Below are 288,358 nucleotides of genomic sequence, written 5' to 3'. Positions count from 1 at the left end.
AGACCCAGGAACATGATAGAAACTCAACAAATGACTGCTGAATGGTATACTCTCTTCTACCTTAGGAATTTATCTGGACCAGAATACTCATGCCAGCCAATGAAGGCATCCCCTTTTCCCCAATCACTGCTGATTAAAGACTGCTAAATTAACCTTTGAAAACATACTGATGGTTACAGCCCCTTTGCCAATACATCTGTTCTTTTCACATGTGCCAGAACAATGAGTCCTGGTACGTGGTTCTTAGTTATGTGAGAGAACACGCAAGGCTTCATCTTGGTCACCTTATTTAGACTCTTGCCTCCCCATGTCTCCTTGGCTCCTCTCTTTCTATTCACTCCTAAGAAGGATCATTTCAGTAGATGGCTCCTTTTAATCATTTTGCTAATGAAAGATGGTAGTTTTGATCTCAAGGGTAGGACTATCTTTTCCTATGCTCTGCCCCCAAAGCTGGAGCCATCTCCCTGTGGCCCTGGAACCAAGAACAAGGCTTATAATTTTGAAACTACTACTTCATAGTTGCATGACCTTAGACAGGTTACCTAACTTTTCTGAGACTGAGTTTGATCATCTATAAAGTGAGGGCGTTGATGATAATTATCAATGATGTTAGTCATAATGATAATTCAATCACAGGGTTGCTGGGATGATTAAATGAGATAAAGTACATCATAAACTTAGTATGATGCACATACTAGGCATTCAATAAATGTTGTTCTAATTATTATTACTATTAACCCTCAGTACACTAATGATGCTACCACTCTGGTCCTCCTGCCTCTCACACATACATAAACACTTCTGGATTCTGTTAGAGGTTATGCCACAGTTGGAGGTGCCTAGAAAGAGGAAGAGTGCCTGCTATCTGCATTGGAGGGGGTAATGTTTTGTGAATCCTAACTTGGGAGCAGACAGTCAACTTCAGATGGTGGCTCAGGGGGAGATTTAGGAACCAGAAACCAGGAATGTCATCTGTAAGAATTATGTGGGATTCTAGAACTCAGGTAGTTTAAGGACACTGCATGATTCTGGAAACTTGGTCTATGAGAATTGTATAGGCTTATGGAACATTAGACTCTAGGAATGCTGTGTGTTTCTAGATCCAATGGTTTAAAAGAGCTTTGTGTGATTCTGGAACATTAGCCAGTGAAAATGTTATGTGATTTGCAATTTTGGCTAATAATGATGTTATGCCATTTCATAACTTTATGTGCTTCTGGAAACTTGACCTGTAATAAACTTGCATGATTCTAGAAACTTGATTTATTAAAACATTACATGATTCTGAAAACTTGGCTTGAAAGAAATATGCTTGATTCCAGGATCCTGCCTATCATAATATTGCTGTGTTAACACTGTGTTATTTCAGAAACTTGCTTGCAAAAATATTATCTGATTCTAGAAGCCTAGTCCATAAGAAACTTATGGTAATTCTGGAATCTTGATTTCCGTACCTTGGCCTATAGGAATCTTGCATGAGTCTGAAAGCTTGTTCTGTAGGAGTCTCATATAATTCTGGGTGCTCGATCAAAAGAATCTCATGCGATCTGGGAAGGTTGGTTTATTGGACTTTGTGATTCTGAATCTTGGCTTATGAGAATTTGATGTGAATCCGGAATTTTGGCCTGAAAGAATCTTGTCTAATTCTAGAACTTTGGCCAATGAGACTCTTATGTGATTCAGAATCCTGGCATATAATGGCACAACATTCAGAACTTTGGCCAGTAAGAATGTGGCGTGAGTATGTAACTGGCATGTAGCAACATGGTATGGTTTCAGAACCTTAGTCTTTATAAAGTGCCATCGTGAAACCTTGATATGTCAAAGATCACTGGTTGTCTTTTAATGTCTGTTCTTCCTTTCTTTCTTGGTTATAGACCCCCTGATTTTTAACTGGGCACATGGCCACCTGAAATTAAAACTAAATTCTCATCCTCTGTTGCATCCAGGTTTGTCTTTGTGACTAAGCTCTGGCCAATGACATGTAAGCAGAAGTGGCACACACACACACATTCTAGAAAATGTCCATATATGGAGGTGCTATGCCCTTCTTCTCTCCAGCCTCCTTTCTGTGGCTGGAATGTGGACCTGGCTCCAGCAGCCAGCCCACTTGAATGATAAAGTGATTTTTGTAGGGAGACCATGAATGATGGAGCATTGAGATTGAAGGAGCCTGGGCTCCTGACACGGGGGTGTGCCATCCCAGCCCTATCTACATGATATGAGAGAGAATTCATTTAACTGCCTCATTTAAACAAGCCAAATCCATTGTTTTAATCTAACGAATGATAGATGATTCTGAAGACTTGGTTTCTGTCATTCTGGCATCATGGTCTCTAAATCTTCTTGATTTATAGATTATCTGTTGGCAACTAATCATCACTGGATTATCTGTTGCCAACTAATCATCACTGCCATGCTCTTGAAGAGGGAAAGCCAAGAACTACATTTCCCAGAATTCCCTTCAATGTGGTTCTGGATTAGTTTGCCTGTGAGGGGCACTCATGTGAGATTTGAAAGGCAGAAGAAGAGAGGCCATTAGTCTCCAGAGACAGTAATAGGCAACAGCATGGGCAGACTCTGGCTGCTATGCCTTAGAGCAGAGGTTAGCAAACTAGAACCCATGGGCCAAACTGGCCTACTGCTTGTTTTTGTAAATAAAGTTTTATTGGAACACAACCATGTTTACATATTTACATATGGCTGCTTTTACAATACAACAGCAGAGTTGAGTAGTTGCTATAGGGAACATATGCAGCCTGCAAAATCTAAAATATTTACTATCTGGCCCTGTACAGAAAAACTTTGCCAACTCCTACTATAGAGCATATGGTTGTAGTTCAGTAACTTCAATTTAATAAGTATATGTTGAATATCAGATGTCTGATGTGGGGTTGGGGAGAGTCTTGTTCATAGAGTGGGTATAATTTAAGGGGAACAATAAAGTATGCCCAGGTAGCAAGGTCTCATGCATACTTATGTCACCTTCAGATAATCAGATAAATTGATAATTTTATTTTTCTTCTCCAATAATTGATCTGATCTCCTTCAAGTCACTATTCATTGAGGAACAGAGGCAAAAAACACTACAATTTCATCTACCCCAATAATTTTTAGTTCATAAAATAATTTAGTCTTTTTAAAAACAATGCTTGGTTTCATTAGGTAAAAATGAACAGGTGTGGCATTTGGGGGAGAGATAGGTCTTCAGATTCATGCTGTATCCTCTGGAATTGCTGATTTCAGCTGCAGAAAAGCTGGTCCTGAGTGCTCCCTTGACTGGTGACTGTGAGGAGGTCCTGGATGTGGCACCGGCATCGTTGCTGGGGTTTGTGGATGCTGTATCTCATGGACTGCACTCCCTTTTCCTTGGCATGGTCAGAGCCTGTATTGCCCCAGCTGATTTGGCCCCTCCTTGGTTCTTGCTGTCTGCTATTTTGATTAAAGCCTAGTCTTCAAGTTCATTCTAAGTGAATATATCTTTACCTAGAGAAAAGAAACTTACATGTTTGTGAATACATAAACAAACAAACAAAAAAGCTGTGTTGTCTTCCAGCTCCCCTAGATCCAGTGGGAAAGAAAAGGAGGATTCCTGGAGGGGACTAGGTATTGTCACAGATCTGGTTCGGCCGAGGGTCCTCATTTCTATGAGGTGAGCCAACTAAAGTCCTGAGGCATTAACGGTTTGAAAAACTATTAATCCTTTTAAAAAATTATATCACAGAATGGTAATCACACTCTTATGTTTCAGTTTTTGTGCCTAAGTTGAAACATTTGCAATATATTTGAATTGTATTATACTACTTAACATCCATAAGTTTCTACAACATAGGAAACAGTTCAGTGACCAAAGAGAAAGTTTAGTCACAATATAACAGAGCTGGGTACTGCAGAAGCCCAGGCTTCAGAAGCCTACCAAGAAAGCACACTGGAACCAGAAAGGAAAACCCCTTCCTCCTGCAGTGTCTCTCTAGCACCCTCTACTGACAAAGCTTAACATTGTGCCAGCTGGCAAAGAAAAAATTGTTTGAAGGGCCCAGCTCCATTTTTGCAGAGCTAGCTGTGAAGGGCGAATTTAGAGCTGAGAGTCAAGTTGATAACTGGCACATATGGGCTATGTCTATCCACAATTACCATACTGAAAAAAAGGAGAAATTTTTGAAATATTTACTAATTAATTCTTTAAAATAACAATAAACCTGTTATATATTAACATAATGCATTTTAATGAAAATAACTGTATTTTCCAAGACAAATAAAATTAGTGGGAAAAGTAACATTGATTTACATTTTTGGAAATATCTTTGATGTTTGATATGGTAGAAGACAGCTGGATTCTCCTATCTACTTCCGCAGTCAGTCTATGGTAATATGTTGTTTTGGTTGAAGTATATGAAGAAAGTCTGCATCTCACCACACATGCGTGTGCATGCACACACACACACACAATGGTAGCTGTGTGAGGTGATGGATATGTTAATTAGGCTGATAGTGCTGATCTTTTCACAATGTATATCAAAAAATCAAGTTGTACACCTTAAATAATATCTTTATATGTCAATGATATTTCAATAAAGCTGTTTTTAAAAGTTAAAAAAAAGAAAACTTCGCTTCACACGGATACGTAGTTGAAAAGGGGAGAGGAGTATTTTAATAGTTTTTGAAGGTGATTGTAAATATTCTTCTTTGACAGTGCACCAAAGATCAACAAGTGGTGGCTTCTTAAAGGTTAGTTGCAGTGAAGACTCTGAAACCATATCAGTGAACTCCCTATACTCTGTCACACTGAAATCCACTTGTCAACCTTGCACTTTAAATGGATATTTTGCCTGTGAATGATTTTGAAACATCTCGCATTGATCATTTGGAAAACATTAGTTCACTGAGTTATGTAGATCTTCCAAATGTTGATACATTTCATTATACAATATTAAAAAATAACATTCCTTAATACTGCAACCAAATGGGAAGCTGTCAACCTCACAGTGACAAATACACATTTTCCAAAATACTAATTTGCACTTGAAAGCTTGAATTTTATAATTGGCAGCAATTATTGTCAGTTATTTTTCTTGAAGTGGTAGGCTCACTTCATTCATTTTCAAGATTGTGTCTGCCAAATACCCAAGTCTGAATAGCTGTACCTTGTCTTTCAAATAAAAATGGTGTTCCATGAAAAAAGTACCTAGTTTAACTCACAACTCAACCAGTCACACAAGTCCTTGTCCTCTAGACAGCCCCCATACTTTTGCATACAGCAGAACTGCTTAATGCATCTTTCCCATTTTATCACACAGAGTCAGGATATTAAAAAGGCACGTAGTCAAGATTCAATGTTTAATAAAATGAATAATTTTTACTGCTTCATCAAGGCCATTAGTCAAACTGGCTTTTTTTTTTTTTTTCTGCACGTGCATGGTAGTGAAAAACACAATCAGAATCTACTAGTACACTCTGGGCCACTACCACAATTCATGCTAAAAGCACCATCAGTTTTACTCACCTTTGCTTTTGCACCATCAGTGTAAATTTCAACAGAGTGAAAAGGGAAAATAATGTCTAAGTATTATTTTGAAAATAGTTTTGACTTTGTAGAGCCTCTGAAAGGTCTCAGCAACCTCCAGTGTTCTGCAGCCCACACTTTGAAGAACAGGGATCTATTTAACATTTTATAAATAAGTATCATTATGTAATTTCAGGGCCCTAATTTTCATTTGAATTAAGAGTCCTATTGGCACCAAGTAGTACTGTTTTATTTTAAGGGGTAGTAAAACTAGAACAGAAGGAGGCACAGCACATAGATGATGAGCTCACACCAAGTGATGTCAAACCCGCTAAATGAACAAAGGTTTTATAGTAGTTTGGATAGAGGAAAAAGTGATGGGGGAGTTAGATCATCACACAGCACAAGATAATAATATGCTGAACCTAAAAGAATCTACATCATCGCAGTCAATACCATAATCATATTGCCATGGTGGTTTAGTTTCATCAAAATAACATCATGTAAAAAAAATGGTTTTTTGGCCATGCCACGTGACCTGTGGGATCTTAGTTCCCCAACCAGGGATCGAACCTGCACCCCCTGTAGTGCAAGTTCAGAGTCTTAACCACTGGACCACCAGGGAAGTCCCAAAATAACATCATTTAGAGCTAACTATCCCCCACCACTGAAGCAAGACCCTCTGAGTGCTTTGCCCAATGCTCTGTGATTTGTGAGGTTGTTCAGTCTGACTGGATAACAAGTACTATTCCTGGCCCTATGTGAGCTTCTGCACCTCTAATCCTTTCCGGTGCTTCTTCCTCTGGCTCAGGTAGTCTCCTCGCATACAGTGTGCTTCTCAGTACTCTGCTGAAGACTTGAGGGGGACTCTCTGCGGATCTTTGCAGTCCTTTCTCTGTGTGGCTCTCTCCTCTCCAGCACTTGTGCCCTGTAAGTTCTAGCTGCCTTGGTCTCCCTAGATTCAGTTCTGTCTCCTCACCTCAGGGAGTCTGCCAGGATCTGCCTGTGTTCCTTCACCCTGCACTGTGGCTGGGAAACTCTCTCAAGGTAGCATGATGAGGCAGCCATCTTATTTGTTTGTTGTGTTTGGGGATCCCTGTCCTTTGTTGACTGAGGTCCAGTGTCTTGAAAACCATTTTTTCATATTTTTAGTTGTTTCAGGTAAGCCAGTAAATCCAGTCCTTTACTTCCTCTTGGCTGGAAGTGGAAGACCCCAAATGTTCCAGATCCCATCCTACCATGTGCACCCATGTATTAGGCTGACCCATCCTTAACCACATAATATCTGAGCTTATCACTTTTTTGCAGTGCCTTGCCAAATGCAGCCAACATTAAGCAAATTACACTATTAGCTTTCTGTCTTCAAACTTCTTTCCCTAGACTACGTTCCAAGTAACCACAGGCAGTTGTTTTACCTAATGCTTCTCCACTGCATGGATCACCATCTTTCCAGCCTCCAACATCAGTTTTCTCACTGTCTGCCACGGAACTCTTAAGAGTATGCCACATCATTTTGTTTTTTGTTTATTTCAACAGCACCCCACTTTCAAATACAAATTTCTGTCAGTCAGAATAGGATAGGCTAAACCATGCTAACAACAACCCCCAAGATGAACAAGACTTTATTTCTGGCTCACACTTCATGTCCAGTAGGAAGGGGACCTCGCTCATGGTAGTCACCCAGCAACCAGGCCACCCTAGGCTCCATCTCAACACTTGCTTTCACAGTTGCTGAGCAGGAAGGGGACACGGCCAAAATTGTACACTGGCTCTTCAAGCATCCCAAGAGGGTCATACATTACTTCAGCTCACATTTTATAGGTCAGGGCAAGTCATATGGCTTCACTTAACTCCCAGAGAGAGCAGAGACGTTCAATCCTACCATGTGCCAAGAAGGAGGGAAATGGGGATATTTTCCGCCAACCCCAGTGCCCACTCACATATTGTGGGCACTTCTTTGATAATCAGCAGTCAGTATCGATATGGGATTTGTTGAGTAATGCTCCACTACCCGGAATATTTAACAAGACATGCCTTGTTCCAGACTTCTGCTGGGTTGTCAGAGTTTATTGCAGAACAGAGGAAACTCTGAATTACCAGGGCAGTGCAGATCTGAAAAGCATCAGGCTGGCCAGGTGGAGATAACTCAGGAAGGCTTGCAGTAGCGGAGGCGTTGTGAACCAGAAGCACCCACAATCACAGTAACCCTGGGCTTAGTTTCAACGGAGGCATTTTCCAGCCCTGGCTCTGCTGCTGCCATGTGACCTTGAACAAGTCATGTCCTTTCTGTAGCCCTCAGCTTTCTCTCCTCTAAAAGGGGAATAATGTGTGGAAATTTCCAGAAGAGTGGCTGGCTTGCTCCCTCCCCCCGGCAGGGAAACGTCTCTTGCTCCTGGACCCGAGCCTGGGGCTGATTCACAGTCACTATCAGCATCATTCTCAGGCTGGGCCAGGTCAACAAGTTGTTTATCTTGGTGTCTGAGCCCATTCCTGACGTTGCAGAGACACAGACGCTAAAAGCATTCGGGAGGCTGGTGGGTCCCCACCCCCACCTTACCACCTTCTCCCCTCCCTTGTCTCTCACCCCAGGGGCTTGAGGGAATGACTAAAAATGCTACTAGAAGGCCAGCAAGGCCAGTTTCCCAGGGACAGAGTCAAACGGTTCCCATAGAGACCCTCCCGTTTGCTTCCAAGGATCCATCTCTTGTAATGGCTCTTGAATTTATGCCTCCTTTCCAGGCCCTGTGCCTGTCTCTGAGCTCAGGGCTTCCATTCCTCCCCGCAAGACAATTCTAGAAATCTCCCCTCTGTCCTCCTGCCCTGTTCCCTCCCCTCTTCCCCTCGTCCACCACTGCTTGTGATTGCCAGTCCTGTCTCCCCAGCTTCCCCTTTGCAGCCCCCTGCCCAGCAGCCTTCACTGGCTGCCCAGGTAAGGGGATGAAGCCCCCCTGCAACTCCAGATCCCCACCTCTCCTCTCCCCAGCCCTCGATTCGGAACAGTCTGCTGGACACGTGGCGTGTGTTCCTCCTGGAATATACCCCCATCCCTTTCTCTGGTTGTCTAAGGGGTATCTCAGACCCCACCCTGGTGTCCACACCAGCCCAACCCAAGCTCTTATGCCCCCTGCTGTAGACAGCTAGCTGTGTACGGTGTTGGTTGAGAGCAGGGGCGCCGGAACCCCGACTGCGAATCCACACCCTGGCTCTCCTCCTCCTGAGAGAGTGGCTGTATCTCTGTGTGGCTCAGTTTGCCCATCTGTAAAAAAAGGAGATCATGATGGTACTGATCTTGGGTGGCCTTGGCCTGCAGCGGCTTGAAGCAAGATTTTGGTCTCTCAGCCAGAGATTGAAGTCAGGCCGTGGCAGTGAGAGCGTTGAACCTTGCCACTAGACCACCAGGGCCAGTGGCCAGTGACAAGGCCCTGGCCTGTTGGCCTGTTGGCATTCATTGAAATGAATTCCCACAAAGACGGAAAGTAGGGAAACAAGTGAAGTGTTTATTAGGAGGAAAGAGGGTACACATGGATAGACACACATGGGCGAGATCAGAGAGAGAGCCACATCCTCATGGTAGTTTGAATCACTTAAATGGGGCATTTTTTCCATGTTTCCTCTGGCCAGTCATATTGCATTGCCTGGCTCTAGTCCGTATTTGGTATATCTCGGGGTCCTCCCATGTGTGCGCACGCATCTCTTAGCCAAGATGGATTCTAGCGAAGAGGCCTATGGGTAAGTTGACATCACATACTATGGGGTGGCGCCCCCTCCCTTTTTGACCCCCAAGGAGTCTTTTTGCGCTTGTGTAGTCGGGAAGGTCTCCTTGACCTCGAGAATGAGAAATACGTGGTCTCTTCATCTCCCATCTGGGCAGGGCTCAGCTCTTCTCTGCCCCTGCCACTGCTATTATCTTAAAGAGTCCACTGGAGGCAGAGTCCAGCTATTTACCCTGTTCCTGTTGTTGTTTTTTTAAATTATTTTTGGCTGTGTTGGGTCTTCGTTTCTGTGCGAGGGCTTTCTCTAGTTGCGGCAAGCGGGGGCCACTCTTCATCGCGGTGCGCGGGCCTCTCACTGTCGCGGCCTCTCTTGTTGCGGAGCACAGGCTCCAGACGCACAGGCTCAGTAGTTGTGGCTCACGGGCCTAGCCGCTCCGCGGCATGTGGGATCCTCCCAGACCAGGGCTCGAACCCGCGTCCCCTGCATTAGCAGGCAGATTCTCAACCACTGCACCACCAGGGAAGCCCCCTGTTGTTATTTTTATCTGGAAGTGTAAACAGGAGGCTGGCTGTAAATGTCTAACCTGGAGCCCATCTATCTCCTGCCTCAGTACCTCCCTTAGAGGGTTACTGGGTGGAGCAATTGCAGGACAGCATGTAACAATATGCAGTGTGTGTGTGTGTGTGTGTGTGTGTGTGTGTGTGTCACCAGTGACCAATGGCACTAGGCATCATTTATTTCATCCATTGACCCACCTACCCAGCACCTGTGTGCTGAGCCCCTCATTTTTGCCAGGCTCTGAGCTAGTTGCTGGGGACGCAGAGAAGCCTAGGACTCAGTCCAGGCCCTGCAGTGGGAGCAGAGAACAAGGAATGACCCTCTGTCTGGGGGACAGCACCTGAGCGGGGCTCCCAAGGTGGCCCAGGGAAGGGCACCACATCCCAAGTTGACCCTAAGTTCTTAAGAGGATGGGGATGGCACAGTGACATCTCCGTGCTCCCTCTGGTGCCTGGCACCAGGTCCTGCTCACTGCAGGAGTCGAGCAATGGAGTCAAGTCATTGACTAGTAGTGACCTTTCTGTGCCTCATTTTCTGCATCTATGAAATGGTGGAAATAACAGTTCCTCCTTCGTGGGACTCTAAGGTTTGAAGGAGTTATTATGATAAATAAAATCATGATGCCCAGCACATGCAGAGTATTCAGTCAATGAGGAAGGTACAAATAAATGAAGACCCTGAGCCTTCATGGATTTTCCCCTAACTTTTCAATCTAGGGGCTTAGTTCATTTATTTTCACTTTTTCACTGCATTGATATATAAAGGCATTTGCTGCTACAAATGTTAGGTCTGGGGTTTATGTGACTCCAAAGTCTGTGGCCTCCCTATTGCACCCAGCCCAGTCCCTGGCATCCATGAGGTAGTAAATTCAACCCTGTGAATTGAATCATAAATTGAATTGCATTGCCTGTCTGGGTATGGTCACTCCCCACATTTTAAAGTTCGTGAGATACAGAATGGGGTTTCCCCACTGGCCTCTCCCACCAGCCCAGAAGCTCTCCGAGGCTGAGACCCAGTGCTCCCCAACCAGACTCTCTCCTTCCTCCCCTTGGAGCCCTGCCTGGAACAGGGTGGGAAGGGTGGTAATCCTGGGAAAGGGGACAGAGTAGCAGCCAGGGAAGCCCTTGAAGGAGCCAAAGAGGTTTCCCCTTCCTTTGGTCCTGGCAGAAACATTCCTTTTTCAGGAGAGAGAAATCCCATCGTCCAGGTCAGTAGGGTAAAGATCCAGGGTAAATGAGGCCTGTCTGGGAGGCTGTGGGCCCCCTAGGGGGGTGGGCGGCGGGAGCCGAGGGCGCCTCCTGGGCTCAGGCCCAGACATCCCCAGCCCCCAGCCCAAGGTCGCACTGGGGAAAGTGACGACAGCTGTGCCCGCGCCCAGAAAGCCTGTCAGGGCCAGCGGCCACTCAGAGACTTGGCGTTTCCTCCAGAAAGGTCCCATTTCCTCAGCACAGGGTCTCCTAAACACCCAGACCTCACCCCACTCTGATGTCCCTCTCTTGCCAGCTTGTGTTACTCATTTTCCAGGGCAAAATTCCAACAGGAACTGTGTTGGCCACCCTCGGTTCTCCAGGTGAAAAATGGGCTGGAGGCCCTTTTCTGAATATAGAACCACTGTCTTGTTGATTGTCCATTATATATTCCACTCCTCCCCCTTCACATTTCCTGCCTGGAGGTTGACCAGACAAGGAATTGTAGTGTTTGTCTTGCCAATGAAGAAACCCATCTAGAGGGCTTCCCTGTGGCGCAGTGGTTAAGAATCCGCCTGCCAATGCAGGGGACATGGGTTCGAGCCCTGGTCTGGGAAGATCCCACGTGCCGCGAAGCAACTAAGCCTGTGCGCCACAACTACTGAGCCTGCGCTCTAGAGCCCGCGAGCCACAACTACTGAGCCCGCGTGCCACAGCTACTCAAGCCCGCGTGCCTAGAGCCCGTGCTCTGCAACAAGAGAAGCCACCACAAGAAGCCCACACACCACAAGGAAGAGTAGCCCCCACTGGCCACAACTAGAGAAAGCCTGTGCGCAGCAACGAAAACCCAACACAGCCAAAAATAAATAAAATTAAATCTTTAAGAAAAAGAAACACATCTAGAGATGAGTGATTTGCTCCTAGACTTCCCCGAACTCAGTGTAAGATTCTGTCATCTAATTGCAATGTGTGTGTGTGTGTGTGTAGAGTGACTTTCTGTAAATTGAGTCCTGGCTCAGCTACCCCAAGGACCTCCAAGGTGTTCAGGGACCTGCATGGAGTCCTGTCAAAGTGGGAACAGTCAGCCGCCTCCAGCCCAGATCCTCTGCCACTCTGTGTTGGGTTTTGGTAATTCTAGAGCCTGGGGGTCTAAGTGGGCCACCAGCAGCTGCTGCTAGCCTCCTACCTGGCCTGTCTTCACTGCCCAACACAGTGCATTTTTTTTCTTCTCTAGCAGCCTGCCTGCCTCTGACCCAGTGCCTGGTGCTCAACAGTTACTTAGTGAATGAAAAAGAATGAATGAATGAATGAATGAACAAATGTTGCCTTGTTATGCTCCTGATCCTGCCTTGGTCCTGCCCCTTGCTGGTCTTATGCTGACCTTTTCCTCCACTGACTTTAGCCTTGACCTTAGCTAGTATTTGCCCTCTGTCCACTCCACCCCCGGTCCTTTAGGCCAGGACAAAAAAAAAAAAGCTACAAATACTAGCTAATGTTTTAGGTAAGCAATCAGGATAGTTTCTCTCTCTCTCTCTGGTTGGATCACATCTTATATATCCGATGGATTTGAAAAATAAGAGAAATCACAACAAAGGAGAAGTAATGGTAAGAAAGAGAAGATAAAATAAGGAATGAGGTAAACGCAAACTGGGAGATCCAGTATAGTTGCTAGAGATAGGCCAAATATCTGCTGCTGAGCTTCCTGGCAGCCAGTGCAAAGAGGACAACTTGATTAGTTACAGGATTGATAAAGACAATCAGCTAGAGGAGCCCAAGTACTCCTGGAATTATGCCTCCTCATAAAGCGAGTTCATGTAAATCAACTGCACCCAGTAACCACAAATAGAGCAAGAAAGTTCATAGCACTGCTCCCTTTATTTTAAAAATATAGAAAATAGAGACCATCACAAATATGTGCAACTCTGCCATCTATAATGATAGTCATTAATATTTTGTCAGAATTATTTTAGTAAATAAAAGAAATAAAACACCTCACATAAAGTCCCCTATCTCCTTCTTCTCACCTTCCTCTCCAACTACCACAATGAATCTGGTGTTTATTCTTCCAGTCAATTTAAATACAAACATACGTTACATAAATAGTATTAATTATCATTTTTAATTTACATAGCATCCTACTAAATATTTCATTCAGTCACCTTTTTTTTAACAGTGTGGTTTTTAGGTCAGTCCTTGTTGATATATAAATCTAATTCTTTTAATGTCTGTACACTATTTTATAGAATAAGTATACCACATTTTATTCACCTCTTCTATTAATGGACATGTGGATTAGCCAATGTCTTTCTATTAAAATCAAAGCTGCAAAGAGCATATTTGCAGTGGTGTACTGGTAAATGTTTAACCATCAGCTTTCTGTAAAAAAGAGCCCTGGTCTGTAGTGTTCGTTAATTTCCAGGGTATAAATAATCTCACCATGACTGATTTCAAGCTACTGACCTGACGTCACTGAATGCAGAGTTGGGAAGAGTTGACACAATCCATCTCGTGAGCTGGTACAAGTCAGCTCCAGCACCACCACTGCATGTATATCTCCCTGCACATATATGTGAGCATTTCTCTAGGGATACATGTCAAAATGAAGCTGCTGTGGGTACTCTCAAATTTATAACTTATTGCCAAATTGCTCTCCAAGTTGGCCTAACTTACACTCCTTCTAGCAGCACACAAGAGTGTTCATGTGTCTACCTCTCTACCAATACTCAATGCTTTTCAGACTTTGCCATTTTTGCCAGTATGATGAATGAGCAGTGGTACAACAAGTGAGGGTGAACACCTTTTCATGTGGTTATCAATGACTTGGATGTCCTCTTTTGCAAATTGCTTTTCATATTCTTAGCCCATTTTTATCATGATTTATTTATCTTTTTCTTATGCTTGATAGGGGTTCTTCCTACATCATATCCTAATCCCTTGTCTGTTATATGAATGGCAAATATCTTTAGTCTAACTTACTAATCTTTTCTTTATTCGTTTATGCTTTTTATAGTTTAAGGAATTCTTCCTCCTCTTCCCCAAATCATAGATACCCTCCTTCTTTCTTTCTTTTTTTACAGATAATTTTTTTTCTGTTACAAGAGCAATACAGATTATTTGCAGAAAAATTAGAAATACATATAAGCAAGGAGATGAAAAATCACTTGTAGCCCTACTACCCAGAAATAACACTGTCAGTGTTGGTATATTACCTTCTGTTGTGTATACATATGTCTACACTGTCCCTCGAGGTGGCCAGTGACATCAGTGACATCACACCACTGAGGGCATCTTGCTGTGTAGTGTGCAGCTCTCTGAGAGTTTGGTTTAGCAGTTTTTAATCTGTCAATCTTCCTTCCTGGCATTTTAGAGCTGGACTTTATATGCTTGGTTTTTTTTTCCTTTTTACTGGCGGGTTGTTTAATGTGTCTGCTCTTGTGGCACCAAAACCTCCTGCTGTCTTGAGCAAAGACTTCCAGCTCCTTCCCTCCTGCTCCTACTCTGGCCCTTGGCTAGCCTCTGGCAGAACCAGCTTGAGCCTTCTGTGGGGCAGGGGGGAAGGGCTACAGGGAGGACGGAATGGGAAAGGCCCTGAGCTGGCAATTGGGTCACTCCACTGCAGCCCCAGCTCCTCCACGAAACTGCTGGTGACCACGGGCAAGTCACTTAGCTTCTCTCAGTCCTGCTAAGCTCCTTGCTTCCTGTTTCCTGGAGGGTGCAAACTACACTTGGTAGGTTTTCCAGACCTGGAAGAAGGTAGAGCTGGCCAAGAGGTGGAGAGGAGAGATGCCAGGCCCTAGGTGTGCTTGAAGCTGAGCGTTCTCTATAAAGAAACCTCCTTGCCTGAGGCAGATTTGAAGCTACTTCATTTTGCCACATGAAAATGCAGCGTTGCTCAGACGAGCCCCAGAAGCAAGCTTGGTGTAATGCTCTCTCTAGTTGATTTAGATTTTCTCCCAGCTTTGTCATTGACTTGCTATGTGGCCTTGGCAAGTCACTCTGCCTGGGCTTCAGGACTCCTCTGAAACCTGCCCGTCATGGGGGCTACTTAGTGATGTGAGGGGCTATGGAGTCAGAATGGCAGCATTGAATTTCAGCCCCACCTCAGACCATCTTCGGCAAATTATTTCACCTCTCTAAAGTTCAGTTTCATAATCTATAAAATTGGAACACAATAGCACCTATCTAGTACAGTTTGCTGTAAACTTTTTTTTAAATTAATTAATTAATTAATTAATTTATGGCTGTGTTGGGTCTTCGTTTCTGTGCGAGGGCTTTCTCTAGTTGTGGCAAGCGGGGGCCACTCTTCATCGCGGTGCGCGGGCCTCTCACTATCGTGGCCTCTCTTGTTGCGGAGCACAGGCTCCAGATGCGCAGGCTCAGTAATTGTGGCTCACGGGCCCAGCTGCTCCGCAGCATGTGGGATCTTCCCAGACCCATGTCCCCTGCATTGGCAGGCAGATTCTCAACCACTGCGCCACCAGGGAAGCCCTGCTGTAAACTTTTAATGAAATGTTCCAGGTGCAAAGTAAGGCTCAACGGGTACATTTTGACACCACTGAGTTCTGGGATTCTAGGGTCACCTGCGAAAGGATGGGCATCATTCCCAGAATGGCCAGCAGGTGGTGCTGTCTCAGAACAAATCTCCCAGTCGCTCCAGGGGAAGGTTTTCTCCAGCAGGCAGGGGAGGACCCTCTGGAGCCAGAGGACATTTGAGATGGAAGGGGTTCTGGAGAGTCCAGCTTTTCCAGAGGGGGACCCTGAGACTAAAGAGGGCATGCTGCTTTCCTGCAGTCATGACAGAGCCAGGGATTGAACCCAGGCCACATGCATCCCAGAGGGAGACACTTTACTCTCCTTATACCTCCCATCTCTCTCCCACCTGCAGGCTGCCGCCTCCACCACAGGTGTGGGCTGTTCGGTGGGCAGAGCCTGCTCGAAGAGGTTGCGATGATCGGCTTCCCACAGCCGTGCTGGGTGTGTGTCTGGGTGGAGAGGAGGCTCCTGACTCTCCAGGGGAAGGGGCCCAGGGTGTCCGCCCCTTCAGTGACCCTGAATGGGGTTCCCCATTCATCATCTGCCAAGGTGGGTGGGGAAGATACAGCTGGGAGAAGCTAAGGCATAACCCCAAAGAGAGGCAGCTCAAAGGGCGCAGAGCCAGGATGCTCTAGGGCCTCATTCAGTGTGAGCGCCCAACCCCCAGCCCAGTCCACCCCAGTCCTCACTCGCAGTGTGCTGGGCATCGGTAGACCCAGTGAGTGACCCCTAGGCGTCCTCACTGCAGGCCCAAGGTGCACCCTGGCACTAGGGGTGGCTTGAATCTTGGAGCTCGTTAGGCCCCAGATCCCCACATGGACTGTGCGTAAGGTAGTATCGCTCCCAGCTTTGGGAGCAGGGGGAGCAGTGGGTGTCTGGGCAGCCCCTCCCCCAGCTCTGCCTTCTCAGCCTCTCCCCCAGCTCTGCCTTCTCAGCCTCAATTTCTCCTCAACACTCAGCTCCCCTACCGCCCCCCACAGACCTGGCCCTTGACCAGCCACATCACTCCCTCTGAAGGTCCCACATCATCTCCAGGCCGCCCAGACCCCCAGATCCCCCGGAAGGGACACTGAGCAGCCAGCCCCCTGGAACTGGCGAGCTAGGACCCTTGCAGGTAGACGGACACCTGGGCTGTTTTCATTTCTTTAGACCGAGGTATATTTGAAAAATGAAAAATGGCAGCTAGCGTTACAAAGACTGCAGCTTATTTTAAATGCTTATGATTACTGATGAATACTTCTCACTTATGAAACATGAGAGTGACTAGAACCTTCTTTGGTATGACATCTGAAGTCTGGATTTAGGGCCCTTCATCAATGTGATGCTCAGAGCCAAATGGCCCTCCTTCCCACTCTCCCCATAGACCAAGACCAGAGGCTGCAGGGTCGGTGGGGTAGGGTGGGGCAGACCCCTGGCTGGAACCTGAGGTCTGGTGTCTTGTCCATCTCTGCCCCTGAGGTTCTGGAATCACAGAATGTCAGGCCCAGAAGGGGCCTTGGCGATCAGCTTGCCCAAACCCTCCCGTCACGGATGCAGAAACTGAGAAGCAGGGAGGAAATGTCATTTGCTCAAAACATTCAGCAAGCGAGAGGCAGATCCAGGCCACGGCACCAGTTCTCCTGACTCCCAGGCTGGTGCTCTTCCTGCTTCACTTTAGTAAAATGGAAAAGGAAAAACACCCAGGAAAGAGAGAGGCTGAAACACCTCCTTGTTCCCCTCCTCAGCTAGGCCACCTCGGTCCTCCTTTCTCCTGACGCTGAATCCACGGCCCTGACCCCAACCACCGCAAAACAGCCCTTTCATCTGTTACTCTTGGCATTTGGACACAGAGGGAATCTGGCCCCATCTAAACACTGGAGCAATCTAGAAAGGGCTCAAAGCTCCCAAGGGGCAGAAATGGCCACAGGAGGGATGGGGGAGGCAGGGTCTTGTTGCTGGGCAACCAGCTTCATCTGTTGCCTCGGTGACAGCCCCATCAGAGGGAGGCTGTGTGCAGAGTGTGTGTGCTCATGAGTCTCCAGTCTTTTTAGCACCAGCTGGCTGGAACCACCTCCTCCCCATGGAAGACTGCCTCCTGCACACATCTGAGGCACCCCAAACATGATAAGGACCCTTTCCGGCCTCATTTCTAACCTCCTCCTCCATTCCTTATCGCAGAATCTCTGGCTTCAGACCAAATTGTCAGCCTCTCTGATTACAATATCCTTGATCTTACCTCCAGACTTTTGCTTAAGCAGTTCTCACAACTTGGTGGGCTGGCTGGGGTCTCTGCCCCTGAGTGGCAGAGAGCAGGGAAGAGGGACGCTTGCAGCCCAACTGTGATGCTGGGTGGTTACAGAGACTGCTCACGAGCTAGGCTTTCTGCCGCCAGCCTTTGGGTGACTGAAGAAGCAGAGAGGTTGCCATTCATTCACTTGACAAACATTCAGGGAGCACTGCTTACACACCAGGCACGGTGCCAGGCCCTGGAACATGGGGGCACATAGGACAACCCAGTCACTGCAGCTCAGCCTAGCAGGGCAGTCAGACAAGAAAAGGGAGAATTGCATAGAGAGAGATGTGCTCCAGTAAAGAGGAGATCTCAGAGAGCTGCGTAAGCACAGAAGAAATGCATCTCATCCATAACCGAGGGAGAGGGGGAGGTGTGGTAGGCTGAATAATGGCTCCCCCCAAAGATGTCTGTGTCCTAATCCCCAGAACCTGTGAACATTACCTTATGTTGCAAAAGAGACTTTACAGATGTGATTAAATTAAAGATCTTGAGATGGGAAGGTTATCCTGGATTATCTGGGTGGAACCAATGTAATCACAAGGGTCCTTATAAGAGGGAGGCAGGAGGGTCAGAGAGAAGAGACAGATGATGGAAACAAGAGAGGCTAGAATGATGGGAGGAAGTGGCCACGAAGCAAGGGATGCAGGAGGCCTCAGAAGCTGAAAAAGGCAAAGATCAGATTCTCCCCTGAACCTTCCAGAAGGAGCGCACCCCTACCAATACCTTGATTTGACCCCGTGAGACTCATTTTGGACTTCTGGTCCCCAGAACTGTAAGAGTAAATTTGAATCCTTTTAAGACACTCAGATTGTGATCATTTGTTACAGCAGCCACAAGAAACTAATAGGAGGGTGAAGGCTTCTTGGAGGAGGTGATATTTAGAAGAGTTTTGACATGTTAGTAGGAGTGAGTCCAGCAAAGGGGCAGAGGAAGCAGCCCGGGCAAAGGCCAAAAAGTGAGAGAGCTCCTGGCACTTTCATGCCCTATACGTGGTACAGTGAGGATTGCAGGTGAGGGGAGCTGTCAGAGATGAGGAGAGAGATCAGGGCAGGGGCCAGACCACTCAGGGTCTTACAAGCCATGGAAGGAGGTTTGGATATTTCCTAAGAGGAATGGGGAGCCATTGAGGGTTATAAGCAGGAGATGGCTAGATCACATTGGAATCCTAGAAAGGTCCCTCTGATTTCCTAAGGGAGAAAGGATTACAGGGGACAAGAAGGATGTGGGGAGACCAAGTTGGTGGCTGTGCAGTTGTCCAGTGGGAAGGTGAGCGTGGCAGTGACAGGCTGGAGAGGCAGTGATGGTCAGAAGAAGCTCAGCAGGTGGACTGGTCAGGTCCTGGTACTATTGGGATATGGGGAGAAGGAGGGAGAAGAGGCAAGTAACACAGAGATTTTAGCTTTGCCAGTAGGTGGTGCCGTTGGTCCCATTTGGGGAACTGGGGTGAGCAGCTGGAGGAGGTCAAGGGGACTGGACTCAGAGGCAACAGTTGGAAGGACCATCCAGGGATTCATGCGTCAGGACCGGGAGCAGGTGGGGGCAATCCTGAGCAGGAATCTCGGCTGGGTTCTGCCGAGGGCCCCAAGCAAAACCCTCGGGAGATGCCCACCTGGAAACCAGGGAGTTTCCCCCGGAGAATGTGGTTGCCAGGACTGAACAGATCTTTACCCTCCTCCCCGGCCGCTTCCTCTGCACAGTCCTAGCAGGAGAAGCGTTCCAGTTCTAAGACCCGTGACTGCCATTACTCAGGCTGGGACATTTGTCCAGGTTCCTGGAGAAACAACCCTGCCCTCTTATTCCAAACTCCCTGTTACAACACACACAGAGTCAGGCCTGGGCTTTGGGGGAGGCAGGGGCTGTAGAACTGTTGACTCTCACACCGGCAGATCCCCACAATGGAGGAAAGCTGGGGGTTAGAATGTCCCCTTCACACCCTGTGTGACCCTGGCCTTGGGTTAGAGGCTATGAAGTCTCCATTAGCAAATGACAGGAAGCACATGGAGAAAGATGCTAACCTTCATGAGAAATCAAAGAAATAACTATTAAGCTGCAAAGCATCCTCATATTCAGCGATGCCCCGTGTGGGGTGGGACACTGGGGCGTGAATTGGTAAATCCGTCTGGAGAGCAACTTGAGAATCTGTAGCTTAGAAATGCTTGTTTCCTTTCACTCAGCAATTTCTCTTCTAGGAACGTGTCCTAAGGAAATAGGCACAGATGTGAAAGGAAAGATTTACGTTAAAAAATGTACCTCACGACAGTTCTTATAATTGGGAAAATGGAAACTGTTCCACAGCAGGGCAATAGTTATGACTCTAGGGCCCCTCGGAGGAAGGACTATTATGAGGCCTTAAAAAAAAAGATGTTTGCAAAAAAAAAATTTAATGATGTGAGAAAATACTCATAAATATAAATACTCATAATATAAATAAATATATATCATACAAAATTATCTTAATGGTATAAACTCAAGTCTGCCAAGAAAATTGCAAAGAAAGAAATTTAAAAGCAATATGCCAAAGCAAAAACTTGACTGACCATATATTTGGTACTTTGGGTGTTTTGTTTTTGTTATTTTGTTTTTTCTTTTTCTTTCCTTTCCTTTCTTTCTTCCTTCCTTCCTTTCTTTCTTTCTTTCTTTCTTTCTTTCTTTCTTTCTTTCTTTCTTTCTTTCTTTCTTTGTTTCTTTCTCTTTCTGCTTTTCTATAATTTTCTGAATTTTTTCCCCACATTTTCTACCAATATTCAGAACAAAAAGAAAAAAATTTAAAACCAAAAAGTCTATTTGGAAATCAGGAGCTGGTGTGTTTCATAAGCTCAGGGCTTTCCTCAAACAGATGAGGGTCTAGCCCTTCCCTTCCCACTCCCCAAAGTAGGCCAGTGAGTGACAGTGAGCTTCCAGGAGAAGGTGGCTCACAGACAAATCGATCACCTGGGTGCTCCCGGCTCTGATACAGTCACCAGTGCCCCAAGGGAGTGAGTTGACATCTCCGAGTCTCATTCTCCTTGTCTGCCGGATATCAAGTGCAAAAGGTGTTGCTCTCACTTTGTGGATGAGGAAGCTGAGGCTCAGAGAGGTTGAGTAAGCTGACAGGTAAGTTACTCAAAGTACTAACAGCCAGGAAGGGGCCCCAGTGTTTGGAGCCAAGGTCAGACAAGGCCACCCTCCACAGCTAGTAAATGGCAGAGCTGGGATTCGAACCCAGGCCTGTCTGACTTTGAAAGTTGTGATACCACACCCAGGGGTATCAACACCGAAAGTTGTAGATTGAAGGACGTGCTGCTTTTCAGTCCAGGTGCACAGGAAAGCCACCTGGGAAGTTTTTCAAAACTACAGATGCTGAGGCCTTGTCCCCGCAAGCGAATTAAGCCAGACTTCCTGGGGTGGGGCCCTGACATCTGCATTTTAAAGTCTCCATGTGGTTTCAGTGTGCACCCAGGAATGAGAACCACTGAGCTAGATTCTCTCAACAGTCCCTTCCCACCTGAACATTCCCGGGTGCGGTCTTGCCCAAGGTCACACAGCTAATTAGAGGTGGAATAAGAAAGTGGGCCCAGACATCAGGCCTTCCCAGCAGGGCTCTGTCTGCTCCCTGCCCACCGTGGGGCTCAGGTTCGAGGAGACAGAGCCCCTGTGCTGTTTCCTGTTTGGGTGTCTTCCAGCTCTTCCCAGCCAGGCCTCTGCTAGCCCCAGTCCTGCAGGGCTGTTGTTTCCATTCTGCTCCTCCACGACCCCCTCCAGGGCCTGGCTCCCCCCGCACCTCACCCCCTACCCCTGCCCCACAGTAGGGGCTGAGGTGGGAGGCCCCCTCTCACACCGTCCAACCTTGGGCAGGCCCAGCCGTCGCATCACAGGCACCAGCCCTCTCCCTGTCCTCATAGTCACTGAAGACGTTGTCTCAGGAAGGGCCCCTGGCACTGCCTGTGGCTTCCCTGATGAGCTGGCAGGACAGATTGGCATTGTGATCCCTGAGGGCTGGAGTGGGAAGAACCAGAGCCTCCGAGGGACAGCCTCAGTGAGCCCTGCCAGACAAACCACGAGCTGGGGGCCCTCGCAGCCTGGGCGGGGGGATCCCTGCAGTGGGACCACGCCTGAGGGGTGTCTCTGCTCTCTGCAGCCCGTTAGGGAGCAGCAGTGCCCAGTAGGGAGGCAGTGACCTTATGCAGCCGAAGTCATTTGTGAAGTGAGCAAACTAAGATGATTTCCGGTCCCTGTGTCAACCGAGAGACCAAGCAAAAATGACTTAGTTACTTGCTCCAGGAATGTTAAGACTGTCTACAATGCTAAGACTGTCTGCTTGTGAACTGTCTACTCACAAGCAGATCATCAGGACTCACTTCAAGATCCTCACATCCCTGTGCTCTGCAATCGAAAACTCTGTAAATTTCCCCCAATCCCAACCACTTCCCTGCCGGCTTTAAGCAAGCGCAGGCCTTAATGTCCTATCTGTGCTCTTCCGTGACTGCCCCATTTTGGACACAGCCTGTGAGGGTGGATTCTCCTTTACTGCCAGAGGCCTAGGAAACAGCTCTACTTAACAGTTCTCTTGTGTCTTTTGGGCAGTCCACAGTCAACTTCTTGCTGACAACCTTGGCTGGTGTGCCAGTGTTGTAAAAATATACATATATGGTCTTTGTCCCCCATTTCTGGCACAGAGCTCCTAAAACCCTTGGAATTTCCTGAGTATTAGGAGTCTCTTGAGCACACCTGAGTGTAGGCTAATGAGATGACTTAGGGTGGGGCTCTAGACAGCCTCAGGATGGGGCTGGTCACCAGAAAAACCAAGTGATTAGAGGGTTGGAACCTTCAGACCCACCTACTGACCTCTGGGAAGTGGGGGAAGGGCTACCGATTAAGCTCTATAAAAACTCTTGAACAACCAGAGTAGATTGGCTTCTGGGTTGGTGAAGACATGGAGATTTGGGGAGAGTGGCGTGCTGAGAGGGTATGGAAGCTCCGTGCCCTTCCCACATGCCTTGCCCTGTGCATCTCTTCCATCTGGCTGTTCCTAAATGACATCCTTTTATAATAAACTGGTGGATGTAAGTAAATTGTTTCTCTGAGTTCTGTGAGCTGCTCTAGCAAATTGATCAAACCTGCAGAGGGGCTGTAGCTACCTCTGATCTATAGCCAGCCGGTCAGAAGCACAGGTGGTAACCTGGGACTTGTAATTGGCGTCTGAAGTCAGGGGGAGGCAGTCTTGTAGGACTGAGCCCTTAACCTGTGGGATTTGATACCATCTCCAGGTAGATAGTGTCAGAATTGAGTTAAATTTGCTGGGCATCCCGTCAGTGTCCGCTGAGAACTGGAGAATTACTTGGTGGTATGGAAAAACAATACACGATGGGGTACCTCGATAAAGGTCAACTAGGCTCAGGAAAATAAAGACCTCGTCCCCCTTCTTACGCTCTGAGAGCCTGGATTGAACCTCCCCTACTGAATAGTGGCCTGAATAGGTGGGCTAAATATGAGCCTCCAGAAGGAAGCAGCCCTGCGGACACCTCGATGCTAGCCCAGCGAGACTGACTTTGGACTTCTGGCCTCCAGAGCTGTGTGAGAATAAACTTGTGCTGTCGTTAAGCCTCCGGGTTTGTGGCACTTTCTTACAGCAGCACTAAGAAATGACTGCACCTGCCATGTCAGATAAAGGTCAGTGCGCAGGCTCAGGGAGAGGAGGGGAGGAGGATGTGAGCCAGCCTCTGAGACGGGCCATCAGGCGCAGGGGTCATAGTATATGTGGAAGAAACAGCATCACTGGCTGGGGACACGGGGCTTTTGCAATTTTCGGGTGCTCGGTGACAACTGGGTGAGGGTGCGGAGTGAGAGAGGTGGGACCCACTGCAGTGGACCTTGCAGGCGGGGTGCCACGGTGGGCTTTAGGCTGGAAAGGAATGGGGTTTGACTTGAGATCCAGGAAGGTCACCCTGGCTGCAGAGAGGTGGGTGGACCAAAAGCACCTATGGGGAGGCAGTCACAGGGGTCCTAGGAGTGGGGATGAAGGCCAGCGTGAGCAAGGATGCCCACCAAGGAAGGAAAAGAAGGCACAGCTGATGGTACCCACGCCAGCACCCACAAGAAGAGCTGAAGGGACAAGATGGGGGGCAGAGGAAACGACCTTGGTGGTGGCAGGATGTCCCCCATGGCCTTCTATGTGTTTGATCCTTTACTCCTCTGGGCCTCAGTTTCCCTGTTGGTACAGTGATCCCTGAAGTTCTCACAGCGAACAGTCTCTGAGCCCGAGGCCTCAGCGAGACCACGCCACGCTCCCCACCGGCTGCAGTATGGAAGTGTAGTTCCACAGCGTGTCCAGCAGGGGGCGGGGCGGCCCACATCCTTCTTAACTCTAGGGCTCAAGAGGAACTGTTTCCCCCGAAAGTGTGGCGTGCGCGCGAGGGCCCACGAGTGTGGCTCTTGACATCTGTGTCAGTTTGGGCCCTCTGGTAAGCGGACATTGAGACGGAGTTAGGAGTGCAAGAACTTGGCTGAGGCTTAAACTTGTGAAAGATGGGGAGGGAGGAAGCAGGATTGGCAGGAAGAGCCTCAGACAGAGATGCAGGTCTGACAACATCTCCACCAGCCCCTACCCACAGGGAGCTCTGGAGCCCAGACTGCCTGTCTGAGGAGTCCTGCTGTGGGCTGAAATGGGCAGGCCCTTGAAACTTGCGGTGCTTAGTCATTGGCTGAGGGCTGCTTGGGAAGATAAGGCTTAATATTCTGTGGACAGAAGGTGCTGGAGGCTGTCAGCTAACTGCACTCCCTGCAGCCAATCTGCCCGTTCTTTCTTCAAGAGGGATCAGGCATCAAGTGGAACACACATCCTCCTTTCTCTCCAAGCACAGTCCTCCACGACCAACCCATGTTCTTCCTCTCTGCTCCTTGCTAGTGGGGCTCCTCTCTAGCTGCCCTCTCTAAACCCCTCGCTTTCAGGTCAGCTTTCCGGACCTCGAGGGCAGGGAGCCTGGCGTAAGCTGGTCTTCTTATTAATGTGTCCGATATGAGGGAAGAGCCAGGACAACCCAAGGCACCCGGAGGAACCAGAGCCCAGACCTCCTCACCCTGTTTGGGGTTTGCACAAATTAGCACCCACTCTTTATGGAATTCCTGTAGCACAATCAGGGTAATCTTCCCTACCAGCCACCAAGGATAGGATCCAAAACAGAAATATAGGAGAGGCCACACTCCCCCCAAGGGAATGGCACACAAAGAGCACAAGAGCCCTGGTGGTTTTAAAGGGTCTGTGCCTCTCCCACACCCCCAGCACAATTTCACCTCTCAGCACTCGTGGGGACCCAGGAAAGGGAGCTTTGAAAGGGATTTTTCCAGAACCAGATCTGAGGGTGCTCAAGGAGATCAGCGGTGGGTTGCGCTGGGGGAGTGGGGGGTTCTGCATATGCCACACTGGGCTGCCCCTTCTTCCCAGTTCCTCTCAGGCACCATGATGCCCATCTGCCACTTTGGAGGACTTGGGCAGGGCCTGCAGCTCCACCCTCCCAGGTCCAGATGGTCATCGCATCCCTTCCTCCCCCTACTCCCCCCACTGGCCTCACCCCCAGCCCCACTCAGAGCAAGGACCTGGGCAAAAGCCAACACTGCCTCCCAGCACCTTCTCCTTCCAGAGAAGAGGGTCCTTGGTTGTCATGGAGACCAGGCCCACCCGCCCATCGTCCCTCAGCCTTCCTGCAGGGAGGGAGGCAGACAGCTGGGGTGGGAGAGTGGAAGATGGACAGTTATCCACATAGAGATAGCAGGAAAAAAATGTCCCCCTCCCCTCTCCACACACACACACACACACACACACACACACATCTAGAGCTTGAGAAAGAATGGGCAGAGTGCGAGGTTTGTTGTGACTGTGATCTATTATTGTGTACAGCATTGAGTGAGCGTCAACAGGGATGCACTCATGTGCAGGACCACATGTCGGTGTGACTGGAACATGTTTCAGTGGGTCTGCATGTACGAGACCATGTTTATCCTGCTAGTGTGTTTGGCGGGCCTGTGTGTATGGTAGTGTGTGAAAATGTGTATATAGTAAAGGGTGTGCCTGTGAGCATGAGTGTGCTGTGGTGTGTGCGCACACACGTGAAAGTGGGTGATTTGGGGGTTGTGAGTGCCCTGTTATCCCACAGACCTTGTCCCTAATGTGGGCTAGCTGGGACTTCCCAGTTCTACAATGAAGTGAGTGGGGGGGAAACTTGGGAGACCCAGGAAGGAGCAGGCACCCTGAGGCAAAGGCCTGGCCAACTCCCCTTACCTCATGGTAAGATTATGCAGCCTCTCCCCATCTCCATTCTCCTTCTTGAACTAGGAGCCTTGCCAAGGTAGTTCCTAATTTTTCCCCTTAAATCAGAAGTTCTCAGAGGGTAGGGCCTATATCTTTAAATTCTTATTGGAATAGGATTCCCAAATAAAATACAGGATGCCCTGTTAAATTTGAATTTCAGATAAAAAAATGAATAATATTTTTAGTATAAATGCACTCCAAATGTTGCACAGAATATACTTATACTAAAAAATTACTGTATCTTAAAATTGAAACTTAACTGGGAATCCTATATTTTTATTTGCTAAATCTGGCAACCCTATACTGGAAACCCCCCCAAAGACACAAATAGGCTGAAAATGAATGGATAGAAAAAGATATTCCATGCAAATAGTAACCAAAATAGAGCTGGGTGGCTATATATACTAACAGCAAACAAAATAGATTTTAGATAAAAAATTGTTACAATAGATTGGGATATTATATATTCATAAAAGGGTCAATGCATCAAGAAGATATAATATAAACAAAAATGCTCCTAACAACAGAGTCCCAAAATATATGATGAAAACACTGACAGAACTGAAGGGAGAGATACACAGTTCTACAATAGTAGTTGGAGATTTCAATACCCCATTTTCAATAATGCATAGAACAACTAGAAAGAAGATCAATAAGGGAATAAAGGAGTTGAACAGAGCTATAAACCAAATAGACCTGACAGGCACATACAGAACCCCCCACCCAAGAATAGCAGAATATACACTCTTCTCAATGCACATGGAACATTCTCCAGGATAGACCACATGTTAGGTCACAAAACAAGTCTCAATAAATTTTTAAAATTTAAATCATCCAAAGGATCTTCTCTGACCACAATGGAATGAAACTAGAAACCAACAACAGAAGGAAAGCTGGAAAATTCACAAATATTTGGAAGTTAAACAACACACTCTTAAACAACCAGTGGGTCAAAGAAGAAATCACAAGGGAGATGAGAAAGTTAGAAAACACTTTGACACAATGAGAACAAAAACACAACATACCAAAACTTCTAGGATTCAGCAATAACAGTGCTTAGAGGGAAATTTTAGCTGTAAATGCCTACATTATAATAGAAGAAATATCTCAAATTGATAACTTTATATCTTAAGAAACTAGAAAAAAAGAGCAAACTGAACCCAAAGCAAGCAGAAGGAAGAAAATAGTAAAGATTAGAGCAGAGATAAAGAAAATAGAGATTAGAAAAATAGAGAAAATCAATGAAACAAAAAGTTGGTTCTTTGAAAAGATCACAAAATTGGCACACCATTAGCTAAGAAAAAAGAAATAAGACTCAAATTACTAAAATCAGAAATGAAATTGGGGACATTAATACCAACTACACAGAAATGAAAAAAGATTATAAGAGAATATGAACAACTGTATGCCAAAAAACTGAATAACCTAGATGAAATAAACAAATTCCTAGAAAGACACAAACTACCAAAATTGACTCAAGAAGAAATAGAAAATCTGAACAGATCCATACATGGTAAAGAGATTGAATCAATAATAAACAATTTCCCATCAAAGAGAAGCCCAGAACCAGATGGCTTCACTGGTGAAGTCCACCAATCATTTAAAGAAGAATCAACACTAATCTTTCTCCAACTCTTCCAAAATAATAGAAGAGGAAGGAATACTTTTTAATTCATCCTATGAGGCCAGCATTACCCTCATACCAAATCCAGACAAAGATGTTACATGAAAAGAAAACTGCAAGCCAATAGCCCTGTAAACATTAGATGGTCTAAGTTCTAAATAATTGCTATATTTATTGTTGAATGTGTGTGGGGAAGGGGTGCATTGTATGTTGGCACTTTTTATTATTTACCCTTTAAAAAACATTGTTTTCAACATGTAAACTCCCAATTATACAGTGGGCCTTGACACACCTAAACCAAGCTTCTATATGGGATGGTTTGGAGATAAATTTAATTATAGTGAAATCCTTCAAACCATCTTCTGACATAGTTTGTATCTCAGTAGATTCAAAATTATAAATGATTACAGTCATTATAAAGATGAAGAAATAGAACTTGAGTTACTCAATTCTGTCATCCTTTTAAAGCCATGGGTCAAAAGTTCTCTGTCTTTCAGCCACTTTCCCTGATTTTTGGAGAAGGAAAACTTCAGAAGTTTTTCCCAAATAGAGTGAAAAAAATTTCTGGTGAAGATGTTTTACTGGAAATTTTTGACTACAAAAACATTTTAAAAACACTATTAAAAAGAAACAACACTATAATCAATACCAAAGAAACAAAGATATAAACAGTATTACAATTTCTGGGATTTGTTGTGACACGGAATTTTTAGAATTTCTACCAAATCTATCCTTCTACTTTTCCTAACTGTTTATTTATCTATGGCTTCATGTAAAAGTAATTTTTTAAGTTAAAAATAATGGGATGCGCTGGTCGTAGAGGTAGAGGCTCTCCGGAGAGTCAGGTCCTCGATGCCCTCTAGACTAACCAAGGAGTTCCATGAGAGATCTAGAGATTTTACACCTGTTAAATTCATCAAAGAATTTCCTAGGTTTTGGGATCATGGTGCAAGTCAGTAATACGGTTCCAAATTGCTTCTCTTTATATGGACCACTTAAGAGCTTCTAAATGAAGCTGATGTTGATGCAATAGGGATCTACTACATCTTGAATGAAGGCAGCAAGGCAACCAAGGACATCTTCTACTTCTCTGTTGAAGACAGTACCGTGTGGGTGACAGGGTCTTGGTGCTCCGGCCGGGTGTCAGGCCTGAGCCTCTGAGGTGGGAGACCCGAGTTCAGAACATTGGGCCACCAGAGACCTCCTGGCCCCCATGTAATATCAATCAGCGAGAGCTCTCCCAGAGATCTCTGTCTCAACGCTAAGACCCAGCTCCACTCAACGACCAGCAAGCTCCAGTGCTGGACACCCCATGCCAAACAACCAGCAAGACAGGAAAACAACCACACCCATTAGCAGAGAGGCTGCCTAGAATCATAATAAGTTCACAGACACCCCAAAACACACCACCAGATGCGTTCCTGCCACCAGAGAGACAAGATCCAGCCTCATCCACCAGAACACAGGCACCACTACCCTCCACCAGGAAGCCTACACAACCCACTGAACCAACCTTACCCAATGGGGGCAGACACCAAAAACAACAGGAACTATGAACCTGCAGCCTGCAAAAAGGAGAACCCAAACACAGTAAGTTAAGCAAAATGAGAAGACAGAGAAATACGCAGCACATGAAGGAGCAAAGTAAAAACCCACCAGACCAAACAAATGAAGAGGAAATAGGCAGTCTACCTGAAAAAGAATTCAGAGTAATAATAGTAAAGATGATCCAAAATCATGGAAATAGAATGGAGAAAATACAAGAAACGTTTAACAAGGACCTAGAAGAACTAAAGAGCAAACAAACAATGATGAACAACACAGTGAATGAAATTAAAAATTCTCTAGAAGGAATCAATAGCAGAATAACTGAGGCAGAAGAACGGATAAGTGACCTGGAAGATAAAATAGTGGAAATAACTACCTCAGAGCAGAATAAAGAAAAAAGAATGAAAAGAATTCAGGACAGGCTCAGAGACTTCTGGGACAACATTAAATCCACCAACATTCGAATTATAGGGGTCCCAGAAAAAGAAGAGAAAAAGAAAGGGACTGAGAAAATATTTGAAGAGATTATAGTTGAAAACTTCCCTAACATGGGGAAGGAAATAATCAATCAAGTTCAGGAAGTGCAGAGAGTCCCATACCGGATAAATCCAAGGAGAAACACACCAAGACACATATTAATCAAACTTTCAAATATTAAATACAAAGAAAAAATATTAAAAGCAGCAAGGGAAAAGCAACAAATAACATACAAGGGAATCCCCATAAGGTTAACAGCTGATCTTTCAGCAGAAACCCTGCAAGCCAGAAGGGCATGGCAGGACATATTTAAAGTGATGAAAGGGAAAAACCTACAACCAAGATTACTGTACCCAGCAAGGATCTCATTCAGATTCGACAGAGAAATGAAAACGTTTACAGACAAGCAAAAGCTAAGAGAATTCAGCACCACCAAACCAGCTTTACAACAAATGCTAAAGGAATTTCTCTAGGCAGGAAACACAAGAGAAGGAAAAGACCTAAAATAACAAACCCAAAGCAATTAAGAAAATGGTAATAGGAACATACATATTGATAATTACCTTAAATGTAAATGGACTAAATGCTCCAACTAAAAGACATAGACTGGCTGACTGGGTACAAAAACAAGACCTGTATACATGCTGTCTACAAGAGACTGACTTCAGACCTAGGGACACATACAGACTGAAAGTGAGGGGATGGAAAAAGATATTCCATGCAAAAGGAAATCAAAAGAAAGCTGGAGTAGCAATTCTCATATCAGACAAAATGACTTTAAAATCAAGACTATTACGAGACACAAAGAAGGACACTACATGATGATCAGGGGATCAATCCAAGAAGAAGATATAACAATTGTAAATATTTTTGCACCCAACAGAGGAATGCCTCAATACATAAGACAAACACTAACAGCCATAAAAGGGAAAATTGACAGTAACACAATCATAGTAGGGGACTTTAACACCCCACTTTCACCAATGGACAGATCATCCAAAATGAAAATAAATAAGGAAACACAGGCTTTAAATGACACAATAAACAAGATGGACTTAATTGATATTTATAGGACATTCCATCCAAGAACAACAAAATACACTTTCTTCTCACGTGCTCATGGAACATTCTGCAGGATAGATCATATCTTGGGTCACAAATCAAGCCTTGGTAAATTTAAGAAAATTGAAATCATACCAAGTACCTTTTCTGACCACAACACTATGAGACTAGATATCAATTACAGGGGAAAAAAACTGTAAAAAGTACAAACACATAGAGGCTAAACAATACGCTACTAAATAACCAAGAGATCACTAAAGATATCAAAGAGGAAATCAAAAAATACCTAGAAACAAATGACAATGTAAACACGATGACCCAAAACCTATGGGATGCAGCAAAAGCAGTTCTAAGAGGGAAGTTTATAGCAATACAATCCTACCTCAAGAACAAGAAACATCTCAAATAAACAACCTAACCTTACACCTAAAGCAATTAGAGAAAGAAGAACAAAAAACCCCCAAAGTTAGCAGAAGGAAAGAAATCATAAAGATCAGATCAGAAATAAATGAAAAAGAAATGAAGGAAACAATAGCAAAGATCAATAAAACTTAAAGCTTGTTCTTTGAGAAGATAAACAAAATTCATAAACCATTAGCCAGGCTCATCAAGAAAAAAAGGGAAAAGACTCAGATCAACAGAATTAGAAATGAAATAGGAGAAGTAACAACTGACACTACAGAAATACAAAAGATCATCAGAGATTACTACAAGCAACTCCATGCCAATAAAATGGACAACCTGGAAGAAATGGACAAATTCTTAGAAAAGCACAACCTTCCGACTCTGAACCAGGAAGAAGTAGAAAATATAAACAGACCAATCCCAAGAACTAAAATTGAAACTGTGATTAAAAATCTTCCAACAAACAAAATCCCAGGACCAGATGGCTTCCCAGGCAAATTCTATCAAACGTTTAGAGAAGAGCTAACACCTATCCTTCTCAAACTTTTCCAAAATATAGCAGAGGGAGGAACACTCCCAAACTCATTCTACGAGGCCACCATCAACCTGATACCAAAACCAGACAAAGATGACCCCAAAAAAGAAAAGTACAGGCCAATATCACTGATGAACATAGATTCAAAAATCCTCAACAAAATACTAGCAAACAGAATCCAACAGCACATTAAAAGGATCATACACCATGATCAAGTGGGGTTTATCACAGGAATGCAAGGATTCGTCAATATACGCAAATCAATCAATGTGATACACCATATTAACAAATTGAAGAATAAAAACCATATGATCATCTCAGTAGATGCAGAAAAAGCTTTTGACAAAATTCAACACCCATTTATGTTAAAAACTCTCCAGAAAGCAGGCATAAAGGGAACCTACCTCAACATAATAAAGGCCATATATGACAGACCCACAGCCAACATCGTTCTCAGTGGTGAAAAACTGAAACCATTTCCACTAAGATCAGGAACAAGACAAGTTGCCCACTCTCACAACTATTATTCAACATAGTTTTGGAAGTTTTAGCCACAGCAATCAGAGAAGAAAAAGAAATAAAAGGAATCCAAATCGGAAAAGAAGAAGTAAAGCTGTCACTGTTTGTAGATGACATGATACTATACATAGAAAATCCTAAAGATGCTACCAGAAAACTACTAGAGCTAATCAATGAATTTGGTAAAGTAGCAGGATACAAAATTAATGCACAGAAATCTCTTGCATTCCTATACACTAATGATGAAAATTCTGAAAGTAAAATTAAGGAAACACTCCCATTTACCATTGCAACAAAAAGAATAATATACCTAGGAATAAACCTACCTAAGGAGACAAAAGACCTGTATGCAGAAAACTATAAGACACTGATGAAAGAATTAAAGATGATACAAACAGATGGAGAGATATACCATGTTCCTGGATTGGAAGAATCAACATTGTGAAAATGACTATAATATCCAAAGCAATCTACAGATTCAATGCAATCCCTATCAAACTACCACTGGCATTTTTCACAGAACTAGAACAAAAAGTTTCACAATTTGTATGGAAACACAAAAGACCCCAAATAGCCAAAGCAATCTTGAGAAAGAAAAATGGAGCTGGAGGAATCAGGCTCCATGACTTCATACTATACTACAAAGCTACAGTAATCAAAAGACAGTATGGTACTAGCACAAAAACAGAAATATAGATGAATGGAACAGGATAGAAAGCCCAGAGATAAACCCACGCACATATGGTCACCTTATTTGTGATAAAGCAGGCAAGAGTATACAATGGAGAAAAGCCAGCCTCTTCAATAAGTGGTGCTGGGAAAACTGGACAGCTACATGTAAAAGAATGAAATTAGAATACTCCCTAATGCCATACACAAAAATAGACTCAAAATGAATTAAAGACCTAAATGTAAGGCCAGACACTGTAAAACTCTTAGAGGAAAACATAGGCAGAACACTCTATGACATAAATCACAGCAAGATCCCTTTTGACCCACCTCCTAGAGAAATGGAAATAAAAACAAAAATAAACAAATGGGACCTAATGAAGCTTAAAAGCTTTTGCACAGCAAGGGAAACCATAAACAAGACAAAAACACAACCCTCAGAATGGGAGAATATATTTGCCAATGAAGAAACTGACAAAGGATTAATCTCCAAAATATATAAGCAGCTCATGCAGCTCAATATCAAAAAAACAATCAACCCAATCCAAAAATGGGCAGAAGACCTAAACAGACATTTCTCCAAAGAAGATATACAGATTGCCAACAAACACATGAAGGGATGCTCAACATCACTAATCATTAGAGAAATGCAAATCAAAACTACAATGAGGTATCACTTCACACCAGTCAGAATGGCCATCATCAAAATATCTACAAGCAATAAATGCTGGAGAGGGTGTAGAGAAAAGGGAGCCCTCTTGCAGTGTTGGTGGGAATGTAAATTGATACAGCCACTATGGAGAACAGTATGGACGTTCCTTAAAAAACTAAAAATAGAACTACCATACGACCCAGCCATCCCACTACTGGGCATATACCCTGAGAAAACCGTAATTCAAAAAGAGTCATGTACCACAATGTTCATTGCAGCACTATTTACAATAGCCAGGACATGGAAGCAACCTAAGTGTCCATTGACAGATGAATAGGTAAAGAAGATGTGGCACATGTATACAATAGAATATTACTCAGCCATAAAAAGAAACAAAATGGAGTTATTTGTAGTGAGGTGGATGGACTTAGAGTCAGTCATACAGAGTGAAGTAAGTCAGAAAGAGAAAAACAAATACCGTATGCTAACACATACATATGAAATCCAAAAAAAAATGGTTCTGAAGAACCTAGAGGCAGGACAGGAATAAAGACGCAGATGTAGAGAATGGACTTGAGGGCACAGGGAGGGGGAAGGGTAAGCTCTGATGAAGTGAGAGAGTGGCATTGACATATATACACTACCAAATGTAAAATCGATAGCTAGTGGGAAGCAGCCGCATAGCACAGGGACATCAGCTCGGTGCTTTGTGACCACCTAGAGGGGTGGGATAGGGAGGGTGGGAGAGAGATGCAAGAGGGAGTGGATATGGGGATATATGTATACGTATAGTTGATTCACTTTGTTATACAGCAGAAACTAACACACCATTGTAAAGTAATTATACTCTAAAAAAGTTGTTAAATAAATAAATAAATAAATAAAATGAAACTTTATAACCTCAGGACTAAGTCTTAAGTTCCATGTACATATATATAGATAATAAATAGATAATTATAAATAAACAAATAGTTTGTGTCTACACAGATATATATGTGTTTTAGTTTATTATGTATATATGTATACATAGAACTCTATCAAAAGAGAAAAATATTTTGACTCATTTGGAATGGCTGGTTACAATGTTTCTATATTCTTCATGATGAGATAAAATACTTTAGTTTCAAATTCAAAAAAAAATTAAATTAAATTAATGAAGTTCTTTAATGAATTATGAGCAAAGATAGATGGGCAAATATGGCTTTACTGTCCACTGAACATGAATTTGAGAAGATCAATTTGGACATTGTCATTCACAGATTTACAGAAACTGTAATGTTTTTATTTGCCACTGTGACTAGTATAGAAATATAAGTTTTTCTCCATTTTCAAAAACACGTTAATGTAGTTAGAAAGTATTAATCAGTACTATTTTCCTTTTTTGTGTTTTTATTAAAAAAATTTTTTATTGGCATGGATATATATGAAGTTCAAAAAAACATTTTCACCGTCTGCATTTTTTTCCAGCCATTTTTATGATTTCTTTCGGTGCAAGATTATAACTCAGAGTGTTTGTTGTATGGAGGAAGGGATGATCCCCTCACTCTGGGTATCAGATGCACTAGGAGGGTGACTGACTGGGAGAGGCCTTTATCTAAAGCCCTGAAGAACAGGCCCGCCCCAGGCTCCATGCCCACCTCACTTCCTTCTGGATCATTCCTGCATTCTAGGAATAATACCTGCCGGGGCTCCGCTGGCGCCCCCCAGCCTTAACCGATGGTTCCACAATATCCCCCCTCCTCCGGCCTGGCTGCTTTCTCTGCCACGTGGTTCCAGGACCCCAACCAGCAGGGAGGCTAGACCAGGGTGAGAGAAGAAGGGAGCCTCACGGTGCTAATTGGTGTTAAAGAATTCCCGCAGCCCTATCTTTTCTCCACAGCCAACAAGAGGCAGCTGAGAACAATGCCAGCTTTGCACTTTGTAGCCTAAAGTCAAGCAGCCACCATCCCCATGTCCTAGGTGCCCTACTTGGATGGGGAGAAGGGGCAGGGAGAAGGAGGATGTTAATAATAAAAAGCCAGCCCTTTCTCTGTGCCAGGATCCTTCCTAAGCACTTTTTATGTGTGTTACTCATTTAACCTTGATGACAAGGCAGGTACTATTAGGAATCCCATTTTATACCTGAAAGAGGCTAATATGTTCTAAGCCCCTGACCCAGGCCAGGTACAGACCAGACTTTGCCCTGTGAGGTGGCTTCTGTCCTTATCCCCATTAGATAGAGGAGGATACTGGAGCCCAGAGAGGCTAAGTAATTCTACCAAGGTCACACAGCCAGGGAGTAGCAGAGACAGGATTTGGACCCAGATCTGGGTGCTGCTAAAGCCTTTTGCTCCTGATCACCACACAGAACGTCTTCTCTGAGGGGTCCAGTTTAAGGGGTCCACTTAAAATCCAGTCTTGGATCCAGTGGATACCAAGAGGAGGTGCCCATAGGGATGCTGGCCCCTCCCCTCCCCTCCAGCCTCGGGCCACACCTGCTGGGAGTCAGGACGCTGAATGGACTTGCTGGCCCTGGATGCTTTGCTTCCCTGGGCTAATGGCTGCCCTGTCCTCCCACTGTGGCCCATTCCTGTTCCACAGGCCTCCTCTGTGATTAAGAGGCAAGTTAGGCTCCAAGCTCCTCACTTTCCTTCCCCGGCCTGGAATATGGGGACAAAAAATTGTTCTGGGTTGGGGAAGGGGCCTGTACTGCCATGAGCTCCCGGGGTGAACGCGGCAGAGGGCAGGGCTCTGGAGGCCCAGGTGTGGCCTCTCTTGGCTATTGATTTGGTGGGTCCCAAATGGAAGTGTTGCAGCAACAACACAGCAAAGTGGGCATTATAGACACACACACACACACACACACACTCATTCACTCGCTCACACCTGACTCGACTGACCTTGCAGCAGCTGGAGGACCCAAGCTCACCTGGGGGAAGCAGAATGTCCAGTAAAGGACTCGGACCAATTGATCCCCGTATTCCCTCTTGAGTCTGACATTTTCTGTTCTTTGAGTTGTCGGCTTCAGTTTGCTCATCTGTAAAATGGGCATAATGATAGTACCTACCTCGTGGAGTTACTCTAAGAACTAGGAGGAACAGGGCATGTCACATATTTAAGAATAGTTGTGGCTTATAGTAAGTCCTACAGAAATGTTGGACATGGCCATCATTTGTTATGAAGCTGGTCCCCAGTCATCAGGCAATGGGGCCACCACCTGGGGTGCCCTCCAAGGTCAGCCTGGGCGGCGTGGGGGCAAAGCTGACAGTTGAGTACAAGCACTGACTCTTCCAGAAACTACTTTGCCGCTGACCAGCTGTGTGACCCAGGGCAAGTTGCCTGTCCTCCACCCCCCAACCCTCCCCTCTTCCCCCAACCCCATGCTTCAGTTTCTCATCAGTAAAATCAGGACAGTTCTAAGGATTAAATGAAATAATGTGTATAGAGGGCTTAACACAGTGCCTGGGCATAAATGGTGGCCACCACCACCACTCCCACCATCATCATCATTATCATCGTAACTTGCCACTTACAATCTGAGAGGTTGTCATGGGGATGGGAACGAAGAACAAGCATTATCGTCTTGGTTTGCAGCGAAGGCCGTTGGGACGCAAAAGTCAAAATGACTGACCTGAACTCCCACTGCAGAGCTCTGGCACAGCTGGGATTTAAACACATAACAGTATCAATCTCTTATATCAGCAAACCAATTTGCCGTCTGCAAACTGTTTCCACCGGCATTAGCTTCTTTATCCCAGCCTGAGACCTGGGTGGTTTTGCCCCACTTTTAAAAATAGATTTTTATTTTTTAGAGCAGTTTTAGGTTCACAGCGAAATTGAGCAGAAATTACAGAGCTTTCCCATATACCCTCTGCCCTCACACAGACCCAGCCCCCCACTATCAACATCGCCCCATTTGTTACAATCCACGAGCCTACCTTGACACATGATGATCGCGCAAAGTCCGTAGTTTGTATTATGGTTCACTCTTGGTGTTGTATGTTCTATGGGTTTTGACATATGTATAATGACATGTATCCACCATTACAGTATCATACAGGATACTTTCACTGCCCTAAAAATCCTCTGTGCTGGGGCTTCCCTGGTGGCGCAGTGGTTGAGAGTCTGCCTGCCAATGCAGGGGACACGGGTTCGAGCCCTGGTCTGGGAGGATCCCACATGCCGCGGAGCAACTGGGCCCGTGAGCCACAATTACTGAGCCTGCGCGTCTGGAGCCTGTGCTCCGCGATAATGAGGGGCCCGCGCACCGCGATGAAGAGTGGCCCCCGCTTGCCGCAACTAGAGAAAGCCCTCGCACAGAAACGAAGTCCCAACATAGCCATGAATAAATAAATAAATAAATTAAAAAAAAAAAAAAATCCTCTGTGCTCCACCTATTCATTCCTCCCTGCCCTTAATCCCAACTGCTGATTTTTTACTGTCTCTATGGTTTTGCCTTTTCCAGAATGTCATATAGTTGAAATCATACAGTATATAACCTTTTCAGATTGGCTCCTTTCACTGTGTAATACACATTTAAGATTCCTCCATGTCTTTTTATGACTTGATAGCTTATTTCCTTAACGCTGAATAATATTCCATTGTCTGGATGCACCACAGTTTATTTATCCATCACCTGCTAAGAGATATCTTGGTGGCTTCCAAGTTTTGGCAGTTATGAATAAAGCTGCCTACTCCTATAGACATCCATGTGTAGGGTTTTGTGTGGATGTGTTTTCAGCTCCTCTGCATAAATACCAAAGAGTGCAGTTGTTGGGTTGTATGGTGAGGATAGGTTTAGTTTGATAAGAAACTGCCAAACTATCTTCCAAAGTGACTGTACCATTTTGCATCTCACCAGCAATGAATGAGAGTCCCCATGGCCTCACATCCTCACCAGCATTCAGTGTTGTCAGTGTTTTGGAGTTTAGGCCCCATTTTGCAGATGAGGAGACTGAGGTACATAGAGGTTAAAGGCCTTGCCCAGGTAGTGACAGATTGCCTCCCACTCCACTGCATTCCTACACACATAGCTCTCACAGTGTGCAGGCTGATGTGTGTTCTTTGGCTAAGGAGTCATTTTCCAGAAGGCCTCTGCCCTTCACAGCAGGCTTGGGGAAGGGTCTCACCTGCAGGGAGAGGCTACTCTGGTGAATCACCTGAGCAAGGAGTCTTGCAGAGGTGACACTGAAACGAAGGGACAAACCTGCAGGGTCAGCTGTTTCTATTTCCCTCTGTGGCTGGTTGGGTGGTGTGATAGAAGGAGCTGGAGTTGGAAACAAGTCTGAATCTTGGCTCAGCCACTCGAAGCTGTATGACTGCATGTAAGTCACTTAGCCTCCGCACCTTAGTTTTCCCACCTGAAAAATGGGTGCAACTTCATGGGGTTGTTGGAAGGATCAAATGTCTGCATGTAACACAACAATTATTTAGAACTTAGACCATCTATATTCATAAGAGATATTGGTCTGTAACTTCCTTTCCTTGTGATGTCTTTGTCTGGATTTGGTATCAGGGTAATTCTGGACCCATAGAATGTGTTAGGGGCTATTGTAGGTCTTGATCATGAAACTGTAAGACTTTAGGGGAAACTTCTGGGTGGTGATTCATAAACTGTTGTCCTCACTTTGAGACAAGACCAGGGGCTAAAATGTTGGGAATAAGCAAAGTGCCCACAAACTGGGCTGGTCAGAGGGCCTGGGGAACCCCAAGTAGGAAAGTAGGGGTGCTTTCAAGCTCTCCTTTTGTTCTTCGCTGGGGTTCAGTGAAGTCTTGGAAGCTGAGGCTGCCCCAGCTTTGCTGAGGAGAACACAAGTACCTGGACATGTTGGGGCCAACAGTGCCATCTAGGCAAGGTGCCTGAGAGCCTGGACTGGACCCTGCCTGGGGTCCCCATTTCTCTCCCTTGGGTAGTCTCCGACCTTTCCCCCAGACATGGAGTTGGTGCAATAACCCTCCACCAGCACCCCCAGGATTCACACACACCGGGGAGCTGTCCTAGAGCCCTTGGGGCCAAGCTCCAGGTCTAAGAGGGTGGTCTGGTGAGCTGGTTGTTCCCACAGCCTGGCTGGTGCCATATTGCTCTTGCAGGATTGAGATCCTGCGAGATTGGGCCACTGGAATGGTGCTGATGTGCTGATTTTGAGTGATCCTCACATCAGACTCAGGACAAGTTCCGGCTTCTGGGCTACCATTAGTCCACTGCTGACCCTTGGGCTTGAGCCCCGTGTGTGGGTCTGCGCGGTGGCTCTTGCCCATCTATGCTTTGATCATGGTGTCACCTTCGGCCTATACAGCACCAAGAGTGGCAGGGGTGGCAGCAAGCATCCTTTACCCTGGTGCTAATTTCCAAGAGCGCCCAGGGCATCCCCCACCCCATTGCAGTCTTCTATGGCCTAAAGCGTTTGTTATTTACACCCGAACATTCTGAATGGTCAATTTATGACTAGAAAACAACTGATCCTTCTCATTCTCCGGCACATTGGGTAAGACTTCCATTTATGGTCATCACCAGTGAAGCTGACCCTTTGAGAGAGTCACTGGAAACCAGGATTCATGGCAATACAATGGATGATGCAGGGTCAGGAGTAAGGCTGCAACCAGCATTAAGTAAAGGGTAGCAGGAAACTGCAGAGGCAAAAACATCCACGTTGTTTCGATACAAACAGGTTCCTGTGAGCCATGGCATTGTGCATAATAACAGCATTCTCACTTCTTTTTTTTTCATGATGGAAGAAAGGAAATTAACCAGGAATGACATATTTGACAATAAAGAACATGAAGAGATGGTTCCTGGACCTGAACAGGAAAAGCCAGTTCTTGGATCCTACAAAGAATCTTCACGTGCACTGATTGGACAATAAACAAATATGTTAAGACCTTTTCTCTACCCATTTGTTGATAAATCACAATACCTCATAAGGGCCAAGAATTTTGTATTATATTTAAAAATCAAATTGTTGATCTAGACAGGGGTGTTAAAGAGAAAAACCGCATGCCCCAAATGGCGTCGCTTGTGCTAAAGCCCATGATACCAAACCTAGATTGAATACCTAAGCTAATTGCAGCTTCAGTCTTCACCAGAAATGTAATCATAATAAACCAGTCTGGAATTTTCTGGTCACCAACAATGAGGTAATCTGTCACGTAGGCCCTCTCCAGGCCCCAGAGGAAAAAGAGGCAATCTGCATGATAAAACCCTTGCCAGTCCCTTCCCTACAAAAAGAGGACGTCCTGACCTAAAAATAATCCCCTCTTTTCTTTTGTGAATTGCCTCGCCTGTCTTTCTATAAAAACCTTCCATTTTGTACAACCCCTCGGAGCACCCTTCTAGTTGCAAGATGGGATGCTGCCGATTCATGAATCACCTAATAAAGCCAATTAGATCTTCAAGTTTACTCAGTTGAATTTTGTTTTTTAACACGGGTCCCGCAGACACAAGGCCCTGCACATGCTAAGGGCAGATTTGACTGAGAGAGGTAAGAGTTGTTCTTTTGCACTAGAGTTCAGAACAGCTTGGAGCAGGCAGAGAAGGCCTTGGCAACCATCTGGTCCAAAGCCTGTTCTTTACAAAGAATGAGGGACTGAGATGCAGCAATGGCAGAGGCCTCGGGGTATTTAACACGGAAGAGATGCTAAGTGCTGGGAGCGCAGTGGAGGGAAGGGACAGAGTATCCCTGCGGCTTTCTGCTGAACCCTGAAGTGTAGCCAGATCTGGCCAGCCCGGAGGAGAATGGAGGAGAGCCGTCCTGGGGGCAGGCACAGAGGGTTAGGGGTGAGCAGGACCAGGGGGGCCCTGCTAGGGGCTGGTCTGGCTGAGGGGCATCTGGGGAGAGGCTGCTGGACTCTAAGTGGATCTCCAAGACCTTGCTTGCAGGCTCTGAGACCCCACCCTTGTTCTCCCACGAGCCTGTCAGGATACTTGCCATTTCCACTTCTGGGTGTAACTTCAGGTTCAACCTCAGAGAAGCAAGCGGGGCTAAACCAGGACAGTACCTGGAGCCACTAAGTTTGCACACAATTTCAAGCCAAAGCAGGAAATGTCAAAGCTACAGTCCCTTGCTGGAGCTGTTTCAGGCACCTGCTGTCACCTTTCTGCCCCCTGCCATACTTGTAATCTTGTCCTCAGAGGAAAGATTTTGAAAGCCGCTGGTTAAGATATTGAAGGCCAAGTTAAAATTCAACTATATTACCTGGGACATAGAATTTATCTGACGGGGTGCTCACCATACCTTATGATGTAAATCAGTGATTCTCAGAATCCCCTGGAGGGCCTATTTAAACATACTGCTGGACCCTGAGTCAGTAAACTTGGTGCAGGGCTCACAAATCTGCATTTATTTATTTATTATTATTATTTTTAATTAATTAATTTATTTATTTATTTTTGGCTGTGTTGGGTCTTCGTTTCTGTGCGAGGGCTTTTTTTCTCTAGTTGCGGCAAGCGGGGGCCACTCTTATCGCGGTGCGCGGGCCTCTCACTATCGCGGCCTCTCTTGTTGCGGAGCACAGGCTCCAGACGCGCAGGCTTAGTAGTTGTGGCTCACGGGCCCAATTGCTCCGCGGCATGTGGGATCTTCCCAGACCACAGCTGGAACCCGTGTCCCCTGCCTTGGCAGGCAGACTCTCAACCACTGCGCCACCAGGAAAGCCCCACAAATCTGCATTTATAACAAGCCCGCGTGTGAAGCTGATGCTGGTTTGAGACCCACACTTTGAGAACCACTGATGTGGGTGTTATCAAAGTTTAGATCCAAAGGATCTAAAGGCTGGAAATTCCCAGGGCCCAAGTGGCTCTATACAAGGGACTGCTTTCGCCTTCTGTTGGTTATTGGTGGCGTGGCAGGCTTTTTTTCCTTTTTTCTTTCCTTTTTTTTTTTCCCGCCAAACATTTTTCACGTTAAATATAATGTTTGCCAATTTATAGTTCTTAAGTAGATGGGTTTTTGTAATCCCATTCTATAAATGAGTGAACCATGGCTTGGCTGGGAGATGGGGCTTTGGTAAACCACATGCTGATATGCAGCAACATTTGAGCAAGAACTCAGATTCCTGACTCCCACCCTGGAGGGGCCCTAATACACAAGATACTCAGGCAGATACTTGGGGTTGTGGAAAGTGCAGCAAAGATGGAGTCAGGCCTGGGCCCTGGGCCCACTCTGCTACAGGTTAGCTGTGAGCCTGGGCAACCTGCGTCGTCTCTCCCAGCCTCAGTTTCCTTTCCTGAGAAATGGGGAAGATAATAGTTGTGTAGTCCAACACATACACATATGTTATATTTATATTAGTATTAATAGTTCTTGGCACATAATAAGCACTGTATAGATTAACAGAATGATGGTGATGGTGATGATGACAGTGATGCTGATAATGATTGGCAAGATGTTCTTCCCTATAATGCATATTCTCACATTAAAAATTAATTACAAATTTTAAAAAATAGTTGTTGAGTCCACCCTGACTTACAAATTATGAGGACTGAAGGATTGAACACCGTTCAAGGAACACTGTTGATTTCTCATAGTAATAACAGGATTTATGGACTGGATACACTGCCCCAAGTGCTTTCTCTCATTTACACCTCATAACAGCTCTGTGAGGCCAGAGTTATTCTTATCTTCATGATGAAGAAAAGGAGATGGAGTACAAGGAGGTCAAACAACTGTCCTGATGACATTGTGCGGGAGCTGGGGTTTGAACCCACATATTACGGCTCCGGAGCCAGGTACTTAGCCACTGCACTATGTGAGAGTGCACAGTGTTTCTGGAGCACATCTGTCTCTGAGCTGCACGCACGTGCAGGCTCTGCCAGGGAGCCCTACCAGGGTGAGCCATCTGTCCTCCCTGTGAGTGAATGTGTCTGCTTGCCATCATGGCCCCAGGGAGAGCTGGGAGAGCAGAGCTCTGGGGAGGCTGACCCCGAGCTTCCCTCACTGAGCCCACTTATGAGGCTCCTCCCTCCATCATCCATTTCCATACCCCCCACCTATGCGCAGTACACATATGGATCCATCCAGTCCCACACACATGCGCACAAGCTCCTAGAGTGGATTGAGAGCAAAGAGCCTGCTGCCCAGGTGAAGGCATCCCCAGTGAGGGATGCAGCTCTCAGAGGCCCCAGACCTGCCTGCTTCCAGGTGGCTCACCGGTCATCACCTGTCAGATATGGGGTGAGAGAGGACACCCCGAGAGCAGCCCAGCATTTCTCCCACACCAGAGTCAGCATGTGTGTGTTGTACAGAGGCCACAGAGAAAGGGGGTGAGGGACAAAGAAAGAGAGCGAGGGGGACAGAGAAGAGAGACAGAGCCACAGGGACAGGGAGAGGGAAACACACAGAGATGAGAAGGGCTGTAGGACAAAAACAAGCAGACGTGGTGGGAGGATAGAGCTGGAGGAGAGACAGGAGGAAGAGAGAAACCATGAAAGTCAAGGGGAGGTGGAGACGGGAGAACCCCACACCCAGACATGAAGAGCAGCAGAGGGGGTGCCAGGAGGGGAGGGGGCAGAGTGGGAAAGGTAGGCACTAGGGGTTTAGTGAAGAGGTGTGGTGAGGTCACAGACATACAGACTTGAAGCATGGAAAAGTAGATGCACCAGTGGAGACAGGTAAGGGGGAGAGAGCATGGCGAGACAATAAAAAAGAAAGAAAGAGAAGATGGCGGAAGAGTAAGACGCGGAGATCACCTTCCTCCCCACAGATACATGAGAAATACATCTACACGTGGAACTGCTCCTACAGAACACCCACTGAACGCTGGCAGAAGACGTCAGACCTCCCAAAAGGCAAGAAAATCCCCACGTACTTGGCCGTGTGGATGAAAGGCTCTTGGTGCTCCAGCCAGGCATCAGGGCTGTGCCTCTGAGGTGGGAGAGCCAACTTCAGGACACTGGTCCACAAGAGACCTCCCAGCTCCACGTAATACCAAACGGCGAAAATCTCTCACAGATCTCCATCTCAACATCAAGACCCAGCTTCACTCAACGACCAGCAAGCTACAGTGCTGGACACCCTAAGCCAAACAACTAGCAAGAGAGGAACACAGCCCCATCCATTAACAGAGAGGCTGCCTAAAATCATAATAAGGCCACAGACACCCCAAAACACACCACCAGACGTGGACGAATCCACCAGAAAGACAACATCCAGCCTCATCCACCAGAACACAGGCACTAGTTCCCTCCACCAGGAAACCTACACAACCCACTGAACCAACCTTAGCCACTGGGGACAGATACCAAAAACAACGGGAACTACGAACCTGCAGCCTGTGAAAAGGAGACCCCAAACACAGTAAGATAAGCAAAATGAGAAGACAGAAAAACACACAGCAGATGAAGAAGCAGGGTCAAAACACACCAGACCTAACAAATGAAGAGGAAATAGGTAGTCTACCTGAAAAAGAATTCAGAATAATGATAGTAAGGATGATCCAAAGTCTTGGAAATAGAATAGACAAAATGCAAGAAACATTTAACAAGGACGTAGAAGAACTAAAGAGGAATCAAGAAACGATGACAAGCACAATAAATGAAATTAAAAATACTCTAGATGGGATCAATAGCAGAATAACTGAGGCAGAAGAACGGATAAGTGACCTGGAAGATAAAATGGTGGAAATAACTACTGCAGAGCAGAATAAAGAAAAAAGAATGAAAAGAACTGAGGACAGTCTCAGAGACCTCTGGGACAACATTAAATGCACCAACATTCGAATTATAGGGGTCCCAGAAGAAGAAGAGAAAAAGAAAGGGACTGAGAAAATATTTGAAGAGATTATAGTTGAAAACTTCCCTAATATGGGAAAGGAAATAGTTAATCAAGTCCTGGAAGCACAGAGAGTCCCATACAGGATAAATCCAAGGAGAAACACACCAAGACACATATTAATCAAACTATCAAAAATTAAATATAAAGAAAACATATTAAAAGCAGCAAGGGAAAAACAACAGATAACACACAAGGGCATCCCCATAAGGTTAACAGCTGATCTTTCAGCAGAAATGCTGCAAGCCAGAAGGGAGTGGCAGGATATACTTAAAGTGATGAAGGAGAAAAACCTACAACCAAGATTACTCTACCCAGCAAGGATCTCATTCAGATTTGATGGAGAAATTAAAATCTTTACAGACAAGCAAAAGCTGAGAGAGTTCAGCACCACCAAACCAGCTTTACAACAAATGCTAAAGGAACTTCTCTAGGCAAGAAACACAAGAGAAGGAAAACATCTACAATAACAAACCCAAAACATTTAAGAAAATGGGAATAGGAACATACATATCGATAATTACCTTAAATGTAAATGGATTAAATGCTCCCACCAAAAGACACAGACTGGCTGAATGGATACAAAAACAAGACCCATATATATGCTGTCTACAAGAGACCCACTTCAGACCTAGAGACACATACAGACTGAAAGTGAGGGGATGGAAAAAGATATTCCATGCAAATGGAAATCAAAAGAAAGCTGGAGTAGCAATTCTCATATCAGACAAAATAGACTTTAAAATAAAGACAATTACAAGAGACAAAGACGGACACTATATAATGATCAAGGGATCGATCCAAGAGGAAGGTATAACAATTGTAAATATTTATGCACCCAACATAGGAGCACCTCAATACATAAGGCAAATACTAACAGCCATAAAAGGGGAAATCGACAGTAACACAATCATAGTAGGGGACTTTAACACCCCACTTTCACCAATGGACAGATCATCCAAAATGAAAATAAATAAGGAAACACAAGCTTTAAATGATACATTAAACAAGATGGACTTAATTGATATTTATAGGACATTCCACCCAAAAACAACAGAATACACATTTTTCTCAAGTGCTCATGGAACATTCTCCAGGATAGATCATATCTTGGGTCACAAATCAAGCCTTGGTAAATTTAAAAAAATTGAAATCGTATCAAGTATCTTTTCCGACCACAACGCTATGAGACTAGATATCAATTACAGGAAAAGATCTGTAAAAAATACAAACACATGGAGGCTACACAATACACTACTTAATAACGAAGTGATCACTGAAGAAATCAAAGGGGAAATCAAAAAATACCTAGAAACAAATGACAATGGAGACACGACGATCCAAAACCTATGGGATGCAGCAAAAGCAGTTCTAAGAGGGAAGTTTATAGCAATACAAGCCTACATCAAGAAACAGGAAACATCTCGAATAAACAACCTAACCTTGCACCTAAAGCAATTAGAGAAAGAAGAACAAAAAAACCCCAAAGCTAGCAGAAGGAAAGAAATCATAAAGATCAGATCAGAAATAAATGAAAAAGAAATGAAGGAAACAATAGCAAAAATCAATGAAACTAAAAGCTGGTTCTTTGAGAAGATAAACAAAATTGATAAACCATTAGCCAGACTCATCAAGAGAAAAAAGGAGAAGACTCAAATTAATAGAATTAGAAATGAAAAAGGAGAAGTAACCACTGACACTGCAGAAATACAAACGATCATAAGAGATTACTACAAGCAACTCTATGCTAATAAAATGGACAACCTGGAAGAAATGGACAGATTCTTAGAAATGCACAACCTGCCGAGACTGAACCAGGAAGAAATAGAAAATATGAACAGACCAATCACAAGCACTGAAATTGAAACTGTGATTAAAAATCTTCCAACACACAAAAGCCCAGGACCAGATGGCTTCACAGGCGAATTCTATCAAACATTTAGAGAAGAGCTAACACCTATCCTTCTCAAACTCTTCCAAAATATTGCAGAGGGAGGAACACTCCCCAAATCATTCTACGAGGCCACCATCACCCTGATACCAAAACCAGGCAAAGATGTCACAAAGAAAGAAAACTACAGGCCAATATCACTGATGAACATAGATGCAAAAATCCTCAACAAAATACTAGCAAACAGAATCCAACAGCACATTAAAAGGATCATACACCATGATCAAGTGGGGTTTATTCCAGGAATGCAAGGATTCTTCAATATACGCAAATCAATCAACGTGATACATCATATTAACAAATTGAAGGAGAAAAACCATATGATCATCTCAATAGATGCAGAGAAAGCTTTCGACAAAATTCAACACCCATTGATGATAAAAGTCCTGCAGAAAGTAGGCATAGAGGGAACTTTCCTCAACATAATAAAGGCCGTATATGACAAACCCACAGCCAACATTGTCCTCAATGGTGAAAAACTGAAACCATTTCCACTAAGATCAGGAACAAGACAAGGTTGCCCACTCTCAGCACTATTATTCAACATAGTTTTGGAAGTGTTAGCCACAGCAATCAGAGACGAAAAAGAAATAAAAGGAATCCAAATCGGAAAAGAAGAAGTAAAGCTGTCACTGTTTGCAGATGACATGATACTATACATAGAGAATCCAAAAGATGCTACCAGAAAACTACTAGAGCTAATCAATGAATTTGGTAAAGTAGCAGGATACAAAATTAATGCACAGAAATCTCTTGCATTCCTGTATACTAATGATGAAAAATCTGAAAGTGAAATTAAGAAAACACTCCCGTTTACCATTGCAACAAAAAGAATAAAATACCTAGGAATAAACCTACCTAAGGAGACAAAAGACCTGTATGCAGAAAATTATAGGACACTGATGAAAGAATTAAAGATGATACAAACAGATGGAGAGATATACCATGTTCCTGGATTGGAAGAATCAACATTGTGAAAATGACTCTGCTACCCAAAGCAATCTACAGATTCAATGCAATCCCTATCAAACTACCACTGGCATTTTTCACAGAACTAGAACAAAAAATTTCACAATTTGTATGGAAACACAAAAGACCCCGAATAGCCAAAGCAATCTTGAGAACGAAAAATGGAGCTGGAGGAATCAGGCTCCCTGACTTCAGACTATATTACAAAGCTACAGTAATCAAGACAGTTTGGTACTGGCACAAAAACAGAAATATAGATCAATGGAACAGGATAGAAAGCCCAGAGATAAGCCCACGCACATATGGTCACCTTATCTTTGATAAAGGAGGCAAGCATATACAGTGGAGAAAAGACAGCCTCTTCAATAAGTGGTGCTGGGAAAATTGGACAGGTACATGTAAAAGTATGAAATTAGAACACTCCCTAACACCATACACAAAAATAAACTCAAAATGGATTAAAGACCTAAGTGTAAGGCCAGACACTATCAAACTCTTAGAGGAAAACATAGGCAGAACACTGTATGACATAAGTCACAGCAAGATCCTTTTTGACCCAGGTCCTAGAGAAATGGAAATAAAAACACAAATAAACAAATGGGACCTAATGAAACTTAAAAGCTTTTGCACAGCAAAGGAAACCATAAACAAGACCAAAAGACAACCCTCAGAATGGGAGAAAATATTTGCAAATGAAGCAACGGACAAAGGATTAATCTCCAAGATTTACAAGCAGCTCATGCAGCTCAATAACAAAAAAACAAACAACCCAATCCAAAAATGGGCAGAAGACCTAAATAGACATTTCTCCAAAGAAGAGATACAGATTGCCAACAGACACATGAAAGAATGCTCAACATCATTAATCATTAGAGAAATGCAAATCAAAACTACAATGAGGTATCATCTCACACCGGTCAGAATGGCCATCATCAAAAAATCTAGAAACAATAAATGCTGGAGAGGGTGTGGAGAAAAGGGAACACTCTTGCACTGTTGGTGGGAATGTAAATTGATACAGCCACTATGGAGAACAGTATGGAGGTTCCTTAAAAAACTAAAAATAGAACTACCATATGACCCAGCAATCCCACTACTGGGCATATACCCTGAGAAAACCATAATTCAGAAAGAGTCATGTACCAAAATATTCATTGCAGCTCTGTTTACAATAGCCAGGACATGGAAGCAACCTAGGTGTCCATCATCAGATGAATGGATAAAGAAGATGTGGCACATATATACAATGGAATATTACTCAGCCATAAAAAGAAATGAAATGGAGGTGTTTGTAATGAGGTGGATGGAGTTAGAGTCTGTCATACAGAGTGAAGTAAGTCAGAAAGAGAAAAACAAATACAGTATGCTAACACATATATATGGAATCTAAGGGAAAAAAAAAAAAAAAAAAAAAAAGAGGTCATGAAGAACCTAGTGGCAAGATGGGAATAAAGACACAGACCTACTAGAGAATGGACTTGAGGATATGGGGAGGGGGAGGGGTGAGATGTGACAGGGTGAGAGAGTGTCATGGACATATATACACTACCAAATGTAAAATAGATAACTAGTGGGAAGCAGCCGCATAGCACAGGGAGATCAGCTCGGTGCTTTGTGACCACCTAGAGGGGTGGGATAGGGAGGGTGGGAGGGAGGGAGATGCAAGAGGGAAGAGATATGGCAACATATGTATATGTGTAACTGATTCACTTTGTTGTAAAGCAGAAGCTAGCACACCATTGTAAAGCAATTATACTTCAATAAAGATGTTTAAAAAAAAAAAAAAAAAAAAAAAAAAAGAAAGAAAGAAGGAAATGAAGACCAGAAGAATTATATGCAGGGAAAGGTATTGAATAAGGCACTTGCTGTGTGCTGGAATTACCAAGAGAAAGAGCCAATCCCTGTCCTCAAGCAGCTTGTTCTCCAGCAGGAAGTCAAACACACAACCAGGAAATGACAAAAAACAAACAAACAAACAAAAACAATGCAGAAGTGCAGAAAAGAAGGAGGCTCGGGGAGTTATGGAAAGTGGCACAGAGGCTGGGCATCTAAACCATCCCAGTCACAGTGCAGGAGGGCTTCCTGGAGGAGGCAACATCTGAGGAAAGAATGAGGAAGAGTCTGGAAGGTGCTCAGGTGGAGAGAAAGACAAGAGTGTGATGAGAGAGACAACATAGAGATGTAGGGGTTGGGAAAGGTCTTGGAGGACCCGGTTTGGACCTCATCCCAGAGGCAGCTGGGAATCCCTGATGGGTTTCAACAAGGCAGATGTGTGTGCGTTTGGTCAGGGGTGCATGAGCTGCTGGGTGGAGAATGCATTGTTCAGCACAAGGCAGGAGGCAGAAGAACCAGTCAGGGTGGCCCAAGCAAAACACACTGCTGTGCTAGGGCAGTAACAGTAGAGACGGAGAGGAAGGAAAGGAATTGAGGGACAGTAAGATCTGCAGGGCGTGACACTGAGTGCCTGAGGGCAGGTGCTATGTGAATGTGTGTCGGTGGGTGGCATGAACAAGGCAGCCAGTGAGGACTGGAGGAGAACCTCCCTCCTATGGGCACCACAGCTTTGGGAATCTCCCTCCCTCTGGCCCCGTGCTACAGTGCAGCTCCCACCCATGGTCTGGGATGTGTGCTCACAGCTGCGGGTCTTTCCTAGGAGACTACAAGCTTCTGGCAGGCAAGAACCAAGCCCTCCTCACTCTGCACAGTGGCACCCAATACGGGGCCTGGGAAAAGCTAGGCAAACAAACATACTGAATGGGTCAGAGCCTGATGTCGAGATGCCTCCCTATGGCATGCTGGGATTTGAGCCAAGGGGTTATTAAGGCTGAAGCTACAGGTGCCCATGGCAGCCCTGTTGGATTGGTTGAGCAGTTATCCAGCATCTCCTATGTGTCAACTGCTTTTTGTGATTAAAAAAAGAAAAGAGACAGAACACATGGTCACAGCCCCACCAAAAGAGACAGGACAAATATATTTAATTATGGTAATTATACTACAGTGTGAATCAGGCAACTGTGGAGGTAGTATCAGGACAGCTACCTAGGGGTAGTGCCTTCTGAGCTGGGATTTGAAAGATGAACAGGAGTTTGCCATGCAGAGAAAAAGGTGTAAAGGCATTCAAGGCTGAGGATAGAGCATGGTTTACAGCACTGAGGCATGAAAGAGTCTAAAGGAGACCAGAGCTTGTACTGCAAACGCTCATTTATTCCACAATTTTTAACACGTCCCCTTGGCCTCCCTCCGGTTTCACCTGCAGCTCAGTGGATGGTCCAAGAGACCTCAGACTTGAACCAACAGCATACCACCTCAAGTGAGAGCTGGTGGGGAGGGGGTGTCTTTCTACTTTCTGCCCCAGGGCATTCTCCAAGCTAAAGTAATGCCATAAGGGGCAGCCCTCAAACAGTGGGGAAGAGGAGCCCATGGATGAATGCCCACTGAATGACTCTTGGCAGGCAATCTGGACACGTCCCAGATGCCTCCAGGGAAGTGGGCCCCCTTGGCTCCAGCAGTGACCTTGAGAACACACAATATAAAGCCAATTTTTATGTTGGCTTTTCCTCCTTCCCAATCTCACTAATTACCCCATTCACTCTTCCACTCTTGCTTCCTGGGATTGCCTTCCAATTAAGCCACCTGCATCCAATTCCTTTCTCAGGCTCTGCTTTGGGGAGAATTCAAACTAAGATGGGCCAGGTCGCAGGGGACCAGGAGGCGGGAGGTATTGTGGTATAGACAGTCACACCACAGAAAATGCACACATTTCTGCGTATCTCCTAGGGGCCAAGCCCTTGACTTGCAGAGGGAATGCCAAGTTCTTTGAGAGGGCCCTAGCTCTTCCAGACCTCTGTTCTGATTGGGGAGGGTGACAGAAGGGGCGAGCCAGCAGCACGTAAGGAATCAGAAACATTTTCTTTCTGCTTTGGGAGTGTGTCATGTGGGTTGTGGGCAGCAGATTGATGTTCCTAATTACATTTGGCTTAAGCTGATATTAAGTATTTGTCTCGTTCCCAGAGCCCACAATGCTGGCGGATGGTGGGGAAGGTGCCAAGAGGCATGCTGGGTAGCCGAGGATGACAATCTGCGATTTTAAATATCCATGAGAGATAAAAATGGATGAGTCACAGTCATGGGGGCAGGGTGACTAGTGTTCCTGAGTTGCCCTTTAACGGTTTCCAGGGCCTGGAGGAGCCTTGGAAAGGTTTTGAGGTCCATTCTCCTGTCTTGAGGCTGACCTGCTCAAGACAGTCCAGACAGGGAATGTGACCACTTCTGATGCTGGAGAACTCGCTAAGGGCAAATGCTTTCATGTATCCTATTTACATTTCTTCTGCTGCAGGTCGAAGGTCTATTTTGCTTAATTTGCTCTTGGTGGCGTTAAATATTCACTGAGCACCTACTGGCATTAAATATTCACTGAGGGGTACACGGTAAGAGAAGGCATGCCTTGGTGCTCAGAACGCCTGTGGGCTCACAGTCTATATTGACCAGAAGCTCATGAAAACAAGACCAGACACTTGGACCCAAATGCAACACAGGCAACCAGGGGGTTGGAGTTGTCAGGGGTTTGGCAAGGAGGTGGGGCCATGAAAGGCAGGGAGGGTTTGGATCAGTGCAGAATAATGAGGAGGGCATTCCTGGCAGGCGAGCAATGTGGTCAAAAGCATGAGGTCCAACATGGGAACACAACTAGGAAGGGTCTGCACAAAGGAGATGCCTGAGGCTTGTGACAACATCTGCTACCCAAGAGATCGAGTAAGTCATTCAAGCTCCTCATGGGTGAAAACAGGACTACTAGCTGTCCATCCACCTCGCAAGACAAGTGTGAAGCTCAAATAAGGCAGCAGGTATGAGTGGCCCTGGAATTCACAGATCCAAAGCACAGTGCTGTGCTTGACTGAAAAAGACTCTGTTCAAGTCTTGGGCCTGTCACTGTGTCATCTGGGGGAGGTCCTCGCCCCTCTCTTTGTCTGTTCACTCATCAGCAAACTGAGAATGGTAATTCCTTCCTCATACTGTTGCACTAATTTAGGATTACAGGAGAAAATGTAAATAAAAGTAGCGTGATGATCCACAAAGAGCTCTACAGCTGCTGATTACTTTATTATTGTTGCTCTAAACAGGGGGCTCCTTGAAGGCAGCCATCCGATCTCCTCTCTGTTCTTCCGGCACCTTCCACAGAGCAGGTGTGCGCACCACAGCGACAACGTCGTCTAGTTAATTGAATTGCATGATCATCAGAAGCAGGAATCCAGCACTTCCGGGCGTGGAGGGAGATTGTGATGCGTAGCCGATCCCTCCGCCTCCATCTCCGCTAACCCCGCCCCTCCGCAGTCTCAGCGGTTCAGGATCTGCCGAAACCGGTTCTGCTGAGGTACTCGGGAGGAGGACTCGTTTCAGAAGACTTGCGGGGACACTTTCAGGTGATTGTCCCTCAAGTCCCTGAAGCATCTCCAGGATATGGTGTGACCCAGGGCAGGATTAGTTCGCCACAGAGGACGCACCTGTGTTCCCCCAAAGCCGCGCCGCACGCAGGGGTCGTACAGACACACCTGGGGCAGGGCCCGTCCTCTCTCTAGAACGCAGCTTTTATCACAGAGGGTTCGGTACAGAGATTGCGGCGACGAGGAAAGAGCGGGCTCCTGGAGAAACGCCCGCCCGGCTGCGTGCCGTTGTTTAAGTCACTTCCCACCCTGCCCCTCAGTTTCCTCCTCTGTAAAATTGGCTACGAGCCCCTCTGGGCCACCGCCTCGCTGCGGGAATGAGACTCAGACCAGTGCTGGCGCCGCCCCATCCCACGCCCCTCGGGTCGAGGTCTGCGCGAGGCAGGGGTGCGGGCCGAGCTCCGGGCGGGCGGCTGCCACGCCCCTCGCCGCCAGCAGCGCGGCACTCCTGGCCGACTTTGCGAACCTCCAGGGGGCGAGCCCGGCGGTCTTCTCAGCCCTAGCGGCGCCTCGGCCGTCTAGGGTGTGACTTCACCAGCGTCCCGGGGCCAACAGGGCACCGAGAGCCCGGGTCGCTGCCCACCCCCCACCCAGCAGGTGCCAGGACCCAGCCTTGCCCAGCCGCGTGGCGGCCGTGGGCCTGAAGGGGTTAAGGCCGCGGGCCTGGGCGCCGGCCCCCGGCTTCGCGAGCAGCGGTGCCCGGCGGCCGGCGACCGAGCCCGGAGGCGCGGGGCACGGCGGCGGGCGGGCGTGCGCTTCCTCCTCCTCCTCCTTCCGCCTCCTCCTTTGTAGCGAGTTCCCGGCCCCTCTTCCTCCCCCCGCCCCCCAGCCCGGGCCCTCTCCCTCGCTCCCTTTCTTCCTGCCTCGCCTTCCTGCGGCGAAGGAGGCTCATCTATTATAAATGCACATTCGGGGCTGACATCAGCGACGAGCGGCGGGCGAGCGCCGACGAGCGGTCCCTGCGCGCTGCCCGCCCGAAGTGCTGCCCCCAGGCTCGGCTGAGCCTCCCGCGGGGCGCGGGGAGCGCTCGAGCCGCGCCGGACCCCCTTCCCGCCGCCTCCCGGGGCCCGCCGCCGACCCCGGCCGCCGCCCCCGCACGCCGCGCCCGCGCCCCCGCACCGCCCCGGAGTTTCTGCATGACTGTCACAAAGGTAAGCGCCCGTCGCCCGCCGCGCCCGGGACCCGCAAGCGCTTGCAGCCCCCGGCCTGGGCTGCGGGGGGCGCGGGGGTGTGGGCGTGGGGAGGGGGCACTGGTGTCGGGAAGGTGCTGCGTGCGCTTCTCTTGCTCCCCTAGTCGCCCGAGTCGCTCCGGCCCCCGAGGACCGCGGAGGGAAGGGGGAGGATGCCGCTTTGGCAGCTGCTGTGCTTTGGACAGGATCCCTCGCACCGGCTCAACCCCAGGACTGCATTTTTAACCCTTGTTTAGGATGCTGCATTTTTAACCCCTGGAGAGCAGTGTGGGGCAGCTCCGTGGGGTCCCTGTTGGTGCGGGCCGCGGGGAGCGTCGCTGGCAGGGACTGGAGCTGGGCAGTGGGTGTGGGAATGGGCTTGCCGCCCTGAGGAGGCCAGCCGAGGTGAAAGCCCACCCCACCTGCCGGCTTCTGCCGCCCATCCCAGGAACTCTGGCCCCACTCCAAAGGCAGCCTGTGGAGAAGGTGCTCCCCAGTCCCAGGAGTTGCTACCCGGGATGGGAAAGGTTCTGCAGTGGCCGGCTTGAAGACATGGGGAGGGACCGTGGTGAGGAAGGGAGCAGCGCACAGTGGCAGCTCACACGTTGGAGGAGAGTTCTTGGACCTTGTTATAGGTGCCCAGGTTTACTGGAGAGACTTTGGGAGCTTCCCGGCTGTGGGGAAGAAAGAGTTAAGTGGGAAGCAGCCCTGGAGAGTGGAAAGTGTCCAGGGTTTAGGAGACCTGAGTTCACTCTCCAGCGCTATCCCAAATCCCCTGGGTGACCTTGGCTGGGCCCTTCTGCTTTGGCCCTCAGTTTCCTCCTGTGGAATGTGAGGATTAGGATGATAATATGGACCCTGGGGGTGATGACGGGCAGTTGAAGAACCAATAAAATCAAGGGTGTGAACCCACACTTTTCAGAGAGCTCTGTCAGGGTAAGGAGATCACAGCCTGGGCTTGGCCTTGGGTTTGTCGAGCCATGTACCCAAGGCCAGACTCCACCAGCTGCCCCGCTGGCTCTCGGAATTGGAGAGGTGGAGGCCAAAGTGGGAAGGGCAGCTTGTTTGCGGTCAGAGCAGTGGGCCAGATGGTGGGTCAGCCATGGAAGTGATGGGAGAGGTGATTCTGGCTCCATGTGATAAGCCAGGGGCTACCCATGCCCCCCTGAGATCTGCCGTAAGACAGCGTGTTCATTCAGGGTCTTTGGGCTCAATTCCGAAATCAGGACTTGGAAACATTGTGGGAAGATGACCTTGGGGGGCTGAAGGTCTACCTTAGCTCTGGCTACTACTGGCAGGGCTGCTGTGACCCACAGGGGGCAGGATGCTTAGTGGTTTGAAATGATACAAATGCTGTTTGGCTGGGAAGGATTATTGTCATTAAGGTTATTAATGTCAAAGACGTAAGCAGGTTGGAGTAGAAGAGTAATGGATGGGCCTGGATGAGAGATAAAGGATGTGAGATTTGTAATAATAGCACCGAGATTTGACTCGATGCCTCCCCTGTGTCTCTTTATGTATGTGAGCTCAGGCAGCCTTCCTTCCTAGGAGGCCTGCAAGGAAGGTGTGATCAGGCCCCTTTAACAGAGGAAGAAGCTGAGGCTCAGAGAGGTAAAGTAACTTGCCTGAGGTCACACAGTGAGTAAGTGGCAGAGCTGGGGTTTGCCCTCAGGCCTATCCCGATCTATGGCCTGTGATCTTTCCATTGCCCTGCACCTTGGAGACTGGGTGATTCCAGTGGTAGAGGGGCACTGCTTGGAGGCCTGGGCCCTGGGCTGGGGAGTCCATGAAGGTGAGTACCTATCTGTTAAACCCATTGGCAGGCCTGGCCTCTTGGTATCCAGTGGTTATTCACTAAGGCACCCCCTTCCGCCCCATCCCCCACCAAATCCCTCTGTCTCTCTCTTCCTGTTCTAACCAATGTGGCATCAGTTTAAGCCAGCTCAGAGGATTAAATAAAACCCCCACCTTAACCCTGTCTTCTCTTCCTTTGCCAGCCTTCACAGACTAGTGGGGAGGGCTGGAGGAGCAAGAGGGCTGCAGGGGAGGGGCCTGGGGGCAGGCCTAAAAGCCTGCTGGTAGAGGCTCCTCTCTGAGTTTGAGAAGAAACCATAGTGCTCTGGGAGTCTGAAGGCCTGGCCTCTAGTCCTAAATCAGCCACTAACAGGCTGTGTGACTTTGGACCAGTCACTTCCATCTCTAGGCCTCTGTTTTCCCATCTGTGAAATGCAGGAATTGGTTCCACCTTCTGCGGGGCTTTGGGAGAGCTTCAACTCTGGCAAGGAAGTCAGCTCTGATGGAGACCAGGAAGCTCTTTTTTCTCTGGAGTTGGTCTGGTTACAAGAAGAACCCTAATGGGAGTCTGGGAGGTGGGATCACTGCTTAGGGGGGTGGTAGGCTGGGGAGGGAATGGATTAGAGGGTGAGGCCCCGGCTCTTGCTGGCTCTTGCTGCCTCTAGGCAGAGTCACCCCTTTTGGGCAAGCCCCAGCTTCCTGCCCCTTGGCCCCTTGCTTTGAGCCTTTGTGTCAGACCCCCCGCAGGGCAGATCCTCAGGGCCAGGGTTAGGTGTGGATTGGATTGTAGGAGACAATCTTGTTAGCTCAGAGAGCCTGGAAAGTGGAGAAGAGGAAACCAGATGGTCAGTTGCTAGATCCTCAGTAGCACTTCCTTGGGGCGGAGGGGCTCTGTTTTCCATTTGCCACCCTCCCTCTCATACATACCCCTAGCCCCCTTCATTGTGGGGTACAGCTGGTGAGGCTGCATATAAAACCTGCGGGTTTTCTGGAGGGGCTCCTGCCCTAACACACTGGAGACTCGGAGCCATGCAGATTTTGAACTGTGACCTTCTAGCCTGATGGCATTTTTCCTGGTTATGTTTTAAACTGTATTTTATTGTGTGTATTTTAGTAAGCTGCCTTAGTTTCTTTATGTAATGAGGAGGAGAAGAAAGGAAGAAAAACGAGAGAGGAGAGGGAAGGACCACATGCAGCTTCCCAGCCTGCAGATATCCACAGGAGGTCAAGGCCCAGCCTCCTCCCAGTTTTGGTCCAGTGTCCTTCCGTAGGGCAAGTCAAGGGTGAGGGAGTGAAGGCGGCCCTCCCAGTAACAAGATGATTTTATTCCAGATGATTTTATTCTTCGAATCCTTGTGCCTGATTTTTATAATTTTTCTGTCTCTATTCCATTTCAGTCATATACCTGACTTAGCACTTAGCAGTGCTTCTGTGTGTCTAAATAGCTGTTTCTAAATTGCCCTCACCTGGAAAAACAGAACAAAATATATTAGAAATGTGTGTAGAGTACTAGTCAATAGGCTATAAGAAAAGCCTGTGAGCTGTAACGTAGGCCTTACCACCTCCTTTTCGCTGCTCAGGGGTCCTTTGGAGTGATTTCTTGGCTTTTGTCTGTAATGTGACCAGAGATGCGGCTTCTAGGTAAGGAAGGTGGTGGCTTCTAGTGACTGGGTAGCCTTGTTCCCAGGTGTGCCTTGTTAAGTTAGGTGCTACTGAGCTCAGTGCTTTCCAAGTTCCCCAGGCTAGCTCAGGGGGCCAGGGGTCCAAGAACAAAGTACCCTGGGCAGCAGGAATGCCTGCTGCACCTAGGAAGGACTTAGGAGAAGGAATGTGGGCAAAGAGAGGACACCGGATGCCAGCATCCCCCTCTAAGCAGTCGATTCCAGGTCCACAAGCAGTATTGTCAGCCGCGCCCTGGCCCTTCTTTCTGCAGGTCAGCCTTCCTCTCCTGCCCCTGTTCCAGCAGAGCTCAGCTCGCTGGTGGGAGCCCCTGGCTCCTGCCGAATGTGATAGGACGGTGTTGTCCTGCCCAGGTAGCTAATAACAGTTAATTGTTTGGCAAAGATCACATGCCTCTAGGGCCCCTGTGGAGCAGCTTATAGGAGAACAGAATGTTCAAGCAGTTAAATCATCCAATTCTCTCCGCTGACAAATGAGGGAACCTGAGGCTCAGGGAGCAGAACCGTGATTTGCCTAAAGCCACTCAGCAAGTTTGAGGCTGGAGGGGCTGGAACCTGGGTCCTCCTGACTTGTGGTCAGTGCTCTTCCTGCCCGGCTGCCCGGTGAGGGGGGACCTCAGGCAGCCCGAGCAGGGGCAGGTGTTTTTGCCCCCCTGCATCGCCCCAGCCTGGACTGCTAGTGTCTGGGTTTCCCTCTGCTGGGCAGCCTCTCCCTTATTTGGGTCCGGGTGTGAGGGAGCCCAGGGTCAGGATAGGGAAGAGGGGGTTACAAGCCCTTCTGCTTCAACTCATGAACCCAGATCCAGTCTACCTAGGATGCCTGGACCCCCAGATATCCCACTTCCCAGCACGTTTTTCCTGTCTGGCTCTTACTGCGAGAAGAGATGAGAGAGCCTCAGTTAAAAGGCCGAGAGGTACCAGCACAGACCCAGCTCCCAGACACGTAGGGGTAGTGTGGGGATTCTGCCTTCTGTACACTCCATGCACTCACTATGCCTCCTCCTTCCTCGCAGTGCTTTTTCCAGATCGCTAGCATCCTCGTGCAGAAGGTATCTAGCTAACATACACTCATTCGTTCAGCCAGCACCCTCTGAGCTCCTGCTCTGGGCCAGGCCCTGTGTTAGGCATTAGGGTCACAGAATGCATAGCCACAGCCCCTGCTGTCCAGGACCTTTGAGGAGATGGATGTGGAAGGAGGTATCTCAGCGTCCTGGGTTAGGAGTGTCAAGGTCCAGTGGACACAAGCTGGGAGAGGCCGGTCTTGGCTGCATGCTATAAGTGCTTAGTAAATACAGGCTCTTTCCTTCCTTGCTGTCTCTCCCTCACTCTCCAGAAAAGCTCTGGTGAGTTACTCCCTTCATCAGTGTGCCCGGAGGCCCTGTGTTCTCTTGGCTGGGGGTGTTGCCACCTTGGCATCTATGGCAGCGCCTAGAGGCATCTGGGAAGGGTTGTGAGGCTCCCCAGGGCCCCAGAATCACCCCACAGCCAGCCAAGCCTGTGGAGTCAGCACAGACATGGGCTCGGCTAGTTTGAGTGTACGGACGCTGGCTGGACCAATGGCCTGGCAGCATCAGACCCTGGCAGCTCAGCGATGGAGTGAGTTTTTCCACTTCTCTCCCGAGTTGGCCAGCCTGGAGCAGACATGGCCTCAGCTGCCGCCGGCTCCTGGCACCGGGGCAGCCCAGATTCTGATTTGGATACGCTGGCCACAGAATTTGTCTGGTGTCCAGGAGATGAGGGAATTTGCAAATTCCCTCTGTGCCCAGCCCCCTCTCCTTCCCTCTTCTGATCAGCTCGTTCTGTTCCCTTCCTTTCCCTGCCCGTGTACCCCGCAGGCTCAGGCCCCAGCCCCAAGCTGCCTGCAGCCTGGGAAGCTCGGAGCAGCTGGCTGGGAGCAGGCCCTGCCAGGGAAGGACAGATGCAAATCCGGTGGCTTCCACATGAAAAGAAGCTGTTTAGAATGAGCGTCTCCTATGTGGGCCTGGAGTGTGGGACCAGCTGCGAAGGAGGCACAAGTAGGGTGGGAGGTGAGGGGGGGATTGGGGGTGGAGCTGCCACTCACCCTTCCTCTCTCCCTCCCCCCTGCCCCCCGCAGAGGCCCCTGGAGGGACTTGGTAATTGGTTTCTGGCTGGTACCCTCCTTCCAATTAATTAACACAGCGATGGGAGGCGCCCAGGTTTGCTCACGACTGTCCTGTTTACAGAACACAAACATGGGTTACTGCAGTGAATCCCTTTGCCCATCCCATGGTGGGGAGGGTTCCCCCTATTTACAGATGAATAAACAGAGTCTCTGAGTAGAGAGATGACCACACCCTAGTCACAGAGCTAATGTGGGTCAGAGCCGGGATGCACACCCACATCTTCTGACTTTGAGCCAGAACCTTCTCAATCTGATCACATAATGGTCCACATCCTGTGAAGATGAGAATAACAGTTATTAAGCAGGCATTGGGCGGGCATGATTGCATTTACTCTGTTCACCATGAGATTGATTCTATTATTGGATGATCCCATTTTCCAGAGGAGGAAACTGAGGCTCAGTAAGAGTAGGTGAATTGCTCAAGGTTGCAGGTTTAGTGGGTGGGGGAGCAGGGATCTATACCTGGGCTGTCTGACTCCAGAGCACACATTACTCTGACTTCCAGGCCTCTCCTGATTGGGCTCTGTCATATTCTGCAGCCCCTACCCCCAAAGTGTAGGGCTTCTGTCTGTGTGTCTGTGGCCCTGCCATGGAGGTGTGCTCGCCTTGAGGGTGACACTTGTGGGTGTATCATGCTCAGACTTTCCTGTGGCCTTTGCTGGAGCTGGGAACAATGTGAATGACTGGGGGAATGGTGCTGGGTAAGGAAGACATCCTGCACATGGTATCTGGCATTAGATAAGGCTGCTTATAGGTAGGGTGGCCAGCATAGCAGCAGAACAAGGTGGGGCAGAGGCAGGGCTTTCTTCATTTCCGTGAAGCTAGCTTTGTGTAGGGAACGCAGGTCTGTGGTCCAGGCCTGCAGCCCTTACCAGAAGCAGCCTTCTCTTGAGATGGCCCTTGATTCCCAAGGGGTGCTTAAGAATGCCAGCTTTCGAGTCAGACAGATGGCACTGTATCATTTACTTGCAGTGTGTTCTTGGGCAGGTTGCCTAACCTCTCTGAACATCTGTTTCCCCATCCTTTAATTGGGATTGATAATAGTAGTACTTAAAAGGATTATTATAAAGATTAAATGAGCTGATCTGTGTGAAGCACTTACCACATGCCTGGCAGTTAGTGTTAGCTATTAACATCGGGAAGACAGAAAATTAAACAAATGCTGACAGTGAGTGTCCTGGGGGTTATGAAATGAGCAGTACAGGGAACTCTGGGAATAATAGCAGGGGGCCTGACCTAATCAGGGGGCTCAGAAGTGACTGTTAGCTGAATCATGAAGGATGAGTAGGAGGTAGCAGGTGAAATGGGGGGAGCTGAGGAGAGGATAACAGGCAGAGGGAACAGGGCAGCATGAGCAGACGTCTGGAGTCAAAAACAACTCTCCAGGATCACTTCCTGCATGCCAGGCATTGGTGAGGGCTCAGCCCAGGTATTGGCTCATTTAATCATCAGAGAGACTTCATGGCGCAGATTACTGTTGTTATTTCCACTTTACAGGTGAGGAATCAGGCACAGAGAGGCCAAGTAAGCTGCAAAAGCTCGCCCAGTGAGGCAGAACAGAGATGGGTCCAGACCTGGGCCTCCTGACTCTGGCACTCTTTCCTTCCTCCTCCCTGCAGCTTGAAAATGGCTTGTCACTGGGCCACTTCTTAAACTGACCTGAGGGGTGTGGAAGTGCCACATGTCATTGCCCAGCCTTCTCCTGCCCTCCCAGGGCCTCCCCGGGCTGTGTAAGTGAGGGCAGGGGCCCTCCTGGCTCGCAGGCAGCTCTGGGGAGGGGTCATTTTTTTTTTTTTTTTTCCAAAAGGAAACTTTGCTCTGGCAGGAAAATTTCCACCTTCCATTTTTACTGGGCCCAATTATGACCGATTTTGTTTTTTGAACCTTTCTGATTATCTGGATTGGGCCTTGGTCTTTACAGTAAAACCATAGGGACAGATGCAGAATTTTTAATGTTAGAAGTCTGTTGGGTATCTGCATTTAGGTTTCTGCCCTGCCTGAGCACAGAGAAGGTAACATTTTTCACAGGCTTAAACTTACTGGCCCCTGAGTGAGACAGATGGTGACACTGTGGGAGGCTCTGGCTGCCCGCAGATGGGAATGTGGGGAGGCTCATTCTGGGTGGTGATCACGCTAATCCCTGGGAAGAAGCCCCCATGCTCAGGGTTTAACTCTAGAGCCGTCTGAGGTCGTGTGGTCCAGCCCTCTGCCTTCGTGAACTCCACACTTTCTAGGAATATGAGACTGACTCCTAATCGTAATAAATACTAATTTCTTAGTAGGCTGTTTGGAGCCTTTCACCAGGTGTTAAGTCCCTGCTTTCAAGGAGGTGACAGTGAAATAAACAACAACAAATGTAGCTAACCCTTCGAGGGTGCTTAGTTTATGCCAGGCACATAAAAATTGTTTCATATGTAGTTACTCATTTAATCTTCCTGATTACCTCTGAGGTCTGTGCTATTATTGTTCCCATTTGCATAGTAGCAGAAACAGGCCCAGAGAGGGCAGTGAGGTAACTTACTAGGGTCACAAAGCTGGGGAGGACCTGAGCCTACCTCCCAGGCCTTCTGGCTTGCCATTCCATCAGGCTGGAATGACCCCAAAACATGGGACCAGACCAGGGGGCCTGGAGGCAGAAGATCCAAGCCTTGCTCTTGCCTCTTTTTCTTACCTTGTGACGTTGGGCTAGTCCCTCAACGTCTCTGAGCCTCTGTTTTCTCATCTTTGGAAATGGAATTAGGACTCAACCTTACTAGGGTGCTGTAATGTGTAGGTAAGCCGCTCGTAGATGTCATGGAAGGGGATGGTTATTGTCATGTCTAATTCGCGCTCCCTCCCGCCCCCTCCCATCACCAGCGTTTCATGGCCTTCAGAGTTTGGCAGTTCCATCCAATAGCTAACCCATTTCTCCTGCGCTGTAGTCCTGACTTCAGAATTGATTCATACTCTGTTGGTATGAAAAAGTGGAGTTCATCTCTTCCAAACAGCCTCTATCTGTTTTTACTCCATCAGGCTAGTTGGGTGCAGATAAAAAGTTGTTTTTCTCTCTTCCTATTCTATTTTGGATGTTTTAATACGCTTGGGATAAATAATCTGGCAGTAAAAATTGGGCATCCTGCTTTCATTTGAAAAGTGAGCCAAATAAAGCATCCGAACCTTGATGTATCATCCTGACTACCTGCAAGCCCCAGCTCCCTGTGGAAGGCTGGGGAGGATGGGTCCCAGAGCACAGTCCTGCCTGGGTCTCTGGGCAGAGAGATCCCATCCTGTCCCCAGTGGTAAGTGACCTTGACCTTTGCTCCAGACGCGTCCTTATGCCTTTGGGGCTCAGACTTGCTTTTCCTTTAGGTTTATGGAAAGGAATATGCTCTAGTAGCTTGAAGCATTTACAGCGAACCGTTTAAACACCTTAAGTGTGATTTCAGAACTAACAGCTTTATGATCTGGGATCTGGCGGAATTTCTAAGATATGGAACAGCTGATGAAAAGAAAGGTGTTGGTGGATGGGGACAAAATGATTTAATTCTTGAGGTTTTTTGTTGAACTTCATAAAGATAATGCTGTTTCTACCTGCCCTGCCAACCTCCAGGTGAAAGATCAGTTTGCAGGAATGCATGGGGAAATTTGGGATTCCGAGAAATTTGGAATTCTGGGAAAGGGGATTTCTGTGTACCTGAGGAGCCATCTGATAACTTTTTATTATCACACATCTGTCCTCGAAAGCCCAGGGATCTCCCTTCCTGCCTTAATCATTATTATATCTGAGGACAAACTCAAGTTATGCACTGAGGCTATTTCAGGGCCTGAGTTGTCCTGTTAAACTGGCCTTTTCAGGGTCTGCATCCGTGTTAATTTCTCTGTCCTAAGAGCTCCTGTAGCACCCAGTCTCCACTACACCAGATACAAATAAAAGCCCAAGGTGTTATGTTGTTTGCTGATTGCTTTATGAGCATGAACCTTGACTCCTTAATTATGAGCTTGCTGAGGCCAGGGATTACATGTGATTCTTTTTAGTACCTTTCACAGTGTTCATCAAAGGACTATGCACGGTAGAAAAGGTGTGATATAGACCATGGGGTACCTGGTGTAAAGGTGCGAGATTGGGCAGAATTTGAAACAAGCCTAGACTATTCCCTGGATATTGCTGCTTGGGCTAAGTCCTTACTCCTATAGATCCACGGACTGCTAGAGCTGGAAGGGACTCTAAAGAGATGTAATGGGCTCCCCCATTTTGCAGAGGAGAAAACTGAGGCCCCAGAAGGTTTACCCAAAGGGGCACTAGTGGCTGAGCAGGAACTGGGGCTCCCTCCTGCCTAGTGGCAGGTTTGGGTTGGATGAACTTCAGTTTAGTGGGTTTTTCTAGGCTTCTACTAGAAATCAGGCCAACAACTGATTCAGAAGTGGGGGTGGGAGAAACTTCCAGAAAGTAGACTTTCAGAACTCAGTCTAGTTGACAGTGGGCACCCAAATGAAGAGGACTGGCTCCCCAAGTGACCAGCCAGGAGCAGCCTGCCCCAGGGTCTGGTCAGGCCGTGGCAAAGGCAGAAGGAACGACTTCTGAGGCTCTTTCTGCTCGGCCGTGGGGCTGTGATTACCCAGATCTGGTGGCCCATGTGTGCTACATGCCAGGCCGCCACCTTGGCCTCCACAGCGGCCCGTGAACCTCACTCTCCCTCCTGGAAGCCGGCCCACCTGGCACGCAGAGCTGCAGGCAATCTTTCCCTCTTTTGTTTCTCTGAAACCATTAGAAGGGCCTCTGGGTTGGGAGTCTGGGTTGCTAAGAGCTTTCCTCTGGCCAGCCCTTATCACTGGCTTGAGAAGTCTCCAGACAAAGTTTTCCCTGGAACTCTGGCTTGGAGGGATGGAGGGAGGGAGGAAGGGAGAGTGGGCGGAGGGGAGGAGAGGGGGGCTCAGGAGCCACAAACAAAGCCGAGCCTCTGCAGGCCCCGGGGAGGACCAGAGTGCTGGGGCTGGCCGTGGGAGCTGCAAGCTCTGTGGGCCTTTGCTTTAGAAAAGCAGCAGGAATGACACTGCTCTGCTGAGCCTGCCCCCCAACACCGGCCAGTGCACATCCATTATCCCACGGTCCCCCGGTCCCCCGCACCCTGCTGTCATTCCCACCTTACAGGTGGGGGGACTGAGCCTCCGAGAGGGCAGCACTCACCCTGGCGCACACAGTGGGGAAGGATGAGCTGGGACCTGAGCTTGGTACGTCTGATTACATAGCCCCATGGACATGCAGAAACTTAGCGGTGCGCTGGCCTGGCAGTGGACGGCTGATCTTGCTGTGTGGTTGCTTTTTAAAGAATACCCTCCCAGTCACCAGGCCCAGAAGCCACTGTAGAATTCAGTTCCTTTGGGCCTTCTAGATGTTATTAAAATATAAATTCCCCTGGGAGGGATGATGCCTTAGCTTGCTGATAGCAAGACCCTAAGCAATGAGACTCAGGAGAGGCTCCTGAGGGGGAAGGTGAGACAGGAGGAGAGAGCTGTTTACCACCAGCCAGTTTTGCCCAGGGAACGGAAGTGGAGAGGACGACCAGCTTTATTCTGTGCATCTCTCCACCCTGGCCGCCCTGCTCCCTGACCACCGACCACCCTCCCCACCCCTCACCCTTATGAAAATAAAATGAGGCCTTAGATTCATTCAGAAAACATTTGCTGAGCACTTGTGTGCCAGGCCCAAAGCACTTGGCACTGAGCATGCAGGGATGAACCCAGGCTGTCCCCTCCTTGGGGGAGCGCAGTCTCGTGGAGGAGATGGTGGCTCAGAAGGACACACGGCCGCAGGGATGTGGAGAAGGTGGCCGGTGAGCGGGGGAGTGGAGATGTGAGCACAGAACTCTGAAGCCATGGGGACGGGGTGGGGGGCCAAGGACGCTTTCTGGAGGAAGAGATCTCATCTCAGCTGTCACGGATGAGTAGGCAGAGGTGGATGAAGGGAGGGGAAGGCATTCCAGGTAGAGGGCTGGCATAAACAAAGGCATGGAGGGGGACGCAGGTTTGGCTTATTCCAGGAGAGAGGCGAGTTGGATGCTGCTGGGTGGAAAGGGTAGGACGGCAAGTGACGAACAGGCTGGGAGGCAGGCAGGAGCTGGGGAGCCAGGGCTGCCCAACCAAGGAACGTGAACTTCACCCCTGGTGGTGCCGGGAGCCCCCAAGGGGTTTTAAGCAGCAGAGTGATGTGGTCCGACTTGCACTTTATTTTTTTATTTTTTTAATAAATTTATTTATTTATTTTTGGCTGCGTTGGGTCTTCGTTGCTGCACGTGGGCTTTCTCTAGTTGTGGCGAGCAGGGGTACTCTTTGTTGTGGTGTGCAGGCTTCTCATTGTGGTGGCTTCTCTTATTGAGGAGCATGGGCTCTAGACGCGTGAGCTTCAGTAGTTGTGGCACACGGGTCAGTAGTTGTGGTTCACGGACTCTAGAGCACAGGCTCAGTAGCTGTGGTGCACGGGCTTAGTTGCTCCGCGGCATGTGGGATCTTCCAGGACCAGGGCTCAAACCCATGTCCCCTGCGTTGGCAGGCGGATTCTTAACCACTGCGCCACCAGGGAAGCCCTGACTTGCACTTTAGATGGTCCACCCCAACCCATGTTGCCCTGGAGGCAGAGTGGCGAGTGGGCATTGACAAAGCCCACGTATCATGAGGTAGGAGTGCGGGTTCCGGGCCCCCAACCCAGATTTCCTGCTGGCATCTTCCCGTGCCTGGGTGAGCGCGGCACGTGCCCCTCTCTCCCCCAAGGAGATACCCCTGGCTGGGACCACTGCATGGTTCTGGCCTTTCTCATCTGCCTCGGGCTGCCAGAAAGTTTGAATCTGGGCTTGAGAAGACAGGGTGTGGGGAGGGGGCAGAGAGGCCCTAAGTCTCCTTCTAGGAAGACTTGCTTATGGCCTGGTGAGAAGACTCCTGGAATGGTATTTTGGAGCCCCCTGCTTAAACTCCAGCTCTGACACCGTGTGGCTGTGTGATCTTGGGTTGATCCCTTCTGGTTGGGACTCAGTTTTCCCAACTAGCTTAGGATAGTATCACCTGGTTCGAGGCTGGGTGCAGGAGTGAGCTTACGGATGTGCTTATGCCCTGTTGCTGCCCAGCTACCATCCGCCAGCTCTCCCAGACCCTACAGCCAGAGTCTCCTTCTGAGCTGTGTCCTCCAGCGCGCGCGCACACACACACACACACGCGCGCGCACACACACACACACACACACACGTTCACTCCAGACTGCTGAGGGTTTATGAAACTTGGGGGTTGAGGACCAGAGTTCGAGTCCCAGCTCTGCCCCTGGCTTGCCCTGTGCCTTTGAGCAAGTCACTCAGCCTATCTGAACCTTTGTGCCTACCCCCTCCCATTTGGTGTAAACATCAGCCCTCCACACACAAGAAGGGAATTTTATGAGTCAGCCTCTTCCACATCTCTTTAATACACCCTCCCCTGTGCTGATTCTGCCCCCTTCAGCCAGAGTCCTTCTTTGATGAAAATTCTTTCCAGTTTTCAGTGGTGACCTGGTTGGGGGTTGGGAGTGTAGTATTCACTGGGATAGGGCACAAGAGAACCTTCTGGAAAGTGGTTAGGTGAATGTGTACATGTGTAAAAATTTTACAAGCTGAACACTGAAGACTTGTGTGCTATCGGCATGTTGGATCTATTTTAATATAGGAATATTAAAACATTAATGTTTGGTTTTATATAAAGGAATAATTATTCTATTTATTAATAATAAATATTAATAATTTAATACATTTTTAATGGAAAAAAGATTCTTCTCAGCTTTCTGGTTCCAGCTCCATATCTCTCCATCCATTCATATATTCATTCATTCTACAAATATTTGCTTGTGCCCCAGGCAGCCCAGGCTTGCAGAGGTGAAGGAGACGCAGATGCGTGCACTGTCTTAGGAGCTCAGAGGTGCAGAATCTTCAGTGGCTCCTCGTTGCCATTAGCGGTGATTCTAATGCTGGCTGCAGACTACCTGGGGAGGTTTATATGCTTGTGCTCAGGGTCAGTGTCACAGGGGTGTGACCTGTGCGATGCTTGGTTTAGTATTCTGCTGGCACTGTCTTGAAATTCTTCATAATTTTTGATCAAGCGGTCCTGCAGATTATGTAGTTGGTCCTCCCTGCACCCCCCCGCCCCCCCCTACGGAACAACAGAATCAGAATCTCTGGGAGGTAGGGCCTGGGCATCAAAATTTCTTCAGAGCTGAGTTTCCTTCTGGAGCAGCCCTGTCCAGACGCAGCCCTCATCCTCAGACACTCGGCTGAAACAAGAGCTAGAGCCTGGCTCTCTAGACGCTTGTAACTGAGTTGGAATGATAAGCCCTCACACATGAGAGTGTCACAGGAGCAGTCCCCGGGGAGGCAGTGGTGACAGCGAACCACGAAGGAGCTCAGGGGAGAGGCAGGATCACTGTGGGGTGGGATGGTCAAGGAAGGCTTCATGGAGGAGGTGGCGCATGCACCATCCTGAGAAGGGCAAGAGAAAAGAAAGAGAGGAGAAAAGGCAAAGATAGAACAGCATTTAGGAGAGGGAGAGACTCGTGGGGGAAAGGGAGGAACCAGGCTGACTGGAGTGCGGAGTATGACTTGGGCAGGGAGAGATGTGGTTGGGAGGCTGGGGTGGGGCAAGGTTGGGAAGCACAGGAGGTGACAGTCTGAGAAGTCAGAGTCCTGTCTGCAGTGGGGAGCCGCTGAATGTTCTGGGTCCAAGAATAATGTGCTCCATGAGTGTTTGAATGGATAAATAAGAGGACTGTTTGAGGAGGCTTGGGGGAACTGGCCCGATAAGTTGCCGAGGTCTCCAGCCAGACTGTGGTCCACCTGTTCTGGGAGGCTCTGCGCCCCCTTCCCCATTAGGCGGTGCCTGTCTGTGCGGAACCCCCTGTCCCCTGCCGTGTGCTCTTGGGCAGCAGCGACTGAAGCGTCCCCAGGAACAAGAGACTCTTGGCAGACCATGTTCTCCATTTCTAGGAATGGCAAGTGGTGAGGGGAGGGGCACTTCTGGTAAAACTGGGCTCTGCTCTCCGGCTCCCACCAGGTTCCCCAACCCAGGTGAGGAGCCGCCCTAGGAAAGTGGCTCTGCCTGCCGTCTTGTATTTCCCACGGCCTGGTGGACACTGCAGTGCCTGGGGAGCGGGCGGGGGTCCTGCCTGGGATAGAGGAGCCCTCCTTTGTGAGTGGCCAGCAGATCAAACACAGATCTGTTTGTTTCTTAGTCTCCTGAAATATTTATGCAGGAAGATGAGAAAGGAGCTCTGTTTATTGAATGCATTTTCCAGGAAAGAAGCCACAGGGAATGGGCTGCTTCCTGAGTCTGAGAGCCAGTGAGCAGAGATTTCTTTGGGTTTGAAGCCAGACAGAGCCTGTGTACTTGCAGAATAAAGGGGAGTAGGATTTCTGGAGGCGACAAAGCCCTCTCAACCTCCTGCCTCCAGCCCCAGGAAAGCCTTTCAGCACATGCTTTCCTGGTGACTCCAAATGACAACTGAAATCTCAGCCTAGTTTCTATTCTGGGCTTTGTTTCTAACATGCTCTGTGACCTTGGGCAAGTTGCTTAACCTCTCTGGGGTATCAGTCCAGTTCTGTTTGCCCCTTGATAGTGTTTGGAGAGTCAGATGAGCTGTGGAGTGGGCTTGCTCTGAAGCAGTGAAGGGGTAGGAAGGGGTGTAGGGAGCATTGTACCATGCAGAAGTCCCAGCCATGCAGTGTTCAAGGCCAGAGAACTGACCAGGAGAAGGACTGAGTGGCCAGTGCCGCTGGCGGGCTCAGCTGTGGCGTGTGGGGTCAGGCCAGAGGGGGTGCTCTGGGACCCAGGCCCACCCTGTGGCCCCTTCCCTCCTTCCTCCTTCAGCTGAGCCCTGCTGTCCCATGTCCCTGAGAATGCTGGCCGGATTTCCTCCCAGGAAGGGGACGGGGGTGTTGGTTTCCATCCCCTGGGGGTTGCAGGCAGCGCTTCTCCTTGACAGTGGGATCAGCCTTGTGTTCAGATGTGGAAGTCTGTGGCTCCATGCCCAAGCCTCATGGCCGGCCTCAGATCATCTGCTGTCCACACTCAGGGAACCTGGATCCCTGCCCTCAGTTTGGCCCCTGGGGCTGGGCTTCTGTTCTCAGCTCCAGGGCTGGCTTGCTGTTCCGTCTCCTGTGGTGGACCTTGTAAGAGGTAACAGTTAATAACAGGTCTTAGCATTAGAACAATCTGAGTCTTAATACAAACTACCATCCACTAAGCACCTGCTCCATGCCAGGCACTGTGCGGCCTCGGGGGACACACAGAAGGGACCAGTCTCCCTGACCTTTAAGGAAGTTGAATTCTGCCTGGGAGGCAGACACAGACACTGATGGAGTGTTTGAAGTAGCACTGAACACAGGTCCTGAAGGCCGCAGAGCCCTGGGAGACTGGACAAGGCTTCCGAGGGGAGGTGGTGTTTGAGTCTGACTTTGAAGGGTGAGTAGGATTTGGGAAAGGGTGGAGGAGGGAAGGCACAGATGAGTAAAGACAAGGGCAGGGTCACTCCTGAAATGTTCTGGAGCTTCCAGGTTGTCCGGGGAGGTCTGAGCATAGAGGGTCAGGAGCTGGGAAGGTGGGGAGCGCACTTGGGGAGTAGCCAGAGGGGAGGTAAAGGTGGAGGCCAGGGTGAGTTATGCATGAGTTGTACGTGGGAAATGGACGTGATCCAGTCATTAGATTCCACGACAGTACACATCATTAAGCACGTACTGTGCCAGCCACCGTTCTAGATGGTGGGACACATCCACACAGGTGAACAAAACAGAAAAAGTCCCTGCCCTCAGGGGACTGGCCCTGGAGGGTGGGGAGACAGGACAGAACACAAATACATAAATATTAGATGTCAGATGGTGGTAAATGCTATGAAGAAAAATGCAGTGGGGTTAGAGGGCAGAGCGATGGGAGGGGCTGCTTTAGACAGAGCAGCTCTGAAAAGGGGATGTTGGGGCCCAGGGTGGAATGAGGGGAGGGAGGAGCCACGTGGAATCTGGGAAGATCTTTCTGGCTGAGAGAGCAGAGAGCTCGCAGGCTCCGAGGAGGGGGCTGCCTCCCACTCAGGGCACAGCTGTGAGGCTTTTGTCTGGGGGAGCACGAGGGGAGAGGTCAGAAAGGAGGGGGAAGCTGGGCCTGGGTCCCTCGGAGTCCTCCTGCCTCCCCCAGGCTGGCACGGGCTTCCTGCTCGCTCATGCTTGTCAACTGACTGAGCGAGAGTGACCCCTCAGGGGAGGACGGGCAGGAGAGGGAAAGGCTGGAGGCTGGGAGCTGGTGAGTGTCTGAACCAGGGCCGAGACAGTGGGCCGGGGAAGGGGAATCTCCAGGCCTTGGTGACTGAATAGGAGGAGAGGAAGATGACAGCCAGGGTGGTCCCGGAGCTCCCCGGAGAAGAGCTGGATCATGAATCCGTGGGCATCCCCGCAGTGGGCTTCCCACACCCCATTCTGTGGGTTACCTGAGCCAGCCTGGCCCTGATCTGGGGCCTGTGGAGCGCAGCCAGAGCCTCCCATCCCTCCTGCCCTCTGGAGGATGCTCAACACTGGGCCGCACCCTTCTGCAGGGCCGGCAGAAGTCCTCAGGGGCTGCCCTACCCTGCCAGCCTCCCTCGTCTCCGGCCTCATTAGTATTGTGAGCAGAAGCATATTTATTTTTTCCTGTGGGGAACTGGTGTCCTGCTCATTTCAAATTGAGTAAAGTCAAAGAGCAATTAAGAGGCCCAGCCTTCTTGGGTCAAGAAGAAACGACGGAGGGAAATGGTGTTGCCGCTTTGCTGGCTGCTGAGCACATCTGTTCTGGGCTGGCCTGGGTTTGAGCGGCAAGGAGGGCGGCGCTGTAGCACTGGAACTCACCAGTAACAAAACACTAATGATAAATGTTTACTTAGTGCTGACCATGTTCCAGGGACCGTGCTAACTGTTTTACATGCATCTTATATCATCCTTTCAGCAGCCTGTGAGCCACAGGGATGGGGGAGGGAAGGTGCTACTGTTATGTCCATTTTGTGGATGGGGATACTGAGGCTCAAAGGAGTTAAGTAACATGCCAACGGTCACACAACTGGTAAACTGAGATGGAGCCAAGATTCTGTCCCATCCTTGAGGCACCCCAGGGCCCATGCCCTTAACTGCCTGGCTCATTAGTGCCTCAAAAGCATTTCATTTAACCAATGGCTTCTCCCTAAATTGTTTCCCTCCCATAAAAAAAAAAAAAAAAATCAACCAAACAAAAAGCCCTTCCGTTGCTATGGAACACAGAGGCTTCGCCAGAGTTACTGAGGTGAACCGGGGCAGAGAGTGGGCACGGGCCAGCATTCCGTCTGGGGTCTTGCTCTGTCCCTGTTCCTCTCCTGGGGGACCGCACAGTTAGACCCATTGCGCTTGGTGGGCTCAAGGGCAGCAGACCCGTTGGGGGCCATTGTGATGGTCCAAGCACGAGGCCTGAGCTGGCCTGAAGAAACAGTGAGGGCTGGAGAGGAAACAGGACTCGGGGTGATGTTTTGGAGGTTGATGAACCTGTGGAGGTGCCTGAGAGGTAGAAGTCAGTGGGGGTCCAGGGGCTCCTGGGAAACCCAGGAGGAGTCTTCTCTGGTCAGCAGTTCTGTGTCCCAGATCCAGCCCCCCTCAAACCAGACCATCTCCCTTGTTCCACAGACTTGGCTCTGAGAGCATTTTTGGATTTAGAAAATCAGATCCCACAGAGGCTGAAGCTCAGTGCCTCAGGCTCTGTAGGCAACCCCAGGAGAAGAGGGGCAGCAGCCGGCTGGAATTGGGGTATCCTGGTTTCCGGGGAACTGAGCTGGGTTCCTGGCCAGAGAGAGATTGGGGGTGGGGATGGGAGGAGGAGAAAGTGAAAGAGAACAAACAGGAAGTTTTGCCATCTCTGCTTCTCTATCATGCAGGGTCAGTGATTTTTGCTAATAGCAAACTCCTGGGAGAAAAAATTGATCCAAAGATGGTAATGCAGTTTTCTCAAGAGAGTAGGCCTGCCGTCTAAAAAAGCATGGACCTTCAAGAAGCCAGGAGGAGCTTAGTGCCCTAGAGAGGCAAGTCCCTGCTAAGCATTCCTCCCCAGAGCCCGCCAGGCCCAAGTTGCCCCTCTTTGCTGCTGTCTTCTCTCCCCAACTCCTTCCTCCCTACTTTTAATCCTGCAGCAAACCTTAACTCTCCCCTCTCCCTGACCCTCTCTCTGCTGGGCACCAAGGGGCTGGTCTGTGTTTAGAACACTGGGGGCTTTGTGCAGGAGCCTGTCAGAGGAGAGTTTCGATTCTGACCGGAGCTCCTGGAGGCCTGGAAGGGTGACACTGATTGAGAGAAGCTGGTGAGGATGGGACTGGGGCTGCCGCACTGGGAGCCTGTCCTGGGTTCAGGCCCAAACTGGGCTTGGGACTGCCCTGGATTAGGGGAGCATGGGGTTGGGGTCTTATCAGCCTGGACTCCATTGCCCACCTGGGTGGCAGTATTCTTTGGCTTCCCCCTGCCCGGGCCACTTAGCTGAGCATTCAATGCCTTCCCTCTAGAGCCACCATTTACCTCCTTGGCCCCTGCCCATGCCCTGCCCTCCAGCCACACTGGTCTGCTGGCTGCCCCCAAACTCAACTTGTGCTTTTCTGCTCCCTCTCTGCTCAAAAGGTCTCTTGATCCCTGCTTTCAAGACCCAGCCAAAATGCCACCTCCTCCAGGGAGCCTTCTCTGATCTCTCCTCACTCCTAACTCCATCCTTCTCATGTCACCTCAACTTCTCATGTTGAGGTGGTTCTAGTTGAACATGCCCTGTCTCCCCTGCCAGAGGGCAAGCCCCATGCCCTGAGTGGGAAGGAGCGTACGATGCTGCAAACCGCATGGCGTGTTTCTTGTGTCTGGCCCTGTGTATGTTCAAGTAGAGATTTTTGAATGACATATTTGTGTTTTTGCATGGATAGGAGGATCTATTCTGTGCGTGAAGCATAGCTTCAGCCATGTGAGATGCATTTGTTGGCAAATTTATCAGAGGATGCAGAATAAAGCCTCCCAACCCTCTCCCTAGAAGAGCCTGGGACAGATATGGAGAGCTTATTTTTCCTTTCTCCCATCCCCCACCGCTGCTCAGACAGAGGCTGTGCTGCTGAAGAATTCTAAAGGAGGGGAAGTGCTCCCCAGTGCCTCCCAGACCTCCCGCCCAAGAGAGGTGGTGGCCTGGTGACCTTGTGGCAGCAGTGTGCTCTCCCGGGGCTCTGCCGTCCCCTGGGAGGCTGCCATATGCTTTCCGGACGTCCGGGTCTCATTATGCTCCAACTTGAAAATTCATCTTGTCTAATTGTGCTCGAGGCCTGAGTGAATTTAGAAACTATTAGCCAGGCTCTGTGGGTCGGGAATCTCCATGGCAACAGAGGATGTGTCCTAATGAACTGCGTCCTTGGAGACTGTCTCAGGGGTCCCCCACCCACCCCTCTGTATGGATTGCTACTACCCCTGTTGCTTGGCAGGGACGGTAGAGGACCTGGGCTGGGGAGAGGTGATGGAAACAGCCTCTGCAGCAGCCGCCCAGGCCCCTGTGGTGTAGTCCACTATTCCTCCCAGTGCTGCAGGGATAAAAGATACTCACAGATGATCCCACAGCCTCATTGCTGGCCAGGGGGTTTCCCTTCCTCCACAGAGAAAGAAACACACACCCCTTCATCTGAAATACACACACAGACACACACACACAATTCCAGTGGTTTGAGTGCTGTTTGTTTTCCAAATCTTTCTAAAATGTGGAAGTTGCGGTCCCCTCCAGGAGGCCTTCCTGGAATGTTTGCCTCTCTCCCAGCCCTGTTTTGCCACTCTGCTTGGTTTGTGCATCTGGGATGTTTTTCATCACAGTCTGCCCAGAAGTGGACTTAGGCAAGTACATACCAGGTTTGTTTCCCGCCAGGTGACAAGCTCCTCCAACACAGTCAACCCCCACCTTCCTCTTCGGAGGAAGCTCAGCCTGAAGGAGAAAGGGGTCTTTGCTAGCAGCCTCTCTCTACCCTCAGTCCCACCCCAGGGACCAGGCCCGGGAGCTTCTCTTTTGATGTGGCTCCCAGGACCTTCAGAGACCTTCCTGCCTCTGTGACTGCGGGTGATGGCCCTGTGCCAGGCGCTTTGCCTTCTCCACCTGAGGAAGGGGGTCCCCTAAAACTGGGCCTTTGGTGAAGGAGTGGAAAAGAAAAGGAGACTTGAGGAAATAAAAACAGTAAAGCCAGGGACAGCACTGGCCCCAGCCCCCAGCCTCCTGGTTGCGAGACCTCCAGGCCCCTGGCCCTACTGCCCCTGGGCCTGGTCACCTACAGGAAGACTGTGTAATGTGGGAGGAGGGTTGGAAGGCAGAGGTGCAAACCCAGCGATTTCTCCACATCCACAACTCCTTCTCAGCTGTCCTGCTGATTCTCAGTCTTCCGAAATGACCTGGAGAGAGAGGAATGAGTAGGGAGGAGGCCACCTGTCTGAGTTTTAATTAAAAGGGACAGGACACCTCCCAGTGGCACTCGTGACGCATGTGGGTCTCCATTGAGGAGGGTGGGGTGGTATGCAGGTGTGTGGGTGTGTGAACAGTTGACAGAGTAGAGATCTGAAGATCTATCCAGAAAGCTGAGTTTTCTCCCCTCTCCTCCATATCCACTCCCCTTAGTGCAGCAAACATTTCTTGAGCGTGTGCTGTGTGCCAATCCCTGTGCCGGGCCCTGGAGATGTAGGAATGGATAAGATACAGCCCCTGGCCTCCATGAATGGGCAGAGGGTGGGCACTGAGGTGTTGAGGGACCCACCTCTCACTGGACCCCTTCATTTAGCCAACATCCCCTGAGCTCTGCCTGTGTGCTGCCTTTTAGATGGTCCTGAGGATGAAGTGGTGAATGTGGCGGTGGGGAGCGCAGGGTCTGACCAGGCAACTGTTACAGGCTTATGCGGGTTGGGGGGTCAGGCACCCAGAGGAGGAGCAGCTAATGCAGCCTAGGGCACTAGGAAGGCACTAACGCAGAGACCAGAAGGAGGAGGAGGATTTGGCCAGGTGGACAGTTGGGAAGAGTGACCAAGGTAGAGGAAACAGTGGCATGTGCCAAGGCCCGGAAGAGAGAGACAAAGGATTTGAGGAACAGAAAGGAATTGAACACAGTGAGGGCATAAATGTGCCATGGTGAGGCCAAAGCCAAGAGAGCCGTCATAATCCAAGATGTAAGGACCGTGGGCTTGATTCGGAGGGCAGAGGAGGGAGCTGTGCGCTGTGCAGGGGAATGGCACCAGATTTAGATTTTTAAAAGGCCACTCTGGCAAGTATTTTTTTGTGATTAAAAAATTAAAGTATTCTTAGTTTTTCCTTTAAGGCCACTCGGTGCTGTGGAAGGGAACAAGGGAGGGGAAGGAGAGTGTTGGAGTGATTGGGATATTTGGCCCAAATGAGGGTCTGACCCCAGGCACACACACGTACATTGTACTTAGATCGTTTCCTTTTTAATTGGAGTACAGTTGATTTACAGTGTTTCAGGTGTACAGCAAAGTGATTCACTTATACGTATATATATGTATATATATCTATTTCAGATTCTTTTCCATTATAGGTTATTAACAGATACTGAATATAGTTCCCTATGCCCTACAGTAGGTCCTTGTTGTTTACCTATTTTATACATTGTACCTAGATGTTTTAATTCAGTTTGATATGGGAATTTCAGGCCACTAAGGGAAAGAAGAGCAAAAAGGGCTCCCACTGCCCTTTGTAATATGTGTCTTTAACCCCTGGCCATCCCTCTCACGTACCAAGTTAAATAGGATCCACCTGTCATCGCCATGGTTTTGCCTACTGAGGTTTCCCCTCATTTTGTTGCCCCTCCTGGGGTAAGGGTGGTCGCTGTGAGTTTCATGGTTCTCTACTTCAGTGAAGGCAGGTTCAGTGAGATAAGCAACGCCCACCTTCTCCCTATCTGAGAACACCAAGAGGCAATTCCTTTCTGTTTTCTAATAGAAATATTTCATGGAAACAAACCTGTTTCCTGGGCAAGAGGGACTGCTTGTACGAGTCTTGCAAGCACGCATTTATTTCCCTAGTTGGGACATGTATAATTTTATTTACAGGGAGGGGACACACAGCTTTGCAGTCCCTTGCTTAGAATTGGCTGCCCCTTTGGATTAATACCATCTGTTTCCTCTGAGCAGGAGGGTGTTAAAGAGCCCCCTGCCCAATCTGGGTTTGGGACAGGAGGTGAGAGCTGACAGGTGGCCTGGGGTTAGGGAGTACAGAGGAGAGAAGTGGGCAGGTTGGCTGCGTTAGGATGCAGAGTTATCGCTGTATCCTGTGCACCACTGAAGTCCCAGGGTTAACACAGGGCCTGGCTCCTAGTAGGTGATTGATTCCTAAACTAGTTTGTGGACAACAGAGTGAATGAATGAGTTGGATGAATGAATGGGGTGGTATGCACAGATGAGTGAAAATTGGCCTATAACCTCCAAATAATCATAATCTAGTAAGAAAAAGCTAATACTAGGCATGATGACAGCAGAGCCTTCATGGAGGATGAGCTATAGGGACAGTGCAGGGTCATCTGGCAGATGTCAGGAGTCTGTGTTTCTCGGGTCAGTAAGGTGTTATGAACTGATTGTGCCCCGCCATTCATATGTGAAAGCCATAACCCCTAGTGTGTCTGAATTTGGAGATAGTGCCTTGAAGGAGGTAATTAAGGTTAAACCAGGTAATAAGGATGGGATCCTAATCCTACAGGACTGATGTCCTTATAAGAAGAGGAGGAGACACCAGGAGTGTGTGGCACACAGAGGGAAGGTGGCCGTCTGCAAGCCAGGAAGAGAGCTCTCGCCAGAAACCAACCCTGCTGGCACCTTGATCTTGGACTTCCAGCCTCCAGAACTGGGAGGTTGTTTAAGCCATCCGGTCTGTGGCCTTCTGTTATGGCAGCCCTAACACACTAATACACATGGGGATGCTGTGTCTGAGTTGGGTGGTCAAGGAGAACAGAACGGGGGGAGGAGTGCTGCCTCACAGAATTCAGAAGGGCAGCTGGTCTCCTCTGGAGGCTTATCCTGGAACACGTGCACCAGGAGATTCACAGTAAGAGCCTGGGCTGCGGAGCCAGACTGCTGGGGTCCTGAACAAGTTCTAATTCCTCAGTGTCTTGTCTGTAAATGGGGATAATAATAGTAGTTACTGTTGTAACTCCTTGTTGTACAAGTAGCATTGTGAGCATTACATTTATTTTACGTGTATAAAGCGCTTAACCCTCGGCCCAGCACGTAGTAAATCCTCAACAGAGCTGTCCCTCTTCCTCTTTACTGTTTGCTTATCAGTGTTGTCACTCCGGGTGCTCCCTTCTCTTAACATGTGTTCCAGGGGCTCCAGCCATTGTTAAGAACGTTCTGGGACCACCTTGAGAGCAGCTTTCAGTACCAGCTCCTAAGGTCGGAAATCAGTTTGACACTTCATACCCGGCCTCCTCCCCCACCCCCACCCCCAAGCCATCTTCCCCACCTGGAAAGGACCAAGCTTGTGTCTGAATGACTCTGGATGTGACTAAGGAGATGAACCCTATCACTGAAGGGCAACGATATGCCCTGATGATATCCCTAGCCAGTCCTAAGTGGGATTTCACACCAGGAGTTTAAAAAGTGATTTTTGTTTGTTTGTTTAAAAAAGAGGTGATTTGACCTTACCAGTGTGGCAAGAATATGTACATGTCCCAGGGGACTACTCCAGAAAGGCCAGGGTCTCTCTGTGTAAAGCCGTGATTAAAACAACCACCTCGGGACTTCCCTGGCCGTCCAGTGGTCCCGTGCTCCCAATGCAGAGGGCCCGGGTTCAGTCCCTGGTCAGGGAACTAGATCCTGCATGCCGCTACTAAAGATCCCACATGCCGCAACTAAAGATCCCGCATGCCACAACTAAAGATCCTGCATGCTGCAACCAAAAGATCCCGTATGCGGCAACGAAGATCCCGTGTGCCGCAAGTAAGACCCGGTGCAGCCAAATAAATAAATTTAAAAAAAAAAACCACCTCCCTTCTGTGTAAATTCAGTCTGAGTTCCTCATTCTAGCATTCCGATAATGAGTCATGTCTTCTGAGAACCTATGGGAAGGTGGGTTATAGGTGCTTTTGTTTATTTGGTTGTACATTTACTGGGTTTGCCTTTCTGTATTGTGTATTTATCACTTTGATAATTAGGAGAGAATTAAGCAAATTTTTAAGACGTTTTTAAAATAAAAGAAGAAGAACTCCAGACTCTCAGCTGCCAGGACTGTCCTAGGTCTGTGGTGGCATATTCCAACCTGTATATGCCATCAAAAAGACACATAAAAGTAAAGTAGTTTCACCCTTTTGGAGAGCAATTTGGCAACGTGCTTCACAAGCCATAAAAATGTCCACAATCCTGTGACCTAGTAATCCCACTTCTGGGACTCTGTCCAAAGGAAATAATCCAAGGGCGGGGAAAGGCTCTGTGCATCAAGATGCTCATCACGGCATTATTTATAACTAAAAATTGGAAGCAAAGTAAAGGCTTTACAATATGAGACTGGCTAAGTAAATTAAGCAGCATTTATTTGATGGAGCATTCTGCAGCCATTAAAAAGTATAATACCAAATGCTGTGCATGTGGGAAACTTCCTGCTAAGTGAAAAGGGCTGGATACAAAGTTTTATGCATACCAGGATTATAACTGTGTAAAAGTTCTTTGGAAAATGCAGATGCTCTGAGATTGAAAAGTGAAGGGAGAATTGACAGGACCTCCACGTGGGCTGAGGGAGAGAAAAAGGGGGAATTCATAGATGGCTCTCAGGTTTGTGGAATGAAAGTCCCATTTACTGGGAGCCATGGTGGCCGAGGGGGAGCAGCCTGGGGTGGGGAGATCAGTAGTTGGTTCCTGATGTGTTAGGTTAGAGGTGTCTGCGAGAATCTAAAGGGATAGGTCTGAAGCTCAGGAAAGAGGTCCAGGTGTCAGGTGGAAATTTCAGAGCCATCAGCTTGTAGAGGGTGTTTAAATCTCTGAGTGTGGATGACCTCAGGCAGGGAAGAGTAGAGGCAGTGGGTCTCATCCATGGATGCCTTCAGAGTCCCTTGCAGGTCCCTCCAGGTCAGTGAATCAGAATCTCTGGGGTGGTGGCCCGTCAGCATTTATTCAGAGCTGCCCAGGTAATTCCCATGGAGGCTAGGGGCTGGGTTAAAGTGAAAGAGAAGTGGCAGGTTTGAGCCCCAAGCTCTCTGTGGTTGAGACTGAGGAGGGGAAAAGGCTTCAGAGGTGACTGAGAAGGTGCGGCCAAGGGAAAGTCAAGGAGGAGGGAGAGGTCACCTGCACCAGCTGCCGTCCGGAGGGCAAGCGTGAGGGGGCTTTGGGCTCTGCGTTGGTCAGTGTGGATGAGGCCCATTCAGCTCTGGGATTCCTGAGTCTAGAACTGCATAGATGGGCCCTGCAGTGCCCAGCACAGGACCTCGCAGGCTGTCAGCGTCTGTTCTGTTGAACTGAACAAAGCATTTTTTGGTCAGTTGCTTTCCTTAAAGTAAACGTTTTCCATACCCCAAATTCTGGCCCATGGTCTGCAAGATTTTTGAGCTGCTTCTGGGTGGAAGAGGTCATGTAGAAAATGCAGCTTTGGATATAGAAACGTTGAAATGACGCAAATGTTTTGATAGCTCATGGATACAGTGGGTCAGAATATTTGAAACTGGGACAGAGAAAAATCCAGAGCATAGCTGAACATTGACTTACACTTCCCCCGATATCTTTGGTCAGCCTCTGATGGCTCCAGGTAGAGGACAAGTTACTTGAGCCCAGGGGGTGGGCATGGAAGATGCTTTCAGCATCTCCTGGAGCTGCGGGCATGGGGCAGGCGCTTTGCAGGTACTCGGTACATCCTCCATTCACTTGATTGATTCGGAGCTGTGGAAAGGGCATCCTGCAATGGAGGGTGCTACAAAAAGGAGCCTTCCCCAAGTGTCCCGAGTCTCCCTGGCTCACTGGGGTAGAGACAGACATTGGGCTTTTGGAGTGGGTGGAGGGGTTAGCAAGGGGCTGCATGGGTTCTGTCGGTCAGACATCCAGACAGGGCACAGAGGGGACAGCAGCGCGTCCATGTTCCACAATGTCTGGAGGGTCTCAGCTAGGAAAACACAAATGACTAGGTGTGACTTGAACACCGGGGAGGGCTGGAATCATCTGAAAGTTTCTTCACTGTCATGTCTGGTGCCTGGACTGGGGTGACTTAAAGGCTGGGCCCAGCTGTAACTGTGGACGGGAGCATCTACACAGGACATCTACATGTGGCTTGGGCTTCCTTGTGGCATGGCAGCCTCAGAGGAGTCAGATTTCTTACATAATCACTCAGGGCTCCAAGAACAAGTGTTCAAGCAAACAAGGCAGAAGATCATGACCTCTTAGGACCTAGCCTCAGAAGTCACATAGTGTCACTTCCATACCAGATTCAAGGGGAGGGGACATGGAACCCACCTCAGAGTCCTTTTCAAAAAGTGATTTTTTGGCTAGTCCCTTCCAGCCCCTGTCTAAGGTGGGTCAGACTAGGTCTCCAGGAACACATGCCGTCCCATGTTCATGTCCCCGACTTTCCCGAGACCCCAGGGTGTGTATCATCTTTCAGTCAAAATCAGATGTCCTCAGGCATAGAACCCCATGAAGTAGGGTGTTTGGACTGAGGACTCCTGTGTGCCTGGCTGCCGGCCTCCGACTCAGCTGCAGCTACTAGACTAACTTCAAAAAGAGGTTTATAGACTGTGAGATGCCGCCCTTGGGAGGGGGCTTTACCACACCTTTTCCTGCAGCGTGCCTCTGGGCAAGTGTTTCCTTTCCCGTGGACCTAGGCAACTGAAACCAGACCCAGGGGCCTCAGCAGGACCATTGCAGTCTGAGGGCTGGAAGTCAGAGGCTGTGCAGTGCCCAGGGTTCGGTGATCAAGATCTGGCCTCCTATGGCTGGCTACCCATGGCCAGACCCACAGGTGGTGGTTACAGGGTCCAGGCCTTCTGGGAAAAGGGCCAGCAAGGCAGGTGCTCCCTCCCCCACGCTGTGGTTCCCTGGAAGACTGTGGCCTTGGGGACAACTCCCCTGCCAGGCCAATCTGTGCAGCCAGGAGCCCATCTCCCTCTACCTTTGTGTGTGTGTGTGTTGGGAAGCGTACATTTCTGTTTTTCAAGAATTTGGCTCTTTGTGCACCGCAGGGATTTGTTGGAGGCTGATGTGAGAACCAAGGGTCAGGGAACGCACTCTCCTCTTCTTCCCAGCTCCTCCTCTCCTAAGGAGGGACTGCCCCCAGAAACCAGGATTCTTGAATCCTGAGTGGTTGGAGCCTCAAGGCTTTGTTCTCTGCCCCTCCCCAGCCAGACTCCTAAACGCCTTTTCTCAGGCTTCCCACCAAGGGAGTGATGGGGCTCCAGGAGGGGACTTGGAATTCTTTATCATCGTCGTCATCATCATCATCGTCATCTGCCTCCTGCTGTGTCCACTATTCCAGCACTCCATCCATCCTTTCAACAGATATTGCAACAAGTATTTACTAAAATCCACCATGTATTTACTACAACTTGATGCCAGGCACAGAGAGAGAACTCAGACTCAGACCCTGTCCTCCAGGGGCAGCAGAGAGGAAGCTGACTTGTGATGGCAGCCAGTGCAGTGGGAAGTCCCGAGGGAGGGCCCTGGGTGAGAGCACAGTGGGCCGGGGAAGCAGGGCAGGGCTCGAGGAGAAGCAGCATTTGAACTGGGCCTTGGGGATGGCTGGGATTTGGCCTGGCGGATGGGACAAGGGAACTATTGGTAAGAAGAACAGCATGAGTGTGGGGCCTTGTCGGGACCAGGGGCGGAGCTGCCCTGCAGGGGCATATTTGCTACATCAAGAGAATCTGTGCTCATCCTCTGATGCGCCGTCTTCAACCCTTTCTGGCAGAAGGGAAAGAGGATCTGGTGGAGTGGGTCACACCCGCCCATTAGGAACGGTCTTCCTTCTTTCTCCCAGCAGGGTCCATATTTAAGAAGAGGACCCTGGCTATGTGGGTCAATTTGTGGTCCACACCAAGCATCTAGGCACGAGGTAACGAGAGACTGAACCAGAGGAGGGTCAACGGAGAGGAAAAGGAAGGGGGATCTCTGAACCCTGGGGCTGAGCCTCACCTCCCGCTAGTGGCTGGTGACACAGGAAGTGTTGTGTTGTCTTTGATGGAAGGTTTCCCTGAGCTGGGGAGTAGATGTGTATTTGGGAGGTCACTGGGGTCTCTGTCTTCTCTTTGCCACTGACCTCCCAGCTCCTTCCATTGCCAGGCCTGTTCTCCTGGTCCTTGGCCCCCTCACTGTTGTTCTTTTCCCAGAGCCTCCTGTGTGACTTAACCAAAGGCACACAAGCTACTGATGGCAGGCTGCTGCGCTGGCTGCCCAGGGGTGAGCTGGGGTCAGCTGGTGAGGACGTGGGATCTGAGAGCCGATTTTCACCGCACGCCTGTGGCTGGGCCTTTTGGGACTCGTCACTGGCAGTGATGGCAGACAGGCTGGAATGGGGCGGGGGAGTGCAAAGAGGTCCTGTTCAGTACACTAGCTGGACCTGGAATCCGCGTGAGTCATCCAGATTGGCCAGCTAGCACATCCCTAGGGGGCCTGTAATTGTGTAACCAACCTCTCCCCTCCACCCTCTTAGTTCTCTTGGTGGAAACCTGGCCAGAGACTCAGATACAGAGAGAAAAAGGATGTGGTGATAATTCTACTTGTTATTCAGAATTAACTAGGTGAGTATTTCTGGAGCACCTCTCACAGGGTAGGCATTGAAGATCTCTCAGAAATGGGCCCTGTCCTCAGGGAGTTTGCAGTCCCGCGGCCCGGTACCAGCGGCCCTCAGTAAATGTGGATGGATGCGGCCTAGAGGAAGAGCCCCGGCTCCGCAGGGTGAATGGGGTCTCTGGTGCTTCCACTGGTTTAGGAAGCAAGTGGTGAGCCACTCCCCTGAAGTTCTGCGTTTTCCTCCTGACCTTGTGGAGGAAGGGCTGGGGGCTGGCTTAGGTCTAGGGGTGCACCCCTTCACTACGGACCCTTAACTTGGCATCCAAGACCCCTGCTGCCTGGCCCCACCTGTCTTCCGAGGCTTGTCTCCAGACTCCTTTGTTCTAGCAGCAGCAGACTCCTTGCCCTTTCCCGATGGCCCATGAACTTCACCCTCTCTGCATTCACGCCTTGTGCCGTATCCTCTACCCAAAATGCCAGTGCCACTCCTCCCCTCCCTTACCCCTGGTTCCGCACTGCAAATCTGGAATCTGAGTCAAGCTTCAGGCAGACTCCATGCCAGCTTTTCCTCTACTCCTTCATCTCTCTGTTGGGTCAGTCAGGCATCGTTCTGCCTCCCACTCAGTACTGCTGTTCTGTTGGTTGGCTAACTCAGACACTCACCGGACTGTGAGTTCTTTGATGGCAAAAGTGGAGCTCTTTTTCTTAGCAGGAAGATGAGGCATAGTGGGTTAACTTGGGTTAGACTCTCAACTCAACCACTTACCATTCTGTGACCTTGGGCAGATAACCTAACAGGTCTGAGCCTCAGTTTTACTGTCTGTAGAATGGAAAAAATAATACCTGCCCCTTAGGATTGTCGCTAATATAGGGTAGCTTGGTGCCTGACAAGTATTAAATGTTCCATGAGTGTGGCCTCCCATTCTGCTTTGCATTTTCTCCTGTGGTCCTAACGGTGTGCCTTGCACAGATGATATATGTTTAGTAATTGTTTGATGAACAAAATGAGTGACTTGAGCTCAGAAATAAACCCGAGCATATACAGTCAACTAATTTTCTACAAGGGTGCCAAGAAAACACAATGGGGAAAGGATTAGTCTCTTCAATAAATGGTGTTGGGAAAACTGGCTATCCACACGCAAAGGAAAGAAATTGGATCCTTATCTTAACAGCATACACAAAAATCAACAAAATGGATTAAAGACTTAAATGTAAGGCATGAAACCATAAATCTCCTAGAAGAAAACATAGGGGAAAATCTCCTTGACATTAACCTTGGCAATGATTTTTTGGATATGACACCAAAAGCTCAGGCAACAAAAACAAAAATAAACAAGTGGGACTATATCAAACTAAAATGTTCTACACAGAGAAGGAAACCATCAACAAAAAGAAAAGGCAACCTATGGATTGAGAGAACATATTTTCAAACCATATATCCACTAAGGAACTAATATCCAAAATATAAAAGGAACTCATACAACTCAATAGCAAAAAACAAAAACCAAATCAACAACAACAACAAAAAACAACCCAGTTAGAACAGCGGGCAAAGGATCTGACCAGACATTTTTCCAAAGAAGGCATACAAATGGCCAACAGGTATATGAAAAGGTGCTCAGCATCACAAATCATTGGGGAAATGCAAATCAAAACCACAGTGAGATATTTCCTCATTCCTGTTGGGATGGCTATTATTAAAAAATAAATAAATGAAAGATAATAAGGGTTGGTGAGGATGTGGAGAAAAGGAAACCCTGGTACACCGTTGGTGGGAATGTAAATTGGTACAGCCGTTATGGAAAACAGTATGGAGGTTCCTCAAAAAATTAAAAATAGAACTACCATATGATCCAGCAATTCCTCTTCTGGGTATATATCCAGAGGAAATGAATTCAGTATCTCAGAGAGCTATCTGCACCCCCACATGTTCATTGTAGCATTATTCACAATAGCCAAGATATGGAAGTAACCTAAGTGTCCATCAACAGATGAACGGATAAAGAAGATGTGATGTAGATATACAGTGGAATATTATTCAACCTTAGAAAAGGATTTCCTGCCATTTGCAACAACATGGATGAAACTGGAGGACATTATGCTCAGTGAAATAAGTCAGGCACAGAAAGAAAAAAAAACTGCATGATCTCACTTAGATGTGGAATTTAAAAAGCCAAATAAATACGTATAAGCAGAGAGCAGAATGGTGGTTACCAGGGGCAGGAAGGTGGGGAAATGAGGAAGTCATGGTAAAAGGTTACAGAGTTGCAGTTAATAGGATGAACAAGTCTAGAGATCTAATGCACAGTATGATGACTATAGTTAATAATACTGTATTGAATACGGGATGTTTACTAAGAGAGTAGATTTCAGGTGCTCTCACCACACACATACAAAATGGCAACTATTCGAGGAAGGAGTGTATTAATTAGCTTGACCATAGTAATCGTTTCACTGTGTATAGATATATACCAAATCCTCATGTTGTACACCTTAAGTATATACTATTATTATTAAAAAATAAAATAAAAAAAATTTTAAATGAGTGAGTTCCCTGAGTTGCACCTGTTTTGGAACCATAGATGTCCAAATCAGAAAGGACCATAAAGATCACTTGATTTATGCCCTCCATTTTTACATTTCCTGACACTGAGTACTGGAGGGCACATGATGTACTGAAGGTCACTTGAAAGGGTCACAACTCAAACCTTAGTCTCCAGGTCCCAGTTCAATGTTCTGACCATTCTTGACGTGTTGGCTGGTCCCTTGGGGCTGCTGGGCATGGGCACAGCCAGGGGACATCCTGATGGGGATATGGATCCTGTGTGAGATTCCTGCATCTTCACACCCCTCTGCTTACCTCCACCCCCTCCCTTTTTTCCTACTGATCCAGATACCTCTTGGGAGTTTGGCATGGCATCCAAAGATGGTAGAGATCTGGCATTTCCCTGGCCCTGCAGGGAGGCGGGCATGGACTCTGGCTTGCTGCTTTCCTTGGAGAAGGTTGTCTCCCAGGCACCAGGTCTCCTTTTTCGTGCCCTTTCCTTTGGTGTCATGTCCCTTCTGCATTTTCCCTCACGTCCCCTCCTCTCATTCATCCCCCCCCCCTCACTCTCCCATCTCTCCCTCGTCCTCCCCAAGCCCCTTGTGCCTTTAAGTTCTGTCTGTGGAAACCTGGCCTCAGACTAGATCCTACATCCATCTTCAGTACCTGAGGGTACATCTCTCCCAGGGTCCCATCTCTCGAGGAACGGATGTTTTCATTTCACTTACTGAAATGACTTATCACCTTGCAGAGTATGATACTCTGCTCCCCAGTTGAAGAATTTCAACCTCTGTGAGGTGGGTTAGGGAGGTCAGCACGGCCTCAGGCCAGTCCAGAATGTTCACATATAGAGAAATAGGATCTGAGTGAAAATGGACCTCACACACCAGCCTGTCCCTTAACTCCAGCTCACAGCGCTGCCAGCTGACACCTTCCACGCCATACCCTGCAGGTGGCCAAGGACATAACTCAAGAGGGAAAATGAAAGGAGCACTTTAAAGCTTCTGTTAGCAAAACATTGGGAACCATCCCATGTACTGAGCAACAACTAACCTAAGCCATCTGCGGTTCTTCAGCATGAGGGAGTGCGACTGTGGGAACTGGCTCTCTGTGGACGTGCACGTGCTTGCCATGATTTTACCCATTCCAGTGGATTTATTTCTATGATTATTTTAAAAAATGATATCTTTTTCAGATTATAAAGATGATATGTGTTCATTCTGGACCATCCTTTGCGTTTTTCTACTTTTCCTTTCACTTTTTTTTTTTTCCTATGAGTGTATTGAAGTATATCCTACATTTTGCATTTATTATTATAACATTGTATCAGGAGCATTTTCTCATGGTATTATTTATACTATATTTCATTGATTACAATATTGCACATTTTGTGATTTCTGAAATTGGGATATATTTTCAATAGACAGCATGTCCTAGTTTATCACTACATGTTTTTCTTTCTCGGAAGAATGTAAAATAATGGTCAGTCCTACAATCAGTTGTGTTAGATTTGATGAAATATGGTATATGCTTCAAAAACACACTTTTCTTGCTTGTATTATAATAGTCTGTCATATGAACATAAATATACTTGAGTTTATCAGCCTGTTATTATTGAACAGTTAGGTGGGTCCAACTTTCTACTTTTCAGAAACATCCTGATATGTAAAATGCGTCCACATTGCTCATTTTTTTATTGGGGTGGACTCCAGAAACAGATAAAATTAATGAAGGTCTTAAAGGCTCTTGTAGACACATGTGCGTGTTGACAAGAACCAAAAGTGAATACAGAGGGACCAGTCTCTCCCTGAAGGGTTGAGAACAGATTTGGAATTGCAAGCCCTTCCTTGGAGTCTTAACAGCCAATGAAGCATAATTCCATAAATTTTTATTTTACACCGACTTAGAGAATGAAGTTACGGTTACCGGGGGTGGGGAGGATAGTTAGGGAGTTTGGGATTGACATGTACACACTGCTATATTTAAAATGGATAACCAACAAGGACCTACTGTATAGCACAGGGAACTCTGCTCAATATTATGTAACAACCTAAATGGGAAAATGATTTGAAAAAGAATAGATACATGTATATGTATAACTGAATCACTTTGCTGTACACCTGAAACTAACACAACATTGTAAATCAACTATACTCCAATATAAAATAAAAAGTTAAAAAAGAAAAACAAGGATTATCAAACCATATTTGGTATTTGGAAACCCAAATTAGTACATCCCTAGAGTTTATTGGGGCCTTAAAATTTACAAAGATGGCTGGTGCCTTGCAGTCTTTGACAAAGCTCCTACTGTGTACCAGAAATCCAGAAGTTCTCAGTAAGCATTCTTTGCCCTCGGTGTCATCTTGAGTTGGCTCCAATGTCCAGTTGCTGCTGTTTCTGCTTTTTAACTGAAAATTGCTGTGAGTTTAACTCTATCGTTATTGATTTAGTTTGTTGTGGATTGTTTAGTGAACCACCAGTGTGTAGTACTTATTTGCGTATTTGAAACCTATAATTTTTCATTAACCAATACATCTTAAAGCATCATCTGTGCCCACCTGCATTGGAATCTCTTAGGTGCTTATTAAAATGCAGATTCCTGGACTCTCATCCAGACCTTCTGAATCAGAATTTCTGGGAGCGGGCCTCAGAGTAAGCATCTCTGTGCTAGCGAGACCCTCTGAACACGTCTTCAGTGTGTTTGCATGGTGGTTCAAAAAGGAATCTTCCAGATCCTTATTGCTAAAGCAGCTGTACCTGTAATTCCCCAATTCTGCTTATGTAGAGATGACTGCACGTGGATTTATTCTACTTAAATACCCTGCAAGACAAAGGGTGCTGTTTTATGACATGAAATTGTGCATGGCCTCTTTTAGGAAGTACGTAGTAGGTTATGATTCATTATGTCTCTCTCTTATCCTCTGTTATCTCCATGTTGTTTTCCCACTGATGTGTGGGCGTGGGTAGGTGAGGGGCCTCTGGGGTAGCCAAGATCAGGGAGCCCAAGACCCCAAGGAGCAAAATAGACCCTGACGGTGGCAGTGCCTGCTAGAGAAACTCATTTAAGGCAGGAACATGGCGACCAAGACAAGGAGGGGTCCTGGATGACTCTCCACGGGCCACAGGGAGAAACAGCCAAGCCCAGGAGTCGAGGATGTGGCTGGAGGCTGCACTGGAAAGTGACTGGGAGGATTTCAGGACAACCCCGGGGCCCTCTGAGGACAGCCTTCTTCTCCACCCCTGCACCGTGCGCTGGGGGAGGGGCTGGTTCCAGGGCCCCAGTGAGCCCTTTATCCACTGCCCTCAGCTCTGACTGGAGCACATTGTGTCCTGGCTGCGCCCCTCACAGCCTCTTAGTGACGGGCCTGTTGTCCAAGATGGGCCCGCGGCTGGTCCAGGCCTGTGCCCATGTATTATGCATCAGCAGCTCAGACAAAGCTTCTGTGTGTGGGAGCCGGGTGGGATGGGGGCTTGCCCCCTGCAGAGTCCTGTTTACCAGGCACTGCATGCCCAGAGGATGGGATGGTGGGCGTGCTGCATGCAGGAGATGGGCTCTGCAGCGGGGCCTCTGAGCGGAGAGGGAGGTGAGGCATCGGGGACACCACGGCCGGCCTTCCTGGCTGAAGCAGGATCGATGGCTCACTGCAAGTTCAGGGCAGTCAGGGAAACGGTCCCCCCCTCCCTCCACCTCCCAGGGCTCCCAGACCTGCTCAGAACACACTGTTTGGTCATTAACAGAGGCTCTCTGGCTAACCCTGGCTCCAGTCAGCCAATAATTCCCTGGGGCACCTGTGGTGTGGCCTGAGCGCCTCAGGCACCCAAGAGACGGGACTAATGGGGACCTTCCTAATCAGGGTGGACAGAAAGTCAGTCATCCCCCCGGACGGGGAGCCTCTTGAGGGGTGCAGGCGGGTCCTGCTCCTCTGGAGCCCCTAACTTGGGGACCTGGTACGGGGCAACCATACAGTAGATGTTTGTGGAATGAGAAAGGGTCGCAAAGTAGATGTTTGTGGAATGACAAAGGGTTTTCGAGCCTTTGTAATGGGCCCATTCCTGAGCCAGAGGCTGTGGTCAGGCTCAGAGGAGCAGGAGAAGGAAGATGGATAGCCTCCCCTCCTAGATGCTTCCTGCCTGATGGAAGACAGACTTCCCCCAGAGGAGGAGGGCGGAGGAGGCTGCCATTTATAGAGCCCCTTCTGCAGGCCAGACCTGCCGGTGGTTGACACGCAGGCTCACTCCCTCCATCCAGCAGCCCTGGCCAGCAAACCCTTTTTTCCCTTCTGTGCTGGAAGAACCCTTTTTCCACTGCCCTGCACTCTGCCTGGAGCGCATTGTGTCCTGCCTTGGGTTGGTTGAGCATCGTGCCCTGGTGTAGATTGCCCAAGGACTGACTCTACAGCTTGTGCTTCGGTACCGAACAGTATAATCGTGGGCCTAACTGAGTTGCTGTTGGGGACGTGACTAATCAGAATTATCTCAGGGACCTTTTAAAATAATATTCATGCCTCTTCTCTACCATCCCAGATTCTGATATACATTTATTAGGAGGAGGTGAGTTAAGAATCTTGGGCAGGATGCACGTAGCTTGAAAAAGCTCTCGGTTGTCCTAGTTCCTTCTCAGACAGGCATGTAGCCTTATTTTCAGTGTTATTCATAGGTTTCAGAATTTTACTGTGACTCCTACAGAAGGGAAGTCTTTGCTCAAGGTCACCCAGCCCCCACCAGGGTCTCTTGCTGCCTGGCCTGCTGGCCTTTCTGCCATGCTACACTCCCTTGAAAGCCGGTGGCTGCCCTGGATCCAGATTCAAATGCCTGCTGGGTGCTGTGAGCAATTGTGCAAATCTTCCAGGCCATAGCCCGAGTGATTCTGACAGGCTGTGAGTGCAGCTGTTGGCACGTGGGCCCCAACACGCACAGGGAGTCCCGCACCGCAGTCTTCAGTGAGAGCCCTGGGTGCCTGGACCCAGTGTCACCCAGCGGCCCAAGATCGGGGTCTTACCTCCTGGGCGCTCGTGGTCTCGGGGGAAAGAGAGGCCGGCACGCAAGGAGTGATGACACGGCGTGCTGAAGTGCACTCAGTTCTGGAGCTAAACTCACACAGGCAGACTAATTCCAACCGCGTGGATCTGAGAAGGCTTTGGAATTGGGGTTTTGAAAGGAGGAGGTGGGGAAGGCAAGTCTGAGGGGAGAGTGCTCTGTGTGTGTGTGTGTGTGTGTGTGTGTGTGTGCGCGCGCGCGCGTGCGTGTGTATGCACACACACACGTGTATACATGAAAGTGTGTGCTTACGTGTGTGTGTGTGTGTTCATTCTCAGCAAACCCTGTGATCCCAGGTGACAGGGGATGGACAAAACGGATGGCTCTGTTGATGGACAAAAGGGTTAACGAGGTAAAGAAACAGAATCCAATCCGTGAAGGATTTTGAGTGTTTTGTGGGGCTTGGACTTTCTTCTCTTGGTGTAGGACATTGAAGGTGTTAGAGCAGGAGAAGATATGGTCAGAGGTGTTTTGTTTTTGTTTGGAAGAAATCTCTGAGGACAGAATAAAGGGTTTCGAGGAAGAGGGAAGAAGGGCAGGAACTAAAGTTTATACACACTTACCAGGTCCTTAACTTAACCTCGTCTCCTTTCATTCTCCCAAGAATCATGGAAGTGGAGCAGTAATTGTGGTTACCAGATGAGAATCCACAGCCCTGAGGGGTTAAGAAAATGGCCCAGGAATTGTTGGGATTGAGTAACAGCCAGGTCTATTTGCCTCCAAGTCCATGCTTTCCAAAGACATCGGCTCCCTCTGGCTCTACAGAGCAGGACAGGGTGCTGTCCTGGCACAGGTGGCCCTAGGGGACTGGCAGCTGGGGATGGGCCGGAACGCAGGGGCAGCGCGGGAGGAGAGGGGCATGCCGGCCACTGCAGCCTCTTGCCTCTGCAGATCGTGCAGTTGGGCCTGACATCGCCTCTCACTCTTGAAAGGGACCTTCTGTGTTTTTCCAAACGTCTTTCTGTTGAATACATCATTTGTCCTCTCTTCGTTCTTCGTCTGGGAACCAAGGGACTTGTCTAGTCCCAGCTCTGCCCCTAGTCTGCTGTGTGACTTTGAGAAAGTCGCTTGCCCTCACTGGGCCTCCATGCTCCCACCTATGAAATGTACGTGTATGTGCATGTCTGTAACTATGTGTGTGTGTGCGTGTGAGTGTGAGTATGTGCATGTATGTGTATGTATGTGGATAAGCATGTGCTTGTGTGTGTTCTTTCTCAGCAAACTTGATGTGAAGATCAGGACCAGATCAACCCTAGGCCTTTCCTCACTGCGTTCTCTCCCTGTGGGATGGGTGCTGCTGGCATCATCACTCGCATTTTATAGAAGATGAAAATGGAGTCTTGTGAGGGGGTCCTGGGTAAGCAGGGACTAAGCCACACTGTTCTTTTCCCAGCATCCTCGATTTTGAAATCCCCGCTGGGTAACTGCAGTCCTGCTGGATGGACCCTGTGCCTGAATGGGGCCCCCAGAAATTGTGGCTGAACGTGGGGGTTTACAGTTGAATCTCGGGCACCTGGAATGCCCCAGTAAACGCACTGTTCTGGATTACTAGATTTTCAGTTCACTTCAGTTGGTGTTTACTGAGTACCTACTATGTGCCAGGCTCTGTGCTAACTGCTGGGGACACAGAGGTGAACCTGACTTGGTCTCTGCCCTCCACGAACCCACAGATAGTGCTGCGGCTTCCAGACATTTTTTGGCTGTGACTTCTAGTAAGAAAATCATTTTGTGTTGTGACCAAGCACATACACACACATGTATGTTATATATACAAAACTAAATACAAAGTCATGCCATGCATGCTGATATTTTCTAGTCTTCTCTTCTCTTTTTTTTTTTGTGACAGTAGCAATCTACCACTTGGATTCTATAACCTACTAGTAGGAGGTAACCCTCCAGGGTGAGAAACGCAGCTGAGTGTTGCACATAATGCATGTATTGTATTGCATATAAATTATGTGCTGTGGGAAAAGAGAGCAAGGAATGGGTTCTTTTGATTGGGAAAATCAGGGGAAGCCCCTGGTTCAAGTGGCACTTGAGCTGCATCTGGATGAATGATAGGATTTCAGTCAACAAAGAAAGGGGAAAGGCAGCCAGAGTGAAACCACATCAAGAGCACAGGCCAGGAGACACGAGAGGGCCTTGCAGAAGAGCTAACGGCATGTGAGCAGTGCCTTTCCAGGGTCATCACATTCGGTTCTCAGAATTGCCCCATGAGACAGAGCTCTTTATGTCTTCATGTTAAGGACGAGGAAATTGAGGCTGAGGGAAGTTATGTATCTTGCCTGGGGTTACATGGCTTCTAAGTGGTAGAGCCAAGATTTGACTCAGGCAGTTTCACTGAGATCCAAATATGAGGTTCCCAGAGATTTGACCCTAAAGATACTTTGGGGCTAGTTCATGGGGATGCATGAATACAAGCCTGAAATTTTTAAATTTCATTCTGGAGGTAAGAGGAAAACATTATACATTTTTGAGAAAGGAAAGTGATCTGATCAAAGTTGTATTTGGGGGAAGAGCACAGTGGCATCAGCACAGGAGATGGGCTCAAAGAGAGGCAAGGACACCTGTCAGGAGAAGGGAGCAGCATCTTTCTGCCTAGGTCAGCAGCCTCAGAGACCAGCACATCATATTTATCTCAGGGATGCAGATGAGGACATTGCTTATATATACCATGCTGATGAGAATGAAAGAAGAATGAATCATGTTTCCATTTTTACTTTGGCTTCTAGGAAGCTCAGAGCTCCAATCTGTGGTACTCTTCCGGGGAGCATTCAAGAATTCCAGTAAGCCTTTTATGTATTCATTTTGCCTTGCCTTAGTTCTCCTACCCTGACTTTCCTATAATCTGAATTTTGTCACCTACTTAATTTTTCATCCCACTATAATATATACATTTAGGTGTAATGCCTTAGAGCAAACTTTAAATAAAATACAAGTAAAGCACACAGAAGCAACTGGAAAACAGTTTTTCACAAACAAGATTGGAATCTTCTGGAAAGTGGGGATTATCTTACCATCTCCTAGGGCTTCTGTTCCAGGGCTGGGTGCCAGGTGGGTGCATCACACAGATGTAAACCTTGGGCTGTTGGAGCTGGAAAGAGCCTGAAGGATCCTCTCTCTGTGTTTCTTAAAGAATGGACATGGACCACTAGTGGTGCATAAAATGGTTTCAGTGGGACCTGGATGAACGTGGTTTGGTTTAATTGTCACATATTTATGTAATGTGTATTAGAAACAAATGTAGTTAACACATCAAACCAGTTTTGTCATGTATAAAGTTGCTTAGAATGAGGCTCAAGCAGATGCTCAAATTTTAGAAAGAGTCAATTTAAACAAAATTTTAAAATAAATATGGTTCAGGTGATTTGTAGAGATGGTGAAAACATGTTGCCAGGGATACACAAATTATGAAGTTTGGAAAACACTGATTCAGCTGAACCCCCCATCTGACAAGTGATGAAGCCGAGGCCCAGAGAGGACCTTGCCTGTGGGTCTCGTAGGAGATTTGAAGCCACAGGAGTGAAGAGAGCCCTCCTCTTCCAACCTCATCTGGCCCTGCATCTTGGTTTTGAATCATTTTTATATTTCCAAAGTGCCTTCCGTCTTTTACTCACTCATCCCCTTTTACCCCAGCCCTATAGGGCAGATGTACCAGGGGTTGTTTCTCCTGTTTTGCAGATGAGCAAACTGAGGCCCAGAGATGGGGTGGGCCTGCCATCACCCAGCCAGCTGTGGCAGGACCAGGGTTAGAGGATTTCCAGGTCATCCTGCCGTGTGTGTCAGGCAAGGTCGGGTGGGGAGCCAGTTTCTGTGATGAAATCCCCCAACAAATGGTAGAAAGTCGGCTGGGTGAAAGCAAGGCAGTCTACTGGCCGGGTTCCACTTAGGAGCAGTGTGAACGGTACATCCCGATGCCACGCCGTCCACTTCTGGGAAGTTACTGCTTTCTGAACGAGCCGCAGATGTTCTCCTCGCCTGCTTACTAATGGGCTTGTTACTCAGCTCCATGTGGATGGATTATATCAGCAGTGAAAAGTCTCCACTATATGACCACTGCTAACCCTGCCGGTGCCCTGTGTGGGGACCTTCCTGGCTGTTAGTAATGAAACCACAGTGTTGACTGGGCATCTTTGCAGTGCCAGACCCTGCGCTCACAGATGGACTTGCACATTGAATCAGACACTGCCCCGGCCCCAAGGGACTCACAGTCTGGCAAGGGAGGCAGACACGTAAACAACGAGGCAGAGAACACTGCAGTAAGTACTGGAATGGAGGACTGGAGCAAGTGTTATAGAGGGAGCACGGAGGAGGGATGATCATAGAGGGATCAAAGAGGCTTTGCCGAGCAGGAGAATAGGGTTTGCCAGAAGAGAAGGCATTCCTGATAAGGCAGAGGCCCAGAGGTGACCAGGAAGGGTCCAGTTTGTGATGTATGGTTGAGGAAGGCAGTAATAGAGATGATTTACAAAGGTGGGTTGGGACCGTTCGCAGGCTGGAGTCCATGTGCTGCTCATGCCCCAGCAGGAGTCCACTGCTGGCTGGGGTTCCATACCTGCATGAACCTGGAGACCAACGCACGTGCACTTGAGGTGAAAATGTGCCTTTGGTCTCATGACCTACCTTCCCAATGGGCAGGTTGCTCGGTTGGCCCTGCCATCAAGGTTGGGATGTCAGCTGCGCTGGAATCAGCCTTGTGAGAACCAGTTGAGTTTGCTTTGGTTTGGTTGTTGGTTTGTGTTAGGAAGGCAGTGTGGCTCAAGAGGACAGGCTTTGGAGCAAGACAGAGCTGAGCTTTGCACCCAGCTCCCGCCAACCATGTGACCTTGGGCAAGTCATTTTACTTTCTGATTCTTGGTTTTTCATCTTTAAAATGGGGATAATGAGCCCTTCCTCTTAGGAGTGAGAATTGAATGAGACCAGGTCGGCGGCGGACTTGGCCAAAGCCTGTTTTTCAGTGAGTGCTCAGTACTTCAGCTGCTGCCGTTGTTAGTGATGATGGTGACAGTTGCTCGGTGAGTGGCTGTGTGTGCCAAATGGAGTGTTTGTGGACGTGAGTGTGGTTTGAGACCATGCATCTGGGTGGAGTCTGTGACCACAGCATGAGGATGCCAGGGCTGGTTTTACATTCACTTGAATGTGAATTGGCTAGAGAAGGCAGTTGGTGGCTGAAGGACTTGGGATGGAATGCATGAGCATAAGTTGGAAGGACCCTCGAGGTGTCATCCAGTTCAACCTGAACCTGATGTGTGAGTCCCATCTCTGACACCTGTGCCAAGTGACCTTCCAGTTTAATTGCCTCCAGTGATGGGGAACTCAGCACTTCCCAACATGACCCATTCTGTCATTGGACGTCACCGACTACTCATTAGAAACAAAAGCAGCTCGTTCCTATGGAGTACCTTCAGAGTCACAGGATACATCCCCACACTTCATTCATTCATTCATTCATATTTGCTAAGCACCTAATATTTCCAGGCACTATTCTAAATCCTGGGGATGCATCAGGGGAACAAAGCAGACTCAGGCTCTGTCCTCATGGAATTTTCAGTTTTACCTTACCTCATAATACCCCTGTGAGTTTGGCAGGGCAGGGTTTAGAATTATTCCCATTTCACAGACTGAGAAGCTGAGGATGGTGGTGGTAATGGTGACAGTTAAAATTTATAGAGGCCTAGAACGTGTCAGGTGCTTTTTATATTTTATGGAATCTAATCTTCACATCAACTCTATGAGGTAAACACTATTAATGACATCCCCATTTTATAGATGAGGAAACTGAGGCTCAGAGAAGTGATGTTACTTGCTTAGGGTCATGCAGCAAGGATATGGCTCAATTCTTTTCACCTTCACCCTGTGCCTCTGGAATTGAGGCCCCAAGACTTTCCAGAGTGGCAGAGCTGGGGTGAGAACTGAAGCAGCTAGACAGAGACTATGGGCCCTTTGCAGCACTTGTTGGAAGGTCACGTGGGAATGCTGGCAGTATCCAACATGTGCAAGCTGCCAGGAATGACCTCCAGCCTTTCCCACTCATTGCCCTGTTTATCCCGCCTCCTCAGTTCCACCCCGTCCCCTCCTAAAGAAACAGAAGTGGGTGAGGCCATCTTGGACAATGTCCAGGAGTCATCTTGGGCATCCTGGTGGGAGAGGCCAAGGGCAGCCTTCAGCTTCTTTTGCTCTGGAGATCCTGCAGGGCTTTTCCATGCCAGCACCCAGGCTCCTGATGCTCCCGGGAGCAGCAGATACAGGCAGCTAGGGCCGGGTGTGATCACTGCTTGCTGGATCACAGCTCCTGGGTAACTCCGGTTTGTGCCACTTGCTAGGAATGAGATTGGAGACGGGCACCTTGAGCAGTCCACCCCCTCAGCATGATTTCAGCAGCCACTCTGAGCCTGGGCACAGGGAACACAGACAGGTTTATTGACAGCTAGATTGAGAGGAAACCCTTTCTGATTCCTCCCTCTCTGCTCAGCCCTCCTCAGTTCATCCTCCAGTGGGAAGGAGGATTTCGAGCCAGAGGGACAGAGGGATGGAAAGAGAGGAGAGCTGGACTCAAAGCACCAGGGTTACAGGTCCTGCCCCTGCCCCATCTTGGCAAGCAACCTAACCTCTCTGTTTCCTCATCTAATAAATGGGGATAAATCAAGCCAGCCAGCTGCCTGGATTAGATGAGGTCATCCATGTCAGGGCGTTCTGTAAGCTTGAAGCATCCTGCCGAGGTTGGATATTAGAATCAACAGTGAACACAATTACTAACACAAATAATAATAATGATGCGCAGAGCATCAGTGTCTTTGAAAGGTACCATTCATTGTTTTCCCCAGCCTGGAACTCATATTGGGAACTACTGTCTGTAGGGCCTAAAACCAATATATGATGTATCTCAAATATTATATGCTGAACTCACCTGAGGGACTTTCTAAACATCAGAGTGGCAGGTTCCTGGGGTCTAACTTCAGAGATTCTAATTCAGTGGCTCTTAGTTTGGGCCAAGAGTCTCTTGTTTTTAGCTCCAGTGCCAGTGGCGGAAAGCTACACCTGTCCAAAGTGGGGACATTACAGGACAAGTGGGGACAAACGACAGCATTCCCAGGGACCCTTTCTCCATGCTACACTACAAGGGTCCTTGCAGTGGGTATGCAGAGAGCGTCACCGCAGGGGCAAAGGGACCCAGGTCTGCTCGGTCCACCAAACAGGGCTTAGGAATCTCTCACTGGAAACTTTCTTTTATGCAAGTTTCTGTATTGAGACAGAACAAAAATTCTAGGACAAAAATTCCTTTCGGTAATTTTTTTAAAGGCCAGGTTTGTTGAGGTATAATTTACAGCAGTAATAGTCATCCTTTTTAGTGTACAGTTCTGTGCGTTTCAACAGCTGCATACAGCGTGTAACCACCATCAAAATCATGATATAGCATGTTGCCGTCACCCCCCTACAAAATTCCCTTCCGCCCTTTTGTAGTCAACTCCTCCTAGGACCCAGCGCCTGGCCATGCCACCAATCTGTTTTCTGTCTTTATAGTTTTGTCTTTTCCAGAATATCATATACGTGCATACCTTGGAGATATTGCTGTTCTGGACCACTGCAATAAAGCAAATATCACTGTAAAGCGAGCCACACAAAGTTTTGGGTTTCTCAGTGCATACAAAAGTTATGTCTACACTATAGTGTAGTCTATACACACTTAATAGTGTGTAATATAGCATTATGTCTAAAAAACAATGTACATATCAATTGAAAAATACAAAACAAAAAAATTACAGTAGTAACATCAAAGATCACTGATTACAGGGACTTCCCTGGTGGTCCAGTGGTTAAGACTCTGCACTTCCAATGCAGGGAGCAAGGGTTCGATCCCTGGTCGGGGAACTAGGATCCCACCCACATGCTGCACAGCGCAGCCAAAAAATAAAAAATTTTTAAAAAGGGTCACTGATCACAGACCACCAAATACAATAATAATGAAAAAGTTTGAAATACTGCGAGAATTACCAAAATGGGACACAGAGACACAAAGTGAGCAAAGGCTGTTGGAAAACTGGTGCCGATAGACCTGCTTGATGCAGGGTTGCCACAGCCCTTCAATTTGTAAAAAATGCAACATCTGCGAAGCGCAGTAAAACGAGGTCTGCCTGCAAGTGGAATCACTCAGGCAGCCTTGTGTCTGGCTTGTTTCACACAACGTGATGTATTTGAGGTTCATCCATGGCTTTGGGGGTGTCAGTAGTTTGCTCCTTTTTATTGCTGAGTAGTAGTCCATCGTGTGGAGGTGCCACAGTGTATCCTCTTGGGGTAATTTAATTGTCCCCAGCTGTCGTCCAGAAATGCTGTCTAACAAGAAATGCAGTTTGTTTGATTCACATGTAGATCCTTCTGAACTGGCTGCTTCGCAAGTCAAAGTAGACTCATTCTTCAGCAGTTTTCTTTTAACTTTATTTATTTATTTATTTTTTGGCTGCACCCGGTAGCATGCGGGACCCCAGTTCTCCGACCAGGGATCGAACCCATGTCCCCCGCAGTGGAAGCATGGAGTCCTAACCTCTGGACCGCCAGGGAATTCCCAGCAATATTTTTTTAATTACCTACAGCATGCCTCTACCAGGCTCAGCGTTCAAGTGTCTACAAGACGCAGACAAGAACCATGATGAAGGAGGTGGCTTGGGCAGGACTGGGACAACCCACTTAGCCCCTGAAGGGGCTAATGTTGGCAACCAATTCAGAACATTTTGAATCACTGCGCTGGCCCTCGAGCCTCACATTTGTGGGCCAGCTTGAGTCTGTGGAGCTTGTGGCTTGTGCTGGCTGAGTGCTGGGGTTGCAGAGAGGAAGGATTCTTGCCCGAAGGTCATATACTAGTGGGAGAAACCAGACTTGTAGACCTACAAGTGTGGAAACTACACACTGGGCTAAGGGCTCCATGAGCCGTGTGAAAAGATGTTTTGAGAAGACAGTACTGTACCTAGTCTCTAGGACTATGAGGAAAGGCTCCCCAGATGAGATGACCTTGAATGAGTAAGAGTTTGCCCACCAGGAGGGACAGACCATTTGGAAGGCTGAGCATGGGCAGGGGGTGTGGCATGGAAGAGGCTGGACCCTGCAGAGAATGGCTGGTCAGCGGGTCTGGGCAGGCACTTTGGGCACAGGGGTTGATTCATGATCCATTCCTTTCAAGGACTTGACCCTGAGATGCTGTATTTTCAAACCAGGAAGTTGGCACTGCCCCTGGATTGTTTTGCTCTTGGAACATACTCTACCAAAGGCCTAACTGGCCATTGTCCTGGAAGTCTGGCTGCACCCTTTGGAGGACAAGCTGTGGCCTCATTTCTGGCAGCTCACCCCTTTCCCTGGGAGGCCCAGGGCTCTAGGGCCCTCCACCCTTCCCCACCAGCTATGCTCGGCAGATCAAAGGTACACAAGGGCCCTGCAAGTAATACCATCAAAGCCCGTTCCTAGGAAGGGTGAAGACCAAATTGTACAAACATGTAAATAATGGGAAAAATAGCACCAATCCGCAGGGGGTTGGAATTATGTCATTACGCCTTAAGGATGGAAACATTGAGGGGGGAAGGTTCAGTGCCCCAGAGAAAGTCGAAAAACCTCTCGAGACTACTCCAGACTCATTTATATCCCAGCGCCTTCTCTGGCTGCAGGTAGGGGGCCTGGTGCCATGACTGGGTTGAGTTTTGCTCTTTTGCTTCCCCTGGGCCCTTTGCAGGGGAGTGATGTGGACAAAAAGAAGACAGCAGCCTGGATGATACAGATGCAGGACTGCCGGCCTTTGAGTGAGAGGACGAGGTAGCGAGATCTAGCCAGGGCCCCCGTGAGAATCACCGCCTTTAGAGCAGCGGCTCTTAGTTCTCACTGAGGGGGCCTCTTAAAAATACAAATGCCCAGATCCCATCATCAACATTCCATCTCCTTGGCTGGGGTGGCCCAGGCATCAATACTTACGAAAACAAGACCTCCCCAGGTGAATTTAAGGTGCTGCAAGGGCTGAGAACCATTGCTTCAGAGAGTGGCCTGGAGGTCTGATCAGAGGCTGGGGCCGTAACCCTAGCTTCCCAGCTGCCAGTCTCGCTGTGGAAGTTACAGATTTGAAGAGCAGGTAAGAGGTGCGTATCATCGAGCCCCTCAGCAATTACTCATGAGAGTGGTGAGGGCTCTGAGCACCGGCCCTGGAGCCAGACTCCTGGGTCTAACCTCCAGTCCCACCACTGCTGACTGTGGGACCTTAGCAAGCTACTTGCCTTCTCTCTGCCTCCATTCCTGCATCTGCAAAATGGGTACAATAATGTCAGCCTAAGAAGGATAATACTAAGTTAATTCACGTAAATTTCTTCTAACAGTGCCTGGCACATAATAAGCACTGAATAAATGTTATTTGTTAAGTTACTTATTAATTTTTATTTTTGCTTGCTTATTTGTTTTGCTTTCATTTTGTGTATTCATTATTATTTTTGCCCTGTGTGGGTTTCATATGGGAGATCTGGAGTTGACTAAGGCACCATCCTAACCCTCAGGGAATTTAGAGGCAAGATCTGAACACAGGAAAAGCAGTGCACCAGGGTGGAGCACCTTACTCTAAGCGCCTGCAAGCGCTGTGAAGGGACCCGCAGTGTGGACGGACACTAAGAAGAAAGAGCATGTTGGTGGGGAGGGCACAGGAACTGTGTGGGAGAGATGGGTGGGACTCCAGGACACAGAGAGAAGAGGCCAGGAGTCCCCTTGGGCCGTTTTGGGGTTGGGAGGGGGAGGTAACCACGTGCCTGGGACGCGATGAGTCTGGCTGTAGCAGTTAGTGGGAGGGGAGACCCAGAGTGATGGTTTGGTGAGAGGCACCGGGGCAGGTCTGGTCATTGTCTTCAGGGTGGGATGGGATGACGTGAGCAGGAAGTGTGCAGGAGGTAGAGGGGCCTGGACAGACCCCCAGCCCGAGGGGATGACTGGGTGCTGGCCGAAGCCAGGGCGGGGAAGGAAAGGCGGCCCAGGGTGACACTGCCCTCCTCCTGGTGAAGCCGAGCCCTTGTTGTTGGGAACAGAGGCCGTCATCCCCCATGTCCCCCCCACATTCCCCCAGGCCCTCATGTTTTTCACCTCTCAGGCCAACTCGGGGTCTCACCAACCACACAGTCAGTTGCTCTGCAATGATGAGGCCACAGGAGAGGAAGGCCCCAAGTGGGCAGGAGCTGTGTCTGATTCATTCACTATTCAATTAACAAGCATTCATTAAGCCTCTACTGTACAAAAGGCCCTGCGGGGGATACAGATATTACAGACCCGGTCCCTGCTCCCCAGAAGCCTATAGTCAAAGAGACATTTGGCCTCTTTGTGCTGTGAATCTAAAACAGTAGGCAAAATATGGGTGGGGCTGGGCTAGAAATATAAAGTGTTATAGGAGCAGAGGGGAAAGGGGTTGATCCGACTGGGAGATCTAGAAAGGCTTCCTGGAGGAAGGGGCATTTGCACTGGGCCTCAGAGATGGTCTTAGGCGTCTTAGTTATCATTTGCTGAGTTGGATCTTGCAGGGGCAGCTTGGTCTCTCTCCATCTGCTTCCCTATCCCACAGGCCCCTGGGCGCCTCCTGCTTACCCACACCACCCAGCCTCCCCCTTTTGGAGCCGACTTGATTTGCTGTGTGTCTGAGGTACCACCAGTTCGATGAGGCTCGGTGCCGAGGGAGTTTATTCATCCTCTCCTTTGTACCCCAAATCTTCTCTCCCTGCCCCCAAACTGGAAACCCAGCAGGAAACCTTCTCCAAAGAGTGCCAAGAATCCCACCCACCACCAAAACACAGCAACATCAGTGCTGGAGGGAGAGAGAAGAAGAAAGGGCAGCTTGATTTCGGTGGGCACTTTGCATATATTAGTAATAATGATGATGAACATTCAACAATAATGCTACATTAGCATAATGACCGTATATTGAGTGCCTTCTGTGTGCCAAGCACTCTGCATGTGTTTTCTCATTTAGTTCCCACAATAGGCATCGATGCCCCACAGCCTACTTGTTAAGCACACACCCAGTGGAGCTGGAAGGCCTGGGTTTGAATCCCTGCTGTACCTCTTCCCGAGGTGACCTTGGGCAAGCTACTGAACCCCTGTACCTCAGTTTCCTCTCCTGCAATTAGGGGAAGATAATAGTACCTACCTCACTGGGGTGCTATGAGGATGAATTAATGTTGTGATATGCTTAGAACTACAGTACCTGGCACACAGCAAGTCCTACACATTGTCAAAAACATTAAAACCTGCGACATATCGCTTTACCCATGTTATAGACAAAGAAACAGGAACTGCTGAGTCAAAGGATTTTACAGTAGCTGCATGTATTGATCACATAGTATGTGTCAGGTGATGATGTAAGCATTTTACATGCATTTTCTCAGTTAATCCTCACATCAAACCCATGAGGAAGCACCACTATTATCTCCACTTGACCTGCAGACAAGGCCCTGAGAAGTAAAGCAACTTATCCGTGACAGTAGCTTGTTAGTGGTAGAGAAGGGCCTCTAACCATGGTGGGATGCTAACACAAGGACCCCTGTGTCTCCAGCGACAACTGTGTGATTCACCTCCAGGCAGGACAGGGAGGAATGAATTGGAACTGGGTGGCAGAGGTGCTATGACTTTAACTTGTGTTAGCAGAGGGGAGCCCTGCAGGGAGTGCTGAGTGAGCCATGGGATTGTGCTGGGGAGTCCTGCACAATCTTGGTCTTGGTGTTCTGTAAAGTTGTTGCCCCCGAAACTGGGACGCTCCGTAACGAAAAGTTCTAGAGTGGTCAGTGTCCGAGAATAGCACTTAGGTCAGAAACACAGGAGGATGATTGGAGAGGCTCCATGCATGGCCGCCACAGACAGTTGTGTGTGTTGTGCCCTGCACAAGGGCACCCGGCTAAGGAGCACCTGGGGCTGCAGTCCAGCCCGTGTTCCACTTATCAAGCTGTGGGCTCTAGCCTGGAGCTGTGTCTGCCCAGAAGAAGAGGCACCTTTGTCTAGTCTCACCAAAGCGCCATACAGATTGGGGTGGTCCTGACTCCATGGATTTTGTCAGTAGAGAAACTGTATCTGCAGAGGTGAGACTGCAGAGGCCAGATGCTGCCAGTGGGTTGGCACTCAGGGAACCGGAGTGACCTGGGAGGCCTGAAGCAAAGAACCCATCCTGGGCCAGGACTGGGATGCAATGATGTGTGTGAAAAGGTTGAGCACCCAGCAACTTCAAGGGCTTTGTGATGTGCTCATGAAGTGGACGGGGGACCAGCAGAAGGGTCAGTGATGGGAGCAGCCTCGGTGGGGATCGGATCAGGCACATTGGGATGGGGCTGAAGAAGATGCTAATTGAGAACCCTGACCCTGTGACTGTGGCCCCAACTCACAGTGGAATCGAGGAGCTTGGGCTCTTGAACCAGCTGTGTGTGTGTGTGTGTGTGTGTGTGTGTGTGTGTGTAACATGAGAGAAAGGAGAAGGTACTTCAGAAACCAAGAACCCCATAAGGACAATGGGAGGGTCCCCTGCCGAAGGCACCCCCGCCCTTTAGGAGCTGCTCGGCGTCTTTGTTTTGTCACCGCATTGCCATCATGTTGGAAGGGAAAGGCAGGGTGCTGGTGTTTGCTCATTACCCCCCAGGCACTGTGCCAGATGTTTAACATACATAACCTCATTTTCATCTTCACCCCTCTTCCTCATGGTTTCTGTAGTAATGACAGCATTCAGTGGAATAAAGAAAAAGAGGGGGGATGGGGGAAACCTCTTTTCAAGCCTTAACAGTGTTGCTGGGGAGGTGCCGTGTGGGGTGGTTGTGTAGCAACGGGCAGTATGAATCTGATTATCACTTTTCTCCCCCAACGGTCGTTATTATTAACCCCTGAGCTGTGCGACTTTTCCCACAAGTGCACAGAAGACAGAGAGGGCTGCATCAGCCCACCCGGAGGAACTCCACTGGGAGAGGAGAGAAAACCTGGAAAGGGAATGGAGGGACCTTGGTTTCCTTTGCCTTCTGGCAGGGGTGGGTGTGCCAGGCATGAGTGGGGCTGTGTGGTATCCAGGTCTCCTCATAATCTCTAGGTTCTTGGCTGTGGGAGCAGAGCCTCTGAGGCATGGAGACCTCATGGAGGCAGGTCATGGGCAATGGCCAAAGACTGAGACATCTGCTACCCCTGCCCTTTCTGCTTCATCTCTATCAGTTGGGATGCTTTTGGCTGTAAGTAACGAAAGTCAATCAAGAATGACTCAAGCTGTAGGCATATTTACGATTTATTGAACAAGAGGCCTGGAGGGAGGAGGTCTAGGGTTGGTTTTGTGGCTCAGCAGTGTCATTAAGAACTCAGGCTTTTTCTATTCTTCTGGTCTGCCTCTTCATCATGTTAGCTTTTGATCATGGGCTTGTCACCTCATGGGCCCAAGATGGCTGCCACAGCTCCAGGCTTTACATTCTCAAATGCAAACAAAGGCTGGAAGCAGTGTATCAGCCAGTTTTGTCAAGAAAGAGTTTTTCTTATGTCTCTTCTTTTATTAATGAGAAAAAAACTTTCCCAGAAGTCCCCCACAAAACTGGGTCATAGGGTCTCTCCTAAGTGTGAGGGATGCTGGGACAGTGAGTATCCCTTCTGTAGTGGAGGTGGGTGGAAAGGGGTGGGGATGGCTGGTATGTAGCCAGTCAGGAGCATCTGCCACACCTCCCTTTACCAAGCACTTGTCCCATTGCTCCCAGGGAACACCCAGATGGCAGAGTCACGGAACGGTTAAAGTTGTGCTTGGCTCCCTCCCTCCAACCCCTCAAAAGCCAGTCACTTACCCGACAATTGGCTATTGACTGTATGTGCAGGACACTCTGAAAGAGACCAAGAGGCTGGAAACTGCCCAGAGAAGTAAGTATTGTTTTTCTCCATTTTTACAGTTGAGAATGCAAGTTCTGAAAAGCTAATGAACTTGTCCAAAGTATGGTACGTCCCTAGTAAGCGGTGGTACTAGGATTTAAACCCAGGTCTGTCTGATTTTAGAGTTCCTCTTTCCAACCTTCAAAGCTGGCATGGGGGCCCAGCTTACAGCCTTCTTGAGCCTTCTTTTTGCATGTAAAGAGAACAGATCAGACCATGAAGTGTACACCGAGTGCCCACTGGGAGCTGCAGCTAGGAAATGCTGCAGGTGCTGAGGAAGGGCGAGTCCCCAGGGGACAGGGTGGTCAGAGACCCACTGGAGCCAATTCATTAGCCTCTTGACACCACCAACCACACCAGAGAAAGTCCTGATGCACCCTTGCAAGGGGAGTCCCTTCTCTTGAGCTGCCAGGGACGAGACGCTTCCACTTGCCAGTGTAGACACTTGTCAGTGTAGACTGGTGTCTGGAATGGCTGAGGGCAGCTGCCCTAGGAGGGCCCCATGTTGTCCCTCTGCATTGCTGGAGTGAGATCTCTGTTGGTTGCTAGAAACAGACTCTCTCTGTTGACCGTTACTAATGGAAGACAAGAGAGTGACCAGCAGGCAGGCTCCCCAGCTCCCAGGGCAGCCACAAGACCTGGCATCAGAAGCCTGGGGTGACGTTTCAGAGCTACAAGTGCACGGGATCCCCCTGGTTATCTTGTTGTCTGCTCAAGCCTGGCCTCTGTGGTTGTGATGGGAGCTCTCTCACTCTGCCTCCTGCTTCTGAGGCCACTTCTTCATTGTGAAGGGACTCGCAGGCAACCCCGCCTCCGCATTGCATAACTCCAGGGGGCGCCATTCACTTGGTCAAGCTGCGCAGTGCACAGCCTTCATGGCTTTACGTGGCGGCCCTGACAACTTGGGTGTGCAAGGAAGATACAGAGTCTTTTTTTTTTTAAATTGAGGCATGGTTGATTTACAATGTGTTAGTTTCAGGTGTACAGCAAAGTGATTCAGTTACACACACACACACACACACACACACACATATTCTTTTTCAGATTCTTTTCCATTATAGGTTATTGTAAGATACTGAATATAGTTCCCTGTGCTATATAGTAGGTCCTTGTTGTTTATTTTATATATAGTAGTGTGTAAGAAGATACAGCTTCTTTATTTTCTCTAAAGCTGATCTGATCTCATTTAGGAGCCCTACCTCGAAGGGTCACAGTGATAAAACACATTCATTCCTGTCCAGTGGAGTTGATCTGATTCAGTGATTTACACAGTCTTGTGATGTAAAGACTCAGCCTCTTTGGGCTAATTTGGCTTCTGCTTGAGTGACTCCAAAGGCTCATCTTTCAGAGCTCCTCCTCTTCTGGCTCTTTTGTAAAATGGCATCTGGGGATGTAGACAGCCGGGGGTGTCAGGGGGAGGGAGACCTCTGGCTCTGCGCCGGTCCTCAGACATGCCCTAGCTGATGTCCACTGAGGTGTGGCTGGTCTGTCCCATCCCAGGGCGTTCTTTGGGTATCTGCCACTGAAGTCTGCTGTGGACAAACTCATGGTCCATTTTCCCTTGACCCTGATGGCAGGGTCTATCCCCCGCTGGGCCTTTGTCTCACTATCCATCTTGCCCCAGGCCTGTCTTCCCCACAGCCTCTGCTGCAGTGCGCTTGCCTCTCACCGTGGCAAAAATCCTGGTGGCCTGCGGCTCTTAGATCTTCCATGTTCTCCTCTGGGATGTGTTGGGCCTGACTGCTGGGTTCTCTCCACCAGCCAAGAGCTGAAGAAGGCTCAAGAGTGCGTGCCCGGTCCTCTCTGTCTGACCATTCCCCTTGGCCATCTTAATTCTGAGAGGCCACCTCTTATTTGGCCCAGGGCCATCCTGAGTAGTGGTCTCTCTCCTTCTAGAATCCCAGTCAAGAAGTTGGAGAGAAACGCCTCTCCTCTCTGCCCTCGGCACCGCCCTCATCCTACTGAGCACCACCCCGCTGAGATTCTGGCCCAGAGTGTGGAAAGTCAGGGCACAGTCCGAACCTGCACTTCCCTCTCCGTCTCCTTCCCATTCTCAGTCTTTCCGTCTGCAAGGAGTGGGCTTTCCCCTCCCTCTGGTGTCTGACCAGGACTTCTCTGCTATCTGGTCAGCCAGGTGACATCCTTCATTTGCTATCAGGGGGAGATGGGAGTCAAGAAAAGCCTCTCAAGTCTGACTCTTAAGACTGTTGTGTAGCTGCAAATCCCATACTGGATGTCGGAACACCTGAATTGTTCAGATTCCTGCTTGAACAGGAACCCTTTTCTGGGTGAACAGGTGCCATTAAGAGGAAGAGAGGGAAGGTCCACGGTTAGAAAGTGCTAAAGAGTAAAAAGCACAGCGACACATCTAGAAAGTAAAAATGATCCTCTTCACACTTCTCTCTGCCCTCCTCTCCATGCCCTTCTCTCTGTTACCAACCACTGCCTCACATAGCTCACATTTAAACCCCAAGCCAGTCACCACTGAGTGTGGGTCCCTTCTACTGGGCAGAGCTCTGGAGCTGAGCTGGAGGTCCCCTGGGGACACAACACAGCCACCTAGAAGGAGGCTGTGTCCCTTGTGAGTTTGGGGAACAGAGGCTGTGCTTAGGGGAATTGGCCAAAGATCCAGGAAGAGACCCCTTTCCTTGCCGGGTCCTAAATTAACTAGTAGATTCTTTTCATAATGAGGTTGGTGAAAGGTAGAACATCATAAGACAGTCATCGGTCAGAGGGTTTTTCAAACAAAAGCCACACACACACACACACACACACACACACACATCCCTTGGGGACAGTGCAGAGTAATCAATGCAGAGTTGGTCCCTGAATAAGCTCTGTGCATGTGGCCTGGTGTCTGCTCACTGCCCCCTCTTGTACCCAAGATGACTGACAGTAATGTAAAGGTTTTCACCCTTTCCTTTCTCATTTGAGCCCTGAGAGATGGGCTGGCTGCCTCTGTTCTCTACAGAGATACTGCAGCCCTCCCCTGTTGCAATTTAGATAAGTTATCTCTTGGGAAGGAGAAGGCCCAAGCCACATTACACGTTCCCCCAGGGACTGTTTAGCAGCCCATCTTTCCTGCATTTCCAGGCAACAGGGAGCCAAGGTCCTGGTCCATGAGGTGGATGGTCTGAGGGTCCCCTGCGTACAGGGACCAACAAGTAGAAGGGCTCCTCTGCACTGCCCTGGGGAGGCCCGTGGGATTCCACCTGTGGGCAGCTCCGATCGCCCCCTTTCCTGGGGAGCACGCTTGGCACATCGTTTTAGGAGATTTCGTTGACAGGGAGCCGCAGCAGCCCATGCTAGGCCTGACCATAAGCGTACAAGCCCTGCAGCGTCCCAGCCTGGGGACGCCCAGGTGATCAGATCCCATCGTGGGAAGAACCCCTGAATGGACGGTGCACCCACCATGTGCCAGGGGCTGGGCCGGGCACTCTCAATATGGGATCCCAACTCATCCTGAGAGTCAGGCAGGGCGTTTCACGGGGGAGGAGCCTGAGGGGTGGCAGCTGGGGCTGGTGTGTCCCCAGCTCGCCCTTTAGCCTCAACTATCAAACAACCTCTTTTAAAAAAAAGTTGCTTAGCTTCGCCTACCAAGGGACCAGAGGGCCTTGAAGGAGGATGTGAGAAGTAGAGACTGCAGTGGAAAGAGAGTGGGCCTGGGAATCAGCCATCTTGGGCTGAATTCTGCCAGCCCTTATTGAGCAGTTACTCCATGCCTGGTCTTGTGCTGGACAGTCCAGGAACGCAGAATAAAGCCCTCGAGGAATGCATAGCTCTTTGACTGACTTGCTGTACAGCAGGGCGGCTGTCAAGGGCCAATGACAGGGCCTATACCACTTTGTAAGGTACAAATTGATTTATATAATAATTTTTATAATAACAATAGTAGTTCACAAAGCACTTTCACACACGTTATTATTTCATTGGCACCTCACAACTGCCCTAGGAAAAAGGTGTGAATTATATCCATTTTACAGATGGACAAACTGAAACTCGGAGAGGTAAAGGGACTTCTGAAAGGTGAGAGCACTAGGGCTTCAAAGAGTACAGTGCCCCTTGCAGTACAGCTCGGGGACTTAGTTAGCTTCACATCACCTGGCGACTTGTTAGAAATGCATGTTCCCAGGCCCGCGGACTTCCTGAATCAGAAACTCTGGAGGTGAGGCCTAGTGATCTGTGTTTTAACAAGCCCATGGGGTGATTCTGATGCACGCAGATTCTGCAGGTTCTCCTTCAGTCCTGGGTGGGGCCTGGGATCCTGCATTTCTAACCAGCTCCCAGATGATGCCAGTGCTACGGTCCACAGACAGTACACTGAATAACAGGAATCACCTGGGGAGCTTGGTTCAAACGCAGAGTCCCCAGCCCACTCCCAGAGAGTGTGATCCTGCAGGCCTGAAGTGGGGCCCAGGAACCTGAATTTCCACAAACACCCCAGATGATGCCTGGGGCTCACACTCTGAGGATCCCTGCTCTGGAGTTCAAGCTTGCAGGCATCCACCCCAGCCTCATTTTCAAAGGTTTTCCTCCTCCACTCCCCACCTCCACTGGCCCTGAACCACCCATCTGATCTCCTGCCAAACTGTGGGTTAAGGGGTGCGAGTGGGAGGCCATCCCTGAGCCAGTGGGGCCCTCAGTTCCTCAAAATAGGTCAGGAGTCTGGCACAGACCAGGCGCAGTGGCTGCAAATAGAAACCATCTGTTGGGCCTGTGCTTTGGGCTCCACCGCCCCCTCCCTCCCTGGGCAGAGGAATACAGAACTCAGAATCCCAGTAGAAGGCGGGTGCTTCCCTGGGTGGGGCCTGCCCACCCCAGACAGTCCCCCCAGGTCTACATGCAGAGGAGAGGTGGCAGCACCATGTCCTGTCCCCTCACCCCCCATCCCTTTATCCCCCACCCTCCCACAAAGAGGCTTGCAGGGTGGCTTGGTCATCAGGTGACCTTGCTGTGTGACCTTGGATAAGTCACTTCCTCTTTCTGGGCCTAAGTCTGTGAAATGAAAGGCTAGATTTTAGTGGACCCAAGGGTCCTCTTCTGCGCTGGCAGGCTATGGTTCTATGAAAGCCTTTTTGTGTTAGGACCACATGTAAGAAAAGTTGGGCCCATAGGGAGGCAGATATTTCCTTCTCCTTGCTTTATGCCCCGGTGGGAGCTTACAAGTTGGGATCTGGTCCTGCAGATCCCTATAAGGGGATGGGCAAGGTTTATGATGTGGGAGGACCAAGGGAGTTTTTAGAGGCTTTAAGGGGAAGTGACAGGGTCACTCTTCCTTCTTCCTGTCCTCTTATTCCTTTACTCATTCACATATTTAGTAAACATTCATCAATACTATATTAAGCCTAATGGTAAGGCCTGGAAAAATGGAGAAGAATGAGACATAGTTGCTGCCCTCACTAACATCCAGTGTGATTGGGGAGCAAACATGTAAAGTAAGAGACCCTGGTGTCAGGTCGGAGTTCAGATCCCAGTTACTCCACTTAAGTGACTTTGAACAAGCCCAGTTGCATCTGTAAATGGGGATAATAGTTGTATCTTTACTTTGGGGTTATTATAAGGATTACAGGATGTAGTGAATGTAAAATAGTTGGGTCACAGTAAGTGCTTAATAAATGTAGGCTATTGTTATTAGTGTGATGAGCCAGAAAAAGGGAACACAGGACAGAATCTGGGGACTTCAGAATCTGGCAACTGCCCAGCTCAGGAGCCATCCCAGGGGAGATGGGAAGCTCTCCTGAAGAGCTTGGAGCAGAGGAGGCTGGCAGCCTTCTCCTCACGTGTCCAGTCCTGCCCAGCAGCACAGGAAAGGCTGCAGGGATTCAGGGCAGAAGCCTGCTCCAGGAATAGACTCCATACCTGGCTGGACTTGCGTCGGGTGATGGGCAGAGTGCAGCATCCATGGGTGCCAGATCTGAATCCTCCATCTGCAGTCCGTTGAGAAGGTGCCATCCCAACCGTGTTCGTCCTCACTTGACTTTGATCTATGCCCTGATGGTGTAAGGGAGGCAAGATGGAACATGACAAAGGGGAGGAATCCCCATTTCATGGTTGAGAAGACTGAGGGGCTTGCCCAAGAGGCTCTGTGAGTTGGCATGGAACCTAAGAATTCCACATCTGCTAAGGATGGAGAGAAAGTCAGTGGGGTGACTCCAGATCCTGACCTTCTGTGGTCCCTGCGCATCCCAGCCAGGAGCTCCCAGGTGTGGACGTTCAGTTGGATTCTTTTCCCCTAGGATGTGACTTTGGGGGGCTAATTGATATTCTACCAGTGCCATGCAATAGAACTGTTCGCAGTGATGGAAATGATTTGTAATCTGTGCTGTTCAATATGGTAGTGGGTCAGTGGGTCAGCTTCCTCCGTCCTGCGTCCCTGCTGAGATCAGCTGTGCCACGGGGTACAGGGACTTCAGAGGCAGACCCTCGAGGGACTCCTGGATCCCTGGAGGCCCAAACCCAGCTGATTCTGCGGTCAGAGAGCATTTAAGCGAGAACGCTTGCTTAAGCTTATCCAGCTTCTTCATGCCGGATATTTCTTGAATGGCTACAAGATCTTCTCAGAAGTCCTGGTAGCCAGTGAGAAAGAACCCAGTAAGACCATTACATGGCAGAGCTAGAGGGTGGGCCATCTGGCCCAAATACCTCCTGTGAGAGAAGAAGGAGGGATCTGCCTGAGTGTCCCTAGTGAGTTAGTGGCTGAGCCAGCTGGAACGTGGGTTTCTGGCCCCTTTCCTCACACCAGAGGTTCTCAAATTGGGTTCCACGGTGCAGTCCCAGGACCATTGCTTGAAGGTACTCCCAGTTTCCTGCTAGATTTGAATGCAAACATCTCCAACTTTGCCCATTTTACATTTTGTAGTTCTGAGTAATATTTTATTTAGAGAAAGTGTTCTGCTAAAAAGATCCTAGCCTTTCATTTCACAGAGGAGGAAACTGAAGTGAAGAGTCCGTCAGTAATTACTGCCTGACCTGACGCGCTTCTCAAGACCCCGGGCTGATCCACTTCTGCTCCCTTCAGTTTGGGAACATGCGCTGTATCCCTCCCATGTGTCCAGCCCTGGGCTCTGGAAAGCAGGGCTGACTCAGAGTTGGGGGAGGACCAGTTGACCAGTGATCTCTCGTGAACCCAGAATGTTGTGGGAGAATTCAGTGGAGATATTGATGATAGTATCTGTCGTTCGGCACACCTTTTGCAAAGCCCCTGTCCCCAGTGTTCTCGTGTCCCATCCTGATAGGGATTCCAAGGCGTAGGTGTGGCTGATACCCACATTTCACCAAAAAGGACACCAAGCCTGGAGAAAGAAGATGCCTTATCCCAGGTTACACAGGTAGTGACCCAAACAAGACTAAAAATGTCAGCCTTTCTCTGATAGCCCGTGGACAGGGAGTGGCTCTCCCACAGATCCTGACGGGCTGCCCCATGACAAGTGTCCAGTATCCACCAGAGAAGATCCTGAGGCCTCCTGGGCTCCCCAACTGACAGCTCTCCCCAAGGATGTAGCCGTGAGCTCCCCCCGTCACCTGAGTCAGAGACGGGAACAAAAACTGCCCTCGTACATTTTTTTGTGTTCCGGTTACAAGACTGAGTTTTAGCCATCGTCATCTAGAAAGTGCACCCGCTGGCCACAATAAATCATTTTTAGGGTTGGAGGACAGGATACAATTTGTCTCCACCTGGAGTGTACACAGAGATTATCTCAGAGGAGAAAAAAGCCTGCTTCCATTTCTTAAGAGGCTATAAGGGCCGTTCAGCTGCAAAACGAACACTTCCTCCTTCCGGGCCCTCCCCCTCTCAGAGGGAGACCAGGATGGCCCTGGGCCCAGGGAGAGGCCGCCAGGGAGCAGGCCCAGCAGCCACGCACATCTGGAGGCCAGAGCCTTTCCCTCCCTCTTCCTGACCCTCGGCCCAGCTCAGCCCCCTCCTTCTCCTGCCAGAGCTTGGCCCTCCCCACGTAAACACTTAATTGAGGTCAGAGTCTCTCCCTTACAGGAGAAGAGGGGAGGGTAGAACTAGTATGTGATGAGCACGCCCTCCCCACCCCACCTCCGTGCCAGACACCTTGCCAGGCATTTAGCATTTGGTCACTTCATTGCATCCAGTGAGCTGGATAACGTTATTCGAATTTTACGGGTAAAGAAACTGATGCTCAGAGAAGTTGAGTAACTCGTCTAAAGTCACACAGCTAGCAAATAACAGCCAAGATCGAAACCTTTGGATTCTTTCTGACTCCTCCAAACCCTGCTTCCTATACAGTTTCTTTACACTTTTGTGTAGTGCCCTGTACTGTATGGAACAAGTAGGGAGGAGTAAGAGTTTGGGTGGCGAGGCTGAAAGAGGAGAGATGTGTACTATGTTGGAAAGAACAGTAAACTAAGAGTCAGAATTTCCTTTTTTTTTTTTCTTTAGCCTTCTATCCAAATATCTCATTTAATTCTTATTACAACTTATTGGGCAGGTAACATAATTGTTTCCATCTTATAGCTACAGAAGCAGAGATTTAGATCAGTTTAGAAACTTGGCCAGAGGGACTTTGCCATTAAGTGGTAGAACAAGGACCTGAGGCCACCCAAGTCTTTTTTTGTTTTGTTTTGTTTTTCAACATTATTTTATTTTATTTATTTATTTATTTTATCATTTACTTTTTACTTTTTTATTTTTTAATTTTCATTTATTTATTTATTTAATACAGCAGGTTCTTATTAGTTATCTATTTTATAAATATTAGTATATGTATGTCAATCCCAATCTCCCAATTCACCCCCCCCCACCCCCCGCCACTTTCCCCACTTGGTGTCCATACGTTTGTTCTCTACATCTGTGTCTCTATTTCTGCCTTGCAAACCAGTTCATCTGTACCATTTTTCTAGATTCCACATATATGAGTTAATATACGATATTTATTTTTCTCTTTCTGACTTACTTCACTCTGTGTGACAGTCTCTAGGTCCTTCCGTGTCTCTACAAATGACCCAATTTTGTTCCTTTTTATGGCTGAGTAATATTCCATTGTATATATGTACCGTATCTTCTTATCCATTCATCTGTCGATGGACATTTAGGTTGCTTCCATGACCTGGTTATTGTAAATAGTGCTACAGTGAACATTGGGCTGCATGTGTCTTTTTGAATTATGGTTTTCTCTGGATATATGCATAGTAGTGGGATTGCTGGGTCATATGGTAATTCTATTTTTAGTTTTTTAAGGAACCTCCATACTGTTCTCCATAGTGGCTGTGTCAGTTTACATTCCCACCAGCAGTGCAAGAGGGTTCCCTTTTCTCCACACCTTCTCCAGCATTTGTTGTTTGTAGCTTTTCTGATGATGCCCATTCTAACTGGTGTGAGGTGATACCTCATTGTAGTTTTGATTTGCATTTCTCTAATAATTAGTAATGTTGAGCAGGTGTTCATGTGCTTCTTGGCCATCTGTATGTCTTCTTTGGAGAAATGTCTGTTTAGGTCTTCTGCACATTTTTGGATTGGGTTGTTTGTTTTTTTGATATTGAGCTGCATGAGCTGTTTGTATATTTTGGAGATTAATCCTTTGTTAGTTGCTTCATTTGCAGATATTTTCTCCCATTCTGAGTGTTGTCTTTTCATCTTTATAGTTTCCTTTGCTGTGCAAAAGCTTTTAAGTTTCATTAGGTCCCATTTGTTTATTTTTGTTTTTATTTCCATTTCTCTAGGAGGTGGGTCAAAAAAGATCTTGCTGTGATTTATGTCAAAGAGTGTTCTTCCTATGTTTTCCTCTATGAGTTTTATAGTGTCTGGTCTTACATTTAGGTCTTTAATTTTGAGTTTGTTTTTGTGTATGGTGTTAAGGAGTGTTCTAATTTCATTCTTTTACGTGTAGCTGTCCAGTTTTCCCAGCACCACTTATTGAAGAGACTGTCTTTTCTCCATTCTGTATCCTTGCCTCCTTTGTCATAGATTAGTTGACCATATGTGCATGGGTTTATCTCTGGGCTTTCTATCCTGTTCCATTGATCTATATTTGTTTTTGTGCCGGTACCATATTGTCTTGATTACTGTAGCTTTGTAGTACAGTCTGAAGTCAGGGAGCCTGATTCCTCCAGCTCCATTTTTTTCCCTCAAGATTGCTTTGGCTATTCGGGGTCTTTTGTGTCTCCATACAAATTTTAAGATTTTTTTGTTCTAGTTCTGTAAAAAATGCCAGTGGTAATTTGATAGGGATTGCATTGAATCTGTAGATTGCTTTCACCCAAGTCTTTTTAAGAGTCAGACGTCTTGACTGAGCTCTTGTCTCTGCCACTTTCACAGCTTGTGACTTTGGGCCAGTCTCTCAACCTCTCTGAGCCTCAAATTAGTCACATATGTACCAAATATTTTCAATGGTATTGCAGTATCTGTCCAGCTCTGCCCACTGGACAGCTGCGGCTGGGGGAGAATGAGGTGATGTTGAGGTGGCAGCTGGGGAGCGTCATGGAATTGGTCGCCTTGCTGATACTGTGCTGTCAGCGGTAAGGGACTCATTAAGCCCCAGCCTGAAGGGTGTACTGGGTTCAAGAGGCCTTGGCATCCCGGTGACAAGGAGGCCAGAGGAGATGAGGCTGCGTGACCGGAAGGACAAACACTACAAGGAAGGGCTTGGGCCCAGAAGCCCTAACGGGGTGAGAGTAAGGACCAGGCCCTCATCCTGTGGCCAGGGGTGGGGTATCAGCTCAAAACTGAAAACTTCAGTAAACTGAAGTCACAGCCCTGGGGTGAGGTTCACCCTGTCGCCTCCAAGGAACTGGGCAGTTGTGCCTGAACTTGGCCCTTGCCCTCCCACCATACCAAGAGATTATTCAACCAGGGTCACTGGGAGGCTCCTATAGACAGGAATCCAGCACCAGGCCTGGGGTGGAGGGCGGCTGTGCAGGGGCCAGAAGGAGTTGGATGATCGCCTAACTTACAATCTAGTAACAGGAGAGAGAAAACATACGTACCTTGAAATAAATGACTGTGCAGTAATCAGCAATGTGGGAAGGCCTACGGGGAGATGGCAATTGCCATGAGAGCCATTGTCCTTCCTTGTCACAGCAACCCAGCTGGGGAGGCATTACGATCCCTGTTTTGCAGAGAAGAAATGTCGCTGGCCAGGGTGTCCTGTTTGTTGCTCTCTGACCCTAGCACTCCTCTCGTTGCAACACAATGTTTTTAATAAAGTAGAGGAACTCTATTATTTGGGGGCTGGAAGGCCATCTAGTCTCATCTGTTGTTCCACGCTGCCCTTAACCCAGAGATCATCCACCTCAATCTTGAACCCTTCCAGGGATGGGAAGCTCATTACCTATCATGATAACTTCCTTTTCCATCTCAGGCAGCTCTAACCATTAAGAAAGTCCTTCCTTTTAGGGAGCTCACACGTGTCTCAGTCTTGTGCTGATTGCTCCTGTAAGGTTCATAGAGAGTGTCCTACCCTCACGAGAACTAGCAGGGAGGAATCCACCAGGATCTGGGCTGAGCTTGAGGGCAAGGGGCAAAAGGCCAGATTTTCAGGTGACCTCTTGGCTGCCACACTGATTTCCCTGTGAGGTCTGGGTGGCTCTTTCAGTCCCAGCCTCAACGTGGCCTCCTCTCTCTGCAGAATAGGGAGGAGGCTTTTCTGTTCCCTGCCTGCACACCCGTGCATCTGACCTCAGAATGAAGTCAGCCCCTTGGTAAGCACAGGAGGAAAAGTCAGAACTCTGGGGCCTCCAGATGCTCCACTTTGGCCCACAGTGTGTGCCGGTTCCTGATCTGGCCTCCCAGGTTCTCCAGCTGTCTGTCCACCACCCTCCAGAGCAAACACTCGGCACTGGCCAGCTGTCCCCCTCACTGCCGCCAGCCAGGCCAGGTACTTGTTCACAAGTTCCCTCTGTCCTCTCGTCCCTATCCTCACCCTGCCCAAGCCAGGGATTAATAACAGGGGCATCTTTAATGTGAATTGGATCAAGGCTTTACATCTGACTCCTGAAGTTTATAGGGAATCCAGGAATGACTTTGAAGAGACCACAAAGCAACATGAGACAAATCGCTAGAACATTTTCTTTTTTTATTTTATTTTTGGCTGCGTTGGGTCTTCATTGCTGCACGTGGGCTTTCTCTAGTTGCAGCGAGCTGGGGCTACTCTTCATTGCGGTGTGCAGACTTCTCATTGCAGTGGCTTCTCTTGTTGCGGAGCACAGGCTCTAGGCGCAAGGGCTTCAGTAGCTGTGGCGCGCGGGCTCAGTAGTTGTGGCTCGCGGGCTCTAGAGCACAGGCTCAGTAGTTGCGGCGCACGGGCTTAGCTGCTCCGCGGCATGTGGGATCTTCCCAGACCAGGGCTTGAACCCGTGTGCCCTGCATTGGCAGGAGGATTCTTAACCACTGCACCACCAGGGAAGCCCCTAGAACATTTTCTAAGACAACTGATTTGATGTCTTTAAGAAGTCAGTGTCACTAAAAAAAAAAAAGTGATGGGAGTGCTCTAGTTTTAAAGGAGTCCAAGGAGAGATCCCAACCAAATGAAATACATGGGAGCAGCACAGCTCCCAGTCCTGGTTCAAAATATGGAACAGCTGTAAAAGGCATTTTGAAGAACTTTGAATATTGGCTGGGTATTAGACGGTATTGAAGAATTGTTGTTAATTTTCTTAGAGGGGGTGATAGTGATGTGCTCATGTAGGAAATCGTCCTCCTTTGTAGGAAATGTGTGCTGACATAATAAAGGGGCAGGAGTCATCATGTTGGCAGCTTCCTTTCAAACGATTCCACAAAACTAAAAAAACCGAAAGAGGTAGGTACATAAAGGAATGTGGCAACATGTTAATGATGATGAACCCAGGTGGTGGGTGATTATTGTACCATGCTCTCAACTATTTTTGCATTTTGAAGTATTTTATAATAAGAAGTTGGAGAAAACATAATATGGTCTGCAGAGTCAGAACAGGTTCCAGTGAATCCTGTGCTTACTCACTGTCTGAACTTGGGCTGGGTCTGTTTCCCACCCTGTGCAACAAGGACAGTCACAGTTCCCACCTCGCAGGGGATCGTGCACAGTGCCCGGTGCTCTCTCAGTGTCCCGTGCTGGCAGATGGCCCCTCCTCCGTGAAGCCCACCCTGACGCCCCCCTTCCCTGACCTCTCACTACCGTAAACTTGTCAAGCATCCATTTCATCTCCTCCGTTGGCTTGTAAGATATTTGAAAGTGGAGTCCGTGTCTGATGCTTTCCAGACACCTCTCAGTAGACTGGGCCCACAGGAGCAGCAGTGATATCTTATCTTGAATGAGACCTTGTACCTGCATATCTCATTTTGACTCTTAAAGTAACCAGATAAAGTCAGGAATTATGGGTCCATTTTAGAACATCTCAGGGAGGCAAAGTGTCTTTCCAAGGTTGGTAGGAGTTAGAATGGGGAGTGAAAACCCAGGACTGCAGACTCCCGGTCCAGCACTCTGCCAGGCGTGCTCACTGTGGCTTCACGAGGGGTGAAGGTGCAGGCCCAGTGATAAGGGCCCCCTGGCCTCCTTTCCCCAGCCCTTCCAAAGGTCCAGCGGAGAGGTCAGCCCCAGCCTACCAGCAAATGGGGAGAGGCCAGCGCCGGGCTTGCTGAGAGATGCTCTCTGTTTTTCCTAGGATGCAGGCTGGGGCTGATCCCCACAGAGTTGTCTCTGCTGGACCTTTGGGAGGGCAGTCAGATTCAAGTCAGGCCCTGAAGGCTAAGGTTGGGCTGGACAGAGAAGAGAGTGAAGGCATTCCAGGCCAGAACTGCACCAACAAGGAACAAGAGGTTGGAATGAGCAGGCTCACCACCTCCTTTCTCTTCAGGGGCAACTGTGGCATCTAGAATGTTCTACCTGAAAGGGACAGAGTGATTTCCAATACTCCCATATCAGACAGAATTTCTGCCGGTGCCATGTACCACCCAGACTATATTTTTCATGCTGTATTTTTCTTTGAATTAATTCATTATTTTTAAACTTAGCTTTCTTAGCACCGATACCTGTGAAATCATGGACTTGGCATGCGTTATATTTTTTCTAATGCAAATTAAAAATAAATATGTAACTACTAAAATTTAAAACTTCATCTCTGTACCATGTAAAGGAACCATGAGTGACCACCTGGGACCACACTCGGGGCATCACTCATGTAATCCTGATGAGGAATCGGTCAGAAGAGGATTGTCTGAGGTCACACAGCCAGAAATGACCAACCAGGCTCCCGTCCAGTGCACTTGCCTCTCCAGCGGGACTTTGTTCTGAACAGTCTTGGGCAGAACTCGCCAGAGAGGGGAGAAGGCAGGAGGGAAAGGAGTACAGTGTGGGCAGAGGATGGGAGGTGGGGAGGAGTGGAGAGTAGGGCGGCTGGCCCTGCGGCGTGGAGAGTGGCCTGGGGGAGTGGAGAAGGCGGGTGGAGGCCCAGAGAGCTGGCCGGAAGAGGGCTTGCCTGAAGAATCCCTGGGATTCTCCTCATTGGATCTGAACTTCTTCCTTCAATAAAGAGGCCTTTGTGGCTGAGCTCCTGGCTTTATTTAAATCAGATGCAAAGTTTTGTTTTCAGTCAAATTCCCAGGGTTGGTTTCCTGATTCTGTGGTGGTATTTCCTTTTGTTTTCCTCCCCTTGGAAATTTCATCTGAAGAAATTTCTGTCCTGAGATGGGGTGGGAGACTCAAGGCATATCAGGAGATTTGGCAGGAAGGGGAGAGGATGGATAATGGCAAAGTCGGGCCAGAAGGATGTTCATTTAATAAAGTGCTTATTGAGCTCCTACTGAATGCCAGGCCCTGGCTGGGAACTTGCCATTGCTCATTGAGCTTGGATGCATGTCTGCCAGGAGAGCACCTACTTGGGCTCCATCTGCCATGGCGCCCATTCGTAGGGCTTCCCCATAGGAGGCGCCATCCTACAACAAAGCTGAACTCCACGGTGGGCTGCCCATCCTGTCCTCCACACACCCACACATGCACATCTGTGTATCTGTGTTCTCCACTGTGCACAGCACGGGACACTCATGCAGTAGGGGCCAGTTGGTCAGTCGGTTGGACCCTGTGTCATGGTTCGTTGGTGGTGAGGGGTAGGGAGGGGTACCATTCCATTCTCTAGAACAGGGGCTCTCAAACTTTGGTGTATTTCTGTCTCACTGGGGCAAGGAAGCTGGATTAAAATGCCTCTTTCTGGGCCCCATACCCAAAATATTGGATTTAGTAGGTCTGGATTGGGACCCAGGAATCAACATTTCTAACAAATGATGTGGGAGGCTGAGAAACCTTCCCCATCCCGGATGATTTTGATACAGGTGATCTGTGGGTCACACACTGAGAAACCTTGCTCCAAAGGGTAATCTGGCATAAGAAAGAGTCTCAGATTTCCAATCAGGAGACTTGTGTTCATGACCCTACTCATTAGCTGTGTGGCCTTGGACAAGTCACTTTACCTCTCTGGGCCTGGTGGTGATGATGATGATGATGATGCTTATAATGATGATGGCAATGATGTATAGGACTAAGAGATTTCTGAGGGTGCACTTGTGGGTTAGAAGCCCTAGAGAGAATCAGAGGAGCGTATGATAATGGGTGGTCATTTGCCTTGCTGCACGTAATGGGGCTGTCTTCCTCCCCCGCCCCTCATCATTAGAAGTGTTCTCTCTCTTTGTGAACACCCAGCCTCCTCTGTCTGCACGTCCCATACTAAATTAAGCACAGTTTCTGACACGCAAGCGGCAGCCCAGACATGTTATTGGATGGATGGTCTGCTCTATCACGTGGCACGTCCCTTGAGAGTGAAAGGATCCTCCATCCTTTCTGCAAGGTGGTGTGGATGTGTATACTGAAAGCAGGAAGTGTGTGGATGCCCTCATGCCAGTCTTTGCTCTTGCGGGACTTTATTGAAAGAGTAAGTCCTCCAGCACAGGGCCGGGCACCCGATTCTTGGAGGTTCCTTCCCCTCTCCCTGCATCCTGAGGGCAGATACTGGGCCTTCCTCACCTCCTGCATCCCTGAGACCTCCCGCACGTGCCCAGCTCAGCCCTTCGGGAAGCAGTCCCCGGCCTGACCCTTGTCTCTTCTGGCCCCTCACAGATGTCCTGGCGTCCGCAATACCGCAGCTCCAAGTTCCGGAACGTCTACGGGAAGGTGGCCAACCGGGAGCACTGCTTCGACGGGATCCCCATCACCAAGAATGTGCATGATAACCATTTTTGCGCCGTCAATGCCCGCTTCCTGGCCATCGTCACTGAGAGCGCGGGAGGTGGCTCCTTCCTCGTCATCCCCCTGGAACAGGTAGGCACCCGTAACTCCGTAGGCCTGATTGCAGCCCCAGGGTGGAGAGAAGCCCTGCTTGGTCACTGTTGGGCCTGTTGCCCCTGTTTCTCTCTGGCCCCCACCTTTTAGTTTCTCATCGTGTGTCCAGTGGCTGTGCCTTCCCCAAGGCTTTCCCCAAGAGTCATCAGAGCAAGTGTAGGTGGGGGACCTGAGGAATATCCAAGGAGAGAACAAGTACATCCAGGAGACCTGAGATCTGTTCCCAGAACTTCCCCAACTTGGACAAGTCACTTGCTTTGGGGTACATGGGGTTCCCATTAACCCCAAGGGATTGGATCATCTGATCTCCAAGGCCAGACCCAGCTCTACAATTCTGCGTCCTGGGTGTCCCTTTGGTTTGGAGCTGGAGGGGATAAAGACCCAGCATAATCACATTGGGTGTCTGCAAAAATGACACACTCATTAAAAACAACATTTCAAACTCTTCATTGAGGGACTAGAAATAATTTACCTTCTCCCTCATCCCCCACCTCCTCTCTAAAAGCTTCTTCCCTTCTGTGGCTGCCTTCGAGAATATAGCAAATTACATGTGCAGAGCCTAGATCATGAAATTTTGAAGCTTTGCCATTCAGGCAGAGTCCCCGGAGGCCCGTGGGAGGTCACGTGCCTCAAGGAAAGTGCTCGCTGTCAGTCCCGCTTGTTTATGGCTGAGCTCTCCCTCCCCGGCCTGACTCATCACTCCCACCCTCCACCAAACACTCGGGGAGAGGAGGAGGTACATGCCCAAGGAAGCCTCGAAACCCTCCGTCAGCTGCTGGTGGAGGATGGATTTTCACCTGCCCACAGTGGGGGAGCACAGTTTTGGGAAAGCCTTAGGCCAGATCCTCCCTTCCACTAAAGGGGGCAGCTGCGGTGACAGGGACTCAGAGCCTGATGCACAGAGAGGTCGGAGGAGCTGTGGACTTGGGAGCAGGAAGTCTAGGTTCTATTTGGGCTCTGCCACTCACCGGGAGCGTGACCTCGGGCATGTCACTTAACCCCTCTGCACCTTATTTTCTGTAATGGTAAAGTGGGCATCTTAAATTCCCTTCCACCTACATAGTGATGTTGGCATCAAGGAGGGTAATGGACAGAAAGCTCTCCGAGAACCAAACTACATGGTAAAGATGTTTTGGTGCTTTCTTGGAGTGTCATCAGCTCTGCTTGTCAACTTTGCAGATGCCCACAACAGCTCTATCTCATTGGGAAGGATTCTGAAATGTAGCTTGCCTCCCCTCCTGAACCAGGTGGGCTCAGATATCTGTCCACTTGGGAACCAGCTTAGCTCCAGCTGCAGCAGGCAGGCCTACAGGTCCCCAGCAATGCATGGGCTGGTTCTTACTGGGGCTCAAGCCCATTGCTGGCACCCTGCCATACTCCACTACATGGATTACAAAGGTCAACAGTCAATGCCTCACACCATAACAAAAATTAATTCCAGATAGATTGAAGATCTAAATATTAAGAAATAAAAAGAAAAGCTGCAAGTGTATTAGAGGGAAATGGAGAGTATTTTTTAAATCATGCAACAAGGAAAGGCTTCCTAAGCCAGATGAGAATCCATAAAACCATAAAGGAAATGATTAATAGATTAGAATAAATTTAGAATAAAAGTTTTAAAGGCAGTTTTTGTACTCTAGTGAGACATGTAAGCAAAATTAAAAGGCAAGCCACATAATTGAGGCAAGCCAATATTTGCAATATATGACAGACAAAAGATGCTTGTCCAGAATATATAAAGATTTAAGAAAAATCAATAAGAAAAAGGACCCAATAGAAAATGGGCAAGAGATATGAATAAGCAATTCATAGAAGACAAAATATAACTTTTAGCCTACTAAGTAGAAAAAGATTTAAAAGAATCATAATCTTTGGTTTTGCCAAAGATGTCAGAGGGCAGGCACTCACATACACTCTCAGGACATTTGGTATATTTACATCTTACTCTTGGTGAGGTGTAAATGGAGGTAACTTGTCAATATCTATTAACATTTAAAGATGCGTGTCCATTGACCCAGCAATTCCACTTCTAGGAACCTATTCTACAGAAATACTCTCAAATATGTATTTTTTAAAGTCTGCAGCATTTTTGTACTCAACTTTTTTACAAACATCAATTTTTTATTGTTTCCTACCTACAGAAATAAAATTTCTCTCTCAAATTGCTTAAAGTTTCTAAACTCCTCTCAGTTTCTGTAATGGTACCAAAGAGTTTCATACCATCCGTAGCACTGCTCTAGAATGTGATCAGCTTTTGTAATCACTTCATAGCAGGAAAAAAAGGACTCTTTACAGAGCGTAAGTCTTGCTCTCTATGGAAACATATGTATCTGTACACATACATATGTATTCAACGTGCACATAGCCTTTCAACTTTATTTGTTCACATCCTGTGATACGTTTAATTTGATTAATAATGGACTAATAGTGATGGCTCACCCTTCCAGTTGGTTTCTGTTGTTTTCTCTCATTCCAGGAAGTTTTCACTTTACGTAGGTACTCGATGATTTGTGCGGCACTTTTATAGTAGTGAAAATTGGAAGCAACCCATTTCAATAAGGAAATGGATGAACAAATTAGGGGCCATCCACAGAAAGGGGTGCTATGCAGTCACCAAAGGTGATGGTGTAGAGAAGTTGTTCTCAAGTGTTCAGCCTCAGGATCACTTTATGCTCTTAAACGTTTTTGAGAACCCCAAAGAGCTTTTGCTTATATGGCTGTATCTATTAATATTTAGCATATTCAAAATAAAAATGAAGGAATTTCAGGGAATTCCCTGGCAGTCCAGTGGTTAGGATTCTGCACTTTGACTGCCGAGGGCCCGTATTCAATCCCTAGTTGGGAAAATAAGATCCCACAAGCCACAAAAAAAAAAAAAAAAAAAGGAATTTCAAAAATATGCATTTGTTAATTCACCTAATAATAAACCCATTTTACGTACTCCCGAAAAACATATTTTTATGAAAAATAATTATATTTTCCAAAAAAAATTAATGAGAAGAATGACATTTGCAAATCTCTTTTAATTAGTCTGGCTTAATAAAAGATGGCTGGATTTGCATATCTGCTTCTACATTCAGCCTGTTGCAATATCACACATCATACAGCCTCTGGAAAACTCCACTGTACAGTCCTGAGAGAATGAGTGAAAAGGCAAATAATGTCTTGTATTATTATGAAAATAGTTTTAACCCAACGGACTCCCTGAAAAAGTCTTGGGGATCTCCAAGGGTTCCCAGACAATACTTTCAGAACCACTGATGCAGGGGAATATTTAATGAGAGAAAAATTTATCACCCACTGTCAACTGAGGAAAAAAAAAGGTAAAATCTGATTAATCCCGTTGAAAAATATCTATCTAGCCATCCACCTATTTGGAAAAGACACCTAATGTTGTTTTTTTTTTTTTGGCTGCGTTGGGTCTTGGTTGCTGCGTGCAGGCTTTCTCTAGTTGTGGCGAGCGGGGGCTACACTTTGTTGCGGTGTGCGAGCTTCTCATTGCAGTTGCTTGTCTTGTTGCAGAGCATGGGCTCTAGTTGCGTGGGCTTCAGTAGTTGCAGCAGACGGGCTCAGTAGTTGTGGCACACGGGCCCAGTTGCTCCGCAGCATGTGGGATCTTCCCAGACCAGGTATCGAACCCGTGACCCCTGCATTGACAGGCGGATTCTTTTTTTTTTTTTTAATGCTTATTTCATTTATTTATTTATTTATTTATTAAAACATCTTTATTGGAGTATAATTGCTTTACAATGGTGTGTTAGTTTCTGCTTTATAACAAAGTGAATCAGTTATACATATACATATGTCCCCATATCTCTTCCCTCTTGCATCTCCCTCCCTATCCCACCGCTCTAGGTGGTCACAAAGCACTGAGCTGATCTCCCTGTGCTATGCGGCTGCTTCCCACTAGCTATCTTTTTACGTTTAATAGTGTATATATGTCCATGCCACTCTCTCACTTTGTCCCAGCTTACCCTTCCCCCTCCCCATATCCTCAAGTCCATTCTCTAGTAGGTCTGTGTCTTTATTCTCGTCTTGCCCCTAGGTTCTTCATAACCATTTTTTTTTTTTTTAGATTCCATATATATGTGTTAGCATACGGTATTTGTTTTTCTCTTTCTGACTTACTTCACTCTGTATGACAGACTCTAGATCCATCCACCGCACTACAAATAACTCAATTTCGTTTCTTTTTATGGCTGAGTAATATTCCATTGTATATATGTGCCACATCTTCCTTATCCATTCATCTGTCGATGGACACTTAGATTGCTTCCATGTCCTGGCTATTGTAAATAGAGCTGCAATGAACATTTTGGTACATGACTCTCTTTGAATTGTGGTTTTCTCAGGGTATGTGCCCAGTAGTGGGATTGCTGGGTCGTATGGTAGTTCTATTTTTAGTTTTTTAAGGAACGTCCATACTGTTCTCCATAGTGGCTGTATCAATTTACATTCCCACCAACAGTGCAAGAGGATTCCCTTTTCTCCACACCCTCTCCAGCATTTATTGTTTGTAGATTTTTTGATGATGGCCATTCTGACCGGTGTGAGATGATACCTCATTGTAGTTTTGATTTGCATTTCTCTAATGATTAATGATGTTGAGCATTCTTTCATGTGTTTGTTAGCAATCTGTATATCTTCTTTGGAGAAATGTCTATTTAGGTCTTCTGCCCGTTTTTGGATTGGGTTGTTTGTTTTTTTGATATTGAGCTGCATGAGCTGCTTGTAAATTTTGGAGATTAATCCTTTGTCAGTTGCTTCATTTGCGAATATTTTCTCCCATTCTGAGTGTTGTCTTTTCATCTTGTTTATGGTTTCCTTTGCTGTGCAAAAGCTTTGAAGTTTCATTAGGTCCCATTTGTTTTTGTTTTTATTTCCATTTCCCTAGGAGGTGGGTCAGAAAGGATCTCGCTGTGATTTATGTCATAGAGCGTTCTGCCTATGTTTTTCTCTAAGAGTTTGATGGTGTCTGGCCTTACATTTAGGTCTTTAATCCATTTTGAGTTTATTTTTGTGTATGGTGTTAGGGAGTGTCCTAATTTCATTCTTTTACATGTAGCTGTCCAATTTTCCTAACACCACTTATTGAAGAGGCTGTCTTTTCTCCATTGTATATTCTTGCCTCCTTTATCAAAGATAAGGTGACCATATGTGTGTGGGTTTGTCTCTGGGCTTTCTATCCTGTTCCATTGATCTATATTTCTGTTTTTGTGCCAGTACCATACTGTCTTGATTACTGTAGCTTTATAGTATAGTCTGAAGTCAGGGAGCCTGATTCCTCCAGCTCCGTTTTTCTTTCTCAAGATTGCTTTGGCTGTTTGGGGTCTTTTGTGTTTCCATACAAATTGTGAAATTTTTTGTTCTAGTTCTGTGAAAAATACCAGTGATAGTTTGATAGGGATTGCATTGAATCTGTAGATTGCTTTGGGTAGTAGAGTCATTTTCACAATGTTGATTCTTCCAATCCAAGAACATGGTATATCTCTCCATCTATTTATATCATCTTTAATTTCTTTCATCAGTGTCTTATAATTTTCTGCATACAGGTCTTTTGTCTCCTTAGGTAGGTTTATTCCTAGATATTTTATTCTTTTTGTTGCAGTGGTAAATGGGAGTGTTTTCTTAATTTCACTTTCAGATTTTTCATCATTAGTGTATAGGAATGCAAGAGATTTCTGTGCATTAATTTTGTATCCTGCTACTTTACCAAATTCATTGATTAGCTCTAGTAGTTTTTTGGTAGCATCTTTAGGATTCTCTATGTATAGTATAATGTCATCTGCAAACAGTGACAGCTTTACTTCTTTTTTTTTTTTTAATTTTTATTTATTTATTTATTTATTTATGGCTGTGTTGGGTCTTCATTTCTTTGTGAGGGCTTTCTCTAGTTGCGGCAAGTGGGGGCCACTCTTCATCGCGGTGCGCGGGCCTCTCACTGTCGCGGCCTCTCTTGTTGCAGAGCACTGGCTCCAGACACGCAGGCTCAGTAATTGTGGCTCACGGGCCCAGTTGCTCCGCGGCATGTGGGATCTTCCCAGACCAGGGCTTGAACCCATGTCCCCTGCATTGGCCGGCAGATTCTCAACCACTGCACCACCAGGGAAGCCCAGCTTTACTTCTTCTTTTCCGATTTGAATTACTTTTATTTCTTTTTCTTCTCTGATTGCTGTGGCTAAAACTTCCAAAACTATGTTGTATAATAGTGGTGAGAGTTGGCAACCTTGTCTTGTTCCTGATCTTAGTGGAAATGGTTTCAGTTTTTCACCATTGAGGATGATGTTGGCTGTGGGTTTGTCATATATGGCCTTTATTATGTTGAGGTAAGTTCCCTCTATGCCTACTTTCTGGAGGGTTTTTATCATAAATGGGTGTTGAATTTTGTCGAAAGCTTTTTCTGCATCTATTGAGATGATCATATGGTTTTTATCCTTCAATTTGTTAATATGGTATATCACATTGATTGATTTGCATATATTGAAGAATCCAGAATTGCATTCCTGGGATAAACCCCACTTGATCATGGTGTATGATCCTTTTAATGTGCTGCTGGATTCTGTTTGCTAGTATTTTGTTGAGGATTTTTGCATCTATGTTCATCAGTGATATTGGCCTGTAGTTTTCTTTGTTTGTGACATCTTTGTCTGGTTTTGGTATCAGGCTGATGGTGGCCTCGTAGAATGAGTTTGGGAGTGTTCCTCCCTCTGCTATATTTTGGAAGAGTTTGAGAAGGATAGGTGTTAGCTCTTCTCTAAATGTTTGATAGAATTCGGCAGGCGGATTCTTAACCACTGCGCCACCAGGGAAGTCCCACACTTAATGTTAAAAGTGGTTATCTCTGAGTATTGGGATCATGAGCGCTCTTTCATTTTCTTCTTTTTCCTTAACTATATTATCTAAATTTTTTTTTAGATGAACACTTAATGTTTTATACTTTAGAAAAAGAAAAGGAAATAAAAGCAATTTGTTGACGTGAAGAGGGAACCTGTGAGGTTTCAGAGAACAAATAACCCAGAGTAGGGGCTCAGCACTCATTTGATGTATGTGACAAATGTTTTCTTCCAGAGGAACACGTGCTTCTGAGCTGGCTGGAGAAAATGCTAGCAAGATACAAGTACCCAGAGTGAGGGTGAAGGGCTGGAGGGTAGGGGCAAGGCAGCTCCTGGATCTGAACAGTTCCTTTAGTCTGAGGCAGGACCCTGATGTCTGAGACTCTGCGGAACAGGGTACTGCCCCCAGAGAGGGGCTGCTTAGGAATCAGGCCGACTCCTGCCTTCCCCTGCTGCCTGGGCCAAGGCTGTCAGTCTCCTGCCCCCTGTGGTCAGGGCTGAGCACACTGCTGTGGGCCGGCCGGTCTTGGGGATAGAGGGGGGGCAGCAACAAACAGCAATAACAATAATGCCAAGTTCAGGACCCTCATTGTCTGTCAGCAGGAGACATGAGCTGTTCCACGTTGGTCGGTTTTCTAGGAAGAAGGTTATATTATTTTAGCTCCAGTTTTTTTCTCCCTCCGTTTAGATAGAAATCTCTCTAAAAAGTTTCCTGTATTATTCAACACAAACACAGGAAAGATTTTGGCCGTATCTTGGTGAGTCCTAATCATTGCTTAGAGCGTTACTTGTGAGCTGTGAACTCATGGTGGCACACTTTTGTCCCTGCACTGCTTGGGTCCAGACTCTTTTCCTGAGCCACCAGAAGGCCACAGAACACTGTCTGCTTTTGTAGTTCTTTTCTGAATTTTTGGCCGTCTACTGTCAAATGTCCTTCCCATTCCTTTCTTGCTTCTCTGAGAGGTTTGGGGCAGATGAGAATAGCAAGCCTGGCACCCCCAAATCCCTGCCCTGAGGCCGAGCCCGAGGCTGACTCTTCCAAGAGCTTTTCTTCCTTTGTTCAGTTTCCCTTAAAGCCAGCTTGCCTGAGACTTCAACATTTGTGATTAAAAACTTTTCCCCAGGGTAGGAAGCATGCCCACAACAACTACAAGCAATGCTGATGCCTTGCCTTTGTACATCACTCCAGTCCAAGAAACTCCGTCTTCATCAATCCTCTTGGCGGGTTTGGTAGAGCCATCCCCATGTTACAACTGGGGAAACAGGCTGCAGAGCCGGACCGGAAACCAGCTCACTTATTTCTAAACCCGCGACTCTTTCCACTGCCCGTGACGCTGGGGGATGGATAAGTTCGGGCCAGGCCGGCAGATCTCGAAGGAGTGGATTTGTCTTTCCTGGGGCTCTTGTTCAGGCTGCTGTCGTGAAGGCCAGAGCCGGTTTTTTCCCTGGTTAACGTTCAGCCGCCAGCTCTCTCCTCTCTGGAGTGGAATGTTAAGCTGCAGATGGGAGAGCAATCAGCACCCTGATTGCCTGGCACAGCTGGAGGGGCCTTATGAATATTCCAGAGACCAGGCACAGTGCCCAGAGGCCTGATTAACCACTTGGGCCTCCCCAGGTACACGGCCCCTTTCCTGCTGCACTCCGTCAGGGCCGCCTGCCTGCCGCGTCCACATCCAGGCCACAAGAAGGCCGAAGCTGGAAGCCGAGCCTGGCATGCCTGAGCTTTAGCCAGCTACCTACTACCTCCCTGGCACCTGGGAGAAAGGAAGGAAACCTGGCATGGACATCAGGGGTCTGGGTTTTCCCCGTAACCCAGCAGTCCTCAGCCCTGGTTGTCCACTAGAATCACCTGGGGAGCTTTTGAGGGTCTAACATAACAGCTCTTTTTGAATCTTACCTCAAGTCCCATGATGAAAGTACAGTTATTTTTCCCATTTTATAGATGACAAAACAGAGCCTTGAAGAAGTCAAGTGACTCCTTGGAGACTGTACAGCACACAAGTGGCAGAATTTAAGGCCAGGGCTCCCCCAGCCACATGCCAGCCCGCTTTACAGAGGGTTAGGGAGAGGCATGTCTCCAGATGTGCCTTGTATTATTATTACTGTCATTTGAATGTCTCCACATGTCCAAGGATTTCCTTGAACATTAATTCAGCCAGTACTTTATGAGCTCCTGTGATGTGCTGATGCCTCATGTGTCCATCTTTTCTGGAAGCCATGAGAGCAGATATTTCCTAGACGGTGGGGAAGCTTCCTCTCTGAAGGACGGAAGCAACAATTTTAGTCAGCAAGGAGAAGTGAGGGAAGGCGTCCTGGAACAGGGGACCACACAAGAGAGCGTTACTCCTTCAGTCATGGGGTGTGCACTGGGCACCCAGCCCCGTGCCAGACACTGGGGACTCAAGTAGCATCAGACCTTGTCTCTGAAATGTGCAAGGGGCATCCCATTGGTGGGCCAGGCAGGTGGGAGTTCCCTATAGGGTCCTGCCCATGTCTTGTTCAAGGAACCAACTCCATGGTGCGTGGAGGGAGCTATGGAACGGGTCCATCTTAACTACTTCCTGCCAGCAGTTCAAAATGATGGGCATTATTGCATTCTCCAGAAACTGGAGTCCCTGGTTAATTTACGTTCAGATTTAGCTTCATATAATGTAAATAACCCAATTCTGGGATTGGGATGCTGGACTTGGTCTCCAGATAGGGGTCACTCCTACTCCCTGTGTAAGCCTTATGGCCTCCACTTTCCCCCTTCATGTCTGCTTAGTCTCGACAACCTGGTGGTGGAACATTTACCCCTGGGTCTTGGGGCTGGGATGCTGTATTGTCCTCTCCCAACCCAATCAATGTGGCCTCCTCTTGCTTCTTCCCCTGTCTGTGGTATTCAAGGGTAGAGGCCTAACCAGGGCTGAACAGTTGCTCCTGGTCTCCCCAGCCCTGCAGGGGTGGCTGGTGGAGCTGGGTTGCAGCAGAAATGGTAGCAAAATTCCACAAGGCATCTCGGTGAGGAGAGCAGAGCCCTGGAGCAGGAGAGCAGCACAGGACGGGGCTAAGAGATCAGGCTCTAAAAGCAAACAGACCTTGCTGGAATCTCTGCCTTGCCACTTAGTTACTGTGTGACCTTAGGTGAGTCACTTAACCTTCCCGTGCCCTAGTTTTCCTATCTGCAGAATGATGGGGTTGGACCACATGATCTCTAGAGTTCAATTTAGCTCTCACGATTCTGTTCCCTTCTGACATCATCTTATGCAAATAGGTCCTCATTCGTGTGCTGGTAGGCACTGTGAAGAATATAAGAATGGCTCCTTCTCATCCCTCAAGGCCCAACTCAGATGAGGCCAGCTGCATGAAGCTTTCCCCATCCCAGTACCCATCGGAGGCATTTCGTGTCTATTGCTTAGAGTGCTGTCTACATTCTTACTTCTTTTCTAGGTGGTTAGTCCATCCATCTGTCCATCCACCCACCCACTCATCCATCCATCTATCCAGCTATCCATCCACTCACCTATCCATCCATCTACCCACCCACCCATCCATCCACCCACCAACCCACTCACTCACGCATCCATCTTATAAATGTTTATTGAGTACCTGCTCTTTCAATCGCAGTTCTAGAATTGGGGATGCTACAGTAAATAAGACCAATCTCCATCTGCATGGAGCTTGCAGTCCAGTTAGCTGCCTTGATTAGACTGAGAGCCCCTGAGAGTGGGGACATGTCTGATTTGTACAGGGCCTGCACACAGTAGGTGCTTAGCAACTGGGCACTGGGCTGACCTGAGGCCAGGTCCCAGAGGCACCGTGCCACATCTCCCCAGCCGGGGTTTTCTCTTTGCTGGTCCTGGGAGCCCCTCCCCTCCAGGCTCCAGGGACAATGTGGTGCCCTACAGGGGCTTCCCGGACTGAAGGGGGGCTGCATCCTCCCATTAAAGCCCTTAGAACAGTATTGCCCTACCTAGCTGCTCTGGAACGAACCCGGATGTTGGCAGACCTGTTAGCTCCATGACTCACAGTACGTTTGAGGCCTAATATTAAAAGGAGGAGGGGAAAAGTGCCTAGCTTAGTGCTGAAGACTGTAATCAAACCAGACTTCTTTGGTCACCCAGAGCCTTGGCTTCCATTCCAGATTTCTGTAACACTCCCTCCCCATCACTCCCCACAGTCAGCACTGGGCCTCTCAATCCTCTCTCCCATAAAAAAGTCCCAAATCGTCATCCCTGCTCCCCTCTGCAGAGAAGTCTGCCCTCTCCCAAGGAATTCAGAGAGCCTTTTCCAAATCCATTTTTCAGATCTTCCCTCAATCGTTCTTTGTTCTTCAAGCTGCCTTCTGCTTGGTGCAATTTGCATCTCAAAGCCTGTGACAGCATGCGTGTATATATATACAGTAAGTGACTTTGGGAAAGGGGGGGAAGGCACTGGAAAGAGAGAGAGGTCTCAACTGCATTGCATTTGTCTGAGGCCTGAGATTGACAGCCTTGCTTGATGTTTTTCCCTTTTTTGGAAGAACAATTTCTTATTTTTGAGAAAATGAAGGCAAGCTTTTCAGCAGAAGGGGAAGTGTCGCTCCCTTGTTTTATTCCTTGGTTATGGGATGAGGTGCTGTCTTTGGATTGGAGGTACATGGGCCAGGGATACAGCCTGGCTGGTGGGTATCCTGGAGAGTCAAAGAGTCCATCCCTCTGCCTCAGGGCCCGGGCCTCTGCTAGCTTCATTCTTCTCTTTCCTAGCAGAGCCAGTGAAGCTGGAAGTAATAGGGCCTGGTCCCCTAGGACTGTGAACTCCGGCCATGCGCCCTCACTCTGACCGCAGGTACCATCCTGGATTCCAAACCAGCTTGACAGTTAGGTTGCTCTGCTCCGTGTTTTCCTTCTAATGGAGACCCCGGTACCTTTAGAAATCATAGCTCCATCCCTTAGCTGGAAACCCCTGGGCATGTAACCTCTCTGTGCCTCACTTTCTCTGTTTGTGAAATAATAATGGTACTTGTTTCCCAGGTGCTGCGATGATTAAATAAGGTGCTGTATTAAGCACTTAGCGCATAACCTGTCATGGAGTGTGTGCTCGGTAACTAGAAACTATCGTGATGCCGAGGGCTTCGCCCATCCCCTCCCCTTCCTCAGTCCACTCAGGCCCAGAAATAGCCCTTGGGCACCTGCGCCCACAGTCAGCAAGCGGGGAGGCTTGTCTTTGGCCTTCCTACCAGACAACCCCCTGAGCATTCCTAGCAGTGAGCCCTCACCCTGCTCTAGGAAGGCGCCCAGAGCCCTCCAGAGGGGCACACGGATGTAATGTACCAGGCTGAGTGCCCGGAGGAAGGGAATTAGGGGAGGGGACTCGTCCGCTTTGGGGCCCAATCATGTACCTCTAAGTCAGCCTGCCTGCTTGTCTGGAGTCCTCCTCTCTGCCAGGGTTAAAAGAGATAAGGCATGCATATCGTGTCTGGTATACAGCCAGTGCTCAATAAACCTGCGCTGTACTGCTTCTATTATTACAACTACTATAATAAGCTCCAGGTTGGTGGTGGGGAAGGAAACTGGGAACAGGGGCTCTCTGGAATCCAGCTGGCTCGGATGCGAGGCACAGGCCTGTTGGGTGGGCATGGGTGTGAGATTCTGTGCCCTGAGCCTGAGGCCACACGATCCTCACAGCCCACGCCCACCTCTCCAATGCCCCAATTCCAGTCTTACATGGTCACTATTCCCAGCACCTTGTTGTACCCAGGAGAAATCCTGGCCCCAAGGAGAAGGGTCTTATCCAACTCTCTACAGCATGCATGAACGCCCTCAGTGCCCTTACCCAGGAATCCTTGCACTCAGCTGCTCCTGAGTCCAAAATCAGACCTACTAAGGTGTTGGTGATGACAGTGGCTTCCTTTACCAGGGGATTTTTCACTTGGTTAAGATTACGATGAGTTTTAAGGAGACCAAACGCTTGAGACCCGAAGGAATGTGTTGCTAACAGTGGAATTTCACAGACAGCAGGGGGAGCTGTCCACACAGGGCAGCCATCCCCGTGCCCTGTCCTTTCAGGCCTGAGGCCATAGTTTCAGAAGCTCCCTCCTCGTAGGTCCGTGGACTCCCACACTTCAGGGAGCAGAAGTGGTATAGGGTTCAGGAGGGGCACAGGAAGTGGAACTAAGGTGGACTGGCTTGAAGCAGAGCATCTCCCTGGGGGCCAGTGGGGCCCTGAGGCCTTGGCCAAGACCCCTACTATTTGGTCATCTTTTGGCAGCTTCCAGAACAATGAGTATGTGTTAGCCTCAGAAACTCCAGGTCTGATTTAGTCCTTAGGCAGTTTCCATTTCAGGATGGCCTTCCTAAAGTCCCTCCCCAAACTCCATCCCCATCCCAAGGCTCTTAAAGGGCCAGGCCACCTTGATTGGGAGGTAGGATGGGGTGGGATAGGTCACAGCACTCAGCCTCTTAAGACAAGAGACTGCTGTGTGGCATCAGCTAGCATGATGCTAGCCTGTCCTCCCCACTTTCCATTCTATTCAGCCAAGACCTTGATTTTAGTTACTAAGCAACCTATGCCTAAGTTTCCAAGTGGGTCATCCCTCAAGTGAACACCAGAGGGGGAAGGTATGGGTGGCAGTGCTTAGAACTCTGTATTTTATAGATGGAGACACTGAGGCCCAGAGAGGTCAATGGACTTGGTCAAGGTTGCACAGCTAGTTACAGCCCCATGTGTCAGATGATCAGTTCGGGCAGCAGACCTCAGGATCCCATTCCCCCACCACCACCGCCACCAAGAGAAGCACCCAGGCAGCAGCGGCAACACCTTAGGGACTTTTCGTGAGAGGCTCCCATCTACCCAGACAGGGAAGCCATATGCCCAATGAGGAGGCACGAAGGCTCTGGCCTTGGTCTATCTGGATTCAAGTCCCAGCTGTACCATTTACTAGCCATGTACTTTGGGCAAGTGACCTAACTCTTGTGTGCCTCTGTTTTCTCATCTGCAAAATGGGAGAAATACTAGTCTCAACCCCAAGGGCCTTCTGAGGATTCAGTGAGGTGTTACATAAATCCTGGAAGGATGCCTGGCACAGAGCGAGCCTCTCTCTGCGTGTGGGCTTCCCCACTTGGGACGCCAGCCAGCCCTGCCCCCACCCCCAGGCTTACTCCTTTATCTCAAGGGAGTTCAGCCTCAATTTTATCAGTCTTATGAGGTTATAGATCTAGTACAAAAGTTTTCAGACTTTAATTTTCAACCCTGGAACATTTTGTTCAAATAAAACAGGTTCTTAACTTCTGAGGGCAGTAGGCGTAGTTTAGAAAAGCCTATGGACCCATTCACATAACAAAGGTTTTAAGTACATAAAATAAAATATACAGGATTACAAAGGAAACCAATTACATTGAAATTTAGTTATCAAAATATATACCAGAATTGTGATATAGTAGTCAGTGTGCTTTTATATTAATGCATTAAATAACATGATCAAGTAGACAGCATAATCAGTACTGTAATTTCAAAGCAGTGATGAGCATAAACAATATTTGAGGTAGCAGTAACAGGGTAAGGAGATCTGAAAACATCTATGACGTCTATTGATGAAAAAGTTACAGGTTCAGCTAATGCTTCTGGGGTCTCTTACTTCATTTATAAACAAAGGACATACTAAATTTCGTTTAGAAGCTAGTGAAAATATAGATGTGATTTTCCTCCTAGCCAAGCTCATAGACCTCTTAAAGGGTCTATGGACCCAGGTTGAAGACTCCTGAAATAAAATTGCAGGCAGATTATAATTGTCTGAAATCAAGACAAGCAGAAGTGCTGTGGTGGAAGCTTGGGGAGGGGGCAATGCAACCGGCCTGAGCACCCCTGTGAGGCACCCCAAATCCTAACCTTTGCTGGCACTGGGGAAGCCTGCCTTCTCTGCCTGGTTCTTTGTAACCTTAGGCAAGTCCCATTGCCTTTCTGGGCCTCAGTTTCCCCATCTGTGAAATGAGATGTCGAACCCATTGTCGTTTGAGGTCTTTCTTGTCCAGCTCTCACGTTCTGGTAGTCTGTGCTTCTCCTCCCCTGGAGACAAAGGCCTCAGAAGCATGTGTCTGCGGGAGCCCTGGACCAGGGAGAGGGAACAGCTGGGGCCAGGCTGGCCAGCTCCCAATTGTTCAAGAGAGGAGGAGGAGGAGATGCATGGTTCTCTCCAAAGTGACAGCTGGGTGAGCCTGGCTGGGGGCTTCATCCTCGCCTACCATCTGTGCCTCCTTCCTGCAGTCGGTGGGGGTGGGGGGGTGGGGGGGATGGGGGGGCGGCAGTTGGGAGTTGTGGATGGGGCCCCAGGCCAAATAGCAACCTGGGTGGGAGGGGGAGGGGCTGCCTGAGAAGGAGCCAGGGAAGAGCCCGGTTGCTTGCTCTTGGGTGCTTAACTCTTTCCATCCTCCCTTTTCCCACCATCTCTTCCAGAGTTCTGGAGAGGGGAAGATACACAGCCGTGGTCCCAGTTAGGCTACTTCATGGCTGTGTGACCTTGGACAAGTTACTTAACCTTTCTGAGCTTTACTTTCCTCCTCTGTCCAATAGACATAATTCCTAAGACTCCTCACTGGGATGGGAACAAGGTTTAAATAACACAGGGTAGATCAAGTACCCCAACACAGTCCTGACAGTGGTAGGCACTTCCCTGTGAGCTCAGTGCTACCAGCCATCCCAGAGGGCTTGCACCTGAGACAGTGAAAACCCCTGCTGATTGGAATGCAACACTGAGGCTGTGGTGAGGCTGGACATAAAGGTCTATAAGTGCTGTTACCTCCCTAGGCATGGGGGACTTGACTTTCTCCCCTCCACACCTTTGCTCTAGCTCTTCCCCACTCTGGGCGGCCCTTTCTCACCAATATCCACATGTAGAAAATCTTACCTACTTAGAATAACGTCTATTTACAAGTATTTCTTTTCAGATAGGTAAAAATCTTCATATAGTTTAAACTTCAAAAGCAAAGGACATACAGTGAAAAGTGTGCCTCTCATACTTAGCTTCCACTTACTCACTTTGTCTACCAGGAGGCAACCAGTGCTCAGTTTCTCAAATGTCTTTCCTGAAATATGTATATATATTCACACACACACATATTCCTTTTTACACAATGACAGCACGGTACTTATGTTGTTCTCTGTGTATCTTGCTTTTTTGTGTGTAATTATATATATTGGAGATCTTTCCACATCAAATACAGAAAGTTTCCTCATCCATTTTTACAGCTACACAGTGTTCCCTTGTTTGGACGCACCATCATTTGTTAAGCCACATATTGCCTGCTGATGAGTATCTAGATTGTTTCCAAACTTCACTATCACAAACAGTGCTGCAGAGAAGAATTGTGGACATGCCTTGTTTCATATATCTGTAGAATAAATTCCTAGAAGTTGAACTCATAGTTCTAGAGGTATGTACTTTCTCCCAGGAAACACACACACACACACACACACACACACACACACACAGAGGAGAATTTCTTCCTGACATTGCAGTAGGCAAAGATTGTTCAATAGGACACAAAAAATAATTATAAAAACAACTGATAAATTGGACCTTATCAAAATTAAAAAACGTTTGCTCATCAAAAGATACATGAAGAAAGTGAAAAGGCAAACCACAGACATAGGGGCAACATTTGCAAGGCATATACCTGAGGAATTTAAAAATGGTAAAAAAAAAGGGGCGGGCGCAAGACTTAAATGGGCATTGCATGAAAGTGGACCTCCAAATGGCCAATAAGCCTATGAAAAGGTGCTACTTTCTCAGAGTAGTTTTAATTAGCATATTTTTATCAAGACTGAGGCTGAAACTCTCTTTATTTGTTTAACACCTATTTGCACTTCATTTTTGTATAAATTGTTTATCTCCATGCAGTGCCCATTGTTACTCACTAGGAAAATGCAAATCAAAACCATGAGTTATATTACTATACACCCACCAGAATGGCCAAAATTTGAAAGACTGACAATGTTAAGTGTTGATGAGGAGCAACTGGAACTCTCATACTTTGCTGGTGGGAGTGTAAAATGTTACAGCCACTTTGGAAAACTGTTCTGCATTGTCTAATAAAGTTAAGCAAATGTCCATCCTATGACCAAGCAATCCCATTCATAGGCTTATACCCAAGAAAAATGAGTACATATATCCACAAAAAAAAAAAAAGACTTGTAGAAGGATGTCCATAGCAGCTTTTTTCATAATAGCCCTAAACTAGAAACAACCCAAACCTCCCTCAGCCACATAAACAAATTGTGAAAGATTTATAAAATAGAACAACACACAACAGTAAAAAAGAATAACTCCTAATACCCACAGCAGCAATGATGGATCTTTAAAACATGTTGAGCAGAAGAAGCCAGACACAAAACAATACACACTGTATGATTTCATTTATGCGAAGTTCAGAAATAGGCAGAATTGATCTGTGGTGTTGGAAGTCAGGATGGTGGTTGCATTTTGAGTTGCCATGAGGAAACTTTTAGGGTGATAGAAATCTTGATTGCAGTAGTAGTTACGTGAGTATGTACTTCTGTACAAATTTAAGAAGTTATATAGCTGAGATCTCAGTATTTTATTGGATATAAATATACCATAGTTAAAATTTTCAAGGTAGGGGGGAAAAGGTATGTGCTTTTGAAATTTTGATGGACATTGACAAAATTGTCTTTCACTGAGGTTGTAACAATTTATATTCTCACCAGCAAAGTATACATTTCCCTACCCCCTTGAAAATGGAATATTACCATACTTTAAAAAATTTTGCCAAGATGGTGAGTGGGAAACTTTCTCAGAGTAGCTTCAATGAATATCTTATCAAAAACGAGGTTGATATATCTTTATACGTTTAAAATCTATTTGCATTTCCTCTTTGTGTGAATTGTCTATCCATATCCTTTACCCATTTTTTCTATAGGATGACTGATTCCTTTCTTATTGATTTTAAAAGTTCTTTATATATTAGGGAAATTAGCCTCCTTTTTTAGGATATGAGTTGCAAATATACCTTACACATGGTGCTTTTTGCACTGGAGATTTCCTCTTTGAAATTTCAAGAAGTCTCATTTACCAGTCTTTTGTCTTTTCTGGATCTTGGACCATGGTTAGAAAGTCCTTTCCTTCTCTGAGGTTATAAAGTAGTCTTCCTACCAGGCCTACCGATACTTTGATAATTTCATTTTTATATTTAAATCTTTGCTTCATTTGAAGTTTATCTTGGTGTAAAGTATGAGGTATAGATTCAACTTAATTTTTTTCCAGGTGGTTATCCAGTTGTCTTAATACCGCTTAATGAAAAATCGATCTTTCCTCTGCTGATTTGAAATGCAGTTTTTACTACACTCTACTTTTCTGCATGTATTTGGGTTTATTTATGGACTGTCCATTCTTTTCTACAGATCTGTCTCTCTATTCATGTACCAGTACCACAATGCTGTGTTACTAAGGCTTTATAATGTGTTTTAATATCAGTAAGGCTAGTCATCATTCATCATGATCTTTTCTCAAATGTTAGCTGACCCTTCTTGCCTGTTTATTTTAGTATTTAATTTTGGCATCTGCTTATATAGATACAAAAAACCCTCTTATTTTTACCAGGACTATGTTCAGTTCATAGAATAAATTAAAGAGAGTGGACAGCCTTATAATGTTGAGTTTATCTATGAACATAGTTTACTTGTTCTAGTCTCCTGTGGCCTTTTGTAGTGTGTTAAAATTTTTCCTAGATCTTATACATTAGGTCTTATACATAGCTCTTATACATTTCTTGTTACACATATTTAGTTTTTCTCCTTGCTATGGTAAATTTTTTATCCCACCATGTTCCTAAATTCGCTGATTGTTTACAGTAGTTTTTCAGTGGTTCTCTTGGGTTGTCTAGGGGTGCTATCTTATCATTTGTGAGTAGTGATAATTTTACCTATTTATTTATAATTTTTATACCTCTAGTATCTTTTTCTTTTCTAATTACTTTGGCTAGTACCTCCAGGAAAGTGTTAAATAATAGTGGTATCTTATTCCTAACTTTGATGGCAAAATGTCAAATGTTTATCCATTAAATACTTTGGGTTGGGAAAGATAGCTTTTTTCTGCCAACATTTTATTATGCAACTTTTCAAACATACATCAAAGTTTAAATAGTTCTGCAGTGAACACCACCTAGGTTCTACCATTAACAGCTTACTCTACTTGCCAAAACTGGGTGCCCCATTTGTTTGAGGTAGGGAAGGGGCTTCAGACAGAGAATTCCTTGGGGATATTCTGTGCCGCTGGCACAAGACCTGACATATGCCAAGTCATCAGACGATGCTCAGACGTACTGAAAGTGAAGTAGAAGGGAGCTGAGATTTTAGGACATGAGTTGGGTGGGGTGATGCTCATGTGAAAGGCAAAGGATGACAGCCTCCCCTATCCCCCAGTGTTCGAACTTACAGGACCCAGGGAGGGGGTGATAGCATTTCCAAGAGACGGTCTCTTTCCTGACAGCTGGTGGGAATTTCCTTTCTTCCTTTCTTTCTCCAACTCCTGCTCCTGCCCAGCTAACCCCTCCTGTCTGAGCCGCAGACAAAGAAAGGGAAATGGCCTGAGAAGGTGCCTCCCTTCTCCCTGAGTGAGCTCTTCCTGGACAGCTGGAGTGGTCAGCAAGGCCAGCGTGGGAGGGGGCTGAGGATTGGGGGATGGGTAAGGAAGGGGCCAAAGGAGCTTTGTGTCTCTCTTAGCTCCATGGTGGACAGGAGGCCTCTGCATTGTCATTTTTAATTTATGCTATTGCAGTCACCTCCTTGAGATAAATATATATATTTATAAAAGTAGTACACAGCTTTACGGTCAGAAGATTCAGCTCCAAATCTTGGCACTGCCAGAAACTAGCTGTGTGGCCTTGGGCGAGTTACAACTCTCAGCTTCTCCTCAGGGTCATGAGAGGCTCCACAGTCACAATGAAGTGCCAGTCTGCACGGCAAGCAGGCACCGCAGTCCCTCTCTCCAGCCTCGCCCCTCCTGGATCTCCCCTCACTCTCTCGGGGTCACCCCGACTCTGAAAGTTCCCAAGCCTTCCTCTCCCTTTCCGGATTAAGTTCACACCTACCTGGCTCCACCGAATGTCCCACCCCTCCTTGGGATTCACCCCATCCTCCATACCAACCCTGAGGCGTCCTGGTCTTTCCCACCTCCATGCCCTTCCCCCTCCTCTTCACGTGGACGACCCCTGCCTGTCCTTTCCGCACAGCTCCAGGGCACCGCCTTGGGGAAAGCTCTCAGAGCTGCCTTGCTTCTCCCTCTGATCTACCAGCTGGTTCTGCTCACACCCGTCCCTGCCACTCGGAGGGTCTCCGTTTGTTTTCACACCTGTTCCCTGCTACTACCTGCTGGGCTCCTTGAGGCCAGGGACAATTCCCACTCAACCTTCTATTCCCAACAGCCAGGGTGCCACCAGGATACTAGACCGAGATCTTTTTGGATGAGGAAACCTCTTGAGGCTCAGAGTGGTGACAAGTCTTAGCCAAAGCCCCAAGTCTGCCTGACTACAGATCTTTGAAATTAAACCCCTGGACAAGGGATGTGATGGGTCAGGCCCTGTGGACAAGACAGAAGCTTCTGGCAGATCCCAGCCCAGCTGCCCACAGCCATCCCCCCACGTGGAGAATCAGCCAGCTTGGGTGTCTGGAAGCAGTATCCGGTGAACCAGCTTTGCACTGGGCTTCTCTGCTCACCCATGTGCTCCTTCTCAGCCTCAGTTTGCCTCATCTGTGAGATGGGAGGGTACACTGAAGCCTGGGGTAATGTGGCATTGACTCCCGCTGCAAGAATGCAGAAAGAGCTAGTTCTATATTTGTGGGGAGGCAGTTGCTAAAAAGGGAGAGACTTCAGACCGGTTAGGTCTGTCTCTATAAAAAGAATTAGAATATGTGGCCATGAAGTCATAGGCTTTGGGGCTTAGAATCCTGACTCAGCTACTTCCCAGCTGAGGTATAGACCCTAAAGCCTTGGTCTTCTTATTTATAAACTGGAAGTAATAAATCCTACCTGAGGGAGGGTGGGAGGGAGACGCAAGAAGGAGGGGATATGGGGATGTACGTATATGTGTAGCTGATTCACTTTGTTATACAGCAGAAACTAACACAACAATGCAAAACAATTATACTCCAATAAAGATGTTAAAATAAATAAATAAATAAATCCTACATGGCAGGGTTGTTATGAGAACAATAATCACTCACACCTATTGAGCACGTGCAGTGGGCCAGGGACTGTTCCTTGTCTTACTGAATGCTCACAGCAACCCTGTGAAACAAAGACTGCCCCATTTTACAGATGAGGAAACTGAGGCACAGGAAAGTTACATAACATATCTAAAGTCACTCAGCTGGAAAATGATAGAACCAGAAGAAAACAAGATGATGTAGGCCAAGAGGTTAGCAGGTTAGCAGTACCTGGCACGTAGGAAGCCTCAGTCAGCGAGATGGCCTGGGTCGTCTGTCCCCCCAACCCCCGAATGCCCAGACTTGGCAATCTGCAGGCATGGCTGGGGGTGGGAGGAGAGAGCAACAAGGGGAGCTACAGGAGATCAGAGAACCTTCTGGATCATGCATACAGTGCAGACAGCGTGCACAGACAAGGTCCCTGTTCTCAGGAGCTGTGTGGGCCAGTCACAGACAATACAAGGACACAAACTATAAACAAGAAAACATTCCAGTCTGTAAGATTATTTCAGATAGGAGTAAGTGCTGTGAAAACAACAATAGCTCAGTAATGCAGTAGAGACTTAGGAGGAATATATAAGATAAGATGGTTAAGAAAGATCTCTCTGAAAACTTGGATGGGAAGGAGCCAGTCATGTAAAGACCACAGGGAAAAGTGTCTTAGCCAGAGGGAACAGCATGTGCTAAGGCCCAAGATAGAAAAGAAGGCTGATGTAGGGGGAGCGTCATGCATGAGCAGGAGAGCAGTGGGAGATGCAGCTGGAGAGATAGGCAGGGCTAGATTACCCAGAACTCTAGAGACCTTATGAAGGAGTTAGGATTTTCACCTAAGTGCGGAGGGAAGCCTTTGGAGGATTTCAAGCTCAAGGTTGCCTCTTACTTGAGCTGGCAAAGAAATACACATAATAATAGATTCCTTAGGAAGCCTGAGACAGGACTCTGACCTTGAGAAGCGAGACACCTTGTTTACACTTGGACAATAGCTTATTTGCATCTGAGTGTTTGAAATCTATGCAGGTACCTTTGCCAACCTACAGATGGGTGGACTCCCTAACGGGAATCTTGACAGGGCCTCTCTCTGGCCAGGGCAAAGTGGGTATAGGTGTGAGGAGTGTGGTAGATTATTCTGGCCTAGTGGGTGGAACATATTCTCTGAAAGCAATTGCAGTGCTTTGCATAAACACAGGAGTGGGCCGGGACCAGGAGAGCTAACAAGAGGAACCCATTCCCGTGACTGCCCCTGACTTCTGGTATATCACTGGGTGGCCCCATTTTGAGAGCTATGAGCAAAGCTATCTCTGAGCTAACTATGATTCTGTGCCCCTGGGCCAGGAATAAATCCGAACTTACTGGAAAGATCATCCCAAGGGTGGTTCTTTGGGTTCAACAAAGAAATCCCTAACAGTTTCCTGCTAATAAAAAGATTATTTATAGGTAACCAACTAGATTTGGAACTGGATAGGGACCAAGAGACAAAGTAAAAATATTTAGAATCATTCGTTCTTGTAGATGGATCAACAGTGAAAAGGGACACTAAATGTAAAGAAGGATTAATACAAACAGCTCTTATTAAGAAAAAGATAAACGTCCCATGAGAAAAAATTTGCATACCTCATATAATGAGGTCATTCACAAGCAAAGAAATGCAGATGTCCAATAAGCAAATGGAGACATAATCAACCCTACTAGACATCAAAGATTTGCAAATAAAAACAATGAGATCTTATTTTCTTCATCTAAAAATAAGCAAATTAAAGATATTACAGCATCCTGTGCTATCAGAGGTGCGAGGAATGGTCTTGAGTTGTTGATGGGAATATAAATTAGTACAGCTTTTTTGAAGGGCATTTAAAAATCCATAAGAAAAGCATTTTTTTTAGTGCAGTCTCGTTAACCCAGCATTTTCACATACAGGAATTTATCCTTATAAAAATATTACAAATGTGTGCAAAGATTCCACTGCGTTGACCATAACCTTTTTAAAGTGTTGGAAATTATGAACCTCTTGTTGATCCAAAAGTAGGGGATTGCTTTATGTACTGTGGTACAGCCATACTATGAAATAAAATACAGCCAATAAAAATGGTGATGTCAAAGAATATTTAATGGCACAGGAAAAAACAAAACTCTCCAGCTGGGTATAAAATGGAGCTGATATTCACCAGGTCATAGTAGTAGTTATCCCTCATCTGTATTCCCCAACTTTCCTTTTTCTGTTTTTTTTTTTAACTACTTTTTTTTTTTAAGTGAGGAGGGGGCCTCTGAAAAGTCAGGGATTGGAGTTCATACTGGGTACCCAAGAAAGGTCACACATCACATTCACTCCTCATTGGCTGTGGACCCACATGTAGGTGAACGTCTCACCCACATGGCTTAGCTCTTCTGTGCCTCAGTTTCTCATGTCAAAATCTGAGATGATAATGCCTGTTCTGCCTGTCTCATGACAAGTGGAAACTATGTCTGTATTAGTTTCTACTATTGCATAGCAAATTACCCCCAAACTTGGCTGGGAAGTTCTGGCTCAGGATCTCTCATGAGGTATGCAGTTAAGCTGTCGGCTGGGGCCACAGTCATCTCAAGGGTCAGTTGGGGGAACTTGTTTCCAAGCTCAATCATGTGGCTGATGGTAGGAGGCCTTACTGCCTCACCACCCAGGCCTCTCCACAGGCTAAGTGTCCTCACTCATGGCAGCTGTCCTCCTCTGACTGGTGATCCAAGAGAGGAAGCGAGCCCAAGGCAGAAACCACAAGCTTTTGTAGCTCTCACTGCATTCTTTAGCATCACACACAATGACGCTGGTGCAACGTGGGAGGGTACAGTGTGTACACCAGGAGGTGGAGATTGCAGGGGGCCATCCTGGAGGCTGCCTCTCACCACATCCCAGGGTTAAAGTGCTTCACAGGAAGACGCAGTGTTCCAAGGCTGTGGGTGGCTGTGCATCAACTCACAAAATTCTGATTATGCCCGACTTTTGGGGGAGCCCTGGAGAGCCTGAGGGGGCGCCCACAGGGATAGTGAACAGGAACGAAAGGCCCTGATTCCACTTGTTCACTGAGTGCAGCTTGGGGAAGACTCACACCAAAAATCATAGCGATTATCCCTGAGGATAGTAGAATAACTGGGTGATTTGGAGTTGGGGTATGCGTGTGTATGTGTATGTTTTTGGGGTGTTTTCAAGTTGTCTTCTTTGAGGATAACTTTTGAAATTAAAAGAAAAACGTCTTAAGGACAGTGAGTCCATCTGACTCTCAAAAGAAACCACAAATCATGCAGTGGCTGAGCTTTGGAAGTGAGAAGAAAAGGCACCATGAGGAAGAATCCTGGTCCAGGATGAGAGGCCTGGGGAGAGGTGGAAAGGGAACGAGAAAAATCGAGGCACTTCCGGATTATGAGGTGGGGACCTGCCACCCTTGAACCTGTCCTCTCCCCTCCCCACCAAATGTCCAGGCGTTATAGGTGGAATGGTGAGAGCCAGGGGTATGAGCTCAGTGACTCGCAAGCAGCCCCCTGCATGGCAGTTGGGTCAGTGCACTTAGTGGAAGGTGTCAGGTGTGGCCGGGGCTGAAGATGAGCTCAGGCGGAAGTGGGTGAGTTTGCAGCAGCCAAGACAATCCAAATCCTAAGGAAAAGTTCTAAGAATAGGTTGTAGCTTGGAGGGTGGTAAAGCAGTGCCGTGAGTACTGGAAACCCCCCAAGAGTGGGGTGCACACTTCTGCCTTTCAGCGGTCACTGTGAAAGGGATGTCGTTTGGAATGTCAGAATTGGAAGGAGTCTTAGATTGGTCAGAATCCACCCCATTAAGCAACCTAAGTGTCCATCGACAGATGAATGGATAAAGAAGATGTGGCACATATATACAATGGAATATTACTCAGCCATAAAAAGAAACAAAATTGAGTTCTTTGTAGTGAGGTGGATGGACCTAGAGTCTGTCATACAGAGTGAAGCAAGTCAGAAAGAGAAAAACAAATACCATATGCTAACACATATATATGGAATCTAAAAAAAAAAAAAAGGTTCTGAAGAACCTAGGGGCAGGACAGGAATAAAGACGCAGACGTAGAGAATGGACTTGAGGACACGGGGAGGGGGAAGGGTAAGCTGGGACGAAGTGAGAGTGTGGCATGGACATATATACACTACCAAATGTAAAATCGATAGCTAGTGGGAAGCAGCCGCATAGCACAGGGAGACCAGCTCCGTCCTTTGTGACCACCTAGAGGGGTGGGATAGGGAGGGTGGGAGGGAGACCCAAGAGGGAGGAGATATGGGGATGTATGTATATGTATAGCTGATTCACTTTGTTATAAGGCAGAAACTAACACCATTGTAAAGCAATTATACTCCAATAAAGATGTTAAAAAAAAAAAAGAAAGAATCCGCCCCATTGTCTCATAGGTAAGAAGTAAAAACCCAGAGAAGGAAAGTGTCTTGCCAGAAGTCACACAGCACTGCAGGTGGCCAACTAGAAACAGGACTCCAGCTCCCAAGAACTGGCAGATTAAAAAAGTGCTTGACTTTTTCTGTGTGGCCCGGAAGCAAAGCTAGGTGCTCATAGTGAGAGTTACAAGAAGGCAGATTTTCATCGCAATATAAAGAAGAATGTTCTAGTGAGTATATCACAGTAGTAAGCTACAGTTGTCTGGAAGCATTCAAGCCAAGGCAGGAGTGTGTCTCAGGAACCAGAGCCTTAGGAAGAGAGAGCTGGCGTGCTAAATTTCCTCTCACAGTCTAGAATTCTGGATGCAGCTGAGAGCAGCGCAGCCACCGCCCTCTGCTGGTGGAATGGCAGTAGCACAGCTTCCCCTGATTGTCCACTATGCCATTCCTCTGGTGCAGGGAGGCTTTCCAGATAGGAAGCAACCATTTGGGGTCTGAGAGCTCCCTGCTGAGGAGACTTCAGGAAGACAGTAGAGGTATAGCCCCTGCACATATGTACCAGAAAGGCGGGTAAGGTCAGCAGAATGCCCCACCAGTCTCTGTGACGTGGAGGGAAGCCAGTAAACCGCACTCAAGTAACTGATGTGTGCCCTGTGTCTTCTCAGGGTGACCTTACTGCCCCCTTCTGGAGCAGGGCCTCCAAAACTGACAGGGCCAGGACTGGGGACTGACCTGGGTGTCTGGAAACCTGGGTGTGGCCCTGGGCATAGCATCACCTACTGTTCCCTGGGTGACCTTGAGTAAGTGGCCTCGCCTCTCTGGGCCTCACACTGATGGTGGGTGGAGAGGCAGAGGCTCTGACTGCCAGAGAGAAGCTCATGGATAGGGGCGCCTCTGTGAGACACAGCATAAACAACACCAAACTCAGTGGTGCCCAATGACCTCATCAGACAAGGTCTGAGGTTAAGAGTTCATAATAATAATAATATGATAATTGAACCAGCCACCTTATTCTTTCTCTTTTTCTCCCCCTCTCCACCCTTTCCACTAGTGCCCTCATGCTCTTTCCCCTGAGTTCTGCCTCTAGGAAAGTTCCCAAAGCTCATTCAGAATGTGTTGGCAATGACCAACAACATCTCCCACCCCTGTGCCCTGCTCAGTTGTGTCTATATGTTAAGAGCAGCAAGGTGTAGACCCAAAGGAATGAATCCCTAATGGTGGAATTTCAGATCTGAGTCAACTGGAGAATCAGAGTTTTTTTTATAAGGCAGCAAGATCTTACAGTCAAGAAAAAAGAAGGAAATCTTTCCCCCTCCCTTTTGTGCTGGTCAGACCACAAGCTGGAAGAACAGTATTGTTTTCAGCTCCATGAGCCGTACTTTAATTGGGAAATAGAGCAGAAGGTAATCTGAAGAAGGCAGCCATCATGGCGAAAATACTTCTGATCCAGAATGAATTGGAGTGTTTGTATCCCCCTTCAGTCTGCTCTGGAGTTCCCTTTCCAGCGTCTGCTTTTTTGCATTGCTGTCAGTCCTTTGTGAGGATTTCACAGTAACTGAAGGGAAACAAGCTTGTGTTAATTCCGCTTCCTCAGTGAGTTCAACCTCTGCTTGGGCCTGCAGATCTGTCCCTTCCTCTAGCTTATCTTCCCAGGGAAAGCATAAGCTTCTGAGGGCAGGAACAGCATCTTCTAGACACAGGCAGGGGTGCCTTGGTGTCTGGAAAGAGCTGGGGACTTGGGGGAAGGGTGTGTAATCCTAGGTTGTAGTTTCAGCTCTGGCACTTTTTTGCTGACTCACCTTGAGCAAGTCAGTTAACCTTTCTGAGCCTCAGTTCTCTCGTCTCTAAAATTAGGGGAGTGGTGAGACTCAAGTAAGATGTTAATAAACATGTTTGTAAGCCATAAAACCAAGGTCATCGATAGAATAATACACACACACATATACCCAGCACCTGTGAGATAGCTCTCCCTGTGATCTGTAAAATGTCATCTGTAAAATGAAGGTTATAACAAGTTAATATATATTTAAAGTGCTTAGAAAACACGAATACATAGCAGGTGTTCAGTAAATGTTAGCATTATTACGTCACCTGGAAAGAATTCACTCACTCATCGAATTTTTACTGAGCCCCTACTATGTGCCAGGCACTGTTGGAAGCAGTGGGGACCCAGCAGAGAACAAAACAGACAAAATTCTGACCTTTGTGGAACGTACATTGTAGTGGAGGAGACAGATAATTAAGTACATCATAGAGTGTAATAGAAGGTAACTAATGCTAGGGAGAAAAATAAATTAGGGAAGCTGACAGAGGTATGGGAGGATGGAGGGTAGTTACAACTTTAAATAGGGTGGTCAGGGAATTTGATTGGCTCAACACTCGAATTAGATGTTCATCCTGGTCCAATCAGCTGAATGTATGTGTGTATTGGGAAGGTGGGCGCAGCGGGCAGATCAGGGAATCTGATTGGCTCAGCTTGAATTAGACGTTCATTCTGATCCAGTCAGCTGTGTGTGTGTGTGTGTGTGTTGGGGATGGTTAACATGACTTCGAGCCTCAGCATCTGTGAAGGCCGTAGTGAGGGAGTTGTTATGAGCTGTGTAGATACTCCAAGAGAGGACCCTGAATTCAAGTGGAACCTCTTCTTCCTCCTCCTGGCCCACCTTGGCCTTCAGCTAGCTGAAGATCATTGTCTTCACTTGTCAGGACTGAGGTGACAGAGGGTGACCACCTCTCCCCTCTCCTCCTGAGCCTTCCTCCTGCTTCCGTGGCTGGGTGGCTAGGTCTCCTCTACTGTCATGTCAAGAACAGATCCTGATCCTCTGGCTCAGCTGGCCACAGGGTCTCTGCAACTGTATAAAGACGTGAGGCTGGATGGCGCCAGGGCTTCCTCCTCTTCCCAAGCAGAGTTCAGGCTCTATGAAAAGCCCTTGTCTCCTGGGGCCCAGCGAGGCCCAGAGCCTTGGCCAAGGAGGCTGATCTTGGCCTTCTGTAATGGACAAGAGCCCTCCTTTGCACCCCAAGTGCCACTGTCCCTTCCTGACTAAGGCTTAACATGCACTCGACATCCCCAGGAGAGTCGCTCAGCACCCATGCCGCTGCCGCTAGCTCATTCTGCAACACAGGCGCGTTAGCCCCTTGCCACCCAATCTGGGGAGACCACCAAGCCAGGCATGGCCTAGGGCTCCACAGTGCGGAGTGTGGGCTCTGGAGGACCAGGAAGCCCCAATTTCTACGCCGATGGGAGCCCTCTCTGCCCCTTCCCCACACAGAGCCCCCAGGAGGTGGCCATGGGGCCACCGGGCAAGCTGAGTGTGCCAGGGATCGGCAGGTGGGGCAGCCAGGGCCAGGCTCAGAGGAGCAGCCCACACCGTCTCCCGTAGGGAGCCTCCAGACACACAGGCACTACGCATCCCACCCCCAACCTTCATGGCTGTGTCCCCTAGTGCCCACCGCAGGCCAAGCCTCATGTCTCATTTATGTTTTGAGAATTAGAGTAGCCCCAGGTCACTGGAAACATAATGGATCTGGCTAGAGGCCAGGTGGCAGGCGTACCAGGGGATGTGTTCCCCTTCCTGCCCCCCATGACAGCCCATCTCGGCTTGACAATAGGAGCTAATCCCTGCCCTGGCCCTCCAGGTGAGTGAGGGAGGGTGTGGGCCTTCCTGGAAATGTCACCTGCTTCTCACTCATGCATTCATTCATTAAATATTTATCAGTAGAGTCTACTATGTGCCTGGCACTGTGCTAGGTGTTGGGGATACAGCAGTTAAGAAAAACACATATTGTCATGGAGCTGGCATTCAGAGGAGGGATTTCTTCTCTAGGTGGCCAGTGCCAAACCCAGGAAGGGTCCTTGTCTGTGTTTGATGAGCATATGGGTGGAGGTTCAACTTATAGCCATAGACCATCAGAGCTGGAAGGGCCCTGATATTTCAGTTCTGTTCACCAGCCACTTCTGGGCATGTGTGCAGGGGCTGTGCTAGGTCTGGGGTGTGAAGATGGGTTACACACACGCCCACCCTTGGAGAGCTTACCGTCCGGTGGGGGGACAGAGCTGTGGGACACTGAGCACAGGGCAGGGGAGGGTGTGGTCCTGGGGGCGGTTGCTGTGCAGAACGCAGGGGTGGAGGGGGCACTCAGACCCTCATTTTGCAGATGATAACGATAGCTAATATTGATTGAATGCTTATTTGGTGCCAGGCGCTGTACCAAGTGAGCTTACATTTATTGTGTCATGAGGAAACTGAAGCCCAGGAGGAAGGAACTTGCTCAGTCACTCATCAGTGAGAGCAGAGCTGAAACTGGACCCTGGAGCTTCAGAGCCTGAAGTGCTGCAATAGGTTCCTTCTCCCACCAGCCCCAGCCCCAGCCCCTGAGGATCACCAGCCTCTGCAGATTCAGCAGGGAGAGGGCTTGGGAGAGGAAGGGGCATCTAAGGACTGGGCTGCTCACTTGCTATTTAAAGGGCATTTTCAAGGCCATTGAGCTCCCAGGGCCATTGCCTTGGAGGTGGTGCAGCTCTTTCTCTGGCCTCTTAGATGTCCCTGATGGAGCAAGGATGAGGGTCTGAGCCAGAGGGCCCCTGCTCTGCCCATGCATTTCACAGCTTCCATGGGGCAGTGGCAGCCCAGGGCTGAGTCTTCGTGGTGTCTAAGCAAGGAAGACGGTGGGTGTTGGGCCTCGGCAGAGTCAGCATGCTCTTGATGGATGGTGGGTTCGCTCAGTCGATAATCCCAAAGAGGTAAGGCAGAGGAGTGGCCCAGCTCGGGCGAATGTGGATGATACCCTGTGACCACTCCCACTGCTGACAAAAGTAGCATCTGTGCAGCTGGCAGCATGTGATTGAGGAATCATTTGATCTTGAATATAAACTTGACATTGTATTTGTGGTCAGAGGGCATAAGAAGCATGTCTTATACTTCTTAGGTTTCACTTGTATCCCACACTCTGCTGAGCACCCTCCGTGATTATCTCATTTAAGATGAAGGTACTGATAATCTCTTGGGAAAGACAAACAACAACCAGGAAACAAAGCAAACAACACAAGGCAGTGCTAAATGAAGAAACAGGGCAACATCGTGGCTAAGCCCAGAGCACCACAGAAAGCTGCACACTGTGTGAATGGGACCTCCTTGAATTGTGCAGTGTACAACCCATGCAACTGTACAGGGGACCTGATTAGGTCCACAGTTTATGGCATCATTAATTCATTCAAGAAAAATTTACTGAGAGCCTGCCATCAGTCAGGCATGATTCCAGATGCTTGGGTTACAGCAGAGAACTAGACCAAGCACCACACCTCATGTAGCTTACATTCTAATTCAAAAGTCACACAGACTGAAGCTTGAATCCTGGCCTTTCACTGTGTTAATTAATTTCACTGAGCTTCAGTTTCTTCATCTGTAAAATAGACACAATGATATGTACTTCATACAGTTATCATGGTAAATAATTGAAGTAACACTTGGTTTCAGGCCTGACATGTAGAAGACCCTCAGTGAATGATTGCCAGTATTATCACAAATGGTGGGTTATGGGGAGAAAGGCTTGTGAAAGCAAAGGAAAAGGGAAATCACAAGATGTGGAGAAGTCAGATGAGACATCTTAGCAGGAGCAGGAGTCAGCGTGCCTCTGGAAAGATGATTAAGGTTTGCAGAGGCCCAGGTCCTTCCAAGGTTGGGTGTCATGAGGAAGGTGGTGAGGCTCTCATGGGACAGTTTGGGGACCATGTTTTCCCAGTCCAAGGGTTAGGACACACATGATCTGGCAAAGAAGTTCTGTGTTTCTTCTAGATGTGAGAAGCAGTCTGAGAAAAAAACATGGTCATCAAAATATTGGGATTTAGGGAGATTTCAGTATTTTATAAGGACCTGAGACACAGCATTTAAAATTGAGAAGTATGACCCCAATAGAGTTGAGCAAACTGGCTGCTAAGGTTGGGGGAGGGTGGGGAACAGGGCGTGTGGGTCCCTCAAAGGCCAAGCAGACGAGCTGGATCTGATGAGGTAGGGATAAGGGCGCCGACCCAGGCAAGATCCCTGACTAGCCACAGAATTCGCCCCTGGACTTTCTGAGCAGAAGGGGATTTGGGGCCTTCACAGATTCAAGGAGCTGGGGGCGGTGGAGAATTGGACTTGGAACACAGGTGAGCACCAAGTCAGCTCCTGAGGGCCCAGAGGAAGTTAAATCAGTCCTTGGCCATCCCTGGTGGAAGGTCTGATTGGCCAAGCCAGGCTACGTGTCCCTCCTTGGCCAGCAGAGGACCCCGAGTAGGAGGAGCCCCATTTCAGCTCTCACGATGGGAGGTAAGGCACTGCATCCCATCAGTACAGCACACAGTGGGAGAGTTCCCTCAAATCAGGAAGGGGGCTTGGATACCCAACTGCCAAAATTCCTACAAATGGTTCCAACCATGGAAGGTTCTGGAGGAGTTGCATAATGCAAGTGATCATTATAGAGCGCTGAAGTCACACTGGGGTTTGGGAAGAGGCCAGCGTGAAGGGGAGCAGTTGGGAGAGTGCTGGAGTGCCCCCGGGGGGCGTGAGCATGGTGGGCCTGGAGAAGAAGGGACAAATGTGTAGGCATTTGTGAGGATTAATTTATCAGAGACCTCTGGGAATCTACTCTGAATGCAGAGAGGTACCGCGATCTCAGAGACTTAGCAAACAGCTGTCAGAGCTCTAGGGGGTCATGTGGCCCTAGGCAGACATTCAGACTTCATCTCATTTCCCACTCTGATCACCAAGGATGGCGGGGCTCAGGAGGGATGCAGTGGCAGCGAGCTATTAGCAATGCCTGCTGTAGAGCCTGAAGCCTAAGGGGTGGCAAGTGTACCCCATGTTTGTTCTCGCTAGCCCTGCAGAATGTCTCCACTTTTCAGAGGGAGAAACTGAGACACAGAGACTTGTCCCAGGCCACCCAGGCAGTGAACAGCAGAGCTGAGATGAGCCCAGGTCCCCTGACTCCCGGGCTGCTTACCTGTCCGCTGGGAGCAGAGCTTTAGTGATGCTCCCCGAACCCCAGGTGGGCTGGCCGAAAATAATGGACCCCAAATGAGTTTCCTTTCATTCTGCAGGAGAAGTAAGTATGTAAGGAGGTTGCAGGAAGGGCTTCAGGCGGGAGGGTCCACCTTTCTCTCCTTTTCCCTGGGCCAGATGGCAAGTGGAAAGAGGGATTTTTATCCTCTTGACTCTGTGGCAGGGGAGAAGGGCAGGGCTGGTGTTGACAGCCTGGAGATGGTGCGAGCACTTTTCGCTTTTGCTTCTCTGCCACAGCCAGAAATTTGCTTTTCCACCCATTGTAAAACAAAAAAAAAACTATGGCTTCCCTCACAATTTGCATAGATGCTGTTATGTATTTTTTGCCAATTCTTTCACATTTCCAACAGCTATGGATTTTGGCTCACTCCCCTCCTTCCCCACTGTGGGACACTGGGACATGATGGGATGACTTGGTTGTGAGGGACTCTCCTTCTCTCTGTGGTCACCAGCCCCACTATACTTAGGCCCATGGGGTAGAGTCCAGACTCCTTCATGAGACCAGCAAGTTCCTGGACCCTCTGATCTGGGCCTTTCTCTCTACTTATTTGGCTTTCCCAAATATTCCTCAGCCTTTGCAGGGGCTGGTCCTTCTGGGTCCTAAGCATCCCCCACGCCGTCCCTGGCTGTGTGCTATCCTTCGGGCCTTCCACACCTCCTCTGGGAAGGCTTTCTGGATTTCAGAGCCTCAAGTACTTGCCCCTCTCCTGTGCTCTGGCATTTCCCCCACCAAAGCGCAGCCCACCCTGCACTTTGTCCAGCTCTTTGTCTGTCTCCCCAAGAGACTGTGAGCAGCCAGGGCTAGAAATTCACACCCCCAGGACATCCCATCAAAAACCACCCCCCATGCAGATGCATCAGGCACACTGAGTTTGGAATTTTCTTATTTTCTTCATGTGTTTTAGCACAGAGTTTTATAAGAAGGGGCCAGTAATCAGGAAACCACAGGGGCCAGCATGAGCTCTGAGGTCCCAGGCAGGCCTCTCCCCAACACACACACACACACACACACACACTCACTCACTCACTCACTCACTCATGCATCCACTGTTACTCAACTTCTTCCTATCCCAGCCTCAAGGAGTCTCTTATCTCTTCTGCTGGGGTCTGCAACAGGACACTGCCCAGGATGAAGAACACAGGTGGCCCCATCACCTCTTCTTCCTGGAGCCTGGGAAAACCGAGTTCATCTCCAAGTGCTCAGATACCAGGAGAAACAGAATTCCTTCCATCTCTTCCCCAAACAAACTCCCCCGCCCCCGGGGACCCGCTCCCACACTCTCCCCCAGTACATACGCACGCACACACGCACATACACACTAGGGATTTCGACTGGAAAAACCAGCAAATCCTTTCCAGCTTGAAAAACACAAAGATAAAAGACTGGGGGGAAAAATCAAAACAGGAAGTCATGAAGTTGGGAGGCTTCCTGAAGTCTCGCCGTGAACTTCTGTCTGACTGGGTGACTGACTTTAGAGCATCACAACCTTTGTTGCACATGCTGCCATTTGACTGTGAACCTACCCTGCAGCTCAGCCCCAGATCTAGAATTTCTCAAGGTCAGAAGAGCAGGATCCAGAATTATCTCCCGGCATGAGGAAGGTGGAGAAATGTGTCTGTTCCCTGGATGATATTTTCTGGGTGACGAGAATGGACGTGCACAAGAAGGGAAGGGAGTGTGGTCTCAGGGAACAGCGTGAGTAAAGACCCAGAGGTAGGAAACAGGGTGACAGTCATTCACCCAGCTTGAGTTCTTGCTATGAGCTGGCACTGAAGGATGCTCTGAAGATGGCTGGGCCAAGGTCACTGTCTTCGTGGTGCTCACAGCCTGGTGGCAGGGATGAACCAGGAACCAAAGGTCATCTAGGTGGCGGGAGCATTGGAGGTTAGGGTGTGTGTATAGTCATGTGTGTGTCGTGCAGTGGGGTGGGCTGTTATGTCAAAGCGGGGTCAGGCTGGGACCACAGTAGCTCTGATGTCTCATAAGGAGTTTGGCTTTTAAAGTCAAGATAGTAGGGAGCCATTGAAAATTTCAGAGTGGAATAGTTATTGCAGCAGAGCTGTACTCTAGAAGAATTAGGCAACAGTACGTAAGATGGATTGGAGAGAACTGCAGAGGGCAGACACTAGAGGCAAGGGGACCAATCAGTGGACCCACTTCAGAAATCCTGCAAGGCAGTCCTGGGAGCTCAAGCATGAATAAAGCCCTCTACCCAAAATAGATCTCCAGGGGACTGCCCAGGAGTCTGAAAACCCAGGAGAGTCCACTTCTGCGCCAAATGGCTTTCTCTAAAGGCTCCTGTGAACATGCACATAGATGACCCACAAGGAGAAATGAACTGACCCATTACCCCCGCAGTGTCCTCCTTAGAAGCCTCCCGTTTATTATATACATTATTTCAGATTAACGGGCTGAAGACAGCAGGGCGCTAAAGTGTGGGACATGAGCCCAGTACGTTCTGATTGGGGTGGAGGGAGGGAAGGAGTTCAGTCAGAGGCCTGGGCAGAAGTGGCGTGGAGAGAAGCTTGTATGGAGGGGGGCGGTGTATAAATGTGTGAGCGTGCATGCCTGTGTGTGCAGCTGTGTTGGGGACCGTCGCTGGCAGATTGGGCACACCCTGGGGTGACAGCAGCCCACACTTTGGACGAAGGGCACCCAGTGTTTAGGAACATGAAACACCCCTCTCACCCCTGCTGAGAAGGCCACAGTGGCACTCAAGAGTTCTGAAGCTGCACAAACTCGTTCTAGTGTCACTGCGACGTGGGGTGACCGGAAACTCAAGTTTCCTCGAGTCACCCCTTCCCTGGGCAGTGATAATTAGATAATGCATGTGTAAGTGCTTTGTGAAGTGTCAAGGGCTGTGAGCTGGAGGGTGAGACCTCCTTCACACACCGGAGGCTTGGACACAGGGGGCCTGACTTTGCCCAGAGCTTTGGAGAGAAGGCCTACAGTGCCCATTTTATAATACCTCTCTCATTTAATGTCAGCTTCCATCCAGAGGAGAGAAGACGGCAGGCAGCCTACCTGGATGGTCTGGGATGCGTGGGGCAGCACGTGGAGGAGGGAGTGTGACGATGGAGGCAGATGGGTGGGGATCCCCAAACATCTGTCACGCGGAAGCTTGGGGTTCCACCGTTAGCTCACCTATCTCCTGTGTCAGGGTTATCCATTGCCCTGGGGCTTCCTTTAAATTGTACAGCACCTGACGTGACCGTTTATCTTCCTGTTCGCTTTATCTGGGCCTGCGTTAAACACGCAATACTGGTTTTTGATTTCTCACCCCACCCCCTGCACCTACATCGAGTAACACTGACAGTATCCGCCCCTGTCCTAGAATGAATGAGTGCAGGTGCTTCCCTGAGGCCCCCGCAGAATATGGAGCCTTTAGGGTAGTGGTTCCCACACTTCACTGCCCAATGGAATCACTTGGAAATCTTTAAAAAAAAATACTGATGCCCGGCTGCCCACTCCCAGACACTGTGATTAAATTGATATGGGGTACCCATCCGGGCACTGGGGTTTTTAAAACTTCCCAGGTGATTCTAAAACAAAAGCGAAGTTTGAGAACCACTAGGGGGAGGGGGGAGACGGAGTGGGGGAAGTAAGGGTCTTCAGGAGCAAGTATAAGGGTCTTCACAACTGAGTTGCCTGCCAGCCCCTTCTGAGGACCTTATGAGAAATTCTGAGGCCCTACTTCTGATGTATGACTTTTCCCCCTAATTTATCAAGTCTCTCACCTACATTCTGAAATAGGAGGGCAGCATAGCCAGACAAGAGCCAGTGCAAACTGCAACTCCTCCCGGCCCAGCTGCATCACCTTTGGCAAATCATGGCCCAGAGCTTGGTTTTCTCATCCATAAAATGGATTGTTACAGGAGGGTTGTAAGGATTTACTAAAACTTTTAAAAAATTTTTATTTTATATTGGAGCGTAGTTGATTAACACTGTTGTGTTAGTTTCAGGTGTACAGCAAAGTGATTCAGTTATACATATACACGTATCTATTCTTTTCCAAATTCTTTTCCCATTTAGGTTATTACAGAATATTGAGCAGAGTTCCCTGTGCTGTACAGTAGGTCCTTGTTGGATTTAATAAAACTTTGTTTCAGACTTAAATACAATGATGTATACAAATTGCTGGGCACAAGGCACTTTTGAAGCACTTGTCAAATGGTCCTTTATCACCCTCGTCTTTTTTGTTATCATTAGTATTTCCATCCCGTGACTTGATGTGCATCCCTAACTTCTGTCCTGGTATGCCAGAAGCAAGGCCCTCCAGTTGCAGGTGTGCCTGGCTTCATACAGTAAAAAGGGCAGCCACGAAGAAGCAGAGAGGGCATTAGCCCAGGGTCTAGGAATCTGGGAAGCCCAGAGAGGCCAAGGGCCGTGTTCATGGTCATTCAGCTGGTGAGGTGAATTGGGACTGGGCCTAGAAACCCTACCTCTTGCTTAGTCTGTTCTTTCTGCCTCACTAAGCTGATTCCCCAAGTAAGAAAACATTTTGCTTCTGTGTACAGAATTCATCTTTGCAGCCATGGGAAGTTCTAGGAAGCTGAAGCTGCAGTGCAGGTTGTTTTGAAAATATCTCGTCCTCAGTCAGTTCACTGGGTTCAGATAAAGCCTGGACTGAGGCCGAGGGCACACGCCGTTCCCCTGGCAGCCTGCTGGGTGAGCCATGCCTACCAACCCGCCAAGGCAGGGCCTGGCCTGCCCTGCCCACACACACGCACTCTGAAACCTATTTTCAATTAGTTATATAATTTTATTCAGTTGCAAGGATCTTATTTTCCCCTAAACTATCTGCATCGTAATAAGGGAGTAAAGAAGCCTATACAAGCAGATACATCTGTGTTCCACAGAAGCTTCTGGCACATAAATCTGGTCGACCCCAGTCTGCATCTCATTTCTTTAAGACCTGTTTGACCAAAACCGGAGAGGAATAGTTTTCAATCAAAACTGTGGTGATCACCTCCCACCTGGGGTACCAAAAACAAAAACAAAACAAAAAACTATGGTGAGTGTGTATGTGTGTGTTTTAAATAACATCTATATCTTTAATAGAAATTGTAAATGTTCATTGGGGAAGAATTAGAAACCACTTATATCCAACTAGCCAGAGATTGCCACTCTTAACTTTTTTTTTAATTAATTTTTTTTTTTTTTTTGGTTGCACCAGGTCTTAGTTGTGGCAGGCAGGCTCCCCAGTTGTGGCATGCGAACTCCCAGTTGCAACATGCATGTGGGACCCAGTTCCCCCACTAGGAATCAAATCTGGGCCCCCTGCATTGGGAGCACGGAGTCTCAACCACTGCGCCACCAGGGAAGTCCTGCCACTATTAACTTTTGATATATTTTTCTTTTAATAGCTAAGGATAATTTTGCATATATAACTTGATTCTGACTATTTCACTTACCATTAGAGCTTGAGCAATTCCCATGTCATTAAATATTTTTTGAAAATATGATTTAAATTACCTCATAATATTCCATTATGTTGGTGTCCTATAATTCGTTTTGGCAATGCCCCATTGTTGAGCATTTATTATTGTTCCCTATTATAAATAACATGGCACTGAGTGTCTTAGTATGCTTCCCTGTTGATTTCTCCGAGATAAATTCCCAAAGTGGAGTTATTGGTCAAAGGCTATGAACCTTTTAAAAGTCTTTGAGACCCTGGCATATGGATCTGCGGGAAAGTTGCCATGCTTCGCACTCCCCTGCACCCTGTTAAGAGGCCATGTCCCAGCACCCCCAACTCTGTCTTTGGCAGCTTAGCTGTGTTTGACATGCACCCTGATCCCCAGCACTGGGCTCCTCCTTGAGAAGACTCGGGGTACATAACAGCTGCCATCCAACATTTGACATTGAAAGTCTGTCCCAGCGAAGGGGGATTGGATTTGTCCTGTGAGGCCTCCAGGATAAGGCCCATCCTAACAGCATGAAGATCTCCCTAATGATTATAGATGCTGTGTAACAGGCATCCCAACCCCACCCCATGCAGCAAGGTCTCTGCCCCAGCTCTGTTGAGACTCAAGCTCTCTTTGAGGTTCAAGCACCAGATGGCAGGTTAGACCCCAGGACCCCTGAGAAGCCTCCCACTGGGACAATTCTGTGAGCTGACCATCTCAACAGTGATTCTAAAGTTATAAAACAGTGCAAAAGGGCTTCCCTGGTGGCGCAGTGGTTGAGAATCTGCCTGCCAATGCAGGGGACACAGGTTCGAGCCCTGGTCTGAGAAGATCCTACATGCCGCGGAGCAACTGGGCCCGTGAGCCACAACTACTGAGCCTACGCGTCTGGAGCCTGTGCTCCACAACAAGAGAGGCCGCGATAGTGAGAGGCCCGTGCACCGCGATGAAGAGTGGCCCCCGCTCGCCGCAACTAGAGAAAGCCCTCGCACAGAAACGAAGACCCAACACAGCCAAAAATAAATAAATAAATTTATTAAAAAAAAAAAAAAAACAGTGCAAAACCTTGACTTCGCTCCTGAGAAGCTCTTTACACATCTGTTTTCTCAGATGTAAGGTGGGGTTGTTATGAGGATTAAATTTGATGATATCTGTAAATCAATATAAATTTGATTGTATTAATATATTAATAATAGCTATTAGTGTTGGCGTGAGCCCAAGTATGAGAAGGCAGTATTGGGTAGCAGTTAAGAACCAGATTCAGATTTGGTCTCTAGTCACACCCCTATCCAGAAAGTAGAACAGAAAACAGAGGCATTTGGAGGGTCTGGGGAGAGGATTGTTCACATTTATTTAAATTCAGAAAAAAAAAATTTCTGAACAAGCTTCCTTTAGAACACCTATACATGCACTTTATTGGTTTGTTCTTTAATTTTTATGTCTATCAGAGTAATAATTGTGCAGAGTTCATGAAGTCTAATAGTACTGCAAGGCCTATAGCACTACAAGGGAGGTGCTGAGGTTGGCTTATACCAGCTCGTGAGAGCTTACTGTTAACTTTTTAGGAGTTTTGCAAGCCAGTTTTTAAACACGACCATTATTAAAAATTAAATTATGCAACTTTCAATTAAATGAATGATGTTAAAAACAGAGGTACTAATGTTAAAAACTTATTCCTTACTAACTATTTTACTACTATCTGGTGTGCTACTGTGAGTCTCTTTTAACTCTACTTTTGGTGATATCACCTTGGTAGCTTGAAGTCAGGCATAGTGGGCATTTGCCACTGAAATTGGCCAATGTTCCAAACCATGGTCCTTTTTTTCCTGGAAAACCGGTTGTTAAACATTTACCAGCACACCAGGGCCTGTACCCTCGATCCCTATCCTACTTTGCTACACCCCTCGTTTCCCACTCCCTAAAGGTAGCTGCTTCCAGTGTTTTGAGCTGTTTCTTTTTGTACTTCTCCTCGTATTTCTTAATTACATGCTTTCACGGCTATGTCTGGTTTTTTAAATCTTAGACATTGTCTGTTGACTTCCTATTATGGAAGATGGGGATCTGGCTCTCTACCAGCTCTGTCTCCCCTCTTTTTTTTTTTTTTTTTAAACTTTGGGTTTATTTATTTATTTATTTATTTATTTATTTATTTATTTATGGCTGTGTTGGGTCTTCGTTTCTGTGCAAGGGCTTTCTCTAGTTGCGGCAAGTGGGGGCCACTCCTCATCGTGGTGCGCGGGCCTCTCATCATCGCGGCCTCTCTTGTTGCGGAGCACAGGCTCCAGGCGCGCAGGCTCAGTAGTTGTGGCTCACGGGCCTCGTTGCTCCACGGCATGTGGGATCCTCCCAGACCAGGGCTCGAACCCGTGTCCCCTGCATTGGCAGGCAGACTCTCAACCACTGCGCCACCAGGGAAGCCCCTCTGTCTCCCCTCTTAACTGTACACGCACACATTTTTCCTACCTCTGCCTTCCCAGTATATTATAGCACAACTTGTGTTTAAATAAATATTCAGGATTTACATTATTACCATGATGTAAGCATTGTACACAAGTCATTATCACTATGATTGTATTAGCTTTCTGATACAGCTCTTTTCCTGGAGTTAATAATTGCATTTTAAAAGTTGCACGATTTCTCTATAAAACTGTGGCTTTCATACTTTTCTTCTTAGCAATGAAACTTGTCTTTCAAACAAAATTTTGGTAATTTCTTGGCAGTCCAGTTGTTAGGACTCAGCGCTTTCACTGCCATGGGCCCAGGTTCAATCCCTGGTCAGGAAACTAAGATCCCGCAAAGCTGCACGGCACGGCGAAAAGAAAATTTTTTTTTACGTGAACTCTACTATATAAAATGGGAAAATCAAAGCTGCCACGTTGAAAGGAGGTCCCTCCCCTTGAGGGCGCTGCATATAGCAGAGCAGGTTGTGCACTGCACAGCTCTGGAGGTCACCATTTACATGAGCAGCAGTATGATTCAGTCATGAAAATCATCATTACCCACCCCTTTGGGGAAGGCATTCACAGAGGGCCACCTGGAAGGATACATTACATCGGGATCATCCGCTACTAATTCCCTTCCTGATGCAGGGCCCTGACCTCTCCCCATTCTGAATACATTCCAGTGATGTGGCTTCACCTGTCCCTCCAGGACATCACCTGCAGGCTGCTGACCAGAAGCTGCTGCTAGCTGATGGCCACCTATTGACTGATTCAGATCTGCCTGGTTGCCAAAAGCTTAATGCAGACAGCTTTACTCAGGGACCACTCAGGGCAGCCTTTGGGACCAGATATAAGGAGAGGAGGCTCTGTCAGAGCGCAAGTGAGCTGTGGAAGCAGACAATGCAGGGCCTGTCTGCCTGTGGACGTCAGAGCTGGAGGGAGGGGAGCTGGCTAGCAATAAGCAGTGGGATTCAGCTCAGCTTTGAGGGTCATACCTGTGTGGGAATCCTAGCTTTGCTTTCAGCTGGGTAACCTTGGGCAAGTGGCTTAACCTTTCTGGGCCTGAATTTCCTCATGCCTAAGTCCCAGGGTTTTGTGAGAGTTAAAGAAGCTACTGTGTAACCCTAATAAATCCCAGGGCCACATGTGGCTCAGTCTCTGCTGAGAGTCTCAATTAAAGAAACATAGTCCAACAGCCTAAAAGTCATTGAAAAAGATATTCCAATTCGAATTGCATCCCTCATGGAATGTCAAAGGGGATCCCATTCTTAACTGAGAGCAATACACCCCCAATCCTTTTCCTCCATTCTCTGATTTCTGCCAGTGTACAGTGTCAGTGAAGATCTTCTGAGTACAATCTCCAAGGCCTTTTCCCTCTCTCTTTCTCTGCCTCATTCCTCACCCTCCATACCACTGCCATTTTCTCTAGGTTTTTTTTTTTTTTTCTCTACGCACCTTGCCATTGCGGTGTCACAAAAAATCAAATAATCTGGAGATGAGCTGATAGACATGCAGGCAAGAAGTGGCTGGGGAAGAGGTTATGGCAGAATGCACACTCTGAAAGAACTCTTGCCCATCACACTGGTGAAGAAGTGATATAAGGCACGTGTAGCAGGGGCTTGGCAAAAACTGGTTGTCTTCCTCCTTATTCAGTTGAGGAACCTAAAGGACGGTGAGGTTTGACCTGCCTAAGGTGCCTCTGGCCACCTAACCACTGTTAGCAGATGGGCAGTGACTGGAAAAACCCTCCCTATTTCTTCCACACCCCAAAAAGCTAATATTAAAAAGACCTGGGAATGGGGACACAGCCTCTGCCTGCAATTTCCCCTTTCTTCCCTGCTGCCTTTATAGACAACTAAGCATGGAACTACCCCTCACCCCCACACCCTTTGTTCCATCTTTTGTGGACTTCATCCCCCCTGCAGGATGTCTTTTAAGTCATGTACTGAGCACCCACTGTGTGCCAGGCTTGTAAGGAGCTGGAGATTCAGAGACAAGGAAGCCTGTCCTCAGTTGCTCATAGACAGAAACAGACTGCAATTCTGTGTGATGGTGCCTATAATACAGGGAAGCACAGAATGCCCTGAGCTCGCAGAGGAGTTCTTAATCCATTGAGGGATCAGGGGAGACTTCCTGGAGGAAGTGTCATCTAACCTGTATGATAATAACTAGTATCATATATTGAGCATTCACTATGATGACAACCTCCACACTAAGTACTTTGCTAAGCACATTAGCTCATTTAATCTTCACAATACTAATGAGGAACCTCTCTCATGACAGCTGCACTCTCAAGCTTTCCAGCTGATTTTATATCCATGTGTCTGAAAATAAAGTTGCTGAAGCCTTAAAAAAAAAAAAAAAGAAAGAAAAGGAAATGAGGAAACCAAGGCTTATTGACTTTCCAAAGGCCACCGAGCTAAAAAGTGGCAGAGCTGTGATTCAGACACAGGCCTGTGTGGCTCCAAAGACTATGCTTTCAGCCATAGGGCACTGGGTACAGGTGTTTTAAGATGCACACTGAACAAGCATGCCGCATCTGGGAGTGGCACCGCTCACATCCCAGGCAGGATAACATATGAGAGTGTATGGGTGGACCCCGAGATTCAGGCCTCTCTGCTCATTCCCGGAGCAGCAGGAAAGAGCCTCCTCTTGATCCAAACCTGGCTGTGTCACCCCTCTGAGAGGCAGCGGGGAGTACAGGCACATGGCCCAGTAACTGCCAGGGCTGCTGCCCACCAGGCTTTGGTCGTTCAGGTGGATAGTTACCCCTTAACTTTAAACATTTTTACTTGAGGAAGGGGCACCTTTCTCTAAGTTGCACACAGGTGTCGTGTGGGCACGCACAGCCCCACCCACCACCCTGCTATGGGACCCTCCCCACCACCATTCGATGTTGGGAGATTGCAGCCACAGAGCAATAGGGCTCAGCCGGATGCAGGGACCCAAAGACATTCGGGGGCCCTCAAGGACCTTCTGGTCCAGTATAGAAGCCCAGGATAAAGGCTCTTCTTTCAAGTCACCCCAGGGCCATCAAACTAACGCCCTTTTCTCCCTCTCTCTCTCTCTCTCTCTCCTCTGCAGACGGGCAGGATTGAACCCAACTACCCCAAGGTCTGTGGTCACCAGGGCAACGTGCTGGACATCAAGTGGAACCCCTTCATTGACAACATCATTGCCTCATGCTCGGAGGACACGTCGGTGAGCAGGAGGGGTGCTCCCTGGGGAGGGTGGGTGCACGGGGGCACCTCCCTGCTTCTTCCTGGAGGCCTTCCTCCCTAAATTCCCTCCTTCTCCCTTCTTTGCCCTTCTTCTGTTCTCTTGGTCATCCCTCCAGCTAGCCCCAGGATGGGGAGTTAGGAAGAGGACAGAGGGAGCGAATCCATGGACTATTTGTGCCTTTAGCATGATTTCATTTGGAGGTGTTGACTTTGTAGGTGAGAATCAGAAAAAAAAAGATTAAGGGTGTGATTTGGCACTCATCTGTAGTCTCAAAAGGAGAAGGATAGAAAGAGGACTATGGACAAGGAGGAAGGGGGAAAAGGGAAGAAAGGGATGAGCCATGAGGAAAAGAGGCCCTGTTCTTGCAGGCTGGGCAAGTGTACCATCTAGTTTTGTCCTCTGTGAGCCACGGTTTTAGGGAAGGACACTGGGCTGAGAATTGTCATGACTTATCCAAGGACCCAAAATGGTGGCCCAGGATTTGAACACCATGTGTTCCACCACTTAATGGGGAGAGAGAAGAAATAGGAGAAGGGAAATGAAGAGGAGGGAACAGAGAGGAGATGGAGGGAAAGGGAAGAGGGAACCGGTGGGAAGGATGAGATAGAGGGAAGAAAGGCGGCAGAGAGTTGGGAGAGGGGAGTTGAAGAATCCAGGGAGAGTAAAATGTGAAGCCGCTGTCTGGCCACCCTTTCCCCAGGCTCTGCTGACTTTCATACGTGGAGGTAGAGTCAGGTGTTGGCAGCAGGCTCCGTGTTTCTGGAGAGGGACCCCATGCCTTTCCTCAAGTGCCCTTAAGCAATGTCAACACCCCAGCCTGGAACCAAGAGGGGATTTCAGAGCCTCAGCTGAGCTGGTGAGGAGGGGCTGCTCCAGCCCCTGGTGTTCCTGGGTGAAGGAAGATCAGGCCACAAGCATCTCTCTAGTGCCTACTGGCATAGCCTGGGTGCGGGTCGTAGACTCCCAGGATATTGGAACTAGAAGGAACTTTGGAGCTCATGTCTCCTGTCTTTCCAGACCAGCCTGAGAGCTCCTGAGGGTAGAGGCCATGGCCTTTTTGGTTCTGAATCCCAAGCATCCAGCACAGAGCCTAGTACATGGTAAATACATAGTAGGTATTCGATGGAATGGATACCTGGATGGATGGATGGATGGACGGATGGACAGATGGCTAGATGAGTGACTAGATGAATGGATTTTTGGATGGATGACTACATTGATGGATAGAAGACTGAATGGATGGATAATGGCTAGATAGTTGAATGGAAGGAGGAAGGATGATTGGATGAATGGATGACTAGATGAAGGTGAATGGATAGATGGATAGAATGGAAAGATAAATGAATGCATGAGAGAATGAATATAGCCCAACTAATGAATGAGATTCACAGTGAATAGTCTCCATTGGTTAATAAATTAGGGGGTATGGAGGAGGTCAGCTGGCACAGTACCTAATAAAAGGGAGTGGTGGGGACAGGCTAAGAGAATGGGCTTGACCAACTCCTGAAGGTCAAAGCCCTGAGTCAACCCAAGAGGACTCCTGAGAGCAGCAGCATCAAGGGCAGGGCCCATGTGAGCAGGGAGGGCAAGAACTTGTGATGGGCACGATCCATCAGGTTTGGCTACTTTCTTCAACGAGACGGAGACAGTGACCAGGGGTCAGAGAACCGACAGGCCAGAGGATGAGCACAAGGTGATGAAGCCCAGGACAGGTGAGGAAACCCAGAGGGCAACGAGGACACTGGTTGCTTCCTGGGCTGAGAAGGAGGCAGCTGGAGTTGGTGGGAGCTGGAGAGCTCAGTGGTCAGTACAGGTTAAGACTGGGCTCAGTGTGAGAGAGGGCACTTGGAGGTGCTGTCCATTGTTCTCTTCTGGGTGCAGGGAGTCCAAGGAGTGTCAGCGACCACAGCCAGCTCCGTCCCTGCCTGTGCTGAAGTGTTGAGCCACTGTCACTAGTCATTGAAGAGCAAACACCCCTGAAACTCAGGGCTGCCTTACACTGACTTTTCCAGCCACTCTGGACTGGACACTCTATACGCCATTAGCCCTAATTGCCACCCTGTGCGACAGGCATTGCCACCCCAAGCCAAGGGCTGGGGTCAGGTCACAGAACTAGAGAGTAGAGGAGGACTGCTGGCCCCAGAGCCCACGCTCTTCCTGATCTATGAAGTCCTGTGATGACACGAATCCACAGAGTCCGTGTTGGAAGCCTCAGGCCCCTCCCGGTGTCTCGTATTTCACCAGGGAGCCAGCTGGGAAGGAGAAGGGCAGTGTCCATCTGGGTGTGGGGGGACAGGTTAGGCTGGGCTCTCAGAGTTGCTGGCTGTCCTGGCTCCACCTCAGGTCTGAACTTCCTGAATCAGGGCGAGGGTGGGAGGGGTCACTGGCCCTGATGGCCCTGCCGGGTTCTAGCTCAGCACCTTATTTCACCTGAGTCAGGCGCCACGTGCTCCAGGACCCCAGTTAATAAACCAGACGCCCATGCTGTGTGCTCAAGAAAAGCATAGGGCCCAGCCCTGACCGCACGAGCCAAGCGGCTCTCTTCAGCTTCACACACGCTGGACCACAGTGTGCCTGCCTAGGATGCTGGGCTTCAATGACAGCTTGACTGTGGACTCTGCTGGACCTGGGATTGAATCTCAGCTTCACCATTTACTAGCTGGGTGACCAAGGGCATGTTATGTACCCTCTCTGAGCCTCAGTGTTGCTCCTGTTTTTAATAGCAATAATACTGGTACGTCCCTTAGGCAGTTGCTATGACGATGCGAGGAGGCCTGTGCCTAGCACTATGCCTGCTGGTCTCAGGATGCAGAGTGAAGTCGTTGCATCCACGGAAGGTCAAACAGAGGGCTATGTGCACAGGGAGGACAGAGGGATTACTTTTGGCCGAGGTACAGGCAGGGTAGAGGGGGTTAGAGGGCTGAATAGACCCTGGAGAAGCAGGACTTTGACAGCAGAGAAAATGTTCTAGAAGGCCCAGGAAAAGGACATAGGCAAAGGCCTGCAGGGAGTATGTCTTAGTCCACTTGGGCTGCTATAACAAAGTACCACAGACTGAGTGGCTTTTAAACAACAGAAATGTATTGCTCGTGGTTCTGGAGGCTGGAAGTCTGAGATCAGTGTACACCATGGTCAGGTAAGGGCTCTCTTCTCATTGTGTCCTCATATAGTGGAAGGGGTGGAGCTCTGTGGGGTCTCTTTTATAAGGTCACTAATCCCATTCATGAGGGCCCCACCCTCATGACCTATCGCCCATCCCCAAAGGCCCCACCTCCTAATACCATCAGCTTTGGGGGTTTGGATTTCAACTTATGAATTTGGGGGCAAGACAAACATTCAGACCATAGCAGAGTTCATATGGTGTGCTTGGAAGACAGGGTCATCTGGTGTGGCTGGGGTCCTGGGGTGGTGACCAGGGAGGGGAGTGGGCAGGAGGGGCGGCTGCAAAGGGAGGTTGGGAGCAGAGAGAGAAGGCTTGGGACACCAGGGTGAGCAGCTGAACTTTGAAGTGAGACTTGTGCTTCTCAAGCCATCCGAACATGAGCCAGGACACCACGTATGCAGTGTGGAGACACTGCACGCTCTGGGGGTCAGGGAAGGGGCTGGGGAGTGGTCACAGGGGCTTTGTGGAGGAAGTGGAGCCCAGGCAAGCTGGGCAAATGCTGGAATATGGCTCAGCAGAGAGAAGGGGAGCGCCCAAGAGAAGGGTATGGCTTGGGTACATGTCAGGGTGTAAAGAGAAAGGACACCAGGCTTAGGGGCACAGGGAGAGAGAGGCTGGCCCAGAGCCACTGATCCAGAGAGAAGGGGATAAGGTCACAGATCAGTGAGGAGCTAAGCTCTTGCTCTGGCTGCCAGTCCAGCTGCCCAGAAGCAGCCGCTCACAGCCCTCGCTTTGCCCCTCAGGTCTCCGCCCCTCCCCAGCCTCAGGGCCAAGGATCTTGGCATTGGAGTCAGCACCCCCTGACACCCCGAGGCTGGAACCATGCCCCTCCTGGAGAAGGGCACACTGAGGGCCCAGGGGAAGCCCCTGCCCAGGGTCACACAGGGAGTCACATCCCAGACAGGGCTGGACCCCAGGTCTCCTAACTCCCAGCCAGCACCCTGAGCACCTACCCACAGCCCTAGTTTTAAGTGAGGAAACTGAGGCTCAGAGTCTGGAAGGGCTGACAGTTCAGATCCGTCCAGCACTCAGTGTTTCGATCTCAGCGTGCTCTCTGTGCAAAGCCCTTGTGGGGCACCAAGAGCACATGGAGCCGGGCATCCTCACCCAGGTCCTGGGAGGGGGGCTGTAAAGGCAGAGGACCAGCAGCCCCCAAGGTGGGGGGAGGAGGCCAGTCAGCGCTGCCAGGACCACTCTGCCTGACCTTCCCGCCTCTGCCAAAGCCCCCTCCAGGGGCAGGCCTCCCTCGAGCCTCTCCAGACCACATGGTCAACTTACTGTGCATCAGACATGACACCCAGAACCAAGGTTAAGAGGTCAGTCAGCACACCTACTATGTGCCAGGCACTGTGATACACACCAGGGCTAGGGAGGGAATCAGACCGAAGGGGCCCAGAGAGATGCCGTTCGCAGCACGCCAGGCCCACGTCTCCAGGCAGGCCCTGCACACCCACTGCCACCCCTCCCCCGCCCTCTACTTGTGTCACAACATTCAGAGGACACTGAAGGGATCTAGCCAGCCTCCACCCCCTCCCAGCTCCTTTCCCATATCCCCATTCCTTGAAAAGTCTCCAGTGATGTCCATTCCCCATGTCCCTCAGGATCAGCCTCCCCTCCCCCCAGCCTCCCCTCCCCGACAGCGTGAGGAGGTCCTCGGGAGTCTAACCCCATCCTTCCAGGGAGCCAACGGGACGTACCCAAGCCCTTTCCCAAGGGGCTCCCATCCCGAGGGAGAGATGGGGGCTGTAACTCTCCCTGGCATCTGGCAGAATCCAGTTCTTTCCGCCGCTGGGTGATGTCACCTATTGTTGAAGGGCTGTGCTTTTTATAGCTTCTGCCGCAGCTAGGGAGGGCGGCTGGCAGGCGGCAGGGAAGGGCGCTATGGGTTTCCAAGCCTCGTGCTCCCAGCCCTTCTCCAGCAGCCACAGAGAGAGGTTTCTGACATCTCAAGGAGAGGAGAGAGTGATCCCAGAGGGAGGAGGAGGAGGGAGGCAGGGCCCTCTCCCAGGTTCAGCATCTTTCCTTTCCCTTCTATTCCTCTGCTTCTCCATCCAGCAGCTGCCCTCACCCACCAGGAGAGACGATGCTCCTCCCCGAAGAACCTGGGGGTGGGCTGGGGCAGGATGTGAACCCTGCTGGAAGCAGCCGGAAGCCACCCACCACCCTGCTCCTATACATGCACACGCGCGCACACACACGCACACACGAGCTTGAGAACCAGTACCTCTCTGAGGTGAAAGGGAGCGACACACTCCTTTCGGAGATGGAAGGACAGCAGCCCCGAGAGGCCTTACCAATGCACTTGGCAGCTGCAGAGACACTACCAGTGTGCAGGTGTGGCTCAGTCGTTAGGCAGCCAGGCTCAGGAGGCCATAGGCCTAGGTTCAAATCCTGGCCCTGCCACTTCCCGTGTCTGTGATCTTGAAACAGTCCTGCTATAAAATGGGGACCCTATTGGGCTTATCATGAGAACAAAATGAATATAGTGTTTCTTGGCTACTAAGAACTCCATAACCATTAATGTGGGGACCAAAGAGTTCAGATAACCTGCCCCGGTGAGGGCTGGCCAGGGGGTTGGAAGAGGGAGACACAGTGCTCTTTCCACTATATCTCACTCTTTGCTTCTTGAGGCTCCAAATAGGCCTTCCATCACTGGTTTCCAAAAAAGACTAAGCTGAATGCTAAGCCTTAAAATCTAGGAAAGAGATCCCCACCAGGTCTGCCTTCCCATTCAGAACTAAAGGGGTGATTTGCCATCTATCTAGCTCGCCACCAGCCAGAGCAAGGGCTAGCCTGCTTCCTTACACGTGACTCATTGCTGAATCTGCTAATGCTCGGAAGGTTTCTGGGCTTCTCAGCTTCTTCCGTTGGTTCGTTCATTTAACAAGTATGTCTTAGGTGCCTATTATATTCCAGGCACTGTTCCTCACCCTAGAGATAGGGCAGTGAATTTAAAGACCCCACCCATGTATGGAGGAGTTGACCATCAGTGGGAGGCCTTGAAGGTTGTCTGTGCCCCAAATGGGGTAATTTTTAGATTCTTGAGGCCAGGGAGTGGCATCTCTTTTTTGGAATAGATGAGCAGAAAGACAGATCATGCCCTCTCCATGTTGTCAGAGTCTATCCAGGGAAGAAGGAAGGGATTGGGCAGGGGCAGGGGTTCAGAAGAGAGAAACAGGGCAGTTTGCCTGATTCAAATCCTGAGTTTGAATCCCAGCTCCCCACTTCCTGGCTGTGCAACCTAGGCAAGTTTCCTAACCTCTCTGTGCCTCATTTCCTTACCTGTGTAAGAATAGTCATTAATAATAATAATAGGGGGCTTCCCTGGTGGCGCAGTGGTTGAGAATCTGCCTGCTAACGCAGGGGACACGGGTTCGAACCCTGGTCTGGGAAGATCCCACATGCCACGGAGCATCTAGGCCCGTGAGCCACGACTACTGAGCCTGCGCATCTGGAGCCTGTGCTCCGCAACAAGAGAGGCCGCGATAGTGAGAGGCCCGCGCACCGCGATGAAGAGTGGCCCCCGCTTGCCACTAGAGGAAGCCCTTGCACAGAAACGAAGACCCAACACAGCCAAAAATTAATTAATTAATTAATTAAAAAAAAATAATAATAATAGGTAGCACATATCCTTTCATGTGTCCAGCCTCACATTTACCATTTCATTTAATCTGCTGGCAGCTACCTCACAAGACTCTCAGCAGTAGATGCTCAATCGTGCTTCCTTCTGGGCCCTCTCACCTCCCTCCCTTAGGAGTGATTTGTTTCCCATGTTGGGAAACAGTTAAGTGGTCAGAAGATATCAACAGTAAGGTAGACTTTGAGGTTCTACCTCTTGTTTAGGTGAGTGACGATAAACTCAGTTTCTAGTAGTAAACAGAATAGTTGGCAAGAAATGAGGAGGTGGGAGTTCCAAGACCCTCTGGGCAAGACCCTCACGGTTTCTTTCTTCTCGCTGCAGAAGAGACATGAGAGTTGCTCTGATCTCAGCCCCAGGCTTTGTATCTGTGGATTTGTTGGATGGAAATCCTCGGGCCAATGGCTGTGTAATGTAGTACAGCTAAATTGGATGCCATCAGAGGGCAGTAACCATATCTTATACTTGCGTGTTCCTCCCTGCACTACTCCAAACGGGGTTGTTTTTGAAGTAAATACTAAGGAGTTGGAATCCATATCTTCTCCCAGCTACTTAGGACCACTGTGAACGCCAGCTCCTTCTCTTAGCTCCTATACCCCAGATACAGACAATAAGTACTGTTTGTTTGCTGTAGCTGTGTAACAAGCAATTCCCCTAACCATAGCATTCTTTCCCTTAGAACAGTGTTGTCAAAGGGGCTGAGTAGGCCCTCACTAGGCCCTGGCCCTAAGTCACTAGCAGCCACAATCCTCAATGTATCAGAAAGCAGAGAGACCCAGCCAGACACCTTCCTAATCGCATAATAATTTTAAAGAGGAAATGTATTTGCATTCCATAAAATGGAGACAGACTTCATACCACATTCATTGACTACACAGAGGGCCACAAAGCACAGATGAAAAATAGAAATAACATCTAAAATCTGACCTATCTAAAACTTGTATATAATCCTTAACTAATATTAAGCAAACATTGTTAAGTATTACTAAGAGTGCTTAATAATCTGGTTCGTAGGGTATATATTTAGTCTTCATAACAACTATAATTAGGTGTAATTATTCTTACAGTTGGGAAGACTGACGTTCAGAGAGGCTAATAAGTTGGCTGAAGTCTCACAGCCGGTAAGGTCAGAGCCTGGATTCGAATGGAGCTTGTAAGACCACAAAGCTCTCACTTTCTTGGCCCAGCTGCTCCCTCACCCATGCACAGGGACACTTGGTTTTGCAGCATTATAAACTGTCCCTTTCAGCCGCCTTGGCTTAGCCTTGTCTGCACGTGTCTGCTGTCAACCCCACAAGACTGTGAGCTACTTGAGACCAAGGACTGGCCCCCGGTGGCCAACACTGTGACCCAGGGAGGGGGTAGGCATATTTCGTTGGATTGATTGGAACTGAATTTAACTAAACAGGGCTCTGACCCAGGGACCTTTGAAAGGGACAGTCCCAGGCACAGCTGGCTTGCTGGAGAAAGCGCTTTTGCCACTTCTCCCCTCCCCTTCCTTCCAGAAATCCCGTTTGGCAGACTCTATTTGGTTTCCTGTTGAATTGAAGTAACCTCTCTGAGAGCAACCTCTGAACAGATCTATAGCGCTCCTCCCACACCCATCCACTCTTTGTTCCCAGCAAATCCCTTGAATATTTAGGGACTGGAATTCCTTTTCCAGCTACTTAGGCCCACTGTGACCTCCAGCTCCTCCTCTGAGCTCCTGTCGTGCGTGCTGCCAACTGTTAGCTGTAGTGGTGGATCAAACAGAGCTAGTCTCTTCCCCCCGGTGATAACATTCAATGATGTCAAAAGCAGAGAAGTTTGGAAGATTAATACTGTCTCAGTGTGCAGAAGAGAAAACTGGGGCCCAGGGAGAGAAGTGGCTAGAATCAAATGGAGTTATGAGGCAAGACGCCTCCCTCCTTCTCTGTGGGACATTTTCCATTTGAGACCCAACTCTAGCAGTTGTTGGTGAAAACAGCTCTTGGCTTCCCCCCTGCAGCCCTTCATTCCTCTGGACTTGGCGCCAGTCCGGGGGCTGAGCCTGGTCACAGACAGTGCCTGCCCTCTCCATCCGCTTGGCTTAGCCCCTCGGTTCCTAGGCAGAGCTGTCACGCCAACAAATCAGCTCCTATGACTAGAAAGCCTCAGACTCACAAGGACCCTGAAGCTCAGTTTAGTTCAACCCACATACCTCTAAAAGGTACGTACCTCTCAGTTCATCATCTGGATGAGGAGCCTGAACCTCAGAGAGGTTAACTGGCTTGTCCAAGGTCATCCAGCTGGTCAGTGGGATTAGAGCCTGAGTGGACCCGCCCTTCACAGCTTCCCCCGTGTCTCTACCTTACCCTGCACGTGATGCCATCCAGGGATGCCTCTGTTAGCTGGCTCCTTGGGAATTAGGCTGTTCTGGAAAAAAGCTTCCTTCTGAGCCTCAGCCCGAGCAGGATTCCTTGGGACATCGATAACCAGGGATGACATACATGGCCTCTGGCCTCCTCTGCCACCCGCCAGCCTGCCCCACCCCAGCCGGGCTAACCCTCCTGCGGTTTCTCTGCCCACTGTGCCTGAACCCACACACGGGGTCATTTTTCTGTCTCATCCTTCCCCACATTCCCAGCCTGTCTTTTCAAATGTGGGTCACATCCCCTCTTCTAATAACCCTGTGCCTCCCGACCCTCCCACCCCGTCACCCCCAAGACTGGATTCAGGGCCTCCAGCTCTGTGCTCCTGTAGGTCCTCTGCCATGTGCGCTCAAGAGCAGGCATGGGGCAAGCTCAGCGCCCCTCCCATTGGCTCATTATCCCACGGCCTGGCTCATAAGAGGTGTGAGTGGAATGAATGAGACTCAACTTTTGGTTTCAAAGGTTTTTCTCAAAGGCCAGATTTTCTCCCCTTCCTAATCAACACTTATACACTGAATGACATGGGTTCGCGTGTGTATGTACTTGTCTGGCCATAGACAAGATCCTTTGCCCCCAAATGCCTCCACGCTGGCCTGCCTTTCTGCTCCTTAAAGTTTCGTCCCCTTGACTGTGAAAGCATCTCAAGCTTCCTGCTCAAGTGTAAACAAGGGTAGCCTATCAACAGGGAAAAAGATGCCTGGTATTTCTAAGAATCAAAGACATGCAAATCCAAACAACAGGGAGATGGCATTTTTGATCTGATGGGCAAAAACCTGTTTTCGAAGGTATAGTTTTAGAGATATGGGTAAAGAAACACTCTCAGACTCTGCTGGTAAAAACTGGGACAGCTTTTTTTTTTTTAAGTTTTTTTTTAAATTAAATTAAATTTTTTATTTTTGGCTGCGTTGGGTCTTTGTTGCTGCACGCAGGCTTTCTCTAGTTGCGGTGAGCAGGGGCTATTCTTCGTTGCAGTGCGCGGGCTTCTCATTGCGGTGGCTTCTCTTGTTGCAGAGCACAGGCTGTAGGCGCTCTAGCCGCATGGGCTCAGTAGTTGTGGTGCGCGGGCTTAGTTGCTCCGCGGCATGTGGGATCTTCCCAGACCAGGGCTCGAACCCGTGTCCCCTGCATTGGCAAGGGGATTCTTAACCACTGCACCACCAGGGAAGTCCCTGGGACAGCTTTTGAGGACAATTGTACAGTAACTAAAAAAGTGAAACACTTCTAGGCATGTGTCCTACAGGAATACTCACAGCCATGCACAAACTTGTATGACAGGCCTGATCATCATAGAATGAATTGTAACAGTGAAAAAAGCGGGCAGAGCCCAGGTGTCTGTTAACAGAAGTTGATTAAATCCATCACGGCATGGCCACATAACAGCTGTCCCTCTGGCCACTTAAAAAGATAAGGTAGAGCCATGTGTAGTGGTGTGGAAAAATGCCCACTAGCTCTTGTTACATGAGAAAAGCAAGTTGCAGAAGTACATGTATCATTCACATACCTTTGGGTAAAAAAGAAAGAAATGCGGAGGATGGGGGAGGTATTGTATGTATGATGTGTGTGTGTGTGTGTGTGTGTAACACAAGCATTAGTCTCTGCTCTTCAAGGGTCACCTTCCTCTGGAACATTTGGACAAGAAGAATGTGTGTCTTATTGGTGACTACTGAGTCATCTACCTTGGTCCCCACTCAACCCTCCCTGCCATTTCCAGACGAGACCTCATCTCAGAAGGCCCTTGCACAGGGCTGTCGGGGAAAGACCATAGGGCATGCTAGGCCCCCTTTCCATCACCTCCCTCCCCCAGGCTTCTGCCACCATGCAGGCTTATGTGAGTGTTGGGCTTTCCTGGAGAGCTGGAGCAACCACAGGAGATGATTCAATGAGGACAGGAAAACCTCAAACTGTCCCCTAATTATAAACTTTTTCTCAAGTATGTTTTTGAAACTGAAAATGGTGCTCCTAAGGGTGACCCCTAATCCTTGACTGGACCTGGAGCCTCCTGTGGTCTACATGTGCCGAGCTGGGTCTTCGGGGGAACATACATGTGGGACATACTCATTTCTACAGTCTGAGGGTAAAGCACCAAGAAGGGAAACCCACAAGGGAATTCCCTTAGAGGTACCCCCGGTTCCCAGCCTTGCTCCCCTGTCTTCGGGACTGCCTTTGGCTTTCTTTAACATGTTTTTCCTCTTTATTCATAGCCTTCAGAATTATCATCAAATGGCTAATATTCCATATTGCTATGACATATTAAATTGTTTCCCTAATGTTGGTCACTTGGAGTATTTCTGAATTTTCTGTATTGCAATGAACATCTTCATGCATGGAGATTTGAGCTTATTTTGAATTTTAAGAGTGAAATTACTAGATCAAGGAATATAATACAAATGTCTCTATTGTTCCTACTAAAGATTGCCGAATTGCTTCCAAAACAGAGTTACTCTGATTTGTAATACTACCAACACCAACTGAATCTATAAGTTCCAGTATAATCCTGTCAACACTGTTTTTTTTTCTTTCAGTTGGCTATTTTAGAAGATTATAAATGGTATCTCAAAGCTGTCTTCCCTGTTTTTCTCCTTACTAGCAAGGGTGGAGTTCAGATTTTCAAAACGTTTGTGTTAAAGGTGTCCTAAGCTATAGTCACATGTGCTTTTTCTTCTCCACCAAGTTAGATCATAATAAATAGCATTAATGATGATGATAACAATTGTAACAAGAACTATAATTCCATAGGTCTTTAGAGCACTTTATAGTTTACAAACTTTTACAACCAGTATCTTATTTTATTCTGCCAGTAGGCAAGGCAAGGCAAAGACTCCCCCCACCCCCTCCATTTATAGATGAAACAGTTGAAACTTGCAGGGTATGCTTGGCTTGAGAAACAGAAGCCTACCAGCGTTAACGTAAATAATCGGGGGTTATTCAAAGATCGCAGAGAAATTGCTCAGTTTCTCTCTCTCCGGGGCCACATGATTGCTTCTCTCTGCTTCTCTCCATGAGTTGCACCCTCTTCTCTCTTCTTTGCTTCTTTATCAGCATCCGTAAGACTGATAATAGCTGCATCCAGGCTCTGCATCCTTTCGGCTCAGGCTCCAGCATCTCATCGGTCTCTGCCCCTCGGTTCATCATCTTTCGGGAGAGACTCTGGGCCTCCCAGTCTCCCAGATGGGTTTCCCTCTGCTCAGGTGTCCATCCCGAGTGGGGAACAGAGTGAGGGACAGGCCATGTGGTACAAACAGAGGTGCTGGGGCTGAAGGCACTATTAGAAGGGTGTGGAAGGGAAGCAGAGATAGGCTTTGAATACAGCACTTGCTAAAAGCTGCTCCATGTGTGATCCTCTGGGCCTGGCTAGACAATAACAATAACGATATGCCAGTAAGAACAGTCGCCAAGGTCTGCAGAGACTTCTTGGAGAAAACCCTCCCAAAGGCACAGAGGAGATGGTCTCTTTTCTCTCTAGCCACACCCTGCAACCTCCCCCCAGGCCTCAGTCGGGCTCTGCCCACCACCCTGGCCAGGAGATACCTTACTAGGCAGATCTCTGAAAGCCTGGTGTCTGAGGAAGAGGGCAGCAGGGGCTTCTCCTGGCCCTGCCCAGCCAGCCGAGGCCCTCCTTCCCCTCTGCAGGTGCGGATCTGGGAGATCCCCGAAGGCGGGCTGAAGCGGAACATGACGGAGGCTCTTCTGGAGCTGCATGGGCACAGCCGGCGCGTGGGGCTGGTCGAGTGGCACCCTACCACCAACAACATCCTGTTCAGTGCTGGCTATGACTACAAGGTGGGCAGCCGGTGGGCACTGTGGCCGGAGCCGACTCAGCGGGGAAGTGGAGGGAGAGAGAAGGGCACTTTGGGGGGCCTGTAGGGAGCACTGTTACTTTCCCGAGCCTGTTAACCAGTACTGTCACATCCATTCATTCGTTCATTCAACAACACAAATGAGCATCTTCTGTGCGCCCGTCATTCCTGGGGTTCACAGAGGCTGGAGGCATCTTTACTGCCTTCTCTGGCACTGATACATTGGAGAAGAATGCCCACTCCGTGCCCACACTCTCTACCTGGCCACTTCTTAACTAAGAAGTGGCTGCTGCCCTCCTAGTAGGAAAAAGAAGCATCCAAAACTGCTGGTGGGGAGAATGGAGCCCCAGCCCCTACCCCCAGGCGTGCCCTCAAAAGAGGTGTGCCAGCCAGTGGAACCTGGCCAGGAACACTCACCCTTCTTGCTAGAAGCAGAAACTCAGCCCAGGCTGGGGCTGGGATCTGCCCAAGGATAGTTGTGGATTTGTGTGACAGGGACACATCAGCCTTTGATATAGAACCCACCGACACCATCCCGCATCCCAGCACATCCAACCCTGCATGGGGCGTCTCTCTCAGGGCCATCGGGTGCAGACTGGGGACAGCCACCCCGTGCCAGCAGCAGCAGGGCTGAGCCCGCCTCCTGTGTGTCCGCCCTCCCAGGTCCTCATCTGGAACCTGGATGTGGGCGAACCGGTGAAGATGATAGACTGCCACTCGGACGTGATCCTCTGCATGTCCTTCAACACTGACGGCAGCCTGCTTACCACCACGTGCAAGGACAAGAAACTGCGTGTGATTGAGCCCCGCTCCGGCCGCGTTCTGCAGGTGAAGCCCAGCATCTTTCTCGAGGGGAAGGAAAGGTATTGGGATCCGGGGCTCTGCCTTCAGCCAGCCCTGGAGGGAAAGGCTGTGCCAGCTCCCCTCTCCCGAGCACCCGGCCTGCACCTCTGGGGACCACCCCATCTGTTCTGGGCCCTTCTTCGCTCATAGGAGCCCTGCCTTGTTCTGGAAGCGGAGGGACCTCAGTAGCCTTCCCACAGACTCCACCCCTCTCCCCAGATGGGATTCTTCTGCCTGCTCTGGGGGCCAAACTGGTAACCCCCTTCAGCGCATGAATCCCTGGGTGTTGACCATCATAGGCACAGGAGGAGGGGACTTTGGACTCACTGCCCAGCCACCTGCATGGGATGAGCCTGGAGAAAGGGGCTCGGGGTGCCAGTCCCAGGGACAGCTCCAAGAGGGGAGGTGGATGGTGAACTTCACTCCAGTTTTGGTCTTTGACTCTGGGTCTTAACTCTGAGGAAGGGATTGGATGTCATTTGGGAGTAAGAAATTTACATTTCTTGAGCACCTACTGTATGCCAGTCATGCCGCTAGATGGGATGGAAAATTTGGATGAAATCTGAGGCTTACCTCCTAACACAAGAAAGAATGGTGTGTGACCTGGTTGCGTTTATCTTGGAAAAAGCCAATATTGCAGGACCAGAATGTCATCTACTACTACTACTACAAACGATAATCACCATAGTTATTAGTGTCATTAGTATTAGCCACCATTTACTCAGAGCTCATTGTGTGGCATGCACCGTGCCAGGGGCTCCACATCGTCCCTTCACTTAATCCTCTGAGGTGGGTACTGTTACTCTTCCCATTTCCCACATGGAAACGCTGCCCCTTGGAGAGGGGCTGACCTGAATCTCACAGTTACAGGAGGAGCTAGAATTCAAACCCGGACAGTTGGACCCCAGAGCCCATGCCAAGCAGAAAAGACATAAGAGAGCAGAGACCCCAACCTCCTTCTCACAGCTGTGGACACATGCCCAGAGAGGGTGAGGGACTCCTCCAGGGTTACACTTTTTCGGCAGAACTTGGAACTGAAATCCAGAGCAAGTGACGCCAGCCTGGGTCTCTGCACTGCTCCACCAGCCTCTGGTTCCTGCCTCACGCTGACTCATCCTGGCAAAGGGCCGCCATGTGTTAGGAGGAAAAGGAGGTGTCATGGGTGCAGAGGCAGGAGAGAAGGCAGAGGACGGCCCAGTTAGAAGTAGCCCCCAGTGAAGTGAGTCACCCCGCAGTGAACCAGCATGAGCCCCTGGCCTCCTGAGCCTCGAGCTCCCCATCCTCAGAGAGTCCTTGCAGTAGAACTGTCCTTGTGACAGTTTAGAGATGCCTTGGTGAGAGCACCTGGCACCCAGCCCAGCTCAGGCCCTGCCTGGGACTTGGTCCAGTTAGTTCCCTCCTTCCCCATCCCCCACCCGCTCTGGGACCTGGCAGCGAGGCCTGGTTTCTTGGTCGCCGGCCTCCATTGCTCCACAGCACCTGTAGTCGTTTCCTGTGGCTGCTGTGACAAACTACCACAAGCGGGGTGCCTTACAACAACAGAAATTGATTCTCTCACAGTTCTGGAGGCCGGAAGTCCGGCTCCCTCCAGCGGCTCTAGGGGAGAAGCCTTCCTGGTCTCTTCCGGCTTCTGGTGGCTTCCTTGGCTTGTGGCCTCACCTCTCCAATCTCTGCCTCCATGGTCACACTGCCTTCTCCTTTCTGTGTCTGTGGAATCTCCCTTTGCCTCTCTCTTCTAAATAAGGACACTTGTGATGGCATTTAGGGCCCCCGTGGATGACCCAGAGGTTCCGGGGATTAGGACATGGACGTATGTTTGGGGGCCACCAGGCAGCCCAGTCCAGTACCCTAGTGTCTGGGGCCTGGCTCACCAGCTCTCTGTCCCTGCCAGGAGGCGAACTGCAAAAACCACAGAGTGAACCGGGTGGTCTTCCTGGGAAACATGAAGCGGCTTCTCACGACGGGGGTCTCCAGGTGGAACACGAGACAGATCGCCCTCTGGGACCAGGTCAGCCGCAGGGAGGCCGGAGCGGGTGGGGCAACATCAAAGCGTTGTTACTCCGGGGGCTTTGCTGGGATTGGGGAAGGCGAGGTGCCATCCTGCCTGGATACGGGCTGATACCGGCCCCCGGCCCGCAGGAGGACCTGTCCATGCCCCTGATCGAGGAGGAAATCGATGGGCTCTCCGGCCTCCTGTTCCCCTTCTACGACGCTGACACACACATGCTCTACCTGGCTGGAAAGGTAGGAGAAGGTGGGGGAGGGACAGGGACAGCCTGTGGGAGACCTCCGCCCCCATTGGGCCCCCCGCTCCTGCCCTACCTCCCAAGAAGAGCCTAACCTCTCTGCCCTTCCCCTGACCCAACATGGGTCTTACCCTCCTCCATCAAAACCCACCCTCAAGTCGGACACTCATTCTGCTGAGGTGTCAGTGACTGAGAATTCCTTCAGGGGTGGATTGGAGTGGGGTTTTACTTGGGAATAAGGATCAGAGCCTGACGTGAATCATCCCTAATGATGGGATTGGAGGCACCTGCCAGGAGATCTTGTTAGAAAGTCTGTCTATAGGCCCGTGACCGTGCACGCACACACACAGCACCCGACCTCCACCCCACCACCCCCAGCAAGTCCCCTACGGCAGCCCCACTGGGGACCTAGGGGCCAGGCCTCCCTGGTCTTTTGACCACCTCGGAGGCATGGCAGAGGCTCTTTTCAGCAGCCCGCTGGACCAGGACCTGCTGAGCCCGCCCCTTCCTCTCTTCCTTCCTCACCGCCCTCCCCACACCCGGCCCCTAGGGAGATGGAAACATCAGGTACTACGAGATCAGCACCGAGAAGCCCTACCTGAGTTACCTCATGGAGTTCCGCTCCCCAGCCCCGCAGAAAGGCCTCGGTAAGGGGGTCCGGGGGCTCTCGCGGTTGTTAGGCTGTAGAAGGAGAGACTGGAATTTGGCTCTTGGGCCACCCTGCCCCCAAAATGAAAAGTCAGACTCAGAAGGCCACGGCCCATGGGCAGGTCAGAATAGAACCTCTGGGTGCTGCCCTGTGAAGGTCAGCCTGCCCTTCTTCAGCCAGCCTGAAGACTGGCTCCGTCAGCCCGTGGTGCTTGGTGTCTCCCGCCATCTCTGGCCATCAGCAGCCTGCAGGGGTGTGCGCGGTACCTCCATTCCCATTTGCAGATGGGGAGGCCGAAGCCCGTTGTTGTTCTGACATGGTGGGAGGAGGTTCAGTAACTAAAGGTCAGAACGGGGTCCAGGAGCAGGTCCCTTCCTGAAGCCTCTGGGAAGTCAGGACCCTCAGTCCCCCAGAGCAGCTCTGTCCCTGCCTGAGAAGACAGGAGGAATTCCAGGGAGTCCCCCTCACTGCATCCCCAGGTTCTCAGGCAAATCCCATAGAGGGCTCCAGGATTGACGAGTGTAGTGAGTCCGTCCTTCACGCCCCACACTCTCCCACCACTAAAGCCTTACAATGAAATCTTCATGCCCAGTGACTCACACTGGCCGTGCATCCGATTCAGCAGTCCCCCATTTGGGGTCCAAATCACCCAGGGGAAGAAATCTCTTCAGGGGCTCTGTTCCCTCCTCTCCTTAGAATTTGAGTCTGGCTTTGTCCCTCTGAGGATCTGGGATTATGGACACGACCTGAGGGCCAGCTTCAGAGACATCAGGGCTGGAGGGGCCCAAGGACCTCTCTCAGGGACCAACAGCAAAATGGAGACCCAGAGATATGCCTGAGGTCCGGATGACCATTCCACTGACTTCACCCTTCCCCAGGGCTCTGTCATCCCCACCTCCCTCACTGTCACCCCATCATCAAATAGTATAACAAGCAGCCTGGACTTTGGAGTCCAAGCTAGGTTTATATTCTGATTCAACTGTGTCCTTAACCCCTCTGAGTCTCAGTTTCCTCGTCTGTAAAATGGGGATAATTAAACCTACCTTGAAGGGCTGTTGTAAAGCTTAGAGAGCATGTATACAAAACACCTGGCAGAGTACCTGGCTCCTCCTGCTCCTACTATAGATTTGGGGCCTTTGAGAACTGGAAGGGGCTGCAGAACTATTTGAATCTAATCCATTCTTTTTACAGATGAGACTATTGAGGGTCAGAGGGGAAGGGGCTTTTGCCCGAGGTCACACAGTGTTGTCACTGTATAAGCCACAGAGACCATCACCATGGTCATTCATGGTGATGTAGTTGAATGTCATTTGTTGAATGACTACATGTATTCATGTAGTCATTCAACAAACATGTACTGGGTACCAGCTGTGTGCCAGACCCTGGACTAGTCCAGGGGTAAAGTGATAAATAAAACAGAACACAGCCTCACTCACATCCCACTGAGGGACAGACAGACAGTAAACAAATAAGTAAGGAAAATATTGGATGGTAGTAGGTTCAAAGCAGAGAATCAAATGGGGTAATAGAACAGAGAGTGACGGGGGCTGTTTTAGACCAGGTGGTCGGGGGAAGCCTTGCTGTGGAGGTGACATTTTAAACTGAGATCCGAAAGGCAGGAAAGGGGAAGAGTAGTGCCAACAGAAAGAACAGTTAGTGCAAAGGCCCTGAGGCCAGAAAGAGCCTGGCATGTTCTAGGAACAGAAGCGAGGTCAGTGTGGCTAAGCATAAACGTACGGAAGATGGGTAAGTGTTAGGGGATTAAGCTGGAGAGGTGTGCAGGGGCCAGATCCCATGGGATGCATTAGACAGGGTATATTAGAGTTCTCCAGAGAAACAACCAAGTATATTTATAAAAGGGGAATTGCAAGGATTTGGTTCACGTGATTATGGAGGCTAAGAAGTCTCACAATCTTCCCTCTGCAAGCTGGAGGCCCAGGAAAGCCAGTGGTGTAATCCAGCTCAAGTCTGAAGGCCTGAGACCCAAGGGAGCCGATGGTGTGAATCCCAGTCCAAGGGCAGGGGATGAGACGAGATGTCCCAGCTCAAGCAGCGAGGCAGGGAAAAAAGGGCAAATTCCTCCTTCCTCTGGCCTTTGTTCTATTCAGTTCTGCGATGGATTGGAAGATGCCCACCCACATTGGGGAGGGCCCTGTACTTTACTGAGCCCACTGACATTAACCATCACCCAGGGGAAGGAGTTGAGGTTTCACTGGGAACTCATAGAAGTTTCTTTTTCTTGGGTGGATGGGTGGGTGGGAGTGGGACAGTGTGATGTGATCTGAAAGCTTGGTTTAAGATTGCTCTGACTTCTGTAGGGAGAATGGATCTTGAAAGGGCAGGAGGGAGTCAGAGAGACCAGTTAGGAGGCCACTGTGGACTTCTAGGCAAGAGAGGATGGTAACTAGGGGGATGGCGTGGGGATGAGGAGATGAGGATGGATCCAGGAGATGTTTAGAAAGTTGGGTCAGCAGGACGTGGGGAGTAGAGGAGGGAGGGGGGACTGAGGATAGCTATTTCTCCTCGTCCTCCTCACCTGTGGCCACTGTTGAGCATTTGCCACGAGCCAGGCACTTTTCGTAGGTTCCAAGTGGCTTTGTCACTCACCCCGGGCAGGTCACATAGCTCCTAAGTGGCAGAGCCAGGATTCAAACCCAAGTCTGCTGGCTTCACTTGGTACCATGATGCCACTCCCCTCCAGCTCCTGGAATTCCCTTCTCTGGCAGCCTTCTGTTCCAGCCGAGGAGAGGTGGAACCTTAACTCACATTCGCATCATGGAGAAAGAAACTAACGTTATCTGTGCTCATCACTGCCGGGCAGTTAACAAGCATCTTCGCACTCAGTCCCCCGACTGTCTCATGAGGGGCCACTACTGGACTCCTCTAGGCAACCAGGGAAGCTGGAGCTCAGAGAGCAGTGATTTGCCCAAGGACTCCCGGCCAGAAGCAGGGGAGAGTCGGGATTCAGACCCAGGATTCTGTCCCACCCCAAAGCTTGTGTTCCTAACCCCACACTGCACTGCTGCCCCAGCCGGTGTTCAGCAGATGCAGCTGTTGGGGATGTGGTATCTGGTCCCCACGCAGACATACATGCACACACGCACCCCTGTCGATCCTATAAGACACATGACGGAACGGCAGTCTTGGGCTGCGTTTAAACCTCTGGGGTGCACGGGGAAAGCTTTCTCCCTCCTTCTTTCTCTCTGAAGACTGGGGGCACAGAGGCTTCGGGAAAACAGTTCATTTCAGAAGGTGATGGTCTCTGTGGCTTATACAGTGACAATACTGTGTGACCTCGGGCAGAAGCCCCTTCCCCTCTGACCCTCAAGAGTCTCATCTGTAAAAAGAATGGATTAGATTCAAATAGTTCTGCAGCCCCTTCCAGTTCTCAAAGGTCCCAAATCTATAGCGTTCCCCTTGGTGAGGCAGGTCTGGCCCACGGGGCTTATTTGAGAAGTTACCACCCAGAGACAGAGCCTGACTCAGGAAGCCCCCAGCCCCCTCCTGTCTACTGTATGGGTCATTGCCTCCAAACCTAGTGCCGTCCACCTGTGCCTTTCCCCTGGCCAAGGTCATCAGGAAGGAGGGGCGCTGAGGGGGGATTCCCGGGACCCCATGTAGCCGTATGTATGCCTGTCCACAGGGGTTATGCCCAAGCACGGGCTGGATGTGTCTGCCTGCGAGGTGTTCCGATTCTACAAGCTGGTGACTCTCAAGGGCCTGATTGAGCCTATCTCCATGATCGTGCCCCGGAGGGTGAGTGGGGCTGGGCTGGCTCCAAAGGGCCCCTGGCATTGAAGCCTAGCTTTCTCGCCACTGACTGTAAGCCTGGCGGAGCCCGGAAGAAGGAGCCCTTTTCCTGTGGATTGGGGTGGGGGATGAGGGCCGCTCCAAGGTGAGGACAGTTTGGCTGGCTACGGAAGACAAGGTGGGAATTCCAAATGGGAGACACTGTGAGTACAAAGGCCGGAGGCAGGGCAGCAGGTATGCGGTTGGGCGTCAGCAAAGAGGAGAATCTGACTGGAGAGCAGGGGCTTTCTCAGCAGCCCCCCATCTGTCCACTCTTCTGCTTCCCCCGCTGCAGTCGGATTCCTACCAGGAAGACATTTACCCCATGACGCCGGGCACAGAGCCAGCTCTGACCCCCGATGAGTGGCTGGGAGGCATCAACCGAGGTACCGCAAGGGGTGGGCTTCCCAGAAGAGGCTAGGAGACTGCAACCTCGGCATTCGGTCTAGCCCACCCCCTTCCCCTTGCATATCCTCCTCATTGAACTTGCCCTCACACCCAGCCGACTGTCGGGCGTGGTGTTAAGTGAGAGCCACCATCGCTTGACAGTCCATGGAATTGTCAGTGAGAACACGTCCCTTGCTTTTCTTAGATCCTGTGCTGATGTCTTTGAAAGAAGGCTATAAGAAGTCCCCCAAAATGGTATTCAAGGCTCCCATCAAAGAAAAGAAGAGCGTTGTGGTCAACGGAATAGATTTATTAGAAAATGTCCCACCCAGGACAGAGAATGAGGTAAGGAATATAAGTTATTGCTGCCACACATCCTGGCAGAGCGAGACCTTCGCATTTCAATTATGGGCTTCAGGCCTTTAAGCTAGCTCCGTTCTGAGGCATTTTTCTTTCTCTGACAAATACAATAAGTAGCCTGCTGTTGGCTTCCATTGCCTCTGACCCCAATAACTAGAGGCTGGGCTATGGTAGGGATATTGATGCCCCTCAAACCCGCGAACCCAGAGTTACGTGTCCCCTCGTGAATCCATTTCAGAATGTCACTGTCATCTGGAGTTATAAATTCCTGGCTCATGGGGAAAGCCAGCCTCATGCATTACAGCACTGCTTTCCTCCCTGGCATGGCAGCAGCAGCGGGGTCTGATGATTTCCTGTTTTTGTGGAAGAGGCTGTGTGTTGATGAAAGTACTCTTTGTACCATTTGGAAAGGGAGCAGCTCATCAGGGGTAACCAGAGATGGGCCTTGTCCACGCCCCCCAGAGGCCTCTCCTTCCAGCCACACCCTCGGTCCCTGGCACCAGCGTAGTTCAGCTCAGCCAGGATACACAGAATGCCCACCGTGTGCCAGGCACTGGGCTTGATGCAGCTGTGGTGGAGATGGCTGCAGGGACCCACCTGCATTTGGATCCTGGCTCTCTCATTTCCTGGCTGTGCCTGAACATGTTTCCTGACTTTCCTAAGTCCATTTCCTCATGGTAAAATGGGGATATGAAATGCTGTGAGCATTAAAGAGACCATTGCTAAGTATCTAGCACTCTTCCTGCTCACATTAAATGCATAAAGAGGCTAACTGTATTAGCTCTCGATTACCATGTAACAAATTACCCCAAGACTTAGGGACTTAAACGCCAAACATTTATTATCTCATAGTATCTGTGGGTGCCCGCGGCTCGAGGTCTTTCATGAGGGTGTGAACCTTCAGCCAGGGCTACAGTCACATCTGAAGACTCACCTGTGGAAGGATCTGCTTCCAGGTTCACTCACTTGGTTGCTGGCAAGACTTATTTCCTCACAGGTCATTGGACTAAGGGTCTCAGTCCCTCAAGGGCTGTCGGCCAGATGCCTCCCTCAGGTCCTTGCCATATGGACCTCTCCACAGGGCTGCTCACAGCATGGCAGTGAGGAAGAGAGGGTGTCCAAGATGGAAGCCACAGTCTTTTTGTCAACTCCCCTTGCAAATGACATACCATCATGTCTGCCATATTCTATTCATTTGAAGCAAGTTACTATGTCCCGTCTACCCATGAAAGGAGAGGATAACATGGGGCCATCTTACAGGCTCTCTTGTCACACCAACTTATAATTATCGCTGTTATTCATAACAGTAAGACCATTCCTAACCTCTGGGACCTCACAGTCTTAAAGGTGAAATTGGCAGGTAAATTGATAATTGCTATAAAATATGTTTATGTGCCATTACAGAGGGATGTTCAGATTTCTAAGGCTGGATGAGACCGTGTGATCAATGGGATTTGCTTCAAAATAATCACGAGGAGGGTGGTACAGGGGAAGTAGGTAAGAGTAAAGCCAAAGCAAGAGTGGTCACATGGGGACTTCCCTGGTGGTCCAGCGGTTAAGACTCCGTGCTTCCAGTGCAGGGGGTGCAGGTTCGATCCCTGGTCAGGGAACTAAGATCCCGCATGCGATGTGAAACGGCCAAAAAGTAAAAAAAAAAAAAAAAAAAAAAAAGAAGAAGAGTGGTCACGTTATTTGCTGAAGTTGGATGATGGGTACTTGTTTTTGTTTTCCACTTTAAAAAAAAATTTTTTTTTCCTTTAAGTACCTGAGAAGGTAGACATAGTTGAATTGCTGCGATAGCCCAGGGCCATAACGACAACCTGAAGTTGGTTCTAGTACTGGGTGTGGAGAAGGCAAAGTGAATAGCAGTTACAGTGAGTAACCTTTAGCTATGGACTTGTCTATATCAATCAGAATGGAGGACCTGGAGAAATATTTTAAAGGGTCTCTGAGCAGACAACACAGATGCCACAATCTCTCTACACTACAGCCTGGATACTTTGCTTGTTGGGAAAAAAAATTTGCTCAGAGCCTGTTACTCTGGTTTTGCCCACAATTTTAATCATCACAGAAGACTGGAAGCAACCAATGAGATAATGGGGCTGTGAACAGTAGACACATTGGTCTAAGTGTGAAGAGACAACAGATAGCTTGACACAGGGGAGAAGACATCGTTGTACGGCTCTGTAATTTTACTAAAACTCACTGAATTGACTTAAAATGAGTGAAATTTATGGTACATGAATTACACTTTAATAAATCTGTTTTTTAAACAAAAGCGGATCCAAAAAATTATACAGAGAAACTTTGAGAACTTGGAAGGCACAGGAGTGTGTAGAATCACTTAGTGCAGGGCAAACACCATAGCATCCCTCTGAACAGATGTAACCAGGACTGGTTTGTTGGTTAATAAAAAGAAAAAGTCAGTTAAAGGAAAGAATCACAAAAATGATATATATATATTCTTTAAACAATTTATTTTCATTTAAAATATAAAACATATACATTCATTCCACACGTTTTGATGTAGGACCAAGACCTTTTCTTTGAGGACGTCCCAGTTGGGATCTGCTATGTCTTTGTCAAATAAATCACACTTTAACTCCAGTTTCCAGTTTCAGTTTCTTTTAGGTGGAACTTAAAATCAATCTGAAAACAAAGCCCTTGTTTTTTCAAAGTTTCCTCCAGTTTTTTTTTTTTTTTAATATTTATTTATTTATTTGGCTGCTCCGGGTCTTGGTTATGGCATGTGGGATCTTCGTTGCGGCATGTGAACTCTTAGTTGTGGTGTGTGGGATCTAGTTCCCTGACCAGGGATTGAACCCAGGCCCCCTGCATTGGGAGAGTGGAGTCTTAGCCACTGGACCCCCAGGGAAGTCCCCCGGGTTTTTTTTTAAAGACAGGTTTATTGAGGTGTAATTGACCTACGGTAAAATTCATCCTTTGTAGTGTACAGTTCCATGAGTTTTGACATATGCCTACAGCTGTGTAACCACTACCATGCAATCAAGATATAGAATATTCCCCAATCTTTTATGTGTATATCATCCACACCTAATTCAGTAACAACTTTCTTAGCACCCCCTTCTTCAGGATTCTCGAATGCATTCAACTTAGTTTTTATAGAAACAGCAACTCTCTTTTTGTATTCCTATTTCATCAGTTTATGTCATATTTAATTAAACTATGCAATCATTATACAAAAACAGATGCAACTCACACTAGGCAGTTTGAGGACCAACACGACTGCTTGTTGGTAACTTTCAGCTCAAGTGTGTGGGGTCCTCCAGGAGCCTGTGGAGGCTGTGTTTTGCGGGCGTCAGTCAGTCTGTTTTATGGAAGAAATGGAGAGGCTGGTGAATCCAGGGAGCCATCTAAGCGAGGGTCTGTCAGATTCCCATGCTTTGCTCATGGCCACTCCAGCGATGGCTGGTGCAGACTTCGGTGTGCTGTGCTAGTCCCGTCAGCAGGAAAAACAGCTGGATTCCATTCTGTATCCCGAGCTTCATTAAGAAGAGAAGGATGCAAAACATTTTAGAAAGCTTTCTATTCCGAGTGGTAGGTAAATGAAGTATTCGGTTTGAAGCCCTAAAAGGGTGAGCTTGGGATATTTGGAAAACTGGCCTGTGTGGACGCATCCCTTCCTTAGTGACCCTGGATCAGTGCCCGAGGCGGGTCTGCATATGCCAGAGCTTTCCTTCTCTGCCTCACGGTGCGGACTGGGGGTGGACGTGGGTGGGAGCCATGAGCTGAATCTGGAGAAAGGAGGGCGGCAGTGACCTGAGTCACCTGGGACACCGGAACGGGGGAGGGGTGGGAGGCCTGGGCCAGGAGGACAGCGGCTGCAAGGGGCATGGGGGTGGAGTTGGGGGTCTGGATTCTCCCTCGAAATGTCACCTTCTCACCTGCTCTCTTCGGCTCACTGGCCCCCTCTCTCACCCACCCCAGCTCCTGCGGATGTTCTTCCGGCAGCAGGATGAGATTCGGAGGTTGAAAGAGGAGCTGGCCCAGAAGGACATCCGCATTCGGCAGCTACAGCTGGAACTGAAAAACTTGCGCAACAGCCCCAAGAACTGTTAGCTCCCCGGCTGAGCTGCTTTCTAAGCTGAACTCTCCGTTGTTTCTACTCGTCCCTTAACTTCCCCTTCTCCGGTGACCCCAGAGACAGAGCCAGGACTGGAGCTGGGGGAGCACCTGAGGACCCCACCTGCCACCTCAAGAACTGGAAGCTGACCTTTGACCTCTCGACCTCATGCTAACAAAAGCCCCCAGCCTCTCCCGGAGACCCAGGCTGGCAGCCCCTTCCCCTGCCACCCCAGGAGCCTCGGCTTCCCCTGGGCTCGCAAAGACCTCGGACTCCCCGAGGGGTGCCCTCAATGGACCAGGGAGCGGAGGGGGAAGCCAGGACCCCAGGAGACTTAGAGGTTGAACTTGTCCCCTGCAAAGGGGGCTGCCAGGACATCTCCGTGCTCCCTGCTGGGGCTCACAGTGGCCCTGATGGACGCACAGTAAGGGCTGGATTGCCGGCATCTGCTGTTCTCCCTCCCATCCACCACCTCCCTCTCCCCCGGCAGCCCTGGAAGCCCACTCACCTGACAAGGGTTGCGAGCAGCCCAGCTCCTTCCTGGCTCTTGCCCCCTCTCTCTTATCTTCAGGGAATTAAGAGGATCGCTCGCCAAGGCCATAATGCCCCCTTGCTTTCCCCTGATGCTCTTCAAAGCTCTGGCAACACCCTTTTCCCATTGACTTTGTGAAGCAGGCAGGGTAGGGAATCGTGTCTCCATTTTACAAGTGACAGAACTGAGGGTTGCAGTGGGGTAGTGACTTCACTAAGTCACCCAGCAGATGAACAGTGGACCCAGGACCAGGACCAGTGGTGTGCAGACCGCAGGCCCGGACCCTTCCCACTGCATCAAGATGCCAATCCCACGGGGGCATCACCAGGGCCCAAGTCTCCGTGGAGGAAGAGGACTGGGAGCCTCCCAACACCAGTAGTGCCAATGTGTCTCACTGCCCGGTCGAGGCTCCTCACATTCGGTTCCCCCACGTCCTCCTGGCCCCCACCCTCTGCTCCCACCCCCCAGGGGACTCCCTCTGAGATGAGGCCTCTTCCTCCTGGAGGCTGAGGCTGAGAAGGGTGGAGCTGGCCCTGGGGCGGCCGAGCAGGGGCCTGATGGCTCCGAGGGCTGCTCCGCGTGCATGTCTCGGCCCTGCTCTCTCAGTCACGGTCAGCCTTACAGTTGTAGGATGACCACAGCCCCTCACGTGGGTGTAGCACTTTAAAGTTTACACAGCCCTTCGACACTTAGGATCCCATCTGAGCCTCACCCTGACTCCCAGAGGAAGGGAGCATTCTCCCCAGTTTGCAGATAAAGAAACTGAAAAGCAGCCCAAGGTCACAGGACCCTGGGAGATGCCACATTTCACTTGGTCTTCTACAATTTTCTTTTTTTCCTCTTTTTCTCCCTTCATTTGTCACTACCTACGGAGTCCATGAACACTGTTCTTAGAAAAGTCACAGTTTAGGGGTGAGATCTGGCCCGGGCATCAAGAACTGGGTGTCCACTCTTCTCTCTCATTAGCTAGGACCTACTAGATGCATTGTGCTCCACCCTGCTTGTCCCACGGCCGCCCTGCAGAACATCCATCCACAGAGGCGGGGCTCCCTAAGCCCCCCCAGTGACCTGGGCAGGGAAAGCCCCCCTGACCCCTCGGGCTTTTCCACCCTCTCGGCCAGCTAAAGCAGGGTCTCCTCACCCCCCAGACCCCGCAGCTAGACTGTGTAAGCTCACATCTCCTCTTCCCCACACTTCAGAAGCTTTTTTTTTCTTCCCCACTGACCTTTGTGGTCTTCTGTGATTATTTATGCTGCCTCCTGAGGATAGAATTGAAATAAAATGTTTTCAACTTATCAGACCCGGGCACGGCCAGCTCATTTAACCTGGGAGGTTCCTGCTCTTGGTCACCATGGTATCTTGATGGTCAGCTCGCCGGCCACAGCTCCTTTTCTTTAGTGGAACAACAAATCACATCTGTGTCTGCAGATATAATTTCACACTTTCGTCCACCTACAGCAAGGCTTCTGAACGTCAGCACTGTTGACGTACGGCGCCAGATAACTCTTTGCTGTGAGGGCTGTCCTGTGCCCTGTAAGCCATTTAGCAGCATCCCTGCCTCCCAGTGAGATGCCACAGCACCCCGAACCCAGTTGTGACAAACAAAAATGTCTCCAGGTATCACCCAGTGGCCCCTGGGGTGTCAGAATCACCCCCAGTTGAGAACCACTGTTCCACAGTTATTCAGTAGGCATCTATTGTACGTCCAGCCCTGTGTAGGGGTCTGAAGGACACCAGTGTTTCACACTGGAATGGTGCTTCGCAGTTTACAAAGCACTATTCCACGTATTTGACTCCTTTGATCTTCCCAGCTCTAGGTGGTATGTTCTAACTGTTCCCGTTTTCCAGAAGAGCAGTCAGGTCCAGAGTGTGACATGCTCAAGGTCATTTGGTGGGTGTAACGGAGAAGACACAGGGATGTGGATCTTCTGAGCCCAGAGCCAGAGGAGGCACGTGCTCCCGGTCCTCAGCCAGGCTCAGCGCTGGGCAGGGTGTCTTCTGGGCGGAGGACTGGGGCCCATCGTGAGACAAGGGGCTGCCAGGCTGCTGGGACACCCTCGCTCTCTCACCCAGCCAGAGTTGTCATGGAGCGGAGTTGTCAGGCTGCAAAGTGGACAGACATGTGGCAGTGTGGACAGCACAGGAAACTCAGAAGAGCCAGAGGAAAGCAATGAAAGTCTTAGAAAAAAGGGCAGGAGAGGAAATGATAAAAGGCAGTGGAAGAGCAGTGGGCAGGACACCGGGACAGGGAGGGCGTGGTCCAGGCCCAGCTCTGCCTCTGACGGGCTGTGTGACAGGAAGAAATTCATTTCTCCTCTCTGGGCTTCACTTTCTCCATCTATAAAATGAGGGGATAGGGACTACCCTGGCGGTCCAGTGGTTAAGACTCTGTGCTTCCAATGCAGAGGGCACGGGTTCGATCCCTGGTCGGGGAACTAAGATCCCACGTGCCACGCAATGCAGCAAAAGAAAAAAAAAAGGGGGATAGGAAAATTGGAGGGTCCATTCCTGGTCTAACACTTGAGTTTCCACTACACTAGCACTTGGAAGAATGGGACAGATCCCCAAGACCACCCATTGTCTAGCACGAGTGATACAAACAAGAAGTATATCAGGAGAAGGGAAGCAGCAGGGTGGCTTCCTACAGGGCTTGGGTGCAGAAAAGTACTTTTGCTAAACATGAATTTGAAAAAGACAGTCCTGGAGTTTCTGCTGTAGATCAATTCACGGTCCTGGGCTTGAAAGAAATGCTAAGGTCATTGAGAATTTGGCCTTCGTAAGCTCCTTCTCCGGGGATGCCAAGGAAGGTGGGTGGAGCTGGGTCCTTGACTGAGGCTTCCTCCCACCTGGGCCCAGGGGAGCAGGTGAACACACAAGGTGATCTGTCTCATGTGTGCCTCTGTCCCACGGGACCCCCAATTCTGAGCCCAACTGGGCAGCTCTTTAATCATCACTTATTATGGCAGATTGTCCAAGGTCAGAGTCGAACGTGGTTTCTCTCCAGGCAGCCCATTTCCCAGCTGCATTTGTTGATGAACCCATCAATTGCTTGTCGGTCGTCCACGTGTCCTTTAGTTCTTCACATACCAGGACGTACTCCATGCCTCGTCTGTTACGCTGATCCTGCTGACATTTACGGCCTTGCCCACCGCGTTGCTTTGATTATTGTGACCATATAGGAGAACAAGGCCCTCTAGCTCTTTGTACCCCTTCCCACTGCCATGTTCCCCACCAGGTGCTTGCTCCCTTCTTTTCTCCAGGTGAGAACATCTTAGGCTAAACTCCAGACCCTTCTCTTGTATGGAGAGGTCCCTCTGGGGCATGCCTAGAATTCTTGTCTCACAACCCTCCACATACCAACACCTACCTGGGTTTTCAACTCAGCCTAACACACCCTGAGTGGCTGGATCTACTCAGTCCTGGGCACTGGAAACCCAGAGATGGGAAAGAACCAGGCCTGAGGGGCTGCAACCAGTGGTCCATCTATGGGTATCGTGTCACCAGCAGGATGCGGAGCCCCTGGAGGCTGGGGTGAGTTCCACCCTCTGCCAGGTTCCGTGTGGAACAGGCAGCTGTTAGGGGTTTGCTGACTCCCAGATTCCCTTCAGCCAGCCTCCCGAGAGCCCGAGATGGGCTTGGGCATTTTTAAACTCTCTCCTGGTGCTGGGCAGACATCCCAGACTGCCAGTGGACCGTGCAGAACGTGGCTGCTTCTTCACTGTGGAAAATGCCTTCATATTGCAAACACCTCCACCACAAGGACCCTGTCCCTTAGCCTTCCTGCTTGGAAGGGCTGCGCTGACAGGGCTGTTTGGAGCAGAAACAGACACTCACCTTCACCACAGGAAGCGTCACCAGGTCCCTGTCCTCCACCCCTGCCCTCCACCCCTGCCCCTCCAGGCCACCAGCCCAGGGAGGGGGGGATGCAGGCCCTTGGAGCAGGGAGGGGAAGAGGGCGATGCTGACAGAAGCTCCTCATTCTCTGTGCATGTGTGTTTCTATTTGGGAACAACCTGCAGACTGTCTTCCCTTAGAATTTTAATTCAGTAACAAACACGAATGGATCAGCCTTACTTTGAGAGAGAAGGTGAGCATCTACAGGGTCGGGTCTGCAGAGTTCTACGAAGCTCCTGTCCCAGAGCCCCTCACTTATAGCTGGCTGTCCCATTGCCTGGAATCCCCCCATGAGCACAGTCCTTTTGGGTTAAGCGTTGCCCTTATTGCCAGAGCCCTCTACCTACACATATCCCCCTGGGATTGGGATGCTGACGTGAACAGGGTTGAAGGATGCAGGAAAGGAAACAAGGGGGCAATGAAAAATGGCGGGCTCAAGTGGGAGGAGGGAGATGGCGACACTGAAGACAAAGATCTTGGATTTCAAGGTCACAGTGACTAAGGCAAGATTCAAAGACCAGGAAGTTTGCTAGGAGCTTGAATCCAGCCAGCAGGTGGCAGATTATGGCCTTCTTATCAAGCCCATTTTTTTGGAGCTGGGTCCCTTCTGTCACCTCCCACCTCACCCCAGAATGAATAACCCAACCATAGGCACGAGGGCCTCGTGGCAAAGCAGGCACACAGAAGAGCCAGGATCTGAAATGCCCCAAGTATCAAAGAAGGGAGGCTCAGAAGGGGGCAGCAGGACCCTTGCTGCCCCAGATCCGCTCTCTCCAAGGAACGGCCAGAGGAGGGCGCTCACCTCACCTTCCTCTGAGGCTGCCTGTTCTGAATAGCTGGAAAGAGGCTGGATCGGGGTTCCTGTCCCAGCCCAGCCCCTGACCTGCTCTGTAACCTTGACCGGCTCCCCCCTCCCTGCCCTGCCCAAGGGACAATGGCGGGGAGGGGCCTGGTGAGTCTGCAATTCGAAGAGGCTGGGAGCTGAGGAGGTGGCAGAAGGAAGAGCCGGGAACATGAAGGGAGGGAAGAAAAGGCAGGGAAGGAGGAGCAGGGGGCTGAGCCAGACCTCTGCAGCCCGGTGGTCGCAGCCTAGCCCAGGCCTGGTGCTCACCAGCTCTAGCCCCTCGCAGTCTCCAGGAAGCTGCCTTTGAGAGAAACGGGAGCTGCGTCCCAGGCAGGGATACAGCCCGGGGCAGAGGAAGAGGGGTCTCGGCCAGACCACGCAAGCCCTGAATCCTTGCCCCGGAGGGCTGGACGCCACTCAGCTGCAGCAAGAATGAACCCCTCCCTCTGGCTGATGCAAAGGGAAGGGATCAGGGGCGGCTCTGAAACAGGGAGCCAGGCGGGGGTGGCGGTTTAGTGGTGGGTTGGGGAGGAGATGGGGAAGGGGTGGCTAGGGCACTGGTCGGGGCAGACTTTAGGGTGTTCATCTTAGGGGAGGGTGGAGGAGGAGGGGAGGAGGGGAGGAGGGGAGGAAGGGGATGGGGAGAAGAGGGAGAGGAAAGGGGTCTCGCGCGGAGACCTCCCAGGAACGGATCCAGAGCTGGGATGGGAGATGAATCACCCCCTGCCAACAGACCTAGGCACCTTGCTTTATACCTCTCTTAAACCGGCACCATCCCCAGCGGGGGACCTAGGACAGAGCTGGCTGCACCCTGCTTAACAAGTGACTTTCAGACTAGCTCACAGAGGAATGGCCGTTCTTAACTCCGCTGGGTTCTTTTTATCACTAAAAGAACTGTCCACCCCTTGGGGCTGCTTGGCACTGTCCTGTGAAAGTCCCCCACACACCCTAGGGTCTCCCACCCTAACCTGTCCCCCACCTGCCTCTCAGGATGCCTGACAGTCACACATTTGTCCATCCTTTGGTGAAGTCATTTGTAATGATAATGAAAGTAACTTATTTGTCTCTCTTTGCCTACTGGGAGGCAAATAGACAATTTTCATTCAAAAAACTATTTTATGAAATATTTATCAAACACCTTTTCTACATCAAGTATTATCCGATGTGCTGGGACAAAAGAGATGAACAGGATATAGCTCTTGTTCTCAAAGAGATTCCACTCTAATTTATAATTAAAATTCACATGCAATGCAGAGAGGAATGCCTGGGAGGACCTAGAGGACTAACAGTGATTTTCTCAGGGTGATGGGATAACAGGTTAATTCTATCCTTTTTGAATATCTGCATTTTTCTACAATAAACAAATTTTTTCAATAAGAGAGGAAGGTTTTTTGGGGTGTTTTTTAAGATTTTAAACACATGTAATAGCATAGGATTGGCCACTAACTGTTTCCCTTGGGATGAAACCTCAGGCTTATTCTGCTCAGTTCACCAGGAATGGGAACTGGGGCTTTTCCTCCCATGTCGCCATGGCCCCTCTGGACCAGAAGAGATTGCCCACGTGGGTAGTTGGATGGGGTGAGCAACTCAGGTATGGCCACGTGTCACTTCTGTTGGACACTTGACGGGAGAGAGCCTGATAGGAGGCCTCTCCCCACCCACCCAGCTCCCTGCCACCAAGATGCACGGCTCACATGGATTCCTGCACAAGCAAAGGTGACAACACATTTTCACTGGGCTTTGGCTCAGCCTTCTCTGGATCCTCTTGATGGTGACTTGGCCTTCCCTGATCCCTCTAGGTCTGGTGCCACCCACTGACCTCCTCCTACCCCACCCCAGGTGTCCCCAGTCCCTAATCTTGCCTAAGGAGGAGCAGGGTGCACTGGCTCTTCACCCATCCTCTTCCCAATCTACTGTTTGTGGCATAAAATCCGTGACCTGCTTCCTCTGGCATTGAGCCCTTTCTCCTCTTCAAATCAAAACCCTAGGCTGTCAAAACTATTTATTGTCTCAGCCATGAATTTTTGAAAATATGTTTGGAAACTCAAAAGCTGGGTATTGATTGTTTTTTATATATTCCTGCTATCAGAATAGTTTTCCCTCAGGCAGTGAATATCTCTGGCTGGGATGGGGAGAAGGTACATCAGACACTACAAGATCAACAACTGTTGTTTACAAAATCCATCCATTCACCCACCTCCCACTCCAGCAACATGCATGTGTGCGTGCACGCACACACACGCGCGCACACACACACACACAAACAAAAACACACACAACTGGATCATTAAAATGGCCAGAGATTAAGATAATATAGAACTGGAGAAATTTAATTAATGACATGGAACTGGAGAACATAGTTCTTTTGCTAATTTTCAGTTAACATTTGCTAGACAGTGACATTACATTAGGTGCCAGTGATATAAAACCAATGGAGATACACAAATTGCTGGCCTTGGGTTTATTGAGAGATGTAGATATGTGAATGAGTAATTACAGTTCAGTGTAGTAAATGAAACAAGAGGGAAGGGGGCAGGGCACAACCTTTGAAAGAATGACATAGCCCAAGGACATGACGTAAACTGATTAGAACCAAATGGGTCCAAGATGGCGGACAAGTCAACTTTTTCCACTAGACCTTGAGCCTCAGTATATGCTCACATCAGCAAGCTAAATGACACAACCACAGGCACCATGACAGTTCCAAGACTGACCATAAAGATCAAAAAGTGGACGGTGGCCCAATTCCTGGAAATCCCCACCCCTTCCTAAAATAGCTGGAATACTCCTCCCACTCATTAGCCTATGAAATTACCCACTCCTATAAAAACTGACAACCCCATACCCTGGTGCCTTTTCTCTCCTTCTGAGATGGCCCACACTCTGTCTGTGGAGTGTGTTTCTCTCTAAATAAATCCACTTCTTACCTATCATTTTGTCTCTCACTGAATTCTTTCTGCGATGAGACATCAAGAGCCTGACCTTCATTAAGTCCTGAAACCAGGTGTGTGATCTCAGTTGGAAGACTGTGGGTTTTGGCCAGTTTCGAGTCCCAGCTGCATGGGTTCGAGTCCCAATCAGGATTTTGGCTGGGTTTGAGTCCTGGCTGCCTGGGTTCAAGTCTCAATCAGGGTTTTGGCCAGGTTTGAGTCCTGGCCGTGTGGGTTCAAGTCCCAGTCAGGGCTTAGGCTGGGTTCAAGTCCCAGCATGTGAGTTCAAGTCCCAATCTGAGGTGCACGGTTTCAGCTGGGAACCACAAAGGGACAGTGGTAAGGTAAGAAAATGTTGAGAGTTAGGTCTTGGTCCTAAAGAGGCCAGTAAGATGCCACGAGCCAGGCATACAGGGGAAGATGCTCTGCTGACGTCTGCTCATTTTTGACCAGTGGGTCAACCCTGTATACTTATGCACATCCAACAGCAGGTCCAAGACAGAATTGTTCATCTCTATACTCTTCTCCTTGACTCTGAGGTTTTTCTTCTATATTCTTGTATTCTTGTTCATTCCTGCTCTATTTCTTTCTTTCTTCTGTTAAACCCAGAAGACCTGTGTGACCACCAAGGTGTACTTTTTATTGCTTTTACTCCCCTCCCTCTGACCCTTACAAGTGCTGACCCTTTATTCCCAACTTATAGCTGGACCAACTCCCACTCATCGTCAACACAACTGGGGACGTCTTCTGTGCCATTTCTTTGTGACTTTTTGGGCACTAACACCTGGTTGGGAGACTACCTTGGAAGGGATAGCATCTAAAATTGTAAGTGCAAATCTTGACTAAATTGCACGGTGGATTTTGACTTAAGAGTGGAATTTTGGATAGCTCAGGAGTTAGAGACATCACCTCAGGCTTGTCTGAAATGGGTCAGGCTGCATCAATCCCAACCAATACCCCTCTGGGCCATATACTCCAGGATTAGGAAAGATATGGACAACAGGAATTAAAAGGAAAAAACTTAGTAGGTTATGTAATCAGGTTTGGCCACAATATGAGTTAGGACATTTAAAATGGAGTGAGGTACCCTATGTTCAAATTTTCATGGCCTTGTATCTAGGCAATGGAACCCAAAAGGAATTTAAGGTGTGTGTAGCTCGGGAGGGATAACTCTAGGAAGGACACAGAGGACTTTTTAACTGACTCACCCTACAGGTCTATGGATCCCGAACGAACATGGATCCCTCCTCCCCCGAGGTACAGACCCTTTTGCCTATGCATTTCATAGCCCAGTCTGCCCCAGACACCAGGCACAAAATTCAGAAAGCAACTGCTGGTCCTCAGACTCCAATGAATGATTTGTTCCAATTGGCTTATTTGGTTTTCAGTAATAGAGATATGGCCAAAAAGGCTGAATGCACCCAGAGAAATATGCAAAAGGCCCAAATGATTGCAGTGGCTTTGTCCACTCAGAGACCACTAAAGGTGAAGCTGGCTTTTCTGGGTCAATCTGGCCCTGGCAGACCACAAGGCCCATGGGTACCCATACAAGGCCAGTGTATGCTGTGTGGACAAAAGGGGCACTGGAGGGAAGATTATGATTGATGTGCCCTTTACAAACAGCCAGGGCATTGGAAGAGGGAATGCCCCAGATGCCAGAGAGCGACGGGGACCCCTCAGCCATTGATGGTTTTGAAATCAGAAAACTAAAGGAGCCCAAGGCCGAAAGTGGCTCTGCCTAGAGATACATCTACATAACTAATTCTTGGGTGGTCATTGATGTGGCGGGCCACTTCATAGAATTTCTTATAGACACTGGTGCAACCTTCTCGGTCTTAACCCAAAGGATTGGAAACCTTAGCAGTCATAAGGAATACGTAATGGGGTCGTCAGGGAAGAGACAGGGGCACACTTTCCTGGAACTCCTTTTGTGCAAGATCAATGGCCAGCTGTTTTTACATTCCTTTCTGTTTGTGCGTGACTGTCCCATCCCTTTAATGGGAAGAGATTTATTAACTGAATTAGGGGTCACTCTGTTTCTCGAGGGGCAAGGGAACCACCCTCATCACCAAATGGTTCTAACAAAAAGCAAAAAGGAACAGATAAAATCTGAAGCTAAAATAAAAGCCTTAGTAAACCCTGGAATATGGAATATCAAGGTTCCAGGCTTGGCCAAATATATCCAGCCAGTGATTATTAAGTAAAAAGGGTTATATAGTATCTAAATATAAGGTACAAATTTCTTAAATCTAGGGAATATCCTCAAAAATGTTTGTAAGTAGATTACCAAAATAGCAGGCCACTGGTCTGACTAAACTGACCATAGCTGATATTCAGAGCCTGATAAGAATTTTGGAAGAGGCCTTCTCCCCTAAACTAAATGAGGAAAAGTAAAACTTTCCAACATAGGTGAATGGGTATGTCAGTCCTTCAATATCATTGAGGTAACCACCCAATTCTTTGAAAAAGAAAACAAAACTGTCTTTGTTTCACAAATGTTGTCTTTAGGGGACCAGAGGTGTGGCCCCAAAAATAATCCAAAGCCCACCAATCCTTTTACCACTCCCCAAACCTTCCCTATTTATTTTAAGAGGCTTGTAAGTATTAAACAAGGGGAAAACAAAGTCATCCTAGGAGGAACTTGCCTGTACCTTTGAGATACAAATGTCCTATCTGGTCTTCTCAGGAACCCTTATCTTTGCTATCTTTTTAAACAAACAAATGTTTAAAAAGTAATTTAGAACTTGACTTGTCAAGGATAAATAGAAATCTTAAGTGTCTTTTCTGTAAACGCTAATAAAAGGGGTTTAGCCATCTAGGTAGGTGACCTTGATTTGTTCCATCTGCTAGAAGCCCAATTTGAATCCAACCCCTTGTAACTGATGGCTTTTATGTTGTACCTGACTCAGGGCTGAAATTTTGAAATGGGAACTATGAGGCCTCTGTGTTTGTGTGTTCATGTGTATCTATACGTGTGTTGTAGGTGTATGATATTGCCAAAAATGGATTCGTAAAAGAACTCTACTTAATTGGCTTAAAAAAAAATTAAGCGCTTATATAAATACTCAGAAATAGAAAATAATCTGGCCAGAATGAATTTCAGGTTCATGTCATCTAGAAAATATTCAGTACTAAACTGCTATCTGGTATTGAAGGTGGCTTAAGCTTATTGGTTTTATTAACATAGACATGTAAGAGTCATCAATGTTAAGCGTAATACTTCTAATAAAACTAAGTTTATTAGAGGTCAGATAAGACCTTATTCTATGTTACAAATTTGTCAACAAGAAAAGTAACTCAATGTGAAAAAAACGTTTTTTCAAATTTATTTATTTATATATTTTTGGCTGCATTGGGTCTTTGTTGCTGCGTGCAGGCTTTCTCTAGTTGCGGTGAGCGGGTGCTACTCTTCATTGTGGTGCACGGGCTTCTCATTACGGTGGCTTCTCTCGTTGCCGAGCACAGGCTCTAGGTGCGTGGGCTTCAGTAGTTGTAGCACGCTGGCTCAGTAGTTGTGGCTCACAGGTTCTAGCTCACAGGCTCAGTAGTTGTGGTGCACGGGCTTAGCTGCTCCGCGACCTGTGGGAGCTGCTCCACGGCTCGAACCCGTGTCCCCTGCATTGGCAGGAGGATTCTCAAACACTGAGCCACCAGGGAAGCCCGAAAAAAACTTTTAAGAAGAGTAAGATATGTATTTTTAGTAAAAGAAGGTGTGAAGAATGAAAAATACTGAAAAGAGTTATACATGACCAGGATTTTCTAAGATTGGATTAAATTTAGTTAGGTAAATGGATTTTGTTGGGAGTGGGCTGGGATAAGACTGGATTTGGTTTCTCCCTCCAAAGTTTTCTTGAAATGTTGCTTTTAATAACAGATAGTATGAGTTTTTTGCCTTTAAGTGATCTGTATTTGTTTTTGAGATCTTTTGTAACTTTAGTTAAGTATTGTCTCACAGTGACCTATGATCTTATTTGACCAAGTGTTTTAAAACTTTTTGACAAACTTCCCAAATGTCAAATTTTAATTAAGTTTGTTTTGATTTCCAGCTAACTTTGGAGTACTTTAGAGGGCCCCTAGGTATCTTAAAAGAGAAATATTTAACTAGGATTATTTGGTATATTAAATTAAATGTAATCATTCGTAATTCTGGTTATTGTAACCAAGTTTCTTTATCGATTACATTGTAATCAGATGTTTAACCATGGCTTTTAAGTCTTTTGTCATTTACAGATATTTTTGTACCCTGATGCTGTTACAAAAAGTGCTTCATCATCAGGGAGATTCATAGAAAGTCTATGGAAGCAGTTACAACAGTTCCACACCAAGATGATGGCTATGCGAGGATTCCAGCCCATACTGACTTAAAACAAGGAGCTGTCCTGCCCCAGGGGCCCCTAGATCTGGCATCCAGAGATGTTTACTCCCTGACAGGCAGGGTCGATGCCCCTACTCAGCCCTGAAGCAGCTACAGAAGACGGACCATCACCCTTCTGCTTCCCATAAGAATATGGGAGTAAAATCTCTGAGGGGGGAATGAAATAGGCGGGAAGGGGGCAGGGCACAACCTTTGAAAGAATGACATAGCCCAAGGACATGACATAAACTGATTAGAACCAAATGGGTCCAAGATGGCGGACAAGTCAACTTTTTCCACTAGACCTTGAGCCTCAGTATATGTTCACATCAGCAAGCTAAATGACACAACCACAGGCGCCATGACAGTTCCAAGACTGACCATAAGGATCAAAAAGTGGGCGGTGGCCCAATTCCTGGAAATCCCCACCCCTTCCTAAAATAGCTGGAATACTCCTCCCACTCATTAGCCTATGAAATTACCCACCCCTATAAAAACTGACAACCCCATACCCTGGTGCCTTTCTCACCTTCTGAGATGGCCCACACTCTGTCTGTGGAGTGTGTTTCTCTCTAAATAAATCCACTTATTACCTACCACTTTGTCTCTCACTGAATTCTTTCTGCCATGAGACGTCAAGAACCTGACCTTCATTAAGTCCTGAAACCAGGTGTGTGATCTCAGTTGGAAGACTGGGTTTTGGCCATGTTCGAGTCCCAACCATGTGGGCTCGAGTCCCAGCCGCATGAATTCGAGTCCCAATCTGGTTTTAGGCCAGGTTCGAGTCCCAATCTGAGGTGCACGGTTTCATAAGTACTATGTAGGAGCAATCAAAACACCACTTCATGGTGATAGGTAGTCTGAGTTTTATTTTTTATTTATTGAGATATAATTGACATGTAAGATTGTGTAAGTTTAAGGTGCACAAGGAGTTGATTTGATACATTTGTGTATTGCAGTATGATTACCACCATAGTGTTAGCTAACACTTCTATTACTTCACATAATTACCATTTCTTTTTCGTGGTGAAAACATTTAAGATCTACTCTTTTAGCAGTTTTAAAGTATACGATACTATATTTTTGACTATAATTACTAGGCAGTGCATTAGCTTCCCATCTTCTAGTTACAACTTTGTACCCTTTGACCAGCATCTCCCCAAACCCGTGGTCCCCCCCATTCTCTGGTAATCACCATTCTACTCTCTGTTTCTATGAGTTTGGCTTTTTTTGATTTCACATACAAGTGATATAGAATATTTGCCTTTGTCTGGCTTATCTCACCTAGCACAATGCGCTCAAGGTCCATCCACATTGTCACAAATGGCAGGATTTCCTTCTTTCTAGTAATCCAAGTTCTTAAAGTGAAAGTAGTTTTCCACCAGAGAAGAGAGAGAGGCCTTCCAGTCGGGGAACAGTGTGTGCGAATTCACAGAGGAAGGAAACAGCTGACTCTGACTTGGGTGAGTGACGGGGCGGGGAGCCCAAAGGGCCTCGACTTGCTGAAGATAAGGAGAAGGCTGGTGAGCAGACAGTCTGCAAAGGGCCTTTTCCTCAGGCAATTTTCTGGAATGCACTATGGAAAGCCTCAGGAGGTTTTTATGCATCAGAATGATCAGATGAAATTTGCATTTGAGATAAATCAATGGGGAGGATGCAAAAGAGAGAGAGACACTTAGGGCAAGAGGCTGGTGAGGATCTTCTGGGAGTACCCAGGTGAGATATGAAGGGAACTGACCTTGAGGATCAGGAGCAGTGCGTGGGGGGGTGGGTGCAGGCTGCAGTATGATAAAGTATCACACTGCGTTGCAGAGAGATCAGAGGAATGATTATTCTTAGTGGGTCATGAAATCAATTTAATGCGTTCCAACCAGCATTTTTTGGTAGAAGAGAAAAGAATTAAGTAGAATAGAAAAGATATATTAGTGTGTATCATGAAATAAGAGTAACTGTGCATGAAACTTTGTTCAGTGCTATACATGCGTGTATTGCTCTGTGTGTGTGTGAGAGGGGGAGCTGTGTACTGAGATGCAAGGTAAAATATGTGTTTTTCACTGTGGGTCGCAATCAAACAAGTTTGGAAGCCACTGATCTAGAACGCACTAATGGTGCAAAGCAGAGAGTAATTGCCATTGGGATTCCCAGAAGAGAAAGATTCAATCCACGTGTGGCTGTCAGGGATGGATTCCCAGAGAATTTTGGAGAGTGGGAAGTGGACCTTGAAGGAGGATAGTGTATGGATGGGAGAGAAGTGGGAAAGGCAACCATGGCAGGGAGAAGGGGGTAATCTGGCTGGATTCCTCCTTAGCCTTAGCCTTTCCTAACAGCCTCCAGATAGTTATCTTGAGGAGGCTAACATTTCAGTCTCAGCACAGAAAAGCATCTGCTGACAGCGTATCTTTTCCTCCAGCACTTATGTAAAATCTATCTGTCAAATAACCCATGTCTCTTTTGACCTTCCACACAGGGACACTAAGTTCATTCTCAAAACAGCTTACTTGACTAACAAACAAGGGATGTTTTCCATTTTCATGAAAACTCTCAAGGGAAAGAGAATTGAATGAGCTGAGATCTGGGTTCAAGGTCTAGCCTAGAAGCTCATTCATCCAGTCACTTGTCATTTCTAAACCCTGTTTTTGCCCATCATAAAATGGGCTAATCAGAACTACCCAGCCTTTCTCCCAAACTTGTGAGCATCAAATCAGATGACATAAGGGGTGCAAACCTAAATTACCAGGGATGCAGACAGGTTACTTTTCCCATTTGCCAAAAGACCCAGCTAATGTCAGATCCTCTGAAAAATAAACACGATCTGGCAACCTTGTCATTGTTGTAGCGGATACAAGACGCTATTGTTTTATCAGCTGGCACCAGAGTTCCTTTTTAGGGAAGGAAGTGTCTTTGTTTAGGAAAATACCTTGATAGGCCCCTTGGGGATAGAAGGTGAGGCCCTAAGGACATGGGTGGGGAGGAAACAACAAAGATAGCTAAATATTCAATAGCTCTGCCTAAGAATTGAACAAGAATTTGGTGGGAATTCCCTGGGGGACCAGTGGTTAGGATTCCACGCTTCCACTGCAGGGGGCTGGGGTTCAATCCCTGGTCGGGGAACTAATATCCCACATGCCACACTGTGCGGCCAAAAAAAAAAAAAGAAGAATTTGGGGATGAGGAAGAACAAAGGAGAGATGAAAAAGGAAAACTAAGCAATCTGGTCAGATACTAATGCCCTAGTCTGTGAAAAATTGGGGAAGATTTTTAAGAACAGAGAGATCTCTGGACTGCAATTCTGCAAACCAACCCTCTCTCCAGTGTAACCTATTCTCCACATCTCCAGTAAATGTCTATTACAAAGCTGCATTTGTGGGAGCAGGGCTAGTGGGCAGCAAAGAGTAGGGGCTGTGTTCAACTTTGGGGGCAATTCTGGGATAGAGATAAAGGTGTGTCCACAAGACAGCAAAGAAAGAAATTTAGAGTCAGGTGACACTGAAAAACATAGGTCCAGGGAATTCACAGAAATCTTGGAGAAGGCCTGGGTTTTCCCTACCTTGTGAGATGGGGTTCAAACCAATCACATGTACAGTTGAGGTGTTAGGATTACCCCAGTAGGTATATGAAACCATTGACCATCCAACTCAATTATCACAATAAACATTTTTCCAGGCTTCTGTCTGGCTGAAGTCAGTATTATGTGGCCATTATTGATTGAACTTCAGTCATAATTTAAGAATCAATCACACTAGAGAGACCACACCAGCTTTTTTCTTCTCTTTTTCTGACTGCATCCTGACCAATATACACTCTGGGCAGTACTAATCTAATGCAGATAGGTAATCCCTTTCTGAGAATCATCTATTACAGCTGCATGCTATTTAAAGCATTTCACCATCATCTCATTGAATACCAGGTCTTCAAAATAACTTTATGAAGCAGGAAAAGCCTGGGTTATCACGTTAACAATAAGGAAACTGAGGCCCAAAGAATAAAAAAAGAAAAAAAAAAGGAAAAAATTACATTTGTATTAGGTATGAGCGATAATCTCAGATTTTAAGGAATGTTGGAGTCATAGATATAAATGCATGAAAAGTCAAACAACGACATTAAAGAAGTACGAATGAATATAAAAATAAATGTTGTAAGGGAGAGCACAATTAATTTCTGGAAGAATGATAGAGATCACAAGGCATCCAACATCAAAGTCAGGCCAGCTCAACCTTCTCATGACCCCACCCACTTCTTTCCATCTTCTTGGCCTCCCAAAGCCATCATTGTCTCCACCAGGATTACCATAATATCTTCCTTACTAGTCTCTCTGACTCTAGGTTTTTCCCTATAATCAGTTCCCCAAAAGGCATCTTTATAACATGCAAATCTCACCCTATCACTCCCCTACTTAAACCCTTAGGGGCACCCCACTGCCCTAAAGTAGAAACTGTTTAACCTCATCTATACACAAATCTTTCTTGATCTGGTCCTCTTATCTCTCAGGCCTCAGCTCTTGCCATTTGCTGCCTGAAACTCTGCTCCTTATAGACTGCTATATAATTAAGTAAGTATTTGGTCTCTGTGCTTTTTCCTGGCACAGAGGAAATCCTTGGGATTTCCTGAGTGATAGGAGTGTCTTTTGTTATTCATAAGGAATCCCTTTCTATCCTAAGTTTATGCTAAAGAAGTGATTTAGGGCAGGGCCCCTAGATAGCCTCCAGATGGGGCTGGTTACCAGAAGGACCAAGTGATTAAAGCGTGAGAATTTCCCGCTGGGAGTTGGTGAGGAAACGCTGAAGGTTGAGGTCTATAAAAACCCTTGAACAGCAAGAGAGAGAGAGCACTTTGGAGTTGGTGAGCACGTCCACATGCTGGGAGGGTGGTGCACCCCAATTTCACAGACAGAAGTTCCTCTGCTTGGGACCCTTCCTGATCTCTCCATGTGTACTTCTTTACTATCAGCTGGTAAGTGTAAGTAAAGTGACTTCCTGAGTTTGGTGAGCTGATCTAGCAAATTATCAAACCCAAGGAGGGGGTCCAGGGAGCCCCTTATTTATAGCCAGTAGGTCAGAGGTTTGGGTGGCCTGAGACTTACAACTGGCATCTGAAGTGGAGGTCGTCTTGTGGGACTGAGCCTTAAGCTGTAGGGTCTGCGCTAACTCTGGGTAGTTAGTTTCAGAATGAATTGAATTGTTGAACGCCCAACTGGTGTTGGAGAGTAGGTTGTTGTCCAAAAATGTGTCAGGTGGACACTTTTTGTTTTGCTTTTGTTACTGAACTGAAGTTCACGTGCCCAAAACACAGTGAGGCCAAACAAACTGAAACGTTGGGGTTTGGAGCAGAGAAAGATTTATTGCAGGGCCAAAGAGACCGGGAGGCTTCTGCTCAAAAAGCCCAAATTCCCTGATGGTTTTTGCGGAGAAGTTTTTATAGGCAAAATTTGAGGGGAGGGCTGCAGGGTGTGTGACTTTCTTCTGATTGGTTGGTGGTGAGGTAACAGGGTGGTGTTCCAGGAATCTTGTGCCCAGCCTGAAGTTACTACCCTCCACCTGGGTGGGGGGCCTGCAAAAAGAACTCAAAGATATTGTTATGTATATTCCTTCTGGAGGAACCGGGACCCTGCCCCATTGCTGCACTATTGTTTTTTGGTTTTTTTTTTAAATTTTATTTATTTATGGCTGTGTTGGGTGTTTGTTTCTGTGCGAGGGCCCTCTCCAGCTGCGGCAAGTGGGGGCCACTCTTCATCGCGGTGCGCGGGCCACTCACCATCGTGGCCTCTCCTGCCGCGGAGCACAGGCTCCCGACGCGCAGGCTCAGCAATCGTGGCTCACGGGCCTAGTTGCTCCGCGGCATGTGGGATCCTCCCAGACCAGGGCCTGAACCTGTGTGCTCCTCACTGGCAGGCAGACTCTCAACCACTGCGCCACCAGGGAAGCCCCTGCACTATTGTTTCTTGGCTGATCCTCCCTTGTTTCTGCATTCTCTTACCTCCCTGATTAGTTAACTGTTTGAATCTGCTCTTTGGAACTTAGGGAAGGTCCAGGAGGCTGAATGTAAACCTATTTCCTACAAACAAGAAACAGGTGGCACGGAAAGGATTTGTACACAGGAGGGTCCCCACAGGGTGCTGCTTGGTTTCACTTTGTTTTCCTGATTTCATGAACTATTTTTCCAGGCACTCTTGCCTCCTGGCCTTTGTATGCCACGTCCCTTCTGCTTGCATCACTTCTTTTTTTTTTTTAATATTTACTTACTTACTTATTTACTTATTTATTTACTTAGGCTGTGCGGGATCTTTAGTCACGGCACATGGACTTCTTAGTCGCAGCATGAATGAGGGATCTAGTTCCCTGACCAGGGATCAAACCCGGGCCCCCTGCTTTGGGAGAGTGGAGCCTTACCCACTGGACCACCAGGGAAGTCCCTGCTTGCATCACTCTTGCTCACTCTCCTGGCCTAGCTAATTTCATCTTATCCTTCAGGACTTGACTTTGATATCCCCTCCAAGAGGTTCTTCTTATCACTAGAATAGGTTAGAACCTACACCCTGCTATTTCATAGCATCCTTGATATCCCCATCCTAATGCTCGTCACACTTCACCATTGTTACTTGTATAATTGTCTTCTCCAAGAGTGAAGGCAGCTCTGTAAGCTCGTTGATGGGTGGACCGGATGGTCTGTCTTGCTTGCCTTCATTTCCAGCACCCAGCATAGTGCCTAGTGTGTCATAAATACTTAAGTGTATTGAGTTCAGAATGAATGAATGGATGTCGTAGGAACTTGGAGGGGAAAAAAAAATTGAGGTGGTCAGGAAAGAGGTAGGCTCGGACTTGAATGACAAGTGGAGAAGCTTCCATAGTCACCCAGTACATCAGTGACAAACCATGGCTCCTTGCCTCCCCAGGGAGTGCCTGCAGAATGGAGGAAAGAAGCTGAACTATGAGAGAAGAGCAGGCTCTACTGCTGCCTCTGTGCCTCACTGAGGCACAGAGCGTGTCATTTACCCTCTCAGAGCCTGAGTTTCCTTATCTGTAAAATGGGGCCCCTACAGCCTACTGGTGGGTTTCTGTGAGGTTCGAGGAGGTCCAGAATGTGTAAGTCCCCAGCACAAAATGTACCTGACCAAACGCATGTGAATTTGTTTTCACACAACCTCCCCATCCAAGATTTCCCAAGCCACTGGCTGAAAGCCAGCCTGGGAAAAGCCAGCATCTCTCAGCCCAGATCCCTGGCCCTGAGCAAACCCACTCTGCCCAGTCTGATCAACAACAGGAGCTGGGCCATCTGCTCTGTCCACCCCAGAAACAGCAGACAGTACCCAGAGGCTTCCTCACACCAAGCTTTAGGAGTACCACCAGCCAGAGCCACTGACTTTAAGGGATTTACCTCCCACAAGGAGGCAGTATCTCTTCCCCTATTAATTTGAGTAAAGAACTTTTTAAAAACTAATTTCTCAGGAACTTTAACCCTCTCTTTAACCTTCTTTGTTAGACAAAAGGACCCCCCAAATCCTCCGAGAAACAGAACTTATTAGGTGCCTGCAATGTCAGGGTTGTGCAGTATCCCCACTCTGCAAGGAGATTCCAAACTAATTAGGGGTGTGGTAGACCAAGTCATGCTCCCCCAAAGATAACCATGCCATTATCCCCGAAACCTATGAATATGTTTTGTTACATGGTAAGCAACTTTGCAGACATAATCAAAGTTTTGGATCTTATGGTGATTATAGGGAGATATCCTGTATTACCTGGGTGGGGCCAATCCAGTCACGTGAGCCCTTAAAGGTAGAGCACTTTATCTTGCTGGAATCAGAGATGAGGAAGAAGAGGAAGCTGGAGATTCAAAGCATGAGAGGGCAACCGACTATTGCTGGAGGGGTGGAGGCAGCACATGGAAAGCATGAGAAGAAATAAGGCAGCATGTAGAAGCAAAGACCAGCCCCCGGCTGACAGCAAGGAAACAGGGACTCAGTCCTACAACCACAACGAAGAGAATTCTATCAACAACCTGAAGGAGCGTGGAAGTGGATTCTCCCCCAGAGCCTTCAGACAAGAGCCCAGTCCTGACACTTTAATTTCAGCCTTATGAAAACCATAAGCAGAGAACTCAACCAAGCCTGCCTGGACTTCTGACCTACAGAAATGTGAGATAATAAGTGTGCTGTTTTAAGCCACTACATTTGTGGTGATTTGTTACCATAGCAACAGAAAACTAATACAGGGAGACAGGGCTTATGTCTTCGGGTCCTTCAACCTAGAGCTTAGCCTTAAGCTGCCACAGCTGTGAATTCCTGTGCATCTGAGCATGTCTGGAAAGTTGGAGGTTGTGGGTAGGCCATAGACAGGAAGACTGAAGCAGGGAGAATCATTTTCCATAAAGGTCAGGTCAGAGAGCCTCTCTCAGGAGAGATACCCAACCCACAGATTTGGTACAGGGACCCAGTTCTGAGAGCAGGGAACAAAAAAAGAGCCCCACCACACATGGAGGGTATTTAGAGCAGATGAGAGGAGGATGAGAGATCCTCCCTGTGGAAATTCTGGTCAGTGGACCTTTGGCCTGCAGAAGGACAAATGGGAGAAAGGCAACCTACTGAGTTAAGGGCCTGGTGGACTAATTGGGAAGTGCATATGAGACCCACCTGGATATTCCCTAAGCTGGTTGAGAGAGATTTGAGAGCCTCTGGGATTCCTGCAATTCTGCGGGTAGAGACTGGGTCATAGAAACACTGTTTTATTCATGTTATTTATGATGCAGTTATACTTGCTGCCCTCCAAGCTGGTGTGGCCTGGAGAAACAGAGTGCCCCAAGATCTATTAACCTCCAAGGGCAAAATAAGAGGCTTTACAGTGTCAAAGAGGGAGCAGGGTGGAATGGGCAGGGGCATGGAGAGGGGATGGCTTGGTTGGACACAGCTGGGTGCAAACTCTTCCTCCAGTTACTTGTGTAGCTTACTTTACCTTTCTGAGGTTGAGTTTCCAAACCTAAAAAATAGAGATGATAAGATGACCTTCATCACAAGGATTATGAAGAAACAATAGACAGGTTACTGATCACTACAGCACATGATGAAAAATACATTCCATGCTATACTTCAATTCAAAGACCCTCATTTTTCCCATCTTAATTCTCCAATATTGGGGTGTGACTCATTATCATATTGGCCAGGCAGCAGTCCTGAGGTAGTTTTATTGCCTGCACTTGCAAAATTAGTGTCAGTGGTTAGAAAGAAAATTCCAAAGACTACTGACTAGTGAAGTGTCCTTTTAAGAAGGGTTACCTCTTCAACCCACAGAGCACAGAGGATAACCTCATACAGAAAAACACAGACAGTGATGATGCTGAACCATGGTGATTCAGCAGGGCTAGACTTTAAATGTGGACAAGTTTTAGGGATGCCAAAACCAATTTACTTTTCTTTTCTTCTTTTTTTTGATGTGTTAAAGAGAGATGAATGATAAAAACATAACTCTAAAAGAGCACTTTCAATAACTATAAAATTGAAAAAAATTCTAAGTGATAAAAAAAAAAAGCACTAATAAAATACGGGAATTATTTATTATGCCCAACTAACTTACACAGAAATCAAGGCTGAGAGAACACTTATAGCAAATAGCAAGACTAAGAAGTGAAGGAAATATTCTCAGGCCTATGGCAGATGCCTGTTTGGTATGACTAGCATCTATTAACTATCCCCCAAATCCTTCACAGGAGTCCAAGAGGTGCAGCCTTTGGCCCACCAAAGATATTACACTTCAGTTTTGCCCACTGAGCATGTGTGTGCACACAAAATTCAAAAAATAGGAGTTGGGATGGGCGGAGTCAAGACGGAGGACTAGGAGGACACAGAATTTGCGTCTCCGCACAACTAGGGCACCTACCAGGCACCGGTGGGGGACCACAGACACCTAAGGGGACAGGAGGAGCCCCCAGCGACCGGGTAGGACGTGGGGCGTGAGGGGAGTGAAGGGGGGGGGAGAAGTGGAGGTGAGACAGGACTGGCGCCCCTGAGGGGTGGCTGGGGGAGGGGAAGGGATCCCACGCCTGAAGGGGGAAATTGGGGAACCACATGGAGGGCAGAGGATCAAAAGGGAGTGTGGCCACGTTTCCCCTGCCCACTTGGGCCCCTGGAGCCTGCTGAGATCCCGGGCCTGATCCTCTGCCCACTGAGGCCCCCTCCAGCCGTGCGGGTCCTCAGGGAGTGGGAGGGAGGGAAGGGGGAACAAAAGTAAAGGCCGGACCTCCGGAACTGGCACCCCTGAGGGGCAGCTGGGGGAGGGAAGGAATTCCTACAGCCAGCAGGACCCACCCACGGTTAGGGTTCCAGCAGCGATGGGGGAGACTCTGGGGGAGACGGTGGTGGTGGGGGGTATGAAGGAACGGAAGGGAATGTGGCCAGAGCTTTCCCTGTCCCCTTAGGCACCAGGAAGCCTGTTGGGCTCCCGGGCCTAATGCTCTGCCCTCGGATCCTCCCTCCTGCTGCACAGAGCCCAAGCCCCGCCCCTACACACCCAACCAGGGCCCCACCTCTACACTTGGAGACCCCCTGCCTCCAACTGCGCTGGGCCTGAACCCCACCCACACACCCTCACTCAGGGCCCTACTGCCAAACTCCAGAACTCCACACTCCAGAGGCCCTCCTTTCCACGTGCTGCCTCTCCCCTTCTGTGCAGGTCCTAAGCAGAGGCCCTGCCCCACATTAAAACGTCACCCCGCCACCCGCCTAGGTCCCGCCTCACCCTAAACCCCGCCCCTGCCTAAGTTCCACCCCCCCCGCCTAAACTCTGCTCCCGTAGCCAAGTCTTTTTTTTTCCTTTTTTCCTCTTGTAGATTGGGGTTCTGTTTTACCTTGCTGATTCATTGTTGTTGTATATTTTTATTTTTCCTAATAAATCTTTTATTTTTCTAATTTTATTTTATTCTTTATACTTTGTTATTGTTCTCTCCTTTAAGCTTGTTCCCACCACCTCCCCTTTTTTTTTCTTTTTTCTGTTGTGGTTTTATTTTACCTTGTTGCAGTTGTTTCAATTATAGTTTTATTTTTCCTAATATATTTTTTATCTTTCTAATTTTATTTTTTTTAATTTTTTTTTAAAAATTATTTATTTTTGGCTGTGTTGGGTCTTCGTTTCTGTGTGAGGGCTTTCTCTAGTTGCGGCAAGCGGGGGCCACTCTTCATCGCGGTGCACGGGCCTCTCACTATCGCGGCCTCTCTTGTTGCGGAGAACAGGCTCCAGACGCGCAGGCTCAGTAATTGTGGCTCATGGGCCTAGTTGCTCTGCAGCATGTGGGATCTTCCCAGACCAGGGCTCGAACCCGTGTCCCCTGCATTGGCAGGCAGATTCTCAACCACTACGCCACCACGGAAGCCCCTTTATTTTGTTTTTTATTCTTTGATATTGTACTGCTCATTTTTTTCTTTCTTTTTTTTTTTTCTTTTTTACTGCGCCACAAAGCTTGAGAGATCTTGGTTCCCAGGCCAGAGGTCAGGCCTGAGCTCCTGTGGTGGGAGTTCCGAGTCCAAACCGCTGGACTAACAGAGAACCTCAGACCCCAGGGAATATTTATCAGAGTTAGGCCTCCCGGAAGTCCTCATCTCAGCACCAAGACCCAGCTCTATCCAACTGCCTGCAAACTCCAGTGCTGGACGTCTCAGGCCAAACAACCAGTAAGACAGGAATATAGCACCACCCACCAATTAAAAGAAAAAAATGAAACAACAAAAAAATATGTTACAGACGAAGGAGAAAGGTAAAAACCTACAAGGCCAGATAAATGTAGATGAAATAGGCAACCTGCCTGAAAAAGAATTCAGAGTAATGATACTAAAGATGACCCAAAATCTCGGAAACAGAATGGAGAAAATACAAGAAACATTTAACAAGGATCTAGAAGAACTAAAGAGCAAACAAACAGTGATGAACAACACAGTTACTGAAATTAAAAATACTATAGAAAGAATCAATAGCAGAATAACTGAGGCAGAAGAACGGATAAGTGAGCTGGAAGATAAAATGGTGGAAATAACTGCCAGGGAGCAGAATAAAGAAAAAAGAATGAAAAGAATTGAGGACAGTCTCAGAGACCTCTGGGACAACATTAAATGCACCAACATTCGAATTGTAGGGGTTCCAAAGAAGAAGAGAAAAAAAAGGGTCTGAGGAAATATTTGAAGAAATTATGGTCGAAAATGTACCTAACATGGGAAAGGAAATAGTCAATCAAGTCCAGGAAGCACAGAGAGTACCGTACAGGATAAACCCAAAGAGAAAAAGGCCGAGACACATATTAATCAAACTATCAAAACTTAAATACAAACAAAAGATATTAAAAGCAACAAGGGAAAAGCAACAAATAATATAAAAAGGAATCCCCATAAGGTTAACAGCTGATCTTTCAGCAGAAACTCTTCAAGCCAGAAGGGAGTGGCAGGACATATTTAAAGTGATGAAAGGGAAGAACCTACACCCAAGATGACTCTACCCAGCAAGGATCTCATTCAGATTTGATGGAGAAATTAAAACCTTTAGAGACAAGCAAAAGCTAAGAGAATTCAGCACCACCAAACCAGCTTAACAACAAATGTTAAAGGAACTTCTCTAGGCAGGAAACACAGGAGAAGGAAAAGACCTACAATAACAAACCCAAAACAATTAAGAAAATGGTAATAGGAACATACATATCAATAACTACCTTAAATGTAAATGTATTAAATGCTCCAACCAAAAGACATAGACTGGCTGAATGGATACAAAAACAAGACCCATATATATACTGTCTAGAAGAGACCCACTTCAGACCTAGGGACACATACAGACTGAAAGTGAGGGGATGGAAAAAGATATTCCATGCAAATGGAAATCAAAAGAAAGCTGGAGTAGCAATGCTCATATCAGACAAAAATAGACTTTAAAATAAAGACTATTACAAGAGACAAAGAAGGACATTACATAATGATCAAAGGATCATTCCAAGAAGAAGATATAACAATTGTAAATATTTATGTACCCAACATAGGAGCACCTCAACACATAAGGCAAATTCTAACAGCCATAAAGGGGAAATCGACAGTAACACAATAAGAGTAGGGGACTTTAACACCCCACTTTCACCAATGGCCAGATCATCCAAAATGAAAATAAATAAGGAAACACAGGCTTTAAATGACACAATAAACAAGATGGACTTAATTGATATTTTTAGGACATTCCTCCAAAAAACAACAGAATACACTTTCTTCTCAAGTCCTCATGGAACATTCTCCAGGATAGACCATATCTTGGGTCACAAATCAAGCCTTGCTAAATTTAAGAAAATTGAAATCGTATCAAGTATCTTTTCCAGGCACAACGCTATGAGACTAGATTTCAATTACGGGAAAAAAAACTGTAAAAAATACAAACACATGGAGGCTAAACAATATGCTACTAAATAACCAAGAGATCACTGAAGAAATCAAAGAGGAAATCAAAAAATACCTAGAAACAAATGACAATGAAAACACAATGACCCAAAACCTATGAGATTCAGCAAAAGCAGTTCTAAGAGGGAAGTTTATAGCAATACAATCCTACCTCAAGAAACAAGAAACATCTCAAATAAACAACCTAACCTTACACCTAAAGCAATTAGAGAAAGAAGAACAAAAACCCCCCAATGTTAGCAAGAGGAAAGAAATCATAAAGATCAGATCAGAAATAAATGAAAAAGAAAGGAAGAACACAATAGCAAAGATCAATAAAACTAAAAGCTGGTTTTTTGAGAAGATAAACAAAATTGATAAACCATTAGCCAGACTCATTAAGAAAAAGAGGGAGAGGACTCAAATCAATAAAATTAGAAATGAAAAAGGAGAAGTTACAATGGACACTGCAGAAATACAAAGCATCCTAAGAGACTACTACAAGCAACTCTATGTAATAAAATGGACAACCTGGAAGAAATGGACAAATTCCTAGAAAGGTATAACCTTCCAAGACTGAACCAGGAAGAAATAGAAAATATGAACAGACCAAACACAAGCATTGAAATTGAAACTGTGATTAAAAATCTTCCAACAAACAAAAGCCCAGGACCAGATGGCTTCACAGGTGAATTCTAGCAAACATTCAGAGAAGAGCTAACACCTATCCTTCTCAAACTCTTCCAAAATATAGCAGAGGAAGGAACACTCCCAAACTCATTCTACAAGGCCACCATCAACCTGACACCAAAAGCAGACAAAGATGTCACAAAAAAGAAAACTACAGGCCAATATCACTGATGAACATAGATGCAAAAATCCTCAAGAAAATACTAGCAAACAGAATCCAACAGCACATTAAAAGGATCATGCACTATGCTCAAGTGGGGTTTATCCCAGGAATGCAAGGATTCTTCAATATACGCAAATCATTCAATGTGATACACCATATTAACAAATTGAAGGATAAAAACCATATGATCATCTCAATAGATGCAGAAAAAGCTTTTGACAAAATTCAACACCCATTTATGATAAAAACTCTCCAGAAAGTGGGCACAGAGGGAACCTACCTCAACATAATAAAGGCCATATATGACAAACTCACAGCCAACATCATTCTCAATGGTGAAAAACTGAAACCATTTCCACTAAGATCAGGAACAAGACAAGTTTCCCACTCTCACCACTATTATTCAACATAGTTTTGGAAGTTTTAGCCACAGCAATCAGAGAAGAAAAAGAAAAGGAATACAAATCAGAAAATAAGAAGTAAAACTGTCACTGTTTGCAGATGACATGATACTATACATAGAGAATCCTAAAAATGCTACCAGAAAACTAGTAGAGCTCATGAATGAATTTGGTAGAGTAGCAGGATACAAAATTAATGCACAGAAATCTCTTGCATTCTTATACACTAATGATGAAAAATCTGAGAGAAATTAAGGAAACAATCCTATTTACCATTGCAACAAAAAGAATAAAATACCTAGGAATAAACCCACATAAGGAGACAAAAAGATCTGTATGCAGAAAACTATGACACTGATGAAAGAAATTAAAGATGATACAAACAGATGGAGAGATATACCATGTTCTTGTATTGGAAGAATCAACACTGTGAAAATGACTATACTACCCAAAGCAATCTACAGATTCAGTGCAATCCCTATCAAACTACCAATGGCATTTTTCAAAGAACTAGAACAAAAAATTTCACAGTTTGTATGGAAACAGAAAAGACCTCGAATAGCCAAAGCAATACTGAGAAAGAAAAACGGAGCTGGAGGAATCAGGCTCCCTGACTTCAGACTATACTACAAAGCTACAGTCATCAAGACAGTATGGTACTGGCACCAAAACAGAAATATAGATCAATGGAACAGGATAGAAAGCCCAGAGATAAACCCACACACATATGGTCACCTTATCTTTGATAAAGCAGGCAAGAGTATACAGTGGAGAAAAGCCAGCCTCTTCAATAAGTGGTGCAGGGAAAACTGGACAGCTACATGTAAAAGCATGAAACTAGAACACTTCCTAACACCATATGCAAAAATAAACTCAAAATGGATTAAAGACCTAAATGTAAGGCCAGACACTATAAGACTCTTAGAGGAAACCATAGGCAGAACACTCTATGACATAAATCACAGCAAGATCCTTTTTGATCCACCTCCTAGAAAAATGGAAATGAAAACCAAAATAAACAAATGGGACCTAATGAAACTTAAAAGCTTTTGCACAGCAAAGGAAACCATAAATAATACGAAAAGACAACACTCAGAATGGGAGAAAGTATTTGCAAATGAAGCAACTGACAAAGGATTAATCTCTAAAATATACAAGCAACTCATGCAGCTCATGCAGCTCAATATCAAAAAAACCAACAACCCAATCCAAAAATGGGCAGAAGACTTAAACAGACATTTCTCCAAAGAAGATACACAGATTGCCAACAAACACATGCAAAGATACTCAACATCACTATTCATTAGAGAAATGCAAATCAAAACTACAATGTGGTATCACCTCACACTGGTCAGTATGGCCATCATCAAAAAATCTATAAACAATAAATGCTGGAGAGGGTGTGGAGAAAAGGGAACTCTCTTGCACTGTTGGTGGGAATGTAAATTGATACAGCCACTATAGAGAAGAGTATGGAGGTTCTTTAAAAAACTAAAAATAGAACTACCATACGACCCAGCAATCCCACTACTGGGCATATACCCTGAGAAAACCATAATTCAAAAAGAGTCATGTACCACAATGTTCATTGCAGCACTATTTACAATAGCCAGGACATGGAAGCAATCTAAGTGTCCATTGACAGATGAATGGATAAAGATGTGGCAAATATATACAATGGAATATTACTCAGCCATAAAAAGAAACAAAACTGAGTTATTTATAGTGAGGTGGATGGACCTAGAGTCGGTCATACCAAGTGAAGTAAGTCAGAAAGAGAAAAACAGATACCATATGCTAACACATATATATGGAATCTAAAAAAAAAAATGGTTCTGATGAACCATTTCTTCCCATCTTCTGATGGGAAGCAGCCGCATAGCACATGGATATCAGCTCAATGCTTTGTGACCACCTAGAGGGCTGGGATAAGGAGTGTGGGAGGGAGACGTAAGAGGGAGGGGATATGGAGATATATGTATGCATATAGCTGATTCACTTTGTTAAACAGCAGAAACTAACACAACATTGTAAAGCAATTATACTCCAATAAAGATGTTAAAAAAAAAATAGGAGTTGGTTGAAAAATACAAAAAGACCCCTAGATGTTGCAGAGCATTATAAAAGATTGGAGTTATTTTAAAGCAGGTCTATTGTGGCCTAACTGATAAACCAAGAATGACACAGATTTAATGTGTGCAATTTTATGAGTTTGGACACATGCCCACACTTGTGAGATCTTTACCACAACCAAGGTAATAGACATACACATCACCTCCCAAAGTTTCCTTATGTCCCTTTGTTTGTTTGTGATAAGAACACTTAACACCCTCTTTTTTTTTTTAAATTAATTAATTTATTTATTTTTGGCTGAGTTGGGTCTTCGCTGTTGCACGCGGGCTTTCTCTAGTTGCCGTGAGCGGGGGCTACTCTTCGTTGCAGTGCGCGGGCTTCTCATTGTGGTGGCTTCTCTTGTTGCAGACCACGGGCTCTAGGCCTGCGGGCTTCAGTAGTTGTGGCACATGGGCTCAGTAGTTGTGGCTTGCGGGCTGTAGAGCGCAGGCTCAGTAGTTGTGGCGCACGGGCTTAGTTGCTCCGCGGCATGTGGGATCTTCCCGGACCAGGGCTCGAACCCGTGTCCCCTGCATTGGCAGGCGGATTCTTAACCACTGCGCCACCAGGAAAGTCCCACTTAATACCCTCTTAACAAATTTTGAACGAGGGGCTGAAGTCAGGCGTCGACTTCCAAGTACACTGTAGGTGACAAGGACAAATTTGAATAGGGAAGTTGTTAGTTCAGTGGGATGCTGGCCTCCAGGAAATGATGCAATCCAGGAAGTTATATATTTCACATAAAGACACAACCGGGAAGCGGTGCTTTAGTTCCAGTGGAAAGCACAGGAGGAATTGTGGCTGAGGCTGCACAGGGAGCTTCCTGAGCAAATGGCTTGGGGTTGGATGCTGAGCTTTGCAGGAGAATCGAGGGCAGGTGCATAAAGGAGAAGAAAGGCAGGGAGGGATGGACCACCCCTTGGGGAGGATGCAGGCCCTAAGGGGGGTGCCCCATCAGCAAGCGTATTCTTGAAATGACACAGGATCAGGAAGCAGGCTTCTTCCAGTATCCATAGTTGACCCCTTTCATCATGAAGGAAGAACAGCTGAAAAGAATAGATGTTTTGAATACTACCGTGAAGCAGAAGAAAACCAAGACAATGTTTTAGTTAAATAAGTAAAGAAAAGGAAAGGAAGTACAAACCTCAAAGCACCAGTAGCAAATATCCACCAGGAAGATGAGCAGTTATGGGAACGATCTCAAAGAAGACAGCAAATTCTGTCCCTTTCTGTTGTAAAGCATCAAATATGACTTCTAGCTTTAGGGCTCCAACCATGGCCGTAGAGTGTGGATCCCTCTGACCTCGGGACACAAAGGGAGTTTATGAATTCAGGAACCATATCAATTCCAGAAACCCCTTCTAGTCACCTCCAAGATACCAGGGCAGAATAATAATGGGACAGTAAAACAGGGTTCCCAGGATACAGTGAACATCACATCTTTAGATCAACGAGAAAGGAGGGAGAACATTTTTCTCCTAAAGTTGTCCAAATGCCCCATACTCCAAAAAAACTCTCAGCAGAAGTATGAAAGAGAAATAAAGCTAACAATGAAAGAAAAGCTAAGATGAAGTTGAAAGGAGAGCTGACCACTTTAAGAAGTATGAAAAGGGTGACAAAAAGAAGAGAGGCATGAAAAATTAGGATCCCTTGATGGGAACTTTATCCAGAGCCTGAAGTGAGTGGAACAGCTTGGACCTCAGAGGGTTGGGTGGACCGGAAGAGATGCTTCCTGCTGAGAACCTCAGCAGCCCAGTTCTTTACAGGAAGATGAAACTTTAGTCCTCTTCTTGGCTTTCCTGGTAGAGAGCTGATTCCTTAAAAATTGCCTTTAGGGACTTCTCTGGTGGCACAGTGGTTAAGAATCTGCCTGCCAATGCAGAGGACACAGGTTTGATCCCTAGTCCGGCAAGATCCCACATGTCGCGGAGCAACTAAGCCCGTGCGCTGCAACTACTGAGCCTGTGCTCTAGAGCCCATGACCCACAAATACTGAAGCCCGCGCGCCTAGAGCCCGTGCTCCGCAACAAGAGAAGCCACTGCAATGAGAAGCCCACGCACCGCAATGAAGAGTAGCCCCTGCTGTGGAAGCGCAGAGTCCTACCCACTGGACCACCAGGGAATTCCCTCTCCTGAAATCATCAATGACTTTGCTCTGTGTGCTCAGACCTACTCCACCACCTCAGCCTAGACTGGACCTTTCAAAAAAAAAGGATTCCCTTCAGGATCATTCATAGACAGCCCCCCCCCCGCCCCCCGCACATCCTGGTGTAAAAGATCTTAAATTTTACTTTAATTGGCATCTGGTGAAAGAGAAATTCAAGTCAGCTCGGGAAGATTCCAGGGGGTCAAAAGAACTTAGAAATGGAGGAAGCAATATGAAAAGTGCTAAAGGAAACTGAACTGTCTTGTAGTCATTTAAATACTGTTAGTATTTGATAAGTGACTTTAGTAGATGATTGTGCTGAATCATTTCCCAAGTAATACAGTAGTACAGGTCAGTGCTATATTTCTCTGAATCTGGGTTGGTTCTTCTTTTTTTTTTTTTAAACTCACAAGGTCCGTAGTGTCCTTTTATACCCAATCATTTCTTGGTGTTTCTGATGACATTGGTGCAGGGATGAAGTAAAATTTTGTCTGGAATTAAATGACCTCCTAACAACAACAACAGGCTCAGTAAAAAGATTCAAATAATTTAGAAGTATACAAAGTGAAGTCCCTATCGCTCGCTCACAATCAGGGGGATTTGGAGTAAATATCCTTAATTGTTTAATTATCCTTCTGGACCTTTTTTTTATCTACCTGTCAGATTGATACATGACTACTGACATCTATTGGAATGTCCTCAGCCTGTGCTAACTGCCCTGCAACCTCCTTTTAAATATTTTTAACAAGACAATACATTGTGGACATGTGTTAAGGTTGCCGTATGAAGATTTACTTCATTCTTTATCATGGTTACACTGTTTCCCACAGTGTAGATTTATAATAATACATATATATATTTTATTGAAGTATAGTTGATTTACAATGTCGTGTTAGTTTTAGGTGTACAGCAAAGTGCTTCAGATATGTATATATATATTCTTTTTCAGATTCTTTTCACTTGTAGGCTATTATAAAATACTGAGTATAGTTCCCTGTGCTATACAGTAGGTCCTTGTTGGTTATCTGTTTTATGTGTAGTAGTGTGTATATGTTAATCCCAAACTCCTAATTTATCTCCCCCTCCCCCGGATAATAATATTAACTAACTCACTTTGGAACATTCAGGCTTCTCAATTTTTTTTTTTTTTTTTTGCTATTTCAAAAGAGTATATTTGTATCATGCTAAGAGCACAGACTAGGAGCAGGCTGCTTGGGTGCAGTCCTCTTTCTGCAGCTTTCCCCTCTGTCTCCAGGCTCCGAAACTGTAAAACGGGGAGAATTAGCCCTGCCTCGTAGGACTGTGAGGCTTAGATGAGTTTATATCGTAGAGCACTTTGCACTATGTCTCCACGTCACCCATTCTTGCTATAATTATTCCATATGTCTTTGCAACTTGTGCTAGAATTTCTGTAAGATGGCTTTCTAGAGTGAGAATTTGCGAGACTAGACTGACCATTTAAACTGGAGCTTAGAATACCTGCCAAAATTTCAAATACGTGTACTCTTTGACCCAGCAATGCCAGTTCTGGAAATTTATCCTACAGATAGACTAGCAGGCTTGCAAAATGACACATCTGCAAGGTTATTCATTGCGGTATTGTTTGTAACAGCAATAGACTGGAAACTAATAGGAGACCAGTTAAATAATTTATGGCTCAACCACACAATGGATTACTACATAGCCACTTTAAAAAAAAAAATAAGAAAAAAAGGAGAGGCTCTCTTTGTACCAATACAGAATGATATCCAAGATGTATTTTTAAGTGAAAATAAGAGTGTAATAGCTAACACTTGTATCCCATATTTCATCAATTCTAAGATGTGCATTTTTTCACTTTGTGACGTACTTGAAATGAGGATATGTTATAGTCAAAGACATGTCATAATTTAATTGGATTTTTTTTTTCTTTCCTAGTCCATAAAATAATGATATGTCTTACGTACATGGCATTTTGGACCTGAGGAAATACATCCATGCTTACCCAGTGTGAGACACTGTCCATTTCAATCTCACAACAACCCTGTGAGGGTAAGTACTAATATTTTCTACATTTCACATGTAAGGAAGTAAGATTTGATCTTGGGCAGTCTCACTCCAGAGCCCACGCACTTAGACTTCTGATACCACACCTCCCTATGGTGACAGCACCACATGTCATGTATAGGTGTCTCACTGTGTGCTAGGCCCTGTCCTAAGTGCTTCATACATATATTTGCTCATCTAATCCTCAAATAACCATATGAGACAACCTTATTATACAGATGAGGAAACTGAGGCACTAAGAGGTTATGAAACTTGCTTAAAGTCACAGCTAATTTGTGGAAGAACTGGGGTTTAAACATGGGCAATCTGGCTTCAGAGATCATGCTCTTAATGCTACCTTTTGTGTAAAGAAGGGGGGAAGTTATGATACATTCTTTTTTGCAAAATATCTTAGAAGTAATTTAAAAAGTGATGCAAGTGTATCATCAGTAGGGTAGCACATAGGAACTGAGTAATTGGAGGATGCGAAAGTTTTTATTGCACACCTTTTTAAATTTTTTATTTTTTATTTTATTTATTTATTTATTTTTGGCTGTGTTGGGTCTTCATTTCTGTGCGAGGGCTTTCTCTAGTTGCGTCAAGCGGGGGCCACTCTTCATCGCGGTGCGTGGGCCTCTCACTATCGCGGCCTCTCTTGTTGCGGAGCACAGGCTCCAGACGCGCAGGCTCAGTAGTTGTGGCTCACGGGCCTAGTTGCTCCGCGGCATGTGGGATCTTCCCAGACCAGGGCTCAAACCCATGTCCCCTGCATTGGCAGGCAGATTCTCAACCACTGCGCCACCAGGGAAGCCCGCCCTTAAATTTTTAAATTTTATTTTATTTACTTATTTTATTGAGGTATAGTTGATTTATAATGTGTTTGTTTCAGGTGTAAAACAAAGTGATTCAGTTATATGTATATATATATATATATATATTGTGTTGGCCAAAATGTTCATATGGTTTTTTCTATAAGATGGCTCTAGTAGCACTTAGTCGTCTTTAACTTCATTCGAAATAATTTTGTTAGATTGTATGTGACAGCTGTCATATCAGTGTGCATTTAAAAAAAGACATCAAAATTGGTGAATTTTTGTGTAGCCATTTAAATATTGAAGATGGAAGAAAAAAGCAACATTTTCAGCATATTATGGTTTATTATTTCAAGAAAGGTAAAAACACAACTGAAATGCAAAAAAATTTGTGCAGTGTATGGAGAAGGTGCTGTGACTGACCGAACATGTCAAAAGCGGTTTGCAAAGTTCCATGCTGGAGATTTTGCGCTGGATGATTCTCCACGGTCGGGTAGACCAGTTGAAGTTGATAGTGATCAAATTGAGATGTTAATTGAGAACAATCAATATTGCACCACACAGGAGATAGCCGACGTACTCAAAATATCCAAATCAAGCACTGAAAATCATTTGCAACAGCTTGGTTATGTGAATCAATTTGATGTTTGGTTTCCACATAAGTTAAGTGAAAAAAACCTTCTTGACCATATTTCTACATGCAATTCTCTACTGAAATGTAATGAAAACGTTCTGTTTTTAAAACAAATTGTGATGTGCAATGAAAAGTGGATACTGTACAATATTGTGGAATGGAAGAGATCGTGGGGCAAGCGAGATGAACCACCACCAACCACACCAAAGGCCGGTCTTCATCCAAAGAAGGTGATGTTGTGTGTATGGTGGGATTGGAAGGGAGTCCTCTATTATGGGCTTCTTCCGGAAAACAAAATGATTAATTCCAACAAGTACTACTCCCAGTTAAACCAACTGAAAGCAACACTCGACGAAAATGTCCAGAATTAGTCAACAGAAAATGCAGAATCTTGCATCAGGATAACCCAAGACTGCATGTTTCTTTGATGACCAGGCAAAAACTGTTACAGCTTGGCTGGGAAGTTCTGATTCATCTGCTGTATTCACCAGACATTGCACCTTCGGATTTCCATTTATTTAGGTCTTTACAAAATTCTCTTAATGGAAAAAATTGCAATTCCCTGGAAGACTGTAAAGGGCATCTGGAACAGTTCTTTGCTCAAAAAGATTGAAAGTTTTGGGAAAATGGAATTATGAAGTTGCCTGAAAAATGGGAGAAGGTAGTGGAACAAAAAGGGTGAATATGTTGTTCAATAAAGTTCTCGGTGAAAATGAAAAATGTGTCTTTTATCTTTAGTTAAAAACTGAAGGTACTTTTTGGCCAGCCCAATACATATTTTTTTCAGATTCTTTTCCATTATAGGTTATTACAAGATATTGAATACAGTTCCCTGTACTATACAGCAAGTCCTTGTTGTTCATCTATTTTATATATAGTAGTTTGTGTCTGTTAATCTCAAACTTCCAATTTATTCCTTCTCCTCTTTCCCCTTTGGTAACCATAAATTTGTTTTCTATGTCTGTGAGTCTATTTCTGTATTGTAAATGAGTTCATATGTATCATCTTTTTAGAGTCCACATATAAATGATATTGTATGATATTTGTCTTTCTCTTCTGACTTACTTCACTTAGTATGGTAATCTCTAGGTTCATCCATGTTGCTGCAAATAGGATTATTTCATTCTGTTTTTATGGCTGAGTAATATTTCATTGTACATGTATGCCACATCTTCTTTATCCATGTAGCTGTTGATGGACATTTAGGTTGCTTCCATGTGTTGGCTATTGTAAATAGTGCTGCTATGAACATTGGGGTGTATGTGTCTTTTTCTTTTTTAAAATTTTTATTGGAGTATAGTTGATTTACAATGTCGTGTTAGTTTCAGGTGTACAGCAAACTGAATCAGTTATACATATATCCACTCTTTTTTAGATTCTTTTCCTGTAAAAGCCATTACAGAGTATTGAGTAGAGTTCTCTGTGCTATACAGTAGGTCCTTATTAGTTATCTATTATATATATGCATATGTCTTTTCAAATTAGAGTTTTTGTCTTTTCCAGATATATGCCCAGGAATGGGATTGCTGGATCACATGGTAACTCTATTTTTAGTTTTTTAAGGAACCTCTGTGCTGGTCTCCATAGTGGCTGCACCAATTTACATTCTCACTAACAATGTAGGAGGGTTTCCTTTTCTTCACACCCTCTCCAGCATTTATTATTTGTAGCCTTTTTGATGATGGCCATTCTGACTGGTGCGAGGTGATACCTCACTGTAGTTTTGATTTCCACTTCTCTAATAATTAGCGATATTGAGCATCTTTTCACATGCCTGTTGGCCATCTGTATATCCTCTTTGGAGAAATGTCTACTTAGGTTCTGCCCATTTTTTAATTTTTATTTTTATTGAGCTGTATGAGCTGTTTGGATACTTTGGAAATTAATCCCTCCCTTGTCAGTCTCATCATTTGCAAATATTTTCTCCCATTCTATAGGTTTTCTTTTCATTTTGTTGATCGTTCCCTTTGCTGTGCAAAAACTTTTAAGTCTAATTAGGCCCCATTTGTTTATTCTTGCTTTTACTCTAGGAGACAGATCCAAAAAACTATTGCTGCAATTTAGGTCAAAGAGTGTTCTGCCTATGTTTTCCCCTAGGAATTTTATAGTATCCTGTCTTACATTTAGGTCTTTAATCTGTTTTGAGTTTATTTTTGTATATAGTGTTAGAGAATGTTCTAATTTCATTCTTTTACATGTAGCTGTCCAGTTTACCCAGCACCACTTATCGAAGAGACTGTCTTTTCTCCATTGTATATTCTTGCCTCCTTTGTTGTAGATTAATTGACCATAGGTGTGTGGGTTTATTTCTGGGCTTTCTATCCTGTTCCATTGATCTATGTGTCTGTTTTTGTGCCGGTACTCTAGTCTTTAATGACTGTAGCTTTGTAGTATAGTCTGAAGTCCCAGAGCGTGATTCCTCCAGCTCTGTTCTTTTTTCTCAGGATTGTTTTGGCTATTCAGAGTCTTTTGTGTTTCCTCACAAATTTTAAAATTATTCTAGTTCTGTGAAAAATTCCATTGGTAATTTGATAGGGATTGCATTAAATCTGTAGATTGCTTTAGGTTATATGGTCATTTTAACAAGATTGATTCTTCCAATCCAAGAACATGGTATATCTTTCCATCTGTTTGTGTCATCTTCAGTTTCTTTCATCAGTGTCTTATTGTTTTCAGAGTACAGGTCTTTTGTCTCCTTAGGTAGGTTTGTTCCTAGGTATTTTATTCTTATTGCACAACTCTCTGTTTGATTTTTGACCCATGTGAGTGTATTACTTATTTAAACCATAACAAAACAATTTAAACTTTGCTTCAAATTAATATGTCAGTGGTTTGAGAGAAGTGATCCCAAGTAATCAGTTAATGAGATTTCTGTACCCATTTGCTCTTTTAATATTTATCTTTTAAGCCTCAGAAGGATTCTGTTTTATTGTTTTTAAAGTAGCAATGGATAACAGATGAAAACCTCCATTAATCCTGATTACAAATACCATGATTTCAAGGCTTGAATCCCATCATAACACCTATATATGGCTCTGCCAGACCATGCCAATATGAAGATGGTAACATATAACCCACACATAATTCCACCTTTCTCTTTGATCACAGTGCTGCCTCAGGCTGTCACCTCCAGTGAGTGAACAGTGGAATGGCATGAATGTCAGTTGTGTTGTGGACTGATTTTTTTTTTGTCTTTTAACTCATGATAGTGTTCAATTAAGTAAGGCCATTAACTCTCCTGACATTTTCCTCTATCCTCCATAATTTGGAGGATATTAATTTTTTAAATATCTAGATTCACCAAAAAAATCCCATCTTGAAGGACTGGAACTTGGTCCTTGGCCTGTATTTATATTACACAGTAATGGCATCAGCTTTCAAGTGGATTTTGAGAAAGCTTTTGGCTTTCCAGAAAAGGTGATAAAATGTCTACTTTGTATTTGTATTTAGTTTGGGAATCTGCCTGCTATTACAGACATAAAGGACAAGATGTGATACATTTTAGTTTTGTTAAATGGTTTATTTGAATTGGTAGATCAGCATCCCAGCCTGATGTTTCATGAGGGTGGGTAGAAAGCAACCCTTCTAGTGTTGATTCTTCCAGGGTGCTGTTCCAACACAAGGGGAAAATACGTGGGCTCTGTTTCTTTCTAGATAAAAAACTAAATAATCAGCTAATATGAATCCAGTCATCCTAGATCAGGGCATACTATACTCAAAGGACTCAGGACTCACCAGAGCCATCAAAAGAGAACTCTGTTAATGCCATTTTTTAGGATTCCTGGTAAGTTATAAAATGAAGAAATGTCTGAATGGGGCCACAAAAATTAAAGCATATTTTAAATATCTACATTTTTAAAATTGGCCATTTTAATACAAAAAAATCAGAAATAATAAAATTTACTATAATTGTGCTAATTAGAAGATAATTACAGAATTCATAAAAATATTAATTCACAACACACAATCAGCAATGTGGTCCAGTAATGGACCACAAGTTTAAACTTCCTGGATAAACCTCTTTCAGTTTTGTTTGCATGCCTCTGTGGTTATATGTATGGTTTCATTTGGAAAAAATATTAAAATTCTATATTTAAGATCTTTTGTGAATGTGAGGCCTGGGGGAATCCAGCAAAATTCTAGAGGTTGGGAGAATCATCCCCATAAAATACAAATTAGGAGAAGACCTCTGACTGTAGTTCTGTTCTTTGGCATAAATTCTACAAGGATTGGTATAAGTCAGCTTTGAATCAGGTATATCAAAGTTACTAGGATTCATTTCTTTTTTTAAATTAATTTGTTCACCCACAAGAGAGCACATAGGGAGTAAAATAAGTAAATTCAACAATGCTGCTTGGTCTTTGCAATTTTAGGTTCTTTTCATTATGGAAAACTAAAAGTTTACTCTATTTTTAAAAAGTATTTAACTAGAATTCTCATCATCTATTTTCCATTTTAAAGAAGCTCTTTAGAAAATATAACTCCTATGCAGATAGCAATCAAAAGAAAGTAGGAGTGGCTATATTAATATCAGATAAAGTAGACTTCAGAGCAAACAATTTTACCAGGGACAAAGAGGGACATTACACAGTGATAATGGGACCTATTTACCAAGAAAGTGTAGCAATCCTAAATGTATATATACCAACAACAAAGCTGCAAAATATATGAAGCAAAAACTGATAGAGCTGAGAGGAGAAATAGACAAATCCATACTTGGAGTTGAAGACTTCAATACTCCTTTCTCAACAAGTGATAGAGCTAGACAGAAAATCAGCGAGGATAAAGAGGAAAACAACAACTGACAGGATTTCATTGACATTTTTAGGACATTCCACCCAACAACAGCAAAATTACACATTCCTTTCAAGCCGTAACAGAATATACCAAGATATGCGAAGATAGACCATATCCTGGGCCATAAAACAAGCCTTAACAAATTTAAGAATTAAAATCATAAAGAGTTTCTTCTTTGAACACAATGGAATCAAACTAGATATCAATAACAAAAAGATAACAGTGAGATTTTTAAACAATTAGAAGCTAAACAGCACACTACTAAAAAAAAATTCATGGATCAAAGAAGATGTCACAAGAGAAATAAAAACTACATTGTACAGCACAGGTGTAGAAAACTAACTTATGGTTACCAAAGGGGAAAGAAAGGGGTGGTAGGGATAAATTAGGATTATGGGGTTAACAGATACAAACTACTATATATAAAACAGATAAGCAACAAGGATTTATTGTATAGCACAGGGAACTATATTCAAAATCTTGTAATAACCTAAAATGGAAAATAATCTGAAAATATATATATAACTGAATCACTTTGCTGTACACCTGAAACTAACATAATATTGTAAATTGACTTTACCTAGATAAAAATTTTAAAAAATACATTGAACTGAATTCAAATAAAAATAAAATATATAGAAATTAGTGGAATGCAGTTAGAGCAATGCTGAGAGGGAAATTTTAGCACTAAATGCATACATTAGAAAAGAGGGGAAAATCCCAAATCAACAATCTAAGCTCTCAAGAACCTCAAGAACCTAGAAAGAGAGTAAAATAAACTCAATGCAAGAAGAAAGGAAATAATATGGACAAGAAGAGAAATCAATGAAATTGAAAACAGAAAAATCTATAGAAAAAAAATCAATGAAACAAAGAGCTGGTTCTTTGAAAAGACTGATAAAATTGACAAAACAAGGAAGACAAAGCAAAAATGAGAGAAGGCATGAATTACCGATATCAGGAATGAAATTGAGGTTATCACTATAGACCCTGCAGAGATCAAAAGAAAAATAAGGAAATACTAAGAACAACTCTACACACATACACTTGACAACTTAGATGAAAAAGACCAATTCCTAAAAAAACACAAACTGTCACAACTTACTTAAGATGAAACAGATAACTTGAGTAGCTAGCCCTATAACTATTAAGGAAACTGATAAAAACTGCCCCCAAAAGAAAGCTTCAGGCCCAGGTGGTTTCACTGGAAAAGTCTACAAAATATTTAAAGAATTAACACCAATTCTACACAATCTCTTCCAGAAAATAAAATAAAAGAGAATACTTACCAATTCATTTTATGAAACTAGTATTCCCCTGATACCAAAACCAAATAAAAATAGTACAAAAAAGAAAATGACAAACCAATATTCATCATGAATATACATGCAAAATCCTTAACAAAATATTAGAAAATAGAATTCAGCACTATATAAAAAGAATTATACACTACAACAAAGTGGAGGTTATTCCCAGGTTGCAAGGTTGATTCAACATTTGAAAATCAATTACTGTAATCCACTTTAACAGTTTAAAGGAGAAAAATCACTCAGTCATATCAATCATTTCAGGAAAATCATTTGACAGAATTCAACATCCATTCTTGATAAAGACTCTTAGAAAAAAAGGAAGAGAAGGGAACTTCCTCAATTTGATAGAAAAAATCTACAGCTAACATTTTACTTACTGGAGAAAGACCAAATGCTTTCTCCCAAATTTCAGGAACAAGGCAAGTATTTCCACTTTCATCACTCTTAGTCAACATACTGCAGGAAGTTCTAGTCAGAGCATTAAGACAGGAAAAAGAAATTAAAGGAATAAAGATTTTAGGAAAGAAACAAAAATGGCACTATTTGCAAATGATATGATTGTCTGCCTAAAATTCCAAAGAATCTACCCCCAAAACCCTTCTAAAACTAATAAGTGAGTTCAGCAAGTTTGCAGGATACAAGATCCACATAACAAAATCAATTATATTTCTATATTCTAGTAATGACCATGTGAACACTGAAATTAAAATAAAATACCATTTTAAATTATTCAAAAAATGAAATACTTAAGCATAAATCTAACAAAACATGAGAGGGCTTGTGTGCTGAAAACTCAAAACACTAATGAAAGAAATCAAAGAAGATTTAAATAAATGGAGAGACAGATTGCGTGAATGGATTGAAAGGCTCAACACAGTAAGGATGCCACTCATCTCTAAACTGATACATAAGTTTAGTGCAGTTTCTATCAAAATCACACAAAGATTTTTTTGTAGACATGGGCAAGGTTTTTATAAAATTTATATGGAAAGGCAAAGAAGCTAGAATAACTAAAACAATTTTAAATAAGAAAAAATGGAAGGAATTCATCTACTTAATTTCAAGATTTATTAAGTAGCTACAGTAATCAAGACTGTGTGCTATTGGCAGAAGGATAAACACTAGATCAATAGAATAGAGTATCCAGAAATAGATAGATAGATAGATAGATAGATAGATAGATAGATAGATAGATAGATAGATAGTTAGGTAGATAGGTATAGATCTCCACATATATGCCTAATTGATTTTTTTACAAAGGTGCAAAAGCAATTCAATGGAGGAAAGACAGACTTCTCAAAATATGGTGCTGGAGTAATTGGACATTCATAGGTTAAAAACAAACAAACCCTCAACCTTAGCCTCACACCTTATATAAAAATGAACTCAAAATGGATTATGGATTTAAAAGTAAAATGTAAAACTATAAAACTTTTAGATAAAAACATAGGAGAAAATCTTCCAGATATAGTGCTAAACACAGAGTTTAGTCTTGACACTAAAGGCATCATCCATAAAAGGATTAACTGGACTTCATTAAAATTAAAAACTTGTGCTCTGCAAAAGAGCATGTTAAGAGGATGTTAAGAGGGGCAGAAAGTATTTGCAAACCACATATGTGACAAAAGACTAGTAACTAGTATGCATAAAGAACTCTCAAAATTCAACAGTTAAAAAAAAAAAGAAGAAAGAAAGAAAGGAAATAAGAAGAAAGAATCTAACGAGAAAACAGAAAAAATACATGAAGCGACATTTCACCAAAAAAAGGATGTAGTGATGGCAGATAGGCACACGGAAATTTTTTTTTTTTTTTAATTGTGGCTGTGCTGGGTCTCCATTGCGGCACGCGAGCTCTTCATTGCAGTGCGAGGACTCAGTAGTTGTGGCAGGCGGGCTTAGTTGCGGTATGTGGGATCTTAGTTCCCCAACCAGGGATCAAACCTGGGCCCCCTGCATTGGGAGCACAGAGTCTTTACCACTGGACCACCAGGGAAGTTCCTGGAAAGATGTTTAACATCATTAACCACTAGGGAAATGCAAATTAAATCCACCATAAGGTACCACTACACAACCAGCAGAATTTCTAAAATTAAAAAAAAAAAATTGTGGCAACACCAGTGCTGGCAAGGATGAGGAGAAACTGGATCATTTACATATTACTGGTGGGAATGTAAAATGGAATGGCCTCTCTAGAAAAGAGAGAGTTTCTTTGAAAACTAAACATGCAATTTCCCTACAGTCTAGTTATTGCACTCCTGGGTATTTATCCCAGAGAAATTAAGACTTATGTTTACATAGAAACCTATACAGGGATTCTTATACAGTTTTATCATAATAGCCAAAAACTAGAAACTACCCACATGTCCTAGAATGGGTGGAATGGTTAAGCTCTGTTACATCTGTATCATGAAATACTACTCAGCAATGAAAAGGAGGGAGCTATTGATACAACAACTGGGATGAGTCTACAGAGAATTATGCTGAGTGAAATTAGACAATCCCAAACATTTACATATTGTATGATTACACTTATACAAAATTCCTAAAAGATGAAATTTTAGAAATGGAGAACACAATCATGGTTGTCAGGGGTTAGGGAGGGTTTGGGGGCAGGAGGAAAGCATGACTATAAAAAAGGCAATGTGAAGGATCTTTGTGGTGACAGAAGTGTTCTGCATATTGACCGTATCAATGTTAATATCCTGGTTATGATATTTTACTATAATTTTGCAAGATCTTACCATTGGGGGAACTGGGTGAAGAGTGTGCAGAATTTCTCTGCATTATTTCTGACAACTACATGTGAATCTACAAGTATCTCAAACTAAAAATTTCAGTTAAAAAAAAGAAGCAATAAATTGGGGAAAATATCTGTAGCAAGCACATAAGTCATGGGATAGTAAACTCATTTTATAAAAAGCTTTAATATAAATATTTTTTGAAGTTTTAGTTAATAATTAAAATAGTAAAAATCTCCCAGAATGATAGGGAAATAGATGTGGATAGATAATTCACAAAAGAAATACAAATCACTATTAGAATTTGCAAAAAGAAATGTTTGGTAACAAAGGAATACAAATTAAAACTATAATAAGATACAATCTTCCATCTATGAAATTGACAAAAAAAACTGAATTAAAAAATATATATATCCAAAGGTGACTAAGTTGCATGAAAAAAACCACTCTCATACACTCCTTGGAGTATGTAAATTTGCTAGTGTTAAATGTAAAAAATGTGTCTAACTTTTGACCTAGTAACCCAACTTCAAGGAGTCCATCCAAAGAAAAATCAAAATGTGGTCAAAAATGTACGCACAGAAATGTTCACCCCAACTTTGTTTGCAGCAGAAAAACTTGGAAACAAACCAGTGCTTAACAATAGGGAATAATTTTTATAATTTATATATAGTATATACATACAATGGAATATACAATCTAAAAATCATGCTTTTAAGAACATTTAATGACAAGAAAATGTTCAAGATATATTAAGTAAAAAAATAAACTAATATGTCACTAAGTGATTCTCTATGGGTCATGGGTTTACAGATTTAAAAATTTTTGTTTCTACTTTTCTGCATATTCCAAAATTTCTAAAATAAGCTTTTTTTTTTTTTTACTTTGGTAATGCAAGAATGATGTTAAAGTATTTAAATTGAATATAAAACACAATTTAATGCTTTAGGTGATCTTTAAAAGTCCTCCATAATCTTAATTCGGCGATATCTTTGTTTTTGCATGTTATCTTCTACATCATTATTTCACCCTGAAATTTTTCATACATACAGACAACCTGAAAAAATTGTACATTAATCACTCACATATTTGCCATTTAGATTCTATAATTAACATTTTGCTTATTTACTTGATCACATATCCATCAATCCATCTTATCTTTTTAGGTGTTTAAAAATAAGTTTCAGAAATCAGTGCTTTTCACTCCTAAATACTTCAGCAGGCATATCCTTAGCTAAAGTTCAATATTTATTTACAATTCTAATTTTTTTTAGTTAAAATTTACACCCAGTGAAATGCACCAATCTTGTGTTTGATGCATTTTGACAAATGTGTACACATGTGTAACCCACACCCTAATCAAGATATAGAATGATTCCATCACCCTGATAGTTCCCTCATGCCCTTTCCAATCAATTCCCAGTCTCATGCTCCCAGAGGCAAATCAGTATTTGACTTCTTTAACTATAGATTAGTTTTGCTTATTATTAAATTTTATGTAAGTGGAGTCATACAGTATGTACTCTTTTGTGTCTGGCTTGGTTGCAGCATGTGGGCTCAGTAATTGTGGCTCACGGGCTCTGGAGCACAGGCTCAGTAGTTGTGGTGCACGGGCTTAGTTGCTCTGCGGCACGTGGGATCTTCCCAGACCAGGGCTCGAACTCATGTCCCCTGCATTGGCTGGCAGATTCTTAACCACTGCACCACCATGGAAGTCCAGTGCATGAGTTTATTTCTGGGCTTTCTATCCTGCTCCCTTGATCTATGTGTCTGTTTTTGTGTTTTGATTACTATAGCTTTGTAGTATAGACTTAAGTCAGGGAATGTGATTCCTCCAACTCCATTCTTCTTTCTCATGATTCTTTTGGCTATTTGGGGTCTTTTGCATTTCCACACAAATTAAAAAAATTTTTTGTTCTAGTTCTGTGAAAAATGCCATTGGTGATTTGATAGGGATTGCATTAAATCTGTAGATTGCCTTGCGTATGGTCATTTTAACAAGATTGTTTCTTCCAAAACAAGAACATGGTATATCTTTGCATCTGTTTGTGTCATCTTCAGTTTCTTTCATCAGCATCTTATAGTTTTCAGAGTACAGGTCTTTTGCCTCCTTAGGTAGGTTTATTCCTAGGTATTTTATTCTTTTTGATGTGATGGTAAATGGGATTGTTTCCTTAATTTCTCTTTTTGATATTTCATTGTTAGTGTACAGGAATGCAACAGATTTCTGTATATTTATTTTGTATCGTAATTTTACAGAATTCATTGATGAGCTCTAGTAGTTTTCTGGCAGCATCACTAGGATTTTCTATGTATAGGATCATGTCATCTGCCAACAGTGACAGTTTTACTTCTTCTTTTCCAATTTCGATTCCTTCTATTTCTTTTTCTTCTCTGATTGCTGTGGCTAGGACTTACAAAACTATGTTGAATAAAAGTGGTGAGACTGAGCATCCTTGTCTTGTTCCTGATCTTAGAGGGAATGCTTTCAGCTTTTCACTGCTAAGTATGATGTTAGCTGTGGGTTTGTCATATATGACCTTTATTATGTTGAGGTATGTTCTCTCTATGCCCACTTTTTTTTTTTTTTTTGGCTGCATTTAGTCTTCATTGCTGCGTGTGGGCTTTCTCTAGTTGCAGCGAGCAGGGGCTACTCTTCATTGCAGTGCATGGGCTTCTCACTGCAGTGGCTTCTCTTGTTGCAGAGCACAGGTTCTAGGCATGTGGGCTTCAGTAGTTGCAGCATGCAGGAACAGTAGTTGTGGCTCGCGGGCTCTAGGGTGCATGGGCTTCAGTAGTTGTGTCGCATGGGCTTCGTTGCTCCGTGGCATGTGGGATCTTACTGGACCAGGGATTGAACCCGTGTCCCCTGCATTGGCAGGCGGATTCTTAACCACTGTGCCACCAGGGAAGTCCCTCTATGCCCACTTTTTGAAGAATTTTTATCATAAATGGATGTTGAATTTTATCAAAAGCTTTTTCTACATTTATTGAGAGGATCATATGTTTTTTATTCTTCAATTTGTTAATGTGGAGTATACCATTGATCGATTTGTGGATATTGAAAACTCCTTGCATCCCTGGGATAAAAGCCACTTGATCATGGTGTATGATCCTTTAAATATATTGTTGGATTTGGTTTGCTAGTATTTGGTTGAGGATTTTTGCATCTATGTTCATCAGTGATATTGGTCTGTAATTTTCTTTTTTGTGTGTGATACTGTTGTCTGGTTTTGGTATCAGGGTAATGGTGGCCTGATAGAATGAGTTCAGAAATGTTCCTTCCTCTGTAATTTTTGGAATAGTTTCAGAAGGATATTAACTCTATTAAGACACTAACTCTTCTCTAAATGTTCATTAGAATTTACCTGTAAAGTCATCTGGTCCTGGACTTTTGTTTGTTTGGAATTTTTAAATTTCTGATTCAATTTCAGTATGGTAATTGGTCTGTTCATATTTTCTATTTCTTCCTGGTTCAGTCTCAGGAGATTGTACCTTTCTAAAAATTTGTCCATTTCTTCTAGGTTGTCCATTTTATTGGCATATAGTTGCTCATAGTAGTCTCGTATGATCTTTGTATTTCTGTGGTGTTGGTTGTAACTTCTCCTTTTTCATTTCTGATTTTATTGATTTGGGCCCTCTCTCTTTTTTTTCTTGGTGAGTTTGGCTAGGTTTATCGATTTTGTTTATCTTTTCAAAGAACCACCTTAATTTCATTTATCTTTTCTATTTTTTTTTTAGTGTCTATTTCATTTATTTCTGGTCTGATCTTTATGATTTCTTTCCTTCTACTAACTTTGGGTTTTGTTTGTTCTTTCTCTAGTTGCTTAGGGTGTAAGGTTAGGTTGTTTATTGAGATTTTTCTTTTTTTCCTGAGGTAAGCTTGTATTGCTATAAACTTTTCTCTTAGAACTGCTTTTGCTGTGTCCCATAGGTTTTAGATCATCATGTTTTCATTTTCATTTGTCTTTAGATATTTTCTTGATTTCCTTTCTGATTTCTTCAGTGATCCATTGGTTGTTTAGTAGCATATTGTTTAGCCTCCACGTGTTTGTGCTTTCTGCAGTTTTTTCTTGCAGTTGATTTCTAGCCTCATAGTGTTGTGGTTGGAAAAGATGCTTGATATGATTTCAGTTTTCTTAAATGTACCAAGGCTTGTTTTGTGACCCAGCATGTTCTCTATCCTGGAGAATGTTTCATGTGCACTTGAAAAGAATGTGTATTCTGCTGCTTTCAGATGGAATGCTATAAAAATCAATTAAGTCCATTTGGTCTAATGTGTCATTTAAGCCCTATGTTTCCTTATTGATTTTCTGTGTGGATGATCTGTCCATTGATCTGTCCCTTGATGTAAGTGGGGTTTTAAAGTCCCCTACTATTAGTGTGTTTCTCCTCTTATGTCTGTTAATATTTGCCTTATATATTGAGGTGCTCCTGTGTTGGGAGCATATATATTTATAATTGTTATATCTTCTTTTTGGATTGATCCTGTGATCATTATGTAGTGTTCTTTGTCTCTTGTAACAGTCTTTATTTTAAAGTCTATTTTGTCTGATACAAGTATTGCTACTCTGGCTTTCTTTTGATTTCCATTTTTGTAGAATACCTTTTTCCATCCCCTCACTTTCAGTCTGTATGTGTCTCTAGATCTGAAGTGAGTCTCTTGTAGGCAGCATATATATGGGTCTTTGTTTTGTATCCATTTAACCAGTCTGTGTCTTTTGGTTGGAGCATTTAGTCCATTTACATTTAAGGTAATTATCAATATATATGTTCTTATTGCCATTTTGTTAATTGTTTTTGATTTGTTTTTGTAGGCCTTTTTTTTTTTTTTCCTTTTTCTTTTGTTCTCCTCTCGTGTGATTTGATGAGTTTCTTTAGTGTGATGTTTGGGTTCCTTTTTCTTTTCTGTGTGTCTATCTATTATAGGTTTTTGGTTCGCAGTTACCATGAGGTTTCTGTGTAGTAGTCTCTATATATACGTGATTGTTTTAAGTTGCTGACCTCTTAATTTCAAATGCATTTTAAATACCCTGCTTTTGTACTACCTTCCCCTCATGATTACTGTTTTTGATATCATATTTTACAACTCACTGTTTTGTGTATCGCTTAACTGCTTATTGTGGATACAAATGATTTTACTACTTTTGTCTTTTAATCTCCCTGCTAGCTTTGTTTTGAATGATTTCCTATCTTTTTTTTTTAAATAGATTTGCCTATTCTGAACATTTCATATAAATGGCATCTTATAATAGGTGATCTTTTGTAACTGGCTTTTTGTCACTTAGCATGATTTATTTATTTATTTATTTATTTATTTATTTATTTATTTATTTATTTATTTATTTATTTATTTATTTATTTATTTATTTATGGCTGTGTTGGGTCTTCGTTTCTGTGCGAGGGCTTTCTCTAGTTGCGGCAAGTGGGGGCCACTCGTCATCGCGGTGTGCGGGCCCTTCACTATTGCGGCCTCTCTTGTTGCGGAGCACAGGCTCCAGACGTGCAGGCTCAGCAATTGTGGCTCACGGGCCTAGTCGCTCCACGGCATGTGGGATCTTCCCAGACCAGGGCTAGAACCCGTGTCCCCTGCATTGGCAGGCAGATTCTCAACCACTGTGCCACCAGTGAAGCCCTTGATTTCCTGTCTTTACTGCATGTTTGTCTTTACTGGTAAGCTTTTCTATTTTGTAATCTTCTTGTTTCTAATGTGGCCTTTTCTTTTTTGCCTGGAGAAGTTCCTTTAACATTTGTTGGAAACCTGGCTTGGTGGTGCTGAATTCTTTTAGCTTCTGCTTGTCTGTAAAGCTTATGATTTCTCCATCAAATCTGACTGAGAGCCTTGCTGGGTAGAGTATTCTTGGTTGTAGGCTTTTTTCTTTCATCATTTTAAATATATCATGGCATTCCCTTTTGGCCTGCAGAGTTTCTGCTGAAAAATCAGCTGATAGCCTTATGGGAGTTCCCTTGTATGTTATTTGTTGCTTTTCCCTTGCTGTTTTTAGTATTCTCTCTTTGTCTTTAATTTTTCTCATTTTGATTATGGTGTGTCTTGGTGTGTTCCTCTTTCAGTTAATCCTGTATGGGACTCTCTGTGCCCAGGCAGCTCTTTCTACACAGTCCTTAGGGCTTATAAATTACAGCTGGAGCCCCCACAGCCAGACGAACCTGACCAATAAGTGAGGTTCCCTACTGCCCATGACTAAGCAGCTCAGGCAGCTTATTTTTGCCTGGGGAGGGGAAGGTGGGGTGTGCAGAGAGCAGCAGAATCCACTGAATGGCTGAGGCCCCAGAGCTGCCGTTATATCTGAGTGACAAAGGAGCCTTTGCTGCAATTCTCCAACATGCCTGTTGTATAGTCCGTGAGGGGCTAGGACCCAGAGGGGCTAGGCAATGGTGGTGTTTCCTGCTTTCCTCCCTGCCATCTGAATCCCACTGATAAAGTTAGAACACTGGCCAAAGGTGTGCAAGTAAGAGGGGACATCTGGCTTAGACATTTGGCCAATGGATGCATATCTGGATGCTCAATCAGCCAGCGTCTTGCCAGGGTGGGTGGGGCTAAGTCGACAGGCAGAGACCACCACCTCTATCCAGCTAGAACAGAGATGTCAGGGGTATGGGTTCACAGGGAGTTGGCAGCCCCTAAGAGGAGAAACCAGAGAGCTCCAAAGAATCTGATACAACAAACGACACAAGACAGCCAGCTCCTCTGTGGATTCCCACAACCACCAGAATGGAAAAGACCCAGCCTTCTCTTCTGCCTTAGCCCTGCCCCACCACCAACCTGAAAGTACGTGGAAGTTGTATTAAGGGGAACAAGGGCTGTTTCCCACACTCTTCACCTCCTCAGTCTTTCTGGAAGCATGTATGGTCCATCAGTAAGCAGCTGATGGACCTCCTCTCTTATCCTAACTCAAACCTAATGACGCCACTTCCCCTGCAGTCTTCTCATGAGGAGGCCACAGGGGAGGCTGGCCCCCTCCTTCATGGAACTGGAGAATTGTTCTTGTTCCCCATCACTGCTTCCATTTCTCCTCCTGCCTCTTTTAGAGTCACGTCTACCTCTTTGTTGCTGTCATCTGCCTCCTCATTAGTGAGGGCTCTAGCAGTTGGTTCATTATCTTTTTTCCTATTATTGTTCCTGTTATCATTCTTGGCAACTTCAATAACCTCATGGATGAGCCATCCAGGGGACTTCCCTGGCGGTCCAGTGGTTAGGACTCCATGCTTCCACTGCAGGGGGCACAGGTTTGATCCCCGGTCAGGGAACTAAGATCCTGCATGCCTTGTGGTGTGGCAGAAAAAACAAAAAACAAAAAAAAGCTAACAGTTAAAAAAAAAAAAGAGCCATCCAATACCTTGGCCTCTCAGTTCTGCAAACTCCTCACTTCCATACCTCCAATGAAGATATGCTTCTCCATCCTACCTACATGGTTATTTCCTTGACCTTCTCACAAATAAGTGCACCACCTTGGACACCTCCACTCTCTGACCCACTACCTCTTCTTCTTGCCGCTCACCTACCTTGGTGCTCCCATCCCAACAATCCTTCAGCTCCAGCCATTCTCCAATCTACCGACTGTCTCCTGCTTTCTCACTCTCAGTCATGACTCACTTCCCTCTTTAGCCAATTTAGGACACACGGTCCCCTCTTACAACTTTCTAAACACCCCGTCTTCCTTGCCCCATGCTCTGTGCATTACAATCATCTGGCTAGTTAAACCCAACTGTCTGCCACCTTGATGCCTGCACTCTAGCAGCTAAGCCATGCTGACAGGTCCTCCTTTAAAGTCGTGGTCATCTGTTGCAGGTAAATAGGCGTTCACCGCCCCCAGGCTTCCCAGGGGTGGTGGTTTACCTAGCCTCCAGAACGTCTCATACCTTCTTGTCTCTCTTCAAACCACTACTCCCATTCTGCCCCTCTCTGACTCCATACCCCACTGGTGACCTTGGCTCATATGTCCTTCAAAAGCCGATGGAACTCTACCTTCTTCCCTCCACCAAAGCTACCCACCCACCTGTACCCATAACGTTTCTCTCCCTTCTTTCCTGTCACAAAGGAAGAAGTGTCCTTTCCTCTACCAAAGGCTAAGCTTCTATTACAGGATCCCAGGCCTCTGATTTTCTCCCAGATTCTGTCTCTTCTACATCATTGATGCCTCCTTCTCCACTGGACCAGTTCTATCATCTCTGTATCTCCTGACACTTCTGGGAGGTACACACTCCAGAGAGGTGGCTCTTCCCCAGTCACACAGGCCTCCCAGCTCTAGCCCAGGATGGTACCACCAGCCTTTCTGTCTCTTCTATTTTTCAAGCATTAGAAGGAGCTGCTGTTGATCCTTCAAAACATCTAGGGTCCCTCTCTCCAGAGGTAGTGATCCATCCTCCTTGTTCCTGAGGTTCAGATCATTTTTGTCGTAAGACATCTGTTCCCAGGGACCATGGAGAGGCTGATTTTGTCAGATGTAGAAGTCTGGAGAACTGCAGAGATGAGTGGGAGGAGTGTGCTAGGCCTGACAGCTAGATTCTCGAGAAAAGGTATGAAATTAGTCCACCAAGATCTGGAGGAGATGAATCTCCCTGCAGTTCATTGTAGGCTTCACAGGACCTGAGAATTGAGGAAACACTTCCGTATTTCGGGCCAGGAAGCCAAGGGTTCTGATACCAGCTCATGCCTTCCTGGGCTGTATGATGTTTAGCAGATGACGTAATGTCTCTGAACCTCAGCGTATTCATCTGGAAAGTGGGGAGAATAATAAATGCCTCAAAGGAGATTCTACAACAAGAATGAAATGAGAGCACCCGTGTCGCGCTCTGGGCACCCAGTGAGCACTCAGTTCAGATTAGTTTTCTCTCTGCTTCCTTATTGGCCCAGCTAGATGACCCAGGCAATTGTGGGTGTGTATAGACTGGGCTGTCTGTCTACTCATTGGGACCTCAGGAAGTCATCGGAGAGCTCCTGCCTCAGCAGAAAGGCTGTTTCTCCCACATTAACCCTTCTGTCACCTCGAAGTTTTTACCAGGGAATGCCTTTCCTAAACTTCACATTCAACAAAGCCCTAACTAGAGCCTCAGGGCAGGGAGGGAAAGAATGTAACAAACTATAGACTGAGGCTGTCAGAAGTCATGCAGTCTGCATCACTCTTCTCATAGGAGGTAAAGGTGACCTGTCTGCAATTACCCAGCTATTAGTCTCAGAGCGAAGATGAGAGTCTAGGTCTTCTGAGCCTTGGCCAAAACTTGTAACACTTTCAAAAGGCCATCAGCAAGACTTAGGATACCCCCCGGAGTGCAAATCCATTTCTGTTTACAACTAAGATCTTCTGCAAACTAAGATCTAGCATGACTGTGGTGGTTGATACAAAGAGTGAATCTCATTACATGTAAATTTTAAAGGGAGGAAAAAAAAACTTCCACGTAGATTATCTTAATTATCAAGTGGCTTTTAGGACTTCTGTTTTTCCCTGGTTAGAGAAAATATTTGAGTTGCTTGGGCTTCTTTTTCATAAACAGCCATTTCCCTCTTTCTCCGTAGTGGTTTTCACTTTCCACGTTGCGATGTTCTTTCCATCTTTTGCATCATCTCACAATCTGTGAGATACACAGGCAGTCATTATCATCCCTTTTCCCCAAGGAGTGTGAATGTCACGTAGACCCAGGTTCAAACCCCAGCTCTGTCACTCACCACCTGTGTCAGCTTGGGCAGGTTATATAACCTCTCTTGAGCCTCACTTACCTCAACTTTAAATAAAAATGGCTGTAATACCTTCCTCAGTAGGCTGTGGTGGGGACTGAGTTGACTGCTTTTCCCGAATGTCCTCGATGATGAGAATCCTCTGGGCACTTGTTAAAACACAGATTCCTGGGCCCCGCTCCAGAGCCAGTGAACCAGAATTCCCAGGGGTGAGACCTGGCAGTCTGACAAGCCCCAGGGATTCTTATCAGGGAAATTTGGGAAACACTAGGCTGATTTTTATAAAGTATTTATTGTGTGCTGGTCACTAAGCAGCTAATATTAATCAAGTACTTATATGTGCTCAATCTTCGACATGGGGATAATAATGACTACCAGATAGGACATTATGAGAAACGAGCAAAATAATGTACAATGCCCAGCAAACAATAAGTTCTAAATGTATGCTGGTGTCCTCACTTCACTGTGTTAGTCAGGACTCTCTCAGGCTGAAATGGAAACATCTAGAGGTTCTCTCCGAGGGATGTGCCTCCATCCTCCCAGCCCAGTACCCCCAGTAGGAGGTTTCTCCTTTTCCAAATCCCAGGGACCAAGCCTCATTTAACCAGTTTGGGTTCCAGGCTCTTCCTTGTACCAGTCACCATGGTCAAAGTTCGGAATATGCTGATTGGCCAGGACAGTGTGACCTGCTCACCCCAGGAACCAGAGCGGTGGGTAAGCCCCATCTGAGCTTCAGGAATGGGAGTGGTCCATATCCATGTGAGTCCTTCTAGTGGTCCCTTGTAGTGTTGTTGCCAGACCAAGAGCAACTGATGCTTGGCCAGCAACTGCACTGATGTCTCCTTCATCAGCTCCTAAAGTCAGAGACAGTTAGCAGTCTACGGATGCCCCATCAGGTTTGAATCTTTCTCCAGTCTCTCCCCTTGCTGGCATATTTGTGGCTATCTTGAGGGCCTCGGGCCGATTCAGCCTCAGACCTGCCCTCATCCGTCCCACCATCTCCAGCCCTCTCCTTGGACCCGCTCACCCCTGGGTCCAGCCGGCCACAGGGGCCTGTCCAAGGGCTGGTCCGGGGACTCAGGGCAGCCATTGTCCAAAGCCGCTTTATTAGGGACCCACTGGGAATCCTTCCAACCAAGAACAATGAGTTTCTGAATCAGGATAAAAACAGCCTTTCCAAGTCAGCAAATGAGACAAACTGAATTGCTCATCCCCTCTTCCCTCATCTGCCTGGCTCTTTCAACACAGTGGATGAGAACAAGGTCTCTTGCATCAGAAAGACATAGGTTTGAGGCTAGTTGTCTCACCTCTCTGAGCCTCGGTTACATCTATGGAATCTGTATGAGGACTGAGGGAGGCAATGGATATAGCACAGGACACAGAGTAGGAGCTCATGATCAAGAATCATCACATTACCAAGAAATGCACACCCTTTTCAGGGATGATCAATCTCAGACACTACCGGGAAGGCAAACCCACTGTGAATATTTAAAAACATAGGATGCACTCCAAAGCCACATGAAACAGAGAGATGTGCCATGCATTCACTACATCCTGTCCCCCCAAGGCTTGGCTGTGTTCTGGAAGACACTACACTGTGTACCTTCTGCATCTCATGACAGCTGGCTTCCCTGCAACCGCACGGTGCAGCTGCGAGAGATGTGGTGCTTCAGAAGCCCAGGAATGGGAGTCCTGGACTCCAGCTGGGCTCTGGCACTGCCTTGCAGGGTGACCTTGGGCACATCACTTACGCTCCCTGGGTTTTGGTTTCCTCTTTCATCAAATGAGAGGGCTGGTTGATGACTAGGTGGTTTCTAAGGGCCCTTCCATTTCAGGGGTCCGTCCTGTGGCATTCGCTAGACCCGGTGGGGAAACCTGTCACCAGGGCTGTGCTGGGCAGGGGGTGAGGAACTGCTTCAACACAGCTGGCCCACACAGGTGGTTGCAGCTGGGGGAGGAGTCGACGGGAGGCACTCTGGTGGAAGGCAGGAGGGCTGGTGCTGGAACCACACACACCTAGTTTATTCCTGATGCTGCTCTTTTCTGGCTGCAGGACCTTGGGCAAATCACATTCTGAGCCACCTGTATAACAAGGGCAATGGCACCCACCGAAGGTGGTTGTGAGGATTCATCTCAAATGAATGAGATGCTGCATGTAAAGCATGGTACCCAGCACACAACAAGAACTCAATAAAGGTCAGCTCTTACTGCCTCTCCCCCTCTGGATGAGCTTCCTCTTCCTCCTTGCCATTCATGACTAAGTAAGTTTGATGAAATGGAAATAGCCCAAACAGGTTTAACCCTGCCTCCCCCTCTTCTTACCTCCGTCACTGGACCTCAGTTTTCCTCATCAGTAAAATGGGCACAAGAGCATATCTCAGGTGCTGATGTAACTGCTTGATATGACTGACATAGATAGGGTTTTCCTCCCTCGGTCCCATAAGCATTAACCCATCCATCATCATCCATTTTACCTTACATTTTATAGCATTTATTTCCATATCTACGTGAAGTTAACCAATCCTTAAAGTCCCCATGGAGGGAGTCCGGGCCAGAAAACCTGAGTCCAGGCTTGAGTGCCTCTGGATTTCACTCCACTCCCATGTTCCTTCACCAGCTCTGGGAGGGACAGAGCACGCCTGGCCAGTTCATCCTCATAGTCCTGATGCCTAGCATAGGACCTGGCCTCAAGGCCACCTCCCAAGCCTACACCTGGAGCCAGAGGACGTCTGTCCGCTCCAAAGAAGAGGGCAGTAGGTGTCAGGGTACCACCCAGAGGATGGGGTGGGTCAGTCTCTCCTGAGAACACCTCATTCTGCTGGAATTACACAGGATCTAGGGCTTGGCTGGCGGGTTCAAGGCCATACGGCTGAGAATGAATATATGTGTATAAATTACCACAGTACATTGGTATAACCCTTCTGGAAAACATGGAACCTTGCACATGAGCCTTATAAATGTCACCTTTTGGTGTAATGACTCTGCAAAGTATAACAGAATGTCTAGTGGTAAGTTAGAAATAACCCAAACATCTTACCGTTTGGTTAGAATTAAGCAAATCAGAATAGTTAATGGACTACTACATAGCCATTTCAGATACATGCTTTTAAAGACTCTTTAGAGGTAGAGAAATTATAATTAACGTTAAGTGAAAAAGGAACAAATTTGTTTTGTCCATTCCTCAGGTTTTCCTGTATTCTTTTTACAGTCTGAACAACAAAACAATGAAAGATATTCAAAGTAAGGTCCCAAGGCTGGCCTTTCTGGTGAGTGTTTTTTAATAACTTTTTATACCTTTCTCTCTGTACATCACCACCCCCACTTCCCTGCCCAAATGAAGTTTTTAATGAAGATAGCACACCACCGAGTCTCAAGTTGAGACCCAAAGTATCCAAACGTAGTATATCAGGTTATATATCCTGTAAGAAAAACGATTTTATCAGGTAACCAATGTGAAGCTCCCCCCTGCACCTCCATCAGCTAGCAGGTTATCTGGAATTCATCCTAGATAAATGACCTGTTGCACTCAAAGAAGCCACCCCCAAAAAAATTGTATAAAAAGATTTATTGAAATTTATCAATGACAAACAGACATAAAACTCAAAGTTTGGCTCTTCTGAGGGGGAGGAAAACCGGTGCAGATGTTCTTTTATACAGATGAAACACGGGCTAAGGAATCACACGTCACTTCAAAAGCAATCCAGAAGAGGGACAGGAAAGCAAACCTGTACATTCGCTAGGAATTTGCAGTCATTTCAGATTTCCACTAGGTAAGAAAATACAATTTTGCGTTAGTTTTTCCGTGCTCGGGTGTATGAAAAAAAAACCCAGCCGACATGCAGCAGCGTCTCCTGTGCTTAGGTTTGTAAAAATGGTCTAAGCACAGAAGGACACGTAGAAGAATTCTCTTGTCATTTTGTAAAACAAAGCGTTCTAATATTTTACAGAACAAGATAGGACAGTTTTGTTTTTAATCTTTGAAAGAGGCTGAAGTTTGAGGGTTTGCTTCTTCTCTTTTAATTAGAATTACCAAATCCATTTTACTCCTAACAACTCAGAAGCCTGCTGTTCTCAGCTCTCTGGCTCATCACAAGAGTGACATCAGAGTCTTCTTCGGACAGCGAAGCCCACCAGCATCTGTGAAGAGGGAAAGGGGACGGGGGACGGGGAAGATCCCCCGACCAGTGCCAAAATACGCCTTTAGGTTGTTATTTACAAACCAGGGCGCTGGCTGCCTCTAGCAGGTCCAAGAAATGCGGAAATCAATCACGGGAACCAGAACAAGAGGTAAGATGCGGCTGGTGCTCAGCCCCTCCTGGGCTCTGAGAAACCAAACTGAGGCCAGCCATGGCCTTCCAACCAACTGAAGAGAGAGACTCGGGAAATACCAGGAAACGTCAGAGATCTCCAAACCGTCCTCTTTGAGGGTAAGGAACAAACGTTCACTTGTGTGTACTCAGCTATCGCAAATTTATCAGGGACAAAACAGACACAAAGAAAAAGTAGGGGAAAAAAAATAAAGAGTGGCAGTAAAAATAGTATTTTATTCCACCCCCTCCCCCCTCCCTCCCCCCACAACCCCCAGTACACTTTTCCCCTCTCGTTCCCACAGCAACGTTACAATCAGAAAAAAATAAGTTTCGGGGAGCGGGATTTGGGGGGGTACGGGTAAAAACAGTCAAATCACAATAGGAATTTTTCAAAATAGGTTATTCCACTTAGTCATCGTCTTCTCCCTCATCTTCAGGTTCTCGTTTTCGCTTCTGACCCCTTTCTTCTTCTGGAAGAGTAAGGAAAAGGCATTCAGATTAAACATGGATCTCGCCTCCTACTCAACCCCCCCGCTGGGAAAGCAGGGGACCGTACGTCTAGGACGCTTTGCCAACCCTGGCAAACCGAGGCCAGGTCCTCAGGACCCAGGCCATCTACTGTCAACTGAGGGGGCCAGCCTGCTACCCGCGGAGAGTAAAAACGCTGCCGTACCACCAAGCTCCTCTTCATCTTCCTCATCGTCTACTTCCCCGTCGTTATAACCTTCCTCATCCTCCTAGGAGAGAAGATGGACACCGGACATTAGTAACGCCCCGACCGTGGGACACGTGGAGGATGCCACTTGCCCTGACACTGAGCACAGAAAGGTGGGGGCCGCCCCCAGCCCCTCAGAGCTCCCACGGACCTGCTTCACTCCGGTGAACCTAAAGCAGAGGTTGTTTTTGTATCAAGGACCCCCTTTAAGAATCTGTAGAAAGTTTTGAACCCCTTCCCTAGAAAATACCCACATTACACACAATAGCTGCAAACAATGTCGGCAGAGGGGGGTGGATTCTACCCACCCCGTTAAGAATTCCTGACCTGAAGTCCCTATAACTCAGGCCGCTCCGCAGTGTGCCCTCCTAGGGGAACAAGTTTCCCAGCCGACTCTCCATCGTGTGAAGTAGGCCGAGCTTTCATCTGTCCTCACTCTAGTTTTGGCTTCAAGAGAAGACCCCAGTCCAGACCCCAGTCTGTGGGTGAGTGCAGCCCCTTCACCGTCTTGCAAACTTGGGTCACTTGGAGGGAGGAAAAATACAATTCTCACCCCCTGCCCAGGACATCACTCCCAGCTCCGTGAGATTCAGCAAGGGGTGTGAATTCACCCTCAACACAGGACCACGCTTCATGCTGCTCCTGTAGATCCAGGCTAGTTGAATCTCTGCATGAACACTGTTCCTAAAGCACCAGGCAGCCCATTGTTTAATAAGAACTCGGCAACAGACTTCTTTTTGTCAAGGGAAATATCCTTTTATAATGTCACCAAATAGTTCCTTAATCAGTCTGTTTGCTAAGACTGTGTGTGTGTGTGTGTGTGTGTGTGTGTGTGTGTGTGAGCTCTCCTTTACTGGAAGCTGGAAATTTGCAGATAGTCAATGAGATTACCAAAAACAACAACAACAAAACAACCCCAAACCAAAAACAACCTCTACATGTTGGCGGCTCCTGACAGGAAGAGCAAGATGAAAAATCCATTAGCCAACATGACTTATTGCCCTGTCCTAGGGGGGCCTATTTTGCTAGGTCTCTATTTTTAAAATACACAATATTCTTCAGAGGTGAGCCTAGCAGCCTACACCTGGGGAGAAGAGACACCCAGCAGCACAACTTGATGGGAACCAAGACTATCTCACCAGCTTTCTCACTAACCCCGACCTGCCTCTCCCCAGCTTGTGGGGGGCTGGCTGGGAGATCCTGCCTGAGCAGGTCTGTGTGGCAGACAGGTATCTGTGCCCTTGATGGAGACAGACAGGAAACTGGGGGAGAAGGCAGGCACCTTGTCCATGCTGTCATCATTTTAAACCTCTTGGTCTAAGTTTTGCAATTAGCAAGAGTTGATTTAGAAATCTGAAAAGCTAGGGAAAATGACTCTGCTATAGAAAGACTCAGAACATCCAAACACAAAACCCAGCACACAGAGCCAGGACCTTGGAGAAGGGTGTGAAAGCCTAAAATAGTAAGTGGTCAAACACTCCCTGTCCTTAAACATTTTACTTACAAATTATTTTATCCTCTTAAGCCAGTGAGTTGATCCCTATTTACAACCCAGCTGTAAAATGACACCTATTGTACAGATGAAGAAATAGGCTCAGAAGGTCAAGGAACTTGTCCAGGGACACACAGGTAGCAAGTGGTAGAAGCTGGGATCCACCCCGTCACAGACACATCCCAGACCTTGTTAAAAAATGATGCCAGCCAGTGTGTTTGGATAATGGCACTATCTGCTGTGTACAGGGGACCCTTGTCATCCTCTGATGTGGAATCCAGAAGTGTCTTATCCTATTACCCACCAGTTCAAGGCAGTCTTTGATTTTCCCTAGCACACTGTAAGTGCTCACTGAATATCTGAATTAACATACTAATGCAAAAAGGTAGAAAAAGGGGATGTGGATTCTACAAGAACTAATTTTCATGTGGAAACAAGTGCCAGGCTTGCCCCAGCAGATGAATCCCCTCCCTCTTTCTTTTCCAGGGCCAGCTGCAAGGCTTGCCTCTCCCAAACCAACCCAGTAACAGGCCCTGAAGTGGATTCAATTCCCAATCAGGGCTCCCGGCTGCTGAGGCGGATCACTGAGGCAGTTAGCGGGACTGACACAGAGGCAGCAGAGCAAGTAAGGGGGACTCCGAGAGACGGCTCCCTGCCCAGCCCAACCTCTTACCTCTTCCTCTCCACTCACATCCTCCTCTTCACCTTCCTCCTCCTCCTCCTCGTCCTCCTCATCTTCCACTACCTGAGCATCTTCATCGTACTCTTCCTCTGTGCAGTGGGAATGGGGACAAGAACAAACTGGTGGTGAGCTGGCCCTTCCCTCCCACAGCACAGGCCCAGGGCCTGGCACCAGAGGTGCGGTCCTGTGTGGGGCCCACGACTCTCCCATGCCCATCCAGGCCCATAGCCTGGATGCTCTAATAATGTGACTGAACGCATCCTAAAGTAACCCAAAAGATAAGCATCCTAAAATGATTCCTAAGGTAAGCCCTCTTCCCAAGCATTACGAAAACAAAAGATCTCTCGTGGAGGCTGAGATGGGAGAGAAAATGCCGGATCAGAGAACCAAGTTACAGGCCTGGGACAGCTGAGAAGTCAATTCATTCACAAAGAGCATCTAGCCAAACTCGCTGCTCTAAAGGTGAGGAAACTGAGTCCCAGAGGGGGAGAAGTGAGTTGTTCAAGGTCACACCTGGAGTTAGCTGCAGATCTGGGCCTAGAAGCCTGGTCTCAGGGCTCCAGTCCTGGGACCTTTCTGTCCCATCAGGAGGTGGAACAAACTAAGGCAAACAGGGTATCTGAATCCCTTGTAAAATACTCCCACCTAACAAGGGAAAAGCACTATTACGTCTGAATTATTCAGGCAAGGTCTCAACCCTCAACTTTACTCTGGCCACAAAGACCTGCAGGGAAGCCGCACTGAGCTGGCAGCATGGGAAGGAAATGCGAGGCTCTCCTTCCTTTTCCTTCTTTCCTTCCTGTGGTCCCTGACTGCTCACCGCACCACCAGGGAGCCCAACGTGCTGCCTGCAGCCTCCTCTGCTTCCTGGGCCCCTGGGGCTCCTGAGTCCTCACCCCCCAGGTCCTACCATGTGGTCCTGTGGGTGACAGTCACCTGGGGGCCCCACGACCTCTCCAGCTGTGACCTCATCTCCACTACCAGACCCTAAATGGAGCGGGGGGACCCTCAGGCCACACCCCACCTTCCTCCATCCGCTCATCCCCTCCCTGGAAGAGTATCTGAGTCCAGCACCACACTATAGAGAGACACTGTAGGATCTCATTTTCAGGGGGACTTTGGAAAAGGTTAAAAAATTGAAGGAAGACTCAGATGGTTTTTAAGGAGTTATTATGCAGTTGGAGAACCTCAGGATGTTTCTCTGGGGCTCAGGCCCTGTTATTTTAGGGGCATCAATCAATGAGACAGACCAGGGACAACAGTAAACAGAGCAGACAGCCCACTCCCCTCCACAGCTCTACAAAGAGGTCGATAGCCCTCGGGGGCCGGTGGGGGCCCCCTGACACCCAGCCCGCCCTCGCCTCTCCCTGGTGCCACCCACCATCCTCATCCTCCTCGTCATCCTCCAGGCCCTCCACGTAGCCCTCGGCGTCCGAGTCGGGGGCCTCCTTGTCGTCCCGATCGTAGCCATCGAGATACGTGAGCTGAGGAAGGAGCTTGAACACGTTTTCTCGGTAGTCGTTCAGGTTGGTCACCTCGCAATTGAAAAGGTCTAAGCTCTTGAGGTTTTCTAACTTTTTCTGCAAGCAAACAACAAAGTTGACAGTGAGTGGCGTGGGAGGCGGGGTGGGGAGACAGATGGGGGTGACGTGAGACGGTGCGCAGAGCTCTAGGCTCACAGGTGAGGAGCGCACTCTGGTTCGGCTCTGCTCGGCCGCGTCAGCCCTGGCTGGGGGGGCCTCGTGTTCATTCACGTGGAAGATGGGAAGTTGGACTTGAGGATCTTCGAAGCCTCATCCGATGCCAACACTTTTATTCTGCAATTACAGCTCTTGCCGTAACAGTGACGCACCTGAAATTAACCCAGGGCTCTCTTGGTGCGTGAGCCAAGAGCTTTGCTGCCTGCCCCTGTGACTAAGGAGCCAGAGAGGAACTGAAAAGGCCTCAGGAACTAACAAACTACCTCCTTCTATGAATAATAATAATAATGGCAATTAATATAGCACTTTATGGATTAAGTCAATTTATCCTCATGACCCCGATAAGGCGGAAATAATTATTAGTTCATTTCACAGACAAGGAAGTAGAGGGCAGAGAATTGGGATTTGATCAGGCAGCCCAACTTCAGACCTGTGCTCTTACTCTTTGCCTGTCAAAAAGGACAAGAGAAAAACCAATGAAGCATCCAGATTTTGTCCACAGTACTTAACAAAATTTGCTTTATCAAAGCTTTATATATCAATGGGTTCTAGGCCCATATTAGACCCACTTGGTGGCTGGAATCTGAGGCCCAGGAAGCAAAAGGGTCACACATCTAGCAAGAAACAGCTGCCTCCTGACTTCCTACTTCACACGTCTCCAAGGCGCAGGTACGCCGCGTCGGGCCAAGTCCCTGTTCCAGTGGGGCCAGGCCTAACTGGTGATTAAAGCTACCGTCCCTCAGGGTCAATGTCAGGAACGAGGCTGCTCTCTTGAGATTTCGTGACTGAGACCCGGTCATTCTCAGCAGAGGGTCAAGGGCAGGGAAGGAGTCCGAGCTGCGGACTGGGTGGGTGAGGTCAGCATCCCCCAACCAAAGGCAGTTTCCCCACCCTCAGAAGTGAGTAAAACACATTAATCACACTGATAATCAGGGAAGAAGCTACAAAACCATGTGTGGTCTGGGCAAGGGAATAGGGGTGTGGGTGTGTGTGTGTGTGTGTGTGTGTGTGTGTTCTATAATGGTACCCAAATCACAACCAAAACACACATATACAGAACTTCAAAGATTTTTCCCTTTTATAATGAAATTATGAAATCAAGGCTTCCAGGTAGATCAAAATAGTTTTGCTTTCCCCAAGGAAATTGGTGGAAGACCTGGAAGAAAGTTCTATGGGAAGCATAGTCTAGTAGTTGACCCCATGCCACAGATGAGCAGGTAAAGTCTGAGTTGGGAGGAGAAATGCCAGCTTCCCGTTCTGCCACGCTGGCCCATCAACCTGCCCTTCAAGCATCCACGAAGGGCAAGGAATGCTTTTTGGACAAGAACACAAACTGAGAGATGCCCCAACTGCCACTCTATATACCCAGAAAAGGGGAACAAGACAAACTTGGCCAAATATCCTCATGGCCTTTCCCTGATTCTAAGGTGCATGGCTTATGAAGTAATTCTTATGTATATATTTACAATAAGTGTTAATGCGGTAGTTATTTCTACATTTCAAAAAAGCTATCATTAATCAGTGATACATCTTACAGTTGACTTCCTTGAAGTCAAGGGAATACAGTCATTCAGATCTGGGTAATGTAGAAACATTATTATTATTATTATTATTATTCTAACCATGACCTGCCCCTTTCTGGCTAGTGAATCGTGAAGTTTGGGGTATGCTCAGCTCTATGTGGACCAGCAGAGGAGGAAATGCGGCCCAGATCTCCGAGTCCCTGGTCACCATCACACCCAAGACTGGTGACCAGGGTCCCTCTTCTCTATGCCCCCCAGAGGAAGGCCTGCATGGGGCTCCCATGCCACACAGCTCTCTGTCATCCCAGGGGGCCTGTGTCAGGACCGACCCACCTCCCACGGTTCAGAGGTGCTAGCCTCTGGCCAGTGACCCAAGGAGAAAGCAGGTGACCACCTCCAGGGTCAGCTTAATTCCTGGATGGCTCCTCTCTCCCCAGTGAAGGGCACAAGCCATGCTCTAAGCCTAAAGAAATGACAGCTCAGGTTTCCAAAGCTGAGCAGAAACTGTAAGAGGAAAAGCACTAGACCAGAAATTGAGACCTGGGTCCTACAGCATCCTTCACCCTGATGCCCATTCTAACTGTGCGACCCTGGTCAAGCTCTTTAACTTCTCTAGGCCTCAGTTTCTCTACGGACGAAGCAGAAGTAGGACCCCCGACTCTACCTCATGGCACACAATTAGAGTAAAAACAAAAAAGCATGTTATACAAATGCAAAAGTAGTATTCCCTGATATCAACCCCTCCCACCCCAGTGGAGACAGGAGGCCCCCAGTGACTCACCAGTGGCTCTATTGTGCTGAGGTCTTTAATTTTGTTGCCACTTAAATTTAGATGCGTGAGGTTCGGACACTTTTCTGCCAATACTTCCAGGCCCCCTGAGATTCTGTTATCGCTTAGTTCAAGCTAAAGAGGCAGGGAGAGAAAAAGCAGAAACGGCTTTTAAAATGAAGGCTCTGGGCTCAGGCGGCCGGCTCCCCTTCGACAGGCCAGGAAGGGAGTTGGCTCAGGAACTGGCGGGCGTGCTGGGGCTCGCACCTGGCCTCCCCTTCAGTTACGCTCCCTCAATGTGGAAAAATGACCCCTTCCTCCTCCCCAGCCCGGCCTCCCAAGCACACACGCTCCTCCGCTCTATTTACCTTCTTAAGTTTGTTTAACTTTGGTAAGTTTGCGACTGAGGTGAGGCCTACGTTGATTGTACTCAAGAACTCCAGTTCTTCAAATTCATCTGTGAGGCCTTCGATTTTGCCTTCATTTGACCGACAGTTGTCCAGGACAAGCTCTTTCACCTGGAAAGGGAAGGAGGGCGTGAACCAACTGGGCGAGGAATCGGGGCTGAGGCCGGCGTAGGGGGAGGACAGGAGGCAGACCAGGAAGCATCGCAGCACCAGCGCCCACCCTGACCTTTCTGCCTTTACCAATGCTGGGGGGATCGAGGGGAGCGCTGCGGTGAACGGAGCTGCAGAACCAGGGGGCCCCTCCGGACAGGAGCCTCGGCTGGACCGGAGAAGACAAACCCAATAAGCCCTGCTGCTGTCGGCAAGGCTGGGGGCGGTGTCTCGTTCCAACCCTACCGCCACACCTCAGCCCCCAGCTCTCCACTGTACCAGCCATAACACTGTTGGCAACCTCTGGGCCTTGCCATTCCATCAGAGCCCCTCTCCCAGCACCCACCACGGCTCCAGCCTGACCGTCTTACTGAGGCCAGCTACCTACGACTTCGCCTCCTCAGCCCCCACGGGCCTTTCACCTCCATGTGTCTGTGGACGGGTCCCAGGACGCACCCATCTGCTTGCACTCGTACCTGCCCCTGCCACCACGGTCAGAGCCTGCCCATCTGGCCTGGCATTCACCACTTGGCCCCACTGTAAAGGTCACAGACCAGGGACCCCTCCAACTCTCCATCCTCTAGACCAACGCTGTCCACCAGAACCAACAGAACTTCCTGTGACGATGGAAACCCATCTATGAGAAGAGCCACTAGCCACATGTGGCCGCTGAGGTGAGACTGAGGAACTAAATTTTAAATTTTATTTAGTTTTTTTTTTTTTGGCCACACCGCACAGCATGTGGGATCTTAGTTCCCCAACCAGGGGTCAATCCAGTGGAAGCGCAGAGTCTTAACCACTGGACCGCCAGGGAAGTCCCAAATTTTATTTAGTTTTAATCAACATAAGTGTAAAGAGACACATGTAAATTACCATATGGAATATCATGGCTCTAGACTTTGCTCTTCAGGGTCCTGAGAGTAGATGTGGAAGGAGAGAATGGATATCCACAAACCCAGGATGGACCCATATAGAAATGCTGAGGTTGGCAAAGTCCAACAGTTAGTCTTTGGAGGCACCTCTGTGGCCCTGCCTGCCCCCCCAACTCCCTGGAGGTGGTTTCGCCCTATTAGAGTTCTTTGATTCCCCTCTCTTCTCTTCTTACCGAAAATTTGGGCCCTATATCCTTATTTCAAATGAGATAGAAAGAACTGATAAAGAGATACTGTCTCATTGTGTTGTTAAAAGGCAGACCTGGCTGCAGGTTCCAGCGCAGATGGTAGGGACACAGGCTGAGGAAGAGTCCTCAGGTCTCAGGCCTGAAATGACCCAGGGGAGTCAGCAAGGGACACCAGGGTGCCTGGCCCTCCAGACAGATGCCCAGAGTTATCCACTCCTGTCCTGAGCTGATAGGGGGCTGCTCCCTGGCCTTCCAGGGCTGGCAGGCACCTTAAAGGTGATCCCTCCTGGCTGCACCTGGTGCTTGACACAGCATCTCCACGTGCCCCCTCCCTGCAGCCTCCAGGAAACATGTACTGACGTCACCTGGATATGATGCCTCCCTGGGACTTCCACCCACAGGTTCGGATTTCTCACCCATGGGTCACTCGGTACAGGCCCGTCCTTCTCCATAGCAGCCCTGCATTGTCATTCCCTGCTGAGAGGCAGGGAGCAGCCTTTTCTCCTCCTAGATAAGCAGACAGGCCTATTCTAAGCAGTCCCTGTCCAGGGCTGCTCCCTGCCTCTCAGCAGGCCCATTCGCCCAGCTTCTTCCTGCAGGGCCCAGGATGACTGTCTGTCTCAGTGGTCCTCCTACTCGGGCATCACCGGGCCAACATGGGGCAACAGAATCCACAGCAGGCTGCTGTGCCCCTCCTCAGTCCACCCTTGCCAGTGGTCAGACCAGGAGAGCTCGGGGCATGTCTGGGCCACAGCACCCTGTAGTTGCCCTGCCTTCTTCTTCCCTGGTGGAGAGAGAGAGCCTGCTCAGTCTAGGACAGCAGCAATTTGCCAGGAGGGGCAAAGCCAGGCGAGGCAGCTCTCACCCAGAGCTAGCAAGCTCTCGGCTCAAGCACCAGCGCCAGGGCCCACCTTTCCCTTGGATCTGGGATGGGGGAAGTTAAGTTCTTTCCCACTCTCTCAGTCCCCAGGGGAGGGGATGTCCAGGTCAAGCCACCTTTCTCAAGGTCACTGCAAGTGTGCCTGGGAATAAATCCCATGAGGCCTTCTGCCCTAGGGCAGGAAATCAGTGTAGAGCCAGGAAACCAGGCCTTAGGGGAGCAGTGGAGGGAGATCAACTTTCCTGGGGGAGGGAGAGTCACCTCCCCTTCGTTTGCGGTTACTGCTGGGGTCACACAGCCACTGGAGTGGCTCCTCCAGTCACTCCTTTCCTTGGAAGGCCCTGGGAATTCTTTAAGCTCCACCAAAGAAAGACAAATATGAGAAGGGTCTCCAGTCCACCCTCAAAGGTTTCAGACATGTGGTTTTTCTAGATGGGTCAAGGGCTTCTCCTCTTACAGCCATCAGCCAAGGAGGAGGCCTCAGTAACAGGGGGAGGCGGTGCTGTGGAGTCAAGGGAATTCGTCCTGGAAGTCGGCCTCTGTCCCCGAGAGGCACAATGCTGCCTGGGAATCCTACAGACAGACCCAAGGTTCCAGTCCCAGCTCCCAGCACCATGCCCAGACCGGTGGCCATTCCTCTCGGGGACAATACGCAAGCCACCACTACTAGTGCTTTTATTAACAACAATCATGGGCTCTTTCCAGAGCCCTTAGCAGGCACCCTCTTCACAGGCACTGTCTCATTTAATCCTCACAATCGCTCCACGGGGTGTTCCTGGGGGTATTCTCCCATTTTACAGCCACATCTGAACCACAGATCCTAAAGCCCCAGGAATGGGCACAGGAGGGTATCTAATGGACCCCGATGGTCAGTGTTGCCACAAGATAAGGAGGGTTTCCCTGCTATTCCCAAGTGCAGGGCACAGGCTCTTGCAGACCCCCAACTGATCCTACAAGCTACCCTGACGGCAACTAAACCCCCTTCGGCCCCTCTTCTAACTGTTCCACCAGCCGGGTGGGGGCCACTCCCAGCGGTCCCCACCCTGGTTACACTTCCTCGGTAACCAAAGCACAAAACTTAACCCAGCTCCCGTTCCAATGACACTGCAGTCAGTGGGGGAGGATCTGGAGAGGGGCCCGGGGGCCTGAGACCCCGCTCTTCCCCAAGGAGAAACAGGCTGCTTCCCATCACTCGGGAGGGAAAGCCTGTGGTGTCTGGAAGGCCAGGTGGCTGCTCCAGGTCTGTGGGGCCTCCGGGATCCCCATGGTTTCTGCATTTCCTTCCTGGCGGGGTTTCAGCACAGTTTGGGGAGAGATCAAAGAGGGGAGGGGTGGGCTGAGGCTTACACCAGAGAGGCCAAACCACATCGGGGGAAACCCACTGCCTCTCTGTGGGGTGATGAGTCACATCAGGGATGGCAAGTAAGCAGCCCGTGAAGTGTCTGTAATGCACCAAACAGGAAAAAACAAAAACTCCAGCCCAAGAGCTGACCTGTGGAAGGTATTCCGTCCACCCGATTCCACTTGCTTCCACACAGGGCCACGCTTTCTTACAGCTCCAGGGCAGGCTAACGTGTTTCAAAACGTCCAACCCACCCCAACCTTCCTTAAACTGACTTTGAAATCCTGCTGCAATTACAGCCCACTTCCTCCCATCTCTGCTCGCTGCTGCTGCCGCTGCAAACCCTTCCATGTGAAGAGAACATCCCTTTTACATCCAGGGTGTATTCTGCTTAAAAAAGAAAAAAAAAAAAAGTGAGGCCCATTCTCCCCGCCAAACCATGGGTGTGAGCTAAGTGCAAAGTTAAAATTAAACTGAAAATTTGTACTTTGGGTTTAGACTCTCTCCCAACTCCACTGGCCGTTTAAAAATATCCAAATGCGGTTACTCTCTCCAGAACCCAAAACTGGAATTACTCTGCTTGTATCGGGAACTTTTCAATCACCCCAAAAACCCTCCACAGGATCCTTTGCTTCATTCTTCCAGTGTTAACACCCAAGAAGTGTCTGCATATTCATACTCAGCGCCCACCCCCATGCCCCCCAGAGATATTAGTGGGGAGGCACTGAAGGTTCCCAAGAAATCAGACTGCGCGGTTCCGGCATTTCCTGAAAAACTTGTCCCCAAAGCAAGGACGCAGCAGTCATTTCTCACCAAGGGGAGCTGAACCGTCCGTGATAAACACAAACACATTATTACTCTAAGGAACAACCCGTTGCTTGTTTCAAAACTGTGAAATCTTGTCTTTACAGATCTCTCAAATTTGACCATTCCTGTCTACTGCCGGCAACTGTAGTCCTGGTCACGGTCATCTAAGTCACTCTAAGTCTGCTTCTGCTTCCAAATGGGGTCCATGTAACAGTGGGAATGCTGGACTACTGGGAATAGGCCCCCACCCAGAGGCCAAGGCCTGGCTGGCTGAATGACTCTGACTCGATCCCTGAGGTCTCAGGCTCTGCCTCGAAGAAAGGGGAGGATGATATCTGTTTAACCTATAAAGTGCAAACTCTGGCCTAGAAAACATTCCTGGCTTCCCGCCGCCTCTGGGAAAAAATTCAAGGTCCTAAACTGACCCAAGGAGGCCCTCCACTCTCGACCTCTCCCCACTTCCTCCAATCTCATCGCCCCCTGCCCACCTCTCACACTCGCCTACAGATCTAGTTAAGCCCGCCTCCCCAGGAAGCCTTCTGCACCCAGCTCTGAGCATCCCGGGGCACCGAGGGCAGCTGCCGCATGAATCATTTAATCGTGTATTAAGCATCCGATCCTCCTAGAGGTCAGGAACTGTCCTTCTCCGTAATCAGCCTAGCAGGGAGCGGACACCAGAGCAACTGCTTAACAAATGTTCCTGTTTATCGTGCCAGCCACAGCACTAGGTGCTGGGGCATACAGAGGGAGACAAAGCATCGTGACACAGTGCAAGCAGTCCGATACACAAGCCCTCCCTTATTATAAACAATAACAACGTGTTCTCGTGTGTTTTGTGTCCCCCCAGGTAAGCATAAGCCCCAAGAGGAGGTAGGTCAATGGTGCACCCTCCTCTTGACCCGACCCAGTGGTCTGCACTCAGGTCTCTTGCCCGTAAGAAACCCCTCTCTCCACCCAGCAAGCTCCTGTGACACTGTCCACCTGAGCAGCTGAGGGGACACGGAGGTGACGGAGAGCCACAGCTGGGGTCCCTGACAGCAAGAGGTGTGGTGGCGGGCTAGGAGGAGACAGACCCCTGGTAAACAACTATAGTCCACTGTGCCAGGTAGCAGGCCCGAGGCTGGGAACAGGGTGCGTGCTTCACATGCCTCCACCCCCAGAGGATGGGCACACTAAGGACAGGCAGGAGGGACCCAGAAAGACCAAGAAAGGGGATGCGCTATAGCAAAGCCAGGGTTGGCCAGATAATTTGCAGGGCCCAGTGCAAAATGAAAATGGGAGACCCCTTGCTCAAAAATTGTTAAGAATTCCCAGACAGTGACAGGAGCGCATTAAACCCAAGAGCAGGGAGGGACCTTCTAAGCATGGAGCCTGTGTGACCACACAGGTCACATGCCCATGAAGTTGGCCCTGATTTAAATGGACAGCTTGGGCCTAAAGCAGAGCCCTCTGAAGGCCAGAAGCAGAGAGAAGGAAGCTCGAGAGGGCACTGCTCTTTATTTTTCCAGCACTTCCTGAGGCAATGTGGAGAGGTGGACAGAAGGCAGGCTCTGGAGTTGGACGCACCTGGCTCAAGTTCAAATTCCCCACTGCAAGCTCATCATCTCACCTCTCCTGAGCTTGTTTCCTCCAATGACAACAGTGCCCACCACTTAGGGTTGGATTAGATGAAATAATGCACTTAGAGCATCCCCAGCTTGGAAAAAGCCACCTGCCTATTCCTCAATCCACGGCCTGTGGATTGAGTCAAGGCACAAGAATGGGAATCAAGGCAGGCCCGCAGCTCTGTGTCACCCCTGCTGCCCGCAGGGCTTCTTCATGGAACAGAAGCCTCTCCACGCTCTGGAGAGCTAAGATGGTGTGCCCAGAAGACAGCCCCTGCTGGATTTTATACCTACACCTTGTTTTGTTTAGTTTTTCCCACTGAACTCGAAGCCTGATCTTCTTTTCTTTCACCAAACAAGAATGTAATAAATATTTGTAGCTTTGGTTTCAACCTTGTCAGTCCCTGACCAATTTAAGTTTTCAGGTCCCAGCCTTCCAACAGAAGACTTAAATCAGATTGACCCCGTGTTTTTTTGGTGCTCATGGGTTTTAAATAGGTCAGCTTTTAAATGGGCCACCATCCCCTGTTGCAGATCCCATTTCTAGCTCGAAGACCAACTGTTTGAGACACCGAGGCTGAGGGGAAATGGGCTTCTTCTCAGAGGTGCTCGATAGCAGTGATAGACACTTGTGGTTCTGTCCCTAAAATCTCTAGTTCTGCTTAACAGTCAGTGTGGCAAAACCTGCAAAAATCAGTCGGGTTCCACGGGGGAAAAGTCAGGCTCTGGGGGAAAAGTTGGACACTTCGAAAGCTTAGAAAGGCCTTCAGGATCATCTAGGTCAGTGGCTTTCTGACCACAACCCACAGTAAAAAATACATTAACACCTTGGCTCAGCACACATATGTTTTTGTGTGTGTATAGGCATACACACTGAAACAAAACTTACCCTGTTACAATTACTCTTTTCTATTAGGTTAAAGAATAATTTTTTAAAAAAATGTGACCCCCAGTTTGCAAAATGCTGGTCTAGTTTAGCTCTCTTTTTCTAGAGCAAGAAGCAAGGTCCAGAGTTGGCCAAGAGCCCAGGAACCCCAAGCTGGGTGATTCTCCTGCCACACCACACACCACGCCACTGCTCTGATCGGAAATCACAGTCCCCAGTGGAAGACTGGGGAATCAACCACGTAGCTTTCGTGTTTCTGCTAATAGGAGGCTGTTCTGCAGCCTCAGTGGTAGCTAAGACTCAGGTCTCCATACCTCTTAAAGATCTTTTAAAATCTTAACTAACGGGCAGGGTCCCACCTTACTTTAAAACAAACAAACAAAAAATCTCTCTAAGAAAAAAGCATCTGGGTCTCTGGATTTTGTTTGTTTCCTACAATAGAGCTCTGAAGGCACGGGTGGGAGCACATGGCGCGGGAAGTCGGTGACGCCATCCTTATTATTTTAGGGAACCATGGAAGGCAGGCCGAGGCTCGCTGCGGCGGTAATTAAGCTGTCGGCAGGGCCTGGGTAATAGGCTAAGCGCCGGCTGGGGGAGGGCCCGCATTAACATAAACCCTGTGACTGGCTCCCTCGCGGCCTGGAACCGGCTTCCTACCTCCTGCCCCAAGCATGGGGAGGACTTGGTTTCTGCCTCGCCAAAGACAGAGGAGCTGGTGCCACTGCAGATGCTTCTCCGGCCAGAAGAACAGACTCAGGGCAGTAACCCCAGGACTGGCGCAATTGGTATAGGACCTGGGCTTTGGGCTTATCAGATGGACCTGTTTAGCTAGTGAAGCCTGGCAGAGCTGGAAAGCAAATGTTATGCCTTTGCTTTCCTCCCCTTGAACCTCACTCCTCCCTTCCAGCCAGTCTAGATTCTACTCCACTTCAAGGACTTGTCAGTTCCATCTCCTGCAGGAAGCCTTCCCTGATTGCTCAGCCCTGCCCTAGCCCTGCCTGACTTAACAGCAGGTGAACAATTCCCAGAGCCGGAGAAAATAGGCCCGGAAGGCTGTCTGCGGTCTGCGGGAAAGGAAATGGGGAGGAGTCAAGCTGGGTCTGACTTTACCGTGTGTGTGTGGTGGGGGTGACAGTGCAGTGGGGACAGGGAGAGATGAGGGTTTTGGAACTGGTGAATGACATGATCAAGCGAAAATCTAGCAGGCTGCATCTTCTAAGTGGCTGTCCCTTGCTACCTTCAGCGGGTACTGGAAGGTGTGAGAAGCAGGAGTTGGAAGCGGAGCCCAGTGAAGGCGCAGTCCCAGCAGGCAGTGTTTGAATGGTGACCAGAAGGAGGAGGGACAAGAAGCACGGAGGTTTGGTGCAAAGGATGCTCGTCAGGCAGTCTGATGACCTGGACTCTGGGCCCACTTTGCCACTAACTTGTGATGTGTCCCGGGGGGAGTCACATCCACACTCTCTGGGCTTCTACGGTCCCCGAATCCGCACACTGGACAGACAGACACGAAATCCCTTCTAGTTTCAAAATTCTGTGGGTCCACCCACTTTTAGTCCTGCCCCATATCCAAACTCAATCATTGTTCCCCAAAAGGAGGTGGGAGATTTTATGGGCCAGAGGAGCCCAGGATTCATCACGTTGAGGGATGCCAAAAAGGAAATCTGGGCCTCCGGGCAATTATCCCAGATAATTACTGAAATGCGAAAATCAATCATGTAGTCTCTTAAAACACACCGGGATCATAAAAACAGCCCCCAGGGCTCAAGGTTTGGGGTTCCAAATGTGGGAGTCTGGCATCGCCCCATCTGATGCCTGCCACCTTACAGGACAGCTTGGAGCAGGTATCTCAACACATGGGGTCCTACTGCCTGCTGTGCAATCCTGTGGTTCATAAAAAACCACACCATCCATGATGATCCAAGAGCCACAGCACTGGCCCCATGCAACAGAAGAGCCCTGAGGAGAGTGAAGAGGAAGGCCCAGAGAGCAGAAGGGGTACACCCTGGGCAACCTTCCCAAAATGCTGTTTTGATCATGTCACGTCATGGCCCATCACTCCTTGTCCAAAAGCCTGTAATGGCCACAGGAGTCAAGTGCCAAATCCAGGGGAGAATTCCCAGCCCCCCGACCATCAATGTCCCCTGACTAAAACCCTGTGCCTCTTTTCAAGTTTGTCCCTGCCTCACCCCTCTGCCAGCCTCCCTGATTGGCAGCAAACACAATGACACCACCTGGCATTTCTTCCCTACGTTACAGTTTACGAAGTGCTTCCCCAGGCATCACCTCATTGAATCCACAGACAACTGGACCCCACCCCCTGGAAACCGTCCCTGTTCACCTACCAGGGCCCTCAGAGAACCGTGGCTCGGTCACAGGATGCCTGGCAGTCTTTCGTCCTGTGGTCTCCCCTCCAAACACAGGCTTGCTATGGTCTGAGGTCTTGGTGTCCCCTGCTGGTGCCCTGCCCAGAGGGGCTGGCTAAGTGGTCAAACTGGACCAGGTCACTCAAGAGGAAAGGATGGAGCGGGGGAGGGCAATGGCTCTGACCCCTTACTCACTTTTGGAAGCAAAGCACTCCACTAACTCCACTCTTGGGCAAATCAACAAAACGATACAAAAATGGCTTCCTGGGCCCCCTGTCCCAGCTGCCCTGATATGGCTGATTTGGGTCCCTGAAATCAATTTCAGGGATTTGAGCCCAGCTGGGCTGGGACCATTTGTGGAAATCCCACCAGAGTCCTCGAGTCAGCAGGGTCTGAAAAGAGGACACAGCCCAGGGTCTCTGCCGTGGGTCTGGTGTGGATGGTGACAGCTACCCACTCGCCAGGGACCAAGTGGAAGAATGGTCTGCAAAACAGAAGTTAATTCACTTCCTCAGCTTCACCACACAGAGATCCACAGGCCAGCAGTTCATAGCCCCTACCCAGCCCAGGCGAACAGCACAGCCCATCTAAGAAGACACCATGCCTTCAGACTCGGGCTGAGACACTTCCCACAGCCCTCGTATGGGCCCCTGCCAAATTTCCAGTCGGCTTTAGAAAAGCGCTTCAGAGAACTAAAGAATCCCTCATCGCACCTCTAGGGAACCACTGGATCCAGTCCAGCTCCTCAGGCAACTAACAAAGCCAGGTGGAAACCAACACCATGACTCACCCAAGGTCACACAGTTAGACCTTTATGGAACCAAACTTTGGGCCATTTCTTAATCCTCTTAACTTAGGGCCCACACCCCAAAGTCACAGGCCTCTCCATGGTGAACTCCTTGAAAGCAAGAGGAGTAGGAGAAAGAAAACAGCTGTTAGGAAAAGAGCCCCAGGCCTGAACCCTGCCCTCCCCACCCCCACCCCTGCCTGCCTCTCCTCTCCATGCATGCTGGGAGGGCTGGCAGGGCAGAAGAGGCCAGGGAGGGCTAAGTGGCCTCAGAGAAGAAACCCTCGACCTTGGCCTCCTTCCCTGCCACCTCTACCAAAATGACAGCCACATTGGCAATGACAGAAGCCGAGCAAACACCGTGGCACTGAAGCCCTCGTGTCCAACCACCAATCGGAAACCACTGATTTGGGCAGAAAAGGGAACCAATCATGCAAAAGAACCTAAAGCTGGGGACTGAAAGTTTTTTCTATCCAAGACCGCAAAACAAATTAGCCAAGGGTCACACATAAGGAGGAATTTAATCTCTTTCTCCCTTAGAGAAATGTGACATGTGCAGCTTGCCTTAGTCTGGAAATTAAGTGCTTATGGTAAAAGTATTGGTGATGGAAGTGCAGGAAATCCTAAGGAGTAATGTTAGTTCCATATGCTACTAGCTAGAAGGGGGAAAACAGGAGGCAATGGAATGAGAGCAAGGAAGGAAGGGGAGGCGAGGGGCTGCTGGAAGGAGGGGAGAGGGGTGGAACATGGAGGGCGGGGGGGACAGATGGACACTGGGAAAAGGACACAGGCAGTCAAAAAGAGAGCAGAAAGGAGAAAGTTAAAGGCTCTGCGGGTTTTTCTTTACTTCCATAGTTCCACCCTCTTCACTTAGATCTTGGTGATAGAACTTTACCTATATTTACTGTTTTTTAAAATATAGTACAGGTTGAATTCATTGCTGTTCACAGATTTACAGCTGCTTTAATCTTAAAATGCTAAAAACGAAAACAAAACAAAAACCTTCATGATTCTTGAAGAGTCAGGGAGGGGCTAGACAAATAGAGACGATGTATAAAAAAAAGAGCCTAGAGATTTTAGTCTTCATCAGAAGCTCATAAAGGAGGTCCCCGCCAAGGTGGCCAACACAGACAAGGCCGTCCCAGAACACTGCTGTGACGGGACCAAACCAGAAACTCCAACACCTGAAGCAGAACAAACCTGAAGAAGGTGACAAGGGTGGGAAGGCTTCTGAAAACCGTGCCACTAGAAGAACAATGGAAGGAACTAGTAATGTTTAGGCCAGAGGCGGCGGAGACTCATGATAGCTCTCTCTCTCCAACTATTTGAAGGAGAGTCGTATGCAAATAGAATTACATTTATTCTGTGTTCTCCAGCAGCTCAAGAGCTAAGATCAGTGTGCAGGAATTACAAATAGGTAGTTTTCGGCCCAACGTAAAACATAAGAGGGTGTTTACATCTTTACAGCTGTCCCACAAAAGAATGGGCCGTTCTAAGAAAATCAGTGATCCCCCTGTCCCAGTAAGCATACACATTGGAGACTGCTCAGTGACTGTCTGCAAAGAACCGTACACATAAACAGCACTGAACAATTATTAAATGAATTAATAATATTGTATGATGAAGTCCTGCATAAGAGATGAGCCTCGGGTCTTTTCACCTCTTAAAACGCTATGATTGATTCTTTCCTCTTTAAAGAAGCATTATGTGTCTAGGCCACAGGCCCGATGTACTCATTCAACAATATCAACGGAGGATCTTTCAGATGCTGGGCACCTGTGCTAGGCAGTGACCAAACAGCAGAGACCAAAACTGGCTGCCTAGCCCACGGGTTTACAATCTAGTGGAAGAGTGAGATAAGCCAATAAGTGTATATGTCTATATACAACATATATAAATGCTACAAAGGGAAAAAGGGGAAAGAACAGAGATCATGACGAGAGAGGACCTTACAAAGCGTACCACGGAAGGCCGATCCAAGCTGAGCTTTCAGTGGGGACTTGAAGCCAAGTGAAGAGGGCAGAGGGAACAGCCAGGGCAAAGACCCTGAGCAGGGAGCATGCTTGGTCCTTCTGGGGAACAGCTAGGATGCCAGGTGGTGGTAACGGCATTTGTGGAAGGGAAGGAAAGGAAGTGGTGGAGTGAGAAAGGGGTGGGGAGAAGGCGCTGTCTGTCACACACACTCGTGCACACCCATGCGACATTCTGCACCTAACTGGTGGCAGGGTGATGGGTTTCACAAGCAGTGGAAGTCAGAATTGTTTGGACCACAGCAAAGGGGGTAAGACCCAAGACCTGACCATAAGCCTGAGATTTCTCTTGTCTTTCCTTAGAGGAAAAAAGGAGCTTTACTCAGGACTCTGCTCACCCAATGTTTCCCAGTAGAAACGGGCCTCGGCTACACCCCTGGGGAATATCCTATGGCAGAAGGTTTTGCTTATGAGTGTTTGGGTGCATGAGAAGTAGTCAGAAAATGTGGTTTGGTTCCAGGCTTTACCACTTAGGAACTGTGTGGCTTTGGGCAAGACTTCACTGAGACTTAATTTCCTCATCTGTAAAATGGAGAGAAGAATCCCTACCAATCCCACAAATCTCTGTGGGACCGGACGAGGTAAACCGTGCTGTCCTGGAGGATACAGGGAGGAATTTTACGAGCAAGTTTCGTACCCAAAACTTGGCACCCCAGAGAGCAGAGTGGAGGTGTTATGTAGCTGATTCCCCCATACTGCCTTGCACTTAGCTCACAATAAATGTTTGCTGAACTGAAAAGCATTAAAAATAACCTGGGAAAACATGCTGCCATTTTTCTTTCTTCCTATTAAACTGGAGCACTTTGCCAGAATGCTCCAGAACAGTCTCTCGTCTCTGTAATCCTTCATTTAGGGGAAGAACCAACTGAGTCACATCAGGGCAGGGTGTTCTGAGGATAAAGTCCCAGGAATGGGAACAGGAACTAGGCCCGACCCCTCTGCAGAAGGCTCCTGGCTCTCTGCATCACCCCAGTCTTTCTCCAACAGCCTGAGCTGATCCAAGTCCAGGCCACCAACGAAAGAAGGGACCGCAGACCACACTAGGACAGGGTCAGCAGCTCCTGGAAAAGCCCATGAAAGCCAGAGATACACAATATTCACAATATATACACCATGCCATCCACATGAAGCCTTGATCTAATCCAATCACCTCTCCCCTACAGATGGGGAGACTGAAGCCCAGATACATAGACTAGCTAGTCCAAAGCCACTTCCGTTATTTTCTTCTTTTTAATTTTTTGAATAAGTAACACAATCATTCTCAACATATACAGTTAATTCTCCTTCTCGTCCTGTCCAGTAACTATTCCACCCATTAAAAATCCTTCCAGAGTTTGTTTATACATACACAAGCAAATTCAGAATCTTATTTTTCGGGCTTCCCTGGGGCGCAGTGGTTAAGAATCCGCCTGCCAACGCAGGGGACACGGGTTCGAGCCCTGGTCCGGGAAGATCCCACATGCCACGGAGCAACTAAGCCCATATGCCACAACTACTGAGCCTGTCCTCTAAAGCCCACGAGCCACAACTACTGAGCCCACGAGCCACAACTACTGAGCCTGCGTGCCACAACTACTGAAGCCCACGCGCCTTAGAGCCCCTGCTGTGCAACAAGAGAAGCCACCACAATGAGAAGCCTGCGCACTGCAAGGAAGAGTAGCCCCTGCTCACCGCAACTAGAGAAAGCCCGCGCACGGCAACGAAGACCCAACACACAGCCAAAAAAAAGAAGCTTATTTTTCTCTCTTTTATACCACATTAACATATTATATATTGATCTTTGCCTTGCCTTTTTTCATGAAGTTTGTGTAATATACAGTACGCAAAAACCATCCTTGTTTCTTATTTGCATTGTGTTCTGTTGTGTGGCTGTGCCATCATTTTTCTTAACCAGTCCCTTATTTGATGAGTATTTGGGTTACTTCCAATCTTTTGCTATAATGTTGCAATATAGATAAGCTGGCACATATGTCATTTTGCATTCACCCAGCTTATTAACCAAAGAGCTGGAATCAGACCCCACTTCTGACCTGCAGGGCAGCAGTCATAGAGACTGGGAGTTCTAGAATCTAATGGGCTCACCACTGTACCTGTGTGAACAAGTTACCTCGCCTCCATCCGTTCAATACTACTACTTAGAACCTACCAAATGCTAGGCACTGCACCAGGCTCCAACGATAAAGGTATCCTTGCCTTCTGCCCCCAGAGTGTTCAGTCTGGGATAGACAAGCAGAAGGGACTGCTACAGCACACGGGCAAGTTCAGTGTGCCCTGAAGGCCACCTGACCTCTGTGGGCTTGTTTCCCTGCCTGGTAACAGGGTGGCCAGACCTGGACTGTAGGGGGCGTTCTAAAGGATCAAAACGTAATGCTTGCTAAGTACCTAACACGAAGCAAGGCTCGGAGCAGGTGCTCAACAAGGGATAAGCCTAACTCCTGTCCCAGAAGGGGTCCTACTGATGGTAAGGGCAGCAAGGTGTCCTAGGCAAAACACATGGCACTCACTGCCATGCCCGTTCACAACACTTTCCTTACAGAAGGTTGGAATGCACTATTAGTTTTTGAGGCAGCACCCAAGCCCCTAATTATGTCTTAGCCCACTTTTATTGGAGAATGATTTGGCCTTCTCCCACCTTCCAAACCCTCTTTCGTACTTTGAGGTATCCTGGGTATATTTCTCATTTGTGTGCACAAGCCCTCATGTTTGAAGTACATCAGAGCTGTCAGTGGAAACCCAGACACATATTTATTAAGACCCTGGCACAGAAAGGCAAGGATAGGCACATGGAAAGTTGATCTTGTTGGGATTTCCCTGACAGTGTAAAATAATCATTTAAAGGAAAAAAAAAAATCTAAAGGAGAAAAATCACTGAACCTCACATTTGTTTTGTTTACTTTTAAATGTGTTCTATTTCACAATAATACACTTTTAAAAATCTGAAATTCTGACATCATCTGTTTTGCTTTCCTGGGGGAACAAATGCAGCAGAGAAAAGAAAGAAATGGAAGTCAGGAGTGTAGAGTATTTCCATGTTAGCAGCAGCCCCAAAAGTGGCTGAGAGGAGGCAAGAGGTCAAACTTAAGAGGCAAGGTTCCATGCATTGCTCTGAAGCCAATGACCTGGCTTTGCACCAGCTCAGCTCCTCAGTACTATGTGACCTTGAGCTAGTTCACTAGCTTTCTGAGCCTCACTTCCCTCATCTGCTAAAGTGGGAATAATCCCATTCATTTTGTAGTGTTTCTGTATAGATTAAATAAGAACAAATGAGTATCTATGTGCCAGGCACCACAACAGTTAAAAACAAACAAAACACATACAAAAGATACTACTTTCTCTCAATACTTAGCCAAAAGATGAAAATCTAGTGCCTTTCCTTTAGCAGCTCAAAGCAGAACAGGAGGCATCAAATTATCCAGCCCCCATAATACTGGGAAGCCAGGCTCCTAGCAGGCTGATTAATGAGGTCTTACTTCACCAGAAGCTCCTTTCATATTCATGCAAGACGCCTGCTTCTAGATGAAAACTATCAGCCAATTAAGGCTCATCCCGGTCCTTGGGAGAGGGTGGGTCATGGCTGGATTTGTGATCTGACTTAACTGTGGGTTTCTCTCCCTAAAATAAGCTCCGGGGCCTCTGAGTTCTGTCTTACTATCCTTCATCAGAGGCTCTGGCAGGGTCTCCCTTGCCCACTCAAAGGCACTTGACCCCCCATACCAGGTGGGGAGGGCCTGAAAGATCGAGATGGAATCCAAAGAGTACCAGTAGGGGTCCTTCAAGAAACTCTGCTATTTCAGAAGGATGGATAGAAATCCCACCGTGAAAGGAAGCGAGAGCCCGTGGTTACCCAAACCGGGCCGCATCTCTGCCGAGACAGGAGCCTAAGCAGCTCCCGGTGGTGAGCCCGTGCCTGGGGGGCTGACTGGCAGTTACAGATGTGTTCCTGCTCCCCACCCCCCAACACACCAGCCACAAATGAGAAAATAAATCTACTATTGTTAACGAACGCAATTTGGAAGTACCAATCTTTCAAAGTGCGAGCCTCAAGAGGATGATAAAAGACATTATGGGATGAAAAGGCTGGCCTGGGGAAAGGAATAAGGTTGAGAGCAGAGAGTACTGGCCGGTTATAGTTTGCCACTCTTTTGTATCATGTCATTAGCTCATGAATTCTCATCTTAACCTCGCTGGGCCTCAGCTTGCTCCTCAGCAAGATGATTCGTAGGTACTTCCAAATCAGACATCCTAAGTTGCTGGATCAGGGGGGCCGGAAGTCCAGTGTAGGTTACTTGAGCCTCTGCTCTGCTCAGCCTGACCAGAGAAGCCTTCCTGGATCACCTATCCCCTTTAACACAGCTTTATCTGTCTTCATGGGACCTATCACACCAGCAGTCATGCCTTTGCTTGACTTATTGATGGTCTCCCTCGACGGAATGGAAGCCCCACATGGGCAGCCCAGATAATGTCCTTGGTCCTGTTCACTGCTGTATCCGGAATGTTCAGGAAAGAACCTGGCACAGGGCGGGCATTCAATCAATACTGGAAATGAATGACCCTCCACAGTATTTTCTATCTTCAGAAATCACCCTCACAACTCTGGCTAACATCAGGCACCAGCCGGCCAGCGCTGCTCATCATCAGGGACGTCTATGGCCGTTATAATAAGCCTCCTGGGGCTGGCAAGCCATGCGCCCAATACAAGTCTGGTTTCCAGCACAGTGGGCACCTCAAACTGGGATTCAGACCTCGCTGGAGTCTAAGGCCACAGGTCAAGTTCGGAGGTGCTTTTTCACTCTCACATCTGACCCTCTTGGGTGACCACTCCTGACAATGACCACACTGGCCACGGGATCTGAGGGAAGATTCCTGAGTGTCTACAGAGGCCAACTATCTGCCCTGAACCAAGTTCCCCTCGCTTTTAAGAAGCCAGCATTCCATTTCTCCTCCCAGATTGGGAGGAGCCTCACCCCACACAGCAGCCCCCGGAGGGCCCTACCCTAGATGTCTCCCCAGACTCCCAGACCACACCTCAACGTACAGACACACCAGCTCTCTTAACCGAGACTCACAAAGGCATGACTGCAACAGAGCCGCAAACTAGATGGGGGCTCAGAGGAGAACCACTCATTATGGCAGCAGGCCAACCTCTGCAGAGGCTTCTTCAGGCCTCCCAGACAGCTGGGGAGCTTTACTCAAGTCCTTGCCTGCCCACTCTCCCTGGGCTGCACCGGGGTACACCCGAATCTCCATGGGGAAAGGGAGACGTGCAGCATTGCAAGGAACGCCTCGAGTGACTGCAATGGCCTGTTCCTGGCCCTCCATATGGAACAGGCCCCTGTGCCAGAACAGACAGATCCTTCCCACTGGCAGCCAGGCGGGAGGCTGGAGGCCACATGACATCATCACAGCGCCTTCCTGATGCACCCAGCTACAGGGGAGCTGTGCTGGGCTCTGCAAACCGTCAGCGCTGCCCTCCGGCAGGGGGTAATAAAGGGACCCTGACTAATCCAAGGAGAGAGGGTCCACCATGCACACCCTAAGGAGGTGATCCCAGAATCAGTGGAGAGAACACTGCTGCATGACCTAGAAATCCTGGGGACTTCTACATCTCGACATCACCTGGGATGGACACAATTTGCTCCCCTTCCTCCAGTGAGTCAAGGAAGACTTTCTGGAGGAGACCTCTCAGGAGCTGTTTGGACGAAAGATAAAGGCCTGAGCAGGGCAGACCCAGAATTCTGTAGCCACCAGGGGAGCTGAGAGGCAGGAGGGGTTGCTGGCACAGAGCATGCCAGGTAGAGAGCCTCTAACCCCTACCCCACGATAGGAAGGGAGGCCCTGGGGCAGGGGATGTCTGCAGCTTGGCTGATGTAGCTCCAGCCCCACCTCAACAAGAAACTGGGGGCTCTGTCCCTTGCTTGGGACCCCTCCTGCCCTCGCCCACCTGCTTGAGCAGCTCTAAGTGAGGCCTCCTTCTGAGGCAGGCAAAGACAGCCCTCCCAAGAAGTATTCCCACCACACACAAGCTCAGACACCGAGCAAGGGCCTTCTTTAGCCGGGCTGGCTCCCCCTCATTCCAACAGCTCAATCAAGCCCAGGCTGGTTAGAATCTACTAATCTTCAGGGGCTGTCCACAACACACACCTGGCATGAACCTTATTTCTTTCAGTGCTGACAACAGCCCCTGGGAAGCAGGTGTTAGTATTAGTCACCATTTTACAGAAGAGGCAACTGAGGCTTAAAAACGTAACCTACTAGATATCCTCAAGCCACAGGGCTCAGCAGTCCCTGGCACAGCCCAGTACATCTGTCTGCTTGGCCCTTTGGTCCCCTCCTTTTCACAAAATGCCCACTTGCCTCAGTCCCCTGGAGATCAAGGATGGGCCAAGTCCAGCCTTGCTCAATAAATCCCACTTAGCACTCAGCAGCCTCATGAGATACAAGTAAATGAAAACTCACAAGTGTGATGAGCAGGAATCTGGGCACGTGTGAAATGTGTGTGGCCATGGCAGGTGGGGCTGGGGTGGGGGGATACAGTGAGCAGGCCAAGGACCGGGTCCCAGCACCTCAGCAGCTTAAATCCTGCATCCTTTCCAATCTCCTGTTTTCCTTGCTCCATTTTCCTCTCTCTTACATCCGCTTAGCTTACTTCTTCCTACCCGCTGTGAAGTTCTGCACCCCGCCTCAATGTGGCGGCTTCCAACCTTGCTTTAGAGAACCCCTTTAGAGCATTCTAAAAATACACAGACTGGGCACCACCCTCGGAGACTGACTCGGGAGTTGGGTAGAGCCTGGGAATTTCTCAAAATGCTCCCCTGGTGGTTCTGATACACAGCTGGGGTTGAAATCTGCCTTACCAACCACACACCTTTCCTCCTGCCTATGTGCTGTGTTTATATATATATATATATATATACACACACACACACACACACACACACACATATATACGCCTCCCCAGCTCCACCACAGAAACGGGCAGTACGTACCAGCTTTCTGTAACCCGCTCCCCCATGTTCATATCCCTTGCCCCCCAGCCCAGGACATAAGTAACTAGATTCAATGAGCTCTACCTGCTACATGGATACTTACGGAGCGTTCCTAAAGCCCTGTGCATCATCCTGGAGGCTGCGCACACAGCCCATGTCAGTGAATGTGGGCTCCCCTCCACAGCCACACCGTTTGGGCCCGTTGGTGAGGCCAACAGCTCAGGGGAACGCTGGTTACATTACGTGGGATGGGGCTCTCCTCAGGATGCATGCCCCTGAAGAAATCTACAATTAATCCCTTAAAATTTACTATAAGGGCTGTGCTCCCCCCCAGCCCCCACTCACTCAGGACTCACTCACTCACGCCTTCTGCAAGAGGCAGCAGAATCCACCGATCCAGACCTTCTGGGCACTTCTGACTGCAGAGTCCAGGCACAACCTTGCTGATGGTGCCCCACAAAAACACACAGGAACACCGGCAGGCTTCTCTCCTCCAGGTTTCCCTCTGGCCCGCACAGATCCTGCCTTTGACTTATTTCCAGCCTGACGGATAAGCAGGAGAAAGCCTCCTCTCCCCGCTGCCATGACCGGCTGAAGTCTATGGCTGATGGAATCCTCTCATCTCAGGCGCTTCTGGGCCATTCCAAGCATCTTCAGAAGCAGCCCAGGAGTTGGCTTTACTGGACCCCAAGGGATGACCTGAGGGTAATTGGGAGGGTCTGTGCACACAGCCTGACCAGGCAGCACCCAGCTGACATGGGGCAATGGACGCTTGATTTGCTGGGGAGCTCAGGCAGACCACTGGATCTTCCCTGCTTATCAAAGAAGGGCTAAGAATGCTATCCACTCCTACCCATCAACACCAGGGCGGGGAAAATCTTAATAAGGAAAGGGCACTTAATAAGGCACAGGCATTTCTTGTATGCCGTGAACTTTCGTAACCCTATTAAAAATAAAATAAGCAACTGACTGGCTCAATATTAAAAAAACAACCCAATCAAAAAATGGGCATAAGACCTAAAGAGACATTTCTCCAAAGAAGACATATAGATGGCCAAGAAGCACGTGAAAAGCTGCTCAACATCACTAATTATTAGAGAAATGCAAATCAAAACTACAATGAGGTATCACCTCACACCAGTTAGAATGGGCATCATCAGAAAAGCTACAAACAACAAATGCTGGAGAGGGTGTAGAGAAAAGGGAACCCTCTTGCACTGTTGGTGGGAATGTAAACTGACACAGCCACTATGGAGAACAGTATGGAGGTTCCTTAAAAAACTAAAAACAGAATTACCATATGACCCAGCAATCCCACTATTGGGCATATACCCAGAGAAAACCATAATTCAAAAAGACACATGCACCCCAATGTTCACTGCAGCACTATTTACAATAGCCAGGTCACGGAAGCAACCTAAATGCCCATCGACAGACAAATGGATAAAGAAGATGTGGTATATATATATATATATATATATATATATATATATATATATATATATATATATATCTGTATACACAATGGAATATTACTCAGCCATAAAAAGGAACGAAATTGGGTCATTTGTAGAGATATGGATGGATCTAGAGACTGTCATACAGAGCGAAGTCAGAAAGAGAAAAACAAATATCGTATATTAACGCATATATGTGGAACCTAGAAAAATGGTACAGACAAACCAGTTTGCAGGGCAGAAATAGAGACACAGATGTAGAGAACAAACGTATGGACACCAACGGGGGGAAGTGGTGGTGGGGGTGGTGGTGGTGGGAGACTGGGATTGACATGTATACACTAATATGTATAAAATAGATAACTAATAAGGACTTGCTGTATAAAAAATAAGAAAAATTAAATTAAAAAAAAAAAAAAAAAGCAAATGACTGGAGGAGTGGTCTCCTAAGTGGATCAACCCCAGACAATCCACGGGGCTGCCGGAAGAAAACCCTCGGACTTTTAATATTTTTTAACTTAACCTCTTAAATTTTAATTTTTTGGTGTAGTTTTACAATGTACATATTTATAGGCAGTGTATGTGAATAATTCCTAACTGGAGGGAGACATACCGGGGCCAGGGCTCAGGTTCAAATTTTTTACCGACACGGGATATGAAACCCAGAAAAACGTGAAGACCACTAGGCTGAGAAAGTGTGAATCAGCCACCCAGAGGCAGGAGCTCACACTGACCCTGGGAAAGCTGAGGACACCAAACCACAGTGGTGTTTCGGATGCTTTGTTTCAGTGGCTTCGTGCTTGGCTCACCAGACCGTGGGTGATGAAAATGACAAGAACGTGCAAGGACCATGGCTCCTCCACTCACCCAATACTTCTACGATGCCTGGCACGTGCCAAGTGCACTGCTGAGCCCAAACAGGCCCCACCAATCATGCAGCCTATCGGCTACATGGGGACAGAGATGCCATTTCAAACACACGCAGGAATGTCTAATTACAAACTGAAGCTCTTTGAAGGAAATTTCTATAAGAGTTTTAAAACAAAAGAAGACCTAGAGCTGAGGAAGGATGGAGGATGAAGGAGATCGTAAAGATGATTAGATGCTAGGGAAGTAATGGCGGCAGTTCCAGAGTGGAGTAGATTTGAGAGCGTAAACGGTAGTGAGTGAGGCCAGCGCAGTGGGAAAGGGGGGTGAGGAAAAAGAAGAGAGTAAGAGGCAGACCATGCAGGACCCTTGTTGGTCTTATTAAGGCTTTTGGGCTTTATCCTAAGGACAATGGTGTATTTTAAGTACAGGGTGACACGATTACACTTGCATTTTGGTAAGATCATTCTGACAAGTTTGAAGCATGGCTTCAAGGGGGCTTTGTGCAGGGGAAATCGGCTGGATGATATTTTGAACTGACAGGATTTGTGATGGAAAGATCACATGTGTGCATGTGGGGAGGATGGAGGAGGTTGCAGAGGCCATGGGTTCCCATTGGACATGCTGAATGTGGGGCGCTCTGGGGACACTCGGGGGGAGACACTAGGCGCGTCCTGAGCTCAGTCAAGAAGTCAGGCCGGAGATGTTAACAGTAAACGTCAGACCCCAGGCACCACAAAGTACCTGGAGTTGTCAGTGAGGAAGAACAAGATTTTGTGGGGAGGGAATACAGAACAAGAGAGAGCTCAGGGCCTGGGCTTGACTGAGTCCGATACTTCATGGCTGCAGAGAGGAGGGCCAAAGAACCGCAGAAACTGAGGAATGGCCACAGTCGTAGGAGAAATACCGGAGAAAGGGGGAGGTAATGGGGAACGTATCTCATGAAGGTCAAGGGTGGGAATACAGTACTGATGCTGAGGAGTCATGTAAAAGAAGACAGTGAGGGCTGCTGGGATTTGGGGAGCTGTTTAGGAAGCTGAGGAGGCTGAGGTGTGAGAGAAGTGAGGGAAGGGAGAAGGTGGTTAAAGACAACTCAGGAAGTTTGAATGTAAAAGGGGAGAGACGGCCAGTTGCTAGAGGGAGATAGGAGATCAAGGGACGTTTCCTGTCTGCTTTAAGGTGGGAGAAACATCCCAAGCTTGAGAAGGATCCAAAGGAGAGTAGCTAGGTGCCCAGGAGGAAAAAGGTAACTGAAAGGCAGGCGCAGGTAAGACCCAAAGGACAGCTGAGCAGGGCACAGGTTTGGTCTAGGAATTTCTTAGGAAACCAGGAAGTTTCCATTTTCTCTGTGAGGGGAAGGTCGTTGGCTGGGAGGGAGGGGGTGGAGGGTTGGTGGGCAGTTTGAGGAGTAGAGTCTGAATTACTCGCTTTAGGTGGTGACCAGGTGTTGCCCAGGAAAAGGGAGAGTCATGTTATTACCCTCAGCAGAAACTACCTACTTAGAATCCAGTGCTGGGGCTATTCCATGATGTTTAGATGCTAGAGCTACACTCAGATGGAGAAACAACACATTTACCCTTGAATTGCTTGTGGGGAAAAACAACTGGCAAGTTTGAATCTCTGGCTTCTAACCTCTTTCCCCACTGAAACAAATGTTACTTTTTGATATAATGTGTCTGTTGATAATGTAAACTTTTTTTTTAAGTGAATGCCAACTGTGGTGTTCTAACAGAACAGACCGTAATAACGATGACATCTAACGTTTATCGAGCCCTTACTTTGTGCCAGACTGTGTGGTAGGCACTATCACATTGTCATTTTACAAAGACAAAAAGGGGGGGGGCGGTGAGGGTAGAGAGAAGGGGGTGGAGGAACATGCTTGGCGGAGGGCTGCTGGCACAACCAGGAGACTTGGAAGGCACCCATCCGGGCAGGAATTTAGGATAATGATTCCATAATGCCGTGAGAAGGTCTGGGTTGGGAAAGGGCTAAGGAGAGCAGCTTGAGAACACAGGACCCAAGATGAGATGGCTTCAAAGCAGGAGGAATCACTACTGACCCTCGGTGGAGAGATTTCACAAAGCTGCAAATGGCATTCCCGCATTCCTCCAAATCAAACCACAAAACATTCGAGTGTGAAGGAACGAACCTTAATATTCATCCTTTAATGTCTTTTAAACATTAACAAGTAATGAAATCAATTTATGGGTCAAAGCCAGCATTTTTTTTTTTAACAAATATAAAAGTGTTTTATTCACAGTAAGGGAGTGTATTGTCAGTTTTTCAGATAACCTGTGTATGTATCAATATATACACACTGGGTAGTGGTGTAAAACATATTTCTTAGTATAGGAACAAAAAGTTTGAAAGTCACTGATCTCACTCAACGCTCCCATTTTAGAGTGGAGAAAACAGAGGCCCAAAGAGGCCAAACAACTGTCCAAGTTAGTTAATAGCAAGGCTGAGAAGAGCACCCAAGTCTCTAATAGTTCTCTGTTAATTTCCTCACCAAACCGGAATCTCCAAACGCAAATCCCTCTGGGTAAGACAGCCCAGACTTTAATCCACATTAGAGTAAGTGATAGTGGGGTAAGTAAACTCATCTTTTAGATCTGCCACCTGGAGCAAGTTTTGGTAAAAGAAGGCAACAGATGTGTGCACCAGGGCATCTGTGAAGCTGAAACAAAATAAATTTGAGTGAAAACACAGGGGTTTCAGGGTGTGGCCCAGGAGGCAATCAATGGGGCCCAGTGCCAGTGAACAAAGACATCTTATCTTGTTTTACAGGCTTCGTGTTAACAAATGTCATCAGGACAACTGGTTCTATGCAGGGAGGCTGCTTCCATGTCTGGGAAGGGGGCCCAGGCCAACGGGGGCTTTGTTCATCTAGCTTCAACCCATTTTATTAAATGAGAAGTTCGGAATAACAGATGCCTTCACAAGTCTCCATCCCTGCCAGACTCCATCTCTTTAATGAAAACATCATTGTTGGGTATTTATCATTTGTCATATAATTATATTTCAAAGTAATATAAGATTCAGGGGGAGGGTACTTCCTAGGAGACTAGAGCACTAGCTAGAATAGGGGGTGGATAGGTCAAAATGTGTGTGTTGCAGGGGAGGGCATGGTAGCGAACATCTGTAAGGGAGTACCCCCTCTGGACAACAGAGTAATGAGCCTCCTCTTCACCAAGTCATAATTCAGGCTCAACAACGGGGCCAAGCTCATTCGACCAGGGCTCATGACCACTCAGCAACAAACTCTCTGCTCCTTTCCTAAGTGATACACCAGAGTAGAGGGCAGGCACCGTGGTAACGAGACATCTGATGAGCATCCTACACAATCTCCATAAAAGATCCCCAACAGCCCTGAGGTTTATTTAAATGTGGTAAAATTAATATAAAATGAAGCTCTGGATGACCAGCCCCCAAAGCTCAATCAAGGTGCCTGTATTACCTTGAGAGGCTGGTGGTGCAGCAGCGGCCCAGAGAGGGAACTGGGTCTGCAGTTTGCTGTCCTTAAAGTACAGGCCACAGTTATGAGGACTGGGATTCACCCTCTTGGATTTATCGCCTCCTCCCATGGCCTGGCCAATTTTCTATCCATTCCTTCTGCTCATTAGCTCAGGCACAAGAGGCTAGAGAGGTAGAAAGAAGGGCTCTGGAACTCAAAGCCACTTTGCTGCTAGTACATTCCCCAGGCAACATGCCCGGTGGAAGAGCAGCAGGCCCAAACTAGAGATTCTAGGATTATCTGTGCTTTTCAGTGATCTGTGCTCTGAAGTTCTGATGTCAGCCACCAGGTACACAGCTGCTGCACCTTCCAGGCCTCAAAGCTCAAACCGTTGCAGTTCAAAGCTCCTTTTCTCTAGCTCTGAGAAGACATCTAAAACTTAAGGGTAACCATTTAACTACAAGGTATGCAAAAACCTTTTGAAATATCCTGAATATGCAAGATGAAGAATTTTGGTTGGTTACACAGAATAACTTCTGGATAGAAGGGATGCTCAATTTTACACCAGCAACAAGTACGATTTCTCTTCTTATGGATGTTCATGGATTGAGGCTGATTTCCACCAGACATCAACTAGATAAAAGGCACATGTAAAAGGACTTGGAAAGACCCCTAAGGTACCACCCAGAAGAAAGGCTTACACGCTTAATAAAAAATTTAATAATCAAAAAAATTAAAAAATTGAGATCCCAAGGTCCTTCCCCACAATCTATTAAACTAGGGATTACCAAACTTTTTCTGTAAGGGGCCAGATAGTAAACCTTACCTAAAGGCAAAACTGACAATACTACATAAGCACTTTTATAATGAAAGAAAACAAATTTCCACAATTCTTTTATTGATAAAATTCAAAACATATAATGAGCACAATTTTTTTCCTAATAAAGGTCCAAGGAGACAAGTATAATTCTTTGCAGGGGGGAAAGGGAGACAACATTTCACTTAACTGGGATTCAGTGTTCCACATCATCAAACTGATTGCAATGTTTACATGTACAAATTATTCTTAGCTCGTGATACAAACACAGGCAGTTCACCCAAAATTTGGCAATGCCTGTGCTAAATCAATGTCCAGGGGTGGAGCCAGGAATCTGCATTCTACATGCACCCGGATGATTCTGGTGATGGGCCACGTTTGGGACCCAACAGACTATACAATTTTCCAAGTCCTTACTGTCTAACTAAGGACCTCCGGTTTTACAGTGGGAGCAGAACCCAACTCTGCTGCTTACCAGCTGTTTGACCTACTCTCCCAGCCTGGATGATTCACCCTCACAACAGAGGATGTCACCCTGCTTGGCCTATCCTTAAGGAGTTGTTGGAGGATTAAGTGAGATGATCCATGAAGTGTTATTAGTAAATTAGATCCTGGAAACCAAGGACATGCCAATTCTGTTCAGCTTTTTGTCTGATAATAAAAGTGGGAAATGCATTACACGCACGATACCACACACACCACTGCCTGAGTGGCTCCTGCTTATCTTCTCATTCCTCAAAATGTGTCCCCCAACACCTAAAAGGCCAGATTCTAACCAGATGTGATGTGCTAACCCAAACTAGGGAAGTGTATGTATGGCCTCCTCCTTAAAACCGACAAGCCAGAGAGCCTCTGATCCTGACCACCCACCTCAGTATCTTCAACCAGGAGGCTGTCCAGTCTTCTAACTCTCTCATAGGTGGCAATATTTCAAAGCCAAGGAAGAAGCAGCTCTTCCCCACAGTCTCTTACAAGTAAGGGTACTTCAGGGGAGGCAGTATAGAAGTTGAGTATGCAGATTGGCTGTGATAACATCTTTATGCCTCGATTTCCTATGTTAATATAAGGATTATAATAGTACCTGCCTCCTAGTGCTGCTGTGGGGACTAAATTAACTGATATGTGTAATCCACTTAAAACTGTACCAGGCATAGCATGGGTGCTATACAAGCATCAGCTATTATTATTGTTGTTCTCTAAACCCTAGAGACGCCCAAAGTTGTGCTGCATCACACACCCCCTATCTCTCTGAGAATAACACTATCACATACTGAGCACCTGAGGGCCAGATCAAGCCAGTTTTGTCACTGACTCATTAAATAGGATTATTCCCATTTTACAGGTGAGGAAACGAAGGATCAAAGAGGTAGGTTAAGTTAACCGGCCTGAGATCACAGGGGCAGGTTAACTTATCTTACCTCTGTGACACGAGGAATTTACACTTAGGCCTGTGTGGTTCTACTACCCAGCTCCCCCGTGAAGCCCTCAGGCTCAAAACTACCATCAGCAGCAGCAATCCAGTACCAAAACATAACTGACCATGTCCATACAGAACTCATGCTCAATTTTCTGTTTCTGGATCCCTGGTAGGCTTGCATAAACTGGAGTTAATATCAGGCTACTTGAACCCAATTAGGCAGTAAGTCAGTCTGGAAAACATGATGTGACGTATTCCAAAGGTCAAAGTTAAACCTGGCTTCCTGGGCAGCCTTGGCCGGGCACTGCCATGAATGCTAGTCTCCATGCAGACGTCTACCAGAGTTTAACCAGTGAGGTGCTTAACCAGCATGGATATCAGCTTTTAAAAAGTCTCAGAGAGATGCCGGCGACGCGATGCCTTGCCTGGTTCACAGTCAACAGCCAGAGAAAGGCAGTTAGAAAAAAAAAAGACATCATTTACTTTTTTAAAAGCAACCCTTATTCCCTAATCTTTTCGGTTTAGGGTTACATTTACTACTGTAGCTGCCTTCCCCTGGGCAAAAATAAAAGGAGGAGGGGCAGAGGAAGAGCAAGGGGGCCTCCCCTAGCAGCCAGCAGGGCGCTGCAACACCCACCTGAAACACCGAGCGCGACCTACCTTCCCGGAGAGCCCAGCCCCGGAGGGCGTTTCCCCAACGCATCAACTCGTCCCTCCCGGCTAAGCGGCTGCTGTCCTCGGCTTCAGTCAGGGCCGCTAGAGTCGCGTGCGCCCCCCCCCAAAAGAAACCTCATGTTTAATTTCTCCCCCCACCCTCCTATCAGTTTCGCATAAAGAGCAAACACCAGGGCGATCCGTTCGTCTTTAGGGCCACATTGAACTACGTCTAAAACGCCTGCAGGAGAAAAGACGAAATACTGCCGAGAAGAGGGGCGGGGGAGGCAGGGAGCGCGCTGGGGGTGGGGGGAGCACTCGCCGGGAGGATCGTCGCCCTCCCGGAGCAACGGCCGCCGCAACGCTCCAGCAGAGCCTCAGGCCGTTGGCAAGGGGCGGGGACCCCCATCGGGGCGCAGAGCACAACTGGGGGTCCCCGGAGCCCGCTCCCCCTGCTGCCTCCACGTCCGGGGCCGTCGGGGCGATGGCGCAAGTCTGCGCCCCCCCCACCCAGGGACAACAGCCACGGTGACAAAATGGCAGCCCGGCGCCCGGCAGTCGTGCCACAGGCGAGCAGGGCCCCGGCGGCCGCCCCTGCCCCCCAGTAACGCCTCGGCGCCCTTCGGGCTCGGCCTCCGGCGGGCCTGGCCGTTACAAAAACAATAATAATAAATAAAACACCTCGAGCTCCAAAACAGCTCGGGAAGCCAAAAGGCCCGCCCGGAGGCCAGCCCGGCGCGCCCGCACCCCGACCCGCGCGCGCGAGGCCCGGCCGCCGGGTCGCCCGGCGGCCGGCCCGCGCCCCGCGCCGCATGGAGCCCGGCGCCCGCATTAGGAGCCCCGCGCTCGGCGCCGGCCGCGCCATGGGGGAGGGGAGGGGCGGGCCGCGCGAGACCCGGGAAACATGGCTGCTTGTCCTATTTCGGCGTCGCGGCGTGGCCACCAGCCCCCGGATCAGAGTTGGGAGAGGCTCCGAAGGTGGGTGTGTGGGGGCCCTGGGGGGAGCACGGCAGGGAGGGGTGCAGGGGGCGCTCTCCGGGAGCTATTTGTCTTAAGAACGTTTAAAAAACCGAGTTTCTCCTCCCTTACCCCTTTTGTCCCTCATTAGCTAGCTTTCTCCCCCTCCTCCGCAAACGGACAGAAAGTGCCCCCTCCACCCCCACCCGCGCCCCACCCCGCCTCAAGGTAGGGGGCAGGCGTGTGGGCCGGGAGACTCGAAGGCGAGGGGGCGTAAGCGTGAGAAATCGCTCCCAGTTCGGCGCGGTGCGCTCCCCTCCCCCAGCACACACTCGGGAAGTTTAAAGAGCCGGTTCGACCCGCTTTCGATCTCGCTCCCAGTTGGCCAGCAGCGGCGATAGGGTTGGCCGGGCGAACCGTGCCTCCACACCCTCCCACCGCGACCCCGGCCCCCTACTTGGCGCCCTTCCCCCTCCGCACGGGGGGCTTCCGGAAAGTACGCGGGAAGCCCGCGGCTCCGGCCCCCTCCCCCAACACCACACCCAGCCCCCCAATCCTCTGGCTCAGGGTCCAAGCTGGGATGAAACCGGCCAGAGAAAGGCAAACCGCCGGCAAATTGTTCGCGGAAACTCCAGCGTCCTCCGGCGGGCAACCCCTCCCCTCCCTCCGCCACCCCCTCCCCGCCCTGCGCGCCATAAGGCATTGCACGTCTACAGTCCACAGCTGCGTTATGATGGGGGGGGGGGCACAAAAAGAATCTTGTTTTCAAAAGTCTCACTCAGGTTTGGGGGAGGAAGTAGAGAAAAGAGGAAGCAAGGCCTGCCTGCGCCAGGGATTCGGGTTTTAACGGGCTGGAGGGGCGACAGGTTAGCGCACAGTGCTACCCCAAACTCCCAACTCTGTGGAACCCTGGCCACTGGGGCTGGGGTGAGGGGTCCTCCCGCCCGCGCTCCGCTGGTCCCCGGAGGGGCCACGAGAGGAGTCAACCAGCGTCTCCGCCCCAGACCTGGGGTCTCCTCCGCTGAGCCTCCAACTCACATAAAACAGTGTTTGAAAGCGAGAGGGAGACAAATAAAAACGGCCGTTTGAGTAACCCACCCTCACCTTTCCCCTCCTCGGGGGTAGGCTTTTGCCCGAGCCTCCCAGTTCCCATCGGTGTAAGTTTCCTCCGGCCGTACTCCCGCTACTGCCCAATCAATAACGGCGAGGGGAAGGCAAACTCCCATCCCGGAGCTGCGTGTCTGCTAAGCCCGCACAAATCTGGACCCAGCCAATACCCACCACAGGCACCAGCTCTGGGCAGCTCGCGTCCTGACAAAGTTTCCCGGGCCCATTTATTAACTGGGCGCCGAATGGCTGCCAAGGAGCCCACCCTAGAGAAAGACGGGCCGGGGGTCGGGGCCGGGGGTCGCCAGGGCTCAAAGGCTAGCATCTTAGGGAGGCCGGAAGGAGCAGGGGCGAGGGGGGACCGGGACGTAGCCTTTGGGTAACTTGCAGTAGCGATCGCGCGAGGTGGGAAGGCGCGGGGATTATCTGTGCCTTTGCACGTTCGAAAATCCCTCCCCCCGTCTTCCAATTTATCCTCCCTTCAGAAGGAAAGGAAGAAACATCAGCATCTGGCCCGAAGGTGGGGTGGAAAGAGTGAGGGAGAAAGAGGAGGAGAGGAAGGGAGGCAGAGAAAGGGAGGGAGGGAGAGAAAGGGCGCGTTCACGAACACTACAAAGTTACAAATATGGCTCCCCCGTCTCTCGCCTCATCACTGCAAAGAAATGAAGACGCACTTTAAACTCGAGCCATTCCCAACTCCACTGCAGCCCCCTCCCCACGCGCTCTCCCCAGGGGCCTCGGCCCACATTTATCAGAAACTAAACCGGACTCGCGAAGCCCAAAACTTATTGTGTGTGTGCGAGCGAGCGAGCGAGCGAGCGAGAGAGAAAGGGAGGGGGAAGGCGCGGGAGGGGGGCGGAAGGGGGGATTCATTTATAAAATATAGAACCCCCTTTTTTTGTTGTTAAATCCAGGAGGCAGCCCCTCTCCTCCTCCTCTCTTGTTAATCTTTCCCTCAGACGGAGTCACGGGAGCAGCGAGCTCAGAGGGTTATTTTGCCTCATTCTCTCCGACCCAAACGCGTGCGCCCGCTGGCCCCGATGGGTGCACACTCTCGCACCCACACTCGCACACGCGGGAGCACACGCACAGGTAGTCACACACCAAGGGCAGCGGCGGCGGCAGCCGGAACATGCTCGGATGGCACTGCAACCCCCCAACCTTGCAATTCATTTGCAGTCCGACCCCCAAACCCACATCTCCCGGGCGCCCCCCTCAAAAAAAAGTGCCTCCCCCCAACGCACACACACACAAACACACACACACACACACACACACAAAGTAGGAGAATGGACCGACAGAGATATTTTTGGCAAATGCTCACATCAGAGGGCGTCCTGTTCCGCAGCTCTAAATGAATCCGTTTGTCCATGTCCATCTCTCGCGCTCTCTCTCTGCAGAGGCTCCCGCGCCGGCGGAATTCAATCAATAAACCCCGAACCCACGGCCGCGCGTTTTAGGACTTTGAAGGCTCAACCAGCTCCGCTCGGTTCTCGAGCCCCCAGCACCCGCGGCGCACACTAACCTGATCACCGTGGAGGCGGGATTGGCAGCCCGGAAGAGTGGCAGCAGCCTTAGCCAATCGCCGCCGAGGGTCTCCGGGCAACAGCGAATGGTGGCGGAGGCGGGGGGGAAGGGACCAATGGGCGGGCTGCGCAGCCGGCCAGGGAGGCTCAGCCATTTGGTTGTGGTGCCGGAGACGGACCCCTTTAGATTTCGGGGCGGCTGAGGAGCGCGGCGGCAGCTCGGCGGCTGAGCGAGGGGGGTGGGCGGAATGTAGGGGGAAGGGAAGGTGACTGTGCCTGGAGGGCCGAGCCGCCCGGCCTCGCCAGCCCGCCGCCGCCTCAGCGTTTGGCCGGGGGCGGGGCCGCAGGTGCGTTATACGAAAGGGAGGGGCGCG

General features: G+C 47.6%; 2 protein-coding genes across 5 annotated transcripts; one reads left to right on the top strand and one right to left on the bottom strand.

Annotated features, from left to right (window-relative positions):
* Window positions 1-53,547: 53,547 nt before the first annotated feature.
* CORO2B (coronin 2B) lies at window positions 53,548-193,542 on the top strand. Of its 4 annotated transcripts, none has more exons than XM_061180144.1 (12): window positions 53,548-53,626; window positions 122,649-122,849; window positions 166,233-166,349; window positions 179,191-179,340; window positions 180,021-180,185; window positions 182,092-182,208; window positions 182,340-182,444; window positions 182,997-183,093; window positions 186,739-186,851; window positions 187,180-187,270; window positions 187,477-187,616; window positions 191,580-193,542. In XM_061180144.1, exons 2-12 carry the CDS (start codon window positions 122,649-122,651, stop codon window positions 191,709-191,711), a joined length of 1,428 nt encoding a protein of 475 aa, XP_061036127.1. In that variant the 5' UTR covers window positions 53,548-53,626; the 3' UTR covers window positions 191,712-193,542. The 4 variants fall into 4 exon arrangements, with proteins under 4 accessions (XP_061036127.1, XP_061036130.1, XP_061036128.1 ...); XM_061180147.1 differs by lacking the exon at window positions 53,548-53,626 and adding an exon at window positions 54,348-54,798; XM_061180145.1 differs by lacking the exon at window positions 53,548-53,626 and adding an exon at window positions 106,540-106,593.
* A 56,209-nt stretch (window positions 193,543-249,751) lies between these two features.
* On the bottom strand, window positions 249,752-287,988 carry ANP32A (acidic nuclear phosphoprotein 32 family member A). Its single transcript, XM_061180143.1, has 7 exons — window positions 287,783-287,988; window positions 256,735-256,884; window positions 256,379-256,501; window positions 253,756-253,954; window positions 252,366-252,463; window positions 250,159-250,222; window positions 249,752-249,955 (listed from the first exon to the last, which is right to left on the bottom strand). Exons 1-7 carry the CDS (start codon window positions 287,834-287,836, stop codon window positions 249,894-249,896), a joined length of 750 nt encoding a protein of 249 aa, XP_061036126.1. The 5' UTR covers window positions 287,837-287,988; the 3' UTR covers window positions 249,752-249,893.
* Window positions 287,989-288,358: the final 370 nt, after the last annotated feature.

This window comes from Eubalaena glacialis, chromosome 2 (assembly GCF_028564815.1).
Source record: "Eubalaena glacialis isolate mEubGla1 chromosome 2, mEubGla1.1.hap2.+ XY, whole genome shotgun sequence".
NCBI lineage: Eukaryota > Metazoa > Chordata > Mammalia > Artiodactyla > Balaenidae > Eubalaena > Eubalaena glacialis.
The sequence above is the reverse complement of the archived record's forward strand: the minus strand, read 5'-3'. Positions and strand labels throughout refer to the sequence as shown.

Bases quoted from the DNA above. Each gene is read 5' to 3' on its own strand.
- ANP32A (XM_061180143.1), bottom strand. From the start codon at position 287,836: ATGGACATGGACAAACGGATTCATTTAGAGCTGCGGAACAGGACGCCC. The intron at 256,502-256,734 runs GTAAATAGAGCG...CTGCCTCTTTAG, and splicing joins AGTTAAACAAACTTAAGAAG to CTTGAACTAAGCGATAACAG. The intron at 253,955-256,378 runs GTGAGTCACTGG...GTTTGCTTGCAG, and splicing joins TCAGCACAATAGAGCCACTG to AAAAAGTTAGAAAACCTCAA.
- CORO2B (XM_061180147.1), top strand. The intron at 122,850-166,232 runs GTAGGCACCCGT...TCTCCTCTGCAG, and splicing joins TCGTCATCCCCCTGGAACAG to ACGGGCAGGATTGAACCCAA. The intron at 183,094-186,738 runs GTAAGGGGGTCC...GCCTGTCCACAG, and splicing joins AGCCCCGCAGAAAGGCCTCG to GGGTTATGCCCAAGCACGGG.